The sequence below is a fragment of the Mesoplodon bidens genome (genome assembly GCF_964165515.1).
Source record: "Mesoplodon bidens genome assembly, chromosome: 1".
NCBI lineage: Eukaryota > Metazoa > Chordata > Mammalia > Artiodactyla > Ziphiidae > Mesoplodon > Mesoplodon bidens.
In genome coordinates, this window is record NC_138176.1 from 217,790,466 (window position 1) to 218,078,823 (window position 288,358).

General features: G+C 37.9%; 1 protein-coding gene and 1 pseudogene across 2 annotated transcripts; one reads left to right on the forward strand and one right to left on the reverse strand.

Moving 5' to 3' along the window:
• Window positions 1–37,783: 37,783 nt before the first annotated feature.
• LOC308620266 (eukaryotic peptide chain release factor subunit 1-like) lies at window positions 37,784–39,718 on the reverse strand (annotated as a pseudogene). Its single transcript has 3 exons — window positions 39,580–39,718; window positions 38,643–39,297; window positions 37,784–38,416 (listed from the first exon to the last, which is right to left on the reverse strand). The product of its transcript is annotated as a eukaryotic peptide chain release factor subunit 1-like (transcript).
• Window positions 39,719–117,710: 77,992 nt separating this feature from the next.
• IL15 (interleukin 15) lies at window positions 117,711–220,855 on the forward strand. The gene is made up of 7 exons (XM_081240674.1): window positions 117,711–117,939; window positions 198,958–199,056; window positions 200,416–200,513; window positions 201,839–201,923; window positions 207,211–207,255; window positions 209,909–210,046; window positions 219,957–220,855. Exons 2-7 carry the CDS (start codon window positions 199,045–199,047, stop codon window positions 220,065–220,067), a joined length of 489 nt encoding a protein of 162 aa, XP_081096800.1. The 5' UTR covers window positions 117,711–117,939; window positions 198,958–199,044; the 3' UTR covers window positions 220,068–220,855.
• The last annotated feature ends 67,503 nt before the right edge of the window (window positions 220,856–288,358 follow it).

Below are 288,358 nucleotides of genomic sequence, written 5' to 3' on the forward strand. Positions count from 1 at the left end.
GTGAAATGAAATGATTAGCTCAAATTAGCATAGTAGAGCCAGGATTTGACCCAGGTCTGTGTGATTTCAAAGGCCATACTTTATTTCATAGAGGTAGTACTCAACAATGCCTCCAACTGTGGCCCTACCTTTTTTTTAAGGTCACAGATCATGGTTATGAAAGAATTTGGCTCTTTAGAAATTCTAGACTCTGACCCTAGCCTTATAATTAGCACTACATTCTAACTAACTGGAACAACCAGTTGCTTGCTATATCAACTAACTTTTGCTATATAGTAAGCCACCCCAAAACTAGTGGCTTAAAAAAATGATTTAGTTCATGATTCTGTGTGTTGGCAATCTGTTTGGGCTTGTTGGGCAGTCCATGTGATCAGAGCCAAGTTTAACTCTTCTTGGCTGGACTCTATCCCATGTCTGGGAGCTCAGCTTCAATTGTAAGGATGACCTTCCTCCGTGGGCTTGTGATCCCTTCATAGGCTTGCCTGAACTTGTTCACACAGTGGCAGAGGGCTTTGAAGAGCACCGAGGGCAGAGAAGCCTGGATGTGTCAGCACTTTTTAAGTCTCTTTTGTGTCACTTTCACTAATGTCCCATTGGTCAAAGCTAGTCACACAGCCAACCAGAATTTAAAGAATAGAGAAATAGGGCTTCCCTGGTGGCGCAGTGGTTGAGAGTCCGCCTGCCGATGCAGGGGACACGGGGTCGTGCCCCGGTCCGGGAGGATCCCACATGCCGCGGAGAGGCTGGGCCCGTGAGCCATGGCCACTGAGCCTGCGCGTCTGGAGCCTGTGCTCCGCAACGGGAGAGGCCACAACAGTGAGAGGCCTGCGTACTGCAAAAAAAAAAAAAAAAAAAAAAGACTAGAGAAATAGACTCCGTTATCTAGAAGCATCTGCAGCATCCTTTTGTAAGGGCATCACACTGCAAGGGTGTTACATTACAAAATCATGAGTGCAGGGATGGGAAGAACTTGTGATCATTTTTAAAAAACGTATCATAGTTGCCTAATTCTGTCCACTTATTTTACAAATTTTTGGTACTTCCCATGAAGGAAAATCAGACAAAAATTAGGGACATGTCATAGAAAACATTCATCATTACTGAATATAGACTCACAAATATGAAACCCTGTGTCTGGTTGGTCAAGTAGTGAAAACTGCTCATCATACTTAAGCAAATGAAAAAAGCTGGACTGCCATAATCATTACTCTTGTTTCTTTACAAACTGACATTTTAATTGTAAGGGGGATTCTAAAAATTGCTTACAAGTTACGTATGAATTTTCACAAATGACTCTTATAAAGGCATCCAGAAAACAAAATAACCTTTGTTCCATCCTGCTTTAGAACCCAAGGAAGTCTACTTATTTGAGCTTTGGATTTTCCCCACGAAGACTGAAAAGCAGGTGATTATGTAATTTAGAAAAGCTTCAAGAAGCCAACTTTGTGTGTGTGTGTGTGTGTGTGGTACACGGGCCTCTCACTGTTGTGGCCTCTCCCGTTGTGGAGCACAGGCTCCGGATGCACAGGCTCAGTGGCCATGGCTCACGGGCCCAGCCGCTCCACGGCATGTGGGATCTTCCTGGACCAGGGCACGAACCCGTGTCCCCTGCATCAGCAGGCGGACTCTCAACCACTGCGCCACCAGGGAAGCCCGAGAAGCCAACTTTTTAAAGGAAATAATGAGGAAATGTCCCTTTAGGAAGAAGTTACCATAAAATGCCATGGGGTAAACAAATTACAACAACAAGAATAATGTCCTCTATCACATGAAGAAAAAGGGACTTCTATCAAGATTTTGTACCTCTGACATTTGTTGGTTGGTGACATGGCAGAAGTGTTTTCAGTACAATGGTCCCTTTCTTTCATCGTGTTCTTGATTACTATTGGGTCTGTTTCTCTTCCTCTTGAAAGCACTAAACTATTTCATCTTGACTAGAGAACAGAGGATCCTTTCATATAATAGCCAGAAAAGTTGAAGCAGAAGCTCTCTCATCTCTCTGCTTTGTTATTCTTGGGCAGAAATCATTGCCTGGCAGATAATGAACTCCCTTGCAATTAATCCTTGTCAATAGGAAATACTTTATGATATGAAATAAAAATAAAATTCCATACTGGATGTATAGAAGTTTTGAGGTATGAATGTGTTTCTATGTATATGTCTATGGGAAACCATGAAAAGAGATTACAGATGGTGAACCAAAATTTTTCTTGACCCCCAAATCAGAAATATGCCCCCACAAAGTTCTAAACACATATATTATAACCGTTTCAAACTTGACTTTTCCAACTGTTTTAATAACTGAGTACGTACATGTTTTCCTCCTATGGCAAAAAACAGGCAAAGAAGTTTAGATTAAGCTTTGGGAATTGTTCTTTTAGAAAACCTTGGCTTTGAAGTGTAAAACTCTTAACTCAAGTAAATTTAGTAGTTTATTGACCTTGGGATGATGATGAATAAAATCTTTGACAGTCTCTTGTGGCTTTTGCGAATCACATATTATTGGCTGCAGGTCCATTTTCTAAACAGTTTGCCAAAACCAAGTTTCCAGAAGCTAATTTACCAAATTATATTCTCTAAGTGGTAAATTTGCAGTGTGGCCAATTTTTGAATTTAGCGGAATCCATGTTGCTGAGCGCATGCATAACCTCCATTCCTGCTGCCATGGCTGCTTTGTTCACCTGCCTCTTGGACAATAGCAGAGGGGCTGGGGAAGGAAACTAACTGTTGTCTGCTGAAAGTGGTCTTCCAGGCCACCTGATTACTGAAATCTTCCCCTGTTGATGTCATCCTTTGGTGAGCATCATATGAGACACAGCTATCTTCACATTCTGTGCTCGTTCATAGAGATCTATCCACATCCCTCTACCCAGACCTCCTTGATACAAGTTTTCCAATTGTGTTTTCTTCCAACCAAACCATTAGCCAGATAGCCCATGGTTTGCTTGCTTCTAGGAAAAATGAATGACCAGGTTCAGTACTCAAAATTCTGCCCACTGGGGGTGGTTTTCTGTTCACCACAGTCCTGCAGAGCTGTCCCAGAATGGGGCTGTAGAGCAGCTACAGCTATCCTCTTTCAGGTGATTGCCTGTATATGGTGCAGGATCATCTATGTATAAACCAAGCCTGTTTTTTTCCTTCAGTCAGGTGGTCATAGGGAACTTCATTTGAGCTATAGATGTGGGTTAAGATAAAGAAGGCAAATAGTAGGAATAGGCGCTATGCAACTTATGCCTTCTGGACCTGCTCTAGCCCAATTTCATCTGTACCACTTCCACTTCATGATGGAGTGCATGCTCAACTTTGTGTCTTGGTCGGTTAGACAACACCCAGTTCACGATTGGCAGTTCAGATCATGTGGTAACTTGGCAGCCCATGGTCATGTGATCAGTCTCCATTAAAGTCCAATCACAAGCTCCAAATTTGTCTCTCAAAAGGAGAATAGTTATATGCAAAAAAATGACATGGCTTTGCTTTAATCACTAAAGCTCTGTGCTGTATTTACTTAAAAGAGTCTGCCAAAGGCTCCATATAACATCTTTATCTGGCAGTAACAGTTGAAGCATCATCAAATGTGAAATGTTTTACTAATGTGTGTAGAGTGGTCACTACCTCCTGCTAAGTGGGTCCAATCAGCACAATTTCATCAATGTAATGGACCAGCATGATTCCACTGGAGTGGAAAAGCAATCAAGGTTCCTGCAGACTAAATTATGACAGTGCTAAGAGATCATTTAGTCCTGAGATAGAAGAGTGAAAATACATTGCTGGCTATGCCAGCTGAAAACAAACTACTTTGGATGGTCTTCACTAACAGGTATACAAAAAATATATAACATTTGCCAGATCCATAGCTGCATAGCAGGTACCAGGGAATGTGCTGATTTGCTCCAGCAAGGAAACCACGTTAGTATCAGCAGCTGCAATTGCTTGATAATGTTTATGATAATCCACTGTCATTGCCTAAGATCCATCTGTCTTCTGCACAGGCCAACTAAGTGAATATGAAATCTTTGCTTAGTGAGCTTACATTAATCAATCCAACCTCATCCATCTTTATATTCCTTCTGCCCTGATCACTCTTAAGACATATTATCAAAAATATTCCTCAAGCTTCTATCAATATAAATTGGAAAAATCATGCAATTTTTTGGTATGTGTTGCATCTCTACATGACTCATACTTGGAATCTCATTCTTTGGGACTTCCTGACATATGAGTCTAGAAGCCAAGAGAAGTAGTGGAAGTAGGTTATGAGGAGGATAAGCACTCCCGTGCAAGACATCTACTGCAGAGGAGATCATTATAGTTTCCTCAGTCAAGGAGAGACTCTCTTAGGCAGGAATGTAAAGGCTACTTCTAATGGCAAAGAAGGCTCCTCAAAACTCAGGGTTTCATGGTTCAAGGTATGCAACTTCACTGCAATCTGCCCATAAGTTTCCATTGCAGTTTTCAGTGTCCCATTCCTTCCCCGTGAATGCCCTAATTTTAACAAAAGAGACCCTATGACATCAGCAATTCTGTTTGTGTTGTAAGTTAGTCATGTACAGATTACACATTGGGTTTCATTTTCAGAAAACTTGGCCCTAGATGAAGATTTTTACAGGGGTTAAGCTCTAGGATATAGGAACTTCTTTTAAGGCTAGGATATAGGAGTTTCTTTTAGGACAAACATACAAATTTTAAGTTCTCTTATGTGAACTAGGAATTTAAAGCCCTGAGCTCCTCATTTTCTCTCCTTAAGTTCTTTAGCTCATTCAGAGGCAACCAACCAACCCCCGTTAAACTCCTTATTTTTACTAAAATGTATGGCAGCAAATAACTGGTCATTCAGAGTCTTGCCTTCTATAGGTTCATAACTACAGGTATCAGCAGGTGATAATTTGAGTAAATGTTTTGCTGTTGCATACCATAGACTACCAGTGTCCTCTTCAACATTGGAAATAGGGTCATTAATATTTTTAAGTAGAATCAGTTTAGGAAACCAATTCCAGAAAGCCCAGGAAAACCGAGCAAATTCATATAACTCACTCCTAAGATTCTGCTCCTCTGGTACCACTCTTGGCACCCAATTCTGTATCAGTTAGGGTTACATCAAAGAAGCATGTTATATATAAATTTGACTTTACAAAATTGTGGGAGCTAGTTAAGTCGTAGACATAAGATTTTTCTTTTGTCGGGTGCTGGAATTTGAAATCTTCAGGGCAGGCCATAGAAAGAGGCAGTAAGGAGAGATGTCTGTAGAGCATAGAAGAGCCAGGAGAAGCCAGAACCCACAGCAGGAGCTGGAAATTAAGTGGATGACCTGGAACCCATCTCAGTTCTTGTTGTCTCCAGCCATATGATGTGGGTGTCCTGCAGGAGCAGCTGGCATTTTTCATCATGAAGCTTAACACACAGCTGACCCAGGAGTCAGAGAAGCTGAAGGAATAGTCAGGTGAAAATACACACAGTTGGCAGGCCTGGCTGTTTTCCCGTGCCAGTGAGGTGAGCCCATAGACAAGCAAAGTGCTTGAGGACAAGCACCCATCCTAACCTTCCAAGCAAAGAAACAAAAGGACTGCTGTTTTAGTTTCACCTTCCTAAGGTTACAAAAATATTTTCTCTGTGTTTCACCCTTGCTACAAACACAGAGTATGTACTTCTGGGAAACAGAGTTCAGCCTGGCCAAGATGACACATTACAAAGTCACCATGTAGACTAAAGAAGAGAACCCATATGATGATCTCAGTAAATGCCAAATAAGTATTTGACAAAATTCAACATTGATTCACTTAAAAAACCCTCATTGGGAATTCCCTGGCAGTCCAGTGGTTAGGAGCCAGTGCTTTCACTACCATGGTCCCAGGTTCAATCCCTTTGTTGGGGAACTAAAATCCCACAAGACGTGCACGTGGTGTGGCAAAAAAACAAAAAACAAAAAACAAAAAACAAAAAAACCTCATTAAACAAGGAACAGGAAGAAATGACCTCTAGCTGATAAAGGGCATCGTTCACAATTTTCTCTCCCTAAGGAGAAGAGCAAGTCAAGGTTATGTGCTATCACCATTCCTATTCAACATCATACTGGAGGGGTATGGATCAGCACAGGTCTCAGGAAAACCATGAAAGAGGAATAACTTGACTCAACTTCTTTCTACTTGCATATGAAAGTCCCTTCCCTTTCTTTGGGGCCGTTGTCTTGTCCTCTTTTCTTTATCTAATATGTGATAAAAGATCGAAGAACTATTACTTGCTAGCTAATATACCTTAGCTGTTGTACCTTAAGTCCTCCCAGAGAATGAGACAAAGGGGTCTTTCAAAGGTCTTTACCTTAAATGTATAGATATGGACAGATACAGTCTCGTCTCAGGATTTCTAACAGTGACTTTCAAACATTTTAACGTCCATAAAAATAATATGGGGTGCTAATTCAAAACGTTTGGTATATGTTCTAAATTATTCTATACTCTCAAAAGTAAACAATTGCATTTCTTAATAAAATTCTCACAGTCTGATCTCTCACTACTTCTGGTTGCCCAACCCCTCTAAACAATCTGGATCATTGAGATGAAGCTGAATTACAAAAGAGTTTTCTGAGGCATAAGGTCTCACCACTGGTGCCATCCTGTGGCATTTTATTTAGATTAGCAATTTTATAGCCTAGGATTCATGTCTGTTGGCACAGAGGAGTTGGCAAAGCCAAAAACAGATCATCCAGCATTTGAGAGAGAGTAAAAATTCATTCAAGCTCAGTAGATTTTTTCTGTTCTAAGTGATGATTTAGAAAGAAAAAGTGGGTAAGAACGAGTAAAGTGAGTGGAATGAACATAGGACTCAAGATTACTGTGATTCATCCCTTATTATTTTCATTAAAGAAGAAGCTGTATTTTGAGTATCACTCAAAGCCCTCAAAGTCCTCTGAATTCTAAATCTCATAGCTAAAAACCTCCACCCACCCACAGTTGGCAACAGACATACATCAATACAGATTTCTTCAGAGATCACATTGTCTTGGGTGTGTCTCATGCTTGGAAGATGGGCTCAACATTCTAACTGAATGACAGATGGAGCTTCATGGCAGTCATTAATCATCCAAACAGTGAGAGGTTCCTAAGGAAGGTTACTGCTCGTTGTGAGATAGAAAAGAAATGGCAGAATAGACCAATGAAGGTGCTATGTCTCCATAAAGGACAGATCAAATACTGGGGTCACAAGTAGTTCAGAGTAAGAGGTTGTGAAAAAAATAATTCAATTTATGTTCCTCAATGGTTAGATCCTTTTTAGAGGGGGATGTGTAAAAAATTCATAAACAGAAACCCCAATTAAATAGAGTCTGGGAGACCAGAAGGGGAGCTCTCATGCCCTATGACAATAGCAGAGCCCAACAGGAAGAAGAAAGGCTCCTATTCTTTCCTGGCAAGGACTCAGCCAATGAAAAGCCATGGACACTTTGCTTACTATAGCCCTCCTAACTTCATTTTCCTCTCTATAAAAGAGTGCTCCTACACTTGCTGTGCAGTAACTTTCATGTGGCTCTCCATGCAGACTCTCTCATGCAGACTCCGAATTGCAATTTTCTGCTGATCCTGAATGAACTCATCTTTGCTAGAAGAATATCTGGCCATCTATTTGTTTCAGGTCAACAGATGTTATCATCTGTCACTTCTGATTGAGGATACATGAAGAAGTGGTCAGTGAGGGTAGAGGTTTTGGAACCAATTAGTCCTATTGTTTATGTAGCTGAGCCCAGGGTCATTAAGCTCAGAGCTGGTGTCCTTAGATGGGCTTGGGACTTCCAATCCATCAGTGTGCTGCTCTTCTGTCATAAGGGGTGGCCTTGAGAATCCAGTCCCCTGTCATCCTAGACTAGTGTTTCTGCAAAGGCACCAAAAGAAATTCTTTCATTTTTGGAACGCTCTCAAAGGCCACAGATGGCTATCATCAAGACTCACACACCACCTGAACCCTCTGAATGAATTGTCTATACATTTTTATACAGAAGTGAGGAAGAGGGTTTGTTCACTGTGTGTACCAGCTCAGAGTTCATGTTAAATCTTATATTTGTGGCAATTAAATTTCCTAATGTAGTTCTGTGTTTAGAAAGCTTGTCTGGCGTTTCAGGTATGCTGAGAAAGGGGGTAGGGAATATGTCAGTGTTAATATTCCAAGAAACATGTTACTTATGGGGAATTTGGGGAAAAAGAACGCATTGATACTGATAATTCACTAATAGTTTAATCATTATTGTTACCTTGTCCTATCGAGAAAAGTCTGCACCCCAAGCTTTTGTACCTTACCTTATTTGCGATTTCTTCTAGGCTTCTGAGCACCAGTAGAGCAAAGCCAAATAAAAAGAAATCATGTGAGTTAATGCAGCTACAAATTCCTGGTCTCTGATCACAGCTTGGTTTTCAAAGTTGTCAGCCAATCTTTCCATGTGTTTCTATTCCCATTCACCATGTTATCTTTGTCAACTCCTTCTCATTCAGACTAAGGCCTCTGACTACCCTCTATCCTCAGCTATTCTCATCTCATCTCCCAGTAACAGAAAATTTACAGGTAATCAAATCATTACTGTTTTGACCTTCTCTCCTCTCCCACCTCCAACCTACATCTCGATGGGAAAATATTCCTATACCTCTATTCTGGTACTCACATGTACCTCCTGCCTCTAACCTTCTCAGAGGTCTCACTCCACCAGTTATCTCTTCTCTCAGCATTCTCTATGTCACTAATGCTCTTTAGCCTGTAAACACACTCAGTCTCTCCTATTTAAAAATAAATTCCCAACTTTTCAGAAGACATGCAGATGGCCAACAGGCATATGAAAATGTGCTCAACATTACTAATCATTAGGGAAATACAAATGAAAACCACAATGAGATATCACCTCACATCTGTCAGAATGGTTGTCATCAAAAAGACAAGAGATAACAAATGCTGTGACGATGTGGAGAAAAGGGAATCCTAGTGCACTATTGGCATGTTTGTAAATTGGTGCAGCCACTATGGAAAGCAGTATAGTAGAGGTTCCTCAAAAAACTAAAAATAGAACTACCATATGATCCAACAATTCCACTCCTGGGTATATGTCAGAAGAAAATGAAAACACTAAATAGAAAAGATACATGCACCCCAATGTTCACAGCATCATTATTTACAATAGTCAAGATATGGAAGCAACCTAAGTGTCCATCAACAGATGAATGGATAAAGAAGAGGTGATATATATATATATATATATATATATATATATATATATATATATATACATACATACACACAATGGAATACTACTCAGCCATTAAAAAGAATGAACTAATGAACTAATGCCATTTGCAACAACATGGTGGATGGACCTGGAGGGTATTATGCTTAGTGAAATAAGTCAAACAGAGAAAGACAAATACTCTATGTTATCACTTATATGTGGGATCTAAAAAAGGAAACAAATGAATCAATATAACAAAACAGAAACAGACTCAGAGATAAAGTGGTTAAAGTAGATAAAAAACTAGTGGTTACCAGTGGGGAGAGGGAAGAGGAAAGGAACAAGATAGGGGTGAGAGTTAAGAGATACAAACTACTATGTATAAAATGAATAAGCTGCAAGCATTTATTGTACGGCACAGAGAATATAGTCAATATTTTATAACTTTAAATAGAATATATTCTATAAAAACATTGAATAACTGTGTTGTAAACCTGAAACCAATATAATATTGTAAATCAACTATACTTTAAAAAAATTCCATTGTATGGATTCACCACAGCTTGTTTATCCACTCATCTTTTGAGGGACATCTTGGTTGCTTCCAGTTTTGGGCAATTATTAATAAAACTGCTATAAACTTCTAAAAAAAAAAAAACTCCTGACTTTTCATCATACTCTAACTACAACTATATCTATTTCTTTACTTTCACAATCCAATTTTTAAAAGAGTGTTCTTAACTCTGGATTTCTATTTCATGATCTTTCTTTCATTCCTTTATTTGTTGTTATAAGGCTCCTTTTCTCAATATGCCATTAAATCTGCTCTTGGGAATGACTGCAAAGTTGCTAAACTTAAACGGACACATTCTCAGAGCTTCCAGGCTCTCTCTGAGTGTGTCATTCTCCCAGAATCTCCTTGTGTTCACCAACCTGGAAGCTCTCTGAACCCTCTCCTTTTGGCTTTTTATGGAGTCTTCATATGTAGATATAATTGATTAAATCATTGTTCATTGGTGATTGATCCAACCTCCAGCCCCTTTCCTTCCTCTTTCCAACTCTCTAATCATGTGATTGATTCTCCTAGCAACCAGCCCCCATCCTTAGAAGCATTCACCTCATTAACATAACAAGAGACACCTTTATCACTCAACACTTAAGAAATTCCAAGGGTTTAGGTGCCAGAAAGGAGAGGAAGACCAAATTTGTTATTTTTTATTAGAAATCACCGTATCACAGTAACTCAAAATGCTACAACTAATATGAATTAGCTGATTGCATATGGATCTCTTTCTTATGCCTCCAAGTATCCAAATACCTAAATGCCTCTTAGACATTTCCATTTGGTGCTGCACAGGCAACACAACTCAATCCATATAAAATTGAACTTATGTTTTCCATCAAACCCACTCTAGAATGTATTTATTGTGTTAATAGGACAACCATCAGCCAGATACTCAGGACAGAAACCTAGAATCATCCTTGAATCATTTCTCAACCTTTTTTCTCATCTTACCTCCAATCATATGCAACCAGACCTCTAAGTCCTATTAGATACACAACTTAAATAACTCTAGTAATGATCTCCTCATCTCCATTTTCCCTGCTCTTGTCTTCCTTTAGGCTTTACTCACTTCTCACTTGAAACACTGCAAATTCTTTTTATTAGTCTCTCGCCTATCAGGCTTACCCTTTCTGTCTATTACCACTTGAGTGATCTTCCTTATAATGTAAACCTGATTAGATCATCTACCTACTTATAGTTTTCCATTGCCTTCCATAACCTTCAGGATAAAATCCAAGTCTATTTCCTACCTTTATCTGGCCTTTGCTAATCTGTGCTGCCCAGTTTCTTATTACTTCCTAATTCATACTATGTTCTAGCTTTGCTAAACTATGTCCAGGTAGTCCTCCCAAAGATTTTCTTAAACCTCAGTGCCTTTTGTACACACTTCTCCATCATCTCAGAATGCCCTGTGTGAGCTTCTTTACCTGGCCAAATCCTTTTCACCATATAAATGCTCAACTTAACTATCTCTATTGAGAATTCTTCCTTAACCCACCCACTTTGGATAAAAGGTATTTTCACATGCTTCCATGTACCCTCATGCCTACACATAGCAGAGCACTCACTGTACCTTGTTGTATGTCTGTATCTACTTCACTAAACTGTTATCTTCTTTACTGTATTATGAATATCAGAAAGAGCCTGGTGTACAGTATTTAAAGACAGATTCATTGCATGAATGAATGATAAATAAATAAAATAAAACATGAATCTAGAGGGTATTATGCTAAGTGATATAAGTCAGACAGAGAAAGACAAGTAGGCATGATCTCACTTATGTGTTGAATCTAAAAAAACAAAACAAAACAAAACAAAAACAGACTCGTAGATACAGAGAACAAACAGGTGATAACCAGAAGGAAGGTGAGTGGGTGAAACAGGCGAAGGGGATTAAGAGGTACAAACCTCTAGTTATATAATAAATAAGTTACAAGGATGTAATATTTAGCATAAGGAACATTGTCAATAATATTGTAATAACTTTGTATAGGGACAGATGGTTATTAGATTTTTCACAGTTATCATTTCATAAGATATGCAAATGTCAAATCACTGTGTAGCACATCTGAAACTAACATAATATTGTACGTTAACTAAATTTCAATAAAAAATAAATTAGAAAAACGTATAATGAAATATAGAAGACTGAGCTGACATTTAATAATGGATTTGCAATTTTTAATACTTTCATAAAAACAGCCGGGTTATGGAATGTTTTTGCTGTAGAGTGAAGTAGAATTCTCAACTGAGGATTAAAACTAAGGGTCATTATTCCTTAGGGAGACTGGGATTTGTTTTAAACAGGGCTTCTTTTAATGAAGGCAGATTTAAAAAATCTGATAGATTCTTATGCCTCCGAGTGGCTTATATATGTGTCGTGGGGCCCAAGGCAAGTCATCCTGAGAGGCTGAGTTTTGGAAAATCCTCAAAGTATAAAAACCACAAAAGGAACATTTCATAATGAAATCTCTATTTCTCTTCCATCTTCCTGGGTCTGGATAAAATAAAGTTTTATGACTCAGATTTTTTTTTAAGTTTGAATTATTGAATTTAGCCAATTTTAAAACAACTAAAATATTTTATTAGTTATAAAAGTTTGCTCTGAATACTTGAAGATTTATTAAGTCACTCAGATTTTAAGACACTTGGACACTCACTTTGGTGGATGCTTGATTATGTTGAAAACTTACCCTGGCAGAATGGGTTTTACTGTTTCAAAGTAAACTGTTATCCTTTACAATGAACTCATGCTGTTTTCTGTTTATGTGTCAATAGTGAACCCAGGATAGTACCAATAAGTTCTAACTATGAGGTTAAAAACTATTAATATATGTAGTAATAATACAGGAAGAATCTTGATGCAACAGAGAGACTAATACTATTTACTTCTGCTTATTGTGTTTACTTTTTTCTTATTTTTCTAGTTTGGGTATAAACCAGGATTGTTTTTTGAGACCTGCTGTTATTTCTCATGTGAGCATTTAATACTATAAATGTTTCTCAAAGCACTGTTTTAGCTGTATCCCACAAATTTTGATGTATTTTATTTTCATTTTTATTCACTTAAGAATTTTTCTAATTCCTTTGAAGCTTTTGCTTTTATCCATTAGTCATTTAGAAGTGTGTTTTAAAATTCCAAACATATGGGACATTTTATAAACATCTATTTTTGATATTTAGTTTAATTCTTTTGTTCAGAAAACATATTTTGTATCAGTTCAATTCTTCTGAATTTAAGGTTTTACTTTTTGTTTTTTGTGGCTTTTTGCTTTTTTTTATAGTGTCAGTGTGTAGTTAATGCTGTTGAATATCCAATTGCAATAGAAACCAATGTGAATTATGTTGTCATTGGACAGAATGTTCTGTAAATATCAAATAGGTCAAGTTGATTGATGGTGTTTTTCAGGTTTTCTATATCCTTGCTGACCTTTTGTCTACTTGTTTTAACAATTATATAGAAAGGAGCATTGATGTCTCCAACTATACTATACTTGATCTTAGCTAAAAGGCTGAAAAGCAATTCCAACTATAATTGTGGATTTTTCCTTTTTCTTTTACCATTTTGATTAGCTTTTACTTCATGCATTTGGAAGCTCCATTGTTTGGTGCACACATGTATAGAACTGTATGTCTTCAAGATGAATTGACAATTTTATCATTATAATACCTCTCTTTATTCCTTTCTTCCTGGTAAATGTCTTTGCTCTGAAGTGAATGTTGTCTGATATTAATACAATGAGTTAGTGTTTGTATGGTATCTATTTTCTTTTTGTATTTTAGCTTCTCTATATAATTAAAATTATTGTGCTTTTTGTAGCCAACATATAATTGGGTCTCATATTTTTATCTAATGTGACAATCTCTGTCTTTTAACTTGTACGTTTCTACCTCTTACATGTTGTGTAAGTATTGCTAAAATCAAATTTAGGCTTAACATTTTATTATTTGTGTTCTGTGTTCCTGCATTGTCTTATGTTTCTCTGTTCCCCCTCTCTTGCATTCTTTTGGATTATTTTAATATTTGATGTATTCTATCTTTATTAATCTCTTGGATTTCTGGCTAAACATCCATTTTTTGGAGTTGCTTTATATTAATCATATCTAACATTTCACAGTCTACTAAGAATTAACATTTTACCAACTCTAGTAAAATGTAGAACTTTTAAAATCATTTAGGTTCTTTTCCCCTTCCTACTTATGTAGTATTCATATATATTACAGTATTTGAACATTAAAAACCCAACCAGTGTTATAAATCTTGTGTTTAACATACATATTTAAAATATTTATGAGGATAAAAACAGCCTATTATATTTACTCAGATATTTTCCATTTCTGTTGCTTTTCTTTCATTCCTGAAGTTCTGCATTTCCCTGTGGTATCATTTTCCTTCATCCTGAAGAACATTCTTTGGCGTTTGTTTTAGAGCAGGCCGTCTGGCCATTAGTCCTTTCAATTTCTTTCATCTTCAATCTTTTTTTCTTTCCCTTCTTCTTTTGGTTATTTAGCCCATCCAGTAAAATTTTATTTCATATATTGTGTTTTCTGGTTCTCAGATTTCTATCTGCTATTTTTGTTTGTATTTCTCTGAAGAAAGCTTCTATTTTTCCATTCATTTCAGTAGTATTTAACATTGCCACAATGAACTTGGTTGTAATAGCTGTTTTAGCGCTTATCTGATAATTCCAACATATTGTGTTATCTTTGTGTTGACATTTGTTAATTTTCTTTTTCTTTGAGAGTTGGTCATATTTTCATGGTTCTTTGAATGGTAGGTGATTTTGGATTGTACCCTGGGCATTTTGAATATTATATTATGAGACTTTGGTTGGCTAATATCCTCTGGAGACTGTCAATCTTTTGCATTAGGAGGCGAACATAACATTTAGGTTCTGACCTCAAGTTCTATCTCTTCTTTTGTGGATGAGGGTCTCAATGTGCATTCAGTTTTCAAAGTTTTTGTTATAGTGTTTGAGTCTGTCCATGCATGAGCTACTTGGAGCTTAGTCTGAGACTTGGGAAGTGTTTCATAGAGTAGTTTAGTTCTCAAAGTTCTTGTTACACTGTTCTCAGTCTGTTCTGCACATGCATCTCTCAGGGGTTAGTCTAGGACTTGGATGGTAGCTCAGTTCTCCAAGTCTTTGCCATGCTCATTTGGATTTGTTCTGCACATATGCATATTGACAGTGAGCCCTGGGTTGAGTTGACTATGCACCAGAATTCTCTCTAATCCAGGATTTCTCCCCAGATTCTCCAGTCTACAGGTTCCTTTTTCTTGGTTCTTCTGGCCAAATACACAGGATTTTTCTCTTTGCAACTCCATGACTGGGGTTGGCCTCAGAGAAGTACCAGGAAATAAAACAGATTTGAAGAAGAAAAGAAAAAGGAAAAGTAGTCATTATCTCCATTTCCCTACACACTGGCTCCACAGGAGTTCCCTTTCCCAATCTTCTGACCAGCGAAAGCAGAGTTCTTCAGGAGTTCTTTGTTGTCTGTGCCCATTGTGCAGTTTTAGGGCTTGAGCCATTCACTGTAAAAGAGGAAGTAAAAGAGGAAACTGATCAGAACACTTATCACTGTACTTTTCTTTCTTCAAATTTTACTTCCATCTCCAAGCCACCTGCTATTCTTTGCTTCTTAGAGTCCTTCATATTTGCTTTTCATATTCTTTCTAAAATTTTTCTAAATGTATTCTTTGGGAGAGAGAGACTGTAGTAGACTCATTCCACCATTGCTAACATAGAAATTTAAAGCTTTTGAGCTTCTTTCATGGTGTTTAGTGTAAGAGTATGCTTGCCTCGTTACATTGTTTTGTAGTATTACATTGTATAAATACACTACTATTTGTTTATCCATTCATGTCTTCATAGGTATTAGGGTTGTATCCTGTTTGGGGCTGTTAAGAATAAAGTTTGTCTTAATCCTGATCACAGGGGAAAACATTCAGTTTTTCACCTATATTTATGATGTTAGCTCTAAGTTTTTCGTAGATGTCCTTTATCAGCTTGAGGAAGTTCCCCTTCTATTTCTAGATTATTGGGAATTTATATTATGAATGAGTATTAGCTTTACCAAGCATTCTCTGCATCCATTGAGATGACCATGTGTTTCTTTTCCTTTAATTCTATGAAGATGGTATATGACATCAATGGATTTTCAGATGCCAACCCTACATACACAGAATAAAATCCACTTAGTCATAGTGTAAATTCTGAGTTTGTTTTGCTAATATTTTGTGAAGTGTTTATATCTCTGATTATATGTAATAGTGCTCTGTAGTTTTGTGTGTGTGTGTGTGTGTGTGTGTGTGTGTGTTTGTAATGTCTTTGCCCAACTTTGGTATCAAGTAACATTGGATTCATAGAACAAATTGAGAAGTGGTTCCTTGTCCTCTATTTTGTGAAAGGGTCTGTAGAGGATTGGTCTTATTTCTTCTTCCAAGATTTGACAGAATTTATAAACCAATCCATTCAGGCCTGGGCTTCCTTTTGTGGGGACTTTTTAAATTACAGATCCAGTTTCTTTATTTCTTATAGATCTATTCAGAGTTTCTAGCTTTTCTTTAGTCAGCTTTGATAATTTGTTTCCTTTCAATGTACCTCCCAATTTCATCCAGTTTGTCTAATTTATTGACATGACATTTTAAATAATATTCCCTTATCATCTTTTTTAATTTGAGAAGGGTTGGTGATGATGTCTTTTCTCATTCTTGATTTTGTAAATCTTTTTCTTCTGTTTTTATTATCAACCTTGTTTCAATACAAAAAGACCTTTCTTTTAATCCCTTAAGTAAAAACACTACATCCAACTTATCTACATTTTTAAAAAGTATGTCAAGGGACTTCCCTGGTGGCGCAGTGGTTAAGAATCCACCTGCCAATGCAGGGGACACGGGTTTGAGACCCGGTCCGGGAAGATCCCACATGCCATGAAGCAACTAAGCCCGTGCGCCACAACTACTGAGCCTGTGCTCTAGAGCCTGCGAGCCACAACTACTGAAGCCTGCATGCCACAACTACTGAAGCCCATGCACCTAGAGCCGGTGCTCCACAGCAAGAGAAGCCACAGCAATGAGAAGCCCGCACACTTCAATGAAGAGTAGCCGCCTCTCACCACAACTAGAGAAAGCCCGCGTGCAGCAACAAAGACCAATGCAGCCAAAAATAAATAAATAAATAAAAAGTATGTCAATTTTAAAGTGAGAATATCTAACCGTCCATCGTTTAGTTCATGTAGTTCAGTTACTGATGAAAGAATAAGACAGACATAAACACTGTATTCTTACAGACTGCATATAGACATAATATGGACATAAACAGCGTTATATACTAGAAAAAGCTGAGGATTTATAGTCTAAGAGACCTGTATCCGGGCTTCCCCAGTGGCGCAGTGGTTGAGAATCTGCCTGCCAATGCAGGGGACACGGGTTCGAGCCCTGGTCTGGGAAGATCCCACGTGCCACGGAGCAACTAGGCCCGTGAGCCACAACTACTGAGCCTGCGTGTCTGGAGCTTGTGCTCCGCAACAGTGAGAGGCCCATGCACCGCGATGAAGAGTGGCCCCCACTCGCCACAACTAGAGAAAGCCCACGCACAGAAACGAAGACCCAACACAGCCAAAAATAAATAAATAAATATAAATAAAATTAAAAAAAAAAATAAAAAGAGACCTGTATCCTAGCCCTGGATATATAGTGAGATTCATGAACTTAGAATAGTCACTCTGTCTTTGCTTCTTTATCTCTCTCTCTAATGAAGTCAAAATAAGCTGCCACTCAGAATCGAGGTAAGGCTAAAAATGAAATGAAAATTTAATAACCATCATTATAATTGTTTGACTTTTCAGACTTTGCTCAATCTCTGAATCAAGTGTCTGCAGAGCATTCACATTATGTAAGCAAAATATAAATCTCATTGTACAATGTCTTTATTACTGATAGTAGCAACAGTTAAATGGTAAAACAATGCAATATAGAAAGACCAGTGTAATTTCAAACTTCAAAATTGGCTCTGGTTGTAAATAATTTTAAGTACAGTTTCTTATTAAACTGGGAGAAATTTTATTACTGTTTTTCACTGTAGGGCAACTTCTCCTGTCTTTATGCTAGTCTTCTCTTCCTTCTTCCTTCCTTTTTGCCTTTTCTTTTTTAACCTTACACTCTTTGGTCTGTCTTCTCTTTCTCTCTTTCATTCTTTTCCTCTTCTTTCCTTCCCTCTCTTTCTTATCTGGCTTGCTTTTGTGTCTATTGTTCAAAAACATCTACTTGATGCCAATTTTGTGTTGAATCATTTGTTAGTCACTGGAGAAACAAAGAGAAACAGTACATTTGTCCTTAGTAAACTATATCTTCCCTGCTACCTATACCCACCTGAAGACTGTACTGATGGGTTCTCACACATTTTACCTATTGGTTAACCTGTAAATGTAGAAAACAGTTATCCATACTCATGACTTTTGAGTCATGTTGCTTCTCCACATCTTGGGATAGGCTTAGTCTCAACCAATGGTTTTAAAACTGCAGAATAGAAATTGTCAGTGCATTAAAAAAAAACAACAGCATTTAAAAAAATGAAATAGAATAGCATATGACAGAAAATATTTCATAACATATAGTAAGAGTATTGCTTTATGAAGCTGTTATTTTAGTTATATTTCTTTTTATCTCAATCTACATATATAGCTACATTCACAAGTAAATATGTGTATTGTTCATGATGCAAAATATATTTCTCACAGTTCAAATGTTTGAAAAATAGTGGCTTAAACTGCTAAGATTCAGGGCCATTCCAGGGCTTCCAAAAAGGAAAATAGATAAAGAAAAGCGGTGATAGAGAAGAGAAGTAATAGAAAAAGAGTCACTTTAGCATTCATCTGTTTAGACTAAAATTCTTTAGCCAGGTTGATTCTTGGTGCAATCATGAGTATATTGTTCTTTTTTCCAAGGATGTGATCCCATTGGATTTGAATATATACTATATTGTACCACATGTAGAATATCCCTTTGATGAAGAAGACTCCCAGAGGGGCCCCTGGAATAAATTTATCAACTGAGAGATTATAGATTCCACCCCCTCCATCTTTAATATACAATGTAACAAATCTTATGATTTGTTAAATCTTATGATTCTAAAATAGGGAAAGATTTCTGGAATTGCAATTCTGGCAAGTTCTGAGAAACTTAAAAATCAATATCACTTCTAACTGTGTGAAGAACAATAACCATCGAGCCAGATAGCAGATGTACTGAGCTCAATGGGAAGCTTAAAGCCTCACTGATGCTTCTTGTTATAAAAACTTCACTAAAGAGAAATGTGTTCTTTAAATAGTAACATACAAAGAAATGGAAATAAAAACAAAAATAAACAAATGGGACCTAATGAAAGTTAAACACTTCTTCACAGCAAAGGAAACCATAAACAAGACAAAAAGACAACCCTCAGAATGGGAGAAAATAATTGCAAACGAATCAATGGACAAAGGATTAATCTCCAAAATATACAAACAGTTCATGCGGGTCAATATCAAAAAACAAAAGACCCAATCAAAAAATGGGCAGAAGACCTAGCTAGACATTTCTCCAAAGAAGACATACAGATGACCAAGAGGCACATAAAAAGATGCTTAACATCACTTATTATTAAAGAAATGCAAATCAAAACTACCACGAGGTATCACCTCACACTGGTCAGAATGGCCATCATCAAAAAATCTACAAATGATAAATGCTGAGAGGGTGTGGAGAAAAGGGAACCCCCTTGCACTCTTGGTGGGAATGTAAATTGATACAGCCACTATGGAGAACAGTCTGGAGGTTCCTTAAAAAACTAAAAATAGAATTACCATATGACCCAGCAATCCCACTACTGAGCATATACCCAGAGAAAACCATAATTCAAAAAGACACATGCACCCCAGTGTTCATTACAGCAGTATTTACAATAGCCAGGTCATGGAAGCAACCTAAATGCCCATCGACAGATGAATGGATAAAGAAGATATGGTACATGTATACAATGGAATATTACTCAGTCATAAAAAAGGATGAAATTGGGTCATTTGTAGGGACGTGGATGGACCTAGAGACTGTCATACAGAGTGAAGTAAGTCAGAAAGAGAAAAACAAATATCGTATATTAACACATATGTGGAATCTAGAAAAATGATACAGATGAAGCTGTTTGCAAGGCAGACATAGAGACACAGATGTAGAGAACAAACATATGGACACCAAGCGGGGAAAGGGGGGTGTAGGATGAACTGGGAGATTGGGATTGACATACATATACTAACTAATAGGTATAAAATAGATAACTAATGAGAACCTGCTATATAGCACAGGGAACTCCAATTTGCTGTGCAGCAGAAACTAACACAACATTGTAAAACAACAGTAGCCAATTAAAAAAAAAAGAAAACCCAGACTTCAGCTGACTACACCTACTAACTAGGATACCTTGAACCAGTTACTTAAATACTCAAAATGTTTGTCTCCCTCTATACAAAGTGAGAGAGTTAAATTATATGATCTCCAAGTTTGCTTGCATGCATGAAAATTTAAGCTTTCAATTATAATCAATTCTATGAGTTCTCTCAGTAATTATGCCCCAAATTTTGATGAAATACATGTTTGTAGGTACTGAATAGAGGCCAACTCTTGTGAATTGAGGGGTTCTGTGAATGCAATTCCTTTTGTAATAAACATCATTGTCTCATCAAAAATAAAGAGTCCTATTTTGAAACATCACATTTTAAGGACTCCAACACTTTTATGTTGTTCTGTTGTGATGAATTTCTAATAGAACACTATATTTTCTGCAGTACTTACAAAGACTTTCACCATATCCCAACAATATGTACTAAAGCTAAATGTGATTTATACACTGTTAGCAAAGGAAAACATGTCTCCCATAAGTTTATGAACAACATATTTATTTATTCTCTTGTGCTGTATGTACAAACATAATAAAAAATGTGATCAATAAATCTTGGGAATATCCTACTCGAAAGTCAATTAACAGTAAACCTTCTGCTGAGACCTCTGCTGTACATTGATAATGATGGTAAAAATGCCATCACCTTTTTCTTTAAGAAAAAAAAAGTGATAGTTACATTACAGAAATAGTTACCTCTAAGAAATTCACACCATTAGGACATGCTTTAGTTTTCTATACTGCATAAAAATTTATCACAAACTTAACAGTTAAACAATCACATTGATTATTTCACAATTCTTGTGCATCAGGAGTTTGAACACAACTTAACTGGGTCCTCTCTAAGGCTGCAATCAAGGTGTTAGCCAAGACTTGGTTCTCATCTGGAAGGTCAACTTGCAATGGATTAGTTTCCAAACTCATTCAGGGTGCTGGTAGGATTTGTTTCCTTGTGGCTGTAAAATGAAGGTGCTTGACTTCTTGCTGCCTGTCAGATGGAGGTTGCTTTCAACTCCTGGAGGTCAGCTGCAGCTTCTTTTTGCCAAGTGACCTTTTCCCCACTGCCTCTCAGAATATGGCATCTTGCTTCTCTAAAGCCAGCATGGGAGAAAGAGAACGAGTCAGCTAGAAAGATGGCATTAAAAAAAAGTTATTAAAGTATAGCTGATTTACAATGTGTTTAATTTCTGCTGTATAGCAAAGTGACTCAGTTATACATATATATGTTCTTTTTCATATTCTTTTCCTTGATGGTTTATCACAGGATATTAAATATAGTTTCCTGTGCTGTACAGTAGGACCCTGTGGTTTAGAAAGATGGAATTTTATGTGATGTAACATAATCATAGAACATAACATAATCATTGGAGAGATACTCCTTAAATGTTTGCCATCTTCTGTTGGTTTGAATCAAGACATTTCCTGCCTGCATGTGAGAGACAAGGATTACACAGAGCCCTAAATACAAGGAGGCAGGGATCTTGAAGGCCACTTTAAAGTCTTTCTGCCACAGGGCAGGATCACTTTTGTCCTATTCACACCAGTATCCAGCAACCTTGCAATGTACCCAGCATCAACGTGGTAGTCAGTGATAAATGAAGGAAGACACTTATTACACGCATGGCAATTTATGTTAGTTATCACTCTACCTGTTTAATTTGACAATCTATTAGAACTGGAGTTTCTATTTTCAAAATCTTCTAAGATAAGTCTGATACATCCCTTTTGCCCCAAACAATGGCTTTATGTTTCTTTTTGGGTTCTATGCTTTTAATCAGGCTAGTCAGCCCCTAGATGAATGAGACATTGAGTGTATGTTCTGTTCAACTGAGTGTATAGTTTAGCTGTAAGAGGTAGATTGCATCAATTGTGCTATTTCCTATAAAATTTCCAGATAAAATAATTATGACTCTGGGTAATTACAATCATTAAAATATATCATTTTCAATTTAGAGCAACATTTAAAGAAACAGATGCAGTGTGACACTTATCTATTAATTCATGTAAGATCTATTAAACATTTATATTCCAGGCATTGTGGTAGCTTTGGGGAAGGGTTGGGAGATATACAAACGCTGCCTGTTTGGAGGGGGTGCTTCTTCATTCTTCCCCACTGGAATGAGTCAGTGTGGACAACCTCAGGGTTTTTTTTTCCATGAAAAACATGCTGTAACAGTTATAGCACGGAGGAACAGAGCAGAAGTGTGATCCCTATGGGAAGCTCCTAACCAGGAGGAAAAAAGCACAAAGGGAAGGAGCTACATATTCCCATTTCCAGCTTCCAAATCAGTAATCAGAAAAATCATTACATCTCCCTTGGAAATAGTGAGTAATGAGAAAGAGGAAGGCCAATGATGTTATTTAATGGAGGTTTTCTCCACATGGAAGAAAACATCAGAAGCGGAAAAGGATGAAGAGTCATTCCCTCCAAACAGGCAGGAACATCGTATTTGTCACGCTATTTTAAAAATTGGTTTTACCCTTTACATAATTATTTTCCATTGAATAAGCTTTAATTGATGAATCTCAATTGGAATCTTTAGTGGTGTGCTCAGATCTGAGGTTTGTCTGTTAGTTTCTCAATTTCTAACCAGTATTGTTGATATCAAAAACCCCTCTCTTCTATTGCATATATACCTTTACCCTAATTTTCACAAAACCAGCTATTTCTTTTTAAGACTTAAAGAAAATCTCTTGTGTATTTCTTCAAGTTCCCCTACTCTGCTCTTGCTTTCTTTCTCCAACTGACAAAAGACAAAAGAAATTGTGTATTTAAATAATGTTTTTGTTCATAAAGATTTACAGATGTTCAGAAGGAAACAGGTTCTCTAATGTATATCTCATGTATATGTTTTTTACTAACTTTACATGACCTAATACTTTGCTTAGGTAAAGTGCTTTAGAATCATTCTTTGATTAATTAAGGCTAGGCATTAACTTTCTGCGTAAGGGGAGGTCTCCAGGTTTAGAGCCTCAGAGAAAGGCATATAATGTTAGATACGCTTGAAGGAGAATTATGTGTTCCATCTGCCTTGGTGGCATATCAGTGACAAAGTGCATCAGTCACCGTGTTCTGGCACTTTGATGGTAGGCTTTGAGAACCCTACTTAACGGGTTCTGTGGGTTCTAGTTTGCTCATATGTTTTGAGCTGATAATTCTTTACTGTATTGTAAGCTCTTCAATAAACTATTTTACTCAGTGTTTTTCCTTGTTTTTAGCATGAGGGGTGTGTGTGTGTGTGTGTGTGTGTGTGTGCAAATAGTTTAGACTGCCACGACTGAACAATGGAAATCTAAAGTCTTCTTTTAAGCATGTTAAATTAGGTTTAGGAAAAGATGAAACTTTTCATGCAACAATGAGGGTTGACAATCACATACTCCTAAACTATCATTCTGTATTATAAACTGGTGATGCACTTCTGGCTATGTTCCCTTAAAATGACTTTTTTGGGGGACATTTTTAACTATAACCATAGTGAAAAGGAAGAGAGTCTGAAAAATCCAAGATAAGGTTAGAAGTAAAATAAGATCAACCATTTAAAAAATATTCTAGTATGTCATTGAATTCATAAGTAAGAGTGTAAATAGCTCTTTAGAAACAGAAGCCACTGTCAACTTTCTCTAACACTGAATATATAGGTTTGAATAACTGTTTTTTGCTTGTTTGTTTTGTTTTGTTTTTGGCTGCACTGTGCATCTTGTGGGATCTCAGTTCCCTGATTAGGGATTGAACCCAGGAACCCGGGCCCTGTCAGTGAAGGGCCGGAATCCTAACCACTAGGCCACCAGGGAACTCTGAATCTATAGGTTTGAAATCCAAGTGGTTAGTGAGCTCTGCCACTCTTATGGAAGTGTGTGTTCCATGACCTCAGAGTAGAAAAAGAGTCCACATTAAATGACTGCTGCATGGAAATCTGTATCATTCAGTCCTTTTTCTGTGAGTTGGATAATTTAATTTGAAACATAATAATTTCATTTATGTATATTTATGTATATATATACATATATATATGAAATATATGTATAGTACTATTGCTTATAACTATCAGAAAGAAGCTGCTTTTGGTAACATGCAGAACACGTCTGACTCTCATAGTTTTGCTCTTAATTCATTTGTACTTAGTGAAGAATTTGGTAAAGAGCTACAAAAAAAGCTAATATAATAATTGAAGTAAAAAATTACAACTCAGGGAAAAATGTTAAAGAAACTAGGGGTTATTTGGAGGAAGAGGTGAGTGAGGGGAAGAAAACATTCATCTGAGAAGAGACAGATGAATGTTCTTCTTCTAATGCAGTAGTTCTTCAACTTGGCCCCATATTGTAATCACCAGGGAAACAAAAAATATATCGATGGTTTGGTCCCATCCCCAAAGCTTCTGGTGTAACTGGTGTAGGATATGACTTGGGCATCAAAATTATGAAAAAGCTCTCCATATGATTCTAAGGTGCAGGGAATTATTCACTATAAAATTACTTTAGGAAGCAAATTCCTGTAGTGCAATGACTCAAGTTGTAAAGCTTAAGTACAACTGTTCTGATACTCAGATCTACCATGAAGAAGACAATACTGGAAGATGGGATTTCTACATTTCTCCTATGAACAGAACAAAAGAAATAGTGTCTCAACTGCAGCAAGAGAAATTTTGATTGGAAAAAATAAGAAAATACTTCCTTAGAGTATTCTGGAGATTCTGGAATGGCTATCAGAGGCATATTGTAGTATCTTATTACTTGATCACATTAACTGGAGGCAGCTCTGCCTCAGACTCTAAACTCAGACAGAGATGAACTTGAATTCCTACTCCTAGACTTACTACGTGTGCAACCCTTGGGAAAACTAAACTCTCCATGCCTTCGTTTCATCATTCATTCAATAGTAAAACAATACCAGGCAGGTACTGCACAAGGTACTTGGGGACACAGGAGTGAACCAAAGTGTGTCAAATGGGATGACACATCTGCCTTATCAAGTTATTTATACAGATGACATAAGAAAAAAATGTAAGTGATTACCAGAGTTCCTGGTTATGAGTATTATTATTAACATTGTGTATTGTCTCAAAGGAATGAGTAGCAATAGGTTGGAGTTAAAATCAGTAGGAATTTTTATTAATAGTTTGGAACAATGGTTGTAAGTTTTGCTACCTTCTGTATTTCAAATAGAGCTTAAAAAACAAAGTAAAGTTACCCCATCCCTAAAACAAGCAAACAATGACAACAAACTCGAAAGTCTATGCTCTGTCCTGAGACACTGAGCAATCAAACTGGCTCAGAGTCACATTGGAAGCCATCTACATTATGTTAACCTTGGGGTGTAATGAATCACTGCATTCCTCAATTTCCTTTCATTTCAAAGGAAAGAAAGTGTTACTGATAAAAAGAAATAAAAACCATTTGTGTGAACTGTACAGCCCCAAAGCCTTAGCACATAAATGTGGAATAGAATAATTAATTTAGGAACAGATTGTCTACCTCATTAAAATGTAGAGAATCCTTCTTAAAAAGGATGGTCTTGGAATAGAGTAAAAACTGAAAGCAGAAAAAGGCTGCAACATCTGTGTTGCCCCTTGAGATGTGAGCAACATACATATAATTGAATGGAATTTGAGAATACAAATCTGTTACAGAAAGGCAACAGGTATCTATAGAGATCTTCAGTAGCTGCAATCACTGCAAACCCAAATGTAAACGACATACATGTATGGAAATCTATCACATAGTTGGACATTTAAACTTGCACGTAAAATCTGTGCTAGAGCTACTAATCCTCAGTCTGAACACTTTTAAGCCCATGTTTTACACTGCAGAGATGAGATCTGAGTTGCTCAGGATAATAGAGATGGTCTGCATTAGGAAGTCATATTTTCTCTTTGAAAATCTATTTTAAAGCTGCTTATGTTATAGCAGTACTATTTATAATTGCCATGTCATGGAACCAACCTAAGTGTCCATGAACAGATGAATGGATGGAGACGATGTGTTATATATATATAATGGAATACTATTCAGCCATAAAAAGGAATGAAATTTTGCCATTTGCAGCAACTTGGATGGACTTGGAAGGCATTACGCTAACTGAAATAAGTCAGACACAGAAAGACAAATCCTGTATGATATCACTTATATGTGGAACCTAAAAAAATGTAACAAACTAGAGAGTATAACAAAAAAGCAGCAGACTGACAGATATAGAGAACAAAGTAGTGGTTACTGGTAGGGAGAAGGGGGAGGGACAAAATAAGGGTAAGAGATTAAGAGGTACAAACTACTGGGTGTAAGATAGGCCACAAGGATGCATTGTACAACAGGGGGAATAGAGCCAATATTTTGGAATAACTGTAAATGGATCATAACCTTTAAAAATTGTATTAAAAAAGTTTAATGGATGGAATGCAAAAAAAAAAGCTGCTTATGTTACTCATCGGGGTTAGAAATTAATTTTTTCAAAGACTGTTTACATCAGTGACAAATTTTGCTGAATTCAGTTTACTGGAATGGAAATTGTAAAAGAAAGATAATAATAATATAGGAGGGAAGACTGACATGTCACCTGAATGAAATTATATTTGGACCAAGTTTCCCTAATATACTCTGTAGAAAAATGCTTAAAAATGAGAAACAAATTACTGACCATATTTGCTAACATGGAATTACACAAATGTTGTTGAGCCCAAGTTTAGATAGTCTGACAGCTGTGCCCCCCTGGCTGCCCAGGCTCACTGGCAATGCACTTTATTGCTCTGCACTCCCCGAGGCCAATGTCTTCTGAGTGTTCTTCCTTCATGAACTGTCATCCTGACTCCCTACTTGGACAAGTCAACTTCTGTTTCCTTCCTATTCTTCACACTTGACCTCCTGAAGCCTTACTCAGTTATTCTTTTTCTGTTTGTATAAACAAATGAGACTAGGACAAAAAGAAACAAAGGATATTGCTGTTTTTTTAAATGAAAATATGTCCAATTTTTTTCTCCCATTTTATCAACAGCCTTAAAAGATAATGGGATAAACCTTTCAGGGCATAATATTGTACACTATAATTATATGTTTACTCAATCAATCAGTAAGTATTTATTGAAAATCTTTGAATAAGATGTTATAGTACATGCTGAATTTAAACTCACGGAATTTTCTTATTTGGATTTTAACATTCTTCCATTAGGAAGTAGGATTTCAGTGGGAAATGCAGAACACACACACACACTCACAGTCTCTCTGTGTTCTGTTTTCTTTCTTTTTTTTAAATTTAATTTTATGTTTTTAATACAGCAGGTTCTTACTAGCTATCTATTTTATACATATTAGTGTATATATGTCAATCCCAATCTCCCAATTCATCCCACCACCCCACCCCACCCTGCTTTCCCCCTTGGTGTCCACACTTTTGTTCTCTACATCTGTGTCTCCATGTCTGCCTTGCAAACCGGTTCATCTGTGCCATTTTTCTATATTCCTTATATATGTGTGTATATACGACATTTATTTTTCTCTTTCTGACTTACTTCACTCTACATTACAGTCTCTAGGTTCATCCACGTCTCTACAAATGACCCAATTTCATTCCTTTTTTATGGCTGAATAATATTCCATTGTAAATATGTACCACATCTTCTTTATCCTTTCATCTGTCGATGGGCATTTAGGTTGCTTCCATGACCTGGCTATTGTAAATAGGGATGCAATGAACATTGGAGTGCATATGACTTTTTGAATTATGGTTTTCTCTGGGTATATGCCCAGGAGTGGGATTGCTGCATCATATGGTAACTCTATTTTTAGTTTTTTAAGGAACCTCTGTACTGTTGTCCATAGTGGCTGTATCAATTTACATTCCCACTAACAGTGCAAAAGTGTTCCATTTTCTCCACACCCTCTCCAGCATTAATTGTTTGTAGATTTTTTGATGATGGCCATTCTGACCAGTGTGATGTGATACCTCATTGTAGTTTTGATTTACATTTCTCTAATAATTAGTGATATCAAGAATATTTTCATGGGCTTTTTGGCCATCTGTATGTCTTCTTTTGGAGAAATGTCTATTTAGGTCTACTGCCCATGTTTTGACTGGGTTGTTTGTTTCTTTATTATTGAGCTGCATGAGTCACTTATGTATTTTGGAGATTAATCCTTTCTCCATTGATTCATTTGCAGTATTTTCTCCCATTTCTGAAGGTTGTCTATTTGTCTTGTTTATGGTTTCCTTTGCTGTGCAAAAACTTTTGTTTCATTAGGTCCCATTTGTTTATTTTTGTTTTTATTTCTATTACTCTAGAAGGTGGGTCAAAAATGATCTTGATGTGATTTATGTCAGAGTGTTCTTCCTATGTTTTCCTCTAAGAGTTTTACAGTGTTCATTCTTACATTTAGGTCTTTAATCCATTTTGAGTTTATTTTTGTGTATGGTGTTAGGGAGTGTTCTAATTTCATTCTTTTACATGTAGTTGTCCAGTATTCCCAGCACCACTTATTGAAGAGGCTGTCTTTTCTCCATTGTATATCCTTGCCTCCTTTGTCATAGGTTAGTCGACCATAGGTGCCTGGGTTTGTCTCTGGCCTTTCTATCCTGTTCCATTGGTCTATATTTCTGTTTTTGTGCCTGTACCATATTGTCTTGATTACTGTAGCTTTGTAGTATAGTCTGAAGTCAGGGAGTCTGATTCCTCCAGCTCCGTTTTTTTCCCTCAAGATTGCTTTGGCTATTCAGGGTCTTTTGTGTCTCCATACAAATTTTAAGATTTTTTGTTCTAGTTCTGTACAAAATGCCATTGGTAATTTGATAGGGATTGCACTGAATCTGTAGACTGCTTTGGGTAGTATACTCATTTTCACAATGTTGATTCTTCCAAGCCAAGAACATGGTATATCTCTCCATCTGTTTGTGTCATCTTTGATTTCTTTCATCAGTGTCTTATAGTTTTTGAGTACAGGTCTTTTACTTCCTTAGGTAGGTTTATTCCTAGGTATTTTATTCTTTTGTTGAAATAGTAAATGGGAGTGTTCCCTTAATTTCTCTCTCAGATTTTTTGTCGTGAGTGTATAGGAATGCACGAGATTTCTGTGCATTACTTTTGTATCCTGCAACTTTACCAGATTCAATGATTAGCTCTAGTAGCTTTCTAGTGGCATCTTTAGGATTATCTATGTATAGTTTCATGTAATCTGCTAACAGATTTACTTCTTCTTTTGCAATTTGTATTCCTTTTATTTCTTTTTCTTCTCTGATTGCTGTGGCTAGGACTTCCAAAACTGTGTTGAATAATAGTGGTGAGTATGGACATCCTTGTCTTGTTACTGATCTTATAGGAAATGCTTTCAGTTTTTCACCATTGAGAATGATGTTTGCTCTGGGTTTGTCATATATGGCGTTTATTATGTTTGGGTAGTTTCCCTCTATGCCCACTTTCTGGAGAGTTTTTATCATAAATGGGTGTTGAATTTTGTCAAAAGCTTTTTCTGCATCTGTTGAGATTATCCTATTGTTTTTATTTTCAATTTGTTAATATGGTATATCACATTGATTGATTTGCATATATTAAAGAATCCTTGCATCCCTGGCATAAATCTCACTTGGTCATGGTGTCTGATCCTTTTCATGTGTTGTTGGATTCTGTTTGCTTGTATTTTGTTGAGGATATTTGCATCTATATTCATCAGTGATATTGGTTGGTAATTTTCTTTTTTTGTAGTATCTTTGTCTGACTTTGGTATCAGGGTGATGTTGGCCTCATAGAATAGTTTGGGAGTGTTCCTTCCACTGCAACTTTTTGCAAGAGTTTGAGAAGGATGGGTGTTAGCTCTTCTCTAAATGTTTCATAGAATTCACCTGTGAAACCGTCTGATCCTGGACTTTTGTTTGTTGGAAGATTTTAAATCACAGTTTCAATTTCATTACTTGTGATTGGTCTGTTTATATTTTCTATTTCTTCCTGGTTCAGTCCTGGAAGGTTATACCTTTCTAAGAATTTGTCCATTTCTTCCAGGTTGTCCGTTTTATTGGCATAGAGTTGCTTGTAGTAGCGTCTTATGATGCTTTGTATTTCTGCGGTGTCCATTGTAACTTCTTTTTCATTTCTAATTCTGTTGATTTGAGTCCTCTCCCTCTTTTTCTTGATGAGTCTGGTTAAAGGTTTATCAATTTTGTTTATCTTCTCAATGAACCAGCTTTTAGTTTTATTGATCTTTGCTATTGTTTTCCTTGTTTCTATTTCTTTTATTTCTGCTCTGATCTTTATGATTTCTTTCCTTTTCCTAACTTTGGGGGGTTTTTTGTTTTGTTTTGTTTTCTTCTTTCTCTAGTTCCTTTAGGTGTAAAGTTAGATTGTTTATTTGAGATTTTTCTTTTTTCTTGAAGTAGGATTGTATGGCTGTATACTTCCCTCTTAGAACTGCTTCTGCTGCATTCCATAGGTTTTGGGTCGTAATGTTTTCATTGTCATTTGTCTCTAGGTATTTTTTGATTTCCTCTTTGATTTCTTCAGTGATCTCTTGGTTACTTAGTAATGTATGGTTTAGCCTTCATGTGTTTGTGTTTTTATCCCCTGTAATTAATTTCTAATCTCATAGTGCTGTGGTCAGGAAAGATGCTTGATATGAGTTCAATTTTCTTAAATTTACCAAGAGTTGATTTGTGACCCAAGATGTGATCTATCCTGGAGAATGTTCTGTGTGCACTTGAGAAGAAAGTGTAATCTGCTATTTTCGAATGGAATGTCCTATAAATATCAATTAAATCTATCTGGTCTATTGTGTCATTTAAAGCTTGTGTTTCCTTATTAATTTTCTGTCTGGATGATCTGTCCACTGGTGTAAGTGAGGTGTTAAAGTTTTTATAGCTGTTAACTTTTGCCTTATGTATTTAAGTGCTCCTATTTTGGGTGAATATATATTTATAATTGTTACATCTTCTTCTTGGATCGATCCCTTGATCATTATGTAGTGTCCTTCCTTGTCTCTTGTAACATTCTTTATTTTAAAGTCTATTTTATCTGATATGAGTATTACTACTCCAGCTTTCTTTTGATATCCATTGGCATGGAACATCTTTTTCTATCCCCTAACTTTCAATCTGTATGTGTCCATAGGTCTAAAGTGGGTCTCTTGTAGACAGCATATATATGGGTATTGCTTTTATATCCATTCTGTGAGCCCTGTGTCTTTTGGTTGGAGCATTTAATCCATTCACATTTAAGGTAATTATTGATGTGTATGTTCCTATTACCATTTTCTTAATTATTTTGAGTTTGTTTTTGTAGGTCCTTTTGTTCTCTTGTATTTCCCACTTAGAAAAGTTCCTTTAGCATTTGTTGTAGAGCTGGTTTGGTGGTGCTCAATTCTCTTAGCTTTTGCTTGTCTGTAAAACTTTTGATTTCTCTGTCAAATCTGAATGAAATCCTTGCCAGGTAGAGTAATCTTTGTTGTAGCTTCTTCCCTTTCATCACTTTAAACATATTGTTCCAATCCATTCTGGCTTGTAGAGTTTCTCCTGAGAAATCAGCTTTTAACCTTATGGGAGTTCCCTTGTATGTTATTTGTCATTTTTCCTTTGTTGCTTTTAATAATTTTTCTTTGTCTTTAATTTTTGCCTATTTGATTACTATGTGTCTCGGTGTGTTTCTCCTTGGGTTTATCCTGCTTGGATCTCTCTGTGCTTCCTGGACTTGGGTGGCTATTTCCTTTTGCATGTTAGGGAAGTTTTCAACTATAATCTCTTGAAATATTTTCTCGGGTCCTTTCTCTCTCTCTCCTCCTTCTGGCACCCCTATAATGTGAATGTTTGTGCACTTAATATTGTCCCAGAGGTCTCTTACGCTGTCTTCATTTCTTTTCATTCTTTTCTCTTTATTCTGATCCATGGCAGTGAATTGCACCATTCTGTCTTCCAGGGCACTTAATCGTTCTTCTGCCTCAGTTATTCTCCTATTGATTCCTTCTGGTGTCTTTTTCATTTCAGTTATTGTATTGTTCATCATTGTTTGTTTGTTCTTTAATTCTTCTAGATGGTTTTTCTTTAATTCTTTTTGGTATTTGTTAAACATTTCTTGCATCTTCTTTATATTTGCCTCCATTCTTTTTCCAAAGTCCTGGATCATCTTCAATATCATTATTCTGAATTCTTTTTCTGGAAGACTGCCTATCTCTACTTCATTTCATTGTTTTTCTGGAGTTTTATCTTGTTCCTTCATGTGGTACATAGTCCTCTGCCTTTTCATTTTGTCTATCTTTCTGCAAATGTGGTTTTTGTTCCACAGACTGCAAGGATTGTCGTTCTTCTTCTTGCTTCTGCTGTCTGCCTTCTTGTGGATTAGGCTATCTAAGAGGCTTATGCAAGCTTCCTGATGGGAGGGACTGGTGGTGAGTAGAGCTGGGTGTTGCTCTAGTGGGCAGAGCTCAGTAAAACTTTAATCTATTTGTCTTCTGATGGGTGGGGCTGAGTTCCCTCCCTGTTGGTTGTTTGGCCTGAGGCAACCCAGCACTGGAGGCTACAGGCTGTTTGATGGGGCTAATTCTGGAAGGGATCATGCCAAGGAGTACTTCCCAGAACTTCTGCTGCCAGTATCCTTGTCCCTGTGGTGAGCCACAGCCATCCCCCGCCTCAGCAGCAGACCCTCCAACACTAGCATGTAGGTCTGGTTCAGTCTCCCCTGAGGTCACTGCTCCTTCCCCTGGGTCCTGATGCGCACACTACTTTGTGTGTGCCCTCCAAGAGTGGAGTCTCTGTTTCCCTCAGTCCTTTTGAAGCCCTGCAGTCAAATCCCACTAGGCTTCAAAGTCTGATTCTCTAGGAATTTCTTCTCCAATTGCCAGACCCCCAGGCAGGGAAGCCTGATGTGGGGCTCAGAACCTTCACTCCACTGGGTCAACTTCTGTGGTATAATTGTTCTCTAGTTTGTGAGTCACCCACCCAGCCATTATAGGATTTGATTTTACTGTGATTGTGCTCCTCCTACTGTCTCATTATGGCTTCTCCTTTGTCTTTGGATGTGGGGTATCTTTTTTGGTGAGTTCCAGTGTCTTCTTGTCGATGACTGTTCAGCAGTTAGTTGTGATTATGGTGCTCTCGCAAGAGGGAGAGAGCACACGTCCTTCTACTCTGCCATCTTGAACCAATATCCCTGTTTTCTTTAAATAAAATATAAATAAATGAAAACATGTTGACCCTAAAGGGATATAAATAAAAATCTGTGCCTCTTCGTGGCCTATTGATACTAAAAGTGGAAAAAAATGAGAAAAAATGAATTGTTTTGGGCTTGAATCTTCTCCCTTTATTTCCCATATCAAATCCAGCCAACAGTCCTTGACAGGAGCACAGCAGTGAGAGGGAGTAGGAAAATGGAAATGTTAGGAATTAATCCAATTAAAAGTGATAGGAGATATGTACCACTTCACATTACATGGCTGATTGCCTTCTTACCCCATTTGACCACCAGTGAAAGCTTTGAGAACTATATCCAGATGCAGTTGCACCTACTTACCAAATCAACAGTGAACACAGCTAACGTTCACTACTGATTTGGTAATTAAGATAGACTTGCAGGGCTTCCCTGGTGGCGCAGTGCTTGAGAGTCTGCCTGCCGATGCAAGGGACACGGGTTCGTGCCCTGGTCCGGGAAGATCCCACATGCTGTGGGGCAGCTGGGCCCGTGAGCCATGGCTGCTGAGCCTGCGCGTCTGGAGCCTGTGCTCCGCAACAGGAGAGACCACAACAGTGAGAGGCCCGTGTATTGCAAAAAAAAAAAAAAAAAAAAAAAAAGATAGACTTGCAGAGATTCCATTTTAAGACACTTGAATAGCATAGCTGATTTAAGGAAGATAGTACTTTTAGCAAGGATTGGGGAAAAAATTCAAGAGGAGCACAGTAATGCTCTAACATATATCAAGTTATATTGTGCCTATCACTGCTGTCATCCTAGTTGTGACTGCTAATAATATCTATAAACAGGTAAATCCAGATTGCATTGTCTTAAATCTTCAGAACATGAATGGGTCTCCTGCAGAGCCCTCAAATTTAGCAAAGCATCAGTTTCCTTCTTTTATTCACTGTTTGGTCCACATTCAGAGCCTTTAGACTTGTTGAAGAAGAGCCTTCTCATATATTTTCTTTTAATTAAAAAAAATTATTTTACAGTAGGTCCTTGTTGGTTATCTATTTTAAATATAGCAATTCTCATTTTATATTGACTATATTCAATGTTGTGTAGTCACAGAAATTAGGCCTCAAGAGACTTGGATTCTGGTGTTTCACTCTTGGAATGAGACATAAGATTCATTTAGGCAAACACCCTCATTTTACAGCAGATGAAAGGAAGACATGAGAGGAGAGTGACTTACCCAAGGGCAGCCAACTGGGTAAACTCAGAGGAAACTCTCCTAGCCTGCCTCCAGTGCTCCTCACTCTACTAGGCAGCTTCTCTTCCCTCAACTTCTTGGTGACTCTACCTGTCACAGAATCAAAGATGCAGCTTCCCCACCTGTGAAATAGAAATGGCAGGTATTTTGCCGCACTGTTGTAAATAGAAAATAGTTTGGAATGTCCATTGAGTATTATACTACCTCAAGTATTCCATACATTCATTTCTCATCCTGAAAAAGGGATCATCCATGTTCACTGTGGCCGAAGCAGAGAGCCTGTACCAGAGCAGGCCTTTCAGAAATTCTCACATTTTCAAGTTGTGAACAATTTTTTGCTAATGAATCTGATTGATCAGAATAGAATCGAGTTTATTTTGCATTACATGGTAATGAATTATCATATTTTTCACCTAATTAAAAAAATGTTTTTGAGTGTAGTCTGAGTATGGCTGAAATATGTAAGTACATTAACAGGGTTTTGGCAGCTTCTCTGATGTAATCAGCTTGATCTTTGGCAGCATTAGGGGCATGGCAGGTTGGAGCAATGTTCTGTAGACACAAGTCCTGGGTGTTTGTTTTGGCTACTGTAGTGTGACTTTGCCTACATTTTTAAACTGCCTTCATACTCCATTTCTTTTCATATGAAGTGCAGACAGAGATGGATGATTTCTAAATTCTTTTCTAATTCTAAGATACAAACAAATCTCAGCCATTGTAATCATAAAGAGAACAAATGTTTGTGGAGTAGTATGGCATTTTCTGTAAAAATAGATTGTCTAATATGTTTTTTGAATTAAAGTTACTAAAAATCGAAGCAAAAGAGCAGAAAGCCTTAAATTAGTGGCAGAGGGCCTTCTCTGACAATAAAATGTACTTGCTGGAAATTTACAGTAGCTGTAAAATGAAAACAACTATTAAATCAAAATTGACTTAGTACATTCAGAGACACAAGAATAAAACCTATTAACAGCTCAACAGAATTTAATTGAATACTATGAGTAATAAAAGAGAGGTCCAGTGGTGAATGCAGAGAACACTTATGGATGATTCTGAGTTGCAATATTTGACTTTCTGTGAGAATGAAGAGCTGAGTTCCAACCGTGTAGGTGCTGAGTTGATTAAAGAAGCTAAATTTACATTGGCGTGGAGGTGTAAATGTATCATTGTGGTTTTCTCTCCCAGAATGTCTGAGACAGCCTGACACTGTCTGGAGAAGATTAGAATAAGCTCCCATCCAACACCTGGCTCCCAGGGGCCCCTCCCTACCCAGACCACTAACTGGGTATCTCCACCTGTGTCTGGCTCTGCGATGTCCAGCACATGGAGGCAGGGAGGGAGACCAGAAAGCCCATTTGGTGTTGGGTAGACTTGAGATTTTGAATTCCGACTCAGGCTACTTGAGTGACCCACTTAACTTGTCCAAGCCTGTTTCTCCACCTTCAAAATGAGGTTAATAAATAGCAACTGTTACATTGTTCTGACTTATATTTTTGGCTTAGTCTTTGCTAGGATTTACATTCCAAGCTGAGTTTTTACTAGCTTTTATACCAGGTTACATGCTTCTGGATTTTGTTTGTGGAATAGATATCCCTGCCTTGTGCCTAAATGATGTCCCTATTCTTTGACTATAGCTCTGTACCCAGTTCCATTTCTTATTTCTCAACACTTATGTGTGTAAACATACACACAATATGGCCGGGCAAAACAGAACAAGCCTTCAAATGAATGACAGATATTTCCAAATAAAACATGAGTAGTATAAAATCAATGATTTCTTTCTTAACTAATAAAATCCAAGTGTTCAGATCAATTGATTCTTAAATCTAACCAGGTTGTTTGCTTAGTATAAGTCTTAATATTGCAACCACCTCCCTCTCCAAACTTTTGAAAAGAAATCACACCTCTTAATATTTTGTCTATTGCTCAGATAAGCAAATACCTGATCACTTTCATAAGTCACTAAAGGTTTATCTTAGCTGCTTCCTCATTCCTCTGTGCTGTTTCCTTTGGCCCTTCTTGGGGAACTGCAGGGAAATAGCCCTAGAATGGGACATTACTCATGTTTATGAAGCTTTTCCTTCTTATGGGATCACAGAAGAGTGATATATTATGATTAGTTTTTTTTAATTGGAGTATAGTTGATTTACAATGTTGTGTTGCTTTCTGCTGTATGACAAAGTGAATCAGTTATACATATACCTATATCCACTCTTTTTTAGATTATTTTCTCATGTAGGTCATCACAGAATATTGAGTAGAGTTCCCTGCGCTCTACAGTTAGTATCCTTAAATAAGACGGACTAAACCCACTGAATATTTTCTAAAAGATAGATTGTTTGCATTGAGGTAAAATGAGCAGATCTACTAATTCCTTGGCTGATGGCCCTCTTGTTTAGGAAACCCACATGCTTGCTCTAAAAAGAAGCAAAGGAGAAATTTTCACTTTTATACACCAAATAAAACAAAATGAAATGACAATTGGATTTCACTGTAGACCCACATTCTTTGCTTGAGAGAGAGTCTCAAAAAGCAGAAGAGCACGTTATTACATTTGCTGATACCAGCTCATCCTGCAGAATCTGAACTAGAAGGTGAGAGCAATCCCTTTCTCACTAAGGGAGCAAAGTCAGCTCAGGGGCCCTGCAAGAGTCAGACACCCAAATGTTCCCATCTTAGGAAGAGGATTGGGGTTCAGAGTGAGGACCATGGAAGCTGGTGAGACTCTTTAACTGGTTTGGATGTCTTGATGTCAAGAAATATCAGTTGCCATAAGAAAAAGTACACATATGGTCCTGCCCAGAGATAGAGGAGGGCTCAAATGTTGAAGACTTTGAAAAAATGCACATTCAGCATTGTTATAGTAAAATCCTGGGACATACCTTTTCATGTTAGATAGTAAACATTTTGTTTTTAAATTTGTGCTCACCACTGCCTCTAAAATAGTCTCCTCTTATATAGTAGGAGCTCACATATCTATTAAAGATATTTCTTTAAAATTCTCCTACCCAGAAGATATTCAAGTGTTTTGAAAAGAAATATGGGGTGGCAAGAAAATGAATATTTCTGGCAACTCCCTTTTGCCCTTTTCCTTACCTCCTTCATTCTGACATGTATACCTGTTGAAAATCTTGCTTGCCACGACAGATAATCATTTTGAATGATCTCTTAAAACCTGTAGTTAAAAAATACTATCCCCAAACACCTATTAACATCTCTCTAAAATTTCACTCTCCATTGAACTAAAGGAGCAATATATTTTTACCCAAATAATTTGTTATGGATTCATGGTAGTAACCATGTGGTTTCCATTCTCAGCTGGACAATCAACATTTCTTTAATAATTCTTTCTCTTTTGCTAATCAGATCAATTCCACCAAATCCTTTCACAAACTGGAATCCTTCTTGTGATTTATCTGTGACAATTTCCAATGTAGCTCCAAATTTTTTATAGTTGTTAGCAAAGCATTCCAGCAGGGGCATGCTCTCAATCAGTTCATGTTCTTGTCCTGTCTCTTTGTCTGTAAAATGAGATTTATCCTTCTCTTGTTCTGGAGTTAGAGAATTTTCTCCTCTTCTGTGCCTTGGCAATGAAGAATATATCTCATTATATCCAGATTTTCATAGACTATTAGAATCTCTACAGCTCCCATTTCTAAAGCCTTTAGTGTATCTTCAACTCCAAAACAGTACTTGCCCATGTCCTGACTGATTTCATCAAAGTCTTGCCCTATTAACTTCTTCTCTTGCATGAACTTCACATTGGAGAGGACTTCGGTAGATAACTCGATATCTTGGTTGAATCCATTTTCACCACCATAAGATATATCAGCTAATTTTAAAACTTTTGATTGCAACCTCTGATCAAACATGTCAGATTGACTCAGTTCAGTTTTTTTGTTTTTTGTTTTTTGTTTTTTGTGGGATGTGGGCTTCTCACTGTTGTGGCCTCCCCCGTTGCGGAGCACAGGCTCCGGACGCACAGGCTCCGGATGCACAGGCTCAGCAGCCATGGCTCACGGGCCCAGCCGCTCCGCAGCATATGGGATCCTCCTAGACCGGGACACGAACCCGTGTCCCCTGCATCAGCAGGCAGACTCTCAACCACTGCGCCACCAGGGAAGCCCAACTTAGTTCAGTTTTAAAGTCAGCTGATCCAGCTAAAACGAGACCAGCCACATTCACTTTGTCCTCAGAAATAAACAGCTGCACAGCAGTCTCAGCTACTTTCCCAACATAGCTATGTCACTTTTCCATTCTTAAATGGGCAAAACGCAAGGCTGACTGACCTCCTCTACCATGTTTCTTTGGGAGATCCACAGTGAGTTTGTGCAGGACTTCTCTTGTATTTCCTTGGAGTGTGCCAAAAAGTGCACCACTACCATCTATTACAATGAAGCCAAACTTGCTATCATCTGAAAGTAGTGCTATAAGAGCCTCTGTATGGAATTTGTTACACAGATACAAAGACGTATTAATTTTTTTGAAAGCTTCAAAGTCAATGTTGACTTTCTTTTCCTTTCCCTCTTCTGTTACAATTGTACCAAACAACCAGGCCATTTGGCGGTACTTTGTTACAAAGTTTGAGTCTTCGTTGTACAGAGGTAATGACTCCCAGGACTGAAAGGTAGTTTACTCGTGACAATGTTAGATGCAGTTCAAACTCATCAGCTAACATTTTTGCCACTCGTGAAATCTGGTCTTTGGGAGGAATGATAAATGATATCATGCTTGTGCCATTGCCGAGGGCCGCCTCAAGTTTTTATTTATTTATTTATTTATTTATGTATTTATGTATTTATGTATGTATGTATGTATGGCTGTGTTGGGTCTTTGTTTCTGTGCACAGGCTTTCTCCAGTTGCGGCAAGCGGGGGCCACTCTTCATCGTGGCCTCTCTTGTTACGGAGCACAGGCTCCAGACGCGCAGGCTCAGTAGTTGTGGCTCACGGGCCTAGTTGCTCCGCGACATGTGGGATCTTCCCAGACCATGGCTCGAACCCGTGTCCCCTGCATTGGCAGGCAGATTCTCAACCACTGCGCCACCGGGGAAGGCCCCGCCTCCAAGTTTTAATGAGCTTTTTGATATTCCAGAGCTCCACGTCCTTGTCGGCAGCACTGGGGGCGTCCGTCATCTTCTCGCCTCCTCCTCTCTAAGGACCCAGTCCTGGGCGGCAGCGGCTGCTCCTCCCCAGCGGCGGCTCTCGACAATTTCTAATTTCAGTAATTTTTTTTACCTTGCCTTTTGTGACATCATTCACTCATCTTTCCTCCTACTATGGAAAACTCTTGGAAAAGCATGAACTTTGCCATCAGTTAGACCAAAATTCAAATAGTGGAACTTCCACTTACATAGTGTATGATCTTTTAAGTTAATGATTTAACTTTTTTTCCCCCACTGTACTCTTTTATGATTTGAACCACAATTCAAGTCTGAGAATATATAACTGATAGTGATGCTTATTAGCACTACACTAGAATTCTTGGCAGCATCCCCATAGGTAAACTCAGAATCCCCATAGGTAAATCACATCATCCTCTCCTCATCCTCCCACATCATCTTCTCCTCATCCTTCCACTCATCCTCTCCTGCTTTCCCAACACTACCTATGGCCCTGGGAGCACCAACTACTCTGCGAAGCACAGTTTGAAAATTTAAGTAAAAAAAAAGGTTTATTCATATTCAACAGTCTAGGAAAATTTTGGCATTTCAAGTTTAATTTGCTTTCATTTTCCATAAAGATTCAAAAGGCAGGCAGCCTGTATTTATAAGATAAATAATTATTTTAAACATTTCAAAAAGAAAATAATCCATTTGACCCTATATTTAACTATCAGAGTTGAGTAAAACAATCAATTTTTTGTCATTGTTTTAAAATCAGGAATCTAACCTGTATTCATTTCCCTTATTACACACCCATCTCCTATTTCTGTTTTCTATTCTTTTGTTACTTTTATCTGAGATTATAGACCCTGATTATGAATTTTCAACAACTTCAAATTTAAATACAGGAATATTTTTGAGTTTTCACTTTAAATTTGAGAATTTTCTGAAGACACTTTAAAAAGTTCTTTGCATATTTGTAACTAGTTTCATTGCTCAATACTAACCAATTTGCAAGTACTTCCCCATTTTAGAGACTTTGATCATGATTAAACTCCTAATTGAGTGGAGTACATACATGAGGTTTGGTTTTGTTTCATTCATGAGAGGGACATGAGTGTTATATTTTTTGGAGCTTTTACACATATAAAAATGTTTTCTGTTACTATGACTCATGAATGACATCATGGCGTGGTTTGGGATTCCCAATCTTTTAATCTCAGATGTCTATAGACATCATTCTATTCTCTACTGGAATTTAATGTTCAAAAGAGCTTCCTACTCTTTATACTTATAATTTAAAATATTTTATTTAGTTCTTCCTGGAACATAAGAGATGCTGGTCTTTCCTGCAGAGAAAAGTATTCTTCTATTATATCTTTGATTATAGTGTCTCATTTACTTGCTTTGTTTCCTCTTATAGAATATCTTTTTATCAACATAGTAAATCTCTTCTCTCTCTTCTTTGTATATATCACACTTATCATTTTTATTATTTCTCCCCCTTCTCTGGGAGAAATTTTGAAGTTTTTTATTACTTACATCACTGATTTGATTTGTTTGGCATCAATCCTGTTCTAATGACTTCTGTGAGAATTTTAACCCTGTTATTCCATTTTAAAATTTCTTCAAAGTGTTGTTTTGTTTGTATGTTTGTTTTTATCTCATCCTGTTCTTATCTTACTCTTTGCAGTATTTTCATTCTAATATGAAGTGAGCTCTATTTTGGCCCAAGGTTTACAGACACATTGCTGTTATAGATGGCCCACCGCAATCCTTGCTGTCACTTGTGTATTTGTCAAAACCATCCTCTCAACTGTGTGCAACCCTGGCTCAATTTCTGATACCTCAGAAACATTCATCTGGCTCTGAAATGGAATATTCGGTTCTTACTTTTCAGTGTCTTTACTCTAAGGGGGATAACATATACCCTAAGGCAGCCCTCCATGGTTTAATCAGGTGAGTCCATGAAAAGGTGTATTTTGCCAGCAAGCACCACTTCCAGGGCCCTCCCTCCTTCAATGTATACAGCTTTACCTGGAAGGTCATCTCCCTAGGATACACATGTCACTCTCCATTTGTCCCTCCCCCGGCCTTGTTATACAAGAGGCACTGCATTGGATGAGAGCAATATCAGCTGTCTCAAAAGACAGTCAGTAGAGGAAAGTTGCTCAGTTTTCTGATTAATGTAATATATGTTTCTTTAAAAACAAGTAGTAAAAATGAGTCAAAACTTCTTTCTCCCCTTTTCATTTCCAGCTGTGTCATTCTAATTCAGAGAATAGAATGCATTCAGGCCACTTATAAAGCTTCTTCACCTAACTGTTCCAAGATTTTAAAGTTGATGGAAATATCCTTCAATGTCTGTCATATGCATTTGATTCCTGACCTTATTTTTAAAGCTATTGTTAATGCTTGCCTTTTCATATAATTCTGCCTGTAACTTATTTGCGAGTTAGGAGATGGCCTGTCATGATCTCAGCCCAGAAGTCAGTGTCTTCTAAATGCAGGTGTAATTAACAGGCTAATGAATGTCACAGCCATTTTATTACTTACATGGAAACAATTAACAAAACCAAGTTGAAGCAGTGTTACTGGTTGGAAAGAACAGCAGTGTCAGAAAATTTAGAGTTATATTTTTACCCCCTTTTATTAATTGTGTGACCTTAAATAAGTCACTTAACCTTCTTGAATCTGTTTATTTTTTCATAAAGGAGCAATATAAATAACACTTGTTCTAAGGACCCACAGGGGTGTTGTGAGGACCAAATGGGTTAGCACTTGTAAAAGCCCTTTGTAGTCATTACCACTCTAGACCCAATTATTGTTCTCACTCCCATGACCTTGGCCTCATCAGTGGCACATTGAAGCAGCTGAGCTAACTGAGCTAACAAGTCATAGGAGTGTTTCATTAATATTCATTTCTGACCCTTAGCCATTACTGAATATAAAAAGTAAATGGTAATTGTGAGTGTTCTAGCCTCTGCCATTAAAGAAAAAGGAAAAACAGATATCTTTTATTGCCAAGTGTTAAATTTACATGAATTTTACCTACCACTTCCTAGAGTTCCATAAATAGAGGATTTCTTTCATATTTTCTTCCTTATCATCCATAAGAACATGTGAATTTTCAGACTCTGACTGTACTTATTACCTCTTAACCGCATAAAGGATAAACCAAATGAGACCAGAGTCACAGATAAACTTTCACTGTTATTAAATTAGATTAGAACAAAAGTGTAGACAATTAACGTTGGAAAGTGTTGTGTAGAAAAGGAAGCAATGAAAGACTGGTCTTTAATTGTCTTTAAGGCTAATTGAAGGTAGGGGATTCTAAATCGAGTTCTAATTTACAGGCTAATAAATGCCACAGACATTTTGTTATTAGCATGAAAATTAGCAAACATATAAGAAGAGACTAGTTTGGAATATGGCAATTCTAAGCACTTGGAAATAGAGCACACATCACTTACATATTTTATTTTTAATCAGTATATAATGCATTCCCCTAAGAGGAGAGCATAATAAAAACTTCTAGGCTTTTAGCCCTAGTTGCAAGCGCTCATGAATGAAATGGCCAAACTTCATGGCATAGCAAACATTTTTAAAAAGCAAGGACCTGTGTTGGAATATGACAAAACCTTCTCTTTCAGTCTGTAGACCTGTCTTCATTCTCTATGTAATATGACTTTTCCCTTCATTTTGCAAATAGGAAAACTAAGCTAAAGAGAAATTGAAGAATACCAATGTCCTTATCATTTGACACTTTGCATTAGTTTTTCATGTCTTTTCTTCTTAATAAACTAATTATGCCTACAGTTCAAGACTATGTCTTACCCATCATAGACCAACACAGCCTTGGATATAGTTACTCAGTGTGCACTGCCCCATAGCTACACCCCTCTGATGCATGTTTCTAACACGTTCAAGGAAGGAAATGTGATCGCAGCAGGTCTGTGACCGCAGCAGGTCTGTGATCTTTCCTCTAACCTCTGGGATTCCTGGAAACATTAACTTAGGAAATCACAAGAGGATAATATTGCAAATTCTGGAGGTTCCCCAAGACCACCCTCATGTGCAAGGATTTGTTAGGACTTACAGAACTCAGAAAGGCTGTTATACTCAAGGCTACAGTTTATTATAGCAAAATCAGCAAAGGAAGGAGCACAGAGGGCAGGTTCCAGGACTGCCTGTTCCAAGCATGAACTTCCAGGGGTCCTCCCCCAGTGGAGTCTGTGGACAATGCCTGCTTCTCCCAGCAACGATGTGTGACAGTACGTACAGAGTGCTGCCAGCCAGGGAAGTTCCCCTAGCCTTGGGTTTGTTTGTTTGTGTTCAGTTTCATTGAGATATAATTGACAAATAAAACTGTAAGATATTTAAAGCCTAAATTGTGATTATTAAAATAATTTTTCCCATCTAGTTAATTAACACATCCAACACCTTACATATTTATCTTGTGGGTTTTTTTTCTTTTTTTAGTGAGAACATCTTAAGTTCTGCTTTCTTAGAAAATTTCAATTATACAGTACAGTGTTAGAGGGAGAGGTTGGTAAAAGGACACAAACTTATAGCTATAAGATGAATAAGGTCTGAGGATCTAATGTATAACATGGTGACTATAGTTGATAACACTGTACTGTATAATTGATATTTGCTAAGGGGTTCAGAAATTTTTATAGGAGATTAACCACATAGACTTTCTGTCCATGGCTGACCTCAATCTCCAGTCCCTTCATAGGTCAAACTGATACCACATGGCCCAAGGCCCCCACCATAAATCAAATTGGCATAGACCACCAGCAGTGGCCTAATACCTCCAGTTAAACAGGCTGGGCATTCCAAGGTTCCAAGGGCTTAGAGGTTACCTCCTAGGAGCTGGGAACAAAATGCAAGGTTAATCATATATATATATTGTTGTTGTTGTTGTTGTTTACTCTATCCTTACTATACTGAGACTACCTGCACTATATCCAAGAAAAATCAGAATTGGTTGAAATTGTTATGCTGAGATTGTGCATCAAGTAATTATAGCTGCTACTAACAGGATCAATTGCACTGGAGCCAGATATAAAAGCTCAAGACATCCCAGAGCTGAAGGCTTCTCCAGGCTGAAGTGGTCCATGCCTAATCAGTCTATTGTCTTCTGACCACAGCCCCACCCCTGCAAATGAGGAGAGTTTGAGAGATATTTGGAAACCATATCTAGTTGGAGCAATGAGACCTCCCCTATGCTATGGCCAGTCAGACTGTAGGTTTTCTATCCCATATCCTTTCTTCTAGCTAAGTGAACTTGGTACTATGGAAAACCTATTGTGTCTCATGAATTTTATTATCAATTCAAACCCAAGACACCTGCTGGTGGTTGAGCAGAGTGGGTTTTGGATTATACAACTAGCATTATTTGATGCCAACAGTATAACTGACCTCTTTAATTTTTCAAACTAATTGTTTTAGTCCCCACCAAACTTTATTAGCAGTAAATACATAATCTCTCTTTTGAGATTTTTCTCACCACTATTCCTGTGTCTGCCTTGGTGAATTGTTCAAGATATCTGGAGGCAAACCCAGTCAGTGTCACTGTGGTCCATACTAATCCAAGATAAATTTGGGAAGAAGAGTTAAATCTAGAACTTCTCCTTTTGAGATTCTTGGGAATTTTATACAAGCCGGTCTATAATGAAGAGAGAAGAAAGAGATTGCTGAGGTACAAGGTGTTGGGAAGAAAATAAAATCTAGTGGGATAATGGAGCCTGTGTGAGTAGAGGAGACACATGCAGTGTGTGTGTGTCCCCCATTGTTCCTTGCTGCCCTATTCACGAATAATGTCTGTGATGCCCAGTGAGCACAGAGTTCTGTTGGAACCACTATGCTTGGGAGTTCAGTGAGATTTAGTGAGTACAAGGTAAGCATATTCCATCTATGTCTGGGTAAGTTGGGCTCTGACAGTCTCAAGAAGCCATGCTTTCTCTTAGAGCTTGAAAGAAGGCAATAGCATTCTGTGAAGTATGTACAAACAGCCAATAAACCCTGTCATTTCCTTTCTTACTAATGTTACTTCCGTGTATTAGCCAACCACTTATGCTGAAAATGATGACATAGAAAAGAAAGGAATGATAGGGCAATTCATATTTCTTTGCTCTTTAGTTCTATCTTACTCATCAATAAGCTGAAGGTAGACAGTGTTGATAGAATGGGTGTGTGTCAAGAATTAAAATAAAAACAGTTGAATTACTTTTGTGCAGCATTTCTATTATTATGTTAATAATGAAGTATATGTGCAATAATGGTCTACAAAATACAAATTGTGTAATTTCAGTGATGCTGCATACTAGTTATATACTTTTATATTTCTGTTTAAAACTAGCATTACGCAATATAAAGAGGCTAATTATTTAAACTTAATTTTTATTTACTTAAAAAGACAGTAAAATGCAAATACAAAATACATTATGAAGGATTCTGGGAAGATGGCAGAGTAGGAATCACCAGAAATCTGTCCTCCCATCTAGATAACAATTGCACTGCCAGAATCTGTCTGATCTAAATATTTTGGAACTCTGGAGTCCATTGAAGGTTTGTAACTTTCAGGGGAAACCTTGGACAGTAAATTGTGATTAATTTCAGTCAATTTCAACTCTTACAACAATTTCAACACTTATCTACCCATGCCCCACACCTCAGCCACAGCTTGCAGGTGCCAGGGTGGGCAAAAAGGACCTTGTTCTCCAAATATTGAGGATCTGATCATTTATTGCTGCTTCTGATCCCAGAGGTGCAGTCAAAGAAGCAGGAGGTCATTGTTGGTTACATCTCCCCCAATTGTTGCAAGCCCATCCCCCTCTGGCTGAAGTCAATTCCAGGAAATTTCATGGGTCTCCTTTTCCTTTTCCTATTTTTTCTTTTTTGAGAGCCATATGTTGAGACTAGAACATTCCAAAACAGCTGCACGAATGGGGAAAATTAGTAAGTGGGTGTGTATGCCCAAGGAAAGGCTCAGAAAATATCTAAGAAGGCTTAGGTTTATAACTCAGGCTGATCTTCTGTATGTATGTAGCCTGTAACAGCAAAAAATAAATAAAGAAAAATAATAACAAGAATACAGCACACACTGAGGAAGGGGAAGAATCTGATTTCCAGAGTTACCACATTATTAGATTCAAATGTCTTGTTCTCAACAACAACAAAAAAAATTACAAAGCATACAAAGAACAATAAAGTGTGATCCATTTAAAGGAAAAGCTACATCAACAACAACTTTATTTGAAAAAGACCTGATGACAGATCTACTAGACAAAGACTTTAAGACAAATGTCTTAAAGATGCTCAGAGAACTAAAGGAAGATGTCAAGAAAATAATGGATGAAAAAATGTAAATGTCAATAAAGGGAAAGAAAATTTAAAAGAAATTAAAAAGAATTCCTGGATCTGAAAAGTATACTAACTGAAATGAAAAAATTATTAGAAGGATACAAAGGCAAATTTGAGCAGGTGGAAGAAGGAATCAGTGACCTTGAAGGCAGGACAATGGAAATTATTGAGTCTGATGAGGAGAAAGAGAAAAAAATTAAAGAAAGATAAACAGAGCCTAAAGGACCTGTGGGACACCATCAAGAAGACCAACATATGTATCATGAGAGTTCCAGAAGTAGGAGAGAGAGAGAGAGCAATAGAAAAACCTAAAATTCACATGGAATCTCAAGGGACCCTGAATAGCCAAAGTGATCTGAAAAAGAAAAATAAGCTGAAAAACTCACAGTTCCTGATTTCAAAACTTACTATGAAGCTACAGTAATCATAACAGTGTGGTACTGGCATAAAAACAGATATATAGCCCAACAGAATAGAACAGAAATTCCAGAAAGAAACACTCACATATATTGTAAAATAATTTTTGACAAGGATGCCAAGACCATTCAATGGGGAAAGGACAGTCTTTTCAACAAAGAGTGCTGGGAAAATTAGATATCCACATGTAAAAGAATGAAGTTGGACCCTTACTGAACATCATATGCACCAAAAATTAACTCTAAATGGATCAAAGCTCTAAATGTAAAGTATAAAACTCTTAGAAGAAAACATCATGACAGTGGATTTAACAATAATTTCTTGGATATGATACCAAAGACACAGGCAAGAAAATAAAAAGGAGACCAATTGGACTTCATGAAAATATTTTAAAAATTGTGCATGAAAAGACAATATAAACAGAATAAAAAGGCAAACCAGAGAATGGCAGAAAATGTGAAAATCATATATCCGATAAGAGATTAATATCCAGAATATATAGAGAACTCCTAAAACTCAACAACAGAAAAAAGAAACAACCTGATTCAAAAATGAACAAAGGACTTGAATAGACATTTCTTCAAAGAAGATATGTAAATGGCCAATAAGCACATGATAAGATGCTCAATATCACTAATCATTAGGGAAATGCAAAGCAAAGCCCCAATGAGATATCATCTCTCACCCCTGTTAGGATAGCTACTGTCAAAAGAAAAACCAAAACCAAACAGAAAATAACAGGTGTTGGCAAAGATGTGAAGAAATTGGAACCCTTGTGTGGATTGCCATATGACCCAGCAATTCCACTTCTGGATATATACCCAAAACAATTGAAAGCAGGGTCTTGAAAAGATGTGAATATGTACAGAATTGTACATTGTACATATGGCAGAATTATTCACAATAACTAAAACCTGGAAGTAACCCAAGTGTCCATCAACAGATGAATGAATAAGAAAAATGTGGTATATACCTACAATAAAATATTATTCAGCCTTAAAAGGGAAGGACATTCTGACATATGCTATAAAATGGATGGACTTTGAGGATATTTTGTTAAGTGAAATAAGCCAGTCATAAAAAAGACAAACACTATGTGACTCTATTAATATGATATTTAGAGTAGTCAAAATTATAGAGACAGAAAGTAAAATGGTGGTTGCCATGGCCTCAAGAAAGGCAATATGGGGAGTTATTGCTTAATGGGTGCAGTTTCAGTTTTATAAGATGAAAAGAGTTATAGAGATGGATAATGGTGATGGTTGCACAACATGATGAATGTATTTGATACCATTGAACTGTATATTTAAAATTGTTTAGATGGTACATTTTTTGTTATATATGTTTTACCACAATTTTTAAAAATTGGCAAAAAACTGACTATAACAAGTTGAGTGAGACCTTAGAAGAAAAGAAAAAAAACTTTTCTACTTTAGTATCTACAAAGACACCTTATTCTACTTTTTATCAAGTGGCCCTGCATTTTTATTTTGCACTGGATCTTGCAAATTATGTTAACCAGCCCTACAATGAAAGTTTTAGTCAGGTATTAAAAAATATTGTATGACTGGACCAACTTAAATATAATTGAATTAGCTGACAGAATCCTTCAAGAAGTGCAAGAAAATAGAAACAAGTTTACAAAGATACAATACACTTGGGCTTGCCAGAGTCTTACAACTGAATCAGACAAGTATGGTGGAGCCTGGATGGTCTTTCTGGCCACCTACTTATCTTAAACACTATTCATTACACTGATGACAATTATTTTGGGTTAAATCACATCACATATTTTAGGCTAATTAAAAAAAACCCTGGTACAGATTTTGAGAACAATATTTTTAAAGCAACAACCTCTGGAGTGGGGATTTCTGATTAGGGCACTTTGAAAGCTAACCAACCAGCCCTAGAGTATAGGTTAAAATTCACTTGCATACACATACGTTCAACCAGTTACATTGTTCTGACAGTATAACACCCAGGCCAATCCCTCTTGGAGCTCTAGTACCCTTCCCTTGCAGCCAAACAAGAACTGATTCTCCCCCATTAGCTTTATATATATTTCAATCTATCCCTTCTTTACAATAAAAAATACTCCCCATCCCTATCTTCACCTCCTTCTGCTGCATGTACACACGCACACACACACACACACACACACACACACACACAAGTGCCTTGACTCCAAGGTATCACTCTTATTACCACCAAAACTTTTAACCTCTTGGTGCCTTCATTTCCTTACCTATAAAATGAGGACACTAATAGGACACCAATATTTACTCTTAGAGAATTTTATATTCATCTTCCCCCTTTCAATTTAAATATTACTCCCCCTGGGAAGCCCTCCCTGACTTAGTTGTCCTTCCTCTTTCCCTTATAATATTGTATCTCCCATTTCATATCATTCATTCTGCTCCATTATTCCTTTTCTTGTTTATGTACCTAGCACGCTGTAAACTTTAAGCCCAGAAAATTGACATATATTAATAACAACTGTCACTCTAGTGCCTGACAAAATGGTGGCCTAATAAATATTAATTTAATACACTTTGTATTCATTTAGAAATATCCACATGGTGTGCAGCTGGCTGCCCCTGGTCTTTTTTTTTTTTAAAGATGCAGCACTTTCTTAAAGCAATTCACCTCTCTGAATGTGGAACTGCTTTTAAGGTTTAAAGATGCCTTCTGGCTAACTTTGAAAAGGATGTTTACAGTATTATATCTATATATCATCTTCCCATCCATATTCCACCTGCCTCTACCCCCTCCCAAAGAAATACATCAATTTGTTTTCTCTGGACATCTATGATTGATAGCTACAGCTAGAGACTCTCTGAAGGCTTGGTGGTAGCAGCCAGAATGTCATTCAACCAGGACTGATGAAAGCAAGACTGAATATCACTGTTTATTGAGTTTAATTGTCCCTGGAAAACCTTCAGATGTTCCCTATGGAAAGATACAATTGCAGGAGTTTCCTCCAGAAACACTTTATTATTTTTTTTTATTTTTTATTTTTTATTTATTTTATTTTATTTTTTTTTTGCGTTATGCGGGCCTCTCACTGTTGTGGCCTCTCCCGTTGCGGAGCACAGGCTCCGGACGCGCAGGCTCAGTGGCCATGGCTCACGGGCCCAGCCGCTCCACGGCATGTGGGATCCTCCCAGACCAGGGCACGAACCCGCATCCCCTGCATCGGCAGGCGGACTCTCAACCACTGCGCCACCAGGGAGGCCCTTTATTATTTTTTAAATAAGAATTCACTCATCAAAATTGCCACAGGCAGACATACACACACCCTACTCAGTGATACAGTCTTTTAAGATACTTTTTGCCCATATGCATTCATCTTACAGAAGAGGAAACTGAGGCTTATCAGGAGGAATTAACCCAAGGTCTAAAAGTCAGTGAAGGGAAGGACCAGCTTTCAGATGTCAAACCCTGGGTCTTTCCACCCTCAGCAAGATGCTTCCAGAGTAAAATACGTTACTCTCAGTCACTTCATATAGATTTCAAAAAACATATGAAACAACTGAGACTGAAGAATGGCAATCACCTCAGGATTCTGAGTTTCCTTGGGGCTTTCCTATGATTAGATATGTTCTTGCCCTTTGAGCAGTCAAATTATCTGTAAAAGGGCAGGGGAGTTGAAATACAAACTCCATGCAACGCCATTCTGAGACACAGACTTGATGATTAACTCTCATAGAAATAACTGAAATATAACATTGAAATTTATTGTTTCAGAGTGCTAAAAAGAATTTGTATTTTGGAGTATTGAATATGCTTTGTTGTCAAAGGCCAGGGTTGATTTTTGTTGGTATCCTCCATGCCTAAAACAGTTCCTGGCAGATAAAGGAGGGCCTGCTAGCCTGCTCTAACCTTTGTAAGCTCACTCTGGCAAATCCATCTCTTAAAGAGGGTTAGTGCAGAGAGCTGTTGAGAGTGTGGACCCTGAAACGAAGCTGTCCACCTTGAAATTCTAGGCCTGACACTTCTCATACATGTGACCTTGGGCCAGTTACTTACTTTCCTGCATGTCTATAAAATAGTTTTAATATCAATGTCTGTCTGCATTATTGGGTTAGATCATTGTCAGGAAGAAAAAACTTATATGTGCTTAGAATTAAGTGTCTGGCACTTAATAAGCTCTGTATGTGTTTGCAGTTATTATAAACATGTGTCCTAACATCATAACTATGGATTGTCGACCATGATTTAACAGATGTTATATGTAAAGGATTAAACGAGTTCATAGATACTATGTATACATTTACATAAAGGTATAAGTTTGAAGTTTATTGTTATAAAGAATTTTATGAAATCATTTTGTGATTATAAGTCCTTTTAAAAATTGCTTCCCTCCTGCCCCTACCAAAGAAAACTGGTCAGTAGAAATTTATAGTTAAGTTCTTGTAACCTATTTTAATGTTTAATTGATCAAGCTGAAATAAGTATTGGCAAACCAATACTCTGAAAAGGAGATGGGTTTCATGACTCATATAGGCTGTGCATATACATTATACAATGACTACAGTAGTTAGGGAGAGATCGCCTGACCCAGATATCTCTCTAAACAATCCTAGGAGAGGATCTTTACTCAAGAAACATTGATTACAACTGATAGAGCTCTGATTATGTAATATATGGTAACTTAAGCATAAATTATAAATAGCTATTAGGTACCAATATACAAATAAAAAATGAATGAATTGGTATAGAAAAAGCTGGTGCAGTGTGGGTATTTCTTGCCTTGTCTAAGTTTTTCTACTTTTCTTATGTTGGTGCCCCACTGACCATATCCTATAGTGGTACATTCTGGACCACTACTTCCTCATATCGGGGTTATTTCCATTTGTGGAAAAATCTTAGGTAATATGTATGTAATTTCTCAAAAAGTTCTTTATGTATGCATTTATTGCTAACCAAGTGTGTGGATGCAGTTTATGCAGTAAGCTGGGTCCCTGGGTCTGCTCCAGGCTGCCGCGCTTCTCACCAACCTGAGCACAGTGGGCTTGGTGTGTGCTGGGCTGGTCAGGAAGGCAATGGCCCGGTCCTTTGCTGGAAAGAGGGGCTTCCCAACTGAGATTTAAGCTGAAACAAACTGCAAGCCCCCTTTAGATAGAAGTGTGGGTGCCAGGATGCACTGAATGTGACAACCTTGCACACATGCTCCAGCCTGCAACACTCTAAGAGGATTAAGTGTTCCACTATTCTACAGGCAATAACAATGTGCTTCTCCAGAGTTAACTTGCCATTTGAAAGAGGAGCATTTCCTTCCTGAAAGGGAGATATCAAAGGATGCACTGTATTCTCAAAGTTTTGAGTTTTTCCCCCCTTTGGGGAAATTGAAATGTAGCTTATAACCTATGATAAATTTAAAAATTCTGAACTATTCAATAACATGCTGAGATTGTCACCATTTCTATCAACAAGCATGAAAAACACATCAAAGGAAAATTAAGAAAAAGTACATTTTTTTCACAGTGGAAAAAAAAGTGTGTAGGTGAAATAATGTGAAATAATGTGACCCTTTGATATTGAGTTAAAATGAATAGGAAACATGTTTTCAGAGTTAATTCATCTAATCACAATTTCTCCGTTAGAAGAATTTTTAAATATTTTATTCTTCATGTGAAAGATGTGTTCCTTCAGATCTTTAATCAAGCTCAATAAATCATTCCATCAACATACTATAACATATGCTATACTATAACATATCAAGATATAATGTACCATAGATCATTCTACTGACGGAGCTCCATAAACCAAGGAGTTGATGAATATAAATCACATTGTCTTCTATTTTGCCTTGAAAGTAAACATGAATACTCAGAAAAGAATACAAAAGAAAAACCACAATTTGTGGATAAAATGTAAAATGTCATTAAAGACTTTAATCAACATTAAGTACTTCATGTGAAATTAGAGCCCATCAAAGTTATTTTTATCCCCCTTTAAAGGTTTACAGAATTAATTGGTGATTACACATTTCAATTCTGCAGAAATATTCTTAACTGTCTTGATTCTATAGTGAAGATGGTTAAAGGTAGACAATGTAGTATAAATTCATTCCAGGCAATCCTACACAGTGCTGAAAATTTATCCTTTTTCCGAAATCCTGCTTTGATCACACCATTCCTTTGCTCAAAAATCTTAATGATTTTCCATTTGCCTAAAAAACGTAGTCTCGGGGCATAGTTGTTATGTTACCTTATGCTCCAGACAGACTTCATCATTCCCTTAACACCCTCTTCTGTGCCTTTGTCCACACTGTTCTCTCTGCCAACAATTTCTCTCTCATCTTTACATGTTCACATTCTAATTTTTTCCCACCAAGTCTTTGCATGTTCAAACCTTAGATAACTTTTAGGGCTCAATCAAATGTCAAATTTGTTATGAATCTTTCCATACAAAATTCTGCTTCCAAACCCCTGCCTATGATAAATACTTTCTGGCCTAAATTGTAATTATTTTCATATCTGCCTTAAGTTCTTTACAAAACCATAAGCTCCATGAAAGCAGGATCCAGATGACATTAATTTCAGAATGCCTTAGAATGCATTCGATGGAGTGGCTGCTGACTGATATTATGTTATGTATCTTTGGGATTAAAAGCAATTGATTCTCATTTGTCTGATTCTCTCCTTTTATGCTTAATTGCAATAGTGCTTTTAAGAGATAAGGGATGGTGCAAAGAAGGAAACACTCACAAGCAGTGAGTTCCCTCTGGTTTCTTTTTTAGAAAAAAAAAAAAAAAAGGCCCAGCTTTCTGCCTATGACCCAACAAGTACTTGACTTCTTGATTACTTACATACATTTCAGATTTTGAATTAGTCACTTAAACCCCAGAAATAAATGAATTAAAGCAAGGCAAAATGTCAAATGAGTCTCAGAAATAATAAGAAAGTATTCCTTTAAGTGGAAGGGAAATATAAAATAGAAATGAAGCATATCCATTTATATCTCCAATATGTGAACATATACTTAAAACATAGGCTTGTAAAATTGAACAAATTCTCACAATTCCCATTAAAAACCCCTTTCTCCCTTAATGATGAAAAAATATAGGCACATTTTAAAATATTGAAAATATATAAAATTAAAGAGGACCTGATATTTAGATCAGTTAGTAAAATTCATACCAAAATAAAACTGGAAACAGTAATTATATAGCTCCACATTTTAGAGGGAGGTCACATTTTAGAGTTCAGAATAAAGGTAAATCCCAGACTCTCTAAGCAGACATTTTTTTTTTAAATTTCCAAAACGATTTGTCAACCTGCTTCCTACATCAGCTTCAATGAATTATGACAGAAAAATTACACTTAGATTGAAAGCAAAGTGAAATTAACTGGATAGACCATATCTTGTTTTCAAGCACTCACCTCCAGCAGCAGATATTGGAAAAAAAAAAAAAAAAGACTTACAGTACCTTGACACTGATAAAAGCAGAATTTGTTCTGGTGAGTCTTCCTTCCCTTTCAATCTTTTGGGAGAACATTTTCAATTATTTTAAACCAGCAGAATAATAAAATCTGCAAAGTTTTACTATCTACCTCTCCCCAGAGTACTATTAAATTAATGTGTGAAAGCCTAGAAAATTTAAGGCATCTGTCTTAGAATTGAATGACTATGAAATTTGGATCCTCTCTGGCACGTTAAGTGCGCAAGGATATCTGTCTGATTCTCATTTTAATAGTAATTGTCACTTGACCTAAATTCCTGATCCCATGCCCTATGTAATATACAATATCTTGGGGAAGACTTTCTAGTAAATTTCATTCATGAAGGTGGTAGTAGCATGTTTTAAATTTTCAAAGTTTAGGGGTTCATATTTATTCATTTTTTTGTACTTGGGACTGTATGACATGATTAATATCCATTCAACCAAACATTGCCTTTGTCTGTGTTTTGCCATCTTATCATACATTGCTTGTGTTCTTCTGTTATTAATATTTCCATTAATCTATCCACTCTCTACATAATCTCTGCCTCTGATCCTACTTTAACTTAGTTCAAATGAAATTCTTCCCTCAGGGGTCACAGATAATGTCCTAGATCCCAAACTCTCCTCTTAGCTATTCTCTTTGGCCTCTCTGAAGCACTTGGAACAAATAGCCACTTTCTATTTCTTGAAACTCTCTCTTCTTTTATGAATCTGATTACTCCTATGTATCTTTTATGGTTCTTCTCCTGATCAGTCTTTCTCATTTCACTTTACTAGAACTTCTGATCTTTAAGTGTTGGCATTTCACTGGATTTCACTCTTGGCCTTTTTCCTTCTATGCCTTATTTCTTTGAGTGATGTTAAAGAAAAAACTGAGTTGAACAGTAGTTAAAGCAGTATAGCCAGAGTTTATTAAGTAACTATTGTAATCTGGGAAAAGAAACTTCAGTGTAGAACCGGGCTCAATTCTGAATACTGCATGGACAAATGGGGATTTATAGCCAAGGAGCAGAGTAGGGGTCAGTGACTGGAAAATTACTAAGAGGAAGCATTGGGAATAAGGGGGGATTTTTGGGTAAACAGACTTAACAGGATTTTTACTGAAGGCCAGCCAGGGTGATCAGATACCAAAATGGGGGATAAAGAAATTGACCAGATATCAAGGATGATCAAAGGTATCAAGGGTGGGGGATTCTCTCTAAACTGACTTAGAATTTCTGCCAAAACTGGGCAATGCAGTCCCAACAAGGGTGGCTACTGAAGCCCCAGGTTGAAGTCTAGAGGGCTTAGAGGAGCATGACTAATGTTTAATCAGAGAGTCTTTATCAGTGATCGCCTTCTCAGTGATGAAGGCAAGTACATCTCAGTGCTGCACCAAAATACAGATTTCTATTTCTAAAGTAGTCTGAATGTGTCTACTTAGATAGTCTGTAGATCTCTCAAGACAAATATGCCCCAAAGTAAATGAATATCCTCTTCTCTTACAAACCTGCATTTCCTCACTAGATATTACCAGTTTTATTCATGACCTCCATCCACTCTATTTTTATAAATTTTTAAAATCGAAGTACATTTGATGTACAATATTATATGTTACAGGTGTACAATATAGTGATTCACAATTTTTAAAGGTTATACTCCATTTATAGTTATTATAAAATATTGGCCATATTTTCTGTGTTGTACAATATAATCTTGTAGCTTATTTTACACATAATAGTTTGTACCACTTAATCCTCTACCCCTATATTGCTCCTCTCCACTGGTAACCACTCGTTTGTTCTCTGTATCTATGAGTTGGCTTCTTTTTTGTTATGTTCACCAGTTTGTTGTATTTTTTAGATTCACATATGAGTGATATCATACAGTATTTGTCTTTTTCTCTCTGACTTATTTCACTTAGCATATTACCCTCCAAGTCTATCCATGTTGCTGCAAATGGCAAAATTTCATTCTTTATATGGCTGAGTAGTATTCCATTGTGTGTGTATATATATATATATATATATATATACCACATCTTCTTTATCCATTCGTCCATTGATGGACTCTTAGGTTGCTTCCATATCTTGGCAATTGTAAATAATGCTGCTATGAATATTGGGGTACATGTATCTTTTCAATTTAGTGTTTTTGTTTTTATCAAATATATACCCAGGAGGGAAATTGCTGGGCCATATGGTAGTTCTATTTTTAGTTTTTGAGGAACCTCCATGCTGTTTTCCACAGCAGCTGCACCAATTTACATTCCCACCAACAGTGTATGAGGGTTCCCTTTTCCTCCTCAACATTCGTTATTTGTGTTACTTTTGATGATAGCTATTCTGACAGGAGTGAGGTGATATCTCATTGTGGTTTTGATTTGCATTTCCCTAATGTTTAGCAATGTTGAGCATATTTTCATGTGCCTGTTGGCACATCTGCATTTCCTTTTTGGAAAAATGTCTATTCAGTTCTTCTGTCCATTTGTTTAATCAGGTTATTTGTTTTGTTTTGCTTTTTTTTTTATGTTGAGTTGTATGAGCTGTTTATATGTGTTGGATATTGTTAAAATGACCATATTTCCCAAGGCAATCTACAGATTCAATGCAATCCCTATCAAAATAGAAATGGCATTTTTTCACAGAACTAGAACAAAGAATTTTAAAATTTGTATGGAAACACAAAAAACCCTGAATAACCAAAACAATCTTGAGAAAGACTATAGCTGGAGAAACACTCCGTGACTTCAGATGATACTACAAAGCTACAGTCATCAAAACAGTACAGTACTGGCACAAAAACAGACACAGATCAATGGAATAGAATAGAGAGCCCAGAAATAAACCCACACACTTATGGTCAATTAATTAATGCAAAGGAGGAAAGACTATAGAATGGAGAAAAGACAGTCTCTTCAATAAGTGGTGCTGGGAAAACTGTATAGCTACATGTAAAAGAATGAAATGAGAACATTCTCTAACACCATATACAAAAATAAGCTCAAATTGGATTAAAGACCTAAATGTAAGACTGGAAACCATAAAACTCCTAGAGGAAAACATAAGCAGAACATTCTTTGACATACATTGTAGCAATATTATTTTGGATCTGTCTCCTAAAGCAAAGGGAAAAAAAGCAAAAATAAACAAATGGGACCTAATTAAACTTCAAAGCTTTTGCACAACAAAGTAAACTATTGATAAAGCAAAAAGACAACCTACTGAGTGGGAGAAAATATTTGCAAATAATATGACCAATAAGGGCCTCCACCCACTCTTCAACCAGGAGACCTCAGATTGAGTTTTACTTCTACTCTTTCTCCCTTCTCCCACCCAGTCTAATCTGTCACAAAGTCTCAAGGATTTACCTTTACAATGTTCCTCAGATGTTTCCTTTTTTGCTGCTTCCACTCTTCCAGTCCTAGATCAGATCATCATTTTTTATCTAGCACCCAAATTACTTTCATATTTCCCTACATGCAATTCCTCTGCATTCCATCTTTCAAACTGTTGCCAAAATCCTCATTCAAAAGTACATGGTTAATGATAATTATTCCCTCTATAAGTTCTTTGATCACCTTCCTCAGTCTGTAAAGTATTGTAGAACTAGGAAAAATACACAGGGACAGTGGTGAGCTGGAGCCGATGATGTGCATTGCTTCCCAACTCAGAATTCTGTGACTCTCCTGTAGATATACATCAACCATGATAACAGTAACAATCATAAAATCAGCAAATGCTGCAAACCAGGTATTTTTTTAAAAATCTCTTTGTCAACAACATCAACCAGCCACCAAGGCAGAGGGAACTTGTGTTGACTAAGTGCATATCCTGATGGGACAGTGTTACTTGCTATAACTAAAACATCTTCAAATATTTTGCTCTTATAGAAACTGAAATAATTTTGCAAATCCATGTATACATGTATTTGTAAGCTGACATCTGTGTTAGATTGTATTGTTGCTCAAAAATAGTCACTTCTCTTCCTAGGGGCCATTGTATTTCACCACAACATTGAGATCAGCCTCAAAATTATGGAGATGGTAAAAAGATCAGTGGTTGCCAGGGGTTAGGAGTTACTGTGGATAAATGGGCAGAGCACAGAGGATTTTTAGGACAGTGAAGTTTTTCTCTACGGTACTATAATGGTGGATAAATGTCATTGTACATTTATCTAAAACCCATAGAACGTACAACACCGAGAGTGAACCCTAATGCGCACTGTGGACTTTGGGTGATAATGATGTGTCGAGGTAGTTTACAGATTGCAATGAATGTACCTCTGGTGGAGGATGTTGATAGTGAGGAAGGCTGTGCACACGTGGGGACAGGAAGTATTTTTGAACTCTATACTTTCTGCTCAATTTTGCTGTGAACCCAAAGCTCTGAAAAAAATGAAGTTTATTAAAAATAATATTTTTTAAACCAAAAAAAAATAAAATACTTGGACACTCCTTTTACCTATCTTCATCTGTTATCCTGGTCGTACCTGTAACCTGACTATACTCTGAGGGCTTACCCTGAAGGCCTTTCAGGAGGAAGCTGGGTTTTTCTCATGCCTTGTGAACATGGGTTAGGAGGCAAGTTATTCACCTTCTTTATTCTCTATTGCTGTTTCTGGAGCTTTACTCTCTTCTCCCTTGCAAAACCCCTGCTCTCTTATTGATCAAACTTCCAGATGTGTCTCCCCATTCTTCAACTTCTGTCATCTCTGGAGCTCTTTACTTGCTGAAGTTAATATTTTCTAACTCCCATCTTTCCTGTAGCCCAGCTCCTGCTGTCACTACCAGTGACTGCACCAGCCATATTCAATCCAGCACCTTGTTTTTTTTTTTTTTTTTTTTTGCGGTAGGCGGGCCTCTCACTGTTGTGGCCTCTCCCCTTGCAGAGCACAGGCTCCGGATGCGCAGGCTCAGCAGCCATGGCTCACGGGCCTAGCCGCTCTGCGGCATGTGGGATCCTCCCAGACCGGGGCACGAACCCGTGTCCCCTGCATCGGCAGGCAGACTCTCAACCACTGCGCCACCAGGGAAGCCCCAGCACCTTGTTTATCTTTTTCCCCACTTCTGATACATCTGAGAAACTGTTCTGCCTCCTTTTGAAGACTTGTTCCTCCATAGGTGCTCAACATCCTGGCAGCATTCTCTATCACCAGCTCAAGGACTTTTCGCCCACTAGTTACCACCTCTGTATTCTGGGCCTTCAATGTATTCAGTGCATTTGTTAACATCAACATAAAAATACCTTCCTTAATCCTGCATTTCTCTCCAGGTTTCATTCTATTTCTGTTTTCCCCCTCACAACCAAACTTTTTGACTATTTTTTTAAATGAACTGTATTTTGGTCATTCCATTCTGTAAAAGCTTTTTATGACAAATCTTGCTACTTTGCATAAAATCCAATCTCCTAACAATGGCGTAAAACACTAGACCTGATCTGTCTACCACCCACCTCCCTTTATGCTCCTTTCCCCTTACTCTCTGCATTCAGGCCACACTGGCCTTCATTTCTCAAACATGCCAGGCTTAGTCCCACCTCAGATACTTAGCTCATGCTCTTACCTTCTGATTGTACCTGTCTTCTCTGATTCTCCCCATGGCTGAATTCTTCTATCCTCCAGGGCTTAAGTAAATGTCACTCCCTTAGAGCTTGCCTAACCCTAACCCAGTCACATTTATCTCCTACCAATTCTTCATCATTGCATCCCGCTCAGTGTTTATTATGATTTGCATTTACAGATTAACTTGTTTAATATTTTTTTTCATTTCTCCCTTTAGAGAGTGAATCCTGTAGCCTATGTATATAGCTGTGAGCAACAAAAAAACTTATTAACGGTGGCCTTTGTTTGGGTGTTAAATGTTCCAGTTTCTCCACAAACTGACTTTTTTATTCAGACATCTTAATGGATAAGCTCATTGTAGTTTTGATTTACATTTCTCTAATGATTAGTGATGTTGAACATCCTTTCATGTGTTTGTTGGCAATCTGAATATCTTCTTTGGAGAAATGTCTATTTGGGTCTTCCACCCATTTTTGGATTGGGTTGTTTGCTTTTTTGATGTTGAGCTCTATATGCTGCTTGTATATTTTGGAGATTAACCCTTTGTCAGTTGCTTCATTTGCAAATATTTTTCTCCCATTCTGAGGATGTCTTTCCATCTTATTTATGGTTTCCTTGGCTGTGCAAAAACTTTGAAGTTTCATTAGGTTCCATTTGTTTATTTTTGTTTTTATTTCCATCTCTCTAGGAGGTGGGTCAAAAAGGATCTTGCTGTGATTTATGTCATAGAGTGTTCTGCCTATTTTTTCCTCTAGAGTTTTGTAGTGTCTGGCCTTACATTTAGGTCTTTAATCCATTTTGAGTTTATTTTTGTGTATGGTGTTATGGAGTGTTCTAATTTCATTCTTTTACATTTAGCTGTCCAGTTTTCCCAGCACCACTTATGGAAGAGGCTGTCTTTTCTCCACTGTATATTCTTGCCTCCTTTATCAAAGATAAGGTGACCATATGTGCATGGGTTTATCTCTAGGCTTTCTATCCTGTTCTGTTGATCTATATTTCTGTTTTTGTGCCAGTACCATACTGTCTTGATTACTGTAGCTTTGTAGGATAGTCTGAAGTCAGGTAGCCTGATTCCTCCTGGTCCATTTTTCTTTCTCAAGATTACTTTGGCTATTTGGGGTCTTTTGTGTTTCCAAACAAATTGTAAAATTTTTTGTTCTAGTTCTGTGAAAAATGCCATTGGTAGTTTGATAGGGATTGCAATGAATCTGTAGATTGCTTTGGGTAGTATAGTCATTTTTACAATGTTGATTATTCCAGTCCAAGAACATGGTATATCTCTCCATCTGTTTGTGTTGTCTTTGATTTCTTTCATCAGTGTCTTATAGTTTTTTCTTTTTTTTTTTTTTGCGGTACGTGGGCCTCTCACTGTTGTGGCCTCTCCCGTTGTGGAGCACAGGCTCCAGACATGCAGGCCCAGTGGCCATGGCTCACGGGCCTAGCCGCTCTGCGGCATGTGGGATCTTCCCGGACCGGGGCACGAACCCATGTCCCCTGCATTGGCAGGCGGACTCTCAACCACTGCACCACCCAAGGAAGCCCAGTGTCTTATAGTATTCTGCATACAGGTCTTTTGTCTCCCTAGGTAGGTTTATTCCTAGGTATTTTATTTTTTTTGTTGCAATGGTAAGCGGGAGTGTTTCCATAATTTCTCTTTCAGATTTTTCATCATTAGTGTTTAGGAATGCAAGAGATTTCTGTGCATTAATTTTGTATCCTGCAACTTTGCCAAATTCATTGATTAGCTCTAGTAGTTTTCTGGTAGCATTTTTAGGATTCTCTATGTATAGTATCATGTCATCTACAAACAGTGACAGTTTTACTTCTTCTTTTCCAATTTGTATTCCTTTTATTTCTTTTTCTTCTCTGATTGCCGTGGCTAGGACTTCCAAAACTATGTTGAATAATAGTGGTGATAGTCTGCACCGCTGTCTTGTTCCTGATCTTAGAGGAAATGATTTCAGTTTTTCACCATTGAGAATGATGCTGGCTGTGGATTTGTCATATATGGCCTTTATTATGTTGAGGTATGTTACCTCTATGCCCACTTTCTGGAGAGTTTTTTTCATAAATGGGTGTTGAATTTTGTCGAAAGCTTTTCCTGCATCTATTGAGATTATCGTATGGTTTTTCTCCTTCACTTTGTTAATATGGTGTATCACATTGATTGATTTGCATATATTCAAGAATCCTTGCATTCCTGGAATAAACCCCACTTGATCCTGGTGTATGATCCTTTTAATGTGCTGTTGGATTATGTTTGCTAGTATTTTGTAGAGGATTTTTGCATCTATGTTCATCAGTGATATTGGCCTATAGTTTTCTTTTTGTGTGACTTCTTTGTTTGGTTTTGGTATCAGGGTGATGGTGACCTCGTAGAATTAGTTTGGGAGTGTTTCTCCCTCTGCTATATTTTGGAAGAGTTTGAGAAGGATAGGTGTTAGCTCTTCTCTAAATGTTTGATAGAATTCACCTGGAAGCCATCTGGTCCTGGGCTCTTGTTTGTTTGATAATTTTTAATCACAGTTTCAATTTCAGTGCTTGTGATTGGTCTGTTCATATTTTCTATATCTTCATGGTTCAGTCTTGGAAGGTTGTACTTTTCTAAGAATTTGTCCATTTCTTCCAGGTTGTCCATTTTATTGGCATATAGTTGCTTGTAGTAGTCTCTCATGATCCTATGTATTTCTTCAGTGTCAGTTGTTAGTCCTCCTCTTTCATTTCTAATTCTGTTGGTTTGTCTTCTCCCTTTTTTTCTTGATGAGTCTTGCTAATGGTTTATCAATTTTGTTTATCTTCTCAAAGAACCAGCTTTCATTTTTATTGATCTTTGTTATTGTTTTCTTCATTTCTTTTTCATTTATTTCTGATCTGATCTTTATGATTTCTTTCCTTCTACTAACTTTGGGTTTTGCTTGTTCTTCTTTCTCTAGTTCCTTTAGGTGTAAGGTTAGATTGTTTATTTGAGATCTGTCTTGTTTCTTGAGGTAGGATTCCCTACCTCAAGAAATTTCCCTCTTAGAACGGCCTTTGCTGCATCCCATAGGTTTTGGGTCATCGTGTTTTCATTGTCATTTGTTTCTAGGTATTTTTCGATTTCCTCTTTGATTTTGTCAGTGATCTCTTGGTTATTTAGTAGCATATTGTTTAGCCTCCATGTGTTGGGTTTTTTTTTTTACAGTTTTTTTTTCTTGTAATTGGTATCTAGTCTCATAGCATTGTGGTTGGAAAAGATACTTGATATGATTGCTCTTGATTCCTTCTAGGTCCTTGTTAAACGTCTCTGGTAGTCCAATGTCCTGGAATCGGCTCTCCAACCTCAGAGGCTCAGGCCCAACACCCAGCAGGAGTACCAAGACCCTGCCAGCTGCACAGCACAGGAGAAAAGGAAGAAAGGAAAAAACAAACAAATAAAAAATGAACTAAAAGAATCTCAAAACAAATGGTAAAAACAAAACTAAACAAACAAAACCACACATAAAAACATACACACACACTCCTAAAAAGAAAAAAAATCAAAAAGAAGAGACAGAACCCCAAGACAAATGGTAAAATCAAAACTAAACAGGCAAAATCACACAAAGAAACATACACATGCACACTTACAAGAAGAGAAAAAAAAAAGGAAAAGAGCAACCAAACCAATGAACAAACCCACCAATGAAAACAAGCACTACAAGCTAAACTAAGATAAACATAACACCAAAAACAAATCAAACGCAGAAAGCAAACCCCATGTCTACTGTTGCTCCCAAAGTCCACCACCTCAATTTTGGGGACATTTGTTGTCTATTCAGGTATTCCACAGATGCAGGGTTCATCAAGCCTATTGCAGAGATTTAATCCACAGCTCCTGAGGCTGCATGAAGAAATTTCCCTTTCTCTTCTTTGTTCACACAGGTCTTTGGGTTCAGCTTTGGTTTTGGCCCCGACACTGTGTATAGGCCGCCCTCCAGTGTCTGTTCCCCACCCAGGCTGGAGGGGGTTAAAGCAGCGGCTGATTGGGGTTCTTTTGCTCACTCAGGTCGGGGAGAGGCAGAGGTATGGCAGTCATAACTGGAATGTGGGGCGTGCCTGCAGTGGCAGAGGCTGGCATGACAGTGCAACAGCCTGAGGCATGCCACGTGTTCTCCCAGGGAATTTGGCTCTGGATCATGGCACTCTGTAGTGGCGTGCTGCACAGGCTCCCGGGGGTGTGTGGGTAGTGACCTGTGCTTATGCACAGGATTCTTGGTGGCAGCGGCAGCAGCAGTAGTGGTCTGTGACTGTCTCTGGGGTCTGAGATGATTGCTGCAGCTCATGCCCATCTCTGGAGCTTGCTTAGGCAGTGCTTTGCTGTCTGCGGGCACACAAAGCAGGGAGCCCCTCTCCTCGCGCACCCCGAAACAATGGTCTCTTGCCTCTTCGGCAGGTCCAGACTTTTCCTGAACACACTCCCGGCTAGCTGTGGCGCACTAGTCCCCTGCAGGCTGTGTTCACACGGCCAACCCCAGTCCTCTCCCTGGAATCTGACCTCTGTAGCCCGAGCCTCAGCTCCCAGCCCCAGCCTGCCCTGGCGGGTGAGCAGACAAGCCTCTCGGGCTGGTGAGTGCTGCTCGGCACCGATCCTCTGTGTGGGAATCTCTCCGCTTTGCCCTCCGCACCCCTGTTGTTGCGCTCTCCTCCATGGCTCCGAAGCTTCCCCCCTCCGCCACCCGCAGTCTCCGCCCATGAAGGGGCTTCCTAGTGTGTGGAAACCTTTCCTCCTTCACAGCTCCCTCCTACTGGTTCAGGTCCCGTCCCTATTCTTTTGTCTTTGTTTTTTTCTTTTTTCTTTTGCCCTACCCAGGTACGTGGGGAGTTTCTTGCCTTTTGGGAAGTCTGAGGTCTTCTGCCAATAGGTGTTCTGTAGGAGTTGTTCCACATGTAGATTTTTTTTGATGTGGGGAGGAAGGTGATCTCCACATCTTACTCCTCCGCCATCTTGAAGGTCTCCCCTAGATTAACGTTTTCCAGGGTTTGGGGTTATGGAAGAATGGGGAGTGTTTGCTAATGAGTATGGGGCTTCCTTTTGGGCTGATGAAAATACTTGAAATTAGATGGTGATGGTAGTACAGCATTGTGAATATACTAAAAATGACTGAATTGTACATTGTAAAGGATGAATAATACTGCAGTGAAAACAGGTAATTGGAAGTTCTGTGAGTATGTGCAAAACTTTGGTAGTAACTATTAGGCTGCACTGTAGAATGATGAGGCGCAGAGGATGGGCAGTTTTAGTCTGGCTTCTGACAAATACTGTGGTTCTTTATTTGAGGGTTAACCTAGTTCCCTAGAAATGGATTTATAATCTGCCAGAATTCTCAGGACTTAGTAGGGAAAGGAGACTGGGGTCTTCAGTATTTAACAGTTAGACTTGTATTTCACCGTCCAGCTGTACTCAGAGTCCCTGAGTCCTAAGGCTTTCTGATTCATCCTCTCAAGAGATAAATCTAGTTTCTGAGGCATTGTGAAGAGACAGTTGCCAGGAAGCTGAAAGTTGAGGAGTGGATCTGGATGTTTACAAGTTTTATGTTATAAATATGTTTCCTCCCACTTACTCTCCTACATGTTATGGTTACGGGATGGGAATAAGCTTGCTTCTGCACTTTCCCACAAGCTGATGAAGATTCTAGCATTCTCTGGTCTGCTGAGTCAGTTACCACAATTCTCCGTTTACTCATTTGTGCTGCTATTATCTCTCCACCCTTTTGCTTTGGATTTGTTAATTGATCCCCTCCACCCTTTTTATTGTCTGAGGTAGGCAGAATCATCATTCTCCAAAGAATTCTACAGCCTAATCCTCAGAATCTCTGCATATGTTCAATAATATGACCAAAGGAATTAAGGTTGCAAATCAGCTGGGTATCCTGGTTTATTAGGGTGGGCCAAATGTAATCACAAGGGTCCTTAAAAGTGGGAGAGTGGGCAGAAGTGAAGAGTCAGAGGGAACTATGCAGGAATGGTTGGAGAGATGCAATCATCCTGGCTTGGAAGGTACAGGGAGGGGGCCATGAGTCAAGGAATGTGGGTGTCCTCTAGATCCCCTAGTAGCTGGAAGGGTAAAAAAATATATTATCCCCTAGAGCCTTCAGAAAGAAATAAATTAGTGTTTTTTAATCCACTAAATTCGTGGTAATTTATTCCGAGAGCAATGGAAAACTAATACCTTGTCATTACAGTTAGTATAGACCTTCCATGTTTAATCAGAAATATCTCCCTTTATATTTCACATGCTGAAATTTATTTACCATACCCTAAAATCTTCTCTTTGGTATGCAATTTCTTTCAGCCTATCTTTTCGATCATTTTGACTTTTTTTTTAAAATTTATTTATTTATTTATTTATTTTAGGCTGTGTTGGTTCTTCATTTCTGTGCAAGGGCTTTCTCTAGTTGTGGCAAGCGGGGGCCACTCTTCATCGCGCTGTGCGGGCCTCTCACTGTTGTGGCCTCTCGTTGCGGAGCACAGGCTCCAGATGCGCAGGCTCAGTAGTTGTGGCTCACGGGCCCAGCTGCTCTGCGGGCATGTGGGATCTTCCCAGACCAGGGCTCGAACCCGTGTCCCCTGCATTGGCAGGCAGATTCTCAACCACTGTGCCACCAGGGAAGCCCCATTTTGACATTTTAGCCAGTTGACATGGAATTGTACGATTCACCTCCTGTGTACTGATACAGACTAACCTCCGGTTTCAGTTCTAATTGGTTTTTGTGCCATAGCAGTCATTAAATATTTTCATTATTACACCTGGCTATAAACCACAATAACCTACCTTTTTTCTACTGTGGAATTTAACTTAGAATACTCTTTAGTCAAGAAATGTTTTACTTTTCTATTCAGTCAACACTCTATCTCCCCTGTCCCTCCTATACATTGCATAAAGCATATGCTGGGTTTTATAGCCATTTGGGTGTGCAGTGTGAATTCCTGGGATGCCTTTTTTCAAAGGTTAGGGAACCTGACTAATGCTTTTCTCACTGACTATAAGCTTCCTTGAAGATCATAACAGAAACTTTGTAAGATTGGCATCTCTAAACTTGGAACCTTAGTACTCTTTCAGCAATTTCACAGCAGGATTCTCCTTTTAAAAATGATTTTAATTAGCCACTATCCAAATCTACACTGAAATTTTGATAGCTTAGAATCAGTATGGTTTCTTTAGCATGCTATATCCCTAGTATTATGAATTTGTTTCATAAATAGGCAATCTGAAACAATAGAAATAGAACAATAACAATAGAAATCAGAAACAAATTCCTAGATCCTAGGACTTTCTGAATTCTAAAGCTGAACCAACACTGGGTTATCTTCTCAGGGAAAAACCCTACTGACCAGGAAAAACAAATATTTCAAAAACCAGATCATTTATCTGTAGTGTTCACACCTAATCCAAGCTCGAGTTGTATCCTGAAACTTGATTCCACCTTGAACCTTAGCTGAGGTACAGCTAAACTTGAGCTTTTAATAAATCATCTTTTAATTAGTCATGACACCATACTCATATTTTCTCTTCTGCCTTAAAAATCATAGTTTACAAATCCTTGAATTTTATTTAATTCTGCAATATTCTCTCTTTTCTCTAAATGCCACATAATTTTATCACAGTACAAGTTATTTTACAACTTAAGAAACACAACTATTTTGATGCTAGAGCAGCTTTGGGGAAATACACCATTCTTTGCATAAAAATCTATTAACCCAAATCCTGCTAATCCATCACATTGAATGAAATCCTACTAATAAAGTCACATTTAAAATGTTCTTACATGTAGAGAAGAGATGAAATCTCAAAATTATAGCTGGATATTTAAATTTTATGGGAAAATTCAAGAAGGCCCAGATATTCCTGACAAGCATATTAAAATTTCTGAGTATTTTCAAGAGCTGATTTGTGAAGAAAGTCTGAGGTGAGCGGGTTGGCTTTAAATAGTGTCTGTTTCCTTTAACTCCTTAACTCCTTGAAACTAGAACTGATTAGGCAGGTTGGAGCAGCAAGTCTCATTCAACCCTGGCTATGCGCTATGACACATGCACTGATGATGACCCTGTACCCATAATCCAGAACTTCATCTGGAGCTTTTAAAAATACATGTTTCTAAATATATTGAGTGCAGATCTCATGGAGAGGAGTTCAGACATCTGTCCTCAAAAGCTTCTAGTGATTCTGATGCATAGGAGAAAATCACTCCCTTTACAATGGAGGCACCAAAGCTGCAGGAGAAGGATAAGGAATCCTTAGCAAGTTTGTTGAGAGCCTGTTGTGAGTTAGGTATTTAACTATCTATACTGGGCATGTTTTATTTCTCAAATAGAAGTTGGTTATGATAGAACATGCATTAAGACCTGTCTTTTAATTCTTTTTTTTTAAAAAATATTTATGTATTTGGCTGAACCGTGTGTTAGGATTGAACCCTGACCCCCTGCATTGGGAGCATGGAGTCTTAACCACTGAACCACCAGGGAAGTCCCAAGACCTTTGTTTTACTTCTTCTTTTATTTTTTAAAATTGTTTATTTTTATTTATTTATTTATTAAATTTTAGTGGGTTGAGTTCCCTTTTTTTAATATATGATTTATTTATTTATTTATTTATTTATTTATTTATTTTTGGCTGCGTTGCTGCACATGGGCTTTCTCTAGTTGTGGCGAGCGGGGCCTACACTTCATTGTGGTGCATGGGCTTCTCATTGTGGTGACTTCTCTTGTTGTGGGGCACGGGCTCTAGGAGCGTGGGCTGCAGTAGTTGTGGCTCATGGGCTCTAGAGCGCAGGCTCAGTAGTTGTGGCGCACGGGCTTAGTTGCTCTGCGGCTTGTGGGATCTTCCTGGACCAGGGCTCGAACCCGTGTCACCTGCATTGGCAGGCAGATTCTTAACCACTGGGCCACCAAGGAAGTCTGTGTTTTAACTCTTTACAAAAATCACCTGCATGTCAAATTCAAGTAGCTTGCTTTGTCCAGCCTTTTTATTTTTATTTTACTTAATTTTTTGAAAAAGTGAGACTATAAATTTTTTCTTCCAGTTTTATTGAGATATAATTGACACACAGCACTGTATAACTTTAAAGTGAACGGCATAATGATTTGACTCACATACATCATGAACTGATGACCACAATAAGTTTAGCTCATCCATCATCTCATACAGATATAAAAGAAAAGGAAAAACAAAAATATTTTTTCTTTGTGATCAGCACTCTTAAGGTTTACTCTTAACAACCTCCATTTAAAACGTACAGCAGTGTTAATTATACTTATCATGTTGCACATCACATCCCTAGTACTTACTTATCTTATAGCTGGAAGTTTGTACCTTTTGACCACCTTCATCCAATTCCCCCTCCTCCCAACCCCTACATGTCCAGCCTTTTTAAATTTTGTTTTTGAAATCAGTTTGGATCTTGGATTATTTTGGCTATATTTATTTTCCTAATGATGTTTCTCAATTTTATTCAGAAATGAGTTGCCTGAGTGGATAGAGTTTAATAAAACTCTGATAAACTAAAAAGTGAGTGCTTATGAGTATATTGTTGAAGTTGAGAACTTTTTTTTTTTTTTTTTTTTACTTTACCAAATGGATGTTGTATATCTAATAATTAAGTGCTTGGACTTTAAGACAATCTCTTGGGCCTACATCCTGGGAATAGCTGTGTGAAACCAGGGAAGTGAGTTAACTTTTCTGAACCTCAGTTTCTCCTTCTATAAAAGGGAAATGTCTTACCTTGAGTTTTCCCAGCAACTGACTTTGAGACAGGAATTTCAGTGCAAGAACTTTATTTGAAAAGTAGAGGGGAAAAAAGAGTAAGAATGAGTAAAAGTGAGACAGGGAAGAGAAGGTGGCCAACAAAATGTGTGTTTGGGGGCAGTTAACATGTGAGCCTTGGAGCTGAAGCTCACTGGGGAAATTTTGGGAATCAGTGCAGTTACCTTATAAGGTCGGGGGCTATGGTCGTGGGGGGCAAGATATCAACTCTTGTCACTCTTTGGCAGAAGGCTGCTCCACGGAGAGTTAATTCCCTGCCTGCCTGCTAGCCTGTCACACAAGCTAGTACTGTGGGTTTCAGCAACCGGAGAAAGCCCTTGAGTACTGGTTAAAGAAATACAGTTGCTGGGGATTGGAAGTTGGACAGTGTGCACTGAAACAGTAAGTAGAAGGGAGTATGGATGGGACAGCAACAGACCTTATTTCACAGGGTTATTGGGAAAACAGAATGAAGCAATGCATATCAAACCCTTAAAACATACTGAATACTCAACGTGTCTGTCCTTCAACCTCAGACTGCTTATGAAGCTTTATATATTAATTTTCTTAAGTCTCTAGTGGCTGCTTTCTTATAATCATCACCCTTAACTTAAAATTTTTTTTTGGCCGTGCCATGCAGCATGCAGGATCTTAGTTCCCCGAACAGGGATTGAACCTGTACCCCCTGTGTTGGGAGTGTGGAGTCTCAACCACTGGACCACCAGGGAAGTCCCAACTTAAATATTTTTGTAACAACGCAATAAATGATTATTTAAACTACAATCTTTAAGAGTCAAACAATACAACTATTCCCGTAATTATAACCTCTCCCTATTGGCATATTAAAGTGATAATATAGTCATGAAAATTACTACATTCTTCCTCTTTTTGTACTTTCCAAGACCTGGCTGTTTAAGAAAATAAAATTTTTTTTTAAAAATGTGTTCTTGCTACTGTCATATGACAAAGTCAATATAACAGTGAAAGAATAAGCTGTGTTCTATTCTGTCTCATATATCAACAAAATTGCCCCGAGTTTAGACATGCTGTTATGTGAGATAGTTGATGATATATGGATCTACAGAATACAGCTGGGTTCCCAGGTTACAGTTCAGTTTATGACAAATCATAGTTAGATTTGTAAGGAGAGGTAAAATGGTATGAAAGATATTGATAGGAAATACATAACAGTAAGACTTTTTTAAACTGTCCATCTTGAGCTATCAAGAGTTTCAAAAGACATTGCTTGATCTGTTATTGCTTGACAAAGCTCTAAAAGCAAAGAATAACAGTCTTTCAGATCATTGACAAGACATATAACTACCTAAAAGCCAAGCTACTAGATAATATGGATTTTATGGCATGGCTATCTCCATTATTGTCAGGAATCTTGCTTTGCATGTCCAAAATATGGAAGAAGTTTATCTGGTCTGTCTACAAGCTAGATGATGGTTCCAACAGAGCTTTAAGTTAGAAAAGCTTCTACTATTATCATCTGTTCCTTGGATCTAGGTAGTGACAATGACTTTGAAAGCTTTCAGATCTCTGCTTCATCTTGCCCCAGGAGCAATGCTTGCTAAAGCTCATTGGTAAGGATGGAACTAAATTTCTCTAGTCTAGTGAGAAGCTCCACTCTTTCTATTTCAATCTTCCTTGCCTCCTTACTAAACATTTTCAGAAGAAAATTGATGATGGTATTAGATATCTCTTTGGCATCAGTGGATGTTGGTCCACATTTCCATGAACAATGAAGAACAGAATATATGGAATTAGGTCCTTTGGTTCCTGTGGTTCTTTCTAGGAAGTCAAATAAATGCACCAATGTGGAAATAGGCAGGTGTCTGTCCTCAACCATAGCCAAATCCATTTTATATTCTGGAAACAATCTCAACACGAAGGCAGATAGCTATTGGTATAAAGTTTGGTCTAAAATGCTTGGAAGATCTTTGTAAAGCTAATGGATATTACATTTAGTCACATTAATACTGAATGGGATTAAGGTGTTTAAAAAACACAGGAAAGGGGCTTCCCTGGTGGCGCAGCGGTTGAGAGTCTGCCTGCTAATGCAGGGGACATGGGTTCGAGCCCTGGTCTGGGAAGATCCCACATGCCACAGAGCAGCTAGGCCCGTGAGCCACAACTACTGAGCCTGCGCGTCTGGAGCCTGTGCTCTGCAACAAGAGAGGCCACGACAGTGAGAGGCCTGCACACCACGATGAAGAGTGGACCCCGCTTGCCACAACTGCAGAAAGCCCTCGCACAGAAACGAAGACCCAACACAGCCAAAAATAAAATAAATAAATAAATAAAAATTAAAAAGGGAGGCTCAACATTTAAAAAAAAAAAAACACAGGAAAGTGTAGAGAATTATCTTCTGTGTTCCTGAGATGAGCATAGGGAAAGAAAAAGTGTTTTATTATCAACAAAGGTAACATGTACGAATTTGATGATTCAATGAGGAAAATACCTCTTGATTATCATTAGGCAGATGTTCTAAGATGTTGCTTTGCCATTTAAAAGAGACAAAATGTAAAAAACAAATATGCAATTTGGTTTTTTTGAAAATAACTACCAAGATCAGGTTTGAATATCCAAAGACAAATGTCCTGAGTATTTAACTTATCCTCTGGCTAATGCATTATGTATACGTGTCCTCATCCATCTCTAATCTAGAGTCTCAACTCCATTCCCCTCATCTCATTTACCTGTACGATAAGTACCTAGAATGCTTCTCTGATGTATGATGTGTTAGGAGTTGTATGTATAAAGAGCATCAACAAACACAGTTGTACTCTTTAATCTGTAGATTTTTAAGCAAGAAAGTACTATAATCAAATTTGTTTCAGAGCTATAACTTGCATGACCACATAGACTAATGATGCTGGCTAGCACTGAGAGAGTGTGAGAAGGGGCTCCTGAAGTCCAGGGGTGAGATTATCAGCTCAAATTCAGATAATATAGGTGGAAATAGATTAGCGTGGACAGATTTGAATAGTATTTTTGTACTATAATCAGTAGAACTTGGTGAGTGCTTTTACATGTTTAATGAGGAAGAGAAGTCATTTTTGCTTTCATTTTTCTAGAATAAACAAGAAATTATACATAACAGAGATGATCAAATTTTCTCTGTAGAAATTTCAGAGGAAAAAATAATGGACAGCATGTCCATATCTTAGTGCTTCTTGAGTCATGTTGGGGATCAAAAAACGTATTATTTACGAGATCAATATATAAGTTGTAGAGAAACATATAAATATATAATTATCCTTGTGAATTGTTTTGCCAATTATGATTAACATAACTTTGTGCTTTATGGCTTACGAAGTGCTTTAGTGTATATTATTTCATCTGACATCCCCTTGGTACCCATATAAATATGCCAACTTCTTTTCCATATTGTGTGTTTGTTCAAGCTGTTCTTTTTTCTGGGAATGCCTCAATGTACTCTTTTCCTGCTAACTCTACTTATCCTTAAATTCTTGGCTTGACTGTCTTCTCCTCCAATCTCAATTGTGTCCTGTATACCCTACCATATATTTTCTATACAATGTATAGAAAAATATTTTTCTTTCAAAACTTACCACTACTTGTAATTATGTATTAATATGTGTGATTCTGTTGTTAATAGCCGTCTTCTCAACTCCATAAAATTCATGAGGGAAATGTTTTGTCCTTTGCTGTATCACCAGTTCCACAATGCCTGGCTCATAGTGAAAGGTAAATAAATACTTTTTTTTAAATGTGAAAAAATAATAATTTTACAATTCCTCTTTGCATATGGAAGACATACTTCACTTCTTTCACCATGTTTGACTTTAGTTCCTCTCAGGGTTTTGTCAGTTTCATTATTATTAATATCATACTATATTGTAATTTTTCTAGGTCCACTACAGCATGAATCCCTTGAGAAAATGTGTTCATGTTCAGTTCATCTTTGCATTCCATCCCTTAGTTCAGGGAATAAAATGGAGTCGGTACATAGTTAGCTGACTGAATGGCTCATTGAGACCCATAAGGAAATTATGTGCCCAGACTTAAAGTGAAGGAGACTTAGGTGCTTATATTAAAGTGTTGCCCTGATGGGAAGGCATCTAATTTAACACACACATCTAGGAACATGCTGGAACACTCTCTGGGGATGGAGACTGTTGGATGCCACCATTGGGATTTCCCTTTCCCCTGCTTCAGGGTACCAGTATCTCCCAGAAGGGACCTTTCACATGTATCTGATGTCCTGATCTTCATGGTTGCAGCCCAGGGGAACCTCTTGACAGCCTGACTCTGGAGGCCAGAGGTGATTGCTTTCCTGGTCCCATGGGACTGTAATAATCAGTGTCTCACCCAGAAAGGAGGTCAAACCCTTGTCTGGCACCCTGATGTTTGTAGCAACAGCCAGGGGACTACATCACCTGGCTCTGGAAGCCAATGGGGCTTACACTTAGGGATCCCACAGGACTGAAACCAATGGAGAAAAAGTTCTTAAACAGCTATGACCCCCAAGGCACAGGAAGAGTTTAGAGACCCAGGAGCTCAGTCTTTCTGTGAGGGAGACCTTTTAGCTAATTATCATGGCTACAACCTGAGGGACAGTCTTCTAATTAAACAAGAATCTAAAGGCTGATGGTTATTCTTTCCAGAGGCCTTGAAGGGTGGGCGATGTCTGCAGTCTTCCAACCAAGAATATTCTACCCAGCAATGTTATCATGCAGAATTTAAGTAGAGATAGTTTTCCAGATAAGCAAAAGCTAAAGTAGTTCATCACCAGTAAACTGGCTGTACATGAAAAGTTAAAGGGATTATTTTAAGCTTAAAAAAAGTGCTAATTAGTAAAAAGAAAACATATATTTCACTGGAAAGGTAAATATATAGAAAATGCAGTGGATTAATCACTTATAATGCTAGTATGAAGGTTAAAAGGCAAAAATATAAAAATAACTCTGATTATAATAACTGGCTAAGGGATACACAAGAAAAAAGATGTAGAATGTAACATCAAAAACATAAAACATGCCAGGGAGAGTAAAAATGTTCTAAAAGGGAAGTTCATAGCAATAAATGCCTACCTCAAAAGACAAGAAAAGTCTCAAACAACTTAAACTTATACCTCAAGGAGCTAGAAAAAGAACTAATAAAGCCCAATGTTAGTAGAAGGAAAGAAATAAAAAAGGTTAGAGCAGAAATAAATGAAATACAGACTAAAAAGACAATAAATAAGATAAATGAAGCTAAAAGCTGGTTCTTTGAAAAGATAAACAAAATTGACAAAAAAAAAAGCCTTTTAGCTAGACTAACCAAGAAAAAAGAGGACTCAAATAAATAAAATCAGAAATGAAAGAGGAGATATTACAACTGACACCACAGAAATACAAAAGACCATAATAGACTACTATGAACAATCATATGCCAACAAGTTGGACAACCTAGAAGAAATGAATAAAATCCTAGAAACATACAACCTATTAAGACTTAATCTTTAGGGAGTAGATAATCTGAATAGACCAACTTTTGTTTGTTGGGAGGATTTTGATTACTGATTCAATCTGCTTATTAGTAATCGGTTTCCCTCTGGGGACATTTGTCAATACTGGGAACATTCTTGGTCATCACTGTTTGGGAAAGGGCTAGAAGATAGATAGAAGCCAGAGATGCTGCTAAACATCCTACAATTATCAAGCCCAAAATGTCAGTAGTGCCAAGATTTTAAGGTAATTCAAGCTAATTCAATTTCACAAATATACGTTGAGCTACTATCATGTGCGAGACATGGGGAATACAGCAATAAATAAAAGTGATATGGTTGCTGTCCATAAGGAATAATGATATTTGTAATACTTGAATCTTATATAATGAGTCCTTTATAAATTAGTAAAAATCATAAGGTCATACTAATTAAAGAGAGGAGAAAGGTGAGCCTTAAAAATATGCTTTCTCTTTGATCTTTTAATTCTACTCATGAAAAATTTTAAGGGAATAAGAAATTTGCACAAAGATTTATCTACAATATGTTTTTTGTTTTGTTTTGTTTTTTGCTGTACGCGGGCCTCTCACTGCTGCGGCCCCTCCCATTGCGGAGCACAGGCTCCGGACGCACAGGCCCAGCAGCCATGGCTCAGGGGCCCAGCCGCTCCGCGGCACGTGGGATCCTCCCGGATCGGGGCACGAACCCGCATCCCCTGCATCGGCAGGCGGACCCCCCACCACTGCGCCACCAGGGAAGCCCCAATATGTTTTAATGAATTATTATTTATAATAGTGGAAATTTGGAAACAAATGTGCAAAAGGAAGGTAAAATAAAGTATGAACATTCAGTTGAAGCTTTAAAAATTCACATTTTTGAAAAGTACTGATATGAAAAATATTCATTGTATAAAGTTAAATGAAAAGCAGATGACAAATCTCTAAGTATTGCATGAACCTAATTTTTAAAAACAAACATGGGGAAAAGACTAGCAGGAATTATGCCAAAATGAGTTATGAATGGCTCTCTCTATGCTGTTGTATTATGAGCAGCTTTAATTTTTTTCTTTACAGTCTAGGTACTTTCCACATCATATGAACACATATTATTTTTCTAATTAGAAAAAGAAACATGCCTTATTAATTACTACATGCAATGCCCTATATTAGTATAAAAGCAAAGGAGATACAATTTTCCCCCCTTGAGGTACTTAAATATAAAATTTAGATAAATGAGTGATACATGTGTGGGAAGTTTATAAATAATAATAATAAATACAAAGGTTAAAAAAAAGTTCAAAACAAACTTATTTTGAATATCTACTAGTCTGGCCCTGTGCTAGGTGCATTCACCAACATTATCACATTTCTTGGTACCAACAGTCCTGTGAGGCTGATATTATCACCATTTTAGTGATGGTGAAATTAAAGCTCATTGAGATTAAGTATCTTGCCCCAGGTCACCCACAGGTATGAAATGGTAGTTCGAAGATTCAACCCCAGGCTTGAGTCATTTTTGTAAAAATGATAGTTTCTTCCTTGTGTGCTTTTCCATTAGGGAGATACAGGAACAGATGACCATTATCATTAACCTAAGCATTTCAATGGAATCCATGAAAACTCATTCATTTTTCTTGAGAGACTTAGTGGATGGTCCTTAACCAGAGAGGCTGAAAAGTATTTTTTAATATCTTCAAGGACTAGTGAATGTCTTATATGCTCAGTGTGTTATAAGTACAGAATTTTTATGTTTCTGATACTTGATTGCTTTAAGAGACATAACATGAATCTACATAACCATCAATTGCTTCCACAAAACGGGAGTTCTTAAACACCAAAGGTGAGGCGATGATGTGTGATTAATAGCTGCAGCTGGATTACTTTTCTGGCCGTTCTCCTTATCTACAAGTGATATAACTTGGCAGAAAGTCAGAAAATGGATGTTTTAATCAATCCTGCTTTCATCTGTGACAGATCTCTGTCTGAAAAGGAGTGGGCAGTCCCATGTCCTTCCTCTCCTTTGTCTATATTACAGGGTGTTGGGCTCCATTTTCTCTGACACGATAGAAGAATTTATTCAAAATAATAGTCCTCATTTAGATAGGGGAGTTAGACCTAGCACTATGCCCAGACAGCACAATCAGACCTAATTCTCCCCCTCTATTAAACAAATAAAACATCACCCTTTTGTCTGCTACTGAAAAATGCCAGTAGCTCAAGATTTTTCAGTTTGTTCAAGCCCCCATTACAAGAAGCCTAGAATTTCTTCTGTTGTTTAACTCAGAACTTTAACCAAGCAGAAGTTCCTGGGAGTAGCGAAGAGGGGGGAAAATGTAAGATGCTCTTTATTTAAAAGACACTGAATATTTTACTACACTTTAGCTTTTGTACATTAAAATTCAATTTTATGATCATTATTCTTACTGTTTTAAGTACTATCTTCTTTTTATTTCTCCCTTAATGTAATGGTAAATAACTTGGGAAATGGAGTTTCTTTGCTATCAGAAAAATTGGAATTTCATATGGAATTTTTCGAGTCTATCTAGCATCCTGATATGAAACATTAAATTTATTTTCACATTAATAATACTGACATTATTTGATTGTGTACCTTAAAATCTGAAAAATATGTATGATTTCCCTCACTTTCTAGATGAAGACACTGAGGTTCAAAGAGTTTAAATACGTTATTCCAGGCCATATAGTGGTAATTATTTGACTTCAAATTCCAACCTAGTCTTTCTAAATACAGATTCCATACACTATTCTCTTTCCTATACACCATACTCACTTTTATGTCAAATATAATTGTTGAAGCACATGAAAATATGTTCATCACTAGTCATTGTGGAAATACAAATTAAAACCACAATGAGATACTACTTCACACCCACTGGAATGGTATTGTAAAAACAAACACGAACAAACAAACACAAAATCAAGAATAACAAGTTTTGGCAAAGATGTGAAAAAGTTTGAACTCTTCTGCATTGCTGGTGGAAATGTAAAATGATGCAACCATTGTGGAAAACAGTATGGCAGTTACTGAAAAAGTTAAACACAGAATTACCATGTGATCCAGTGATTCCACTTCTGGATATGCATTCCAAATAATTGAAATCAGGGACTCAAACAGATACTTGTACAGCAATGTCCATAGTAGCACTATTCACAATAGCCAAAAGGGAGAAACAACCCCACATTCATCAACAGATAAATGCATGAACAAAATGTGCTATATACATACAATGGAATATTATTCAGCTTTAAAAATTAATGAAATTATTTTACATGCTACAACATGGATGAACATTGGAGACATTATACAAACTGTAATAAAGCAGACACAAAATTATAAATGTCATATGATTCCACTTATATAAAGTACTTAGAATAGAATATGCATAGAGATAGAATGTAGAATAGGTGCTGGGGGGTGAGGAAAATAGGGAATACTTGTTTAAGGAGCATAGAGTTTCTCTTTGGGATAATGAAAACATTCTGGAAATGGATAGGGGTGAGGGTTGCACAATATTGTCAATGTACTCAATGCAACTGAATTGTATACTTTAAAATGGTTAAAATGTTAGGTATATTTTACCACAATAAAAAACGTAATTGTTGAAAATGATAAAATTGGGGTTTATGAAGCCATCTCTCTGATGGATATTAGAAGTTGAGCTCAGTATTTGCATGAAAATAAGTTTGTATTCAAAACATTAGATCAAGTTGTGGGAAACACTGAGAGCTCTATGGAGTAAGGAGAAAATGTCTGCACAGAAAAAGACAAGATAAACACAGCAGAGCAACTTAACATCTCTAGTCACATGCATCCCCCAATGTCAATTTGAGGTTCACATGATAACTCTGTGATGTGGCCCTTGCATTTTGTTCCTGGGCTCTGACCCTTAAGTAATCATATTATTATCATGAATTGTCAACCTCACTCCTCTGAAATGGTAAATACGCTTTCCTTGATGATTAGGTAGTTTATCAATCACAGGAAGTTTTAAATTAAATGAGATAAGGAAGTATATTAACCCAAGATCATTTAGATCTTGAGTTCAAGGTCTGGAATAAACTTTTTAACCAAGGGGGCAGCATTATAGATTTGATGTCTAAAGAATTTACCATGTTTGATAGAACCTGGTGAGTGAGAGGATTTGAGTATAAATTAAAATGTGCAATAGATTTTGAAATCATGCTTTTAAGCTAAAACTATACCTGAGAATTTGATTAAGTTTGTAAAAATCCAAAAGCTGGAGTTGCACTTTATTTTCAATTCTACTTTATTACATTTACAAGACTGTTTAAAATGTATAGGCAGCTTTTCTTTGTTGCACTTTTGGTTTTGAGTTGTCCGGAAGTTTTTTTTTTTTTTAACAAATTTAATCAACTATACATATATATATGTTCCCATATCCCCTCCCTTTTGCGTCTCCCTCCAAGCCCTCCCTATCCCACCCCTCCAGACGGTCACAAAGCACCGAGCTGATCTCCCTGTGCTCTGCGGCTGCTTCCCACTATCTATCTACCTTACGTTTGGTAGTGTATATATGTCCATGCCGCTCTTTCGTTTTGTCACAGCTTACCCTTCCCCCTCCCCATATCCTCAAGTCCATTCTCTAGTAGATCTGTGTCTTTATTCCTGTCTTACCCCTATGTTCTTCATGACATTTTTTTCCTTAAATTCCATATATATGTGTCAGCATACAGTATTTGTCCTTCTCTTTCTGACTTACTTCACTCTGTATGACAGACTCTAGGTCCATCCACCTCATTACAAATAGCTCAATTTCGTTTCTTTTTATGGCTGAGTAATATTCCATTGTATATATGTGCCACATCTTCTTTATCCATTCATCCGATGATGGACACTTAGGTTGTTTCCATCTCTGGGCTATTGTAAATAGGGCTGCTATGAACATTTTGGTACATGACTCTTTTTGAATTATGGTTTTCTCAGGGTATATGCCCAGTAGTGGGATTGCTGGGTCATATGGTAGTTCTATTTGTAGTTTTTTAAGGAACCTCCATACCGTTCTCCATAGTGGCTGTACCAATTCACATTCCCACCAGCAGTGCAAGAGTGTTCCCTTTTCTCCACACCCTCTCCAGCATTTATTGTTTCTAGATTTTTTGATGATGGCCATTCTGACCAGTGTGAGATGATATCTCATTGTAGTTTTGATTTGCATTTCTCTAATGAGTAAAGATGTTGAGCATCTTTTCATGTGTTTGTTGGCAGTCTGTATATCTTCTGTGGAGAAATGTCTATATAGGTCTTCTGCCCATTTTTGGATTGGGTTGTTTGTTTTTTTGTTACTGAGCTGCATGAGCTGCTTATAAATTTTGGAGATTAATCTTTTGTCAGTTGCTTCATTTGCAAATATTTTCTCCCATTCTGAGGGTTGTCTTTTGGTCTTGTTTGTGGTTTCCTTTGCTGTGCAAAATCTTTTAAGTTTCATTAGGTCCCATGTGTTTATTTTTGTCTTTATTTCCATTACTCTAGGAGGTGGGTCAAAAAGGATCTTGCTGTGATTTATGTCATAGAGTGTTCTGCCTATGTTTTCCTCTAAGAGTTTGATAGTGTCTGGCCTTACATTTAGGTCTTTAATCCATTTTGAGCTTATTTTTGTGTATGGTGTTAGGGAGTGATCTAATCTAATACTTTTACATTTCCCTGTCCAGTTTTCCCAGCACCACTTATTGAAGAGACTGTCCTTTCTCCACTGTACATTCCTGCCTCCTTTATCAAAGATAAGATGACCATATATGCGTGGGTTTATCTCTGGGCTTTCTATCCTGTTCCATTGATCTATCTTTCTGTTTTTGTGCCAGTACCACACTGTCTTGATTACTGTAGCTTTGTACTATAGTCTGAAGTCAGGGAGCCTGATTCCTCCAGCTCCATTTTTCGTTCTCAAGATTGCTTTGGCTATTCGGGGTCTTTCGTGTTTCCATACATATTGTGAAATTTTTTGTTCTAGTTCTGTGAAAAATGCCAGTGGTAGTTTGTTAGGGATTGCATTGAATCTGTAGATTGCTTTGGGTAGTAGAGTCATTTTCACAATGTTGATTCTTCCAATCCAAGAACATGGTACATCTCTCCATCTATTTGTATCATCTTTAATTTCTTTCATCAGTGTCTTATAATTTTATGCATACAGGTCTTTTGCCTCCTTAGGTAGGTTTATTCCTAGATATTTTATTCTTTTTGTTGCAATGGTAAATGGGAGTGTTTCCTTGATTTCACTTTCTGATTTTTCATCATTAGTGTATAGGAATGCCATAGATTTCTGTGCATTAATTTTGTATCCTGCAACTTTACCAAATTCATTGATTAGCTCTGGTAGTTTTCTGGTAGCATCTTTCGGATTCTCTATGTATAGTATCATGTCATCTGCAAACAGTGACAGCTTTACTTCTTCTTTTCCAGTTTGGATTCCTTTTATTTCCTTTTCTTCTCTGATTGCTGTGGCTAAAACTTCCAAAACTATGTTGAATAAGAGTGGTGAGAGTGGGCAACCTTGTCTTGTTCCTGATCTTAGTGGAAATGGTTTCAGTTTTTCACCATTGAGGACGATGCTGGCTGTGGGTTTGTCATATATGGCCTTTATTATGTTGAGGAAAGTTCCCTTTATGCCTACTTTCTGCAGGGTTTTTATCATAAATGGGTGTTGAATTTTGTCGAAAGCTTTCTCTGCATCTAATGAGATTATCATATGATTTTTCTCCTTCAATTTGTTAATATGGTGTATCATGTTGATTGATTTGTGTATATTGAAGAATCCTTGCATTCCTGGAATAAACCCCACTTGATCATGGTGTATGATCCTTTTAATGTGCTGTTGGATTCTGTTTGCTAGTATTTTGTTGAGGATTTTTGCATCTATGTTCATCAGTGATATTGGCCTGTAGTTTTCTTTCTTTGTGACATCCTTGTCTGGTTTTGGTATCAAAGTGATGGTGGCCTCGTAGAATGAGTTTGGGAGTGTTCCTCCCTCTGCTATATTTTGGAAGAGTTTGAGAAGGATAGGTTTTAGCTCTTCTCTAAATGCTTGATAGAATTTGCCTGTGAAGCCATCTGGTCCTGGGCTTTTGTTTGTTGGAAATTTTTTATCACAGTTTCAATTTCAGTGCTTGTGATTGGTCTGTTCATATTTTCTATTTCTTCCTGATTCAGTCTTGCCAGGTTGTGCATTTCTAAGAATTTGTCCATTTTTTCCAGGTTGTCCATTTTATTGGCATAGAGTCGCTTGTAATAATCTCTTATGATCTTTTGTACTTCTGCAGTGTCAGTTGTTACTTCTCCTTTTTCATTTCTAATTCTATTGATTTGAGTCTTCTCCCTTTTTTTCTCGATGAGTCTGGCTAATGGTTTATCAATTTTGTTTATCTTCTCAAAGAACCAGCTTTTAGTTTTACTGATCTTTGCTATTGTTTCCTTCATTTCTTTTTCATTTATTTCTGATCTGATTTTTATGATTTCTTTCCTTCTGCTAACTTTGGGATGTTTTTGTTCTTCTTTCTCTAATTGCTTTAGGTGCAAGGCTAGGTTGTTTATTCGAGATGTTTCCTGTTTCTGAAGGTAGGATTGTATCGCTATAAACTTCCCTCTTAGAACTGCTTTTGCTGCATCCCATAGGTTTTGGGTCGTCGTGTCTCCATTGTCATTTGTTTCTAAGTATTTTTAAATTTCCTCTTTGATTTCTACAGTGATCACTTCGTTATTGAGTAGTGTATTGTTTAGCCTCCATGTGTTGGTATTTTTTACAGCTCTTTTCCTGTAATTGATGTCTAGTCTCATAGCATTGTGGTCGGAAAAGATACTTGATACAATTTCAATTTTCTTAAATTTACCAAGGCTTGATTTATGACCCAAGATATGATCTATCCTGGAGAATGTTCCATGAGCACTTGAGAAAAATGTGTATTCTGTTGTTTTTGGATGGAATGTCCTATAAATATCAATTAAGTCCATCTTGTTTAATGTATCATTTAAAGCTTGTGTTTCCTTATTTATTTTCATTTTGGATGATCTGTCCATTGGTGAAAGTGGGGTGTTAAAGTCCCCTACTATGATTGTGTTACTGTCGATTTCTCCTTTTATGGCTGTTAGTACTTGCCTTATGTATTGCGGTGCTCCTATGTTGGGTGCATAAATGTTTACAATTGTTATATCTTCTTCTTGGATCGATCCCTTTATCATTATGTAGTGTCCTTCTGTGTCTCTTATAATAGTCTTTATTTTAAAGTCTATTTTGTCTGATATGAGAATTGGTACTCCAGCCTTCTTCTGATTTCCATTTGCATGGAATATCTTTTTCCATCCCCTTACTTTCAGTCTGTATGTGTCTCTAGGTCTGAAGTGGGTCTCTTGTAGACAGCATATATATGGGTCTTGTTTTTGTATCCATTCAGCCAATCTGTGTCTTTTGGTGGGAGCACTTAGTCCATTTACATTTAAGGTAATTATCGATATGTATGTTCCTATTCCTATTTTCTTAATTGTTTTGGGTTCGTTATTGTAGGTCTTTTCCTTCGTTGTGTTTCTTGCCTAGAGAAGTTCCTTTAGCATTTTTTGTAAAGCTGGTTTGGTGGTGCTGAACTCTCTCAGCTTTTGCTTGTCTGTAAACGTTTTAATTTCTCCATCAAATCTGAATGTGTTCCTTGCTGGGTAGAGTAATCTTGGTTGCAGGTTTTTCTCCTTCATCACTTTAATTATGTCCTGCCACTCCCTTCTGGCTTGTAGAGTTTCTGCTGATAGGTCAGCTGTTATCCTGATGGGGATTCCCTTGTGTGTTATTTGTTGTTTTTCCCTTGCTGCTTTTAATATTATTTGTTTGTGTTTAATTTTTGACAGTTTGATTAATATGTGTCTTGGCGTATTTCTTCTTGGATTTATTCTGTATGGGACTCTCTGTGCCTCCTGGACTTGATTAACTATTTCCTTTCCCATATTAGGGAATTATTCAACTATAATCTTTTCAAATATTTTCTCAGTCCCTTTCTTTTTCTCTTCTTCTTCTGGAACCCTATAATTCGTATGTTGGTGCATTTAATGTTGTCCCAGAGGTCTCTGAGACGGTCCTCTGTTCTTTTCATTCTTTTTTCTTTATTTTGCTCTGCATCAGTTATTTCCACTATTTTATCTTCCAGGTCACTTATCCGTTCTTCTGCCTCAATTATTCTGCTATTGATCCCATCTAGAGTATTTTTCATTTCATTTATTGTGTTTTTAATCGATGCTTGATTCATCTTTAGTTCTTCTAGGTCCTTGTTAACTGTTTCTTGCATTTTGTCTATTCTATTTCCAAGATTTTGGATCTTGGAAATAGAATATTGGATCTTCTTTATTATCATTATTCTGAATTCTTTTTCAGGTAGACTGCCTGTTACCTCTTCATTTGTTAGGTCTGGTGGGTTTTTATCTTGCTCCTTCTCCTGCTGTGTGTTTTTCTGTCTTCTCATTTTGCTTATGTTACTGTGTTTGGGGTCTCCTTTTTGCAGGCTGAAGGTTCGTAGTTCCCGTTGTGTTTGGTGTCTGTCCCCAGTGGCTAAGGTTGGTTTAGTGGGTTGTGTAGGCTTCCTGGTGGAGGGGAGTAGTGCCTGTGTTCTGGTGGATGAGGCTGGATCTTGTCTTTCTGGTTGGAAGGTCCACGTCTGGTGGTGTGTTTTGGGGTTTCTGTGGACTTTTTATGATTTTAGGCAGCCTCTCTGCTAATGGGTGGTGTTGTGCTCCTGTCTTGCTAGTTGTTTGGCATAGGGTGTCCAGCACTGTAGCTTGCTGGTCGTTGAGTGAAGCTGGGTGCTGGTGTTGAGATGGAGATCTCTGGAAGATTTTCGCCGTTTGATATTATGTGGAGCTGGGAGGTCTCTTGTGGACCAGTGTCCTGAATTTGGCTCTCCCACCTCAGAGGCACAGCACTGACTCCTGGCTCCTCAATTTGGGATGATGTGTTGTATATTCATGTATTCCACAGATGCAGGGTACATCAAGTTGATTGTGGAGCTTTAATCTGCTGCTTCTGAGGCTGCTGGGAGAGATTTCCCTTTCTCTTCTTTGTTCCCACAGCTCCCGGGTCTGAGCTTTTATGTCAGGAAGTTTTTTAAGTTCTTTAAAAATAAAATATATTAAATTTCTAAACACAAGCTAAAATTTTCTAGAAAATGTAATTTACTATATTTGCAAATGGGATTATTTAAAGTAATTTTGTCTATTTAACTTGGATTAATTGAATATTCATCACAGAAAAAGAGAAAATACTTGCTCTTTGCTTATTAGTTTTATAAATAGTAGAATAAGATTTGTTAGTTAAATTAAAAGCCTAAAAGAAGCTAGTTTCCTCTTTAATTACAATTTTAATAAAAGTTATATTCATTAGAAAGCTAAGTAATTGGACATAGTTTTTGCTATGCACAAAGGCCCCTTCCATATATTTAAGAACTGAGACCAGTAAATCAACTATACTTCAATAAAGTAAATTAAAAAAAAAAACTCACAATGATGATCTTGACATGAAAATGACACTAAATCAATGGTTCTCAGCTCCAGTGGGTATACTTTGGGTTTGGGGTCAAGTAAATTGTCAATAATAAAATTACTCAGTGTACAATTCACTTACATTAAAAATTGAGCAGAGTCTTGATTATCCCTATAAGAACACTGGCCTTCTTCCTTGTTTTACTGCATGCTTTCTTTAGTGGGAGTATTTGTGAATTGCAATGCATTGGGGTATGTAACTATCATCCACAAAGATTCCCTGCCCAGAAGTCACTCCAAGGACTGTGGAATGACTAGGAGAGTGATAAGATTAAGAAACAGTAAAGTAAGACAAAGGGTTCACCAGAATGTCCCATTCTCTTTGGTTCCTAGCACAGAGAACTATTTCTTACTAGACATACTAGCAAATTTATACAACAGGTGAAATCCAGGCAAAATGTTTTGTCCCTGGCAAAATGGGAGATATGGTCACAGTATTACTTGACTTCTTTAGTAAAATACCAGGCATTCACAGCCAGGCTTCGTGGAAAGAAGGAGTTTTTGCTAAATTCCTCTGGTTCTTATTTAAAATATCAAGAGCTAAGTCCAGTGTACTTCTCTTGGAGCTTCCTCCATAGTATGGGGTAGGGGTGGTATCTTAGTCCTCTCTGACTTTGAGCTGAGGACGGAAGACTACACAAAAGCCATGACATTCAAAAATTTAAACCCTGATTCACAGCAAGAAACATATTTTCTTTAGATATACAGTACACACACACACACACACACGCACACAAACACACACAAGAAAAGTATCACCAAATAATACCCATGCACCTTTCCAGTTTGCAATACATTTTGATATTTTTCATTGTTTTTCATTTAAAAACTAACAATTACCTATCAAATTAATGTCATGTCCTGGAGACTATGGGGTAGCCATCAGCAATTTGAAAAATGCTGATGGAGAGGTCACAGAAGAGAAAGCACATATCTTCTGTCCTCAAGGAAACTGGGAAGAAAGGAGATAGGATTAAAGGAGGAAATTTTCTCATTCCCCCTGTCAAGCCTAGGGGTTGAGAATTATTTTAGAAATAGCCAGGAAAGTAAAGGAGCTTCCCAAGTTTCTGCTGTTCCTCCTATTGGTACTCTGATTGTGTGCCGTGCATGAATCCATGGCATCCTAATTGAAATATGTGCAGCAGTGCACTTAGGTAGTGGGAGGCTTCCAGGTTGGCTGCCCAGAAGCTCCCCCTTGACTTTCATGTATCATGTATTGAGGACTGGTCGAGGACCATGTGGAGAGATTTGGTAGGTATCTTATGAGGTTGGTTGACAAGTTAGCCAGAAATATTCAATACAGTAATGAAAGGAAAGACCTTGGACCTAAGGCAAGGCAGAAGACACTTGACCAGGAACTCATGGAATTAAAAGGCTGGCCTCAGTGGGTTATAGCATTGTGAGAGCTGAATGGGCCCCAGTTAGAAAGCAAAGATGGTCAGTTCCCAAGGCGAGGTGCCAGTGTCAGAGAGCAGGCCACGAAATCACCAGTCACAATCTTCAACACAGGAGATCAGCAGAGAATAGGAAAGACATTACTGAGGAGTCCCAAAAGACCAAGGGTAGTACAAGTTTGCTGCACTTGTGTGTAAGCTAGTGCTTACCTGACTCACCCATTTGTCAACCCCCGAGAACATGGTCAACTCCCAGATGCAATCATAGGGCAAGGGGTTGGGATAACCAGTGAGTCATAGCTCAAGACTTGACTATTTATATGTTGGCACAGGATAAAATCTATAAGGAGACACTAAAATTTGTGTCTGTACCCACACAGCAACTCTCCACCCAGTTTCATGGGGTCTTATAAAAAACAGCAGATCAATTATAAAGAAAAAAAAACTCCATTTCCTCTTCACATCTGAGAACAGTGTGAGGGAATTCCCAATAATACCATAAAAGTCATTGTGAATTCTTTTCTTTGTTATATATGCTCATTGATAAGTAAAACAATTCTTAAGATCATTTCATATGCAAATGTCAGAAATCTTTATTTTTATTTTTTAAAATTTTTATTGGAGTATAGTTGATTTACAATGTTGTGTTAGTTTCTTGTGTACTGCCAAGTGAATCAGTTTTACATATACGTATATCCATTCTTTTTTAGATTCTTTTCCCATATAGGCCATTACAGAGTATTGAGTAGAGTTCCCTGTGCTATACAGTAGGCCCTTATTAGTTATCTATTTTATATTTAGCAGTGTGTATATGTCTATCACCATGTTATAAACATCATTAAGCCCTTTTTTTTTCAAATAAGGCATTTTATATGTTCTTCATAACTGGCTAATAAAGGAATTCTAGTACCTACAGATAAGAGACACAACACTGTATTTCTGTTGCCAATGTATACTGGGTATAGCATTTTTTCATTAAACTTTCATGATAATATTAATTGATGAAATTTTAGAACACAGAGTCTGTGTCCCACATGTGAAGTTAAATGGTACATTGAAACAATTTTTAGAGAACTCCAGTAAAGTGTTCACTTCTACAAATCATATCAACAAAGCATATTTTCTCCACATTATCTTTGCTTTTTGTGTGTAACAATCACATGAATGTTTCCTAAGGGGAAAAATACAAAACTATTCTTTTTATAAATGAGTATGTCTATGTATTGCTCAAAAGTCAATTTCTTTAAGTGAAGAGTTTGAGAGTGTTTTTGCCATACAGCTTGTCTTTTTGAAGAATTATAGTTACCAGTTTAAAGTAGTATTGAACTAGTAAAGCATATTATAAATAATAGTACTTTCATCTTCCTGAAAAAACACCTGTAAATATCTGGTTGAGTGTAACCGTAAATACAACACTATAAACTTTTCTTATCTAGTAGCTTTTTCTGAAATGAGACAATGTATTTGAAATAAAGAGAGGGATTTTTTCTGGGCAGGGGGTGCTCCTAGAAAAAATTAAGTATTATTGTAAATTTTTAATTTTACTTTTTTTATTGGAAAAAATGTTTGAGTTTTAATAGTTATTTTAATTTCAGTAAACTTGCCATGTGCTCATAATGAAGTGAGAAACAAAAATTAGATGGGAAAGGCACAGCTTTAAAACATATTACTTACAGGAATTTCAGCAAAAGAAAAACGAGTGGTTAAAGAATATCTATACCAGTTTTCAGAACTCAGACACTACACTGAGGGGACCAACTCACCACCAAGAACATGGAAATGATAAAAAAAAAATATGATCCTCTCCTGGTAATTAATTTGTAGGATAAATCAAAGGTCCAGACATTATCTAAACACACAGAACTCTCAAGACAGGAGGACTTGACTGTTTCCTAATGGGATGTATAAATGCCTCAAAATGGTGTCTGTAGCCTTAAAAGCCTGGGGATGGGGACTGGAAGAACATTGTTAGTGCCCATTGAAGCACAATCCACAAAAAAAAAAAAGCCTTAGTTAACAGCCTTTAAGTTCCTTGGCCCCAATGTTAACTCAGCCCCAGTCACTTGATTTGTAAGCTAATCCCCTTTCTTGATTCTATGCTCACAAAACTACCTTCTGATTCAGATTTGTTTCTCCATTTTAGGGCTACCTCTAGAGAAAGAATGCACTGGTCCTATAAGTACAGCTATTTCAGTCCATGTAAAAATTATATTTCACTATATAATTAAATAAATAGCTCTTCTGGAAGTGTGTCAGTCTTGAGTATTCCATTAATAGGAGCCTGACTCTGACAGATAGATCCAAATCTCTACGTAGTCTCACCAAAGCCCTGTGAGGCCCACTGGGATCTTTCCAGCCTGATTTCTTTCTCAGTGGCTGCAAGAAACTTTATTATTTTTAATAGTCGTGGCTTTTCAGTATAATACGTGGTGAGTCTTAGTTTCTCACCTCTAAAATGTGGATAATAATCCTTTAAAGCCTATATCATCTTGCTAGTACTTTGCTCAGCAAACACTATTGGACTCTACTCGGGTTCCCTGCCCTCAATTCCTTGTCTAGAAGAACCTGCTTCCCACAATAATGAATACTCTATATAATTCTAGGTAGTTCTTTCGTAGCTTCCTTTGACATTATACAAATGGAAATGAAGTGATCTGGATGTAAAGACGTATTAACCTTAGAAGTCATGGAGGGCAGAATTCTAAATGCCCCCCAGGATCCCTGCCCTGTGTGTACACACACACAGAATCCCTTGGACTACAAATACGATGAATTTGACTCCTGCGATAAAGCTACATTAGATGGCACAGTTGACTTGGAAAAAGAGATTGTCTTTTCTAAACACGGGAGCCCTTTAAGTCTAGATCTAGAGGTCAGAGACTGGGAGAGTCAAAGATTTGAAATAGCAGAGACATTTTCCCACTGGTCTTGAAGAAGTAACTTCCAAGTTTTGGAGAGGGTGACATGGCAGGAAATGGCAGGCTGCCTCTAGGAGCTGAGAACGGCCCCCTTGGTCAACAGCCAGCAAGAACTACAATAGATTCTGCCAATAGCCTGAATGAACTCAAAGTGGCTTTTTCCCCAGAGAACTTCAGACAAGAACTCAGTCCAGCCAACATCTTGCTTTCAGCCAGGGGGACCCAGATACTGGTATAAACACCTAACCCATTGAAACTATGGGTTGTTTTAAGCTGCTGACTTTGTAGTACATTGTTATACAGGAATCAAAACTAATACAGAAGTCTGGCCATATAATTACTAGACTGAAAACAACTAGAGTTTTCAAATAAGAAAACTCCAAAAATACTTCAAGATTAGGACAAATTATGGCAGAAAAGTATAATTTTATTTCACTAACAAACGTGGTTGAAAAGCTCCTAAATAAAATACTTAGCTGATTAATCTTGCCCGTATTTGTTTTTCAAATAGCAATCAAGTAGAGTTATTTTTTTAAGGCATAAAAAATTACCCCCAAAATTACTAGTTAAAAAAAACCACCTTGTATTTCTCTCTGGACTTTGAGGGTTCGGAATTTGGGGAGGAGTGCTTGCAGCAGCTCTTGCTCAGGGCCTCCTTTGATTGCAGTTTGACATGGGCTGGGACTGCAGTCTTCTACTTTGCCTCATAGTTAAAAGGGTGTGAACTTCACCTTGGCTGTGAAGAACTGAAGGAATTTAAAATAACTTTCTGTGGTCTGACCAGTCTTTAAACACTCTTGTGTTGCTTGGGTCTCAAAAAATCCTATTTAACAGTCAAAGTTAAGAAATGACTTTACTATTTCAGCTGCTACTGCCTCTCCCTTAGAAAAAATGACCCCTATTGCTTCAGTAGGCTGGGATCCACAAAGCATTGCAATCTACAATTTAACCGGATATGAAAATTTCACACCTACTTTTTATTACTTCTATTGCATGAGATATATGCCAAGAATTGTTACAATCTTAGCTATGAAAATGAGTAAGATAATATTTCCGCCCTAGAGGATTTCCTAGCCTCAGGACAGAGACAGATGTGTAAAGAGCTAACCACAATCTTATATAATTAGTCCTATAATAATGGTATGAGCAAGGCATTATGGGATTATGGAGAAGGCTCAACTGAAAATACTCAGACATAGCTGTGCTTTAGGCAACATGATGATACTCCTGCTAAAATAGGACTATTTCATTGGCAAAAGCTAGTGTAATTGAGAGAAAGTATTGTGGTACATGTATACTGTAACCATGGGACAGAAACGGTCAGCATCCTTTACATGAAAGGAAAACTCTTTCTTGCCAATTCAAGATGTTTGACCAAGGGTCACAGGAGGAAAACAAACCATTTCTGGCCTTTCTTGTTTGCTTGCTTGTTTGTTCCTTTTCTTGGTTATGGTTTGGTTTTCATTAATGAAAGATTGCTTTCTAAAACTCCATTTTCCTAAGATAAAAGACCCATGAAATTTTGTCTTCAAAATTCATTTCTGGCCTTATGAAGCTTATATTCTAGTAGGAGAGAGTGTGGCACAAAAATAGTGCAATAGCAGGTAAAATAATAGAAATGCCATCCAAATGTTAGAGAAAATGAGGTGGATGTGCTTGGAGTTTGGTCTTCCCGCTTACTGGTTTGGGGTGTGCCAGTAAGCTCAACAACATAACATAACTTCAGGTTGAGGTTTTTAGTATTTTTATAACTTCATTGTTAGTGTAGAATTTTACAGTGGGGAGTGACTCTGTCAGAGGATTTATCTGTCCAGCCTCAAGATTCTGACACAATGTTTCACAATGTTTACTGTCTAAACCAGGGACTGCAAATTCATGGCCTGTTTCTAAATTTAGCTCTCAGTAAATCTTGGTGTTATTATTTTTAGCCACCTCAGTATTTCAGAATAATTTCTTGGAATTAGTTCTAGCTGGGCATGCCTTCTTAAACATATATGTATGTATGTATGTGTGTGTGTGTGTGTCTGTGTGTGTGTGTGTCTGTGTGTGTTTATGAGGTTTGGCCATTTTACAATGGTGAGCCTCCAAGGGCACCTGAATCTGAAATTCCTTCTGAATCTATGCTCTAAGTATGCACCATATCCTACATGAAATGCAGTACTTGAAGTTCCCAGACCCTATTAAGTTCTCTTTAGCTTCTGGGTCTTTGAACTTATAGCTCCCATTTCTTGGGACGAATATTCTCATCTTTTCTTTTTCTCAACTGAGAATTATTTATATCCAGACTCAGCTAAGGAACCACCCACCTAGAACGTGTGGCCAGTCTGGTTTTGCCTTATCTTGTAAGCACTGCATGCTAAGTTTATCTCTAAGAAAAACACTTTAACTCTATATTGTAATCATCCATTTACTTCCAAACGATTTGAGGACAGGAATTATCTGTTCATCTTGGACTCTCTAAATGCTGTGCAATGTCTCTGGCACATAGAAAGATTGCAATAGATGTTTACTGACAAAGTGTTATTTTGTTAAATGGTGTAGAGATGTTAAAAATGGCATGAGAATTCAATGTTTATTTGTACTTTCTTAGGAAACTACTCGAGCATAAGCACATTCTTTGGATATGATTTAACATCATATGCTTTTTTGTCTTTATTTCTATTTTAAGATCTTCTAGGGAAAATAATTATAAATCTTAAATTATATAATAATAGTCAAAATGATATTGAAAAAAGGGGAATATACAAAGAAATTTTACTATCTTAAAAAAATTTTTTGAAAGTATGGCTTACATAAATTTGGTTCTAGGCCAAAGGGAAGTAAAATATATAAGAAAGCAGAACAAAAAAAAAAAAGAAAAAAGAAAGCAGAACAAGAAAATCAGTAAAATTTATAGTGAAACCTAAATAATAGTTGACAACATAACTACAAAGCTTCAGGAAATTGTTAAGCAGTGATGCCTAAAAAGAAAAATAGAGGCATAGATTTTCCAGTGGTTTCAACAAGCCTTGGGACTTGGCAATGATAAAGAGGGAGGGGAGAAGTAAACTGTTCTAAAAATCTTGAGAGTTTTATGGTTGGCCATTGATACTGATTAATTCTGTATGTTGATCAAAATGTAATGATCAAAATGCATGAGTTAAAATTTAAGTGTAACTTTTCTTTTACTTAGGATGTAGAAAGTTGTATGAGCACATCATTCCACAATGAGAATGAGAAGAAGCTGGATAACCAACAAAAATCATAGCTTTATTGTTTAAGCCCATCTGAGAGCTAAGATCACAAAGCAATCTAATGAACAAAATGTGAAAGAAAACAACCCTTCCTAGGAAAGAAGAGACATATGTATGGCTAATTCCATCTTGGGCAGGGGAGAGAGAGGAAAAAGGAGCTCCCATAGACATAGGTAAGAAGAAAACAACTTTTAATGAGTATTTAAAGTCCAAATGTGGGCTGGGTGGCAGTTTCAATGACTAGAAACCCCAGTCACAAAGGGAATCTGTACTCACCTGTCAGCTCTTTTCCATGGGCCTTCACTGAATGTTTGTAAGATTAAAGGCAGAGCAAGAGGGCTGAGGTAGGTCCTATAGGTTTCGTGGGCATTAGACTTAGCAGGAAGCAGAGGTTTTCTATAGCCAGGGGAAGAGCAAGCAAGCTGGGAGAGACACCCCTTACCCCTTCAGAGGACCAGGCATGCAGAGCCCGCTGAAGTCTGGGGCAAGGCAAGGGCACAGAAAGAAACCCTATAGTTACATTAGGCTTTATGCTAAATTCAAGGTAGTGGTTTCCATGGTCTAGGCAGGTCTGGAAAGCTTATAGAGACCTCTCCCTGGATGCACTTTTATGGGATCTTCTAAAGGCCGAGAGCAGGGCACAAAAGAACTGAGATAAACCCTCCAGGCACTCAGACCCCCAATCTCTGCTAATAGGAGGGCTCTGATCCAGCCCTTAAATAATTTGAAGCCTGTGGTGAATAGAGTTTAATGAAAACAACAACGAATCTTAGGCTCAGTCCAAATCTACCTTAGCAGCCTGACAGAGAAGAGGTGCCCTTTTCTAGGAATAAATATTGTTTACTCAGTCTCCTGTCTTTTTTTTTTCAGTGCATTCTTAGCCCATGCTGCTTTATTGCCAAAATATATATGTACACAGGTGCAGATACTCAGTCTCTACTCTTAATTTACTCACAATGTCCATCATTGGATTAACAGAAAATTGAGACATTCAAAGAAGCAAGAATGACCAATTACCAGGAAGAAATAATCACTAGAACTAGGACCAGAGATGACCCAAATATCGGAGTTTTCAGACAGGGACATAAATGAAAAATACTTTAAGAAATTTAGTGGAGAAGGATGGCTAACCTTTGTGAATTGATGGTGTATTGGCTTCCAATTGTTGCTGTAACAAATTACCATAAATTTAATGGCTTAAGAAAACATAAATTTATTATCCTCAAGTTCTGGAGGTCAGAACACTGTACCAGACATAGCAACATATTCAGTATCAGAGACTTGGCAGGCACAAAGCAAAGGACTCTTAGTTTTTGTTCTTGTTCTTAAATTTTATTGGAGTACAGTTGATTTACAATGTTGTGCTAATTTCTGCTGTACAGCAAAGTGATTCAGTTATACATATATATATATTCTTTTTCATATTCTTTTCTATTATGGTTTATCACAAGATACTGAATATAGTCCCCTGTGCTATACAATAGGTCCTTGTTGTTTATCCATCCTATACGTAATAGTTTGCATTGCTAGCTTGGCTGAAACCATGGGCGGGAGAGCATGGTAGAGTTCAGTACTATAGGCTGAACTTATTCTGGTGTTTGGAGCCCTGTTGACAGTAACCTTATTAAATGTTGTACAAGACAAATAAATATATTTAGTTCTAACGTCTGTTAGTCAGATTAATCAGAGTAACAAAACAGGGTGTCATACTCAGGGAAATTTACCAGAAGTCAGTATGGCATAAAAAGCAAGAGCCCATATGGTTGGGGATAATTCCTTATAGGTTGGGTGTTTAAGTATGCTATGTGACCAGAGACACTGGCAGTCTTATTTCCAAACTATCTTTTTAAAGGATTTGTTTATTTGTTCTGTTTTGTTTTTTAAAATTTATTTTATTGAAGTATAGTTGATTTACAATGTTGTTAATTTCTACAATACAGCAAAGTGATTCAGTTATACATATATATATATATATACATATATATATACTCTTTTTTCATATTCTTTTCCATTTAGTTTTAGTTTTTTGAGGAACCTCCATACTGTTCTCCATAGTGGCTGCACCAATTTACATTCCTACCCTTTTCTCCACACCCTCTCCAGCATTTATTATTTGTAGACTTTTTAGTGATGGTCATTCTGACTGGTGTGAGGTAGTACCTCATTGTCGCTTTGATTTGCATTTCTCTAATAATTAGTGATCTTGAGCATCTTTTCATGTACCTGTTAGCCATCTGTATGTCTTCTTGGAGAAATGTCTATTTAGGTCTTTTGCCCATTTTTCGATTGGGTTGTTTGTTTGTTTTTGTTATTGAATTGTATGAGCTGTTTGTAATATATTTCGGAAATTAAGCCCTTGTTGGTCCCATCATTTGCAAATATTTTCTCCCAGTCCATAGGTTGTCTTTTTGTTTTGTTTATGGTTTCCATTTCTGTGCAAAACTTATAAGTTTGATTAGGTCCCACTTTTAAATTTTCACTTTTATTTCTATTGCCTTGGGACACAGCCCTAAGAAAACATGGGTACAATTTATGTCAGAGAATGTTTTGCCTATGTTCTAAGATTTTTATGGTGTCATGTCTTATATTTAAGTCTTGAAGCCGTTTTGTGTTTATTTTTGTGTATGGTGTGAGGTTGTGTTCTAACTTCACTGATTTACATGCAGCTGTCCAGCTTTCCCAACATTACTTGCTGAAGAGTCTGTCTTTTCACCATTTTATATTCTTGCCTCCTTTGTCAAGATAAATTGACTGTAGGTTTTGGTGTTTTGTTTTGTTTTAAATAGACTTTATTTTTTGAATAGTTTTAGGGTTATGGAAAAATTGCACAGCAAGTATAGAAAGTTCCATATACTGCCTACCACCCTCTACCACTGTCTCACCACACACAATTTCCTCTTTTATTAACATTTTACATTAGTGTAGTGTGTTGCTACAATCAATGAACTAATATTGATTCATTACTATTAACTAATTAAGGGACTTCCCTGGTGGTCCTGCAATAAAGAATCCGCCTTCCAATGCAGCAGACACAGATTCGATTCCTGTCTGGGGAACTAAGATCCCACATGCTGCTGGGCAACTAAGCCCGAGCGCCACAGCTGCTGAGCTTGTGAGCCTCAGAGAACCCCTGTGCTGCAAACTACAGAGGCCATGCGCTCTGCAGCCCAAGTGCCACAGAGAGGGAAAACCCACATGTGGCAACAAGAGAGAAGCCCACACACCTCAACAAAGACCTGATGCAGCCAAAAGAATAAAGAAAATAGATAAAATAAATATTTTTAAAAAAACAGTTAAAGTCCTTAGCTTACATTAGGGTTCACTCTTTATATTGTAAAATTTTATGGGTTTAGACAAATGCCTAATGTCACATATCCACCATTCCAGTAACATAGAGAATGATTTCACTGCCTTAAAAATGCCCTGTGCTCCACCTGTTTATCCCTCTCCATTTCCCACTGAACCTCTGGCAACCACTCTTCCTTTTGCTTTCTCTATAGTTTTGCCTTTTCCAGAATATCATACATTTGGAATCATATAGCACATAAGCTTTCCAGATTGATTTCTTTAACAATACACATTTGATATTTCACCATATCTAATCAAGTCTTGGTAGCACATTTCTTTTCATCATGGAATGATATTCCATTGTATGAATGTACTATAATTTGTTTAATCGTTCACCTCTTGAAAGACATCTTGGTTGCTTTCCAAGTGTTGGCAGTTATGAATACAATTGCTATAAACATTCATGTGTAGGTTTTTGTGTGGACATAAGTTTTCAATTCATTTGAATAAATACCTAGGAGTGCAATTGCTGGATCATATGGTAAAAGGATGTTTAGTTTTGTTAAGAAACAGTCAAAAAGCTGTCTTCCAAAATGGCTGGACCATTAAGCATCCCCACCAACAATGGGTGAGCACCTGTGCTGCTCCACGACTTTATCAGCATTTGGTGTTGTCAGCTTTTGGTATTGTCACAAACAACTGCATGCATAGCACCCACTTGGGCGCCACCATATCATCTCATGAGACTCGGAGGCAAGGGGAACTGATGCAAATATACTGATACTCAAGCTGCTTACTGCCCTGAGGAACAAAGTCTTTTGTCTTTGACTCAGTAGTCTCTAGTGTTATGCCAGAATCCATGAAACTGTGCCAAGCAAGCATTTTAGCTTGCAAAAAGGTAAAATCCCAGACTCTTTTTAGTTCTTGGTATGTACATCCAGCAAGAAAGACTTACACAAAAATGTTTATTGTAGTTTAATTCATTATTAGCACACATTTGGAAATGAGCAAAATATCCAACAACAGGTGAATGGATAAACAAGTTCTGGTATTTTGTACAATAGAATACTACTTAGCAAAATAAAAGAATGAATTGCTGATACGCACAATAACTTGGATAAAAATTTCCCACATATGCTGATTAAAATAAGGCAGACGTGAAACAGCACATGCTGTATACTTCCATTTACATGAAATTCTGGAGTTAGCATAGCTAGTTTATGGTTATAGAAATGAGAACAGTGCTTGTGTCTGAGTGGCAGAAATTGATTGGTATAATATAAGAGGGAAATTTCTTAGGTGAGGGAGATCTTGATAGGAATACATATTCAACAGTCAAGATTTGTGTCATCCATACATTTCCTTGTCTGAAATTGCCTTTTCTAATATAATTTTTTTAGAAAGGGACAAACTGACATTCAAAAAAAAGTGTATTTTCAAAGCTGATCAAGCTGTATATGCAAGGTCTTTGTACCTAACATATATAAATTATACCTTAGTAAATAAGAAAAAATTAAATATAACCAGTAGATGAATAAAAATGTGATTTGGAAATTTGCAGACCAAACTAATTCAAGCCAACAATATAACATAAAGGAAGAAATGAAGAAGAAAATAGAGCATGTGTAAATAAAAAGCATAAAATAGATAAGTCAAAATATATCAATAATAACAACTAATTCCTTTCAAAAGACAAAAGTTTCTAGATTAAGTGACATAAAATAAATCTGAAAAACAAGTGTTAAAATTCTAGTCATTAGGGCTTTGCTAAGAGGTACCCATAAAGCAATATGAAATCAAAAGTTTTATGGCTAAAGAATGGATAAACATAACTAAGTAAAATTAATTCCTTATGGTACTATCAGGAAACAAATATTCCCAGTCAGACAAAAGACATTTAATGTGACAGTCTTATATATTGTTATAAAGGTACAACCTACCAGAATGTTATAGCTCATGAATCATTTAAACCTAACATCGTAGCTTTAAAGTAAAAGAAAAACTTCGACATTTAAGAAGTACCTCACAAAGGTATAATCCTAGTTGCATCATCCTTAAACAAAGTTCTCTCAAAAATTCGCTGTTAATGGGGGCGAAATGTATCAATATGTGTGATCTGGCTAATTCTGTTAATACTATTGGACATTAGAGATAGCCTCATCCACCAGAGGGCAGATAGCAGAAGCGAGAAGAACTACAATCCTGCAGCCTGTGGAACAGAAACCACATTCACAGAAAGATAGACAAGATGAAAATGCAGAGGGCTATGTACCAGATGAAGGAACAAGGTAAAACCCCAGAAAAACAATGAAATGAAGTGGAGATAGGCAACCTTTCAGAAAAAGAATTCAGAATAATGATAGTGAAGATGATCCAGGTCCTCGGAAAAAGAATGGAGGCAAAGATCGAGAAGATACAAGAAATGTTTAAAAAAGACCTAGAAGAATTAAAGAACAAACAAACAGAGATGAACAATACAATAACTGAAATAAAAACTACACTAGAAGGAATCAGTAGCAGAATAACTGAGGCAGAAGAACGGATAAGTTATAACCACTTTGGAAGGCAATTTGGCCATATCTATCAAGATTTAAAGCATTTATATATTTTGTCCCAAAGGACTTTGCTTCTAGGAATATATTCAACAAAATCACTTACGTATGTGCACAGGAATATTTGAATGAAAACGCTGTATAAGACATCACTGTAATATAAAAAAACTGGAAACAGTATAAAAAGAATCACAGTTAGGAGATTGGCTAAATTATGGTAAATCCATACCATGGAAAATGCTGAATTCATTGAAAAGATGTGTGTGTGCATGTATATATATATATAAACTTGTAACTATGTGAGGTGATGAATAACAATTTATTGTGGTGATCATTTCATGATATATATGTATATCAAATAATTATGTTGTGCATCTTAAATTAATACTATGTTTATGTCAATTATATCTCAATAAAACTTGGGAAAATAAATAAGTTATATATGTATTGATATATATACATAAAATGCTTCAGAATTTATAAATGAGCAGAAATAAGCAAGTGACAGTAGAATTATATATATTATAATATGATCCCACCACTCTGTGTGTATTTAAATGCCTAGAATAATGGAAAGATATACCCTGCAATGTGGACAAGGGTAACTTCTGAGGAAGAAAATGGGATTTGGTTGTTAAAAGGTGAGGAAGTTTATTAAATGAGACTTATACATGTTATTCAATACTTATCTATAGTTTGAGTATATTTATAGCCAAATATTCATTTATTAAATATTCAACAAAATATCATTCTAATTTAATCTGTAAACTACCAGTCATCTAATTGTTAAGGACATCTTGACCCATGAGTTAAGTAAAGAAAAATAATATTTTATTTCTTAATTCACTTAAAATGTGTGTTTTTTTAAGAACAAGATTCAATATGATTACCATCCATGCTTAGTAAAAACTCTGTCATTATGGAACACTTAACAATAGCTTAATATAATGCTCCCCTGGTGTGCACTCAAGAAAAAGTTGTTGAATGAATTAATAGGCTCTTAGTATTTAGAGACTACATGCACAACAACAACAGCAACAATATACACTGTTAGTAACTAGCATATAAAAGGAAATTTACAATATTTTTTTCTTTTTAAAAAAAACATTTATTTATTTATTTTTATTTTTGGCTGCATTGAGTCTTAGCTGCAGCAGACGGGATCTGCGTTTGCATGTAGGATCCTCCACTGGGGTGCGCGGGCTCCTTATTGCAGTGTGCAGGCTCCAGAGCACATGGGCTCTGTAGTTGTGGCACGTGGGCTCTCTAGTTATGGCCCGTGTGCTCAGTAGTTGCGGTGTGCAGGCTTAGTTGTCCTGTGGCATGTGGGATCTTAGTTCCCCGACCAGGGATCGAACCTGTTGTCTCCTGCAACTGGAAGGCGAATTTTTAACCACCAGACCACCAGGGAAATCCCTACAATATTTTTTGTATGTATGTCCCATCCCCATGGATTTCCCAAAACTTGTGTGTTACAGACTTTGGAACCAAATAGGAGATCAAAACAGATAAGAGATATTTCTTGATGTGAACAGAAAAGTAAAATGGCCTAGTCCTGAGTTGAACAAATACAGGCAGGGTAAATTTAAGAAGCCGTGAAGTCTTTGATATGTGCCATGCTTGATAATTTTTAATCAAAATCACAGTTTGGGAGTACTTCAGTCAATACATCATTTTCTTTTTTACATGTTTTAGTATATTTCTCTCTTTGTTATAGGTCTATCTCATCTATAGGTCTCTGAATATGTTCAGAGAGTCTACCTCAGGCATTGAATGGTATATTGGACTAGATCAGATGTTCCCAAATTTTTTTTCAGTTATGGTGTTCTTAGTGTCCCAGTAATTTTTCCATATCACCCCTGGACCAAAAAAATAACTCACAGATCCTTTTTTAAGTCACTAGGTCCAAAAAATTTAATAAATATTTATACCCTCACAACTTAATATCCATTTTCTAAAATTAATAAAAATCATTAGAAAAAAATGCCAAAATTTTTATTCTTAAATAAACACAATTAGTTATTCCTGGGATGTGTTGAGCACTGCACTTCTCAAACCTTGAAACCAGACTGGACACTGCCACCCTCTTCTCCTGTTTCACATAGGTTATACTGCAGTACTTCTTATCATCTCAATCCAGGAAACTCAACAGTTTCTAAAGGTATCTGTCGCTCAAAGGAATTTAACATTATCTAAAGTTGAAACCGAAATGACTTGAGCTAGTAATTCAAACTGCATCTGACAGTACTTGGAAGATAATGTGTTTACAATGAAAATGTTGAAGGTTCTCCCTACTAACCTTTTGATTTTGTGAGTTTGCTGCAATAGACCGGGGCACACTGGCCCCCAACATGGGAACTACAGGACCTCATGGTTTGCAGGGCTTTTCCAATGGTAAAATGCTATAATTCTATGTTGGGAGAAGATTCTTATGTAAGAAGATGATATTCTGTCTATAAAGCAAGCAGATTTAAAGACACCATAATGAAAAATATTGAAATGCAGCACATAGAAGAGTAAGCGATTTGAAGCCAGGCACCTATGGATTTGTATCCTGCATCCACTACTTACTATCTGGGGACCAGCCAGTCATTTGAATTCTCTAAGCCTCAGTTTCTTCAAGTGTAAAATTAAGATAACATTCTATATACCTCATTGCAGCACTCTGATGATTAAATGAGATAATGCATGTAAAGCTCTCAACCAAATGCCTCATGTCTTGTATGTACTCAATAAATGTCAGTAAGTGTTAAAATGAGAATTTTTACCACTATTTGAGTCTGAAGAAATTTTTTTAAGATGATGAGTTTTTCATAAACAAATCAAGTAGCCTATAATGTCAAGTATATCGCTAAATGTAATTAGGAGGTTAAAAGATAAAGCTCTATGAACTAGCTTAAAAAATAGTAGTCATTCTTCTGAGTACATTCTATCTTGTTTAAGAGCTTACCAACTTCTAAAAATTAAGTATGCATAAATCTCTACTTATTTCATGAAAGTATAACCCCAAAACTATATTTATTCTGTTTTTCAGGTTGTCCAGAGAATTGAAAGATGGCGAGGTCCTAAGAAATTATAAACAGCATTAGTGACTTGTTTTTGATAATTTTAAAAATCCATATTACCAAATTAATTGCATGGTTTAATAATAAAAATATATTTAATAATAAAAATTCATATTTAATACAGCTTTTCATTCAATGTAAAGGATAAAAGATAGAATCTCCTGAATCTTTCTTTTTTCCCCAGTTAAGCTTATTGCCAGTTTCTGAAGCTTTCCACCCTGTGCCTGTCAAACAATTTTTTTCTCAATATGAGCAAAATAGATATTGAAAACTAAGGCAGAGTATTTTTATTCTTGCTTGTAGAAACTAATATGACTGGGGCTGAGGGAAGAAGGCAGACAGAACTAAAAGGAAGGACCTGGCCAAAAGGTAAGAGGTAGAAAGGACAGTATCATCAGATAGAGACTCAACACTGAGCAGTCAATCAGTGCAGACCCTCCCTGTAATCTATTGTCTGTGTTCCACTCACTTTGCAGCAATCTTAGACTTTTTTACACCAACCTGGGTGTAGAAATGTCTTAGGTGGAGATGAAGGCATGAAAAGGAAAACTCTTGACCAAAACTACTCTTGACCGAGGTGGAGCTAAACAGAGCCAGTCAGGCATTTCTTTCAGCCTGAACAATTGAACACACTGCCAATGTTAAGATCTTCCTATAAGGTCATTGGTTTCAAGCAACACTACAAGTTCAAGGAAATTCTGAAAAATTCTTGAAAGCTAAAGCATTTTTTATTCTTCCTTTCTGAAAGCAGAGAAGAACCTGGAGAGGCAGGGAATGAGGGAGGGAGAGAATGAGAGAGAGAAAGGGAGGGAGAGAGAGAGAGAAAGAATCAAACTACACCAATATTGCAGATACACATTCAGGGGTAAAAGAGAAAACTTGTTATACTGGCTTTTCTCATTTTTATCAGTTTGCAAATAATTTGTGGTAGTTGTGCTCTGGTTGAAGAGCTGAGAGTTTAAGAGTTTAAATAGTAACTTAAAAAATCTTTCAGTCAAATCATAACTGCTAGATAAGTTTCAGATCTGACTGAAAGAGTAGAGTTATTAATTATGTTTGATTATCTTCGTTGCTGTGAGATATATATTTGCTACAGGCCTCAAGCACATGCTATTCATTGAACAGAACTGTTCCTGTGAACTCTGACTTCATAGGATCTAAAGGGAGACAACAAAGTGCTGGACCAGAGCCAGTCAGCAACCCAATATCAGCTTCTGTTCATCCTGGTGGGGCAGGGACTGTGCAATTGTAGTGAAGGGATCACCTCAAATAGAGGAGACAGAAGACACTTGTAGGACTGAATGAAAGCAATCTTCACACTTAAACACAGGAAAGTGGAAAACAATAGCAATAGACCGGAATAAACTAATATTCTTGGCATGAGATCATTGGAATGAGAGCCCAGAAAAAGAAAACAACTGCACACCCAAAGGAAAAGCAACAGTATCCCAAGAGGAATCTAGTTCTTTCTAAAATCTTGAAGAATTGACATATTTTCTGTGCATTTTCCTCTACCTCTGCTTTCTGAATGGTCCTCTAAAGGGAGATTTTTTCCCTCCTTCTCTCCCCACTTCTACTATGGGACAACACAGAAGCAAAAATAATGACATAACTCTGCATCTATCAAAGATGAGCAGGCATACCCTAAAAAAAGCAAAATTGAACACTTAGAAATCAAAAATACAGTCAGTGAAATTAAAGCTAAGTTTACAGAATAACACTTTAAGAAGAGAATTAATGAAGCCAGAAGATATAAGTTAAGAAATCATATAACTGGTACACACAGGGACAAAGTGATGGAAAAGTACAAAAGACAGATTAAGAGACATGGAAGATAGAATGAACTAGTCCAACATATATCTAATCAAAGTTCTGGAAAAATACTAGATTAAACAAAAGCAGTATTTAAATGGATAATGGCTAAGAATTTCATGAGTACTAATGAACTCATTCTGAGGAACACCGACAAACCCCAAATAGAATAAATTATCACATGTAGGTACAAAATTAGAAAAACTGCAGATCACCAAATAAAATAACAGATCTTTAGAAAAGCAGAGAGAAGAGATGGATTATGAACAAAGGAATGGTAACTAGATTAATATTTGACTTCTCAACAGGAGCCAGAAGGCACTAGAATAACATCTTCAAAATGCTGAAAGCTTCTTTCAACCTAGCATCATATGCAGCAAAGATATCTTTCAAAGAAAGCCAAATTAGACATTTTCATGTAGTAAGCACTTTACCACAACAGATTCTCCCTGAAATAACATCTGAAGGGTAGACTTCAAGAATGGAAAAGATGATAGAGAAAAGGTCTGAAATGTATTTAAAAATGGGGCACAAAGTGAGGTAATTGGAGAGGGTTTCCAGGAAGCTTCAACAATCCCAGTAACATCCTGTTTCATTATATTGTTACTTACTCTATATTATAAATATATATGTTACACATATCCTTTCATGTAACAACTGTTTCATAGTGTTAAAAATTGATGAAAAACCCTATATGGTCCCTCTAGGAAAAAGAAATATAGTAGCATAAGAGAAAGAGGAATATATTATCCTGAAAATCCACGGAAATCAAATCTCTGGAAACATGATTTATGAGAGGAAGCAAAAGAAACTTTTAGACAACTGTTTGGCTTCCACAAAAAGATTCAAGTAGTTGTCTAGTTGTCGTCCCTAAGAAATATGGGTATCAGGCGTATGTAAGGAACAGGCTGAGGAGGAGATAACTGCATGCTGTGTGAAAATAAGAAGCTGGGAATAAAAGGGAGGTGCATGGAAAGATGACTAATCCAATAGAAATAACAGAACAGGCCCCCCAATCTGCAGAAAATTGCATCTGTGTGCAGAAGGAAAATCTCAAAGTTCTCTTAGAATAAGGGATAAAATAAGGGGAAGGAGGTGACGAAAGGCCAATAAACATGAAAAACAGAACAAGGATACAACTGAAAAAGTGCAGATAGTGCTGAGGAGGAAAGCAGATAGTAGGAAAGCAGGCTTGTTGGGTTCCTCTTCTCCTAGGCCTTGGGCTAACAGGAACATGTCAGATCCCTTCCTGGATGCTAACATCTTAGTTTATCCTTATCTCCCCAAACACAGAAGAGGAGATTGGGCTGCATGCTAAAAATCACATGCTTGGAATTTGAACCCGGGTTTTTCTCATTCAAATGTTTGAATCGTTTATTTTTTCCAGTATTATCAAGAAACTTAAAATTCAGGTTAATTTACTTTGAGAAGAGACATTTTAAAATTCCTAACAAATAAAATATCAGTGAGACTAAAACATAGAGAACAGACCTGTGGTTGCCAAGGGGGAGGGGAGATGGGGAAGGGATGGAGTATGGAGTTTGGGATTAGCAGATGCAAACTATAATAAATAAAATGGAAAAACAGCAAGGTCCTTCTGCATAGCACAGGGAAATATATTCAATATCCTGTGATAAACCATAATGGAAAAGAATATAAAAAATAATGTATATATAACTGAATCACTTTGCTGTACAGCAGAAATTAACACAACATTGTAAATCAATTATACTTCAGTAAAAAAATAATAAAAAAATCAGTGGGCTAAAATAGTATTAAAACTTTATATTCCAAATAATACAGCATAGAAAAATTAAATATATATGAATACAAATATATCCTACAGATCAAAGGAGAAAATGAGTAAGGACACCAATATAATCTGAGTGTGAATGCATATCTCTAAAATCAAATCAACAGCTACTGAATTCATCAGAATTTCAAAATAAAATCCACATGCATAGTTCAATCTTAGAATATATATAACATGTTATTTAAATATGTCAAAGGAGAAAATGCATTGTAACATATCATTTATATAAACCACAGAAATTCAATTACAAGGTAATCTCAGTTGTACCCTAAAGGCATTTAACAACCTTAAAAAGTCTAATAAAATGATTTATTAAATGAGAATGTACTTACTTCTTTTATATAATAAAGAATATTTTTCTAACCAACCAACAGCCTAATTACATTTAAGGTTAAAATGCTAAAATCGTTCCAATAAAATCAAGAAGCAAAGTGCCCAGATCTATTTTAAATTATTCTGTAATTGTAGCCAATTCAATAAGTATTAAGTGTTAAGAAATACATTTTTGGAAAGCGTACAGATTTATGATTATATACAGATGGTAGGATTACTAACTGCACAAAAAGAAAAAAACACTTCTCCCTTCTAATTCAACTAACTGGAATGTTTTGTATTTCTTAATATTTGCATGGTGCAGGGAAATGGGCCATCATGGGCCATGTGTGCTCATGAGGAGGGACATTTCTGAAAAGAAAATTAGTAATTTAAACTGAGACTTGTGATTGTTAACTACTAGAATTTTATCCTAAAAATAGCTAGATATGTGCAAAATATGTATGTTTAAAGATGATTACAATGATGTTAATTGTCTAGTATTGCAAAATTGTAATATTTCTAATTGTCCAATTAAAGAAGAATGTTTAATTAAAATGGTCAACTATACATTCATTAAATTTGGATTCTGAAAGATGACAAATGGCATAGAATGTTAACATGTTAGGTGCAAAATGTATATATTACTTTTATATTCTGAAAAATATAATTTGGAAATAAAATTTTAAAAGACCCTCTATATACATTGTGATCACTACAGAAGAAAAGACTGTTGCTAAACTTAACATTTATTCGCTTTTTCTTTTTTTGACCACCCCACGCAGCTTGCAGGATCCCCAACCAGGGATTGAACCCATGCCCCCTGCAGTGGAAGGTCCAGTCTTAATCACTGGACCACCAGGGAAGTCCCATTTATTAGCATTCAATGCTAAGATTACAGGTGATTTTTATGTCCTTCTTTAAGTATTATGTATGTATGTATTGTGTATTTCTGTATTCAGTTCAAACGGGAGATAGGATTGGGGTGGAGAGAGGAGAGAGAGAGAGAGAAACAGAGAAATGGGGAGGGGAGGGGAAGGGAGGAGAGGAGAGAGAGAAGAATGAATCACTTCCCAGACCAGAACTATACTTGATTACAATCATACCATCAGAAAGGAATAAAGGGTGAACGAGGGAAGGTTGCTGGGTGACAGAAGCAGAGAGAAGGGAGGACCTGTTGGTGCCGTCGGTTCATGCACTCTCCAGGGAAAAGTGTCCGGATAAGATAGCATGGTTATTTGATTGAGCTATTGAGAAGCAGGGCACGTGATATTATATGATCCTAAGATCCAAAAGCTATTAAACATCAAATTACATAACAAAAGCCTGGGCCGTATTAAATTTCCTGAATTTAGTATGGTGGGCCTCCTGACAACTAAATAGCTGGCCTCTCTTAGGGACAGCCTGACCTCACTGTGGACGCCAATGAAAACTTTATCATGTAAATTATCTGAAGCTAATTCTCACAGCACTTGCAAAGTACGATATGCTTGTCATCATTTTGTAAATGTGGAAACTGCAGATAAAAATGGACTTGCCCAGGATCATAGAGAAATGAAATGGTGAATCTGGTATTTGAGCCCAGGTCTCTCTCTCTCTCTCTCTCTCTCTCTCCCCCGCCCCTCTTTCTCTCTCTCTCTCCAAAAGCCCATGTTCCCTGGTGCATACTTGCTGCCACGCACATGGTAGCCACTCATCTGTAATCCTAAAACTAGCACCACAAGGTAAGGATTATTAAAAAGACAAACAAACAACACCCTGTGTTCTCTTCAGACTGTCCTAGCTCTAAGACATTTATTTGATTTTTGGGAGGTTAGCCATCGCAAAGCTGACACCGCCATCTAAGTGTTCTCAAATTGTTTTGAGAAGAAGCACATGCAATCCACAAACAAGGGTGCTCAAATGCAAAGGAATTACTTAATGTGACTTGAAGTTTATATGGAAAATTCCTTGAATGGGAACACTCTTGAGACAGGCTTTGAGAGAGGGTTTGGCTTAATATGTCAAATATTAACCAGAAAAGGAGCTAGAGAAGCACACCTGAAGGGACAGGAGTAGGAAACAGCAAAACGATGTGTTCTTCAGGGTAAATATAACTATACAAGATTATAAAGGGAAATGAAACTCAGTAGATCAGTTAATGGGAGGCTTTTTAAAATAACGGCCTAAGGAATTAGTATGCGACTTCATAGGCAATTACCTTAAGGTTCAGCTCTGATTGCTGTCCCATATGTAAAATTGGTGTTTGATATTTTCTTTTCCTTTGCAAGTCAAAATAGCACTTTATCATGTTTCTCTCTATATTCGTTCAAAACATTACCCAATAAAAATCAGTGTTTTATTGCTCATTTTGAGACTTTTTCATTGAAACTTTAGGTGCAGATGTGAGGTTTTTTCCTCCACATATTAAAGACTATTGAATTCAGACCACACAAAAAATCAGATGGCTGTGACAAAGCTGAAAACTCCATAGGTTCCCAGAAAAAAATGTTCATTTCAGTTACTTTGAAGTAATATCACAAGATCATTTTAATTGGCTAGTTTTCCTTTCCCCCTATGGTTGTTTTGGATTCAGTCTCCAAGTAAGTATATGTAAATCTGTATGTGTTTTATTGAAACATAGGTGGAATTAAGGAAATGACACTTTATGTATTTCTTCAGCTATATGTCCTTTGGCACATTACTTAATCTCTTTGAACCCCAGTTTCACCGTATGTAAATTGGAGTTTAGTTTTAGGATTAAAAAAGATGCATATTAAGCTGCAAGGGTATACTTACCATAGGGTAGGTCGTGAGCAACATAGCAATTGTTAACCATTTATGGGCCAATTCTCAACTGGCTTGCAATATGTTAGAGAAGGTGAGGCTTTGCTAATAGAGATGGGTTCAAATATTGGATTCACCACTTAATTCTGTGTGATCCTAGATAAATTTATCTCAGATTTTCAGTTTCTAAATGATTAAAGTGCCCACTTTGGCCAGACGGATTAAAACTAGGCTCACGTTAGAGTGCTTAACAATTTAATATTTTCCACATTATATCATGCTGATGTCACAGTATCTAATCTCAGTGAATGTACATCTGTGAGATAAATTTGTATGACTAATGGTACTTGCTTAAATAGATCAGACTTCAAGCCTTTAATTCCAGGTTTCCTTTTCTCTCACTTTTTGAGTGCACAAGAATTAGCACAAATCTGGCATGAAAATTCCCACTAAAGAATCATAGGGTAAAAAAGCTAGTCAATTAAAATGACATTGTGATATTACCTCAATGTAATTGTGATAGAAAATTTGAACAGATAGGGTTACCTGCAAGCCACTATTTGCAGTTTTATTAACCTACAAAAATTAACCACAACACATTGTAAACTTCTCAATGGTGGCAATTATGTCATCTATTTTCCCTTTGGAACGGAGGAACTATTCCTTATACTATATCTGTATAATCTGTGGCATGTAGTAGATTCTGAGTGTAGAGTTAGCGATAAATAAATGATAGTGAAAGAATGATTTGATAACATTAGTTTTAGGTCTGTCAAACCTGATTTTGAATCCTCAGATCTTAGATTTCCCGAACTAAGCTTAGTTATAAATGCAAACAAATGTAGATTTTAAAGGGAAGATTTGTATCTGCGGGGTGAAACAAGCAAATGAAGCAGCAAGACTTCTAACACAATTTACATACCATAATTATTTATTCATGTACAGATGAAAGTACCTTCAAATACCACGCATAACTCTTTCCAAGACTTCTATTTTCACTGTGTTTGAGCATAAAAGTCGATTTTACAAACACAAGATTTTCCTTTGCCTGCACTAGAACTTCATTTCTTATTCATGTTTCAAAAAGAACAAAAACGCCAAACCTTCCTTTCTGAAAGCCATTTTTCAAGGAAATGCCCATTCAGTGTTTTTGTGAGTTTCTGCACTCAGTATTAAACTATGACATGCTTTCTTGAAATATAGCACATTTTCTGTGTACTACATTGGACAAGAATCCAAATAGGTATATTATGCCTACTGAAATTTTACTTTGCTATTTCAACTACATGAGAGGGTTTACTTCTGTGATTTGTTTAATTAATACAGTGTTTATCAACAATTATTTCTTACACTGGACCAGTCCCGGTTTTTAATGAGTCTTTCTTGGGGATATTTTGGAATGTAATCATTACTGTCTCTTTTGATTTAACATCTACAGGTGAGGAATTTTAGCGATAGCCTTATCACTTCTTAAGGCATGAGGGGATGAAAAATAATTTTCCCTCTACCCTTCTTGGCTGAAACCCACGTGTTATGAAAGACAGATAAAGAACAGGAGGGCGGGGAGGAAGCAGAAGTTTATTATTTTTTTTAAGGACAGGTTTTAATTTTTTTCCATACCCCCTGCAGTGGAAGTGTGGAGTCTTAACCACTGGTCTGCCGGGGAAGTTCTTTTTATTTTTATTTATTGATTTATTTTATTTTATGTATATTTTACCACAGTATTTTTTTTCGTTTTCCAGAACACTTTTTTAAAAATTTAATTTAATTTATTTTGTATACAGGAAGTTCTTATTAGTCATCTGCTTTATACCCATCAGTGTATATATGTCAATCCCAATCTCCCAATTCATCCCACCACCACCCCCACCTGCCGTTGCTTTCCCCCCTTGGTGTCCATATGTTTGTTCTCTACATCTGTGTCTCAATTTCTGCCCTGCAAACCTGTTCATCTGTACCATTTTTTTGGTTCCACATATATGCGTTAATATACAATATTTGTTTTTCTCTTTCTGACTTACTTCATTCTGTATAACAGTCTCTAGATTCATCCACATCTCTACAAATGACCCAATTTTGTTCCTTTTTATGGCTGAGTAATATTCCATTGTGTATATGTACCACTTCTTCTTTATCCATTTGTCTGTCGATGGGCATTTACGTTGCTTCCATGACCTGGCTATTGTAAATAGTGCTGCAGTGAACATTGGGGTGCATGTGTCTTTTTGAATTATGGTTTTCTCTGGGTATGAGCCCAGTAGTGGGATTACTGGGTCATATGGTAATTCTATTTTTAGTTTTTTAAGGAACCTCCATACATATAATTTCCTTTAGTTTTTGAGGAAACTCCACTATGGAGTTTTTTAAGTTCTCCATAGTGGCTGTATCAATTTACATTCCCACCAACAGTGCAAGAGGGTTCTCTTTTCTCCACACCCTCTCCAGCATTTTTGTTTGTAGATTTTCTGATGATACCCATTCTAACTGGTGTGAGGTGATGCCTCATTGTAGTTTTGATTTGCATTTCTCTCATAATTAGTGATGTTGAGCAGATTTTCATGTGCTTCTTGGCCATCTGTATGTCTTATTTGGAGAAATGTCTATTTAGGACTTCTGCCCATTTTTGGATTGGTTTGTTTGTTTTTTTAATATCGACCTGCATGAGCTGTTTATATATTTTGGAGATAATCCTTTGTCCGTTGATTCATTTGCAAATATCTTCTCCCATTCTGAGGGTTGTCTTTTTGTCTTGTTTGTAGTTTCCTTTGCTTTGCAAAAGCTTTTAAGTTTCATTAGGTCCCATTTGTTTATTTTTGTTTTTATTTCCATTACTCTAGGAGGTGGATCAAAAAAGATCTTGCTGTGATTTATGTCAGAGTTTTCTTCCTATGTTTTCCTCTAAGAGTTTTATAGTGTCCGGTCTTACATTTAGGTCTCTTATCCATTTTGAGTTTATTTTTGTGTGTGGTGTTAGGGAGTGTTCTAATTTAATTCTTTTACATGTAGCTGTCCAGTTTTTGCATATTGAAGAGCCTGTCTTTTCTCCATTGTATATCCTTGCCTCCTTTGTCTTAGATTAGTTGACCATAGTGTGTGTGGGTTTAGCTCTGGGATTTCTATCTTGTTCCATTGATCTATATTTCTGTTTTTGTGCCAGTACCATATTGTCTTGATTACTGTAGCTTTGTAGTATAGCCTGAAGTCAGGGAGTCTGACTCATCCAGCTCCATTTTTTCCCCTCAAGACTGCTTTGGCTATTCAGGTCTTTTGTGTCCCCATACAAATTTTAAGATTTTTTGTTCTAGTTCTTTAAAAAATGCCACTGGTAATATCATAGGAATTGCATTGAATCTGTAGATTGCTTTGGGTAGTAGAGTCATTTTCACAATGTTGAGTCTTCCAGTCCAAGAACATGGTATATCTCTCCATCGGTTTATATCGTCTTTGATGTCTTTCATCAGGGTCTCATAGTTTTCTGCATTCAGGTCTTTTGTCTCCTTAGGTAGGTTTATTCCTAGATATTTTATTCTTTTGCCTGGAATGGTAAATGGGAGTGTTTCCTTAATTTCTCTTTCAGATTTTTCATCATTAGTGTATAGGAATACAAGAGATTTCTGTGCATTAATTTTGTATCCTGCAACTTTGCCAAATTCATTGATTAGCTCTAGTAGTTTTCTGGTGGCATCTTTAGGATTCTCTATGTATAGTATCATGTCATCTGCAAACGGTGCCAGTTTTACTTCTTTTCCAGTTTGTATTCCTTTTATTTATTTTTCCTCTCCGATTGCTGTGGCTAGAATTTCCAAAACTATGTTGAATAATAGTGATGACAGTGGATATCCTTGTATTGTTCCTGATCTTAGAGGAAATGCTTTCAGTTTTTCACCATTGAGAATGATGCTTGCTGTGGGTTTGTCATATATGGCCATTATTATATTGAGGTAGGTTCCCTCTATGCCCACTTTCTGGAGAGTTTTTATCATAAATGGATGTTGGATTTTGTCAAATGCTTCTTCTGCATCTATTGAGATTATCATATGGTTTTTATTTTTCAATTTTTTAATATGGTGTATCACATTGATTAATTTGCATATATTGAAGAATCCTTGCATCCCTGGGATAAACCCCACTTGATCATGGTGTACGATCCTTTTAATGTGTGGTTGGATTCTGCTTGCTAGTGTTTTGTTGAGGATTTTTGCATCTATATTCATCAGTGATATTGGTCTGTAATTTTCTTTTTTTGTAGTACCTTTGTCTGGTTTTGGTATCAGGGTGATGGTGGCCTCATAGAATGAGTTTGGGAGTGTTCCTTCCTCTGCAATTTTTTGGAAGAGTTTGAGAAGGATGGGTGTTAGCTCTTGTCTAAATATTTGATAGAATTCACCTGTGAAGCCATCTGGTCCTGCACTTTTGTTTGTTGGAAGATTTTTAATCACAGTTTTAATTTCATTACTTGTGATTGGTCTGTTCATATGTTCTATTTCTTCCTGGTTCAGTCTTGGCAGTTTATACCTTTCTAAGAATTTGTCCATTTCTTCCAGGTTGTCCATTTTATTGGCATAGAGTTACTTGTAGTAGTCTCTTAGGATGTTTTGTATTTCTGCAGTGTCTGTTGTAACCTCTCCTTTTTCATTTCTAATTTTATTGATTTGAGTCCTCTCCCTCTTTTTCTTGATGAGTCTGGCTAATGGTTTATCAATATTGTTTATCTGCTCAAAGAACCAGCTTTTAGTTTTATTGATCTTTGCTATTGTTTTCCTTGTTTCTATTTCATTTATTTCTGCTCTGATCTTTATGATTCCTTTTCTTCTGCTAACTTTGGGTTTTGTTTGTTCCTCTTGCTCTATTTCCTTTAGATGTAAAGTTAGATGATTTGAGATTTTTCTTATTTCTTGAGCTAGGCTTGTATAGCTATAAACTTCCCTCTTAGAACTGCTTTTGCTACAACCCATAGGTATTGTATTGTTGTGTTTTCATTATCATTTGTCTCTAGGTATTTTTTGATTTCCTCTTTGATTTCTTCAGTGATCTCTTTGTTATTTAGTAATGTATTGTTTAGCCTCCATATGTTTGTGTTTTTTACATTTCTTCCCTGTAGTTGATTTCTAATCTCATAGCATTGTGGTCAGAAAGTATGCTTGATATGATTTCAATTTTCTTAAATTTACTGAGGCTTGATTTGTGACCCAAGGTGTGACCTATCCTGGACCTCTGAGAAAGCGGTAACTTAAGAAGCTCTTGAAAACTCAAGTAATCTGTAAGAGGAAGAGTATTCCTCTATTGTTAGGACCACCAAAAAGACAGAGGGGAGGAGCAACACTGAGGTAAGGCTTTAACCAAAATGGCAAATTCAGGTGTCCCAGACTATGTTTTTCAAAGACCAGAAGATCAGCTTGTTCTTGGCCTGTGATTTGTTCCTTAGGAGAACTATAAATAAGGTCACAGTCATGGACTTTGAACACTAAGTCAGATGAGCTAACTTTCAACTACTTCCACATAGTTTCCAAAGAAAACATTTATTTTAAAGACAACTAGCCAATTGGCTAACATTGTCTTTGGAATGAAAAATAAGATATTAAAATTTTATTCAACTATGATTTTATTGTTAATTTTTTTAATTCAAAGAAAAATTATTTATTATGGTCACTTCTGTGAGATTTAGTTAATTTTTACTTCTTTCCACATGGTAATTTTATTAGTTACCTTTAGGCAGTTTCAAATTATTTCATCAATCTTGGTCTTTGTTTTTAATTTACACAGTGGAATTTACTTGTTCATTGGTGTGAGCAATTTTCAGTATCTTGTCAAACAGCCTGTGGCAACTGAAAATACAAGTGGCATACATTAGATTTCTCTGTTTGAGGCAGTGCAACAAAAACATTATGCTGAATACCCAACTTCAATAAATTGCAGGCATTTATATAACTAATTCAAAAATACTTTTTTGGGGGGTAATTGAGAAAACAAATTTGACCTACATACTTGGGAGGCAAGTAGTTAGTTGAGCAAAGTCTCTCTTATGGCCATCAACAGTTTCAATTTCACTTTCTTGTCATTTACATTATTTTATCTCCCCAATCTGACTAAATGCTTTATATATCATTCAGCCCATCTTGTTCCAGAACTTACATATATTAGAAGCTTAATCAATATCTGTAGACCAATTTTATTCTTCTTATGTCTTCAGATTGTACTTTAAAGCTCAGCTCTATGAAGAAAATTCCCATCAGTTTCATAGCGTTGTGAAAACTTCTCCAATAGCTCAGAAAATTCATGGTGGCCACGTGTTAAAAGTGTGCTGTCAGACACTGATGTCTCTCAGCCCCAGGGACAGCTGGAGCCCCCAGGCTAGTGAGCCCCAGCTAAGAACAGCTTTTTCTAGTGCTCTTAGGCAGCCCAAGTGCAGCAGGATCTGGGAGGTAATGATGTGACCTCTGGCGGCAGTGATATTTGCCTCTGCTAGTTGCTGCTAAGTGAGGCCAATGACGGGTGGGCCTTACTATCTGGACAACTACTTCAGCCACCAGCTGCAGAACACGCAGCATCTGTAAGGGGGCTGAAGGAGGTATGGGAGCTCATCTTGAGGGAGCCCAGAAGGACTGGACCCGTTCAAGCAGACATGCAGACACAGATCCACTTCTCCATCATTAATTTCGATATTCACATATACACATAGTTTACCTTTGGGGCTGCTACATCTGTTGCAATAGAATCCAATCCAGCTGCAAGCCCAATCTCACTCAGGATGCATCCTCATTCTGCAAATCAGAGCTTCAGTGTATTGCTATGAAAAAGTCTGATTGGATTTGAAATCATTGACATTATCACAAGAAAATTGAACATTACATTGTCTTGCACAGAAAGGAATGATTGCTTCATTTCTTTAAACATAATTTCCAACTATGGTAAAGACTTGAATGGCTGTAAAAAATTTTTACATTTACATCTCACTTATTTTATTGATCGTGACTATCTAGAGCTCAACTTTTTCATAAAAATGCAAAATGATTTTATGTGGAACTTTATGTACATTTAATATTTAAATCTCTTCAAATATTTTTAAATTTTATTTTAACATGTACGTAATACAAAGAAAAGTTAGTTAAATGTTTTACCAAGCTACAGGGAGCCTTATCATTATTTCCGTGACATGACCCTGAAAAATTTGGGCAAGCAGCCTTCCGTTAGGGATTTTCAGTGATTCACACGTGTGCAAGATTCTCCAAAGTGCTTCCAAAAACTGAAACCATTTCTGCAGGCTCTGAGGCACAAGGATCACTTAGCCTCAAAGAACTCAGTTCCTTCTTTTAACTGTAAAATCCTACAATAACAACATTTCACGTGGTCCCATCGTAATGTTTTACACCGTACGACGCGCTAGGCTGGGAAAGTGGTCCACAGATAGGCACATTCGTTCATGTTCATTCACCCTCCGTGCCAACTACCTTGGACAAAGTAGTCGCCCAGGTGTTTTCCTCCCATGTTTTCTCTAGCAGGACTTCAGGGCCTTCCTTCTTCTAGGCTGTGGGGAGGGTCAAGGTCTGGAGTAGCCACCCATTCCGTTCGGTCCAACGCATTTTCCCCTTTCCCCTGGCTAACCTGGTCACGCGCTGCTCCCAGGTCTCAGTCTCAGCCCGGGCAGCCTGGCGTGCCATGCCCGGCGCCCGTGGATGCGGCAGGTGGACTCCGGGACACCTCTTCGCGCCTTCCCTGCAGGTGCCGCAGGAGGGATAGGCCAAGTCCCGGGCCAGCGTCCCTGCGAGGCGGGGCCGGCGCTCCTAGACTTCCTCCTTCTGACCCTGCAGGTTCTGAGACCCCGGGCTCGGCAGCGGCGGCCACCTCCCTGGGGGCGGGGAGCCAGGCCACCTGGGGCAGTCGGCCAAGGGCTGCTGCCACCCGCCCCTCCCTCAGCCTCCGCTGGGGGTGTTTATCTTCGCCTCTCCTCCTTTCTCTTTCACTTTTCTTTTTGTTGGGAGTTGGGACTCCCTGGGTTCCAAGGCGTCCAGGGGAACCCCAGCTGATTCGTTCTCGGCCGCAGAGGCGCGACGCCCGGGAAGGGAGCCGGACGACCGCGCCCGCCCCGCCGCGCTGCCCGCCGCCCCCGACTCTGTAGCCCGGACTCGATGGAGGTACAGAGCTTGGCTTCCCCGCTTTGGGAGGGGAGGTGCTGGTGGCTGAAAGGGCGAGGGAACCCTCCCCGAAAGCCTTCGCCTCGGACTCCTCCCAGCTCTGGCCGGACGCACCCGTCTCCCCGCGACGGGCTACCGGCCGGGCCGCCTCGCCCCGCCCTCTTCTGGGGAACGCTTGACCGCGACTTCGGTTTTCGGTGGCGCCCCGCGCGGAGGTATTTCCCCTTCCGACCCTTTATTGCCTTCGCGGGCTCTCCTCCGCATCCTCCGCTTCCAGCCGAGCACAGATTGCTCGTCCACTAGCGGGTCCCCGCTCGGCTCCGCCGTCCGCTCCACCGACTCCGCGCCGGCCGGCGGAGGGCGAGGGAAGCGCGCCTGGCCAGCCCAGCCCAGCTGCGGGGTTCGGAGAAAGCGAGGTCCGGCGGCACAGAGCGCTGAGTTCTGCACCTCATCGAGCTCAGAAAGTGCAAGAAAGGTACCGCAGCTCCCGCTTCTTCCCTGCCCCCTCCCAAACTCCCCGCCGGCTGGTGCCACCTTGAGTGTGAGCCCCGCACGTCTGACGCTATCTTTGTCAGTCAAATTATCCTCCTCTGCTTTGATCAGGACACTTAACCTTCCTTGGGAGAGGAATCTACAGGAATGGTTACCGTTTGACAATCAGGCCTCCGTTTATATTATTTCCAGAAAATCAGTGCTAGAAACTTGGAAGAAATGCAGGAGACTTGTACTGCCGTGAAATCCTTATTCAAAGTGGCTTTAAATGAAAATCCAGTTAATTTTGTCAGGTGTTACTGAGACTCTTGCAAGCGTATACAATGTATTTCAATTTAGCTTATAATATATTGAATTTAACTTGAATTTCTATACATTAAATTTTTTTTATCTTCGAAGTCTATGTAAGGCAAGATTAATTCTTCAGTGATGCTTATAACAGATTCTTAAATAGGGTGAGTCAGAAGTTTAGAAACTGGAAGTGAAATGGTTGTCTCTAGCTATCTCCATTGTTTTTAAAAGCTATGGTCTAATGTTATGACACTGGTAATGGTATCTCCTTGTAACTGATAGGCATTCTTATCTTGTCAGTGGGCTTCAAGAGGCTTCTTTGCCTTGATTGAATAGAGGCTTCTTTGACTTGATTGAATAAACAGATCAGATCTAGGTGGTTACAGCATCCTGCTGTGCAGAGGTGAACTGTTCCATGGAAAGCATCAGGGTACAATATACATTAAACTCCTGTCATTTTTATTAAAAAGCAGTGTGGGGCTTCCCTGGTGGTGCAGTGTTTGAGAGTCCGCCTGCCGATGCAGGGGATACGGGTTCGTGCCCCGGTCCGGGAAGATCCCACGTGCCGCGGAGCGGCTGGGCCCGTGAGCCATGGCCGCTGAGCCTGCGCGTCCGGAGCCTGTGCTCCGCAACGGGAGAGGCCACAACAGTGAGAGGCCCGCGTACCGCAAAAAAAAAAAAAAAAAAAGCAGTGTGGTGGGCATGATAGACAGAGGGAGGAGATACAAGGGAAGAACACAAGGATATAGAAAGGAAAGGACTGAAGACAAAGCAATAGCCATTTTAGATTTAAAAAGTGATGAAAAATTGAAAGTTTTACTTAATAAAGTTAAGAAGTTTAGAAAGTTCTGAAGGTTCGTTCTGGTTGTGTTTTAATGGCACATCCCTGTATTTCTTCCTCTGTTTTCTCCTGTCAAAGTTTTGGTCATACTCAGAATAGCCTTTCCAGCAGAATCATCTGCTCTATGACAGAGTGACGGAAGGGTTAGGTTGGCCGCTGGACTTCTGGTAGGCAGAGTGTTCCCATACTTTTGGGTTCACTGTTCTCTGCTAATTTGGAGTGGGAACTCCAGAACCTGATTTGAAGCTACAATTTCTGGAATTAGGATTTTCCTACAGGTAACCAGTGGGTTTAAGAAAAACAATTTGATGCTTTCCATTTAAATCCATAAAATTAATATGTAAATGTCAACAGCTGTATCACAGGACATAATGTTTGTCAATGCAATACATGTTTATAAACTTCTTTGAAGGATGGGAGAAAGCAGTGGTCTAAAGTTTATTGAAATAGAGTTTGATAATTGAAGAATCTTAAATCCTAGAAGGTTCTCCATCTCAGGTTTGCTGGCTCTGGGTGGATTTCAGGAAAGTGGTGAATGAAGCTCTGAAATGTTGTGTAAAGGGGATTTTTCTGAGGAAAATAGCCATAACTCTAATGAGCTTTTTTTTTTAAATTATTATTATTTTTTTATTAGTTTCTGCTTTATAACAAAGTGCATCAGTCATACATATACATCTGTTCCCACATCCCTTCCCTCATGCATCTCCCTCCCTCCCACCCTCCCCATCCCACCCCTCCAGGCGGTCACAAAGCACCGAGCTGATTTCCCTGTGCTCTGCGGCTGCTTCCCACTATCTATCTACCCTACGTTTGGTACTGTATATATGTCCATGCCTCTCTTTCGCTTCGTCACAGCTTACCCTTCCCCCTCCCCATATCCTCAAGTCCATTCTTAAGTAGGTCTGTGTCTTTATTCCTGTTTTACCCCTAGGTTCTTCCTGACATTTTTTTTCTCTTAAATTCCATATATATGTGTTAGCATACAGTATTTGTCTTTCTCTTTCTGACTTACTTCACTCTGTATGACAGACTCTAGGTCTATCCACCTCATTACAAATAGCTCAGTTTCGTTTCTTTTTATGGCTGAGTAATATTCCATTGTATATATGTGCCACATCTTCTTTATCCATTCATCCGATGATGGACACTTAGGTTGTTTCCAGCTTCGGGCTATTGTGAATAGAGCTGCAATGAACATTTTGGTACATGCCTCTTTTTGAATTATGGTTTTCTCAGGGTATATGCCTAGTAGTGGGATTGCTGGGTCATATGGTAGTTCTATTTTTAGTCTTTTAAGGAACCTCCATACTGTTCTCCATAGTGGCTGTACCAATTCACATTCCCACCAGCAGTGCAAGAGTGTTCCCTTTTCTCCACACCCTCTCCAGCATTTATTGTTTCTAGATTTCTTGATGATGGCCATTCTGACTGGTGTGAGATGATATCTCATTGTAGTTTTGATTTACATTTCTCTAATGATTAATGATGTTGAGCATTTTTTCATGTGTTTGTTGGCAGTCTGTATATCTTCTTTGGAGAAATGTCTATTTAAGTCTTCTGCCCATTTTTGGATTGGGTTGTTTGTTTTTTTGTTATTGAGCTGCATGAGCTGTTTATAAATTTTGGAGATTAATCCTTTGTCAGTTGCTTCATCTGCAAATATTTTCTCCCATTCTGAGGGTTGTCTTTTGGTCTTGTTTATGGTTTCCTTTGCTGTGCAAAAGCTTTGAAGTTTCATTAGGTCCCATTTGTTTATCTTTGTTTTTATTTCCATTTCTCTAGGAGGTGGGTCCAAAAGGATCTTGCTGTGATTTATGTCATAGAGTGTTCTGCCTATGTTTTCCTCTAAGAGTAATGAGCTTTTTAAATGAGTCTCAAACCCTAAACAGTTTTTAAAACATTTTAAAACTTAGAAAACTGCTTTCTTCCTATCTCACTTAGAGTTTACTGTTAAGCTGTTTTCATTATGTAACTATTCTTTTGAAGGTTAGTGAATGATAATACAGAGAGTACTGTTTTAGGTCCACAGCTTGAACTATGGGAAATAATGTGAATCATAGCTAACACTTGTTGAATTCTTATGTACTGGATGTTGCTCCAAGTATGTGTTTATTTTTTTTAAATTATCATAATAAAGTTATGTGGTGTAGGGACTGTATTTTATAACTGAAGAAATTGGAGCATAGAGTAGTAATTAAATAACTTTCCCAAAGTCACAGAGTGAGAAAGTGGTAGAGCTGGGGTTTGAACCCAGACAGATTTAAGAGCACCGGTATTTATGAAGGGTGATATTATTTCCATAGAAATATTTCCCACAGTTTGACAGTGACAATCAACCACTATTTCATTTTAATGCAGAGTGATATAATGATGGAACATTCATTTTAAATTAATGCTTATACGGTACTTGCATAATTGACCTTATTAATTATATACTTAAAGATTATCTTTATGAGCAAATGATATTCACATGAGTGTCTATATGTGTTTGGTTCCTTGGAGAAAAAATTTTTTATGGTTCCTGAATGAAAACATTTGTTCAGTTTACATAGTTTTTGCTGATAGAGCTTGACAGATAGGCAAATGTGGATTGATCGATATGTCTGTATCTATCTATCTATCTATCTACCTATATATCCATCCATCCAAGTAAAAGGCTGGGATTCAGGGAGTGATCAGAAGGCTCCCATATCACAGTGGAAGTGATGTAGTCAACTATTTGGGAAGTCCCCTTTTCAGAAGATTTTATGGTCTGAGGGTTGGCAAGAAGCCAACTTCTGTCTTTAACTCAGTATTAGCTCTTTGATTTATTTACCCAGTGATTACAGATTACTGCATGAGACTGTTGAGGCTGAGCATTGCTTATGTGCTGGCTGCTATCCTATTTTACGGACTGGATGGAAAAATTCCATAGGAAAGTTGAGAGAACATTTGTGGGTTTTGCTCATAGTGTTTACTCCTAACTATTTAATGGTAATGTTACTAACTAACTATAATCAATTTCATATATATTTATGATTATTTATTAACTTGCTATATGTCAGGGAATGTTACACTTTTTTTCAAAAAAGTTATTCAGTGCTGGAATCAGAAATAGGAAATAAGAGGCTCTTTGATCTCAATTCATCTCAACGATAGTATTTGTACACAATTTATATCTGGAGGCAGAGTATGTATACACATATATTTTCCAGTGTTTTATCCCACTGCAAATCTAGTGGTGCCTGGCAGGTCATTTTTAGAAGCAGAGGACTATATATAGACCACATGAGAAGGAGTAAAAAAAATCAGTGCCTATAGTAGGTGATCATATTCTAAGTTGTTTCTTTTCCAGATGCTGAAGGAGAGTGACAGAAAGTATTTTGTCAAGTAAAGGAATTGAAACCGAAAATGATCCCAGAAGAGGAAAATATTAGGGCTGTAAGGTTGGGAGTGGGGAGACTCTAAGGTCTTGACACACGAGCCCAGTGACATAGTCAGTGATTGCCGTATCACTGAAGTCTCCTTACTGGGCCTCCTGCTTATATGCCTTTGGATAAAAATTTGGACAGGAACTATGTTGACCCTTGAACAACAGGAGTTTGAACTGCGAGGTCCACTTATACAAGGGTTTTTTTTGACAGTAAATGCTATGGTGCTACAGGATCCGTGGTTGGTTGAATCTGTGATGCAGAACCACGGATATGGAAGAACTGTGGTACCCAGGGCCTGCTGAAAATTACAGCGGATTTTCCACTGAGAGCAGTGTTGGCGCCCCTGACCCTGCTGTTGTTCAAGGGTTAGCTGTACCCTTGTCAAACTGTTAACCCTGACTGCCAACATTTTCAAATAATATTTTTTAATTGAACGTCTTAGTTAGATATTTTACAAGATATTTTCCCAACTTTTTTGCTTTCCTTACTCCTCAGCACCAAAAATAAGCATATACAGTGAGATTTCATTTTCTAAAATAAATAACTATATTGTTAAAATTATTCGTTATTATTTTAAATAGTATTAGTACACAATTAACCAAAATATCCCATTCACTTTTTTTTTCTTTTTCTTTTTGGCTGCGTTGGGTCTTCGTTGCTGCGCGCAGGCTTTCTGTAGTTGGGGCAAGCAGACGCTACTTTTCATCATGGTGCACGGGCTTCTCATTGCGGTGGCTTCTCTTGTTTCAGAGCAGGGGCTCTAGGTGCGTGGGCTTCAGTAGGTGTGGCACATGGGCTTAGTAGTTGTGGCTCGCGGGCTCTAGAGCGCAGGCTCAGTAGTTGTGGCGCACGGGCTTAGTTGCTCCATGGCATGTGGGATCTTCCTGGACCAGGGATCGAACCCGTGTCTCCTGCATTGGCAAGCGGATTCTTAACCATTGTGCCACCACGCATTCACTTTTGATAAGTACTTTATTAGCATAAAACTAAACTACATTGGAAATGATATCAGCGTAGAGGTGGGTAGTGTGGATATCACTGCTTTGACTATAGAAGGTATCTCTAATATCAGTTTTTCCACTTGGCCCTGTATTTGGCACCTTGGACAGGCAAAGCTCATGGTAGGATTCTGGATGGGGGAGAGGTCCACCTTTCTTTCGTAAAATGGGAGAAGCATCATTATGAAAGAGGAAACGGGGGGGAAACGAGAACTTGCTAGAAATCTGCTTTGCCTCAGGCACATTTCAGGCATATCACTTACACAAAGGGGTACCCAAGGAAGTAGTGGGTCTGGAAATTCATTTCTTTAGAGCTCCCTGTGGTCATACAGACCTTGGAAAGTCATGGGGGTTCCCCAGGAGTGCCCGTCCCTCACTTCGAAGAGCTCTGATCTAGTTCAGCCTCATCCCCATCCCCTGCCCGTGGTTTCTGGACTGCCATGGCTCACTGTGCTTAAAAGAAAGTATGTGTGTTCACACCTGGGGTGGGGGTGGGGCAGTAAAGAAGGGAGTGTGGTTGCGATAGAGGCTTACCACTGAAAGGAGTGAGGAGTAGGTTCCAGTCGGGCTTGGACTGCCTTTGCCTCCTCATCTCCAGTCATACCTGCTCTGCGCTCTAGACACACTTGCTGTGTTCCTTGTCAGCCTTCGAATGTCCTACTCACAGAGCCCACCGTCTCTAACTTTTGCTGCCCAGGCGGAATTATTCTCTCCCTGATACGAATTTATTTGGTGCTGTCTACATTCTCTTATAATAGCTTTTCTCTCTGTAAATTCATCTTATTATGCACCTGTCTCTACACTTACGTTTTGAATAAAGACAGGACAGTGTGTCCCGTGTCCCCAGCCAGGGGTTGGACACATAGTTGACTTGTATTGACCTCAGTGATCACTGAACAATTTGACAGCTAAGCAGAGGCATGCAAAAACAGGTAGGAAACACAGATAACATAGCAAAACACATTGCTGGAACGTTATAATAAAAACACTATTTTCGGAAAAGATGTCTGGGATAGGATTTATTGAAGAAAAGAACAAATTGGAGCTGAGGAAACCAGCCAGAAATCTATTGCACTCATTCAGGAATGTAGTCTCATTCCTATTATCTGCTCAAGGACATAGTTCTAGTAATTTTTTAAAAAATTCATCATCAATTTTCTTCTCTGTCTAACAAGTCTTTCCCATTACCATGCAGGCATGCTATAATTTCTCCCATTAGAAACAAGAAACAAAAAGTCTCTGTTGACCTCATGTTTCTCTCCAGCTACCACCTGGTTTTATAGGACATTTTATAGGACAACTTTCAAAGTCAACTCTATTCTGTCTCCAGGGTCTCTCTTCTCATCCTCTCTTGACCCAGCCAGGCTGTCATCCCCACTATTGCATGAAAAATGCACTTGTCAAAGGCACCAAGAACCCATGTTAAATCCAGTGATTAGTGCTGGGTTCTCTTCCTAGGTGCCCTGTCAGCAGAACTAGAAAGTTCTTCCTTTGGCTTCCAGGCCATCCCCTCTCCTTATTGTCCTTTTTCCTCACCAGCACCTACTGCAGTCTCTTTTGCCAGTTCCTTACTTTCTTAACCTCTAAATGTAGGCATCTGTGGGCTCATTTCATGACCTTTGCTCTGTCTGTGCTCAATCCCTTAGTGATCTCAGTCTCATGGCTTTCAACACCTTCCCAAGTGGTGATTCATAAATGCATGTCTGGAGTCATGACCTTTCTCTGAACTCCAGACTCATACATAGCAGCCTCTTCACCATCTCTGATTGGATATCTAGTACTCACTGGATTCCTGACTTCACCCCCCAAACTGCTTCTCCCACTGTCTTCTTCATCTCACTCGATGGCAAATCCATTCTTGTAGCTGCATAGATAACCAATCAGTTAGCCGTGGAGCTGTGCTTACTTCTTGTTTTCTCACACCCCACATTTAATCTGCTAAATCATTCAGCTGTGCCTCCAAGATAGATCCCACATCTGACCTGCTTACCATCTTCACTGCTGCCACATGGGCCCAGGCCACTGTTAATCATGTCTCATGGTACAGTGGCAAGAGGTGGTCTCTCTGTTGCTCTCCTTGTCCCTCCCCCAACCCCCACCCCAAGAAGGTTTCAGTTACCTGTTTTTACTTATCTACATTAAACAGACAAACAAAACCACAAAACAAACAAACAAAAACCACTCCAGAATGCAGTGGCTTAAAAAACAAAAATTTGTTATTTGTCATGATTCTGCAGTCTGGGCTACATGCAGCTGGTCGGTTCCTCTAAGGCTGCTGGGGATGAAACACCCAAGAGGTTTCTTCATTTGTGCATCTGGCACCTCAGCTGGGCTGGCTGTGAAGTTAAAGGCTCCTCCTTTGATTCTTTCTTTTCCATAAGAAATAGCTCTTGCTATAGCAGTTGAGCAGGGTGCTTCCTGCTCATGGTGAGTTAGGGATCTAGAGACTTTTTTGTGTGTGCTTTTTTGTTTAGCTGGTGGTGCTTTTTTTTGGTGGGGGGGAGGGTACCATTTTCTTATAAACCTTGGGGGCTTCCTGTAAACTTTATTGGGGTTCACTCCACTGGAAAAGACATACCCAGAAAACTCTTGAGACAGGCTCTGGTTTACTTTGGCTGTGAGTCAGAATGCTGTAGGAAAAGCCTTCAAGGTCTTTAGAAACACCTTTGTCTCACTGATAGGGTCTATGAGGTGCCACTTTAAATCCTTTCTAGATCTTAATGAGGCATCTTCCAGCCACATACTTGATCTGATCTTTAACCTGAGAGTACATTGTACTAATAGACCCTGGATTTGATCTTTAGCCTAAGACTACTTCTTTCTTTGAGAATCTTGTGTTGTCTCGAGAGACAAGAATGACAGTAAGTTTAATTTTCCAACCTAGCAAGTCCTGGGTTGAATGATTTCTTCTAAATTCAGCTTGAATGTTTCAGTTTCTCTTTCTCTTCCTGCAATTAATCCTAGGCCGCGCCAATTATCACATTCAGAAATTTTCTTAGCCAGGTCCACAAGTTTATTAGATACGTTTTCTTTCTTCCATATTATTGCAGGCAACTATGCAACATGAGTTGCCCTCTCTCCAGCCTCTAATAATAATTTCATCACTGCCTTTCTAGCCTCACTTACAGTGAGTGTCCTTGCTATGTACTCCCCAGGTGTCTACCTATCACCTGATCTCATATCACTTTCAGTGTCAATTACTAATTGCTGTGTAAATAACTACCCCCAAATTTAGTAGTGTAAAATAAAAGTTATTTTATTTGTTTAAAGTTCCAAGATTAGAAGTTTGGACAGGACCCAGTGGCAATGACTTGTCTCTATGCCAGAACGTCTGTGGTCAGCTGGTATGACTCCAAAGGACTGTCTGAGATTGTTTAAGAAATTGGGTCATATATGGGGCCTCAGTCCTGGCTGTTGGCTGGGTTCCTTCATGCTTCTCCACTTGGCTTTTCCGCATGGGTAGATTGGGCTTACTCACATGGTGGTCTCAGGGTTGTCAGACTCCTTACATAGTATCCAGCTTCTATAAAAGGGAAGCAGGAACTGCAGACGCTCTGAAGGCCTGGGCCTGGAATTCCCAGACTGTCACATTTGTCTCATTTTATTGTGAAAAGCAAGTTAGGAGGCCATCTCAGATTCCAGAGGAGAGGACATAGACTCAACCTCTTGCTGGGCAGTATGTTATGCTTGTTCATGGCAAGAAGGCATTGATTGGTGGCCACCATCTTGAAGATTATCTGTCACCCATTGTGATCCTGCTAAAGCATTGATCCAGTTCCACCACTCCTCTAGTCAAAACCCTCTATTGCCGTCTCACTTTACTTCAATAAAAGCCAGATTCCATTACCGTGGTCAGTAAGGCCCTCAGTGGTTCGTACCTCTGCTGCCCCATCTGCTCCTCCTCCCTTAGCTCAGGGCCTCAGTCACACCGACAACCTTTCTATTCATCACCCAGACTGCTCTGATCTTGTCTCTGTGTCTTTGAACTTGCTGTTCCCCCTGCTTAGAATGTTTTCTCTCACATGTGGCCCAGTCCCTTACCTCATGGGGGGCCTGGCTCTAATACCCCCTTTGCAGGGAGGCTTTTCCTGACTGGTGGACTTTGTGTTGCATTCCCACCAGCATTCTCAGCTCAAACTCTCCTCCAGATGCCCACAACTACCTGCCATACTGCCAGGTTTACAGTACCCTATCCAAAACTCTTAGGGTCGGATATGTTTGGAATTCAGTTTTTGGACAGGTCATTTTTATAGACTGAGTTGTGTCTCTCCCTCTCCCCACCAAATCCGTATATTGAAGCTCAACCCCCAGTGTGACTGTATTTGGAGACAGGACTCTCAGGAGGTAACTCAGGTGTACGAGGTCATAAGAGTGGAGCCCTAATCCAGTAGGACTGCTGTCTTTATTAGAAGAGGAAGAGACTTCAGGAGTTGACATGTACAGAGGAAAGGCCATGTGCAGACATAGTGAGAAGGTGGCTGTCTGCAGGCCAGGAAGAAAATCCTTACCAACCCTTCCAGCACTTTGCTCTTGTACTTCCAGCCTCCCGGATGTGAGAAAATAAGTTTCTGGTGTGTGTCACCCACTCTCTGGTATTCTGCTACGGCAGCCCTAGCAGAGCAGACTAAGATAGTGACATAATGCCTTTGCTATATACTGTGTGACAACTATGGTATATAGTAAGCTTATCCAGGTACCTCCTCAAAAGTGAAATAAATACAGATTATAAGTAGTCTTATGCCAGTTCATGTTTTGTTAACCAGTAAATTAAGCAAAACGCTCAGTTCTTAGAGCCCTTTTGATTTAAGATTTTCAGATAAGGAACAATGGACTTATATATGTTTTATTTAATGATTTGTTTGTTAATTCTCACCTGTCCCCATTTGCACATGAGCTACAGGAGAACATGTAGTTTTATTTCATTCATTGCTATATCCCCATCATCTGTCAGTGCCTGGCAAATGATAGTCTCTCAATCAATGTTTGCTGAATGAATGCTAAAGGGTAGAATATGTTAAAAGTAATGGGGAATAAAAGAAGAGCTATTTCAAAGAAGATCTAATTTATTTATACATTTTATTTATTCACTGAATTGATTTAAAATAATTTTGAGTGCCTAGTATGGGCCAGGCACTCTTCTAAGCCCTTGACTGGCCTTCATTCAGTGAGAGGTTCAGAGTACAGGGAGGATCCTGAGGACTGAGTGGGAGTGAGGAAAAGTAAATGTTGCAGGAACCGATATGGGTCCTAGCTAAAACATGGGAGTGAGACAGGGAAATGGATGAGCTTCATTGTGGAAAGCTCAAGATCGAGATATCAGTGGAACATAAAGCCGAAGATGTCCTGCAAGTCATTAGAAGTACTGCACTGAAGATTGCTTGAGCTATTAGTACAAGAGATTTTAGTTTATGGGTTAATAGTCAAGAATTATTGACTGAAGCCATTGACTGTCAGAATGTTTCCCCAGGAGGCAAATGTATGTAAAGAAAGTTTGGGGTCATATACGAAGACCAGAGTGTCTGTTACTGAGCTGCATACTCTGGAAGAGGAAATGTTCAGGCAATGTCTTCAGGAAAGCATTGGTCAGTTTCCAGGTCTTCAAAAGAGAACGTTAGGCTTTTCACACTTTCTAGCCCTTGCGTGCCTGTCCTAACCACTCTGTCTGCTCCTCTCATGATGGATTTTATATTCGCCATATGCCTATTCTTACACCCACATCTTTTCTTTTCTTTTTTTAATTGAGGTATAATTGACATATAATGTCATGTGAGTTTCAGGTGTACAACATAATGATTCAACATTTGTGTATATGACAGAATGATCACCACCGTAAGTTTAGTTAACGTGTATCACCATAGATATAATTTTTTTCTTATGCTGAGAACTTTTAAGATTTATTCTCTTAGCCACTTTCAGGTATGCACTGTAGTATTGTTACCCAGAGTCATCATGCTGTACATTACATCCCCATGACTTATTTGTATTATAACTACAAGTTTGTACCTTTTGACCCCCTGCATGCATTTTGCCCCCCACCTCTGGCAACCAACCACCCATGTGTTCTCTCTGAGTCCCTTGCTCCGTGAAGTTCTCTCGGCAAAACCTCAACTTTACCTCCTCTCTAGCCACCTGGAAATATTGATCATACCTCTCCTCTGTTCTGCCCCCACTGATGGATACTTCTCTAAGTATCTGCAGTATTTTCTATATTGACTCGTGCTCACATTGCCCCTCTCCTCAAGTAAAGGATACAGGTGATACAAAGGATGACAAGAATCGTGATGGAGTTGGAGGGGCTGAAGTTTGGGAAACACTGTGTCCTTGTGTGCCAAGCACTTGCTTGGTACACAGTAGAGCTTTAATAATGTTATTTTTGTTGTCAGTAATCTATCACATATTGCTGAGGGGTCAAGTAATATCAGGTTCTGAGAAAAGGAGTTTGACTGGAAATAGGTCACTAGTGATCACATAGCTGTTGGAATGTCCCAGCATATGCTTTTTTGTCAGTATCAGGAAGGGAAATAGAACTTCCTGAGAGTCTGATTTGGGCCAGGCTACAGATAGAATCCTTACACTCATTTTTAGATGATACAGATGAGCTTCTTAGATTAATATGAGGTTTTTAGAACTGAGAAAAGAAATAGGTTGTTTAATAGGTTTATTTTGCCAGTTTTATTATTTGAAAGGATAATTTTATAAATTGCAAAGTAAATGTTTCAATTAAAGAAAGGAAGTAGAAGCAAGCCACACCCTATTTTCTAAATTCCTTCAAGTAGAAATCCTTTCGTCTTCCTACTTCAACAGTATTTGCTAAGTATTTTGAAAAAAAAAATTCGAAAGTACAAAAAAGATGAGAGGAATTTTGTAAAAATTGTAGTATTGTTAATATTTAATTTACTTGGTGCCTTTTTTTCCTGAGAATCCAAGAGGACAAATATGCAGTCATAACAACATCGTCACTTTAAAATTTGCAGTAATTCCGAATGTCAAATTTAAAAAAAATCTATATTTCATATCTTTCGACTCTATGCCTAGAAAGCAAGATCCTCCTTCTCATTGCTTTGTGCAGGACTTCTCAAACTTCAGATATGTGGTTTTATGATGGCTTATTAGATTTGATGAGAGACTTCCGGGTAAGATGGCGGAAGAGTAAGACGCGGAGATCACCTTCCTCCCCACGGATACACCAGAAATACAGCTACACGTGGAACAACTCCTACAGAACACCTACTGAATGCTGGCAGAAGACCCCAGACCTCCCAAAAGGCAAGAAACTCCCCACATACCTGGGTAGGGCAAAGCGGAGAGATTCCTGCACAGAGGATCGGCGCCGAGCGGCACTCACCAGCCTGAGAGGCTTGTCTGCTCGCCCACCAGGGCGGGCGGCGCTGGAAGCTGAGGCTCGGGCTTCGGTCAGAGCGCAGGGAGAGGACTGGGGCTGGCGGCGAGAACTCAGCCTGAAGGGGGCTAATGTGCCACAGCTAGCCGGCAGGGAGTCCGGGAAAACTCTGGAGCTGCCGAAGAGGCAAGAGACTTTTTCTTCCCTCTTGGTTTCCTGGTGCGCGAGGAGAGGGGATTAAGAGCGCTGCTTAAAGGGGCTCCACAGACGGGCGCGAGTCACGACTGAAAGCGCGGAGCCCAGTGACGGGCGTGGGACGCTGGGGCTGCTGCTGCTGCCGCCAAGAAGCCTGTGTGCGAGCGCAGGTCACTGCCCACACCGCCCTTCCGGGAGCCTGTGCAGCCTGCCACTGCCGGGGTCCCGGGATCCAGGGGCGGCTTCCCTGGGAGAACGCATGGCGCGCCTCGGGCTGGTGCAACGTCACGCCGAACTCTGCCGCTGCAGGCTCGCCCCGCACTCCGTGCCCCTCCCTCCCGCCCGGCCTGAGGGAGCCAGAGTCCCTGAAGAGGCTGTTCCTTTAACCCTGTCCTGTCTGAGCGAAGAACAGACGCCCTCCGGCGACCTACACGCAGAGGCGGGGCCAAATCCAAAGCTGAGACCCAGGAGCTGTGAGAACAAAGAAGAGAAAGGGAAATCTCTCCCAGCAGCCTCAGAAGCAGCGGATTAAAGCTCCACAATCAACTTGATGTACCCTGCATCTGTGGAATACATGAATAGACAACAAATCAATCCAAATTGAGGAGCCAGGAGTCAGTGCTGTGCCTCTGAGGTGGGAGAGCCAACTTCAGGACACTGGTCTACAAGTGATCTCCCAGCTCCACATAATATCAAATGGCGAAAATCTTCCAGAGATCTCCATCTCAACAGCAGCACCCAGCTTCACTCAACGACCAGCAAGCTACAGTGCTGGACACCCTATGCCAAACAACTAGCAACACAGGAACACAACGCCACCCATTAGCAGAGAGGCGGCCTAAAATCATAAAAAGTCCGCAGACACCCCAAAACACACCACCAGTCGTGGACCTGCCCACCAGAAAGACAAGATCCAGCCTCATCCACCAGAACACAGGCACTAGTCCCCTCCACCAGGAAGCCTACACAACCCACTAAACCAACCTTAGCCACTGGGGACAGACACCAAAAGCAACAGGAACTACGAACCTGCAGCCTGCAAAAAGGAGACCCCAAACACAGTAACATAAGCAAAATGAGAAGACAGAAAAACACACAGCAGGAGAAGGAGCAAAATAAAAACCCACCACATCTAACAAATGAAGAGGTAATAGGCAGTCTACCTGAAAAAGAATTCAGAATAATGATGGTAAAGATGATCCAAGATTCTATTTCCCAGATCCAAAATCTTGGAAATAGAATAGACAAAATGCAAGAAACAGTTAACAAGGACCTAGAAGAACTAAAGATGAATCAAGCATCGATTAAAAACACAATAAAGGAAATAAAAAATACTCTAGATGGGATCAATAGCAGAATAACTGAGGCAGAAGAACGGATAAGTGAGGTGGAAGATAAAATAGTGGAAATAACTGCTGCAGAGCAAAATAAAGAAAAAAGACTGAAAAGAACAGAGGAGAGTCTCAGAGACCTCTGGGACAACATTAAACGCACCAACATTCGAATTATAGGGGTTCCAGAAGAAGAAGAGAAAAAGAAAGGGACTGAGAAAATATTTGAAGAGATTATAGTTGAAAACTTCCCTAATATGGGAAAGGAAATAGTTAATCAAGTCCAGGAGGCACAGAGAGTCCCATACAGAATAAATCCAAGGAGAAATACGCCAAGACACATATTAATCAAACTGTCAAAAATTAAACACAAAGAAATCATATTAAAAGCAGCAAGGCAAAAACAACAAATAACACACAAGGGAATCCCCATCAGGATAACAGCTGATCTCTCAGCAGAAACTCTACAAGCCAGAAGGGAGTGGCAGGACATAATTAAAGTGATGAAAGAGAAAAACCTGCAACCAAGATTACTCTACCCAGCAAGGATCTCATTCAGATTTGATGGAGAAATTAAAACGTTTACAGACAAGCAAAAGCTGAGAGAGTTCAGCACCACCAAACCAGCTTTACAACAAATGCTAAAGGAACTTCTCTAGGCAAGAAACACAACAGAAGGAAAAGACCTACAATAACGAACCCAAAACAATTAAGAAAATGGGAATAGGAACATACATATCGATAATTACCTTAAATGTAAATGGACTAAATGCTCCCACCAAAAGACACAGATTGGCTGAATGGATACAAAAACAAGACCCATATATATGCTGTCTACAAGAGACCCACTTCAGACCTAGAGACACATACAGACTGAAAGTAAGGGGATGGAAAAAGATATTCCATGCAAATGGAAACCAAAAGAAAGCTGGAGTAGCAATTCTCATATCAGACAAAATAGACTTTAAAATAAAGACTACTAGAAGAGACAAAGAAGGACACTACATAATGATGAAGGGATCGATCCAAGAAGAAGATATAACAATTGTAAATATTTATGCACCAAACATAGGAGCACCTCAATACATAAGGCAAATACTAACAGCCATAAAAGGAGAAATCGACAGTAACACAATCATAGTAGGGGACTTTAACACCCCACTTTCACCAATGGACAGATCATCCAAAATGAAAATAAATAAGGAAACACAAGCTTTAAATGATACATTAAACAAGATGGACTTAATTGATATTTATAGGACATTCCATCCAAAAACAACAGAATACACATTTTTCTCAAGTGCTCATGGAACATTCTCCAGGATAGATCATATCTTGGGTCACAAATCAAGCCTTGGTAAATTTAAGAAAATTGAAATTGTATCAAGTATCTTTTCTGACCACAATGCTATGAGACTAGATATCAATTACAGGAAAAGATCTGTGAAAAATACAAACACATGGAGGCTAAACAATGCACTACTTAATAACGAAGTGATCACTGAAGAAATCAAAGAGGAAATTAAAAAATACCTAGAAACAAATGACAATGGAGACACGACGACCCAAAACCTATGGGATGCAGCAAAAGCAGTTCTAAGAGGGAAGTTTATAGCAATACAATCCCACCTTAAGAAACAGGAAACATCTCGAATAAACAACCTAACCTTGCACCTAAAGCAATTAGAGAAAGAAGAACAAAAACATCCCAAAGTTAGCAGAAGGAAAGAAATCATAAAAATCAGATCAGAAATAAATGAAAAAGAAATGAAGGAAACGATAGCAAAGATCAATAAAACTAAAAGCTGGTTCTTTGAGAAGATAAACAAAATTGATAAACCATTAGCCAGACTCATCAAGAAAAGAAGGGAGAAGACTCAAATCAATAGAATTAGAAATGAAAAAGGAGAAGTAACAACTGACACTGCAGAAATACAAAAGATCATGAGAGATTACTATAAGCAACTCTATGCCCATAAAATGGACAACCTGGAAGAGATGGACAAATTCTTAGAAATGCACAACCTGCCAAGACTGAATCAGGAAGAAATAGAAAATATGAATAGACCAATCACAAGCACTGAAATTGAAACTGTGATTAAAAATCTTCCATCAAACAAAAGCCCAGGACCAGATGGCTTCACAGGCGAATTCTATCAAACATTTAGAGAAGAGCTAACACCCATCCTTCTCAAACTCTTCCAAACAATATCAGAGGAAGGAACACTCCCAAACTCATTCTACGAGGCCACCATCACCTTGATACCAAAATCAGGCAAGGATGTCACAAAGAAAGAAAGCTACAGGCCAATATCACTGATGAACATAGATGCAAAAATCCTCAACAAAATACTAGCAAACAGAATCCAACAGCACATTAAAAGGATCATACACCATGATCAAGTGGGGTTTATTCCAGGAATGCAAGGATTCTTCAATATACGCAAATCAATCAATGTGATACACCATATTAACAAGTTGAAGGAGAAAAACCATATGATCATCTCAATAGATGCAGAGAAAGCTTTCGACAAAATTCAACACCCATTTATGATAAAAACCCTGCAGAAAGTAGGCATAGAGGGAACTTTCCTCAACATAATAAAGGCCATATATGACAAACCCACAGCCAACATTGCCCTGAATGGTGAACAACTGAAAGCATTTCCACTAAGATCAGGAACAAGACAAGGCTACCCACTCTCACCACTCTTATTCAACATAGTTTTGGAAGTTTTACCCACAGCAATCAGAGAAGAAAAGGAAATAAAAGGAATCCAAATTGGAAAAGAAGAAGTAAAGCTGTCACTGTTTGCAGATGACATGATACTATACATAGAGAATCCTAAAGATGCTACCAAAAAACTACTAGAGCTAATCAATGAATTTGGTAAAGTAGCAGGATACAAAATTAATGTACAGAAATCTCTGGCATTCCTGTACACTAATGATGAAAAATCTGAAAATGAAATCAAGAAAACACTCCCATTTACCATTGCAACAAAAAGAATAAAATATCTAGGAATAAACCTTCCTAAGGAGACAAAAGACCTGTATGCAGAAAATTATAAGACACTGATGAAAGAAATTAAAGATGATACAAATAGATGGAGAGATATACCATGCTCCTGGATTGGAAGAATCAATATTGTGAAAATGACTCTACTACCCAAAGCAATCTACAGATTCAATGCAATCCCTATCAAACTACCACTGGCATTTTTCACAGAACTAGAACAAAAAATTTCAAAATTTGTTTGGAAAACAAAAGACCCCGAATAGCCAAAGCAGTCTTGAGAACGAAAAACGGAGCTGGAGGAATCAGGCTCCCTGACTTCAGACTATACTACAAAGGTACAGTAATCAAGACAGTGTGGTACTGGCATAAAAACAGAAAGATAGATCAGTGGATCAGGATAGAAAGCCCAGAGATAAACCCACGCACATATGGCCAACTTATCTTTGATAAAGGAGGCAGGAATGTACAGTGGAGAAAGGACAGCCTCTTCAATAAGTGGTGCTCGGAAAACTGGACAGGGACATGTAAAAGTTTGAGATTAGATCATTCCCTAACACCATACACAAAAGTAAGCTCAAAATGGATTAAAGACTTAAATGTAAGGACAGAAACTATCAAACTCTTAGAGGAAAACATAGGTAGAACACTCTATGACATAAATCACAGCAAGATCCTTTTGGACCCACCTCCTAGAGAAATGGAAATAAAAACAAAGATAAACAAATGGGACCTAATGAAACTTCAAAGCTTTTGCACAGCAAAGGAAACCATAAACAAGACTAAAAGACAACCCTCAGAATGGGAGAAAATATTTGCAAATGAAGCAACTGACAAAGGATTAATCTCCAAAATTTATAAACAGCTCATGCAGCTCAATAGCAAAAAAACAAACAACCCAATCCAAAAATGGGCAGAAGACTTAAATAGGCATTTCTCCAAAGAAGATATACAGACTGCCAACAAACACATGAAAGAATGCTCAACATCATTAATCATTAGAGAAATGCAAATCAAAACTACAATGAGATATCATCTCACACCAGTCAGAATGGCCATCATCAAGAAATCTAGAAACAATAAATGCTGGAGAGGGTGTGGAGAAAAGGGAACACTCTTGCACTGCTGGTGGGAATGTGAATTGGTACAGCCACTATGGAGAACAGTATGGAGGTTCCTTAAAAAACTACAAATAGAACTACCATATGACCCAGCTATCCCACTACTAGGCATATACCCTGAGAAAACCATAATTCCAAAAGAGACATGTACCAAAATGTTCATTGCATCTCTATTCACAATAGCCCGAAGCTGGAAACAACCTAAGTGTCCATCATCGGATGAATGGATAAAGAAGATGTGGCACATATATACAATGGAATATTACTCAGCCATAAAAAGAAACAAAACTGAGCTATTTGTAATGAGGTGGATAGACCTAGAGTCTGTCGTACAGAGTGAAGTAAGTCAGAAAGAGAAAGACAAATACCGTATGCTAACACATATATACGGAATTAAAAAAAAAATGTCATGAAGAACCTAGGGGTAAAACTGGAATAAAGACACAGACCTACTTGAGAATGGACTTGTGGATATGGGGAGGGGGAAGGGTAAGCTGTGACAAAGCGAAAGAGAGGCATGGACATATATACACTACCAAACGTAAGGTAGATAGATAGTGGGAAGCAGCCGCAGAGCACAGGGAGATCAGCTCGGTGCTTTGTGACCGCCTGGAGGGGTGGGATGGGGAGGGTGGGAGGGAGCGAGATGCATGAGGGAAGGGATGTGGGAACAGATGTATATATATGACTGATTCACTTTGTTATAAAGCAGAAAAAAAAATGTAAGTAAAGTTGCTAAAAGGTGAAAAAAAATAGGTCCTTATCTTTTAGAGATACACATTGACGTATTCACAGATGAAATGATTTACATCAAAGTAATACAAGAGAGGGAAAATGAGTAGAGATATAGATAAACAATAAATAAAATAATAAATAAACACACACACACAAAAAAGAAATAAACAGTTGAGTTTTGCTGCTTGATTATTTTGTGTTTAAGCTCAGCATTGTTTTAAAAGTTGGTAAATTGGGTATCTTTCATTCAGTAGAGCAAACACAGAGTGGAAACCAAAGAGTTTTACTCAAAACTTGCAGATCATCTTCTGCTCTGTACCCGTTTTCATCATTGTCATGACTAGAGATGAGCAGGGAGTCTGTTATTCTGTCACAGAAAGATCACGAAAAAGTAAGCTAACACATCTCACCAATGTTACTTACATATATAAACTTGTACATTTGACTCTGTGTGCTTGTTTAAAAGTTTTTCATTGAAGTACAGTTGATTTACAACGTTGTGCTAGTTTCTGGTGTACAGCAAAGTGATTCAGCTGTGTGTGTGTATATATATATATATATTTATATTCTTTTTCATTATCGGTTATTATAAGATACTGAACATAGTTTCCTATACTATACCTTTAGTAGGACCTTGTTGTTTATTTTATATATAGTAGTTTGTACCTGTTAATCCCAAACTTCTAATTTATCCCTCCCCCACCCCCTTTCCTCTTTGGTAACTATAAATTTGTTTTGTATGAAAAAAAAATAGATTTGATATTGAGGTATTTCTCTTCTGCGCTTTGACCTCTAAGGCACATTCCTCAGCTTCTGCAGTTCATAAAGCATTGGCTTCTAGGGATGGTTTTGAATCAGGTAGGCTAACGACAGACCGGAAGCTCTCCGAGACGATGGCAGATATTTATGATTTATTGAGCACTTTCTCTGTACATGGCTCTCTGCCAAGTGCTGTGGGGGATAAAAACATGCACCCAACATGATTCCTTTTAGGGACTTATTATCTAGTGGAGCAATGAATATATGTGCATGAAGAGCTGAGGTACCCAGTATACAACTGTCCATGCTCTAAAGAGACTGACCATGCTTTCTTTCATCGCTAAACATACGGACGTGCACGTCCCTCATTGGGACTGTTTCATCCAATGTCTTTTCCTCGCTCTTCCTCCTGACTCACTTACCTGATCCAGAGGTGTCATTTTGATATTGTTTTCTCCGGGACTATTTCCCCTAAGCCTCCAAGATTGGGTTAGGTATCTCCCATTCTTAATTTCATTTAGTAAATATTTCAATACAGTTGGCCCACGGTATCCACGGGCTCTGCATCCTCGGGATCGACGGACTGCAGATTGAAAATAGTCGGGGGAAAAAAATTCTAGAAGGTTCTATAAAGCAAAACTTGAATTTGCTACTCACTGGCACCTATTTAGATAACATTTACATTGTGTTAGGTATTGTAAGTAAACTATAGATGGTTCAAAGTATATCGGAGGATGAGTGTAGGTCATATGCAAATACTATATCATTTCATATAAGGGACTTGAGCACCTGCAGATGCTGGTATCCGTTAGGGTCCTTGAACCTGGTGGATACAGAAAAAGGACTGTGGTTAGCATTTATTGTCAGCCACGTGCCAAGCACTTTCACTTGTGTAACCCTCCTAGGCTCTGTGAGACGTTTTCCTCACCACTTTTCAGGTGACGAAACTGAAGCGGCAAGAGTTTACGTGCCTTGGCCAGGCTCCACAGTGAGGTGGAATTAGAATTTGAACCCAGGTCTCTCTGCAGAGGCTGCACTCTTCACCTAGCAGGTGCTGCCTCACTGGAAAAACTAATAAGAGGCATAAAGATTAAAAGGGAGGAGATAAAAATTACCATTGTTTATAAATGAAAGCTGTGAATATTAACAAACTACTAAGACTAGTAAGCGAGTTCATCAAGATGGCCAGGCAGGCAGAAGAGTAACAAAAAATGAATAGCATTTTTCAACACTAAATAAAATGTTAGCTAACATAACACAGCAGTAAAGTACTCAGCACAGCAGGAAGACACTCTTACCACAGTCAAACAGAGTTGACTTAAAGCTTGTTTGGATGGCCCAATATTAGAAAATCTATCAATATGATCTTAAGGCATGCAGAAAAAGTTATTATCAAGCTCTTAAATAAGAGCTTGATAAGATTAGATGGGATCATTCAAATAAATACATGAATAAATGAATGAATGAATGATTCCTACTAAAAAATCTCTGGTAAACATCGTACTTAACATAGAACTTTTTCTTTTTTTAAAATTTTTATTGGAGTATAGTTGATTTATAGTGTTTTGTTAGTTTCCGCTGTAGAGCAAAGTGAATCGGATATACATATACATATATCCAATTTTTTTTAGATTCTTTTCCCATATAGGTCATTACAGAGTATTGAGAAGATTTCCCAGTTCTCTACAGTAGGTCATTATTAGTTATCTGTTATATAAATATTAGTGTGTATATGTCGAACACATGTGCTTTTAATTCCAAACTTTCTCATCTCCTCTGGAACCATGCTCCATTAAGTATCACTTCATTTGCCTCTATCTAGAGTTCCTACATTTTCAATCACTCATTTAATGTCACCATCACTTGCAAACATGATTCACTTCTGACTGAGAAACCCAATCCCTCTATTTCTTTTTTTTTTTTTAGCATCTTTATTGGGGTATAATTACTTTACAATGTTGTGTTAGTTTTTGCTGTATAACAAAGTGAATCAGCTACAAGTATACATATATCCCCATACACCCTCCCTCTTGTGTCTCCCTCCCACCTTCCCTATCCCACCCCTCTAGGTGGTCACAAAGCATGGAGCTGATCTCCCTGTGTTATTCAGCTGCTTCCCACTATCTGTTTTACATTTGGTAATGTATATATGTCAATGCCACTCTCTCACTTCGTCCCAGCTTACCCCTACCCCTCCCCCTGTCCTCAAGTCCATTCTCTATGTCTGCGTATGCCTCTTTATTCCTGTCTGCCCCTAGGTTCTTCAGAACCCTTTTTTTTTTAGATTCTATATATGTGTTTTAGCATACAGTATTTCTTTTTCTCTTTGTGACTTACTTCACTTTGTATGACAGACTCTAAGTCCATCCACCTCACTACAAATAACTCAATTTCATTTCTTTTTTTGGCTGAGTAATATTCCATTGTATATATGTGTTACAGCTTCTTTATCCATTCATCTGTTGATGGAAACTTAGGTTCCTTCCATGTTCTGGCTATTGTAAATAGTGCTGCAATGAACACTGTGGTACATGACTCTTTTTGAATTCTGTTTTTCTCAGGGTATATGCCCAGTAGTGGGATTGCTGGGTCATATGGTAGTTCTATTTTTAGTTTTTTAAGGAACCTCCACTGTTCTCCATAGTGGCTGTATCAATGTACATTGCCACCAACAGTGCAAGAGGGCTCCCTTTTCTCCACACCATCTCCAGCATTTATTGTTTGTAGATTTTTTGATGATGGCCATCCTGACTGGGGTGAAGTGATACCTCATTGTAGTTCTGATTTGCATTTCTCTAATAATTAGTGATGTTAAGCATCGTTTCATGTGTTTGATGGCAATCAGTATATCTTCTTTGGAGGAATGTCTATTTAGGTCTTCTGCCCATTTTTGGATTGGGTTGTTTGGTTTTTTGATATTTAGCTGCATGAGCTGCTTGTATATTTTGGAGATTAATCTTCAGTCAGTTGCTTCATTTGCAAATATTTTCTCCCATTCTGAGAGTTGTCTTTTCATCTTGTTTATGGTTTCCTTTGCTGTGCAAAAGCTTTTAAGTTTCATTAGGTCCCATTTGTTTATTTTTGTTTTTATTTCCATTTCTCTAAGAGGTGGGTCCAAAAGGACCTTGCTGTGATTTATATCATACAGTGTTCTGCTTATGTTTTCCTCTGAGAGTTTTATAGTGTCTGGCCTCATATTTAGGTCTTTAATCCATGTTGAGTTTATTTTTGTGGATGGTGTTAGGGAGTGTTCTAATTTCATTCTTTTACATGTAGCTGTCCAGTTTTCCCAGCACCACTTATTGAAGAGGCTGTCTTTTCTCCATTGTATATTCTTGCCTCCTTTATCAAAGATAAGGTGACCATATGTGCGTGGGTTTATCTCTGGGCTTTCTATACTGTTCCATTGATCTATATTTCTGTTTTTGTGCCAGTACCATACTGTCTTGATTACTGTAGCTTTGTAGTATAGTCTGAGCTCAGGGAGCCTGATTCCTCCAGCTCCTTTTTCTTTCTCAAGATTGCTTTGCCTATTAGGGGTCCTTTGTTTTTCCATACAAATTATGCAATTTTTTGTTCTAGTTCTGTGAAAAATGCCAGTGGTGGTTTGATAGAGATTGCATTGAATCTGTAGATTGCTTTGAGTGGTAGAGTCATTTTCACAATGTTGATTCTTCCAATCCAAGAACATGGTATATCTCTCCATCTGTTTGTATCATCTTTAATTTCTTTCATCAGGGTCTTATAGCTTTCTGCATACAGGTCTTTTGTCTCCTTAGGTAGGTTTATTCCTAGGTATTTTACTCTTTTAGTTGCAGTGGTAAATGGGAGTGTTTCCTTAATTTCTCTTTCAGATTTTTTATCATTAGTGTATAGGAATGCAAGAGATTTCTGTGCATTAATTTTGTATCCTGCTACTTTACCAGATTCATTGATTAGCTCTCATAGTTTTCTGGTAGCGTCTTTAGGACTCTCTATGTATAGTATTATGTCATCTGCAAACAGTGAAAGCTTTACTTCTCTTTTCTGATTTGGATTCCTTTTATTTTTTTTTTCTTCTTGATTGCTGTGGCTAAAACTTCCAAAACTATGTTGAATAATAGTGGTGAGAATGGTCAGCCTTATCTTGTTCCTGATCTTAGTGGAAGTGGTTTTTTAACCATTGAGAACAATGTTGGCTGTGGGGTTGCCGTATATGGCCTTTATTATGTTGAGGTGGGTTCCCTCTGTGCCCACTTTCTGGAGAGTTTTTATCATAAATGGGTGTTGAATTTTGTCGAAAGCTTTTCCTGCATCTATTGAGATTATCATATGGTTTTTCTCCTTCAGTTTGTTAATATGGTGTATCACATTGATTGATTTGCATATATTCAAGAATTCTTGCGTTCCTGGGATAAACCCCACTTGATCATGGTGTATGATCCTTTTAATGTGCTGTTGGATTCTGTTTGCTACTATTTTGATGAGGATTTTTGCATCTATGTTCATCAGTGATATTGGCCTTTAATTTTCTTCTTTTGTGACATCTTTGTTTGTTTTTGGTATCAGAGTGATGGTGACCTCGTAGAATGAGTTTGGGAGCGTTCCTCCCTCTGCTATATTTTGGAAGAGTTTGAGAAGGATAGGTGTTTGCTCTTCTCTAAATGTTTGATAGAATTCACCTGTGAAGCCATCTGGTCCTGGGCTTTTGTTTGTTGGAAGATTTTTAGTCACAGTTTCAATTTCAGTCCTTGTGATTGGTCTGTTTATATTTTCTTTTTCTTCCTGGTTCTGTCTCTGAAGGTTGTGCTTTTCTAAGAATTTGTCCATTTCTTCCAGATGGTCCATTTTATTGGCATATATTTGCTTTTCATAATCCCTCATGATCCTTTGTATATCTGCAGTGTCAGTTGTTACTTCTCCTTTTTCATTTCTAATTCTGTCGATTTTAGTCTTTTCCCTTTTTTTCTTCGATGATTCTGGCTAATGGTTTATCAGTTTTGTTTATTTTCTCAAAGAACCAGCTTTTAGTTTTATTGGTCTTTGCTATTGTTTCCTTCATTTCTGATCTGAACTTTATGATTTCTTTCCTTCTGCTAACTTTTGGGTTTTTTTGTTCTTCTTTCTCTAATTGCTTTAGGTGTAAGGTTACGTTGTTTATTTGAGATGTTTCTTGTTTCTTGTGGTAGGATTGTACTGCTATAAACTTCCCTCTTAGAACTGCTTCTGCTTCATCCCATAGGTTTTGGGTCATCTTGTTTTGATTGTCATTTGTTTCTAGGTATTTTTTGATTTCCTCAGTGATTTCTTCAGTGATTTCTTGGTTATTTAGTAGTGTATTGTTTAGCCTCCATATGTTTTTTCTTTTTTTTTTTTTTTTTTTTTCAGTACGTGGGCCTCTCACTGTTGTGGCCTCTCCTGTTGCAGAGCACAGGCCCAGGACATGCAGGCTCAGCGGCCATGGCTCGTGGGCCTAGCCGCTCCACGGCATGTGGGATCTTCCTGGACTGGGGCATGAACCCATGTCCCCTGCATCGGGAGGCATACTCTCAATGACTGCACCACCAGGGAAGCCCCATATGTTTGTATTTTTTACAGTCTTTTTCCTGTAATTGATACCTAGTCTCATAGCATTGTGTTAGGAAAAGAAACTTGCTACGATTTCAGTTTTTCTTTTTAAAGGAAGATTTTTTTGCTTTTTTCCCCTATTTATTTATTTATTTATTTATTTATTTATTTATTTATTTATTTATTTTTGTGTGTGTTGGGTCTTCGTTTCTGTGTGAGGGCTGTCTCTAGTTGCAGCGAGCAGGGGCCACTGTTCATTGCGGTGCGTGGGCCTCTCACTCTCGCAGCCTCTCTTGCTGCGGAACACAGGCTCCAGATGCACAGGCTCAGTAGTTGTGTCTCACGGGCCTAGTTGCTCCACGGCCTGTGGGATCTTCTCAGACCGGGGCTCGAACCTGTGTCCTCTGCTTTGGCAGGCAGATTCTCAACCACTGTGCCACCAGGGAAGCCCCCAATTTCAATTTTCTTAAATTTACCAAGGCTTGATTTGTGACCCAAGTTATGATCTCTCCTGGAGAATGTTCCATGAGCACTTGAGAAGAAAGTGTATCCTGTTGTTTTTGGATGGATTGTCCTATAAATATCAATTAAGTCCATCTTGTTTAATGTGTCATTTAAAGCTCTTGTTTCCTTATTGATTTTCATTTTCGATGATCTGTCCATTGGTGAAAGTGGGGTGTTAAAGTCCCCTACTATTATTGCGTTACTGTCGATTTCCCCTTTTATGGCTGTTAGCATTTGCCTTATGTACTGAGGTTCTCCTATATTGGGTGCATAAATATTTACAATTGTTATATCTTCTTCTTGGACTGATTCCTTGATCACTATGTAGTGTCCTTCTTTGTCTCTTGTAATAGTCTTTATTTTAAAGTCTATTTTGTCTGATATGAGAATTGCTACTCCAGCTTTCTTTTGATTTCCATTTGCATGGAATATCTTTCTCCATTCCCTCACATTTAGTCTGTATGTGTCCCTAGGTCTGAAGTGGGTTTCTTGTAGACAGCATATATATGGTCTTGTTTTTACATCCATTCAGCCAGTCTGTGTCTTTTGGTTGGAGCATTTAATCCATTTACATTTTTGGTAATTATCTATATGTATGTTCCTATTACCATTCTCTTAATTGTTTTGGGTTTGTTTTTGTAGGTCCTTTCCTTCTCTTGTTTTTTCCACCTAGGGAAGTTTCTTTAGCATTTGTTGCAAAGCTTGTTTGGTGGTGTTGAATTCTCTTAACATTTTCTTGTCTGTAAAGGTTTTAATTTCTCTGTCAAGTATGAATGAGATCCTTGCTGGGTAGAGTAATCTTGGTTGTAGGTTTTTCTCTTTCATTACTTTAAATATGTCCTGCCACTCCCTTCTGGCTTGGAGAGTTTCTGCTGAAAGATCAGCTGTTAACCTTATGTGGATTCTGTTGTATGTTATTTGTTTCTTTTCCCTTGCTGCTTTTAATATTTTTTCTTTGTATTTAATTTTTGACAGTTTGATTAATATGTGTGTTGACGTGCTTCCCCTTGGATTTATCCTATATGGGTCTCTCTGCATTTCCTGGACTTGATTGACTATTTCATTTCACACATTAGGGAAGTTTTCAAGTATAATCTCTTCAAATATTTTCTCAGTCCATTTCTTTTTCTCTTCCTCTTCTGTTACCCCTATAATTTGAATATTGATGCGTTCAATGCTGTCACAGAGGTCTCTGAGACTCTTCTCAATTATTTTCATTCTTTTCTCTTTATTCTGCTCTGCAGCAGTTACTTCTAGCATTTTATCTTCCAGGTCACTTATCTGTTCTTCTGCCTCAGTTATTCTGCTATGGGTCCCTTCTAGAGGATTTTTAATTTCATTTATTGTGTTCATCACTGTTTGTTTTCAGTTTAGTTCTTCTAGGTCATGGTTAAATGTTTCTTTTATTTTCTCCATTCTATTTCCAAGGTTTTGGATCATCTTTACTATCATTAGTCTGAATTCTTTTTCAGGTAGACTACCTATTTCCTCTTCATTTGTTTGGTCTGGTGGGTTTTCACCTTGCTCCTTCATCTGTTGTGTATTTCTCTGTCTTCTCATTTTGCTTATCTTACTGTGTTTGGGATCTCCTTTCCGCAGCCTGCTGGTTTTTAGTTCCTGTTGTTTTTGGTGCCTGCACCCTGTGGGTAAGGTTGATTTAGTGGGTTGTGTAGGCTTCCTGGTGGAGGGGATTGGTGCCTGTGTTCTGGTGGATGTGGCTGGTTCTTGTCTTTCTGGTGTACAGGACCACGTCTGGTGGTGTGTTTTGGGGTGTCTCTGAAGTTATTATGATTTTAGGCAGTCTCTCTGCTAATGGGTGGGGTTGTGTTCCTGTCTTGCTAGTTGTTTGGCATAGGGTGTCCAGCACTGGAGCTTGATGGTCGTTGATTGGAGCTGGGTCTTTGCATTGACAGAGATCTCTGAGAGATCTCTCACTGATTGATATTACGTGGGGCCGGGTGTTCTCTCTTGTTCCAATTTCCTGAACTTGGCTCTCCCACCTCAGAGGCTCAGACCTGACATCGAGCCGGAGCACCAATACCCTGTCAGCCACACGGCTCTGAGGAAAAGGGAGAAATTTATTAATAATTTAAATAAAGTTATTAAAATAAAAAATTTTAAAGTAATAAAGGAAGGGAACAACCAAACCAATAAACAAATACACCAATGATAACAAGCGCTAAAAACTATACTAAGATAAACATAAAATTCAGAAACTTGTCAGTCGCATACAGCAAACCCCAAGTCTACAATTGCTCCCAAAGTCCACCGCCTTAGTTTTGGGATGATTCGTTGTCTCTTCAGGTATTCCACAGATGCAGGGTACATCAGGTTGATTGTGGAGATTTAATCCACTGCTCTTGAGGCTGCATGGAGAGATTTCCCTTTCTCTTGTTTGTTCACACAGCTCCTGGGGTTCAGCTTTGGATTTGGCCCTGCCTCTGCATGTAGGTCGCCCTCTGTTGTCTGTTCTTCACCCAGACATGTGGGGGTTAAAGGAGCGGCTGACTAGGGGGCTCTGGCTTATTCAGACCAGGGGGAGGGAGGGGTACAGAATGTGGGGTGAGCCTGCAGTGGCAGAGGCTGGCGTGACATTGCACCAACCTGAGGCATGTTGTGTGTTCTCCTGGGGCAGTTGTCCCTGGATCACGGGACCCTGGAAATGGCGGGCTGTACAGGCTCCCGGAAGCGGAGGTGTGGAGAGTGACTTGTGCTTGCACACAGGCTTCTTGGTGGCTGCAGTAGCAGCCTTAGCGTTTCAAGCCCATCTCTGGTGTCCGCGCTGATAGCCATGGCCTGCGCCCTTCTCTGGAGCTCGTTTAGTCTGTGCTCTGAATTCCCTCTCCTTGTGCACCCCAAAACAATGGTCTCTTAACTGTTAGGCAGGTGCAGACTTCTTCCCAGTCTCCCTCCCAGCTAGCTGTGTTGCACTAGCCCCCTTCAGGCTCTGTTCACGCAGCCAACCCCAGTCCTCTCCCTGGGATTTGAACTACGAAGCCAGAGCCTCAGCTCCCAGCCCCCACCTGCCCCAGAGGGTGAGCAGACAAGCCTCTTAGGCTGGTGAGAGCTGGTCAGCACCGATCCTCCGTGCGGGAATCTCTCTGCATTGCCCTCTGCACCCCTGTTGCTGCGCTCTCCTCCACGGCTCCGAAGCTTCCCCACTCCGCCGAAGTCTCCGGCCGCGAAGGGGCTCCTAGTGTGTGGAAACCTTTCCTCCTTCACAGCTCCCTCCCACTGGTGCAGGTCCTGTCCCTATCCTTTTGTCTCTGTTTATTCTTTTTTCTTTTGCCCTATCCAGGTACGTGGGGAGTTTCTTGCCTTTTGGGAAGTCTGTGGTCTTCTGCCAGCATTCAGTAGATGTTCTGTAGGAATTCTTCCACATGTAGATGTATTTCTGATGTATTTGTGGGGAGGAAGGTGATCTCCGCATCTTACTCCTCCACCATCTTGAAGACCTTCCCCTTAACATAGAACTTTAAACAGCATTTTCTTTCATCTTGAGAAATGATGAGGACATTGGTTTCTATGCAACTATTTAAGAGAGTACTGAAGACAGAGATAAGAGTAACAGCTCATTTTCACTGAGTTCTTACTACGTGCTAAGCAGTATTCTAAGTTCTTTATTTGTTTTGCTTATTTAAACAGTAGTAGACTCTAAGTTATTTACTTATCTTTGCTTCCTATATCTTTCTGCTTCCTCCAAAAATTATTTCAAGCAGGATCAATGAAGGGTGAATTCTTCAGAGATATCATATGCCTGTGGCTATATTAATTTTTTCTGCACATTTAAATAATGGTTTCCCTGGATATTTAATTCTAGGTACAAGGTTATTTTTCTTCAACATTGTAGGGTCTCTGCTCCATTGTCTTCTTGCATCTGTTGTTTCTTTCAAGAACCTGATGTCTGTCTGATCTTTGTCCACTTTCACGCTAATGAATATTTCTGAAGTTTCTGCTTGGCTTGACTGTTCTTGAATGCCACTAAAATATTCCTGACTGAGTTTGGTTTTGTTTTTGATTTATGTTCTTTGCCACTCTACTGTCTTCTTTATTTTGAGGTCTTATATTTGCAATTTTAGAAAAAAATTGATGATTATTTTCTCATTTATGCCCCCCTCCCTTTTTTTTGCCAGACCACAAGTGGACAGAAGTTGAAATTTCTGCTTTCATCCTCTATGTCATTTGAGTCTTCCTTCATTTTCCCCTTCTAGTCGTTCGTCCCTGAAACCTTTGAGGACAGTGCCTGATCTAACCATGTAGCTCATTCTTTCACTGTCCAGCAGTATTCATTCTGGCATTCAAGCTATTTACTTAATTCCTTACTTTATCACATATTTTTAAAATATTTACTATACCCAGTTATTTCTTCATCATTTCTTCCTCCTGATTCATGTTTCCAAAATACTTCTTACTGTTCTACAGGGAATTTATTATTTTTTAAAATTCTGGTTTAAATTCTTATATGTTCCAGTAGGCTTTCCCCATCTGGCTTACATTTTTCCAGTCTTTGTCACTCTTTTATGGAGTTCCCACTATATATTCTTCCCTATAAGTTGATCTTTCTTCAATTGAGATCATTGTTAGCCTAGTATTATCAGCCAAAAGACAAAGCCCTTGGCTGTAGCTGTGGTTCTCCAAATGTGTTGGTTGGGGCACCCTTCAGGTTGAAGACCCTTTACTGTTGCCTTCTGGATTTAACAGCTCCACAACTCTCCACTCTTCCGATACCTTGTTACCAAAGGATCCTTCCCAGTCTCTTGCTGTTGGTGTCCCACTGTCTGGTAGTAGTGATGGAAAGAGCAATTACTTGGACTCAGGGTATGGGCTTATGCAATTATGTTGACAGTTTTCTGAGTGCCCCACAATCCAGGCCCAGCCAGTAAGTGTCAGTCAAGTGAAGCAGGCATCTCCTAATCCTATCTTTCAGGGAAGATGAGGGAGGGAACAGGATACAGCAACTAGAACCTCCCTCCTCATCTCATCCTCCACTTCTGGTCCCCAACTCTGTCTAGCTTTGGGCTGCCAAACTGAGATCCAATTTCCTTCTCTCTCTCTCAGGGGATTTTCACAGATGTGGCATTAGTTCCTGAGCATGCCTTGGCATTCTAAAAACCATCTGATTTCTCCAGAACCGATGAGGCAGATTTCCAAAGAAGGAGCCAGCTGCCCTTGCTGATTTTTAATCTAACTAGGAACTGCCTAAGATTAATCATTCTTCTTTCTCCCAACTGATTTATTCAAGAAACAGTAAATGTGTAAATATATAATAATATTTGCCATTATTATCATGAAGCCATATTGGACCAAGATCCCAGAGGTCCCAGTATAAAAGCCAGAGTGTGATGTCATGGCCACAGTGTAAAGGAGATTGTAAAATTTCCATCTTCCCCATTCCTCAGAGGTAGAAAGCTGTTAATTAGGTGACAATGAGTTAGAATGAAGCAGAGTTTATTCAGAGAAGTTATTGGTGGCATGTTTACCTGAGTTGTTCTGACTCAGAAAGTAGTTATTTGGAAATAAGTGGAGCGAAGTAAGTGGCATTGCAGCAACATTTTGCCAGTGGTGCTGCTGGTGCAGGATTGTTAGATCTAAGATGTGAAATTAAAACGATTCAAAATCTACCAGTACTTCCCTTTAGTTATCATCATTACATATGGGGTTGAAAGCCCCAAGCGTATTGTAACCCTAGATTTTAGGGATGAGTAGACCTGTTTTGTAATTGAAGCTAATATGTCGAAGCAGCACAGTGCAGAGCACATGTCTCGTGCTCCCTACTAGCTGAATGAACTGCTGGTGAAGGATTAAACTGGGCATCCAAGACACATGGTAGAACCCAGTTTTACCTATTTGTGTAACACTGGACAAGACATTCAGTTTTTCTTCACTTTTTTTTTCTCTTCTGGAAAATTAAGATGTTTAGACCAGAGGAATTCCTTCAGGTTCAAATCAGATGGTATTGAGGATTAATATAACATGGAGGAATTTGACAATATGCTGGTAACTGACCTGTGACCTTTATTAAGGTGTACTTAGGTACTGGAAGGGACTTTAGACACCATCCAATTACACCTCCCTATTTTAAAGATAAAGAAACGAAGGTTAAGAAACGTGAACTTCCTTGCTCTGGTCACATAGCTGTCTACAGACAGAACCAAGACCAGGGCTGTAGTCTGTAGGCTTCCAGTCCATTCCATGGTTTTGATAAGGTTAGAGAGGCTCCAGATTTCATCAAGGATCCTTCAATCTCAATATTACATGAACATCATAACGTTCTAATGATGAATAGAAGGAAAAGATGGTAGTGTGCATGGAGTCTAGTAAAAGAAAAGATGGTGACCACTGCCATTGTTTACACGAGTCCAAAGAGACAGATTCTATTTCTATAAAAATTAATGTTGTGGTCCCAGCACATGGTAGTGACACATTTAATGCTAATTGTTTAGAAGGCTATGTCCTATAGCCTAATGGAGATAATTTTCTTTCTTTTTTTTGGCCACGCCATACGTGGCTTCCGGGATCTTAGTTCCTGGACCAGGGATCGTACCCATGGCCCTGCAGTGGAAGTGCAGAGTCCTAACCACTGGACCACCAGGGATTTCCCTGGTGATAATTTTTTATGTTGTAGATATATTCTGCAAGACTTTACAGTTTCCTTTGTTCTCATTCCATGTTTGTCAAAGTATCTTCTTGTGAGTAATTTGGTCATTTAAGTTAATAGTGCAGCCTCTGTTATTTAGGGATGGCTCTGGTGCAAGAAGCACCTACCCACATTTACCTCTTCATAACCCCCTCTGAAAACAAACAAAAAAGCCCTCAATAGAAATCTAACACTTTACAAAAATGCAGTCATCTTGGGCATCCTGAACAATTACACCCAGCAAAAAGGGTCAGAATCTTAAAAGACTATAAAAAATATGTAATCCCATAGAAATAATTGAATATTTCAATCCCGTAGAGGCACACTGAATATTTGATGATGTCTATACAGCCCGTTTTCTTGGCACAAAAGCTGAGGAGCATGGAAGAAGTAGAAAGCAGAGAAAAACGGAAAGCAAAGATTAGAAAGAATAAAGGAATGGCAATCTATTCATAGTGGTAGTTTTAATAACTAGTATTTAAATAAGAATAGTTAAGGAGACCAATGAAAGAAAAGGTAAAGAACTAAAACTGATTAAGTCTCCCCATCTGGGGGTAGCCATTCTGTTAGCTGTGTCCCAGGTAAGGACACAGCCCTGGTGGAGAAGAAAGAACCAGCAGTGCTGAAAAGGTAGACAAGTTCTACCATACAGTCCAGGGAAAAGAAGGCCAGCAGCCACATGGACCACACTAGAACTCAGGAGTGTAAGCACTCTGTCAATTTTTTTTATAAAGGAGACACAATTACATGCTTTTAAATTTATTTTATTTTATTTTATTTTATTTTATTTTATTTTATTTTATGTTTTTGACCACACTGTGTGTGGCATGTGAGATCTTAGTTCCCCCACCAGGGATCAAACCTGGGCCTCCTGCAGTAGAAGCCCGGAGTCTTAACCACTGGACCTCCAGGGAAGTCCCTCTGCCAATTTTTAAATAAACTTTATTAATAGAGACAGCCAGCTTCCTAGGAGTTTTGTAAGCACTACTGCTTTGCTCTGTAGACTTGAGAAGTTTAGTCTGCTTGTCAGGAAGGAGCCCACCAGCAATGCCGTAGAAACAAGACATTTGGGATTACTATAGCAAATCTATGGCCACGGTGTTGATTCAGGGATTCAAAGTTCAGGGTGAATCATTTGATCCATTTCATAAAGAGCCAAATATTTGGAATGAGAAATACCAGAGGCCTAATCAGCAAGAAAAATAAAACAATAGGAGAATGGTAACCAGCTGTAGTGAACTGGAAACAGGGTACTGAGGAATTATTGGTCTAAAGTACATCTGTATTTAATAAATAAAAGAGCAACTTTGCCTCAGCTTTTAAAAAATTTTTTTTTATTTTTGCTTAATTGTAAGTGTTGTTTCTGAGGATTGTGGTAATCATACTTCTTTACTTCTGTTAGGGATTGGTGAGAAGCGAGAGATGTTTGAATCCAGTTATTTGCCAGCGAGAGATGTGCTATATAATTAAGCTGTTGTTTTCACTGATAGGTTATTATCAGTAGGTAATAAGAAATTGTGCATCATTATAAATTGTCATATGGCGCATTTCATGCTACAACAGATGAGGTATGTGTTCCGTGGCAGCACCAAGCAATCATGTAGAGATTGGTGCTGTTATGGCGGTTATAAATCACAACATACACATTAATAGTTAAACAAGTATCTATAGAGGCAGAACTGGAAAACTGTTTAGTAATGATTGGCTTATTTTTATGATGAAGAATAATTTTTTATAGAGCTTTTTATATAAATACCTGAAGAAGGCAAAAGCAGAACATCATTTTTAGACACATACTTAGGAACTTTTTGGTTTGGGGCTCATTTATCTTTAACTGAAAATATTTGAAGGGTCAGAAAGTCACCAAAATAGCTTTCCATGTATAATTTTAGAGTTTAAAATTATATATATTTCATATTTCAGTTATATGAAGATACTGCATAGTAGGACTAAAAAGGCCCACGCTGGCCACTACTAAATTCAAGTCTATCTGGTTTTCTCTTTCGGAAGCCACAAGCTAACAAGGGAATGTCTTGGCTTCTGGGATACAAGGAAAATATTGCTGTGTTCTTGAAAGGCTAAAGCTACAAGTCTTCTCTCCCATCTTTCTCTTTCCTTTCTTTTGGTATTATTCCTTTGTTATTCTTCTCCACTTCTCTTTCTTTCCTCATCATGATTTTTCTGTTCTTCAAAACTGAGCTCAAGTATACTCACTATAAAAACCTCATCTGGACTGACCCAGCTGTCTTTTCCCCTTCAATTCTTTTGTCTTAGATTTTGCCCTACTCATGGAAAAGTTTATCAGACTTCTCTGTGAGAATTTAAAAATCCTATCAAGGGGTTTATGTGTACCCAACTAGACCACTGCAATCTAATGTATGAAAATGTTTGTTCCCAGAATTTGACCCAATAAAGAGCTTGCCCCAGAATGTAAATTCACCACATCATTAGCACATGTTTAGTTCATCCGACTAGTTCATCCGACATTTCTTTTTTCCTAGTAAGACTTTTCTGAAGAAGGAATTAGTGCAAGCTTTTTTTTTTTTTGCTTTAAATTTATTTATTTATTTATTTATTTTTGTTTGGCCACATTACACAGCTTGCGGGATTGAACCTGGGGCCCCGGCAGTGAGAACGGAGTGCTAACACTTGGACCACTAGGGAATTCCCAGTGCAAGCTTTCTTCATTGTAAACTGGCACTTGAATAACACTGAACTAGACTGTGAGGAAGTTACAGGCCACTTTGTCTCTTTCTAGTCCTATGGGAGGGGTGGAAAACCTGATTGTGAGGAACGAGATGACTGGTTCTTGGTGAGGTGTTACATTCACAGTAGTGATGTTGGCTGAGAAGTAACATTTTATGTGTTCACTGTGTCCTATGTAGTCTGCATGAAGGAGCTCATATGAACCTCACAATGACCCAGTGAGGTAGGTATTCTTATTTTCCCTATTCTACAGATGAGGAAACTGAGGCTCTGAGAGATTAACTTTCCCTAAAACTTACCATTAGTAAGTGTCTAAGTTGGAATTCCACCCAGATATGTCTGAAACCAATTTCTGTACTATACCTAGGTCAGTGCTATCCAGAAGTTTCTGCAGTGATGAAAATGTTCTCTGTCTGCCGTGTCCAGTATGGTAGCCACTAACCACGTGTGACTTTTGGGCACTTGAAATGTGGCCGTCTCAACTGAGGATGTCAATTTCTAGTTTTATTTTATTTTAATTGACTTACGTTTATTTTAATACAGCCACATATGGCTAGTGGCTATTGTATTGGACAGCACAGCTTCAGATACTTTTTAACTGTTTCTGGCTATAGGCTAATAAGGGGAAAACCAAACCAGGAAAATACATTAAGAGAAAGTGCAGTTCTTTCTCCATTTCTAGAGCTTCCCTGGATCCCACATTTTTTAAAAAAATGTTGTTTTTAGGAGGAAAGGAAGGAAGGAAGGAAGGAGGCAAGGAAGGAAGGAAGGAGGGAAGGAGGGAGGGAGGGAGCGAGGGAGGAAGGAAGGAAGGGAGGAAGGGAGGAAGGAAGGGAGGAAGGGCTGTTTTAAATCTATTGCTGTTTAGAAGCAATAGGATTCAATTAAAAAGCAAACAAATGATTGGCTCCTCTCGTTCAGGCACTCTGCTAGGCTTCAGGCCTTATGAATAAATGAATAAGATATGGTTCCCATCTTGAAGGAGTTCACAGTCTCAGTAACTTTGTAGAGGATGTTATACATTTTTTCCAGAGTTTCTTCATATATGATTAGACAAAATATTTAAATGTCTGCTATTTATTACTTTACAGCGTTTTGCTTTTAATTTTTAATATGTTAATTTTTTGAAAAGGTTATCCATTTCTATCGTTTAAAATTCAAAGGTCAAAGTGCTTTTAATTTCCTCCTGTAGAAACAACTACCGCTATCATTTTCTAACGTGTGTCTTTACAAATATTTTGTGCACACACAAGAAAATGTACACATATATTTAATCCTTCCCCTTTTTAAAAACACTTACATACTACTGCCTAACCTTGCTGTTTGGACTTGAAAAATATACCTTGGATATTTTTTCATTCTAGTACTTAAAGAATTTCTCATTTTCTTTCTATGGATGCATAATATTTCATTAAATAGACATATCATAACTTAAACATTCCTCTATTGTTATTTCTGTTTCCTCTATTGTTTTTTATTGTTTATTGTTCCTCCATTGTTATTTCCATTCTTTTGCCATTACAGGAAATACTGACATGAGTAACTTTAACAATTATATTCTCATGTGAGCTAAAGTGAACTGCATTCATGTTTCCCAGAACATATTCCACAGAATACAAGTCTCAGAAGATGTTCAATATAAAAAGTGGCTTCTGAGGCTAAATAACTTCCGGTGACTCTGTATTCATTGGAGGTTCACAGTGCACATTGTCAAATTAAAGGGGGTCCCGCCATAATCTATGTCAGATTAATCCAAGTGTTTCTCAACCATACATTTTCTCAAGAAAGAGCATATACTCTTTTTGTAGGTTGGGTTCCCTGGGAAGCAGACTCTGAGATAGAAATGTACATGCAGGAGACTCAATGGGGCATGTTCTCAGGAACAACACTTGATGGAAGTGAGGGGGAATGGAAGTAAGTGGGTAGAGGGAGAAGTTGAACTGGGATGCAGTTGCAGCAGAAGCCTCAGCCAGTCAGTCCCACGGGGAGTGCTGTGAAGCAGTGATGACCCTTCAGGGGTATTCCAACTCCAGGGAAGGAGGCCAGGCCCCCAGGGACAGGTTGTGACCTTGTGCTGGGCAGCTGTCTTCCACTGAGGGCATTTCTGCAGAGAGGCTCAGCTCTGAGCTCTCAGCTGGGGTAATGAGTGCCTCAGTGTTCACTACAACTCTGAATAGCATCTTTGCATCTTTTATGAAAATGTGTATCAATTCTTAGATATGCTTGCTGGTCAGAGAAAGGCATTTGGTCTCTTTGGGACCTTTTTTTTTTTTTTTTTTTCTGTATGAAATATGGATGCCTGGCTGGATGTTCTTTGGAGTATCTAACATTCTTTGCTTCTAATTCCATTTAATATGTACTAATTAAAGTCCAAGATAGATAAAAGACAATTTTCCCAAACATGTGGTTGGCCACATAGAGGCCAACAATCTGATTAAGTCAGCCTTAATCTGTTATCATGGCTGTGCAGTGATGGGGAACGAGCATGGTTATAGCACTTCCAAGAATTCTGTCACTTAACTTGAGGCAGATTATTAGGGCAAAATGGCAGCAGAGCTGAATTGAAGTTTTTTGTTTTTTAAATATTTTGGTTACCCTTGTTAGGTGTTTCCTGAAGAAGCTAGACAGCTATCTTCCTAGAAATATTAACCCTTATTGCTAATAATTGAAAGATTAAACTACATAGGGTATGGAAGGCAAGAGTCCATCTAGCTTTAAACCACAGACTTAGGTGCTGGTATTCATCCTCCCTTTTGAAGCTCAGGGTAAACAGGTGTAGCCAAAAAGCCATAGCAGTTCTCAGGGTCTTTCTATTTGAGAATCAGATGGGTCTAAGTGCCCATCCTGTGCCTTTCAGGGTATTTGCTAATTTCATACTCATGCCTCCTGCAGAATTCATCAGTTGTGGTGGCTATTGAAAAAGCTTATTTCTTGGTTGAAGAGGAAAACTGTCCAAGGAAGAGGTCTCTCTTAGCTGTGCCTGATAGGGTTGATGAAGGTTTGTAGAGAGGATGGAAAAATATCCAAGAAAAATCTCAAAGAAAAAGTTCTTATGAGATAATAGAAGTGGGAAGTAAAACCAGGACTAAGGAGTTGGCTCTTATATGAATGTGATGCAGAGAAGAAAGCAAAAAAAGAAAAAAAGAAAAAAAAAAGCTAAGATTGATGGCTGTGTCTAAGATCAACTTTTAAACAGAATAAACATTTTTCTCAAAAACCTTAATCTTTTTTTCTTTCAACAAAATTTTCATAAGGATTCTTATTATTCTTCTCATTACTATATAATAGTAATGAATGAGGTGAGAGATTGTTAAAAAGAGAGTTTGAAAGGGAATAAACTAGAAGAGTCATTGCTAGAGAGTGGAGAAATGATGGAATAGGAATTTGCCTTAAATTGATCCAAAATGAGTTACTCTTTTCTGAACAATCATTGCCTCTTCCCTTTTCCTCTGTAACAGGTGGTATCAAAGACCTATTTGTGCTAACTCTTCAATGTTTCTGGAGTCACTTCCCTCATAATCCATTTGTAATTATCCGTTTGCAAAATTGTCAGATCCTATAGCATTTTGGTCACTTCAAATTATTGAATTGTCTAGTCCATTTAAAATTCCAGTCTCATCTCTGTATATTCCCTCAGCTCAAGTTGGGCCTGTGGGACCAGTTGGGGGAAGAGGGTGTGATCTATGTCTTCATGCTTTCTAACCTCCTTCTGATTTTAACTGCAGGAAGTTGGGGACTGAGAGGGTGGCATAGGGCAGACAGGCCAAATGACTCCTGACTGAACTAGGCTATCCTCTGTTGGTTAGTGCTTCTCTTCCTGGATAACAAGAATGAATCATTAAAAGCTTCTGTGTAGGAGGTTCCAAAGTTGGGCTCTCCTGTGGGCCATGTGTGTGAGTTCTTCCACACACCTGTAGTGGCCTCCATACCAGCCCTCTGTAGGTGATTAGGCTTAACCTCTTCCTACCCTCTCATCAGTTTCCCTTGGTGGTACAGCCCACCAGGTCTGATTTTGAGTCCCCTTGCAAGGAGGCCAGTCTTGATCTATGGGAAACTCACACAGTTTTGCTGGATCAAACCCTGGAAACAAAATTTGATACTTTTCTTCATTATTTTTTTCTTTAGTCATGTAGGTTTAAGAACAAATCAACCATCTCATGAGCTGATATGATGTCTAGTCAGGGGATGTGATGCCAGTCTGTATTATTCAGCTCAGACTGCCATAATAAAATAGCACACCTGGACTTCTGGAGGCTGGAAGGTACAAGATCAAGCTGCCAGATGATTGAGTTCTCTGGTGAGGACTCCCTTCCTAGCTTGCAGATGGCTCCCTTCTCACTGTGTCCTCATGTGGTGGAGAGAGAGAGGAAGGAAGCAAGCTCTCTGATGTCACTTATCATAATGGCACTAATCCCATCATGAGGGCTCCACCCTTATAACCTCATTTAAACCTAATTACCTCCCAAAGCCCCATCTCCAAATACCATCACAATGGGGCTTAGGGCTTCAACATAAGAATTTGGGGGAGACATAATTCAGTTTATAGCACAGTCTCTTGTGTATAATCCCATAGCACTTTCCGTCATGTTCCTCGCTGATGATTTCAATCATTTCCTTTCCTTTCCCATGCTGGTATTTTAGTCTTCTGTATATGGACTGGGAATGGGGTCTTGGGGTGGAGTTGATGGTTTGGAGGTAGTAGAAATAGTAAGGGTTTGCCTACCTCTGAGTTCTCCCTGGAGCAGGTGGCTGGACCTAGCTACAAAATTCTTTTTAGAATGTGGGAAACTTAATGCTTCTTTATCCCCAACATTTGGTTCTGGTCACCAGTTCCAGGGCAAGAGTAAAAAAATCTTTATTTTAAATGATGTATAATACTTTCTTTTCCCAAATGAAGCAGCTATAGTCAACATGGATGTGAGTTAAATTCTGAGGAAGACTGAAGATTTTAGGAAAAATTAATTTTAAAAAGTTTCTATTGACTTCTGAAGCTTTCTCCATATGAGTCTTCCTGTCTTTTCTAGCATCATCAGATGCAGAAGTAATAATAAATTCAAGGAAGTGAAGATTATTCAGTACATAATTTTTAATCTTTGTATCCTACCTTTGATTCCTACAGAATCCATTCCTACATATGGTCATGTGGTTCTTTAAAACAATGTCCCATCACGTGCTATGTTGGTGATGTCACAGGAAGCAAAGAAGTCAGTGTTAGAAGATAGCAAACGTACAGGAGGTCATGTAAGTAAAGGTTTTAAGAATTACATCATACAGTATAGACCCGTTTATGTAATAATGTATAATTAATAATAATGAAGATCTGGCAAACCGGGGATGTTATATATATATATATATATGGAATTTTAAAAAATGAGCACCTTAGTTAAAAACAAAAATGCCATTTGTTATAGAATGTTGAAAACATTTTCTGAGGACAGAGAACACTGCACATAACAGAGGTGGGCAATTTTTTTCTGAAAAAAACCAGACAGACTTTGCCAGCCAAATGATCTCTGTTGCAACTACTAAACTCTGCCCTTATTGCTGTAGACATGGATGGGCATGGATTTGTCCCAACAAAACTTTATTTACAAAAACAAATGGCCGGTGAAGTTTGGCCTGTGGGTCGTAGTTTGCCAACACTTGGCATATTAGATGAAGACATTCTGCATCTCACTTTTTTCTATTATTAAGTTAATTTTAAAGGAACTGGGGTGCTTAAAATTAAATAATAAATGTAATGCAACTATCAAATTTCTGAATGATTTTACAAGTGTAAGGAAATTAGAGAATAATGTAGATTAGAGTTCTTGAATGACTATTTGAAACTTTTGAAAAATGTTTGAGAATGATGTAAAATCAAGTACAGTCTCAAGAACTAAACAAAATAAAGCTGCAGAAATGGAAATCCAAGGAACTGACTTCTTGATAAAGCGAACACATGCACTTAAATTTTATTTTCAGTTATAATATTTAACTCCTTTAGAAAAATTTCTGAATCATTTGTATAGATCAGGATAAGCAGTAGAGTAAATACAGGGGTTTATGAAAAGTGAAACTCTTTATAAGAATCCTAAGAGGAAAAAAGTAATTCCTCTCTTGTGCAATCATTTCTGGCATCAGAAAATAATGAAGTAAATATAAACTGGAAGAAAAAGTGCGAAGAAAATGTCCTCTGCTTATAATTGCCTACAAAGTAAAACATATCCTCTAACTTCATGTACTTCTTTGAAATTGCTCTGTTTCCTAGATTTTTTATAGGGAATCCCCTAAACTCGAGAAACAACTTACTGACAGTCTTAGGGTTAAACACATTTTATGTATTTGCTACCACTGATGGCTCAAAGAAGAAGCAGGAGGGCATTTTTGATATTGAGGAGTTTTTGTAATAGCAACATAGCAAATAGCAACATAGCTCTAAATCGTCTTGTCACTGTCTGTGAAAATAAATAAACATATTATTTTTAAAAATTCCATTATGATCAATTCTGGGGCAAAAGTCAGGGGAATTTTCTTTAAGTGAAATCATACTTGAAATGTGCAAGAAACTAAACAGGAATCTCCCCTCAGTTGTTTTGAAATCATAAAAAAGTGCTTTCTCTTTTTCAGAATTCTCCTTGATTCCTAGTTTTTGAGTAGGTTGTTTCTTGAGTTTAGGGATTCTTAATAAAAATTCAGAGCAGCTTCCTTTGCGGTACTTAAAAACAGAAGCTTCCTTTTGGGTACTTAAGTAATCATATTATGTTGTGGTTATTTGTGGAGGCCTGTGATAGCTGTTCTTATCTGGTGTGAGGAAGGGTCTCAAGATTTTATTTTTATTTTTTTGTTTTATTTCTTATTATCTTTCTGATTATCAAAGTAACATGTGCTCACTATAGTATTAGTGAAAACTACAGAAAAGTATAAAGTGGGAAAAACATCACCAGTAATGCAATAACTAAGAGGCAGCTTATTACATGATTCTTTCCAGGGCTATTTTTTCTACATGGTTGATATAAAAATTATTGAAAATTTGCCTTGTACTTTTGTCTATTTAACAATAAACTGTGACATTTCCCTGTGATATTACATAAGTTAATATTATTTTTAATGTTTATATAATACTCCAATTTAAAATATATCACAACCTATTATAATCTCATTAATTTGTGGTTATTAAAATAATACTTCAGTAAATATATTTTTGAATAAATCCCTGACCAGATTTCTGAAAATTTTATTAGGAAAATTTTCTAGGAGAATTAAAATGTTTAAAGTTGTAAATATTTTAATGGTGCTCAGAACATACTCCAGAAAATATGTACAAATTTATATCTTTGTCATCCCTTTGTGAGTCTTGGTGACATTGCATCCTCATCAGTGCTGACATTAACAGCTTTTTTTTTTTAACATCTTTACTGGAGTATAATTGCTTTACAATGGTGTGTTAGTTTCTGCTGTATAACAAAGTGAATCAACTCTATATAAACATATATTCCCATATCTCCTCCCTCTTGAGTCTCCCTCCCACTCTCCCTATCCCACCCCTCTAGGTGGACACAAAGCACAGAGCTGATCTCCCTGTGCTATGCGGCTGCTTCCCACTAGCTATCTATTTTACATTTGGTAGTGTATATATGTCCATGCCACTCTCTCACTTCATCCCAGCTTACACTTCCCCCTCCCTGTGTCCTCAAGTCCATTCTCTACATCTGTGTCTTTATTCCTGTCCTGCCCCTAGGTTCTTCAGAACCATATTTTTTTCTTTTTTTAGATTCCATATATATGTGTTAGCATACTGTATTTGTTTTTCTCTTTCTGACTTACTGCACTCTGTATGACAGTCTCTAGGTCCAACCATCTCACTACAAATAACTCAATTTCATTTCTTTTTATGGCTGAGTAATATTCCATTGTATATATGTGTCACATCTTCTTTATCCATTCATCTGACGATGGACAAAACAATCCTTCCTGGTTCCATAATGAGCAGTGGATTGGACCAAATGTAATTCTCTTGGAAATCATGTAGAATGGGATTGTGGAAAGACCCACAAACTAAGTCTAAAGCAAAACTCAGAGATAGTGAAAAGCTCTAAAATCCAAACCATGTGGAGTATAGGCAAAAGCAACTGAGGCTAGAGAATTTGCACAGGAAGTTCCACAGGAGGGACAGAGAGGAATGGAAGTATGGAGGGGGACCAGTGATGACAGCTGTCAACAATCACCAACAAGAAGGAAAGAGCCCAGTTCTGAGTGGGGACTAAGGTTGAACAGGGATTCATTGCTGGGAGAAATGGAGAAAAATTCTTTGTGCCCATGGGTGGAAGATCTCAGAAAGCACATCTTTCTAAAAGGAGGGAAATACGTTGGTAGGAAGGGGTTGTGTCCCTCAGTGGTAGCTTCCAGTGACAAAGCTGGAAGAGGTCAGAACTGGTGCGAGCAGCTTCTTGTAATCTCTAATGGATTCCACAGGGTACATCCTGACAAGTGGGGTGGGTGCACTTGCTCACATCCTGAGTTTCCTGCCCGGGGTTTCCTCCTGACATGGAAATGTGGACAAGTTAATGGGCTGTCTGGCTAATCTTTGACCAATGGGATGCAGGAATTAGTAACACATTCTCGCCCCTTCCTCTGTCTGGGGGTGACTCTTCTGTAGCTCTGTGCACATAGGAATGGCAAGCCCCATGACACGTTCTTCTATGGGTTTCACCCCTTTCCTGCTGCTTTCCCATTTTCACCTTCTCTTGTTTTCCCAGAATTGCACTATTTAATAGGATCCTTTTTCTGTGCCTAATGATGATTTCATATCTTTATTGTTTGCCTGAATTCCATTGGAATTTCTTCTCTGATTCCCGAGTTATTCAAAAAGTGTATCGATTATTTTTCAGACAATTGAGAATTTCACACAATTGAGAATTGAGAAAATAAATTGAGTTAATTTTTTGGTATTGATTTTACAGCCAGAATTCTGTCAGATAATAAACACTGAATAATTTTAGTCCTTTAACTGTAATGACTTGCTTTTTGTTCCTTCCATTTACTTTCAGCCTGTCTTTGTCCTTATGTTACAAGTGTGCCTTCAAAAACCACAGGTTTTACATTTTTGTTTTTAATTTAATCTGGCAATCTTAGTCTTTTACATAGAGCATTTAAACCATTTTCATTTAATATAATTACTCATATAGCTGTGTTTATATCTCCCAGTCTACTCTTTGTTTCCAGTTGACCCATCTCTTTACGTAGTTTTGTTCTTCCTTTCTTGCCTTAATTCAGATTAATCGACTTTTTACTATCCCTGTTTCCTCTACTAATTCATTAATTAATATTATTTTACTCTTTGTATTTGTTACCTTAAATATTACATGTATCTTTAAAATTGTAACTCAAGATACAACTCAAGATTAGGTGTTACCTAGATATTACAATATGCATCATTTGCAAGTTACATCCTATCCAATGATTCTTTTTTCAAGAAGAGATTATTTCAGTGTGATTTAAACCCTTCCAGAGGAATACAAACTCAAATTATTTTAATGAAGGGAGACAATCACTGGCACCTAAACTTGGTCAAAATTTCACAAGAAGAAAACTATTCCCAGTTTTATTTAAGAATATCAATGAAAAACTCTTCAGAAAATTATTAGCAGCAGCTCATTAAAGAGGTTATATATCATGATGAAGTAGGGTTCATTCCAAGGATGAAAGATTATGAATTCTTTTAAAATAATTCATCATAATAGTTGATCTAAGGGGAAAAAATGCCGTGTTAATTTCTACTCATTTGACAAAATTCAACAGCCATTCTGGACGTTTCAAAAAAGAGAGACAGCTCAATAATGAAAGAGCTAAACATTTTATAAGCATGGCAGACTGACAGACCGTGTGTTCACACATACACACGCGTAAACTCAGCCCAGTGATAGCATTGTAAATAATGACCAAACTCTAGAGACACTTCTGCTACTTCTGCTCAAAGTACAAACAAGATAAATGTGTCCACCTCTCTCACCCCTGCTGGTGATGCTGTACCAGTGTTGTTAGTTAACAAAGCCAGATGAGAGAAAGAAATTTGAGGTATGAAACTTAGAAAGGTGGAAGTAAAACTGTTATTTGTAAATGACTTAATACTTAGAAAATCCAAAAGAATCTAGCTGAAAATTTTCTATTACTCAATTCCACCATCTAAAGGAGAAAGAGAGAGATAAAAAGATAAATCTGACTCATTAAAAAAAAATCCTTTTGCTGGAAAAAACCAAACCAAAACAAAACAAAAACTCTGGGGAAATGCTAAAGGAGAATAATAAGCTGGGAAAAAATATCTGCCTCTCAAATCACCAGGAGTTTTCTCTCTAAATATATTTTAGGAATTGTGGGAGTGTGGAGAAATACAAAGCAACAGAACAGTGGGCAAAGATGAATGAACAGTTTGCATAAGAAAATACAAATAGTATTTTGATTCATAAAAAATATTTAACCTCATGTAAAATGCTAGTTGTTATTTAATTTTATTTAAGGAATGTGGGAATATAAGTATATATTTCTAAATTTGCTTGCATTTCATAAGGAAACTTTTAAGCATTCGCAAGAACTAAAAGTGGTTGCCTAAATCAAGAGAGGAGGTGGAGGGAAAAATAGGTTAACAGGGACAAGAATCAGGGTACAATTTCTAAATGAATACCTTTTCCTATTTTGTTTTTCAACCGTGTAAATACATTACCTTTACAAAAAATATAATAAACTATTTTTTTTTTTTTTTTTTTTTTTGCGGTACGCGGGCCTCTCACTGTTGTGGCCTCTCCCGTTGCGGAGCACAGGCTCTGGACGCGCAGGCTCAGCGGCCATGGCTCACGGGCCCAGCCGCTCCACGGCATGTGGGATTCTCCCGGACCGGGGCACGAACCCGTGTCCCCTGCATCGGCAGGCGGACTCTCAACCACTGCGCCACCAGGGGAGCCCAATAAACTATTTTTGATTATGTTTCAGCTGTACAACGTTATAATTTGACATCTGTATACATAGAGATCACCCCCAAAAGTCAATAAAATGTAATTTTTCCCCAAATTTGAAAAGTGAGAAATTCATTTCATTTTAATTTGCTTTCTTGATTACTGTAGGTATTGGATTCCTTAAAGTGTTCATCTGTTGTTTGCATTTTCACTGAAATTATTTGTTTGTTATTTATATTTAGATATATTTTTGTTTTTCTTAACTAAATTTTATAATCCTTTCATATATAAGGAACAAGTACATTTTAACATATTTATTTCACTTTTTTCACTCTGTTCACCCTATCATTTTATTATACTTTAACCTATAGAACATATTAATTTTTATTTTGTCAAATTTGTCAATTTATTTTGTTGATTTTTTTTAAATTGCTTTAAAGCCTATCCAGAAATCAGATTCTTACTTATATTTTTTTTTCAGATGTCTTTCTTTTTTCACCATATGAATTTGTCATATGTTGAGATGAGAATATAATTTTTCTCCTAAATCGCTAACCAATGCCTTCATAGAAATTTTGTTAAATAATAACTCTTTCCTCACCTGCTGCTTTAAGATTCAGTGTTACGATATTTCATTGAGTCAGCTATCAGTATTTCAGTAAGAAACTTATTTTCATTTTGTGATAAATTTTAACATCCACTAGGTCTAGTTCTTCTTTATTACTTTTCTATTTCAAAATTATTCTCGCTATTTTCACCAGTGGATTTTCCCAGATGAACTTAAAGATCGTAATGTCAATTTCACCTCCGCTTTCATTTCTTATGAAATAATTTGGAAAAAATGATATCTCTGTAATACACAGTGTTTCTATCCAGAAATAAAGTATACTTCTCAAATTATTTGTCTTTTTTTGCTTTTTAATTTCATTTTATTGATTTTCATATAGCTCTAGTATATTCCTTAACATATTTATTCCTAAGTGATTTAGATAATTTCCTTTATATATTGCTAAGATATAGAATGATGAATATGAAAATTATTGGTTATTTAACTTTTATTTATCGTTTATTTTGTTCCAAACCATCTCAAAGAACTTACCGTTTCAGTTCTTATGGTGTCTTATGTACTATGCTTAGTTTTTTTTTGTTTTTTTTTTCTTTTTTTTTTTTTTTGCGGTACACGGGCCTCTCACTGTTGTGGCCTCTCCCGTTGCGGAGCACAGGCTCCAGACACGCAGGCTCAGCGGCCATGGCTCATGGGCCCAGCCGCTCCGTGGCATGTGGGATCTTCCCGGACCGGGGCATGAACCCGTGTCCCCTGCATCGGCAGGCAGACTCTCAACCACTGCGCCACCAGGGAAGCCCCAACTGAGGTTCTTTTCACGTGAAGTGAGATCTCTTTCCAGTTCTAGTCTCTGCTGTGCTGTATTTTCCAGAAATTCCTTGAAGTGGAATGTGAATGATACCTTCTCTTAGTTTCTAGCACTAATAATTTACATCTATTTTATACGCTTAGTTTTGTTAAGCAGTTGTACAGTTTATAAGTAATCGTCTTATCATTTTGAATGGTTATAACTAGAGTTTCTTATTTTTCTGCTTTATGTTATTAATCAGAAATTCCAGAAAGTTCCAAAGAAAAGCCACCAGGGTATCTTATTCTTTCTCCTGAATACAACAGGGACACTTACAGTGATTTATTAGTAGGTCTGAAGTTGGTATTAGTTTAAAGAAGATTTGATTATGTTAAGAAATAATTATTCTATTCCTTTTATTAAGATTTTTTTTTTTTTTAGAGAATGGATGCTGAATTTTGTGAAATGCATTGTGAAGCACTGTTGGTGCAGTGTTTAAGAGAGTGGGCTGGGGGCTTCCCTGGTGGCGCAGTGGTTGAGAGTCCGCCTGCTGATGCAGGGGACACGCGTTCGTGCCTTGGTCCGGAAAAAAAAAAAAAAAAAGAGAGATTGGGCTGGCTGGAATTTGAAGCCCAGCTCTACCACTTAGGAACATTGTATTTAACTCAGGCTAGCTACTGATGTTCTCAGTTTCGTCATTTGTAAAATGGAGACAGCAGATGTTGGAGCACCGCTGGTTTAATTCACACCCTATTTTTTTTTCAGTGTGCCACTCTCAGTATGTCATGCACCTTCAAAAAAAAATGTATTTGCTTCGTCCAGTCAGCATGATTAAGGAACAAGTTTGTCTTCTGCTTTTCAAAGCTCTGTTTATTCAGGAAGGAAAGGTGGAGTTGAGTTAACTACTAATTTAAAAAAAATTTTTTTTAGTTCTCATAGTAGGTGATAATGTGGAGCGTGTTTATTTTTGTCTTGGTGTCCTAATGTGCATAATATTCAAAAAGTTGTCAAAATACTTTGATTGGTTAGTCATATGCACATATATACTGAGGGCTAGTCATGATGCATATAAGCATGAACTTCATTACCATCACCTACCATTAGTAAGCTTACTTATTTAATCCTCTATCTTATCTTAATTTTAATTTTCTGACACAGTAGTTTATTTTAATTTTCTGTGGAAACCTAACCTTACATTGTTCACATTTTTATGGGACAATTGAGCTTTCTCTGTCACTGTTATGTAAAGCTCATGCTACAGGACTATAATTTGTGCATTAAAAAAGTATACAGAAAGGATATATACCTTTTAATACATATTAAAACACTTTGTGGTTTTATTAACATTTGTTAAATGATTGATTTTGTAATAGAGATAATGCTTAGTGCTAAATATGCCAGAAAAGTATATGCACATCCTTGTTAAGAGGTATTTTCTTTAGAGTGGAGGACATTTTGAAAAACAGATACTGCAGGTCCTCTGAGCCTCAGTCTACCTATCCAGCCCATGCTTTTAAGCTATCTCTGCTGTACTTGGATCATCTGCCTTTATGCCACCTCACCACTACCTCTCCCCTGCAGGTCTGGCTCTCCTTAGCCATCCTCTATGTTCTCGTGTGGATTTTGGCAGAAACTTCCGGGCTCCTTCCAGTGAGGAGGCTTGGGTGTATTAAGTCAATCCTTCTCTCTGCCTAATTAATCCTCGCCTTTATTTTTCTCTCACATTTGGCTGCCTGTGGAGTGGGGCTACCCTTCCTGTTGGTATCCATCAGGAATTCCAAAGTTGGGGCACAGGACTAAGCCTTGCCACCAAATGCACTCTCAACCCATTCCACTACGGGCACCGACCCCTCAAGGGAGAATTTGTTGCACACCTGTCTTCTTCTACCTGTTTCTCTTAGCTTTCCCACCCTCCTGGCTGAAACATTTACTTACATCACATCTTTCTGATCCTGAGGGCAACCTGTTGCCTACCCTTCATAGACAGGTAGTGTTTTCACTCTCTACTGTAGAAGAAACTGTAGACCAACTTTCATTTTCAAGGAGCCTCAGGAAAGCCAGGCAGTAGGAGTTTTCCAAACAGGAGGTCACACTGGTTTAATTCTGAAAAGAGTAAAGTACAGTGCTAAAAACATGGAAATAAGCCAGGCTGCCTGGTTTCCTGCCCTGGTGTTGCCACTCAGTAGCTGTATAACTTTGGCCCAAGAATCTCTGTTCCTCAGATTTCTCATATTTAGAATGATGATAATAACAGTCCCTTCCTTATAAAGTTGTTGTAACAAAAAATTGGTTAATACTATGTAAATAGCTCAGAACAGTAACTAAGTAGTCAGTACTTGATATTTGTTAGTAATTATTCTTTTACTATGATTATTAGTAATAGTAAAAAAATCCTTTTATATATTTGAAGATGTAGAATGTTAGTAGAATACAATAAAGTGATGGGTCTAACTGCAGGGAGATAAGTAACTTCTAATTGGCAACCATTTAAATGGAAAATAAAGTTGGAAATGCATGTGCCTGATTAAGTAGGACTTTGAAAATGCCATATAATTTAGACATACAATAGTAAGCAATAGGAAAACTTGATAAAATTTAAGGGATTTATGATGAGAATAAAGTTGTTGTTTTAAATTAACCCATGAGGAGCACAGACAGAATCAAAGAGTGAAATAGAGATTGTAGTTATGGGAATTCAGCCTTAAGGTGATGCAAACCTAGATTAAATTGTGGCAAATGGCAGTGGTGACACAGAAAATCATAGAAATAGTTGTCAGGGCTCAGACAGAGACTCTGGCCATGGTTATTTCTGACCCAAAGGTCATGGTTTAATTCAGTTGAATTTAAGAGAAATGGAGAGTTAGAAGAGGGTGTTGTCTGGGCAGAAAAACTTTGATTTTAGATTAATTAAGTTTGAGATAGTGATAGGCTATTCAGGTGGAAATATCCATTGATCAGGGATGGGCAAACTTTTTCGTGTAAAAGGTCAGATAGTAAATATTTTAGTCTTTGTGGGCTAGATATGGTCTCTGTTACATATTCTTTAAAAAATTTCTTCTTTTACGAATTTTAATTTTTTTAAGTAAAAATGCAGAACAAAAGCTGCAACCTGATTTGCCCCATCAAGCCATAGTTTGCAAACCCCTGCTAGAATTTATTGTCAAAGAACAGAACCATGGCAGAGATGTCTGGGCTAGAGATCTAGAATTCTTAATCTTTAACATATATATGTTTTGAAAAGTCATTGCTGAATATGGATATATATGTAGTATTCTAATTAAAATCAAATTGTATGGTGAAAATAAAATGACATAAATATTTAAATTAAAAGTTTTTCTCCCAGAAACAGATTTTATAAAATCATGTCCTACTTCTCGTGAGCCCTGTAAAGTTACTTTCTAAGGACTTCTAGTGACTAAATACAAAAGTAATTTCAATAAAATTAATATAGATATGTTTTTTTAAATATTGGTTAGAATTTAGCATAATAGTTTCTGAAAATTCCTAATTTCATAATTCTAAGGAAATTAATGCAAATAAAGTTTCACTGGGTGTCACAGAAACAAAAAGTGCTACTTTTTTTTTTATGAGAGCATCATGATAAATGATAGAACAAAACAGCACATAATTGTAGCCAACTGCACTTGGCATCAAGGAATAGGGATTATTTATGTTTTAACTATGGGATTAGAGGGTGTTATATTCTTTTAAAACTGACCTAAATAAATGCATTATAGAAAGAATTTAGTAAAACAACTTGAGTTCTTTAATTCTATCTAAATTAACCAAAATCAATGGCATAATTTAAAGAAGCCTCTTAAACTAGCTAAAATTAATGAGTCCATTTATTTCCCTCAATTCAAGTAGATCACTGGAGAGTAATTATATTTTCTTGACTGAATTTTTTTGATCTTAAGTTTAGCCGAGGCATTTTGCTTCTTACAACAGATTTCTAGAGAGATTTAATCTTTCCCCATTAGAACTAAGACATTATTTTATTTGTTTTCTTAAGATGATACCTTATTTCAGATAAACTTTTGATATCTATGAAGAGTATTACTTTCTTATAGATGCAGAGTTCAGATTACAGAAAGTAGTTTTAAATTCAATATTGTGTTTAGTTTTAGGTACTAAATTTTGAGAAAAACATTGATGAATTAGGTTTTACTTAAAAGAAGACAACCAGGAATATAAACTATCTATGTACTAACAAGTGAAAAATAGCCAAAACAACTAGCATCGAAAAGAAAGACTTTGGAGGGGCTGGACATGGGGGTGGGCTACATGTATATCAGTTTTCTTAAATATTTAAAATAATAGAGGAAACAACAGGTTTATTCGTCCATCCATTTATCCATCCATCCATCCACCCATCCATCCATCCATCCAACCTTTTCAAAATTGACTTTCTGTTTGTCGTCTTGCATGTGCTTAAGATACAAAGATGAGTAAGACATCACCCCCCAAAGTAGCTCACAGACTAATGAGGATACTCACAGTTTTGTGGGCAGTTATTAGCTAGGTAAACTAATCAGCCTTGGTTTTCTTCTCTATAAGTCTGGATAATAGTAATAACTAGCTCGTAAAATTATGGTTAGGGAAAAAATGAGGTTGTGAAAAGTACTGCAAAGTGCTATAGAAAGTTAGATGATTTCATATTATAGACTGAGGGATATATTGGCAAGAGATTACTAACTCATATTTTCTAAATCTTGTGATTTAGAAATTTATATATGGTGAATCAGTTATGTATTGCTGGGTAACAAACCATCCAAACTGTATTGACTTAAAGCCACAGTGCTTTATTCTCATGATTCTGTTTGTTGACTGGTCAGTTTCTCTGCTGGTCTTGTCTGGGCTTATTCAAGATTCCTTACTCACATATCTGGGACCTTGGGGCTGGCTGTGGTCTGAGTTTTTCTCTCTGTGTAGTTTTTTCATTTAGCAGTCTAGCTGGATTTTCTTTCAAGACAGCAGACGCATTCAAAAGATGGAGAAAACAGGGAGGCAAGGCCTCTTACAACCTAGCCTTGGAAGTTGCATTTTATTTTTGTCACATCCTCTCAGTCACAGCAAGTTATAGGGACAGGGCCAGCCCAGGTTAATGGGAGGGAAAATAGACTTCACCTTTCTATGGAAGGAGTGGTGATGTCATACTGTACAAGGGCACAGGGATGGAGGGATTGTTGTGGCCATCTTTGCAACGTGGTGAGTTTTCATTTCACATTTAGCAGAATATAAGTCTTTATACAATGGCTGGCAATTGCATTTTCTTTTTTGTATTTCAGTGATCATTAGTAGCAAATAATAATATGAAGTAAGATAAAGGAAATATTGCAGCATCTTCTAACTGATGCATTATGAGTAAAGGTTCTGTCTGTATCTATGAGGAAAAAATCTACTAATTTGAGAGTTTTGAAGTCTCATTAGTTGATCTTCAGTGGTTCAGCAATGGAAGTAAATCTTGCCTATTACTAGCTATCACTTTTATTCCTTCATGACAAAAAGATAAATATATTTTAATTCAATTTTTCTTTTATTTCAGTGCATAGCTGAGGCTTAGAGAGCACAGAGTGGTGATGGGGAACAATTTTGTTTTATTTTTTTGTTCTAATCTAGTAGTTTCAATGTCATTTCTAACTGGTTAGTCTCCTTACTTTTTAAATGACATAAAATATCATTTTATTGCATTCATCTATCTTTGTTGTTTTGTGGTCTCAGTGACTTTATAATTTATATGCCTCATCTTGAGGGTATGTATAACAAAAGAGAAACAAATTTCTCCATTTTGCTAAAAACAAAGATTTCAAACATTTGGAAGTGGCAATAATTTTTCTGAAAAGTATTAACAGGATACAGATTGAACAAAAGACTCAGTATAGGGCCTCCCTGGTGGCGCAGTGGTTGAGAGTCCGCCTGCCGATGCAGGGGATACGGGTTCGTGCCCCGGTCTGGGAGGATCCCATATGCCGCGGAGCGGCTGGGCCCGTGAGCCATGGCCGCTGGGCCTGCGCGTCCGGAGCCTGTGCTCCGCAACGGGAGAGGCCACAGCAGTGAGAGGCCCACATACCGCAAAAAGAAAAAAAAAAAAAAAAAAAAAAGACTCAGTATATAAAAGCAGGAGTGCTCCTAACCATTTCTGGTTTGGTGCTGCCCAGTTTAAAAAAAAAAACACATAAAAGCAGTGATAACAAAGTAAAAATATTCCAGTTTATAGGCAATTATATATGTCGATTATAGTCTCTCGTTCTAGGGAAAGTCTTTCATTTTCTTGAAAATGCAATACAATTTCTTATCTTCGGGCCTTTAAATATTCTACTGCTTTTGGAGAGAATGTTTTATATATGTCTGTTAGGTCAGATGGCTGACCTAACATGTAGTTTAAGTCAAGTGTTTCCTTATTGATTTTCTGTCTGGATGATCTATCCGTTGATATAATTGGGGTGTTAAAGTTCTCTACTATTACTGTATTTCTTTCCTTTTCTCCCCTTAGGTATATTAATATTTGCTTTATATATTTAGGTGCTCCTATGTTGGGTGCATAAATATTTACAAATGTTGTATCCTCTTGTTGGATTGACCCATTTATCATTATGTAATGACCTTTCCTTTCCTTAACTCAAGTCCATTTAGCTCATGTATATAAAATACTTTGCTGTCATCCTGACAGCAGTCTCATATATTCACTCTCTTTTCAATTTTATTATATGGTTTATCCTCTTTCAAAGTACTCTAGTTTCTTATCCCATTCCTAATATTTCAACATAATTAATTTTCTGCCCTTTTCTCTCAATCCACATTTCCACTTTCATAGGTATGCATTATTTTGACCAAACAATGTAAGCAAATTGAACATTCACAAAGTACTTAATCTTTCCTGTTTGGATCCTAAAATTTAGAGAGTTTTGCTGAAGTTGATATTAGATTTGCACAGGTTTAGGTAATTCTTCAGCTGTTCTTTATTGTAATAGAGAACTACAACCTAGAGCACTTCTGAATTTTATTTATCAGCATTCTAATCCTGTTTAAGGATATCTAGTTTGGTTTTTAAATTATTATTATTTTTTATGCTCAGCTGACATGGAGCATGTATAAGATGAAAATACAAATTAACCAAAATGATTTTCAAATATATTTTGTGAATCATCTGATTATTTTATTATGCGATCTCATATGAAACTTCATTTTAATTTCATAGACCTGTTAAGTCTGTTCAAGGTGTAGGGGACCTAGGCAGAAGTAATATCCAAACAATTTTGCAGAGGATTTCAGAAAGGCTGACTTACAAAATGTGTCAGATATCTTTGAAGTTTCATAAAATAAAGTATTTAAAAGTACAGTGATTGCATCTTAAATTCTTACTGCATGCCAAATACTGTGCTAGGCACGTTGCACGCATCATCTCTGTACTCCTCATTACAACTTCTTATGACTTATATTATCATCTTTGTTTTTTACAAGCTTTGGAAGTTAAATAAATTGCCCTATGTATTAGTTTTCTATGCTGTGTAACAAATCGTTACAAACTTAGTGGCTTAAAATAATGCCCATTAATTATATCACAGTTATGTAGATCAGAAGTCCAGACAAGCTTTACTGGGTATTTTACTCAGGGTCTCACAAGGTAGAATCAAGATGTTTGCCAGGCTGGGCTTTTATGTGGAGGCTCTGAAAAAAATCCATTGCCAAGCATAATTCAGCATAATTCATTGTGAGCATAATTCAGTTCCTGTGGTTGTACGAGTGAGGTCCTTGTTTCCTTGATAGTTGTCAGCAGGGGCTACACACCACTCCTAGAAGCTACCAGTATTCCTTCTTACATAGCTCCCTTAATTGTGGGAGGCCAACAAAGGCATGTGTAGTCCTTCTCATGACTTGAGTCCCTTTGGCTTCCCTTTGTGCCACCAGCCAGAAAAAGTTCTCTGATTTTAAGGGCTCACATGACTAGATTAGTTATCCTCCCCGCCTCCCCCAACCCCCAGTATAATCTCCCTGTTAAGGTCAACTGTGCTGTATAACATCATATATCCACAGTGGTGATATCTCATCATCTGTGCATTTAAGGTGGGATTTTGTGGGGGTGAGGCATATAATTTTGCTTGCCATGCCTTATTGCTCAAAATAGTAATTGACTGAGTTGGAGCTCAAACCTGGGTTTGGTTGAACTACAGAACTTGGTCCCTATACCACATTCATCAGAGGGCCTGATTTTATACATGGACATTATGGAAATGAGCCTTATTGCTACATAGCCAGACTGTGTTGGTACTACATACTGCTGTGAAAAGTACTGCATTAGAGGATGCCAGTACAAGCTTTACATGTACGCTGGTCCTGTAAAATAGGAGATCCAGATGGTCAAGAATCACATAAATTATGTTTTGTTATGCTCTACATATTTCTGTGATTTGCACTTAACATCGGTTTTATTTCAAGCTTTGGTTTCTGCTTGTACCTTGTCTCCCCTCTGCTTATCTTATGAACATACTTTAAAGACTTGGTTATCTAAGTGTCAAGCTCATTTCAGTTTCTTTGTGAAATTTGAGTGAAATTGTCATTTTTCTCCTGTATTCATACCTTTTTCAGAGGTAGTTGAGTTGAGTGGCTATAATTCCTATAGCAATGTGCTAAGGGAACTGCAAAAAACATAAAGTCAATTAAGAAAAATCCCATTCTCGAGCATACCAAGCTACCATTAACTAGAAACCACATGGAATTTTATGAAGTAGAATATTTGATCTGGTACACACACACACACGCCAGATAGTGTTATTTTGGTGATTTTAAATAACATAAGCGAATATATGGTATATATACCCCTAGGGATGTTGAGTGTAACTTTTTCTGAGAGAACTATTGAGTCCTTTGTTGACAACTTTTGAATATTCTTTTTTCCCCCATTAAGACAATGAGAGAATCTGTTTTTCCCACCCATGATTTATAGGTCAGACAGAGCCTCACAGACTATAACCAGCTCAGCTGTATTACGAGCAATGTAGTTTATGAGTGAAACAGAGTCCAACCCTGGTTTACTCAATAATTAAGTAATTAGGAACAAGTCACTAGATATCTCTGAACCTCATTGTCCCCAACTATTAAATGAGCAGTTCCAAAAATTTTTTTTCTTTTAAACACATTTGTGACATACTTTGGCCAGTTTCCAAGTTGCTAGAGATTTTTAATTTATTTTGGTTTTACTACCTAGAAATTTGTTTGTTAGATCTCAAAAAACATATGAAAAAAAATTACAGATGAATGTGTGTGACTAGTATAATAAAATTGATTGGAATGTGCATGGGGCTTGCCATACTTAATCGAGTTACAGGATTGTTTTTCTTTCTTCACACAATGAAACTCTTTCTTGGCTTCCAATTTTGCACACTCTGCTCTTCTCAAGTGTTTCGTTTTCTCTTTCTTTTTTCTTTTCTTTTTTTGCTTTTTCTCTCATTTCACCAGAACTCTCTTTTATTTTGATTGTTATTTGGTCATGATCTAGACATGATTGTTTTTACTTTGATGAGATGTTCATATTTCTGCTATCTAAGAGAAATTACCAAAATATTAAAACACAGGAATCATGATAGCAGACCACGGCCAGAGTGGTTCTTACACATTGTCTTAGCAAAGTTGTTTTTGCTTCTCTTTGTGAAATATGTTGTATGAAACACCAGTATTGTCATTCTGATGGGTTCTCCCCCAAATTGATGGTCCAGTTGTGACAAGTCAAAGCATCCGTAGGATGTTTTAAACTTTTTTTAAAAATTAAATGAATGGTTAAACTAGAAATGGGCTCTGAGCTATAACTTCTCTCCCTAGAAGGGAGGATATTATGAGCTATATGCACCTAGGGAATGATTTTTCTGTTAATAAAGTTTGGAAAATTGCAATCCAAACAGAACAAAACTATTCATGCTGCCATTCAGTATGTAGGGAACAAAGAGTTTTCACTAGGCAAGAACCTTTACTACTATATGTTTGCAGTGATGCCTTAGTGCAAGGGGAAGCAGCTGTTTATCTCTTTTTCTTTTGGTTTTATTTTCTTTTTACACTGCCATTCTGTCAGTGCATGGCTTCATAAAGCTGTAGGATTCTGATAGGAAAACTACCAAGTCCATGTGCTTTGCAAGTCAATGTGTTGATTTTCTGGCTGGATAACAATATTTTATTGTAGCTGGAGGGAGCGTGTGACTACATGTGTTAGAGGCAGGAAACCTAATGCCACCAATACCATGTCTAGAAGTGAGCTATCTCCTGTGTTTTATGTGCTTCCCTCTACTGAATGAATATTGTGTCACTGCTTTTATTTTTTGTTGTTGTTCTTTGACTATCGGAGACTTGTCAGATGGTTCTGTTTCTGTCGAACACTTGATGGAAAGTTTTGCTGTAAAGCTTCCTGCATGGAGATGGCTTTATATCTTGGCTATAAAGGAAAGTCCCATAAAAGTTGATCATAAATGGTCTTTATGAGTTGCTGCCCTGTGTGCTATTAAAAAGCTCAAAACCTGAGAGTTAGTTTTAACTCAGAGCTGTGTTTGCCCAGTGTATTTGGATGCATCCTTCATCTTACCACTTTCTTCCTACAGAACATACATCCCACCAGCCTTTCTTTGGGGCTCAATAGTCTCATTCAGCTCATCCTTGCTGTACATTGGAACCAAGCTTTTGGGGTGTTTGCCTTGGCAATTTGCATTGTCAAGGACCAAACATCATTTATGTTCAGTAATTCACCTCTTTTATTACTCTAGGCATAGCTCCTAAGAAGTGTTTCACGCCAGGGAATCCCCATGAGTATTCATTAAACATTTGGGGGAGATTTTTAAAAATTGAAATGAGCATAATTTAATGCCAGTTTATTAAAACTTCTCATTCTCCACTTACATTTAGTGGTTATGTCACCTGGCTTTGTATCCTTACTGGCTGACATCTCTGATACTCAGCCTAGCCAGTGCACACCCATATTCTCCCTGTAATTCTGTGACTATAAGCGTTCCTGTTTTGCCTTAATTAAGCAGAGCCTGAGAGAGTGCCTGGTTCCATCATTGTACATTTTCCTTCTTTCCCCGGAACACCTTTTGATGCTTACTCTGAACGCTTACGTGAGATGCACTGTGAAACATGATACCTTTCCTTCCTTTATTTTCTTATGAGTTGGCATGTCTAAGTAACCCAAGTAAAAAGAAGAAGATTATTTTTTAAAAGGGTAATAAAAGTCATAGTAATCTTTTGCTTTGCCTGGAAACAGATTGCCCGGCATCCAAAGGGAATCTAAACAATACAGATATTTCTTGACTTTTCCTTTAAAAATATAAAGGGTAGGTGGCAGTCCGGACAGTCTATTTCCTTGTGCCTTAATGACACACGATAGCCCAGATGTTGTGATTTTCTAAGTGGGAAAAGAATTTTCTTTCATCTTCTTTTCTGCTAATGGTGTTTATTTGATGTAAATATTCACTTCTAGCACGATAATGGGTGCCCAAAGGAATCAAAGTGAAATAACAAGATTCTTAACATATTTTTCATTCCCATATAATTTAAGTTTTATGTACTTCTGTTGGAAACTGAGAAAACATTTTTTTTTCCAAAGGCCATTACTCTGCATGGCCTTTTACCCTATTATGAGGCTTTCCTTCTTTTCAGATAATAACCCACAGACTCTTCAGGTGCTTAAGTTAAGTCATTAATTGCTTGATATGAGATTGTTAGTTCAGAGAGCTTATTCTCTCCATTGGTTTTATATAACTCCCCAATATTAAGTGATCCATTTTGTTGTTTCTGAAGCCAAGAATCATTATTTTCTTTTGGCATCATACAGATTGTGTATTTCAATTGAATTCACAAATTTATAGCTCATGTTGAAGTAATTTCTGCTGAAGAGTGATTTTTCTAGACAGTTGTTCAAATTTTTTAATTAAGAGTCAACATTAGATATGTTTGATACATTTGAATGGGTATACTCTAAAGATTATTGATGTAAGACTCTGTTCTTTAAATGTACTTTTCTTCCTTCAGAAATAGTTTATGCCATACTATGAGTTTTTTCTGAACACTTGTTAATGTTAACAACAAAGACAAGTTCAACAAAGACAAGTTCAATAATATAGATATTATCTTGCTATATGAGTGACTAACACAGTAATATCTAGCTTTGTTCTCCTTATGAATACCTTCTTCTTAAATGCAGATCCATAAGAAAATGTGAACAACTAGAAAAACTTTACTTAATAATGACTCTAAATTTTCTCTGTCAAGTCTAACCTTGGAAAATATTGACAATTGAATGCCACAAAAATTTTAATTTTATCTAGTTACAAATTTTTCCCCATCAAACTTTTTAAAAATTTTAATCCTTAATTAATGATGCTTAATAATTCTATTAATTTATTAGATGTGTTTGTTTCTTTTTCTTTTTATTTATTTATTTTTGGCTGTGTTGGGTCTTCGTTTCTGTGCGAGGGCGTTCTCTAGTTGCGGCAAGTGGGGGCCACTCTTCATCATGGTGCGCAGGCCTCTCACTATCGTGGCCTCTCTTGTTGCAGAGCACAGGCTCCAGACGCGCAGGCTCAGTAGTTGTGGCTCACGGGCCTAGTTGCTCCACGGCATGTGGGATCTTCCCAGACCAGGGCTCGAACCTGTGTCCCCTGCATTGGCAAGCAGATTCTCAACCACTGCGCCACCAGGGAAGCCCCATCAAACTTTTGATCAAAACTATTTAAGGTATAAGATACTAACTAGAATTTTCTTTCAGAAAGTCAGTGCTGGGACTTCCCGGGTGGTCCAGTGGTTAAGACTCCCCACTTCCATTGCAGGAGGCACAGGTTCTATCCCTGGTCGGGGAACTAAGATCCCCACATGCCACGTGATGCAGTCCTCCCCGCCAAAAATAGTCAGCACTATTTATCTCTGCATGTCTACAGCACACTTCCACAATGTATAGTCAAACTAAAAAACATATAAGCTCTATAAGAGCAGAGATTTTATCACATTCTGTGCAACGGCAAAGATGAGTGTGTGCGTGTGTGTGTGGTCACACACACACACATACACACACACAAACACACCCGCAATGGACAGCCAACATTGGGAAGTTCCCTGGACAGTTAGGGAATGGTGAGAGACACTGTGATGTAATAGAAGCAGTGTGGGAACCTGGCACAAATTGTTTGATAACTTCTGGCTCACTTTTATCTTATCTATATATTAGGACAATATTCCCAAGTTGACTTTCACATTCAGTCATTGGAATAATAGCTGTTTGCAGGTGGAGAAGGTGATGCTGAAGGGGAAGAATAGGCTTTAGGCTGGAGGGGGGTGGTACAAATTTTCTGGAAAAAAATCATTGCTTACTTTTCACTTTTATCAATAGTTAGAATTCTAAAGGGGATATAACCCAAACATACTGTGAACAGATTTGTAGATAGATTGAGTAAAGACCAGCTTTAGTCGCCAGTCAAAATAGAGAAATACCATGAATATTATATAAAGCAAATAATATATATAATAATATATATAATATATATAAATATATATAATATATATAAAAATATATATATAATAATATATATATATATTTAAGGAAGCAACAGTAACAAAATGGCCACAAGCCAGTTGGAAGCTCTTATTGGGCATATGTTCTGGGGAGGCTGGGAAATTTTATGCTGGGATCTCAACTAATTATGACCCAATCCTCTGCTTATCCATCTAACAATTAACATGTGGGTGCAGCATGCAATCAACTACAAATTCTCACTCTTGAAGAATCAACAGTCTCTCCTTTCCTGTAAAAAAGAATGACTGTTACAAAAGACAACCCTCAGAATGGGAGAAAATATTTGCATATGAAACAACTGACAAAGGATTAAGCTCCAAAATTTACAAGCAGCTCATGCAGCTCAATATCAAAATAAACAAACAACCCAATCCAAAAATGGGCAGAAGATCTAAATAGACATTTCTCCAAAGAAGATATACAGATTGCCAACAAACACATGAAAGGATGCTTAACATCACTAATCATTAGAGAAATGCAAATCAAAACTATAATGAGGTATCACCTCACACCGGTCAGGATGGCCATCATCAAAAAATCTACAAACGATAAATGCTGGAGAGGGTGTGGAGAAAAGGGAACCCTCATATACTGTTGGTGGGAATGTAAATTGATACAGCCACTATGGAGAACAGTATGGAGGTTCCTTTAAAAACTCAAAATAGAACTACCATACGACCTAGCAATCCCACTACTGGGCATATAACCTGAGAAAACCATAACTCAAAAAGAGTCATGTACCACAATGTTCATTGCAGCACTATTTACAATAGTCAGAACATGGAAGCAACCTAAGTGTCCATCGACAGATGAATGGATAAAGAAGATGTGGCACATATATACAATGGAATATTACTCAGCCGTAAAAAATGATATTGAGTTATTTGTAGTGAGGTGGATGGACCTAGAGTCTGTCATACAGAGTGAAGTAAGAAAGAGAAAAACAAATACTGTATGCTAACACATATATATGAAATCTAAAAAAAAATTAAACACTGGTCATGAAGAACCTAGGGGCAAGACAGGAATAAAGATGCAGACCTACTAGAGAATGGACCTGGGGACATGGGGAGGGGGAAGGGTAAGCTGGGACAAAGTGAGAGAGTGGTAGTTTATATATGGACATATACACACTACCAAATGTAAAATAGATAGCTAGTGGGAAGCAGTCGCATAGCACAGGGAGATCAGCTCGGTGCTTTGTGACCAGCTAGATAGGTGGGATAGGGAGGGTGGGAGGGAGGGAGACACAAGAGGGAAGAGATATGAGGATATGTGTATATGTATAACTGATTCACTTTTTTATCAAGCAGAAACTAACACATGATTGTAAAGCAATTATACTCCAATAAAAATGTTAAAAAAAAAAAGAATGTCTGTTGATGACTATAAACAAAACTCATTTATTAAAGTCGAAGGGCTGTCTCTCAGGTTAGGGTAACATTTTATCTAATAGGTAAACAACTGGCTGAGTGTCATAGTAGCTGATGTTAAAAAATGATACGTGAGGGCTTCCCTGGTGGCTCAGTGGTTGAGAGTCCGCCTGCCGATGCAGGGGACACGGGTTCGTGCCCTGGTCCGGGAAGATCCCACATGCCGCGCGGAGCGGCTGGGCCTGTGAGCCATGGCCACTGAGCCTGCGCGTCCGGAGCCTGTGCTCCGCAATGGGAGAGGCCACAACAGTGAGAGGCCCTCATACCGCAAAACAAACAAACAAACAAAATGATATGTGATTTGTTTCTCTTCAGTTATGGATTTAATTACTAATTCCTGTCAAGGACAATTGTTAGGTAACATCACTCTCTAAGAATCTAAAGTTGTATTCCACCTCCCAGAAAAAATATCTGATTCTTTACCTTGAATTTGAAGGTTAAATGCAGTGCAGCTCCAACCCGCCTATTTAAATGTATTTTCTGTGACTTCCTTCAATACTTTCCAGTTGGTGGCTCCTCTTAAGTTTTCTCATCCTTGGATGGTATAATTTATGCTGGGTCTATATTAGCTGGAATAGCCTCCTTCTTCCTATTTCAGTTATATTCACTCTTCAGAACTAATCTCAATTGCCATGCCATCCAAAAGCCTTCTCCATTTGCAGCAGCCTTTATCCATTCTTATTTATTATTCATTTATTCATGTATTCACAATCACTCCACAAATATTTATTGAGTACTCTCTATGTTACAGGTGCTCTCCTCTCCTAAACGTGCATTTTTATTGCATGTATAGTCATATCCAAGCAGTTATACTGAGTTTGTTGTTTAATGTTTATTTTACCTCCACCATAAAACTGAACCCACAATGGCAATAATTAGGTCTTTTTTTAAAAAAAGTAAGGCATGAAATAGTGTAAGACATGACCAGGCATAAAATTATGAGGATGGTTCTGTGTCTCCTGTTGGCTACTACCTAGTTCTTGGGTAATTCAAATCAGTGAACATGTATTAAACTTCTACTGTGTTTATTGCAATGTTAGGCACTATAGGAGATAAACAAATGTATTTTCTGTATGTGTTATGGATATGCAGTAAAAAAATCATTTTATGAAGCCAACAATCTAGGAGAAAGGGATCCTGAGACCTCTAGAGGATTTAATGTTTTAGCTTCAGATGATTTCATCTAAATTTTTGGATATGTGTTTATGTGCATTTTCCTGAGGAGATGGTGCATAGCTTTTAGATGTTAAAAGTGTCACTGATCATTAAAAAAAAAGGTTAAAGAGCTCATGTTTTCAGTTTGTATAAAACAAGCTCCCAAATAAAGAACAAGAGCCACCGAAGAACAACAATATTCTAAGCTGGGTTTTTGTCTGCATACACTCAGATTTCCTCTTTCATATGGTAATGATTTTTAATATTTTCTATAGAGAGAATAGAAGGAAAAGTTATTCATTTCTCTAGCAAAGTAGATTGAAATTTCTTTTTTATTATTGATGGTTTAGGAAATATTCATTTACCTTCAGAACACATTACCGGAAGTACCACTTTTCTAACTTCCTCCAGGGCTTCATGCTCAGGCAGTCCCTCTTGTTTGGAGGCAAGCCTCAGAGAAGTCCAGCTTTGGGGTTTCACTTGGCCTGATCTCAGATGGGCCAGTGCCTCTGCAGTTGGTCCAGCCTGACCACCTCCTCACTGTTCCTCTTGCCTCTCCATTCCCACCCCTGTGGGCAGATCCAACTGTGAGAGGAGGGAAACGCTCATCAGCACATATCTAAATAAAGTATCTATGTAAAGTAGCTGAGAGCCTGAGACATAGTGGCCTTGAAGCATCAAGGCATCAGGCTTGGTATTCATGTCCTTAGAGTAACAGATAAGGTCCAGATTCTCCAGGAGGTCTGCTGGGGTTAGATTGTCATTGGAGTCCAGATAGATTGAGGGGAGTGCTGGCAGCCTGCCTGCTGATAGGACCTGCTGCAAACCCAGGATGACAACTAGAAGGTAGAACGTGACTACCAGGCTGGGGCCACCCTCCATGCCCCCACTACAGGGCTGCGGCTGTTGCTTCCTCACTAAAGGCAATTTAGGATAGAAGCATTAGAGCATAAGCACCACTAATTTCATGGTAAATCTGACTCATTCTCAGTGCTCAGTATGTTAGCACTTAACCATTATTATTTAGTCTTTCATTGTCAAATAATTTTTCAGTAAATCCTTAGGAATTTTGCAGTGAATGCCTTTGTGTGTGTGTGTGTGTGTGTGTGGTACTCGGGCCTCTCACTGTTGTGGCCTCTCCCGTTGCAGAGCACAGGCTCCAGACGCGCAGGCTCAGCGGCCATGTCTCATGGGCCCAGCCGCTCCGCGGCATGTGGGATCTTCCCAGACTGGGGCACGAACCCGTGTCCCCTGCATCGGCAGGCAGACTCTCAACCACTGTGCCACCAGGGAAGCCCTGAATGCCTTTTTTGATCTTACATAATTTTTAAAATTTTCCAGAGTAGTTCTCCTTCTCCACTTTATGCCAAACAGGGTAGGACTCCAGATGCCTTAAGCTTTTACTAAAACAGATTTTGAAATGGGTTGTTCCAAGGAATACTTACATGTAATACTTCATGACCATATTAAGATCAAATCACATTGAGATACAAATGCTGTATTTCCTTTATTCATAAATATCATTTGCAGTAGATGCCATGCTATGGCCATATTCTCCTTCAGGAATGACAAATTTGCTACCCCGATGGCTTGGAGTGCTACTTGCTAGGGTCTTCATCTGACAGTCCTCTCTGGGAGAACCTCTCCTTGTCCAAGGTCACACCCACTCCCAGGGCAGTGTGCATCCAGAGTTCTTTGCAGGGAGCGGAGTGTTACCAAGGCCCTCTTTTCTCCAACTTGGACAACAGCAAGGGCCATCCCAGCTTCAGAGCTCCACAGAGCCCAGAGAGTGACTGCATAATGAATGGCCTTACTTCTCCTTCCTTCCCCCAAAGGGAGCAATCTTGAAGGCACTTCCCAATATACACCCTGCACATAAATCTGTCTCAGGGTCTCCTTCCCAGAGAACTTACCTTGAAACAGCATCATTTTCTTTAAGAAGCACAATCTTTTTACTAATAGCTTTTCTGGAGATGAGGATAGAGATCATTTATAAGATGCGACCCTATTTCAGAAATGTGCAAATTGAAAAAATGTGTTTTGTACATTCAAGGAGATTGTGCTGAGTCCACGAGGGGGCTGTAATTGCTTGCTGTATGATCATGTTAGCTGTGACCAATAACCCCAAGCAATTAGAAGCCTTTCACCGAAGCCATTATCTGAAGAAAGGTTGAAGATTGTTGTTCTTCCCTTTTCTCACTGCAGTTTTCTCTTTACATGCTCTCCTAGCTTGATGTTGTCTGGACTTACGGTTTTAAGCCCATGTGTTATATCTTCAGCCCTGCCATGTCTTGAGCTTCTAATTTGCATATTCATCTGTCAGACCATTTTCTTTGATATCCCACCAGCCTCCCAAACTTAACCTGTCAAACGCTGGGTGAGTCATCTTCCCCACAGATCAGCCCTGTCTTGTGTCCAGGCTCAGTTAGTGGCCCCACTACCCTATTATTCAAAACCCAAAACCTGTGAGTCATTCTAGACTCTTCCCCCTCTTCACCCCGCCCCACTCTACATACCCAGACAGCCAACAAGACCTGCCAATTTTGCTGGAAAATATTTCTCCAATAAGTAATACTATTACTACTTCTCAATTCCTATTACTACTTCTTCAGTGTAGAGCCTTCTGTGAACTATGTAGTATAATAATGTTTGATTTGTTTTGCTACCTTCAGTCTTGCTTCCTTTATATATATTCTCTGCAGGGTGGTCAAGATGATGTAAATCAAATGCAACCTTGATTGTGCATTGCACTCATGAGCACAGTGAACAGCAAATTCTCCTGTCAAGCAGGGCTCTCCATGACAACCCATTTATCATTGACCATACTACTTTCACTCCCTTTCTCCAACTTGATGGGCTGATAAAATTGAAGTGCCTGGAGTCTACCTGAATGCTTCATAGTGTTTCATGCCTCCATACCTTCGCCCATTATTTTCCCTCTGCCTGGAAATCCCCTTTCTCCTTTCTTAGATTGTCTAACTTTAATTATCCTCTAAGGTAATCAATTTTTGTCATCTCCTCTAGGATGCTTTCTCTACCTACAAATCTGTGGTACCCAGACTGGTTTAGCATTTACAGTATTATAATGAAAGTATGTGTGTGTTTCTATAATTTCTTCTAGGACAGGGACTGCTTATTCACCTTTGTAACTCTAGTGCCAGGCACACAGAGGATGCTCAATACATGTCTGGTGAACAGAGCTGGATAATGAAGACAATAGGTCTCTGGTTCCCTTTGCATTTACTTACTTATTGCTCATTTGGTATATTATCAACATTCCCATAATTATTTCTAGGATCTTTATCTTGAAATTCAGCTCTCTTCTCAACATCTTGATAAAATTGGATATCTAATAATCGTAAAATTTAATCTTTTCAAAACTGAACTCCTGACTTTTTCCTCAGATCATCTCCTCTCCCAGTCTCCCTCATTTTAATAAACAGTAACCCGGATCTCCCCATTTCGAGCCAAAACCTTCAACGTCATCCTTGACACTTCTCTTTCTTTCATACCTAGCATCCAATTCATCAGAAAATCCTGTATCTTCAAAACATACACTTTTCTCCATCTCCATTACCATTATCCTGGATTATTGTAGCAGCTTCCCACTCATCTCCCTATACCCACACTTGCCCATGCAGTCTTTCTCAATATGGTAGCCAGAGCGTGGCTTTAAAAATTGAAGCCATGGGACTTCCCTGGCGGTCCAGTGGTTAAGACTCCGAGCTTCCATTGCAGGGGGCACGGGTTCAATCCCTGGTTGGGGAAGTAAGATCCCACACACACACAAAAATATATCAAAGTCAGTTTACACACTATCTGTGCTCAACATGCTCCAGATGGGTTTTCCAGTGAAAGCCTAAGTCCTTACCTGATGGCATACCTCCTGCCACTGTCCCCTATTCTCCTCTCACCTCGCCTCCCGAATTTCTGGCTGAATTAGAGCCTCCTTGCTGTTCCCAGCATGCCTCTCCCACAAGGTCTTTGTATTCCTTGTTGCCTCTGCCTGGAAAACTGTTTCCTCAGACACCATTTTCTTATTCTCTTCCTTTAGATCTCTGCTTCCATTTATTTGTTTATTTATTTTAATGTGTTTATTGGAGTATAATTGCTTTACAATGGTGTGTTAGTTTCTGCTTTATAACAAAATGAATCAGTTATACATATACATATGTCCCCATATCTCTGCTTCCATTTAATGTCACCTTATTGGTGAGCTCTTTCTTGCCCATCCTTTGTAAAAAAGAGGTTAACTTCACAAGTACTGTATTTATTGTTCTCCACGGCAATTGAGTTCACTAACAGTCATGCTTTATAATTGCTCATTTACTTGTTTCCTAACTTCCTGTTTTGTTTTGTTTTGTTTTGTTTTCAGTGCTGTGTCCTTAGAAGAATGACTGACATATAATAAGGGCTCAAAAAATATTTGATGAATTAGTGAATGAAAGAAGCAGGACTAAACTCCAGTCATGTTCCTTCTTATCATGTATAACGTTGGGCAAATTGCTTAACTTCTCTGAGTTTTACTCTCTCTTCATTTGTGAAATAAAGCTGATAATAATGACAACTGCCATATTTTTCTGAAGGATTGTTGATGGGATGCCCATGTAATATTAAAAGATGATGTTGTGAGTCCTTACCATGCCTCGTGCACAATATAAAATTTAATCTTTACCATAATCTTCACAGTAATCATAGGAGGTATGTTCTATGATCATCTTCATTTTGCTGATTTGGGGGGGAAAAAAAAGAACTAATGTATATGCATGTTTTGGAATCACCTAGAGAGTAAATGAGTGTCAGGATTAGGACCCATACAGTGTGACCACATCAGTGTTGACTGGCAGCCCTAAGTGTGCGTCTCCTCATTCTGTGCCTGTACTTAGTGAAAATGACCCCAGATAGGAATCTTGCACGTTTGTAGTAGACACTCTTTATCAGTTGGAGAATGTTTCGATTTTTTTTGTTTTAAGAATTTATGCTGAATTTTGTCAAATATTTTCCATCTACAAAGGCAACTGTATGACTTTTCTCTTTTAAGCTGTTAATGTAGTCAATACACTAATAAACTTCCTGATGTTGACCATCTTTTCAAGAATAAACCTGCTTATTTAATTTTATTCTGTTAACACTCTGCTTGGTGAATTTTGTTAATATTTTATTTTGGTTATTAGCATCTATGTTCATATAAGAGATTGCTATATAATTTTCTTTCCTGGGATATCATTACATAGTTTTGATATCAGATTTTGGTGCCCATGAATTAGAATAATCCTATATTACCTTAAGGATTTGTAAATTCCTTGAATGTTTGGCAAAAACCTTCATAATGAAATCAGAATCTTTTTATTACATATATTTTGACTAATCTTTAAGTTTTCCTTATCTTTGTGAGTCCATTTTTATATTTCTTAGAAAGTCAATGTTCAAATTGATTTGCATGAACATATAATTTATAAAAATTATACTAATAATGGCCTCTTTTGCTTTTTAATATATATGTGTATAATTTGACACTTTCTTTCCTTTTTAGTTTTGACCAGATTTCTTATTCAAAGATCCATCTCTTGGTTTTACTAACTACCATTTTCTACTTTATTAACTTCTGTTTTTATCTTTAGTTAACACTTAACTCTCTTTTTAAAATTATTTTTATGGATTCTTGAGATTAATGCATAATAAAATATTTCAAACTAATTATTTTCTGTGAAAGTCTGTACAATTCTCTATGTTATGCTTTTGCCATAATAATTTTTTTAATGAAGTTGCGCGAGTCCAGGGATACCCGAGGGATGGATAGCGTCGGCGAAGGAAATAATTCTATTACACTTCTTAAAGTATCAGCATTGCATGTTTCTCTTTCTCATGTCTTTATTCTTCATTCTTCCTCTACTGTTTATAATCACAGGTTTATATACTGTAGTTGATTACATTACCAGGTACGTGGCCAAACAATCTTAGCACAATCAAACCTCAAAATATTCTATAAAGATTTATTAAAACAAATATCCCCTAGTTTCTAGATGTCCTATTAAAATATTTCCCCAAGTTCCCATTAATCACAGGTTGTTTCTTAGTAACCAAGTCAAGCAGTTATATGATTATTTCAATTGTAAAAGTTAAAGCTACTTGTTCCTATTTTTCTTCTTGCACGAGCAACCTTTTACAATGGTTCCATGAAAATATTTACAATGTACCTGAATGCTCTTTCTCGTTGTTTTCTTCAACTGAGACAGTGTTTTCTCCCTATCCTGGCAACGAATTCTGCTCTAGTCATTTGTTTTTCTATAATTAATCTTCCTTTATAATAGAACCATTAATTTCCTATGTCGTCATCAGGAACTCCGGCCCATGGCCATAACTCCATACTAGAGGGTGTTTTTCATAAAAACATCCCCTTAGTTCCAGGCTCTTAATTCTTTACCTATTTCCCCGGGGCTTTAGCGGGTACTTCCCATTCTGTAGTAGTTTCAGGAGGGGGAGTCCTAGAGGAATTTTTCTTTCACGTGGAGCAACATCCCCCCAAAATTGCCCCTGTATGTAAAACATAACAACGGAGCTGTAGTCCACCTTCCTGGCACGGCGCTGCCTTGCAGTTTCGCCTTCCATTGCTCATGACTTTGTCATGGTGCAATGGCTCCAGGATGGCTTCCGACATGAAGTGTTATTTTCAAATTGATTTTCTCTTTTATAAACCAGCATTATTTAAAAGGATAATTTACAAGTGGATAGATTTTTTTAATTTTTCTATTTTTTATTATTGATTTTTAATTCAATATATTGATATTTTAATTCAATATTATCAATTCAATCATCCAGTATTTTTTAATTAAGATTTATTTATTATTCATTTATTTCATTTATTTTTGGCTGCGTCGGGTCTTAGTTGTGGCACGCGGGATCTTTGTTGAGGCATGTGGGATCTTTCATTGCAGCACGCGGGCTTCTCTCATTGTGGCGTGCAGGTTTTCTCTTCTCTAGTTGTGGCACACAGGCTCCAGGGTGCGTGGGCTCTGTAGTTGTGGCACACGGGTTCCAGAGCCCATGGACTCTGTAGTTTGCGGTACACAGGCTCTAGTTGAGGCGCACAAGCTCAGTAGTTGTGGCACACGGGCTTAGTTGCCCCGTGGCATGTGGGATCTTAGTTCCCCAACCAGGGATAGAACCCACGTCCCCTGCATTGTAAGGTGGATTCTCTACCACTGGACCACCACGGAAGTCCCAATCATCCAAGATTATTGATATTATTGATTTGTGATTACAAAATGTGGCAGGTGTGATTTCAGATTTTTGTAATTTTTTTGAGATGATACTTTAGATTTAGCACGTAACATTTTAGGTCTATGTCATAAACAACTTTTGATGAATGTTCTGTGTGTTTATTTTCTATGTGCTATTTCTGTAAGGTAGAATATTTTCATCTAACTATAGTTAACCTAATATACATATATACTACATAAAACATTGCTCATTGTGTTTTAAAATTTACCACAGGCAGTGGTGTGCTGGAGACAGTTGTAATTGGCTTGTGAGAGCCAGTGGTTAAATATGCAGGAATTTTGTGAACCAGTTGTTAAAACACTGTGGCTTGAAATCAGTAGGGTGGGGTGTTACACAACAGAAATTGGCAAATGCTACAAGGCAGTGTTGTTGTTGTTAATGTTGTTCTTGTTGTTTTCTGAGAGCCAGCTAACTTGCATACCCAGACCATAGCCCTACTCATTTTTGTTTATGTTTAAATTTCTGAACAGTGTTTAATAACTACTTGTTTTTCTATTGGATTTTCCTCTATATAATTTGAAGCTATATTATTAGAAGCATAAAGGTTCATGGTTGCTATATCCTTTTGTAGGTTGTAACTTTTATTCATGTGCATTATTGCTTAGAATTCTCATTGAATTTCTCTCTTGAATTCTAATTTTCTGGTATTATTATTATTACTATACTCATATTTGCTTAGCATATGTTTTTATGTACTTTTTTGTTTTCAAGCTTTTGGTAACATTTTATTTTTGTTCCATTTCTTATAAATAGCATATTTAAAATTTTATCTGTCTGTCTTTCTGTCTCTATTTTTTAAACCCAATGTAAGTGTCTTTTAGTAAGCAAATGTAGTTTTTATCACATCTTTTCATGTGTGGGTGACTGTACTTGTATGTTTAGATTTACTTCTGCTCCATTACTTTTTATATATGAACTTTTTACTGTGATTTCTTTGTTTAATTTTCTCCTTTTATGCCTACCACTGCCTTCTGTTAGATTGCTTAAGTTTTCTTTGCCTTATTTTATTTTATTTTTTGGCTTAAAATTATGATATATCTAGGGTTTTATTTTCCTGTATTGAACTTTTCTCTTGATTTGTGCAATTAATCATCATGAGTGTGTTGCATGTTCACCAAATAAAATAATAATCTTAGCATGAGTTTACTTCCTTTCCTTCTTTTCTCACAATATTTACCACATGGAGCTTATCTGTGATTTTCCTTCCACATTGCCATTTGGAAAAGTACATATTAGGTCAGGAGTTGCCTGGTGTTGAGGTTGGGAATGGAGTGACTGTAAAGGTGCATGAGATAAATTTTTGTGATTATAAATGATTTGTTTTCTATCATTGTTGTAGGGATAATTTCATGGGTGTATACAGTTGTCAAAACCTGCATATCATATACCTAAAATGGATGTACTTTATTACCTTGAAGTTATACCTCAATAAAATTGATTTTAACAGCATAGTGGAGAATGTCAGAAATAACCAGAAATCATTAGCAAGATGTCGAGAAGGGCCATTAAAGGCTGCATCTCAAAAAATTATAATGGCACTTTTTTTTCAGCAATACTTTTTAGCTTGGAATTGGAAATTGGCCAACTAAAAGTAGCAGAAAGATAAAATATGGAGGAAACGTAGGTGCTATTTAGGATGGTATTATAGTAGCCAACTGGGACACCTGCTGGACAGGGAGGCAAGTGCAGGTAAGAGGCTGATAGTGTGAGAATGAGGGCAATGTAGTTGTAAAGAAATGAAAAAATCCAACAAACATGTAATATGTGCTTGTTTTGTACCTAGTATGCTTTTATATTTTGGAGGTACAGTAATGAACAAGATAAACAAGGTTTCTAACCACAAGAATCTCACAGTTTTGCAAAATAAATGAATGAATCAGATTTAAAAGATGGACTTTTAAGAAATGTTGCCATTTGTTATTTATACCCAAGTATAAATATTATATGTTTTATTCTCCATAATTTCTTATATACACATCTTTCCTTTTCTTGGATAACTTTTTTATTTTCTTGGAATGCATTTTCACATCATTATTTCACAGACATTCTATGGATCTTAAATTTTCTAAGGTCTGGTATGAAAGGTATTTTTTAAATACTAAGAAACATCTTACTTAATCATTTATTTTTGTTGTTTCGATAAACTTTTGAGATTTATAGGCCCTAATAACATGTTGTGTGGTCTTATGAGAGAATTAAATACCAACATCAAATCATATTTTTATATGAAGTAGTTTTAAAAAATCTCAGTAGTAACCGATGGTAACATAGTTCATATTGGATTTTTTTAGCCTTAATATTGAACACAGATTGTGTTTAATGAAATTTCTCGTTTGGAAATTTCATAATATGGGTGTCAATTGAAAACAGTTTGAAAACAACTAGTGAAAAAATGCCAGTTCACTTAATGACAGGACAATTTAAGACATTAAAGATATCACTTTCTCAACTATACTCAAATTGGGACTGATTACTAAATGTTAGAGAATTAACACTGAACACTAAGAGATCAGTACAAAGTGTGATATTATTCCCAAGGTCTGAGGGCCTCATTAAAACAAAACAAAACAAAACAAAACAAAACAAAACAAACGTGTGTTGGGGTAATTCTGTCAAGAGAGGGGAATATATCACAGTCTGTTAGAAGGAGCCAAATGTAGGATTTTAGCCTGGAGAGACTTTACCTCCTCAGTCTCTAAAACACTGCTCTCCGTCTGATTTAGAGCACAATTCTTATCGTTAAAAATGTCCGAGCATATCACCCCATTATATGTCTATGCATGTACTTCTACACTAATGTCTTCTGCACACTGTAAAACCTACCAAACAAATGAAAAATCGATATAGATATAACTCGATGTTATGATGTTCTTTCCCACAGTCCAGTGGGGTGTCTGGCATGTTCCCCAGGGTGTACCCCTCACATGGAAGCCACAGTCCAGACAAGGAGGCACTGAGTGTGGCCAATCGTTTAATCAATTATCTACTTAATAAAATCAGAGCAAAAACTCAGGACACTAAATCTCTATTAAGCTTCCTGGTTGGTAACCATATATCGATGTGCCAGGAGGGTAGTGCACCTTAATTCTACAAGGCTCCGTGATTGGAACCTTAGGTGTCAGAGGCTGGCTTATAGGTCAAATCCACCAACGGTCTATTTTGATAAGTAAAGTTCTGTTGGAATATAGCCATACCCATCCATTCATGCCTTGCCTATGGCTGTTTTCACATTATAATCACAGTTAAGTAATTGTAACAGAGACTACAAGATTTACAAAGCCTGACATTTACTATCTGGCCCCTTACAGAGAATGTTTACCAATTCCTGCTTTATACAATGGTGACAGTTTTGTCCATGTTACCTACCACTACTTTCACACTGTTATCAAATGACTCTTTTCTCTAAATATACACAACCCTTGTTTGTATATGTTCTTGTTCAGGCTCTTTCCTGCAACTAGAATGTTGTTTCTTTCCTTTTACTCATATCTAAAATCTATCCATTCTTCAAGGTATGATTCCAATAACACTTCCTTTATGAAGCCCTATAATTAAAAAAAGAAACCTCTATTACCTAGACATATCTCCCTTACACTCCCTTACATATACTCTAAAATCCCTTGCCTTTCTCTTGGTTGTACTTGCTTGGCATACACAACTGTAATTAAATCCAGTTCTCTACCTATCCCAGGCCTAGCTATTCTTTGTATGTAGTAACGTGGCTGTAGAAAACACACACAAGCATACTGAGTAATCTTACTTTCTGACCATTCATGACCAATAGGCTAGGCTTTTATAAAATACTTAACAGTCAGTCCATATGTCCTACCAACCTCCCAGAATCCTTCTCACTGGAATCCATCTGGTTGAGAAATGCACACTACCAGGAAGGACCCTGAGTCAGAATGATTGGCCAGAGACAACCTGGAAACTAATCCCATCATCATAAAACCCGAGACTGTGAACCATGTGGCAGAGAAGTTCTCTTAGATTCCCTTACCCTGCTGCTCCCTGCCCGGGCGCCCCTTCCCAATAAAGTTTCTTGCTTTGTCAGCATGTGTGTCTCCTCGCACAATTCATTTCCGAGTGTTAGACTAGAGCCCACCTGTGGGCCCTGGAAGGGGTCCCCCTTCCTGCAACAAATTCACTGTCCTCCATGCCTTGATAGCTATTTCATATATTCTCCTGTCCTCAACCCATAACACCTCCCCAGTCTCACTCTCTGCTGATGACTTTTTGTCCTAATTGAGAAAATCAAAGCAATGTTGAGAACTTTCACCATCACATCTACCTCCTGCTCAGTCCATACATCTCAGCCTTCCTTACACTCAGCCTTCCTTGCCGAGATAATAGATGATGATTTTTCACCCCCCTTGTGTACGAAATACTCTTTTGGTGTTCTGAGCACTCAATTTCAATGTGAGGAGGGTGGATTTGCCCTACTACCAACAAGCAGTTCTCAGATACCAGCAGGGTGTCCAAGAATTCAACTCAGTTCAGACACTTTTTCCCCAGATAAAGAGTCAGATTCCACAGGTTGAGGGCTCAGTCCTCCAGACTGCCCTCCCACCCCACCAGCCTCCCACCACCTGCCTTCAGTTGCCTATTGAAAGTCCAGGTTGTTATCTATGCTTCTGACCAACTGGCTATAAATCAGAGCTTCCCAAGACCCTCAGTTTACTGGTTTATTATTAAAGGATATAACTCAGGAATAGGCAGATGGCATAGGGCAAGGTATGGGGGGAAGGGCACCATGAGCTCCATGCCTTCTCCAAGTGTGCCTCTCTCCCAACACCTCCACGTGGTCCCCAAACCCAGAAGCTCTCTGAACCCTGAACTTTTGGGTTTTTATGGAGGTTTCATTACATAGGCATGATTGATTAAATAATTGATCATTGGTGATTGAACTCAATCTCCAGTTCCTCTCTCCACTCCCAAGGTGGGGGACAGATATAGGACTGAAAGTTCCAACGTTCTAATCACACAGTTGGTTTTCCCAACCACCAGCCCATATCCTTGGGTGGAGTCCAAAAGTTACCTTATTATCGTAATAAAAGACTTCATCACTCTCAAAGACTCTTGATCACTCGTGTCACTAGGAAATTCCTAGGGTTTTAGGAGCGATGGGCCAGAAATGAGGACGAAGACCAAATATATATTTTATTATAAATCACGATATCACAGATACCATCCTCATCCTCAGCTTGCCTATTCAAGAACATCACTCTGGCAATTGTTCTTCTCTCTTACATCTTCAGTTTTTCCCTCAGCATACAAATGTGCTGTTATTTCCCTCACTTTCTACCATCTATTATCACCTTTTGGAGTGGTATTCTTCGAAACAGTCGGCACTAGCAATTTACAATCCTTTCCTCTCACTTTCTCTTCTACCCATTTCAGGTAGACTTCTGCCTCCATTACCGCCCTCTAAGTGCTCTTTTCAGAGTCACCCATGACCTCCACGTTGCTAAGCCCACTGGTCATCATTCAGTCTGTGTCTTCCCTGACCCATCAGCGCATCTGACATGATCATCATTTCCTTTTCCTGGGTATACTTTTCTCACTTGATTTCTAGAACATCACACTCTCTTCATTTCTCCTTTTCTCACTTGTCTGTCATTTGGGTTTTTCTTTATGACTCTCTCTTTTTTTTTTTTTTTCTCTCTGACTAATTACCCTGACTCAGTCTTTGGTCCTTTTCTCTGCCTTTTCTCTAACTGTCTCTTGGTCATCCCAACCAGTGTCATGAATTCCTTACCTATTTCAGGCCCAACCACTTGCCTGAATTCAAGATTTATGTCTCCTACTGCCTATTTGACATTTCCATGTGTGTATCTAGTGGACCTCTCAAGCTCAACATATCCAACACTAAAACTCCTGATTGGCCCCCTCCCTTCAAAATATCTGCTCCACTCATAGCCTGCCCTGTTTCTGTTGATGGCAGCTCCATTTCTCAGGTGCTCAGGGTAAAAGACTCGAGTAATTCTTTCTCGTTTCACTCACAACCAGTCTGTCAGGAAATCCTTTTGCTTCTGTCATAAAAGTGTTTCCAGATTCTAACCATATGACCCTCTCCACTGCCACCCGCCTTGTTCAACATCACGATCTCTCACTTAAATTCTTAGAGCCGTATGATTCCCTGCTTCCATACTTGCCCACCCCTACATCCTATCCTTACACAGGAGCCAAGAAGGATTCTTACAAAGGTCACTCAGATGACATCAATTATCTGCTCAAAATGCTGCAGTGGTTTCTCACTTCAGATTCTTACAGTGCCTGCAAGGGTGTGACCTTATCCCCATTTCCCCCTACCTTTCTGACCGCACCTCAGACTGCTCTCTGCCTCGTTCTCTCCACTGGTGTCTTTTCTGATCCTCAGACTCATAGGTGTGCAGCTGCCTTTGGGGCTTTGCTCCAGCTGTATCCTCTGCTTCGAATGTTCTTCATTCAGATGTCCTTGAAGCTCATGCCCTCTCTGCTTTTAAGTCTTTGATCTAATTTCATCTTCACTGAACCCTGCCCTGACTACCCTTCTTAAAGTTGCAAGCTCATCCTTTTTACTTTATTCTGTTTGCTTTTTCCTATATCATTTAACCACTTTCTAATGAAATATATAATCAATTCATTTATGTATACTATATATGGTCTGTCTTTCTCCCGGAAACCAAGGTTCTTTGTCTTCTACATTCACTGATGTACTCCAAGGTCATACAGAAATGCTTAGCACATAGTGAGTACTCAACAAATATATTGGATCAAGGACAGCCATGCTATCTTACATTCTTTATATTCCACATAAGCAATCAACCTTGGCTTGCCCTCAATTTTAGTTTTTTTGAGTGATTAGATACATATGTTTACCAAATAAACCAATACTTATATCTCTTCTTTCCTTGCTACGTCTATTTAAGTTTCTTTTAAATGTGTGACTAGGCAAGTAAATAATTAAACAGAATAAACAAAACAGTGGTGTGCTAGATTGTATTTCCTCACTGGGAAAAACTCTACTATTGGTATAGAACATAACGTTTACACTTATTTTCACATGTCATTCCAGAATTAAAGCTGCCACCCCACTGTGTGGATTGTCCTCTCTTCATGGTGTCTTACTCTTGGGCAGTGACATCAGGCTAAGATAAGAGTACTGCCATAAGATCAGTGGGTACCCTGCAATGAGACCCAGTCACAGGAGTCAAAAAAGTCCTGCTTAAACTCTGAGAGCTCCTTGAGGGTAGGGTTGGGATTTGGTCTTTATTTTTCCTGGATCTAGGTACCAGGTGAATGAAGGACAAAACCAAAGATGCTGATGGTGAGGGCCTTTCATGACTATATGCAAATTGTATGGCAGGGTTAAACACTGCTTCCATAATTCTTCAAAAATATGACATAAAAGGAAGTGGACAATTTATTTCATTCCTACACTTCTCAGAAAGTAATTAACCTGGTTTCAGCCACTTGTCTCTAACAGGTATTTTGTGGGAGTCAAATGAGATGATGTATGTGAAAGGACTCAAGTTCTGTTTCACGTCAGAACAGTTTGAAACACCTGTTTTTTTTTAATTGAAGTATAGTTAATTTACAACATCATGTTAATTTCTGCTGCACAGCAAAGTAACTCAGTTATACACACACACACACACACACACACACACACACACACACACACACATATATATATATACACATTCTTTTTTATATTCCTTTCCATTATGGTTTATCTCAGGATATTGAATATAGTTCCCTGTGCTCTACAGTAAGACCTTGTTGTTTATCCATTCTATGTATAATATTTTGCATCTACTAACCCCAAGTTCCACTCCATCCCTCCCCTAGCTGCCTGTCCCCTTGGCAACCACAAGTGAAAGACCTGTTTGTAAACTATCAGAGAGCAGTGGCTTTTTATGATTCACATGGGATGGGTCAGATGTTTCCTAGAGTAAGGGGCCTCCACTTCTCAACCATAAAGTTTGTAATATTCTTGCATCTCTCCTCCGCCTGTGCAACCTGGATTTTAAGGTAGAATTCTGATAGCGACACATATGACATTTACCTGAAGCAAGTCACTTAATGTCTCAGAACCTCAATTTCTTCACTGTAAAATAAGAGTAGTATCTCTCACATAAAGATATTGCCAGGATGGAATGTGGTAATGTATGTGAGATAATTTTGTAAACCTAAAAGCACTCGGTAAACAATACTTATTCTAATTAATATTGCCATCATTAATGATATTATATTAAATGTTAACATTGAGTCCTGGTCAAAGAGAAAGTTATAGAGTATTTTACCTTTTCAGGTCTTCTTCATGTACATGGACTATACACACACATTCCTAGTAAAGTTTTTGATCCACAGAACTACATACAGTAAGTGTAGAAGGTTGAAAGCTTCCAAAGCTGTTATGAAAAATCAGTCTTTGCTGTCAGCCCAGAAAACTACGTCCGTTTTTTTGCCAAATAACGATCAAAGCTGTAAAAATTTCCTTTCAGTTAACACTGGTTTCCATTATTGTTATTTGTTAGAAGTCTTTGAGGCCATTTCCTACTAATTCCACCATGCTTGGCATGGAGCATTCTGGCTAAAGCTCTTAGTTGTCCTTGACTGATTGTAGTTGGACAAGGCAGTGAAAGTCTCATTGGTAAGATTTTAACATCCTGCCCGTGTGGAGACTCACTGATGTAAAAGCCCAAGATTGAAATCCTCATTGTTTACACAAGCAGCTTCATGAGGCCTATTAACAATTATATCACCCTTTGTACTGCTTGGTCCCAAGTCAGAAATTTTGTTTTTTGAACAATGTGGAGTGGGGGGATCCTGCAACTAAAAAGGAGGTAGGGAATTTAAGAGACTTTGGGTGAAATTACAAAGATAATTTTAAAGTTTAGCAAAAAATTTGGAGTACTGAGATAACATAGACAAAGAGAATGATTATAAGATGAGAATAACAAAGAGAGGTTGCTTTAATTAAAATGATTAATGGATGGTTTAGATTGTACGTAACAGGAGGATTAGACTTAATATTTGGTTGTGGAAAAAAGGGCAATTTTATTGGATATATTTTTACAGTATCTTTAATACCTAGCTAAATCCTAGTTTTTCTTTTAAAGAGTTATACATCATATATTATAATCATTTTTATATTTTAAAAACATCTGAAAAATAAAATAATTTTAGTCTACAGAACTTATTTTCAGTGAAAGCTTATGTCAGGAGATGTGGTGGATTTGGGTTTCTGAAGGGGAGGTCAACAAATACATACTATTTTAGAAGGATGGCAAAAATAATTGTTTATATTTTATATATTTTGGTTTAAAATTTTTCTTTAATAAAATGGAATTGAATATGGGAATGTGTAATCTTCACATTCTTCACCACTTTGAATTAAAGAAAACAAATTTTGTTACTTATGAAATTCTCAAGTGATGTTTCAATTAACAGTGATTTAAAGACTTGAAGACATCTATTCCATGTCTGTAGAAGTAGCTACTTCTGTTATAAATTACATTAACAGTCAGTAGCTTATATACATAAGATATTTGGCTGCTTCTGCTTTTCATTAATATGGTTTTGGAATTTAACCAATTCAGGAACATAATATAGTGGAAAGGCCTTGGGCTCTGTAATCAGACAGACCTGGTCTCAAATCCTGGCAGTCTTGTACTTGCTGTGGGACCTGGGCAGCTCACTCAAATGCTGCTAACCCTACACCATAGGATTGTTCTGAGGATTAAATGTGATACACATATCAAGTGACGAATAGAGTGCCCGTGGAAAAGTAGGTGCTCAGTAAATATTAATTCTCTTCCCTTCCTTTCCCCCCATTTGTCCACTTGTGTTTTTAATGGATCATCTTTACTCTGGGTTGTGTTGTAGGAAGTATTCTGGATGGATGGCTGCTGGAAACCCAATGCCTTAGCCAGCTCTTCTTCAATACTTAAGGATTTACTCTGGCATTGAGTAATGAGAATTTTGGTAAGAAAAATTAGATGAAGATAGTATATGGACTTTTCTTAAAAGGTCACTTGTATCTCAGATACTTCATAGTAAGTTATATGGCTCTTCTCTAAAGATTTTGGGAAGTCACAGAGGTACGTTCACATACGGATTGTTGTTGTCTTGAAAATAAGTAAAACAGGTTTTTAAAGTCTGTTAACACCCTGATGTGCCCTTCATGTTGTTGTAAATGTATTATTTCACTTATCTCACCCTGTTTTGTTCTTTAAGTGTCTGTGTACTCAATAAGTTGTATAGTCTTTAACAGGTCTGGGTGTTATTCATCCCTTCAGTGTAGATTACATGAAGCACAGATTCTTAGAGGTTAAGTGGTTAAGTCAACACTGCTGTCTGAAACTATAAAGGTTTTGACAATGTTAAAGAGGCAGGCAGAGGTATTGAAACTCTGAGAAGTTCTAAGATAAGTGATTTTCCTAAATCACCCAGAAAAATGATTATATATTGACTCTCAGGGTGACATAGAGTATCTTTGGTTGGTTCCATTTCTATCCAATTTTTCTCCAAATGATATTAATTTTTAATTTCATCATCACATGAAATTAATATATAACTAGTACACCTATATTAGTAATTCATGTTACTAATTTGTGTTGTATGAAATATGTTGGACATATTAGGAAAGAAGGATGAAAAGGATGTTAAGGATAATAAAAACAAATTAAGTGGTAATATTAGCATATATGTAAATTAGTAAATATGTATATTTTCTTTAAATTATTGTCATTGAAATGCATCTGGAAAAATATGTATTGAAGAATTTTGCACATAGGAGACAGAGCTGAAGGTAGGGAGGAAAGCAAAAAAAGTAAACTCTAATTTCATTAATTCTGATAAGGAATTCTGAAATCTTGATATATTTACATTTTGGAACCTAAAAATATGATAATTTAAAAATTATTTTAAATCTCTTTTTTTCAATTTTATTAATTTTATATACAGCAGGTTATTATTAGTTATCCATTTTATACATATTAGTGTATATATGTCAATCCCAATCTCCCAGTTCATCGCACCACCACCACCACCACCCCTGCCACTTTCCCCCCTTGGTGTCCATACATTTGTTCTCTACATTTGTGTCTCTATTTCTGCCCTGCAAACCGGTTCATCTGTACCATTTTTCTAGATTCCACATATATGCGTTAATATACGATATTTGTTTTTCTCTTTCTGACTTACTTCACCCTTATGACAGTCTCTAGATACATCCATGTCTCTACAAATGACCCAATTTTGTTCTTTTTTAACTAAAAAAATTTTAACTAAAAAAGTTTAACTAAAAAGTTTAACCACTTTGTCTATGATTATATTTTTCAGAAACCGTATTTGAGAGGTACTTCCATCCAGTGCTACTTGTGTTTACTTCTGAACAGTCATTTTTTAACTGAGGCTGGCATTCATGTCTTCATTGTGGGGTAATTTTATCTTTCAGCATAAAATCATCATGTTAATAACCATGATCATTGTTCTTCAATATCTTCTCTATTAAATTGGTTTATGTTCAGTTTGCTTAAATCCTTAGGTACTCAGTATTTGGGGTATGATAGAGGACAGATTATGGGAGATTCAGAGGAGGTTTGATAAACATCCTACAGAGCATTTCTATATTCTTGTAATATTCCAAATGAGTATTATATCCTGCAAATATATTGGACTTCTTGGTATCTAACTAAAATTGGAAGTACACTCTTTATTAATATCCTGTGTGATTTTCACACCAGTAAAAAAAATTAGATATTGAGGGCTCACCCACATTACTTTTTTATCTGTCCCTGGCACTGACTTCTCCTATCCTTTGAGCCTTATGCTAGTTCAGTTTAAAACATTTCTTTCTTTATTGAGGCCTTTTGTTTTTCTTCCTAATAAACTTTCATATTTTTCCATGCCTATTAACTTTTTCTTCTCTGTTAGATGCAACCAATACACTGCACTCACCCAACCTATAGTTATGTAATTTCTCAGTTCAGTTTTACTCTATAATGCCTTCATGCTGTGGGGAACCATAGATTTGTGCAGGTAAATCCTCCTCTCAAAAGAAAAAAATAGTATTGGCTCTCATGCTTCTGTACAGGATCCATCAAGGAGAGACTATTTTTCCTGAAGCTCTAAGAATTATTCTACAGTTACTTGGTCAGTGTATGTGTCTTTTGTCCTGATATTAAGTTACTGTTTTACAAACAATAAGTAAGCTATATGATCTAGTTTTATGACTAGATTAGGCTCAAGTCCATAACGTTTATGGAGAAAGCTGCTACAAGGAGCATGCAAGGGGCATGTTTAACCTATTGTAAAGAATATTTACTGTCAAGATCATTACATGAAAAAGATAATTGCTTATTTTAAGAATTTTACCCATTTATTAGACATAAAAGTCTGATGGGACCTCTACTTAAAGAAAAGTAATAATTCATTCAAAAACATTACTGAGCACTGCCACACATCATGCACTGTTTTTATTTCATTGTGATAAATTGCACCAGGTTATTTATAAGTCACGCCTTCAAATTAGGCTTTTCTTTAATGCAGGTTGGTCATCAGGCTAGCCTAAAGCATCAGAGTTGTACTATATGTTCAGTTTTTATATTCATCTACAAGGCTGTCAAATACACAAAGGCAAGGATAGCACTCATCTTTTCACTTGTTGGATTAAAAAAAGTCTTGATTGCTCTTTTGCCTAGAGTATTCATCAAGACAATATTATGTTCATTCAAAATGCTTTGCTCTTTGGTTTTGCTTTCAGTTGTATCAGTGCAGGTCTTCCTAAAACAGAAGCAAACTGGCAGCATGTAATAAGTGATTTGAAAAGAATTGAAGATCTTATTCAAGTGAGTACTCATTTTTCCATAAAATATCTGGTGTAATTGCTATGGAGTATGTTATTCCTTGTGTTTTGCTGTCAATCTTAGTGAAATCTCACTTGAAACAAAAATGTTTCTGTAGAATTGGTGAGCCTCGTAGCACCTCAAATGAACTCTTTTATTTAGAATTTTCAGACCCTAATTATCTTTAAAACTCAATATATGAGTGGCCCAGCATGAAGAGCTCTCCATCACCACCCGCCAGAGAGATCCCTTTTCCTACCCAAGAAACCAGGCGGCTTTGTGGCCCTTGTGCGGGGAATGGCCTGACTCAGGGAAGGGCTGTCTGTTCCATGGGCTAGAGAATGCTTCTCCCACTTGGAGACACCAGCTGACCTGGCAGAACCTGTAGAGGGGAGAAATATGGGCTGTACTATTGTGTGGGTGATACAACAGGGACCAGTGAGAGTCCCGGGTCAGCAGGTGTACCAAACCTTTCAAATTAGCACCACAAAGATTCTGAAAACTGAACCGTCATTGGAATCACAGCATGCAAACATAAGTCAGAACCGCTATGCTAAGCCTACACAGGGTGGCTGCATGTTAAAACAGAAGATTTAAATAGGACCAGGGTCTCCTGACATAATAGCCCAAATACCAGAATACAATTGAAAAATCACTTTTAATACCAAGAAGCAGGAAAAATCACAACTTGAAAGAGAAGAGACTCAGAAACAGACTCTGAAACTGAGATGGATTAGATGTTGGAATTATTTGACAAGGATTTTAAAGCAGGTATCATGAAGATGTGCCAGCAAGCAATTACGAATATCCTTGAAACAACTGAAAAAAAAAAAAAAAGAAAGTCTTAGCAAAGAAATACAATATGTAAAATGCACCAAATGGAAATTACAGAACTAAGAAATACAACAAGTGGAATATGAAACAAACTGGAGAGGCTCATTAGCAGAATGAATATGACAGAGGAAAGACAGTCAACTTGAGGCTAGAATAATAGAAACAAAATAGACTGAAAAAAAAGCAAATAAAGCTTCATGGATCTTTGGGACTGTAAAAGATCCAGCATTCCTAGCATTATCATCCTAGAAGGAGAGGAGAAAAAGAATACAAATAAAAGACAGAGATTGGCCAAATTGATAACAAAAGACAAACCAACTTTATGCTGTCTATGAGGAATTCACTTCAAATATACATGTATGTACAAATATATACATATTATATATGTGTATATATAATATATACATATATAATATATATATAATATTATATGTATATATAATATATATACAAATATAAACATATAATATGTATACATAATATATACACAAATACATACATATATAATATGTATATATGTAATATATATACAAATATATACATATATAATATGTATATATATAAAATATATATATATATATATATAATGACATAGTTAGATTGAAATTAAAAGAAGAGAAACCCATGCTGTAGTGGGTTGAATAATGTCCCTCCAAAATTCATGTCCACCTAGGACCTCAGAATGTATCCTTATTTGGAAATGGGATCTTTGCAAATATAATTAGTTAAGGTGAGGTTATAGTGGAGTGGGGTGGTCCCAAATCTAATGACTTTTGTCCTTATAAGAGGAGAACAGGATACATAGACACAGGGAAGAAGGCCGTATGAAAACCGAGGCAGCTACAAGCCAAAGGAGATTGGAATGATACAGATACTAGCCAAGGAAGGCCAAGGATCGCCTGGAGCTGCAAAGGGTTTGAGAGCCATAAGGAAGGACAGTTCTCTAGAGCCTTCAGAGGGAACAGGCCCAATTGACTCCTTGGCTTTGAACTGTAAGTGAATGAATTGTTGTTTGAAGACACTTACTTTGGGGCTTCCCTGGTGGCACAGTGGTTGAGAGTCCGCCTGCCGATGCAGGGGACACGGGTTCGTGCCCCGGTCTGGGAAGATCCCACATGCCACGGAGCAGCTGGGCCCGTGAGCCATGGCCACTGAGCCTGCATGTCCGGAGCCTGTGCTCCACAACGGGAGAGGCCACAACAGTGAGAGGCCCACGTACCGAAAAAAAAAAAAAAAGAAGACACTTTGTGATACCTTGCTACAGCAGCTCTAGGAAACTGAGGCACATGCACATAATAATTCACACAATAATTTTAAAAATCAGAAGTGGCTATATTCATATCAGATAATGTAGACTTCACAGCAAATAAAATTACTAGAGTCACGAGAGATATTACATCATGGTAAAAGATGAGTCCACCAGGAAAACATAATGATCTTAAATGTGTACCTACCAAACAGCAGAGCCTCAAAATGTAAGAAGCAAAAACTGATAATAGAACCAAAAGGTGAAGCAGACGAATCCATAAATATATTAATAGTTGACTTTAGTACCTCCTCAGTGACAAATAGAACTACTAGACAGAAAATCAGAAAGGATATAGAAGAACTGGATGACACAGTCAACCAACAATATCTCATTTCCATAGAAAAACACTTCATCCAACCACAGTGAATAAATGTTTTTTTCAGGCAACACTCACCAAGACTGAACATATCCTGAGCCATAAAACAAACTTTAGCACATTTATCAGAACTGAAATCATGCAGAATATGTTATCCAACCACAGTGGAATCAAGTAGAAGTCAATTACATAAATACAACAGGAAAATCTCCAAACACTTGGAAATTAAATGAGACACTTATAAACATTCCATGGGTCAAAGAGCAGGTCTCAAAGGATATTTAAAAATACAGAACTGAATGGAGACAAATATGCAACATAGGAAGTTTTGTGGGATTTAGCTAAAGCTTTACTTAGTGGGAAATTGATAAAACTAAATGATTACCTTAGAAAAGAGGAAAGATCTCAGTTCACCAATCTAAGTTACTGTCTCAAGAAACTGGGAAAAGAGCAAAATAAGCCCAACACATGCAGAAGGAAGGAAGTAATAAAAAGGAAGGAAGGCAGGAATGAAATTGAAATCAGGAAAACAATAGACAAAAATCAACAAAACATAAAGCTCTTTACTTTGGGAAAAAAATCAATAAAGTCGATAAACCTTTAGAAAACCTGACAAAGATAAAAGAGATGACACATACCATTAGTATCAGGACTGAAATTGGGGTCTTACTACAGAACCTACAACCATTAAAAGGATACTAAAGAAAAACTATGAACAACTTTATTCTCCTAAATTTGATAATTTGGAGGAAATGGACAAGTTCCTCAAAAATCACAAACTACCAAAATGTAACAAATGCAAGACCTATTCAGTATTCGAAAATCTATCAATGTAATCCACTATATGGGTACACTAAAGTAGGAAATCATATGATCATATCAATTGATGCAGAAAAGACATTTAAAAACTGTAGCACCTCTTCAATGATAAACATGATAAACATTTCTCAGCAAACAAGGAATAAAGGAGAAGCTCCTTCAGTTTGTTATAGAGCATGTACAGAAAACCTAGAGCCGACGTTAGACTTAATGGGGACTGACTGCTTTTCCCCTAAAATTGGGAACAATGCAAGGATGTCTTTTCTTACCACTCTTATTCAACAAAGTATTGAAACTTTAGCTCAATTGGCGAGGCAAGAAAAAAAGAAATAAAAGGCTAAGGCAAGAAAAATAAATAATAAGTATGCGTATTAGGAAGGAAGAAATTATAAATCACCCTAAGTCTTTTTTGGAGAGAAAGTACCAATAAATGGCTGTATTTTATTTAGGGAATGCAAATTAAAGCCTCAATGACATGTCACCTATATGAATATTTAAAATAAAAAATATTGATAATACCAAATGCTGGCAAGGATGTGGAGAAACTGGATCATTTATATATTGCTGGTGAGAATGTAAAATTGTACAGCCACTCTAAAATAGTTTGGCTGTTTCTTATAAAACAAAACACGCATTTGCCATATGATCCAACAGTTACACTCAAACATTTATATCAGAGATATGAAAACATGCATTCACACAAAAACATGCATATGAATGTTAATAGAACTTTATTTATAATACCTAAAAACTGGAAAGAACCCAAATGTCCTTCAACAGGTCAACAGTTAAGCTTCGGTACATTATATCAAACAATGATAGTGAGCAATAATAAGGAACAAATTACTGATACAACAAGTTGTGTGGACCTCCAGAGTATTATGCTGTGTGAAAAAAAGCCAGTGGGGTATACAAACTGTAGTTCGTCCATACAATGGAATATTACTCAGTGATAAAAATAAATAAGCTGTTTAGCCATGAAAAGGTATGGAGGAACCTTAAAAGCATATTTCTAAGTGAAAGAAGCCAATCAAAACAGGCTACATACTATTTGATATGATACTATATGATTCCAACTATATGACACTCTGGAAAAGGTTGGATACAATACAACAGGGGATAAGGGAAAGGGAGGGATAAAAAGATGGAGCACAAGTGATTTTTAGGGCAGCGGAACTATTTTGTATGATACTGTAATGATCAATGCACGTCATTATACATTTGTCAAGAACTATAGGTGTACAACACCAAGAGTGAACCCTAATGGAATCTATGGACTTTAGTTGAAAATGTATCAATATTGACTCATCAATTGTAATAGATGTACCACGCTAATGCGAGATGTTAATAATAGGGGAAACTTGGGAGGGGGCCAAGGGGCCATATGGGAACTTTCTGTACTTTCTGCTCATGTTCTGTAAACCTACGACTGCTTAAAAAATAAAGTCTATTAAGTTTTAATAAGCCTATTTCAAAAGGTTACATGCTGTATGACTCCATTTATATAACATTCTTGAAACGATGTCATAGGAATGGAGAGCAGAGAAGTGGTTGCTGGGGATTAGATGGATGGTAGAAAGTGGGAGGAGCATATCTGGAGGAAGTTGATTGTGGCTGTACAGCAGTAGCAGGAGGATTCTGTATCTTAACTGTGGTAGTGGTTACATGAATTGACACCTCTGATAAAATAGCATGGAACTACACACACACGCACACACACACACTAGTGCACATAAAACTGGTGAAATCTGAACAAAGTGGGTGGATTGCATCCATGTCAATTTGCTGGTTGTGCTATTGTCCTGTATTATGCAGGACCTCAACACTGTAGGAAACGGTGAAGGCACACACAGGATTTGCCTGTATTTTCTCTTACAATTTCATATGAATCTAAGATTATCTCAAAATAAAGAATTTCATTGAAAAAAGTTTTAGTGTTTTCAGTAGGTTGTTCTCATTATATCTAAAGCGGGGATCGTTTTTCATATTACCGAATTTTGTTTCCATTTCAGTCTATACATATGGATGCCACTTTATATACTGAAAGCAATGCTCATGTGAGTATAGTTCGTTTTCAATATTGCTATATTTTCCAATTTTCAAAGGTCTAAGAAGTATATTTTCATAAAGTTACTGGACGGTGTATAGTTTTAAAATCTAACTTGTGGCATGTTCTTACGACATATGGTCAATGAATTTTATATGTAATTGTTGAGTTTATAGGACTTGGGGAGAAAGAGCTACATAGATGCTGTTTTCATTGTAGCATCATTGCCGAATCAAAACATAAACTTTTCCCATCAATGTCAAACAAAATATAGTATATATTTCTGTGATGCAATTAAATCATGATGCAGTTAAATTCAAGAATTAAGTTAACTCAGGCAATTTAAAAGTATCCAATATGTCAGTTGTTTCCACTGCTGTAGCATATTATCACTTTTAATCATATTTTTTACAAATTGTTTAAATACATTCATGCTCTACATTTTGCCCGAATCTCTACAGTTGTCAAAAAGGGATTCTGACTGGTTACTCTCTATGTCAGAAAAAAAATAAACACAACCCACAAAGTCTATCAGAATTCAAAACTGATCTTGAACTTGTTTCATTAATATGCTGCTGACGTTGCCTTAGTCATATAGGATTTCAGCTGAGTTGCTAGTCTTTTCCCTCTGAATTGGTTACAAAAAACCAAGAAACAAATCCCTGACATCTTCACTTCGTGAAAAACAAACTGTGTTGTGTGCATTCAGAACAGTGAGTCCTCTCTCTATTACTCCTTAAGTAGAATTTCTCTGCAATAGAAGGTTTTCCTCTATCAAGACTTTCTGACCGGCAGCATCCGAAGGCAGGATGGTAAGGTTCATTATGGCGGACTTCTACTTGTCTGCCGCGGCGGCATGAGTGAATCCGCGGCACATCCCCGCCATCTCGCCTCACCCGGCGCCGCGGTTCTGCTCTAGGAGCATGGGGCACTCAGCAGAATCCGCAGTCGGGTCTATTTTCTGAAAATGTCCGAGGCCTGAGGTTGCCTTTGGGCCTGCCGGTCGGCTGGCGAGAGGCCTTGCCACGGGAGCTGGGTTGGGGAGCCCGGGCCCGACAATCTTCAAGCCATGGATTATTCCTAGATCTCGGCCTCAGCACTCGAGATCCGAGTCATGAGCACTTTCGCCAGGAGGACCTTGGGTGGCAGCGTATGGCACTGTTGTGAAAGTGGGAGGTGCAGCAATCCAGGCCGCAGGCGGCAGGGGAGGCTTTGTGTATGGGTTGTTGAATTCTCATTCTGAAACGTCTGGGACGGTTGGTACAACTCCTTGGGCCTCTAGAGTTTTCAGAAACCAGAGATGATGAATTTACTGACGGGCGGACAGAGACTGTGTGCTGATTGTCATGTTCTGATTTGGTTCTAAAAAAAAAAAAAAAAAAAGACTTTCTAAGCATTGGAAAGAAGCCACAGCCAGAAACTAGAGAGAACAGATATCCATCATTCACTTGGATAGTGCTGCTGTGCTAGAAATTGTTTCCCTCTTTTGGCTTCAGCGTGTTTTCCACTTTACTTTGCATTTTCTTCAAAGTAGAAAGCAGTCAGTTAACCACCAGCACTCCGAATCCTGAGATTGCTTTTTTTGTAAGAAGATAACCTCGCAACCCGTGGGTTGTAGAAAGTAGTTGCAATTGGAATTTAAACCCTGACTCAGCCACTTGCAAGCTTTGTTACCTTGGAAGATACTAAATATTTCTGAACCTCAGTTTTATTATTTATTTTATTTTATTTATTATTTAGTTTCTTATCGACATGGTGACAGCATTTATTACCCTTTCAATCCGGAGAAGCTGCTGTGGGGGAATAAGGAATATGGCCAGTCCCAGGGGCGTGGCTCTCATCCTTCCTTCCTTCTTCCTTCCTTCCTTCCTTCCTTCCTTCCTTCCTTCCTTCCTTCCTTCCTTCCTTCCTTCCTTCCTTCCTTCCTTCCTTCTGTAAGTACCTGTTAAGTGTCTGCAGAGTCCCAGGCACTATACATGGCATTTAGAACAGGAAATCAGACACGTCGTGGTCAAATTCCCACATGCTCATTAAATGCTTCTTTTATTTGAAGTTTAAGTTTTTGTTAAAGTAATCCTCTTGGGAAATGTATTTTTGTGGGACCTGAAAGGTACCTTTCTGATATGGCCAGCCTGTGAATAGACCATACACCTGCTTTGATTTTTCTAAGAAATTTCTTGGAATCACGTCTGCCTCTGGAACTTTGGAACTTGCAGGAATAGTATGATTAGCAGCCACCACTGTTTAAAATGTTAACAATATGATCTGATTCTAAGAAATTCTTCCATATGCACCATCTCTTTTAATGTTCTGAGAGTCTCAGGTCAGTATTATCCGCCCTTTACACAAAGGAAATGTGCTTAGTGAGGAAAAAGTGGCCTATTATTTCCATGTTTTCTAGTTTCATCTTCTTTCTTCTATACAGTATCACCATCCTTCCTGTTTTGTTCTCAGTTTGTTTTGGTTTTGATTTCAAAGCCAAAAGAGAAGAAAAAAATCAAGCTGCTTCCTCTGTAAAACTTTTTAGGGGTATTGTGTTTCTTTATAAAATAGCTGGATTGACTTTTAAAAAAATCAAAATTACATCTGTGTGAAACTAATAATGGGAAAATAATTGTCTTTTTTTTTTTCTTTTTCAAAATGGTTCTTTGTATCCCTTTTAGCCCAGTTGCAAAGTAACAGCGATGAAATGCTTTCTCCTGGAGTTACATGTTATTTTGCATGAGTCCAGAAATTCCGACATTAATGATACAGTAGAAAACCTTATCATCCTAGCAAACAGCAGTTTATCTTCCATTGAGGTGAGTTATCCAATAGTTATGCAGAGCTACATTGGATGCTCTTGGCTTGATTGGGAGAAATCATTAGCTGGATGGGATGTAATGGGCAAGGAGACCCTCTGAAGGGGCACTTGGGAAAGTGAGTTAATTCCAGTGGAGTGGTATCCAGAAGCAGCACCATCACTAGTGTGCACACACTCCTAAACTGTTTATTGATTTATTCGTTCAACAAACATTGACTGCATGCTCTAGGCCGTGTACCTTAGTGCTGGAATGACAAGGGTGAACCAGACAGTCAGGTCACTGACCTCAAGGTGTTGATCATTAGGTGCAGTGGATAGACATCAATCTAATTACATAATTGATGAGCATCCATAGTAGTAATCCACATTTACTTGGCTTATTACTCTGTGCCAGATACTGTTCTTCAAGGGTTAGATGGTAATTTGTTGAATTCTCGCAATCAATCTGTGAGATAGTTATCACTATTTCTGTTTAAGGTTGAAGGAATTGGGGCTCTGGGGGCTTGAATCTCTTCCTCCAATTCACACAGCTAGTAAAATGGGGAGCCAGGAGTCCCTGAGCAGTTTCACTCCAGAGTCTGCCTTCTTATCTACTCAAAGAATAAATGCTGCAAAAGGATAATAATAAAAATATTAATAATTGGAGTATAATTTGGGCCATCCCAGGCAACAGGAGCAATATAGGCCTCCAGGAGAGCAAATACCAGGGACCCCCTGGGGCATTAGCTATGCAAAGGCCCTACAAAGGATTATGGCTTTCAGGGCAAAACACTAGTGGCCAAAGCAAAGTGATTAGAAAAAGTTTTATAAACCAAAAATGTATAATCATAATTTTTTCATTTCACAAATACTTTTTGGGCCCCATTGTAGGCCCTCAAGATAACAGAAGTGAAAAAACGCACATAGTTCCTGCTCTTACGGAAAGAAGAAGCATACAGAAATCAATCAATAAGCAAATGAATAATAAGTCAGGTGTTTATTAAGTGGAAGGGCAAAAAAAAAGAGGCAGGTAAGGCGACTGGGAATCTACTCTAGAGAAGGTTTATCTACTCAGCTGACATTTGGCAAAGGCGTGAGAGGGAAAGAGCTTTAAGGATGCCGGGGAAAGTATGTTCATGCAGAGGCAACTGAAAGAGCAGACGCCCCGAGCTAGTGTGGCTGGACACCTTGGATTTTCCCTAAAAGTGCCAGGTGCTTCAGTGTCACTGTGTCAGTGATGTTACCTCTTTATAACCGCAGCCACTCCCCCACCTCAGCACGCCCCACCCCCTTATCTGTATGTCCCTCTATCTTAAATACTACATATCTTACTTGATGGATATTGTCTGTTTTTTCCTACTAGAATGGCAGCTTCAGAGGGGGAGGGTTTTTTGTTTGTTTGTTTGTTTTCATGCTGTATCCCAACTCCCAGAACAATGCTTGGCATCTACTAGATTCTCGATCTATTTCTGAAATGAATATATTAATGTTTAAAATACTCTTGTGATATGTTATCTCTCTGTTATTGGTTGAAAAACTGACCCATGCAACACATAACTCACAGCAGTGTCAATGGGGAACACTTTAATGTGCATTTTTATAGTCACCCTCATCATGACATAGTGTGGCCGGACTGCACAGTCAGAAGACCTAAACGCAGAGCATTTCACTGATTATGTCAAATGAAATGAGTCATTTAATATCTCTACCTTCCTATCTGGCATAACTATTTTCAGGATCAAATAGGACAGCATTATATGGAATATGATAGCACCTAGCATAGAGTATGTGCTTGATAAACACTGGTGAATCTGAATTTTAAATGCTTCATGGATGGAAAATCTAATTTTGAATTTTGCTGGTACAGCTTTCATGGTTGAGATGATCCCTGAAAAGTTTAACTTTAATTGCTACATTTGCAATATTCTAGTTATTCATGAAACTTTATTTTTTTATTTCTTATTTTTTTCAACATCTTTATTGGAGTATAATTGCTTTACAATGGTGTGTTAGTTTCTGCTTTATAACAAAGTGAATCAGCTCTACATAAACATATATCTCCACATCTCCTCCCTCTTGCGTCTCCCTCCCATTCTCCCTATCCCACCCCTCTAGGTGGTCACAAAGTACCGAGCTGATCTCCCTGTGCTATGCAGCTGCTTCCCACTAGCTATCTATTTTACATTTGGCCACTCTCTCACTTCATCCCAGCTTACCCTTCCCCCTCCCCGTGTCCTCAAGTCCATTCTCTACATCTGTGTCTTCATTCCTGCCCTGCCCCTAGGTTCTTCAGAACCTTTTTTTTTTTTTTTTAGATTCCATGTACATGTGTTAGCATATGGTATTTGTTTTTCTCTTTCTGACTTACTTCACTCTGTATGACAGACTCTAGGTCCATCTACCTCACTGCAAATAACTCAGTGTCATTTCTTTTTATGGCTGAGTAATATTGCATTGTATATGTGTGCCACATCTTCTTCATCCATTCATCTGTCGATGGACACTTAGGTTGCTTCCATGTCCTTTCTATTGTAAATAGTGCTGCAATGAACATTGAGGTACATGACTCTTTTTGAATTATGGTTTTCTCAGGGTATATGCCCAGTAGTGGGACTGCTGGGTCATATGGTACTTCTGTTTTTAAAGGAACTTCCATACTGTTCTACATAGAGGCTGTATCAATTTACATCCCCACCAACTGTGCAAGAGGGTTCTGTTTCTCCACACCCTCTCCAGCATTTATTGTTTGTAGATTTTTTGATGATGGGCATAATGACTGGTGTGAGGTGACACCTCATTGCAGTTTTGATTTGCATTTCTCTAAAGATTAGTGATATTGAGCATCCTTTCATGTGTTTGTTGGCAATCTGTACATTTTCTTTGGAGAAATGTCTATTTAGGTCTTCTGCCCATTTTTGGATTGGATTGATTGTCTTTTTGATATTGAACAGCATCAGCTGCTTGTAAATTTTGGAGATTAATCCTTTGTCAGTTGCTTCATTTGCGAATATTTTTCCCATTCTGAAGGTTGTCTTTTCATCTTGTTTATGTTTTCCTTTGCTGTGCAAAAGCTTTTAAGTTTCATTAGGTCCCATTTGTTTATTTTTGTTTTTATTCGCATTTCTCTAGGAGATAGGTCAAAAAGGATCTTGCTGTGATTTATGTCATAGAGTGTTATGCCTATGCTTTCCTCTAGCTCTCCAGTTTTCCCAGCACCACTTATTGAAGATAATGTCTTTTCTCCATTGTATATTCTTGCCTCCTTTATCAAAAATAGGGTGACCATATGTGTGGGTTTATCTCTGGGCTTTCTATCCTGTTCCATTGATCTATATTTCTGTTTTTGTGCAAGTACCATACTGTCTTGATTACTGTAGCTTTGTAGTATAGTCTGAAGTCTGGGAGCCTGATTCTTCCAGCTCTGTTTTTCTTTCTCTAGATTGCTTTGGCTATTCGGGATCTTTTGTGTTTCCAAACAAATTGGGAAATTTTTTGTTCTAGCTCTGTGAAAAATGCCATTGGTAGTTTGATAGGGATTGCATTGAATCTGTAGATTGCTTTGGGTAGTAGAGTCATTTTCTCAATGTTGATTCTTCCAATCCAAGGACACGGTATATCTCTCCATCTATTTGTATCATGTTTAATTTCTTTCATCAGTGTCTTATAATTTTCTGCATACAGGTCTTTTGTCTCCTTAGGTAGGTTTATTCCTAGGTATTTTATTCTTTTTGTTTCAATGGTAAATGGGCATGTTTCCTTAATTTCTCTTTCAGATTTTTCACCATTACTGTATAGGAATGCAAGAGATTTCTGTGCATTAATTTTGTATCCTGCTACTTTACCAGATTCATTGATTACCTCTCGTAGTTTTCTGGTAGCGTCTTTAGGACTCTCTATGTATAGTATTATATCATCTGCAAACAGTGAAATCTTTAATTCTCTTTTCTGATTTGGATTCCTTTTATTTTTTTTTCTTCTTGATTGCTGTGGCTAAAACTTCCAAAACTATGTTGAATAATAGTGATGAGAGTGGACAGCCTTGTCTTGTTCCTGATCTTAGAGGAAATGGTTTCAGTTTTTCACCATTAAGAACAATGTTGGCTGTAGGTTTGTCATAAATGGCCTTTATTATGTTGAGGTAACTTCGCTCTATGCCTGCTTTCTGGAGAGTTTTTATCATAAATGGGTGCTGAATTTTGTCAAAAGCTTTTTCTGCATCTATTGGGATGATCATATTGTTTTTCTCCTTCAATTTGTTATTATGGTTTATCACATTGATTGATTTGCATATATTGAAGAATGCTTGCATTCCAGGGATAAACCCCAGTTGATCATGGTGTATGATCCTTTTAATGTGCTATTGGATTCTGTTTGCGAGTATCTGGTTGAGGATTTTTGCATGTATGTTTATCAGTGACATTAGCCTGTAGTTTTCTCTCTTTGTGACATCTTTGTCTGGTTTTGGTATCAGGGTGATGGTGACCTCATAGAATGAGTTTGGGAGTGTTCCTCCCTCTGCTATATTTTGGAGGAGTTTGAGATGGATAGGTGTTAGCTCTTCTCTAAATGTTTGACAGAATTTGCCCATGAAGCCATCTGGTCCTGAGCTTTTGTTTTTTGGAAGATTTTTAATCACAGTTTCAATTTCAGTGCTTGGGATTGATCTGTTTATGTTTTCTATTTCTTACTGATTCAGTCTCAGAAGGTTGTGCTGTTCTAAGAATTTGTCCATTTCTTGCACATTGTCCATTTTGTTGGTACATAGTTGCTAGTAGTAATCTCTTATGACCCTTCATATTTCTGCAGTGTCAGCTGTTACTCCTCCTTTTTCATTTCTAATTCTATTTGTTTGAGTCTTATCCCTTTCTTTCTAGATGAGTCTGGCTAATGATTTATCAACTTTGTTTATCTCCTCAAAGAACCAACTTTTAGGTTTATTGATCTTTGCTATTATTTCCTTCATTTCTTTTTCATTTATTTCTGATCTGATCTTTATGATTTCTTTCCTTCTGCTAACTTTGGGTTTTTTTGTTCTTCTTTCTAATTGCTTTAAGTGTAAGGTTAGGTTGTTTATTTGAGATTTTTCTTGTTCTTTGAGGTAGGATTGTATTGCTATAAACTTCCCTCTTAGAGCTGCTTTTGCTGCATCCCATAAGTTTGGGTCATTGTGTTTTCATTGTCATTTGTTTCTAGGTATTTTCTGATTTCCTCTTTGAGTTCTACAGTGATCTTTTGGTTACTTAATAGTGTATTGTTTAGCCTCCATTTTTTTGTATTTTTTACAGTTTTTTTTCCTGTAGTTGACATCAAGTCTCACAGCATTGTAGTTGGAAAAGATACTTGATATGTTTTCCATTTTCTTAAATTTACCAAGGCTTGATTTATGACCCAAGATATGACATATCCTGGAGAATGTTCCATGAGCACTTGAGAAGAAAGTGTATTCTGTTGTTTTTGTATGAAATGTCCTATAAATATCAATTAAGTCCATCTTGTTTAATGTATCATTTAATGCTTGTGTTTCCTTATTTATTTTCATTTTGGATGGTCTGTCCATTGGTGAAAGTGGGGTGTTAAAGTCTCCTACTATGAATGTGTTACTGTCAATTTCCCCTTTTATGGCTGTTAGCATTTCCCTTATGTATTGAGGTGCTCCTGTGTTGGGTGCATAAATATTTACAATTGTTATATCTTCTTCTTGGATTGATCCTTTGATCATTATGTAGTGTCCTTCTTTGTTTCTTGTAATAATCTTTATTTTAAAGTCTATTTCATCTGATATGAGAATTGCTACTCCCTCTTTCTTTTGATTTCCATTTGCATGGAATATCTTTTTCCATCCCCTCACGTTCAGTCTGTATGTGTCCCTAGGTCTGAAGTGGGTCTCTTGTACACAGCATGTATATGGGTCTTGCTTTTGTATTCATTCAGCCAATCTGTGTCTTTTGGTTGGAGCATTTAATCCATTTACATTTAAGGTAGTTATCAATATCTGTATTCCTATTACCATTTTCTTAATTGTTTTGAGTTTGTTATCGTAGGTCTTTTCCTTCTCTTGTGTTTCCTGCCTAGAGAAGTTCTTTTAGCATTTGTTGTAAAGCTGGTTTCGTGGTGCTGAATTCTCTTAGCTTTTGCTTCTCTCTAAAGGTTTTAATTTCTCCATCGAATCTGAATGAGATCCTTGCTGCATAGATTAATCTTGGTTGTAAATTTTTCCCTTTCATCATTTTAAATATGTCCTGCCATTCTCTCCTAGCTTGCAGAGTTTCTGCTGAAACATCAGCTGTTAGCCTTATGGGGATTCCCTTGTATGTTATTTGCTGTTTTTCCCTTGCTGCTTTTAATATTTTTTCTTTCTATTTAATTTTTGAAAGTTTTCTTAATATGTGTCTTGGCATGTTTCTCCTTGGATTTATCCTGTATGGGATTCTCTGTGCTTCTTGGACTTGATTAACTCTTTCCTTTCCCATATTAGGGAAGTTTTCAACTATAATCTCTTCAAATATTTTCTCAGTCCCTGTCTTTTTCTCTTCTTCTTCTGGGACCCCTATAATTCGAATGTTGGCGCATTTAATACTGTCCCAGAGGTCTCTGACACTGTCCTCAATTCTTTTTATTCTTTTTTCTTTAGTCGGCTCTGTGGTAGTTATTTTCACTATTTTATCTTCCAGGTCACTTATCTGTTCTTCTGCCTCAGCTATTCTGCTATTGATTCCTTCTAGAGAATTTTTAATTTCATTTATTGTGTTGTTCATCATTGTTTGCTTTTTAGTTCTTCTAGGTCCTTGTTAAACATTTCTTGTATTTTCTCCATTCTGTTTCCAAGATTTTGGATCATCTTTACTCTCATTCATTACTCTAAATTCTTTTTCAGGTAGACTGCTTCTTTCCTCTTCATTTGTTTGGTCTGGTGGGTTTTTATCTTGCTCCTTCATTTGCTGTGTGTTTCTCTGTCTTCTCATTTTGCTTAACTTACTGTGTTTGGGGTCTTCTTTTCACAGGCTCCAGGTTTGTAGTTCCAGTTGTTTTTGGTGTCTGCTCCCAGTGCATAAGGTTGATTCAGTGGGTTTTGTAGGCTTCCTGGTGGAGTGGACTGGTGCCTGTGTTCTGGTGGATGAGTCTGAATCTTGTCTTTCTGGTGGGCAGGACAGCACCTGGTGGTATGTTTTGGGGTGTCTGTGACCTTATTATTATTTTAGGCAGCCTCTCTGCTAATGGGTGGGGTTGTGTTCCTGTCTTGCTACTTGTTTGGCATAGGGTGTCCATAACTCTAGTTTGCTGCTCATTGAGTGGAGCTGGGTCTTATTGTTGAGTTGGAGATCTCTTGGAGAGTTTTCGCTGTTAGATACTACATGGAGCTAGGAGGTCTTTGGTGGACCAGTGCCCTGAACTCAGCCCTCCCACCTCAGAGGCACAGGCCTGACTCCTGGCTGGAGCATGAAGACCCTGTCAGCCACACGGCTCAGAAGAAGAGGGAGAAAAAAAGAGAGAAAGAAAGAAAGAAAAAGTAAAATAAACTAAAAAGTTATTAAAATAAAAAAAATTTTATAAAACATTTGAAAACTAATTTAAAAAAGAAAGAAAGAAATAAGAGAGGTTCCAAACCAAAAAACAAATCCACCAGTGAAAACAAGCACTAAAAACTATTCTAAAAAGACCCCAAAACCAAAAGAAAATGGAGAGACAGAACCCTAGGACAAATGGTAAAAGCAAAAATATACAGACAAAATCACACAAAGACACATACACACTCACAAAAAGAGAAAAACAAAAAAAAAATGTATATATATTAAAAAAAAGGAAGAGAGCAACCAAATCAATAAACAAATCTACCAGTGATAATAAACTCTAAATACTAAACTAAGATAAACGTAAAACTAGAAACAAATTAGATGCAGAAAGCAAACCACAGGTCTACAGTTGCCCAACGTCCACCACCTCAATTTTGGGATGATTCGTTGTCTATTCAGGTATTCCAGAGATGCAGCATACATCAAGGTGATTGTGGAGGTTTAATCCGCTGCTCCTGAGGCTGCTGGGAGAGATTTCCCTTTCTCTTCTTTGTTTGCACAGCTCCTGGGGTTCAGCTTTGGATTTGGCCCTGCCCCTTCCTACAGTCACCTGAGGGTGTCAGTTCTTTGCTCAGACAGGGTGGGGTTAAAGGAGCAGCTGATTAGTGGGCTCTGGCTCACTCAGGCCGAGGGGAGGGAGGGGTACGGAATGCGGGGCGAGCCTGCGGTGGCAGAGGCCTACGTGACATTGTAACAGCCTGAGGTGGGCCATGTGTTCTCCCGGGGAAGTTGTCCCTGGATGACGGGACCCTGGCAGTGGCGGGCTGCACAGGCTCCCGGGAAGGGAGGTGTGGATAGTGACCTGTGCTTGTACACAGGCTTCTTGGTGGCTGCAGGATAAGCCTTAACATCTCATGCCTGTCTCTGGTGTCCACACTGATAGCCGTGGCTCGCACCCATCTCTGGAGCTCGTTTAGACAGTGCTCTGAATCCCCTCTCCTCACGCACCCCAAAACAATGGTCTCTTGCCTCTTTGGCAGTTCCAGACATTTTCCCAGACTCCCTCCCAGCTAGCTGTGGTGCACTAGCCCCCTTCAGGCTGTGTTCACGCAGCCAACCCCAATCCTCGCCCTGGGGTCTGACCTCCGATGCTGGAGCCTCAGCTCCCAGCCCCCACCTGCCCTGGCAGGTGAGCAGACAAGCCTCTCGGGCTGGTGAGTGCTGGTCAGCACCGATACTCTGTGCGGGAATCTCTCTGCTTTGCCCTCTGCACCCCTGTTGCTGTGCTGTCCTCCTTGGCTCCAATGCTTACCCCCTGCATCCCCCCATTTCCGCCAGTAAGGGACTTCTTAGTGTTTGGAAACTTTTTCTCCTTCAGAGCTCCTTCCCAGAGGTGCAGGTCCCATCCCTATTCTTTTGTCTCTGTTTTTTCTTTTGCCCTACCCACGTATGTGGGGAGTTTCTTGCCTTTTGGGAAGTCTGAGGTCTTCTGCCAGAGTTCAGTTGGTGTTCTGTAGGATCTGTTCCACATGTAGATGTATTTCTGATGTATTTGTGGGGAGGAAGGTGATCTCCATGTGTTACTCCTCAGCCATCTTGAAGGTCTCTCTGAAACTGTTTAAATTACTATAATTTGTGGTATTCATCGAAATAGTTGAATTCAACCAATAATAATTAGGTGAATATTATGTGCCAGGCCCTATGCTAAATGCTAGGGGAGCAAAAATACATAGCCTTGCCTTCCTGGAAAAACCTAGAGAATAGTGGTATGAGAAGCATAAAGCTCCATAATATCAATATAATACATGATGTGATATAAGAGAGAGTCTAAACAAGAGGCTCTGAGAATGTAGAGAAGGGACATTTAGTGCAGCCCCAGGAGCTCCCAGGTTCAGAAAAGCCTTCCTAATGGAAACAGTGCCTGAATGATCTTAAGTGTGAGTGGTAGTAGCTAAAATAGAAGTGTGGAACAGGCAGAGAGAAAAGCAAAGACAGCGAGGCACCTAATAGCCTGATGTATGTATGGGAGCTAAAGGTGTGAGCCCAGTGTTCCTAGGGCGTATCTTTGAGCTGTGGAAAACATGAAAGAAATAGGTAAGGAACCGCTCAAGGAGGGCCTGCATGCCATGCAGGGAAGCATGGACTTCATGCTGGGGTAGATGACCAGAAACTTTTGAAGGACTCTAAGCAGAAGTTCATGGTTCAATAGTTTTTTTTTTTCAATTTTTTTTCATTGTCCTTAATTCACTCTAGGAAAAATCAGCCCTTATCAAATCTCCCATAGTTCTTCCTAATATGGTAATTAATCTACCAACGAATTTATGTCTCAAGACTTCACCATATGGTTCAAATGATATGATATTTGCAGGAAAGGCATATTTTAGACTTTCCAATCTAATCCTTTCTTTTTATTTGCAGTATAAAACTGAATCGGGATGCAAAGAATGTGAGGAGCTGGAGGAAAAAAATATTAAAGAATTTTTGAAGAGTTTTGTACATATTGTGCAAATGTTCATCAACCCTTCTTGATTGCAACTAATCCTTTTCAGCATTTCTATTATTAACAAACAACTCCCCACTGCTTAGAGGCAACAACGAAACACTCAGCATTTCAAATATGCTGCCAAAATAAATTCTTCTGGCAAGAGGATGATCAGGATCTTTGATCAGATGAACTCACAGAAATGAAGGCCGAACAATGGCATTGAGTACCATGGTGTCTATGAACGAAGGACTTATTTTATTCATTTATTTTTAATTTATTATTGAGATTGTACATATTTGTAGCATAATGTAAATTTTGAATAAAATTGTGTACATATTTTATCTTTTGAAATTGCACTGATATTTTATGTCATAAGAAAATAGAGGGTGTTTGGTTCAAGGGTGATAGTCACATTATTTAACAACCACTGGGGCTGGGCACCACTGCTGTAGGTAAAGAGGATGCCCCAACCAATGTGGAAATTGACTACCAGCCTTCCTTTGCTTCTCCTCTAGGTGTAGCACTTGGAGGGAGAATTGACTACCAACGAGAAAGGAGGAACTAGATGTGAAACCAGTAATTTCGTTATTGATATATAACGTGCTTGTTATGAGAGAGAGAATTTGCAAGTACCCAGCATGGAATGCACATCAGTCCATCTCAGGTGGGGATGGCAATAATAAACCTTCACTGATGGGTGGAACTGTGTATCAAAAACTAATGATTGCACTGGTGTTTATATTTCATGCTTCCCCAAGTACAGGTATTTTATTTTTCCACATTGTATTTGCCATGTTTGTATAATAAAAAACTGCTCATGAGTTAAAGTCAACATGATCTGGCATAAAATAATTGTTTCTATTATTTTTTAGTATACTGTCTAAAATTTTCAAAATCTTTTCAAATGGAACTGACTGAAATGAAATATTCTCATTTCATCACAAATTTCTTTCCCCCAGTTCACTTCTGGCAGTCTTTACTGAGAGACTAAATGGCAGGAATTGATCTCCTAAGAACTGGATTTCTTTCCATTTCACAGTACAAACCATTTCTCTATTGAAACATTCTTTTGGAGTCCAGTGCCCCATCCAGGCTCATGTATCTCATTCTTTTAGTCAATGTATGCTTGAAATTTTCTTTCAAGATAGTTTTAGAGAAATCTGTATTCCATTTCACTTCCAGAATCCTGTGTTAGCTTTCAGTTCATTCCCTGATCTCAGTCCAGACAAATAGTATTTGGCAGCCATTGGGATTGTACCAGTTTATTAAATTTCATTTGAAATGGATTTTTTTGACAATGCAGTTGTTTTGTTTATTGTATCAGAAGGTACTAAGCAGAAATTTTAAAAGTTAAAATACAGATTTTTTGGATAATTATTCAATTAGAGGTCAAATTATTGTAATATGTAATTCTTTTGTTTGATACAATTTTCCTATGTTCATTAAACCCAAATACATTACAGGAATTCTGTTTTTAGTTTAATCTTTCTAGATGCAAATAATAATGTCTAAAACATGACAATATATTTCTCTGAGATAAAAATAGTCTAGATGGAATGATGGTATTTGTAAAACACAGTCATGATCATGCTTCTACTCTTTTATTTTGGTTCTTGTGGTACAACATTTTGGTTCTTGTGGTACAACATTTTGGTCTGTGACTTGGATAAAGATAGAAGGTGTTCTTATCAAATTTATGGAATATGTAAATTATGTAACAGAATGAAAATTTACAATTCCCTCAGACTAGAAGGAAGTGCCAGTGTAACAAGATGAAAATTAACAAGGATATACAAAGAGTTCTGTACTTGGCCACAATAATGAACTGCAAGAGAAAGAATAAGGAAGATGCAGCTGGATTCAGCAAAAAAAAGATTTTAGGGATTTTATGCACTAGTAAATCAGTGTAAGTTGACAGTTTGATATGACTATTAAAAAGGCAATTGCAATTGTTGGCTACTTTCATATAAATATATTACTTAGGTCAGTATTTTTGAAGTTGACCAATGGCATCAAAATCACCTGGAAGCTTTTATGTTTGTTTGTTTTTTGTCTTTTACAGTATTGAGAAATAATTGGCATACATCACTATATACATTTAAGATGTAGAGCATGAGGTTTGATTTACATATATTGTGAAATGATTAACAAAATAGGCTTGGCTAATGTCATCTTCTTTTGTTGTGCAGATGCTTTTTAGTTTGGTGTAGTCCCACTTATTTATTTTTGATTTTTGTTGCTTGTGCATTAGATGTCATATCCAAAAAATCATTATCAAGGCCCATGTAAAGGATTTTTATTCCTATGTTTCCTTCTAGAAGTTTCATGATTTCAGATCTTACATTTAAGTCTTTAATTCATTTTATTTAATTTTTATGTGTGGTGTTAAGATATGGGTCCAATTTCATTCTTTTACATGTGAATATCCAGCTATCCCAGCACAATTTATTGAAAAGAATTTCTTTTCTCCATTAAGTATTCTCAGCTCCCTTGTCAAATATTAGTTGGCTATATATGCTTGGTCTTATTTCTGGGCTCTCAATTCTGTTTCTTTTGTCTATTGTCTGTTTTTATGCCAGTACTATACTGTTTTGATAAATATAGCTTTATAGTTTAGCTTGCCTCCTTATTTGTCCTTCTTTCTCTGTATTTCTTTGGCTGTTTGGCATATTTTGTGGTTCCATATAAATTTCAGGAGTGCTTTTTCTACCTCTGTAAAAAAAGGCCATTGAAATCTTGATAGGGATTTTATTGAATCTGTAGATGGCTTTTGGTAGTATTGACATTTTAACAATATTTATTCTTCCAATCCATGAATATGGGATACTTTTCCATTATTTGTTTTTTCTTCAATTTCTTTCATCAATATCTAATAGTTTATAGAGTACTTTAACTTCTTTAGTTGAATTTATTCCTAAGTATTTTACTGTTTTTGCTGCTATTGCAAATGAGATTGATTTCCTTATTACTTTTTCAGAAATTTAGTGTATAGAAATGCTACTGACTTATTAAGTCTATTCTTTATTGATATATTAAAAATTCAATGTATGCTGTTCAGCTTAATAAACTGGATTAGTTATATTTCCCAAACAGTTTAAAAAGAATTCTCTACATACAGAAAAAGAAAAATTTTCAATTCAGATACAAACTACTATCCTAAAATTAAAATTAAGTAGAATTTAGATGTGGACATGAAGAGAAATGGTACCAAAAATATGTGAAAAAAACATTTTTATGATATTAAACTAATGTTTTCTCTTCAAAAATTTCCATTGAAAATAAGGAAGGGTGAGCTTGTGTCTTTTATAGAAACTTACATGATTTATTAAATTATATTAAGCTCCTGAAAGAAATGACACATATGAGATGACTTTTTATTTGAATTTTTCGGTTTTTTTTTTAACATCTTTATTGGAGTATAACTGGTTTACAATGGTGTGTTAGTTTCTGCTTTATAACAAAGTGAATCAGTTATACATGTACATATATCCCCATATCTCTTCCCTCTTGCATCTCCCTCCCTTCCATCCTCCCTATCCCACCCCTCTAGGTGGTCACAAAGCACTGAGCTGATCTCCCTGTGCTATGTGGTTGCTTCCCACTAGCTACCTATTTTACGTTTGGTAGTGTATATATGTCCATGCCACTCTCTCACTTTGTGCCAGCTTACACTTTCCCCTCTCCGTATCCTCAATCCCATTCTCTAGTAGGTCTGCATCTTTATTCCTGTCTTGCCCCTAAGTTCTACATAATCATTTGTTGTTTAGATTCCATATATATGTGTTAGCATACGGTATTTGTTTTTCTCTTTCTGACTTACTTCACTCTGTATGACAGTCTCTAGGTCCACCCACCTCACTACAAATAACTCAATTTAGTTTCTTTTTATGGCTGAGGAATATTCCATTGTATATATGTGCCACATCTTTTTTATCCATTCATCTGTTGATGGACACTTAGGTTGCTTCCATGTCCTGGCTATTGTAAATAGAGCTGCAGTGAGCACTGTGATACATGACTCTCCTTGAATTTTGTTTTTCTCAGAGTAAATGCCCAGTAGTGGGATTGCTGCCTCGTATGGTAGTTCTATTTTGAGTTTTTTAAGGAACCTCCATACTCTTCTCCATAGTGGCTGTATCAACTTACATTGCCACCAACAGTGCAGGAGGGTTCCCTTTTCTCCACACCTTCTCCAGCATTTATTGTTTGTAGATTTTTTGATGATGGTTGTAGTTTTTTTCCCCTTCATCACTTTAAATATGTCCTGCCACTCCCTTCTGGCTTGCAGAGTTTCTGCTGAAAGATCAACTGTTAACCTTATAGGGATTCCCTTGTGTATTATTTGTTGTTTTTCCCTGGCTGCTTCTAATATGTTTTCTTTGTATTTAATTTTTGATAGTTTGATTAATATGTGTCTTGGCGTGTTTCTCCTTGGATTTTTCCTGTATGGGACTCTCTGTGCTTCCTGGACTTGATTAACTATTTCCTTTCCCATATTAGGGAAGTTTTCAACTATAATCTCTTCAAATATTTTCTCAGTCACTTTCTTTTTCTCTTCTTCTTTTGGGACCCCTATAAATCGAATGTTGGTGCAGTTAATGTTGTCCCAGTGGTCTCTGAGACTGTCCTCAGTTCTTTCCATTCTTTTTCTTTATTCTGCTCTGCAGTAGTTATTTCCACTATTTTATCTTCCAGGTCATTTATCCGTTCTTCTGCCTCAGTTATTCTGCTATGGATCCCTTCTAGAGAATTTTTACTTTCATTTATTGTGTTGTTCATCATTGTTTGTTTGCTCTTTAGTTCTTCTAGGTCCTTGTTAAACATTTCTTGTATTTTCTCCATTCTGTTTCCAAGATTTTGGATCATCTTTACTCTCATTACTCTGAATTCTTTTTCAGGTAGACTGCCTATTTCCTCTTCATTTGTTTAGTCTGGTGGGTTTTTACCTTGCTCCTTCATCTGCTGTGTGCTTCTCTTCTTCTCATTTTGCTTAACTTACTGTGTTTGGGGTCTCTTTTTCGCAGGCTTCAGGTTCGTAGTTCCCATTGTTTTTGGTGTCTGTCCCTAGTGGCTAAGGTTGGTTCAGTGGGTTGTGTAGGCTTCCTGGTGGAGGAGACTAGTGCCTGTGTTCTGGTGGATGAGGCTGGATCTTGTCTTTCTGGTGGGTAGGTCCACATCTGGTGGTGTGTTTTAGGGTGTCTGTGGTCTTATTATGATTCTAGGCAGCCTCTCTGCTAATGGGTGGGGCTGTGTTCCTGTCTTGCTAGTTGTTTGGTATAGGGTGTCCACCACTGTAGCTTGCTGGTCGTTGAGTGGAGCCGGATCTTGGCGTTCAGATGGAGATCTCTGGGAGATTTTCACTGCGTGATATTACGTGGAGCTGGGAGGTCTCTTGTGGACCAATGTCCTGAACTTGGCTCTTCCACCTCAGAGGCACAGCCCTGATGCCTGGCTGGAGCACCAAGAGCCTGTCATACACATGGCTCAGAATAAAAGGGGAAGAGGGCTTCCCTGGTGGTGCAGTGGCTGAGAGTCCACCTGCTGATGCAGGGCATACAGGTTCGTGCCCCGGTCCGGGAAGATCCCACATGCCGCGGAGCGGATGGGCCCGTGAGCTATGGCTGCTGAGCCTGCGCGTCTGGAGCCTGTGCTCCGCAATGGGAGAGGCCACAACAGTGAGAGGCCCGCGTACCGAAAAAAATAAATAAATAAAAATAAAAATAAAAGGGGAAGAAAGAAAGAAAGAAGATAATGTTAAATTAGATTAAATTAAATGTTATTAAAATAAAAAATAATTATTAAAAAATTTTTGAAATTTAATTAAAAAAAATGAAAAGAAGAACAAAAGAAAGTAGAGAGCAACCAAACCAAAAAACTAATCCACCAATGATAACAAGCACTAAAAACTATACTTAAAAATAAAAAAGAAAAAAACGGGCAGACAGAACCCTTGGACAAATGTTAAAGCAAAGCTATAGAGACAAAATCACATGCGGAAGCATACACAACACAGACACAAAAAGAGAAAAAGGGAAAAATACAGATATACCGTTGCTCCCAAAGTCCTCCTCCTCAATTTAGTGTGACTCATTGTGTCTTCAAGTATTCCACAGATGAAGGGTACATCAAGTTGATTGTGGAGATTTAATCCACTGCTCCTGAGGCTGCATGGAGAGACTTCCCTTTCTCTTTTTTGTTCGCACAGTTCCTGGGGTTCAGCTTTGGATTTGGCCCCGCCTCTGTGTGTAAGTCACCTGAGGGCGTCTATTCTTCTCTCAGACAGGACGGGGATAAAGAAGCAGCTGATTCGGGGGCTCTGGCTCACTCAAGCTGGGGGGGAGGTATGGATACGGAATGTGGGGGAGCCTGCGTTGGCAGAGGCCAGCATGACATTGCAACAGCCTGAGGTGTGCCATGTGTTCTCCCAGGGAAGTTGTCCCTGGATGACGGGACTGTGGCAGTGGCGGGCTGCACAGTCTCCCGGGAGGGGAGGTGTGGATAGTGACCTGTGCTTGCACACAGGCTTCTTGATGGCTGCAGCAGCAGCCTTAGCATCTCATGCCCGTATCTGGTGTCCACTCTGATACCACGGCTTGCGCCTGTCTCTGAAGCTACTTTAAGCTGCGCTCTTAATCCCCTCTCCTCGCGCACCAGGAAACAAAGAGGCAAGAAAAAGTCTGGTGCCTCTTCGGCAGCTCCAGACTTTTTCCGGGACTCCTTCCCGGCCAGCTGTGGCGCACTAGCCCCCTTCAGGCTGTGTTCATGCAGCCAACCCGGTCCTCTCCATGGGATCTGACCTCTGAAGCCGGAGCCTCAGCTCCCAGCCTGCATCTGACCCGGCCGGTGAGCAGACAAGCCTCTCAGGCTGGTGAGTGCTGGTTGGCACCGATCCTTTGTGTGAGAATCTCTCCGCTTTGCCCTGTGCACTCCTGTTGCTGCGCTCTCCTCCGTGGCTCCGAGGCTTCCCCCCTCCGCCACCCACAGTCTACCCTCGCGAAAGGGCTTCCTAGTGTGTGGAAACCTTTCCTTCTTCACGGCTCCCTCCAGGAGTTGCAGGTCCCGTCCCTATTCTTTTTTCTCTTTTTTTTCTTTTTTCTTTTGCCCTACCCAGGTACGTGGGGAGTTTCTTGCCTTTTGGGAGGTCTGAGGTCTTCTGCCAGCATTCAGTAGGTGTGCTGTAGCAGTTGTTCCACATGTATATGTATTTCTGATGTATTTGTGGGGAGGAAGGTGACCTCCACGTCTTACTCCTCTGCCATCTTGAAGCTCCCTCTGAATTTTTTCTTATGCTAAGGTTCATCAAGCTGTTTCATACTTATTGTTATAGTTAATGATATATCAAAATTCTATTTCTGGTACCAATTTATGCTGTGTTGGCAACTGGAGAATGAAACAGCAATGTAGACAACAGGCAAAATTGATTTTTATCCATCTTCTTTGAATTCCAGTAAATGTTTGCCAAATGTGTTTTTCTGTTTCAACCAAACTAAATATTATAGTCTTATTTCTCTCAACTATTAATTATTTTACTTCTGAGAGTCAAGAATTTCTTAAAGCACAGCAGTGCTTTTCATTTGTTAATTTTGTACCCTGCAACTTTGCTGAATTCATTGATTTAGTTATACTTATACATGTATCTATTCTTTTGAAATTCTTTTCCCCTTTAGGTTGTTACATAATATTGAACCCACAGTTTAGTTTCTGTATTTTTCAACTTAGGATTTCGGTCTGTATTTTTTTTTTATTGGAGTATAATTGCTTTACAATGTTGTGTTTGTTTCTGCTGTACAATGAAGTGAATCAGCTATATGTATACATATATCCCCTTCCCCTTGGACCTCCCTCCCATCCCCCCACCCATCACGACTATTTCCTTGTGTAAATGAGAAATGTTTTGTTCCTGCACTGTTTTCCTACTTTCATTTATTTGCCTGTCTCTAAACTTCCTTAAGAGGATTATTCTGAATTCTTTGTCTGACAGTTCATAGATCTTCATTTCTTTAGACTTTATTGAAGCTTCAGTAGTTTCCTTTGGAGGTGTCATATTTACCTGATTTTTCATTGTCTTTGATTCCTTAATTTAGCATCTGTGCATTTGAGTAATCTTTCTCCTTTTCCAGATTGTAGAGGTTGCTTTGGCAGAGACAGTGCTTCACCAGTCATCTCAGTTTGGGTTTCTGGGTGTGTCTGCTGGTCACGTCCTTAAGCAGGTGGGACCTGTTATTATGGTCTTTTTGGGGGCAAGGCAACTGAGCTTTGAGGATGGGGCTTGATGGGAGGTGCCACTGGCTGAGAACAGTTGGATAGGACTACTCACTGGTTTCCTACCCAGGTGAGGCTGTAGGATGGACTCTGCAGTTGCCTGAATTCTCTGGTCAGCCTTACTAGAAGGTCAGGAATGGGTACTATTTTCAAAAATTGATGGGGCTCTGAATTAGCTTCACTGCCCTAGTAGGGCAGCAGGATGGGACCCAGGGCATGTATAGCTCATTGTTTAGGGACCCAAATCAGGCCAAAATGTGCACTGAATTACCTAGTCAGGTGAGGCCACTGGCTTTGCTCTGCAGATAGGGGAAGCCAGCGGCTGTGCTGTCTGTTCCAGTGCCACTGTACATAGGCTACTGAATGGTCTCTGCACCTTCCTATGTGCTCTGGTTAGGTTCCCTGGTAGGACAGGCTGAAGGGCCATGAATTAGATTCCTTGCCAGTTCGCAGTGGGAGAAGCAGCTCTAAAGCTAGTAAAGCTCTTCATTTGTTGTCTTAACTCAAGCCAACTAACACCCCAAGTTTCCTGACAGAGCAGGGCCATTGGCTTTGTTCTGTGAAGCCAGCTCTGCCCACCTGCCTCTTGGCTCAAGTGCCAGTGGGTTGCACAACTTCCAGGAGTTGTCTCCAGCTCTTCTGGTCAGGTGGGATCAGAAGACACTCCCCACAGTGGGTGGAGTTATATCTCAGCTCCCTTGCCTGGGTGGGAGGGGGAGGCTATTCTCAATAAAATGAAAACTTTTTAAGCTTTTATTTTATTTTTTTCCCTAGCTTTTCTACTGATGGAGAATAGAAAAAGATGTCACAAAGAAAGAAAACTACAGGCCAATATCACTGATGATCATAGATGCAAAAATCCTCAACAAAATACTACCAAACAGGATCCAACAGCACATTAAAAGGAACACACACCATGATCAAGTGGGCTTTATCCCAGGAATGCAAGGATTTTTCAATATATGCAAATCAATCAATGTGATAAACCATATTAACAAATTGAAGGAGAAAAACCATATGATCATCTCAATAGATGCAGAAAAAGCTTTTGACAAAATTCAACACCTATTTATGATAAAAACCCTCCGGAAAGTAGGCATAGAGGGAACTCACCTCAACATAATAAAGGCCATATATGACAAACCCACAGCCAACATTGTTCTCAATGGTGAAAAACTGAAACCATTTCCTCTAAGATCAAGAACAAAACAAGGTTTTCTACTCTCACCACTATTATTCAACATAGTTTTGGAAGTTTTAGCCACAGCAATCAGAGAACAAAAGGAAATAAAAGGAATCCAAATTGGAAAAGAAGTAAAGCTGTCACTGTTTGCAGATGGCATGATACTATACATAGAGAATCCTAAAGGTGTTACTAAAAAACTACTAGAGCTAGTCAATGAATTTGGTGAAGTAGCAGGATACCAAATTAATGCACAGAAATCTCTTGCATCCCTATATGCTAATGTAAAATGCACCATTTTTAACTGGAAGTTTCCAATCCAGTCCTTAGACAACAGTTAGCCTCCCAGCAGTGCTTGTTGGGATGGAGGAAGGAAAGCCATAATGGCTGTCACATTATCAAGAACCATAATTATCATATTATATAACTAATACTGTCACATTGTCAATAACCATAAGTATCACATTACATAACCAATATTATCACATTACCAAGAACCATTTATAGTGACTGGTAATCTATTCTGGTTATATAAGCACAGAGTGGGTTTAAAATTTAGTATTTTCCAATGCTCAAAATTAGAATTCCTCCCACATTAGTTACTTAATATGGATAACTTCAGTTGATCTTATGAAACTCAAGGCATAGATGTGCAACTTCTTAAAGCATTCTTAGCTAACTTAAGAAAAAAAGTAATCACACAAAACAATCTAAATTTTATTTTTTATGCTTGTATTCTTAACAAATTAGCCTTTCATTTGTGTTTCAAAATTTTCCCATCTTGAACTGTTCTTAATTAACCAGCTCAGTGTTATTTGCCTAGACTGGTATGCTGTGTTTATATCTCACCTGCCCTAAATGCTGAAGGTATTTGTCTTATGTTACATATAATAAAGAAAGCACTAATTCATAGACCTAGGACCGCAAATAGTAAAAGCAAGCCTAATAAAAATCAGGTTTACAGCCCAATGTCATACTGATGAATTATATTCTTACCTTTTCTTAATTTCAGATAAAGAAGATGTATGAGAGACTATTATTTGTACACTCTCCCTGACAATAAGCAGAAAGGACTAGAAGGCAGAGGACATGGAAATACAAAGAGAGCCAATACATACACATGATTTGTGAGCCCAGAGATTTTAAAACCCAATCACAAGCCTAGTTTTATAGACTCTCATTCTTTGTCTTAGAACAGAGAATCAATGAGATTATTTTATTTTGCTGCTGTTGCTGTTGTTGTGAGAGGGGCCTTATATGTTTTGATGTGTTACTGTCTCTATCCATCAAAGTCAATGTTCCCTAGATTCAAACTGACCTATGATATACAAATCAAGGAATGTGATTGATCCCTCTCCTCCTCCCACCCACACAAATACTGAGAATGCATTTTTTCCTCTTTCATTTGTATTATATCAGGCTTAGTGTAAGCTCTCTGCATTCATATGTGAGTCCTGGTTAACATATGCATTCATGTAGAAATATTTTGCCCAGAAGAAATCCCATTTCCATGGAGATTTGGTTCAATGCTTCTGAATGTGTCTGATGACTAAAGTTCATCTCCACTGAATAATTTATTATGAAAGGTAAACTTTAGCTTTATTGAAAAGTCCCCTAATTGTATAATCTACCTGAGGCAACATAGAAGAAAAGTTAATGAATCACAAATAAGGAGTCCTGATTTTGTCCTATATTTTATTTCTTTAATCCTGGATTTCAAAGTAAGTTAACTATTAGAAAAATTAAAGAGGAAATTGTTACACAAGCAGAATTGAAAATTATACCTTTAGGTTTTACAAACTGTGTCAACATTCCCAGAATGTTATCATCAGAGAATCCAGGGTCACCCTCTAGCTGGCTTGTTTTCATCATCATCATCATTAGGGAATTCCCTCCATCAAACATATTGTAACCTCATTTGTTGAAAACATACTGTGTGTGAACATTATGCTAGGTTCTGCAGTTATGGCTGTGAATAGATAGCCATAATCTCAGCCCTCATGGAGTTTACATTCCAGCAGGAAAGTCATGTTATCAAATTAATCACTTGAGTGCTTATTCAGGTATTTTCAGTTCTATGAAGGGTACCAGGCAAGCACATGAAGAGAAGAACTGATGCATTTAAGGTGTCAGAGAGCTTCTTTGAGACAGTGATATCTGAGCTCTGCTATGAATTATAGAGTCAATCAGATAGATAGCCTGACAAACCTTCAGTCAGGAAGGATGATGGCCAGTTCAAAGAGCAGAAGGAAAGCCAGAGTGTCTAAAGTGGGAGAAAGCCCTGAAAGAAGTTGGTAAGGTAAGCACCAACTGGTCTCATAGGCTCTGATAAAGATTTTTCTTTATACTCCAAAAAAAAAAGGGACTCTTATTCTCACATGTGTAAAAAAATATAGGTGGCATTGCTTCTGCCGTTGAGACGAGTTGTAGTCAACATCTCCTTACCACTAAATGCCAGCATAATAAAATTATTTCTAATAATATCATCTTACATGGGCCTAATGATTGCAGTCATTTAATGAATTCCTTACAACACCTAATAGAAATAAACTTTAGCAAGTAATTATTTGTTCACTGCCAAAAACAAGAAACCTGTTTGCAGTACCTATGACTTGAGAGGCCAACATCATGAGGATTAACATATATGTCCAGAATTGGGATCTGAGGACAGTCAGAACTGACCTGTAGTCCAAATTTGAACAGTGGGAAAGACTTTCTAAATCACTCTTTAATGAGAACTATTTGATAAAAGGGAGGTCATTCATTCTCATTAAGAAAAATGGGGTAGAGAAAAACACCAGGATGTAATGATAGTGCGACAGGGCACAGTTAAAACGGGAAGTGGAAAGAGGCAAGATAAGCATGACCAGGTGGAGAGAGAGAAAGCTTCAAAAGCACAATTTCACTAACGTAATAAGGGACTTATGGGATCAGGCTATACAATGGCTTAGAAGAGATAAAAGCTGACTTTTTTTTAAGGAGATGATAAGAAAGAAACAACATTTCTGAATCTTAGTGACAACTAAGAGCTAAAGGTGAGACAAGAACATCAGTACAGTGACAAGTACCATCTTTTCAAGGGTTTTAAAGATCATGGTCATCAGCCAGGTTCAGTTTCCTGAGTTGATTTAATAAAGTCAAAGCCCCCTACAATGTGTCAATGGATTCTGCTCTCTTAAGGGCACATGGAGGCTGATGCAAGTAATAATGATCCTCTTACACTTTCATGGTTCTTAAACGTTCACAAAGCACTTTTATCTATATTATTTTTTTTGATAAGCATTTCCATCCCTCATGGGTATAGATGAAGAGAGGCAGAACCTATTTGCTTATGTTTCTGATATGTAAGAAACCAAAAAGAAACAAAGAAATCAGCTGAAAAGGTTGTCCACATTCAGCTGTGTATTTTTCTATGCCGTATTGTCTTTAGATTTCCTTTCAAAGAATCATGAGCATGATACTTGGGGTGGAAAATTATTTGTTGTTAAGGAAATCAAAACAGAGTTTAAGCAGGTATTTTTATTCCATATTTTGAATATTTTTTCTTCACACAATTCTATTCTGGTGTTTTGTTTGCTTTGCCCAGATGGCAAATGTGCCATTAAGATTATTCAGCCTAAATTAATTATCTTTTTATAGTAAAAGAAAATCCCCTCCTTTTGACAAGTAAGATGTTTGTGCTGTATTTATGAATAAATAGAGGCAGCTGTTATAAGCAGCATTATTAATAGCATTGCTTTAAACATCTCATCGGAAAAGAAATCCACTCTTCATTATAATGTAAGCTCTTGGTGTCCCAGAGTTTATTAAAGAGTGAAAAACACAGACCTGTTATCCACACCACAGCATAATAAGAAAAATATCACACTTTCTATAAAAGAGGCACTCAACTCAAACTGCAGACATAAGGCAGTACTCTTTTAAGTGGTTATTGTCTTTGCTGGTCACTTGGGCCTGATTTTTCAGTGCTTCACAGGTTAAGAGTGTGGGGATCACCAAAGCGGCTTACCTTGGAAACAGAAAGTTAACAGCAGCCACAGACTTCATTTAAATGGTCACAATGATGCTATTTCCTGCTTTTCAGTTGAATGGCTTGATGGGTGATATGGTCATTGTAGAAAGGATTTTTCCCTTCTACGATGACCATTTACAATTTTTCCCTTCTACTCAGTAAGACTGAGTAGTTTTGCAAAGCATAAGAACCCTCACAGGTCTTCTGAGTTCTATGCCAGAAAAGGTAAGACAAAGTATAACCCTTTATCACCACAATGAGATCATAATTCTCCAAGGCATCTGATTGGGCTTTAGACTTTCCCTATTTGAAGGAACTTGCTTTCCCAGGAGGCCATACTTTTTTCTCAGCAGAGACAACTTTCCCCTAAGGATTCATTTCATTTCTTAGTCAACAAACATATGTTGTCATTTCTTAGTCAACAAACATATGTTTGTTGTTCTTCAACAACAAATATAAACTGTGCTCAAGGGAATGAATATTTGCAAACAGTGTACCGAGGACCATGTATAGAAGCCCCAGGTGTAGGCCTCAAGTGGGTGCATTGTCTTTAGAGAACTGAAAAACAATAATAGAACTGAAAGTCTGTCTGCCTTTATGATCACGATGTGCAAGTGATTCTAAACAATGCCAGTGGTAGAATACCCTTCCCTGAAAAAAATTTTTTTGGAAGTCTATGTCTTAAACAATTGCTTAGGTTATAATTTTTAATACTATGTATGTAATCTTCAAATTAGCTCATATTTACTACTTATCCTTTAATAAGCATTGTATTTTTTAATTAGTTTCTGCTTTATAACAAAGTGAATCAGTCATACATATACATCTGTTCCCACATCCCTTCCCTCTTGCATCTCCCTCCCTCCCACCCTCCCTATCCCACCACTCCAGGCAGTCACAAAGCACCGAGCTGATCTCCCTGTGCTATGCGGCTGCTTCCCACTATCTATCTACCTTACGTTTGATACTGTATATATGTCCGTGCCTCTCTTTCGCTTTGTCACAGCTTACCCTTCCCCCTCCCCATATCCTCAAGTCCATTCTCTAGTAGGTCTGTGTCTTTATTCCTGTTTTACCCCTAGGTTCTTCATGACATTTTTTTTTCTTAAATTCCATATATATGTGTTAGCATACGGTATTTGTCTTTCTCTTTCTGACTTACTTCACTCTGTATGACAGACTCTAGGTCTATCCACCTCATTACAAATAGCTCAGTTTCGTTTCTTTTTATGGCTGAGTAATATGCCATTGTATATATGTGCCACATCTTCTTTATCCATTCATCCAATGATGGACACTTAGGTTGTTTCCATCTCCAGGCTATTGTGAATAGAGCTGCAATGAACATTTTGGTACATGTCTCTTTTTGAATTATGGTTTTCTCAGGGTATATAAGCATTGTATTTTACATGGAAGTTAGTTTGAAGACCTCAGTTACATGTTTGGCTGCCAACCCTAGTGGATTCAGTTGACCCTGACTTCTAAAGAGTTCAGCCTTTTTCACACAGTTGGTGTTTTCACTGCTCTGGCCTTGCATGCATATTCTTTAAATAGATTGAAATAAATAATGATAACACAGTGACTGGAAAGATTAAGAAACCATATCTTAACTCAATTTTGATTTGTGTCTAACATTTAAAACTAAAAAAGAGAGCAAACCATGAGATGTAATAGTTTAGCAAATTCAGATTTTAGTTCATTCATGAAACTTTACTGAATATGACTAATAACTTTGAAATGTTCTTTTTTTGAGTTGCTAATTATTTGATCTAAAAGTAAAGAAAAAGGGCTTCCCTGGTGGCACAGTGGTTGAGAGTCTGCCTACCGATGCAGGGGACACGGGTTTGTGCACCGGTCCGGGAAGATCCCACATGACACGGAGCGGCTGGGCCCGTGAGCCATGGCCGCTGAGCCTGCGTGTCCGGAGCCTGTGCTCTGCAACGGTAGAGGCCACAATAGTGAGAGGCCCGCGTACCGCAAAAAAAGAAAAAAAAAAAGAAAAAGTGAAGAAAATAAAATGCTCCATCTGTGCTTTGATTTATTTGCTGTCTAAATTGTCTCTTTTGCAGATGTTTCTGTTTTATTAAAATTTAATTATTAGTTACTAGTCAGTTACTTATGTGAAAATAAAGAAAACATCATTTAAAATGGAGTCAGGGAGCTCTGAAGAAGGGGCTCTCATGCATTACCTTTCAGACCCCAAACAGGGGGAAGCTTACTTTATGTGCCTCAGCAGGAGAAAGGAAGAATCTCTCCTTGCCCAGCAATAGCCCCGCCAATGAGAAACTGCCACACTCAGCCAGTGAGAAACGGTAATCACCCTGAACTCTTTGAAACAGCCTCTCCCAACTTCCTCCTTCTCCCTTAGAAAAGCAACCCCCTTTCCTCTGTTCCTCAAACTTACCTATGGTTCACCATACTTTGCTTGTCCCGAATTGCAATTCCTCTGCTATTCCCAAATAAACCCATTTTTCTGGAAAAATACTTGGCTTTTTTGTTTTGTTTTGTTTTTTGTTTTTTAAGGTCAACATTTACATTTACAATTTTATAAAATTGTTACTAAAGAATCAAATTCTAAACTGTTGTGTAGATTTAAATTAATTAAATAGTTGTAGTTTTTTTCTCCAGACTCTTAGAGGTACTTAAAATTATTTATCGTATTTTTGTGAAAATAGCAACTGGTTCATAATTATTCTGAATTTTGTAAAGAAATTTATGTGAGCAATCCATACCAACATGAAGTTACCTTGACAGTGAATCCTCTTCTAGGGGCACTGGTGGTGAGTAAGAGAGAGAAAACTATTAGCAAAATTCAAAACCAACAAGAATTTTTTTTAACAGTGAAGAGAAAGGCACCAGTAAAAGCAAAGTAAGACTAGACAAAGGCACTAATAAAGACTTGGGCAAGACCAAAACTGTATTAAAGAACAGAGGAGGGATGATACTTTTTTTTTTTTTTTTTTTTTTTTTTTTTTTTGCAGTACACGGGCCTCTCACTGTTGTGGCCTCTCCCGCTGCAGAGCACAGGCTCCAGACACGCAGGCTCAGTGGCCATGGCTCACGGACCCAGTTGCTCCGTGGCATGTGGGATCTTCCCAGACCGGGGCACAAACCAGCGTCCCCTGAATCGGCAGGTGGACTCCCAACCACTGCGCCACCAGGGAAGCCCGATAAACAATTTTTATATCATTACTTGTCCAGAATTGGTTCTGCATGACTTGAGAGTTACTCTGGTTAGGAAAGAAGTGGATCTCTTCAGAATAAAAACAAACTTTTCTTTGAAGTCCAAGGAAAAGGCAAAAAGGACAAAGGATTGAGTCAACACTTGATGACTTTATGGCTTTAGAAATATTTACAAAATCGTGAAAAAGTATTGAGAACTTGGACAGCTTATTCAAACTAAAAAAATGATTTGTTTTGTTTTTGCTGCTGACTTACAGTTAATAAGACAAAAGCTGAAATATCCAGCTTTATAACCAGTTAGAGGATTACAAAGTTATTGAAATTTAGTTTTTGAAAACATAATTGAAATTATCTCCAAAAGTCTAAGAACGAGGTATCTGAACACCATTGTAGAAAAGCATGTTTATCAATATGGAAAATCTTGACTTTGGGACTGAAACTCCAAATAACTATGGATAAGGTTCATTGAGAAGAAATAAGTAATGAGAGAAATAAGCGGAGACAAAATATCTAGGAAAATCCATTGTGTCCATGTTAAATGAGTTAAAGAAAATGTTCTGCCAATTTCTAGGAATGTGTATATGGCTCAATTTATGTAATTACATTGTTGCTAATTGAAAGAGTAGACTTTTTTTCTTCTGCCATGGTTTTTCATTTTCAAACTCATTATTCTGCTTTGATTTCTTTATTACCTTAAATGCCTCTCAAAGTCATTTTTAACTTGAAGTCTACAGATAACCGGTTTGTCCCTGAGTGAGTTTCCAGTGATCTCTAACCCTCAGAAAATAAATCTAGATGTGTATCAGTGTGCAATACTGTTTTTCAGGAGAGGGTCCATAGTTTTCATCAGAATTAGTAGAGTGTTCCATGAATCAAAAGGTTTTAAGACTGCCTCTCCAGGAATCCCTTTTTCTCCCTATCAAGTCAAAGGGTCAGGCAGTGTTGTATCTTGTAAAACTTGCATTTGTACTTCAATGTACATCTCAGGATCTTGTTAAAATGCAAATTCTGACTCATTAGCTCCCAGGTGATGTGATGCTGTTGGTTCATGGATCATACTTTGAGAAACAAGGGTTTGACATCAGAGAGCTTTTGCCTCTGAGCTGTTCCAGAGACCACGGCCATTACTGAATGGACACCACCCAGAGAGACATGGAACCAGGTGTGGCCTCAGTCATCTGAGTCCTGGTAAGCTGCCTAACCATGCTGAGTCTATTTTCTTGTCTCTCAAAAGGCAATAATGATATTATTAGACTACCAGGATGGTTGTGAGTTAAATTAGATGCTGACTGCAGTTCTTGGTACAGAGTAGATACGAAATAACTTTATTCTCTTCCCCCTCCCCCCCCAACACTTTGTAGTTTCCTTTTACTCTAGTGAGGTGATTATTTAAGAGATATCATCAACAAATCTGAGGATAGCCGCAGGGTGAAAATAGGTACAGTATTACAGAATTTCCTTGAAAGAGTTCTATTTCAATACCCCAAGTCTCAAGCAGAATTAGAATTCTGGTTTTTTCTACCTATCAAATTTCACCAGTAAACTGCCAAAACAAATTGTCTGTTTGTTGTTGTTTTGGCTTAGCAACAGGTTGCCCTGGGGAATACTGCCTTTAAGCCAGTTTGACCACTGCCTTCTCCCCTTATTTCAACTTCAACACTATTTGCATCAGTTATATTGGTTAATTGTCACTTATTACAGCGAATACTGTAATATTCTCAAATTCTTATCATTTCTCTTACTCATTTTCAAGCTATTCTATCTGCTAGATTTCACCTATCTCACTGCTACTGAATGTAATCACTTACATTATTTATACTAATTATTGATTTAATGTACGACCTCGGTTACTCATCTTATTTTCTGTCCTCAGGTTGTCAAGAATCAAATATATCTAAGTTGCATTGTATCACAACTCCCAAGAGTCAGGTGAAGCTGGGGCTTAAATGCTTTGGAATAGGTCAAGGTTATGCTTTTTTGTAGTTAATTCACTGCCCTTGCTAATGAATGATTTCATGCTGTCATCATTAAGCTACAAAGGCAGGACAATTTGGTAACTACTTTTTTATTAGCAATGTAACAAGGTTGTGATTAACATGAAACATATTAATTTGACTTACTATCAAATTCCTACTATTGATAAAGTCTCTGAGATGGTAGTGAACAAAAGTGGTAGAAAACAAAGAATCTAATCTATAAATTTTCAATTCTTTAAGTTGCCACATGAAAAGAAACCACAGTATAAAAAATGGAGAGAAAGACTGTTGTGTTATTCTTGAAGACTATTAGGCTCAAGGTTACCAGCCAAACATAATTCTTGTTAAATTCTTCCATTACCACCTAATCCTGTTTATGTCAAGAACACCTTTAATAGAATGTCACTTCAAATCACTGAAATACAAAGACAAGCACTGTGATTTAAATTAGCTACAAAATGAATACCCTTTCCACAGGGACCCCGGAGCTAGCAAGTTCAAGTGACAAAGCATGTTGCCTCTGAGATCTCCCTAGAAGCCACAGCCATTAACTTGATGGATACCATCCCCCCCAAAACTCCCTTCTTTTTTTCTGGGACATAGGCCGGAGTGTTCTCCTCCTTTCTGAAGGAGGTTTTGGGTACTTATCCAGGAAAAAAAATTGTGGTTTCTAGCTATTTCTAGCTATTGTTTAATTTTAGTCTCTGTCTTAAAAGGGAGGATTTGACTTATATATGCAATTCCTGATTGTTAGTTCTGCGGTGCAGGTATTTTGATGTTCCCAAGGGACTTTGGCTATCTTCAGTGAGTAGTGTAATTCCATGAGAGGAACTTTCCAAATACTTGACTGCCCAGAGGTAATTGAAGAGATCTGTACTAGCTTCTTTAATACTGCACTGGTCGTAATATATATATGTATGGTCTTGTATGTGGTTGGCCATTGACAGTTAGAGACAAAAAAATGCAACAGAATAAAATTCATCGATAGGTCCTCAAAGAAACAATGTGAAGAATAAATCTCTAAAAATGAAACCCCTTATGGGAATATCATATGATTTTTCAGTAAGTCAATTATCACATTGATAAAGCAAGGATATAAATTGTTGACTATGCCCTTTGATGACAAGAACAAACCCAATGATTGCTCTTAGCAATAAACTGGGCCACAGTGGAATAGTCTGATTCTAGAAATAATTGACATTTATGGAAACCATTGTTAGGATGGCTAATAGAATTTATTTCATGGCCAACAAATTCCCATGGCAAATTTAGCATCTGATAGGTAACTGACCATCAGATGTACTTTGCAAACGCAAAACCACAACAGCATTTTCCCTTGGTCTCCATCATGTGTAATACAGAACTTTGAGTGTCATAACTTAGTGTTCCACCTTCCAGAACTACCCGAACATCAAAGAGGATGAGATGGGAAAAGAGGATGCAGAGTCACATTTCCACCTATCTCTAAAACAATAGAGTACTGAATGGAAGTGCACTGTAAGACATATTCTTTTCTTTTAATTTGCTCAAATTTCTTATTTTGAAAAGTTTCAAATATACAGAGTCATTACAAGAATATTACAATGAATATTCACACCCATCACCTAGATTCTCTAATTTTTTCACATTGTCATATTTGCTACATTCTCTTTTTTGTTTTTGATTTCTCCTTTTTATTCTTTCTGAGTCTTAGTTGCTGATATATAACTCTTTACCCCGAAATACTTCAGCGTGTATCTCTTTTTTTCCCCCATTTTTTAAAACATCTTTATTGGAGTATAATTGCTTTACATTGTTGTGTTAGTTTCTGCTGTATAACAAAGTGAATCAGCTATACGTATACATATATCCCCATACCACCCCCTCTTGCATCTCCCTCCCACCCACCATATCCCACCCCTCTAGGTGGTCACAAAGCACCAAGATGATCTCCCTGTGCTATGCAACTGCTTCCCACTAGCTATCTATTTTACGTTTGGTAGTGTATATATGTCCATGCCACTCTCTCACTTCTTCCCAGCTTACCCTTCCCCCTCCCCATGTCCACAAGTCCATTCTCTAGTAGGTCTGTGCTTTATTCCTGCCCTGCCCCTAGGTTCTTCAGAATTTTTTTTTTTTTAGATTCCATATATATGTGTTAATATATGGTATTTGTTTTTTTCCTTCTGACTTACTTAACTCTGTATGACAGATTCTATGTCCGTCCACCTCATTGCAAATAACTCAGTTTCATTTATTTTTATGGTTGTGTGATATTCCATTGTATATATGTGCCAAATCTTTTTTATCCATTCATCTGTTGAGGGACACCTTAGGTTGCTTCCATGTCCTGGCTATTGTGAACAGTGCTGCAGTGAACATTGTGGTACATGACTCTTTTGGAATTATGGTTTTCTCTGGGTATATGCCCTGTAGTGGGATTGCTGGGTCATATGGTAGTTTTATTTGTAGTGTTTTAAGCAACCTCCATACTGTTCTCCATAGTGCCTGTATCAATCTACATTCCCACCAACAGTGCAAGAGGGTTCCCTTTGCTCCACACCCTCTCTAGCATTTATTGTTTGTAGATATTTTGATGATGGCCATTCTGAACAGTGTGAGGCAATACCTAATTGTAGTTTTGATTTGCATTTCTCTAATGATTAGTGATGTTGAGCATCCTTTCATGTGTTTGTTGGCAATCTGTATATCTTCTTTGGAGAAATGTCTATTTATGTCTTCTGCCCATTTTTGGATTGGGTTATTTGTTTTATGACATTGAGCAGCATGAACTGCTTGTAAATTTTGGAGATTAATCCTTTGTCAGTTACTTCATTTGCAAATATTATTTCCCATTCTAATGGTTGTCTTTTCATCGTGTTTATGGTTTCCTTTGCTGTGCAAAAGCTTTTGAGTTTCATTAAGTCCCATTTGTTTATTTTTGTTTTTATTTCCGTTTCTCTAGGAGGTGGGTCAAAAAGTATCTTGCTGTGATTTATGTCATAGAGTGTTCTGCCTATGTTTTCCTCTAAGGGTTTTATAGTGTCTGGCCTTATATTTAGGTCTTTAATCTATTTTGAGTTTATTTTTGTGTATGGTGTTAGGGAGTGTTCTAATTTCATTCTTTTAACATAGCTGTCCAGTTTTCCCAGCACAACTTATTAAAGAGGCTGTCTTTTCTCCACTGTATATTCTTGCCTCTTTATCAAATAAAAGGTGATCACATGTGCATGGGTTTATCTCTGGGCTATCTATCTTGTTCCATTGATCTATATTTCTGTTTTTGTGCCAGTACCATACTGTCTTGATTACTGTAGCTTTGTAATATAGTCTGAAGTCTGGGAGCCTGATTCCTCCAGCTCAGTTTTTCTTTCTCTAGGTTGCTTCGGCTACTCGGGGTCTTTTGTGTTTCCATACAAATTGTGCAATTTTTTTTTCTATTTCTGTGAAAAATGCCAGTGGTAGTTTGATAGGGATTGCATTGAATCTGTAGATTGCTTTGGGTAGTGTAGTCATTTTCAAAATGTTTATTCTTCCAATCCAAGAACATGGTATATCTCTCCATCTGTTTGCATCATCTTTAATTTCTTTCATCAGTGTCTTATATTTTTCTGCATACAGGTCTTTTGTCTCCTTAGGTAGGTTTATTCCTAAGTATTTTATTCTTTTTGTTGCAGTGGTAAATGGGACTGTTTCCTTAACTTCTCTTTCAGATATTTCATTATTAGTGTACAGGAGTGCAAGAGATTTCTGTGCATTAATTTTGTATCCTGCTACTTTACCAAATTCATTAATTAGCTCTAGTAGTTTTCTGATAGCGTCTTTAGCACTCTCTATGTATAGTATCATGTCATCTCTAAACAATGACAGTTTTTTTTCTTCTTTTCCAATTTGGATTCCTTTTGTTTCTTTTTTGTCTCTGATTGCTGTGGCTAAAACTTCCAAAACTATGTTGAATAATAGTGGTGAGAGTGGGCAAACTTGTTTTGTTCCTGATCTTAGTGGAATTGGTTTCAGTTTTTCACCACTGAGAATGATGTTGGCTGTGGGTTTGTCATATATGGCCTTTATTATGTTGAGGTAAGTTCCCTCTGTGAATACTTTCTGGAGAGTTTTTATCATAAATGGGTGTTGAATTTTGTCAAAAGCTTTTTCTGCATCTATTGAGATTATCATATGGTTTTTATCCTTCACTTTGTTAACATGGTGTATGTAAGATACATTCTTGGGAGTGTTATAGGAACTCAAGAGTCTTGAAAGGAGGCTGATGGAGGTTAAAGCATCTCCTGAAGGAAGTAACATCAAAAATTTAAAGGATGAGTAGACGTTAACAAAAAAAGGTGGTTGAAAAAGGACATTCCAATACCTTTACCCTGACCTCAGGATTTTTTTTTGTTGTTACTTTGCCCTCCTTGCTTTCTCTCTGGTACTTTCTTCCTGCCCCTATTACTGTTTCAATCTTCCTCACTCCTACAGAAGAGTGGACAAAGGCAAGCACCCTGTTCAGTGCATACATCTGTCATTCCAGACTCATACTGGAGTAAAGTTTTTCTGATCTTTTGACTTTAAAAGTGCTGTACAGGGCTTCCCTGGTGGTGCAGTGGTTGAGAGTCTGCCTGCCGATGCAGGGGACGCGGGTTCGTGCCCCGGTCCGGGAGGATCCCGCGTGCCACGGGGCGGCTGGGCCCGTGAGCCATGGCTGCTGGGCCTGCGTGTCCGGAGCCTGTGCTCTGCGGCGGGAGAGGCCACGGCGGTGAAAGGCCCATGTACCGCAATAAATAAATAAATAAAGCATAATATCAGCAGTCTCATATTAGCATTTAAGTTTGGATCAGGCTTTATGTCATTATCAAAGTAGACCACAGCTTGATAGCACTCACAATAGATGGTTATTTAAGCAGGAAAAATAAATAGTTGTGTAACCTCATTTAAATAAATAAATAAACAAACAAATAAAACGTATTCCCCCTGCCCCAAAGATTTTAGGGATTTAAATAATTCATGTTCACAGATATGAACCCAATTTTAAAATGAACTAAGCATACTTAATGAGAGAAGATCATTCACTAGCCAAGTGTAAAGCAGCTGTACAGTGGGGAAGTGTCTGAGCATTACAAGAACCCTGACTAATGGATTCATTATCACACAGAGCATGATTTTATAGTGTTTCAAACATGTTAAATTTTTCAAGCCAGGGGACAATTTCTATTTTGCTGTGATGCCTTCAACAATGGATAATTCTAAAATATTTAGGTAACATATATTTACCAAGACTCACAGAGGACATAGCCCTACCCAGAGCTGCTTTGCAAATATCAATATAGTGCTGAGATAAATTTGCTAACAAACATATCAATCTCATTTATCTAATTCAGAGCTGTCCTTGTAAGTCCTTGGATCTAGGTCCTCATTTAAATGATACACTTTTTGATTAAAACCTTAAGGACTAATTGTTAAAATCACATGAAAAATACTTATTACAGATTTTGAAAATTGGCTTAATCATATTCTTTATTCAAATATAGTTCCAAATTATACTTGATTATTATCTTTAAAAATTCTATCCTTAAAAGATGGTAATTTTGTAATAACCTATAAGTGAAAAGAATTTGAAAAAGAATATATATATATCACTTTACTGTACACCTGAAACTAACACAACATTGTAAATCAACTATACTTCAATAAAAAAATTTATCCTCAAAATATGGTAATTTTATACCACTGAGAACATGTAGGAGCTCCATTTGTAGGTCCTGGTGTTATTTCTAAGAACTGAATCTTTAGCTGAAACATATTAAAGAAGTAGTTTCAAGGTAATTGGCACTAAAATGGGTGATAAGAATATAATATGAAAAATACACAACTTCCACCTATTCCTGCTCCAGCTCTCAAGAGACTGAGAACCAGCCCATGATAATGCCATCTTATAAGTCCATGCCAGAGTTACAGAAAATTTGCTATGCCTTCCTGGAAGGAGTAAAGAACTTTGGTAGGAAAACAAGGAAGTGGAAAGTGTCTCCAATAGAAAGAACAGCATGATGATGGCATAAATCACAGAGCCGAGATGGATATGCTATATTTAGAGATTTGCAGATTCTCCTATATGTCTGAAGCACAGAGGCCCAGAACAGTAGTTAGGGTATCAGATGATGAGAAGTAGTTCTTATAGGACAAGTTCAGAGTTTCAGTTTTATCCTACATGAGAACAGAAGTCAAAGATTCTTAAGCAGGGAACTAATATGTCCATATTTGTGTTTTAGAAAGGTTCATCTGCTGCCAGTGACCAAGAAGGCCTTAATATTCCCTTTTGCTTGACTAAACTCTAGACACATTTCTTCTGGTCTTTAGGGCCCTGACTTCCCTTTTTTAGAGCATATTTTTAGAAAACTTGTAATTGCAAATTCTTTCTCTGTTTCTTTGAAATGTCTGTAAATCTTCTTAAAAGCCTCTTTCCAGTTTTACAACCCAAGGAATGCCTTTCTCAAGGACCTGGGAGCCACCTGTTTGGAATGTAATCATCAAGGAAGATAGTTCCTCTATCTCCCAGCCTCTGAGGGAGGGTAGGAACCTAACTTCCATGGGCTACTTGTTCCAAAACTACCTCTTGTAATGAAGATAGGAGAAACTTAACTTTTCCATTGGGTAAGGCTAATTAGCAAGTTCTGGACGGTAGGCAGGATGTCCTACAATTCCTCCCACCCTAGCTCTTCAAAACTCACCAGGCTTTTGTTTCAGTGGAGTTGAGTTCAGTCTCTTGCCCCTATTGCAATAGTCTTGAATAAAGCCTTCCTTGCTTATTAAATTTTCTCCAGTGTAATTTTTCACTTTGACACCAGTTTGGATAGTGGTTTTATAGGTAATGGGTAAGGGGAAGAGGGCACTGATGCAGGTGATTAGTTATGAAGCCATTACCATAAATGGGCAGAGCTATTGAGACTTCATTAAGAAATTACACAAAGAAGAGAATGAAGTAAGAAATATTATATTTAGAGGGTAGAGTCTATAGGACTTGGTGACCATGGATTTTTAAAGATATGAATGGAGAATGAGCTCTCAAGTTTTTGACAAGAATGAAACCTTTTGGTCTAGTGAACCATGCTAAAACTCACTAATGAAGCACATTTTAAAAAATTCATGTATGGAAATGGAGATGGGTAATTGAATTTGTCTCACTGCAACTCCCTGGGTTGCCATCAGGAGACCTGTACAAACTACATATATCAAAGTCCCCCTGCAGATCTTGAAGGCATAGGCCATAAGGATAAGAATATGGCAGTAGGCAATGTTGGCAGACCTCATTTTGAGAAATGGAAGTCCTTTCACAGAGTTCTTCCTTTCTGTGCCAACCAGGAGTTCTTGTAAATATGTTGCTGGTTGCTGAGGAGTACTGGGGATAAGCATCTTGCATCTGACCTCTATACTGGTCAAGGCAATACCATCGCAGCTACCATTTGGTTAGATTTAATGTTGGAAGCAAGAGTCCATTTGAGAGATATTGGCAAAAAATAGCATTGAACAGATTCAGATATTCTGCGTATTTTCAACCAGAGCATAAAACTCTGTGTCTCCCGGGCCATTCTCTATATTTCATCAACAGACGGTGTCACAGTCGATTGCTGTGCTCTTGCACCAGCATATAAAATCTAAAGCAGCTATCCAAGGGTGCATTAAGCATAAAACGCCTGAGTCATTCTGTTTTAATGGAAACATATGGGAAGCTTTGCTTCCTAATAAAGAAAACAATGTGGGTGGAGGCAGTCACCATGGGATTAATCTGAATCACAAAGCTTCCAGAGTCAGCAAACAGCTTGAAATGTGCAACAGTTTAGGTTGTTAACTTTCAAGTAAAATGGAATTTTGGAGGGAGAGTATTCATTTCCCCCAAATTTCCAAAAAACTCAATTCCTCATTGGAACCCAGATGATCTCCTCAGCTTAATATTAAGCTTCTTTAGACAATATTTTATTAATCTTGCTCAGTGCACACTTTGTTTCTCTGAAGACTAAGCCCAGTTTACTCCCAAATTTTAGCCAACCTCCCACCAAAGAAAGGTCCAGAATGAAGGTGCTTGATTTCATCTTCCCATGTGAAACGTTTTAAGAGTCAGTCTGAGGGGAATGAGGCCATTTGGCTCCATCACTGAACTAAACTGTATTTGGAACGGGGGACAGAAATGCAAGAACAAAGAGCAAGTGCTTTGAAACTGGGATGATTCTTAAATTCTGTAGGTTCTTTGCTTGCCTTAGAGACAATGGAACCTGTGGCATCATGTTCATGGAACTCTATTTGAGCAGTTGCATGATGAGCTACACTCTTTCTACTTGGAGAAGTGTGGAGAATGGAAAGAATACTTTCGCCTTCAGAGATGTAAACTTATGGAAGTTTATCTTCTGTGAATTTATGCAAGCTCAATTTTAAAACCATAGTTTAGAGAATGGAGCTGATTTGTACATGTTGACCTCTCTCCCTCCCTCTTTTTCTTCCCTCCCTTTCTCCTTTTGTCTGTCCTTCCTTCTATCCTTCCTTCTGTATTGATTAAAGACCACTAAGATGTCCTACTGCTGCTTGATGCTGTTGGCAAATCATTGAGATCTTCAAACAGTTCCAGCCTAATGGTCCAAAATTCCATTCGTCACTAAAACCAAAATAAAACTTTAGGGCTTCTAGTCCAAATCGCCTATCTTTGAAGGTCTAGACATAAATCTCATTGATGGTATTATTTACTATGTTCTAATCCTAAGTATTGAGAAGCAGTTTATTTTCACATCAGTAGTCATATAATCAGTGCCCTCGAATGAAATAGAAAAATTTTATTCTTTCCTTCAATCTTCATAATTCAAAATAACGAACTCCAAACAATTGGACCTCAGGAACACATTTAGTCAGAAAGAAAGTGCAATTCTAAGTTGGAGTATGGAAAATGTAGGCTGAAATTGAAAAGATTATTTAACTATCATAAATATTATTTAACTATTACAAATATTATTTAACTATCACAAATCCTTAGGAACTGACTTATAGCAGATAGTTTTTTTTTTTTTTTTTTTTTTCCTGCGGTATGCGGGCCTCTCACTGTTGTGGCCTCTCCCGTTTAGGAGCACAGGCTCCAGACGCGCAGGCTCAGCGGCCATGGCTCACGGGCCCAGCCGCTCCGCGGCATGTGGGATCTTCGCGGACTGGGGCACGAACCCATGTCCCCTGCATCGGCAGGCAGACTCTCAACCACTGCGCCACCAGGGAAGCCCCATAGCAGATAGTTTTATTTTTCCTGAAGGCATATACTCCTTATTCTACGCACTCATCAACTACCTGCATTTTCTAGGCCATCCATGCCCATCCTTGATGGCAATACCAACATTGCTCAGTTCCCTTTATGAGAATTCAATGGATGGCAGCACAAGTTCAAGCTATAAACAATGGAAAGAAGAGAACAGAAGATACAGAAGATAATGCAGATAATGGGCTTTCATGGCATGGCTCTGATGCATATTTTGACCCAACAAATAGTTTTCTTTCATGCATTTGAGGTTTACATTCCAATTACCAAAAGGCTGGTCTTTCTCCATTTCAGGTGGGTAAATGCCAAGGTCCCCTCTTTTTTTTTTTTTTTTTTGCGGTACGCGGGCCTCTCACTGTTGTGGCCTCTCCCGTTGGGGAGCACAGGCTCCAGACGCGCAGGCTCAGCGGCTATGGCTCACGGGCCCAGCCTCTCCGTGGCATGTGGGATCTTCCCGGACTGGGGCATGAACCCGTGTCCCCTGCATCGGCAGGCAGACTCTCAACCACTGCGCCACCAGGGAAGCCCCAAGGCCCGCCTCTTGAAATAGGATATATAAACCATCAGTTTCTTGTGAATGACTTTAAGGGAGTGAAATGAATGTTTTACAGCCTTCTTGGGCAGGTTAACCATCAAATGAATAAATTGATTGACTGAACAGTTTTTGGACTTTGACAAAGTCCTCGGTCCGTCTGCTTGATGGTCAGACATGTGTGCTCTGGAATGAAGAGTATAATTATTTATATCTAAATTAATGTTATGATAAGGTACTTTCATTGTTTACAGTATAAATTAATCACAAACAAATCCTTAATGATGACATGTGCATCTCTGTTAGCATAAGAAGCTTAAAAATTGCCAAGGCATCTTCTCTCAGAGATTTTTGTTTTTCAAGGTACAGAAAATTCCAATAGATTATGAATCTCAAAGAAAGAAATAGTATTCATAATTCTTGATTTTCATTCACATTTGGTCCCATGTGTGTAAGTCATATTTTTCTGGAAAGGAGATTGAAATAAAGAGGGACAATATGCTAATCAGTAGCTCCAAGATAGTTTTTGTGTGTTTGAATTCCTACAAAGCTGTAAATGTTTCATTTGCATAAAAAATATGCTATGTTAAAAAATTTTTTAACTTCTAAATGTAGATGGCCCAATCATTGTTGAAAGCTTCAAAGAACTTGTATAATACTCTAACATTATCAATGTAAATTATGCAGATATTACTATGTGTAGGAAAGGCAGTGTTTTCTATTTAAAAAGGTATGTCTCATTCAAATGTGTATTTTAAGGTCATGCTCTAATATTGCTGAGATCTTTTAAATTCCTAAGTTCTTAAGAAATTAGTCTAGGTCAAAAGGGAGACTATGAAAGTTTCAAAGTACTAGAAATGTTCTCAAGGGAAGAACTAATGTGTAAAGCTAAGCGTGATATGATAAATCAGGGCAATAACTCTAAGTAGAAGATAGAAAAGAGACCTCAGGAACAATGCAAAAGACAGCTAGTCTGTAGGAAGGATAAAATAGGAAATTATGATAATGTAAGTGGAAAAGTTATCTAGTTTGTTCACACTGTAGATATGTAGACATGTTACATGGTAAGGATCTTTTCCTGCTTCTTACTGTGGATAAGAAAAACAAGGGAAAGTATTAATGAAGACATGTATAGAATGAGGCATGTTCCTTTTCTATATTATATAAAAGCGTTAAAACAGATATAATGGAAAGTCCCCAATTTTTCCTTTGTCTCTTTTCTTTCTTTATCCCTTCCTTCCTTGTTTTTTGCTACCTCCATAAACTATGCCTCATATTTTGCTCAACCAGAGAACTAAAAGGCTTGCAAAAATGGCTCTGGGAGAGTCCACTATGACAGGTTTCAGGATGGAATTCCACGAACAGTCCTGAGCAGAAGCATAAAACTCAGAAAGCTTCCAACTGCAAGTTTCACAGCAGTTAAAAGACAAAACTGCCACCAGAGCCAAACCACAGGGACAGGTGTCCCAAGCTTGTCCTCACCTTCTAAAACTCCAACCTGCTTCTACTTGGGGAGTTACCTGTCTTCAGGTGTTCCTTGATCCTTATCATCTGAATAAAGCCTTTAATCTTGGTCTGAGTCACATTTTTTTTTCCTAAAGAATAGTCTATTTATGTCGCTGATAAATGGAAGTCAATGAAAAAATATAAAAACACTACTTAAAAGGAATTCAATATCAGGACTGCTGTGAAGAATCAAAGAAATGTGTAAGATACCTATGCCTTAAGAAGGTTTTAGCTACAAACTAAAAGATTTAAGGAGTGTGGTTTTCCTCAAGCCTGGGGATATAAATTGAATACATCAGCTCCCTAATTATGAATAAGCACACCCTAACAATCATGTTTGGCCTAATGCAAATAGTATTAAGCAAAAGGTTGTACTTATATAAAGGAAACCATCAGTGAGTGGAAATAACAGTATTCTCCTTTACTCAGGTAAACATCCCTGAGGGGGAGCTAACCCAGCTAAAACAGTTCCTTTCAACATCTGCCAGATAACTCTATTTAGAGGCAACAAACCTACCAAGAGATAGAGAGTGTTATCAAACTATATAAATATTTTTCTTCACTGTTGCTTGGTTAGACCATCATTTAGATCTCTTCATTACAAAATCCTTTAAAGTTTTTTAAAAATACATATGATTCTTTAGATTCAAGGCACCATAATATTGGCATATTTATACCCTTGTGACCCTCATTCCAGGGCTTCATGAAGCTCACGAGTTTCTAAAGAGCTTGGAAGCCTCTAGGGTAAATATTGTGTTAGAAATAAATTCTTACTTCTCATAAAAACATGTGTCTGTATACTTTAGGCATGTAGGTCTATTTCTAACCAGTTTAACTCATATTCTCTAGAGAAATCAAAAGGAAGATTCCATGATACACTGAGATATACATACTTAGGAATTCATTTGGAAAGTAATTATGAGAATAAGGTTTGTCTATGCGTTCTGTTGTAAGTCAGCATTGATTAAGCAATTCCACATGGCTACTTATAATTAAGGGTTCCAGTTTGGCTGTATCCTAAGAGGCCCTGGAGAGTAAGTAGGAAATGAAAGAACATTTAAATGAAATATATTTTATTAAGGTATGGATTTTTTTTTCCATTTGTAGGTTTACACTTCATTTGTTTTAGAAAATTAAAGTTTTAACCTAATTTAGGTGAGATAGTGAACTATAATGAACTAATAAAGATAGATTTCTGATTCACCTCTAATTTTGGAAAAGTATTGGTGGCGTTGATTCTATATCAAACTACACCAGGACATCATGAATGAAGAAATGCTTCTCTCCTTATTTTACTGTGGTAATTTTGGTCTTGGCTGACATTATGGCAGCCTCCAAAGTTGTAAGAGGGAGGGAACACATATTGAGGGACTGTTTTGTGCCACGTACAATTTAAGGGATGTTTTTCTATAATCCTTAAACAGCATTAAGAAGTAGGCATTATAATCTTGAAAACATGATGCTCAGAAAGGCTAAATAACTCATCCCAGGGAAGAAAACTTACAGATATAAAAATCAACACTGTAAACTAAGCCTTTTTTATTTAGGCACTAGTTTGACAATGACAAGATTAAGTCTCTTGAAATGTGTATTCTGGATTTCCTTTTGTTTTAGCTCTCATTTATTTGATGCATATATGTATAATTGTAATTATAGTAATATGTGCAGTTATAATTATACCATATAGTTATAGGAGTATACATATTAAACTTATAACTTCCCCTAAATGATAGAAAATTATTTCTCATGTCAAATCCACAACAGGTAGTCCTATTGTCAGGTAGGTCTTCTAGTGATGATCCCATCAGGCTTCTTCCTTCCATCTTACTGCTCTACCATCCTTAACACTTGCCTTCCGAGATTTCCCTGTTAGCTCCTTCAAGATGGCAGGCGGGGAAGGAGCAAGAGAAGAGTTTTCTCTTTATAAAGTTGGTCCACTTTTTTTTTTTTTTTTTTTTGCAGCACGTGGGCCTCTCACTGTTGCGGTTTCTCCCGTTGCAGAGCACAGGCTCCAGACGCGCAGGCTCAGTGGCCATGGCTCACGGGCCCAGCCACTCCGTGGCACGTGGGATCTTCCCGGACCGGGGCACGAACCCGTGTCCCCTGCATCAGCAGGTGGACTCTCAACCACTGTGCCACCAGGGAAACCCTGGTCCAATATTTATTAGCCATTTAAGTGTGCAATTCAGTGGCATTGATTATATTCACAATGTTGTGAAATCCTCACCATTTCCAAATTTAAAAATAAATATTTTTAAAGGGTTGTAAAAAAACCAAAAAGAATATGCAACAGACTATACGTTGCTCTCTAAGGCTAAAATATCTACTACCCGGGGCTTTACATAAAAAGTTTGTTAATATTTGCTCTAGACTCAAGGAGCTGTCAAAAACAAATGCCCTTGGGACCAAAAGATCTCAAATATCTGATCCACCTCTCACTTCTGTGTACCCTGGGTAGTGTTTGTTTGTTTGCTTTAGAAAAGGCTATTTTTTTAAGAGCGGTTATATATTCCCAGCAGAAATGAGAGAGTGGTACAGAGATTTCCCCTATACCCCCTCTCTCCACAAGTGCATAACCTCCTGCCTTATTAACATCTCCCAGCAGAGTAGTACATTTGTTAGGATTGTTGAACCTACATCAACACTTCGTAATCACCCCGAATCCATAATTTACCCTAGGGTTCACTCTTGGTATTGCACATTCTATGGGTTTGGACAAACGTATAATGACATGTATCCATCATTATGTTATAGTATCACACAGAGTATTTAAAATTCACTACATACCAAAACCGGTAGGTGCAGCCAAAAGAGCACTCAGAGAAAGAATCATACACCTAAATGCATTCACTAGGAAATAAAACCTTGAGAATAGTACACTTTGTTTTAGTTTCAGAACACAAGAAAAGGAGCAGAAAAATCACCATCCTTTTCTGAGTACAATGGTACAATTGATAATGATAAAAGCAGAGGACTTTCAATTAAGGTAGTGGAAAACAAAGTTATTCAGACAAACCTCATACTGCTTACAGCTAAAAAAGCTGCATAAATTACTTTATGAATCTTCTTGAAAAGTATAAAATAATTGACACCTAGTAAGAAATTATCAGAAAAAAAGTGGAAGGGAAAACAAAGTAGGGATTCCAGAAATAAAGGCAGAACCCAGAAGTTTTTTGCTTTACGAATGTTTGCCATTTCTAAAAATTTAAACTTTGTGTTTAGGTCCATGAAGTTTCAAGGAGGCAAAATAGACTTCAAAGCCCAGGGTCTGCATAAGATGGGGAGTGTAATGTATATTTTAGGGTAGACTTTCCCCATAATAAATTGTTACACAGTAAAAAACAAGACAGACCTCTTAAGTAAGCCAGCGTTTATAGTCTGGGGAGAATGGGAAACTCAAGCCTTGAACTTGGTGTAAAACTGTCCTGCCTAGTAACACCTTCAGGGAACTTTGTAAAACATTTGTAAATTATCTTCACATAAAGCCTCCTTTTCCTAGAACTCAAATCATTTCTCCAAATAATTTTTAAGTATAATGAGAGATACAAAGTTAGAGATATCTCAGCATTTCATAGCACAAGATTTTATGAGCAAGAACCAACTGACAAAAATAGAACAGAAAGTATTTGTAGCATACAGAATAGAAAATAAATTAAGGTTTGGAATATCAGAATTTACAAATCAATAAGGAAAAGATTGCTTTTTAAAGAAAGAAAAATACAAATAAGCCATTCACAAAAAAATACCAAATTGCCAATATAAGCACATAAAAAATATTTAACATATTTAATTACAAAAATGCAAATTGAAACACAATATTCTTTTCTTCATTAGCTTGGGGAGAGTTTTAAAATATTGATAATAGATTGGTGAACTGTTGGGAAAATTAGCATTCTCAGACACTATTGGTGATGCCGAGTATTGCTATTTTAAAAGTGCATTTGCCAATACCTATTAGAATTTAAAATGTATGTATGGCACAAGAATTTCACTTCTGAAATTTTTTTCTCTATATATTCACACCAAAGTATGCCAAGGTGATTATATATTATTTGAGCTATTGTATATAAAAGACAAAACTAGAACCACCCAGATGTTCATCATAAGAGAGGTCAGCTATATCATTTTACACCTGTTCAATAGTATTCTAAAGAAGCCATAAGAAAGAAGGAGGTAGACCTGGATGTCTTAATATTCAAGGAAATCAAAGCTTCTTTAATATGAAAAAACAAGCAAGGAGCCAAACAGAGATTAATTATTGTATGAAACAAAAATTTGTATACATTTTTGACCTGTAGTATATCTATTTTGTAGATGAGTACATGAAAAATGTTAACTGTGGTCACCTTTGGGGAGAAGAACTAGGAGTCTGAGTGAGAAGGAAGACTTTTACTTATTGTTTTATGGTTCTGTTTGGTTTTCTTTCATATATGTGTATGTATATATACATATATATACATATATGTTTTATTTTAAATAATTAAAACATTTAAACAATTGTTTTAAAATTTAATTCTTAAATTAATAGTTTAATAACATAATTTAAAAATAAAATTTAAAATACATTTATTTATGTAAAACAATTTATTTAAAACAATTAAAACCCTAATAAGATCATGATTAAGTGAGAATTTTTCTTTCACACCATCTTCCTGACCTTTCCCCACCTCCCCTCACTCTTTGAAGTGCTCCTCCCTTTCTCCCTGACTGCTTTCCCTGCAGCAGCTCCCAGAAAGGAGGTCAGGCTCCCTGCTACGCAGCTCTGTGGAGATAAACCCAAGCAAGTGTCTCTCCATCCTTCAGGCTCTTTGTGCTCTTTGGGGACAGAAATACAAGAGCTCGGAGTCTGTAATAGTGCTTGAAATTCCTTTTTTCAATGCAAACCTGTGATCAGGTTTACAGTGAAATATTTACAGAAATCTCAGGTGAGCAAATGCTTAATGTTTTTCTTCAGGAAACAAGAGTAGAGTTTTTTAATTGTCCAGTCAATGGAAAGTAAACGGTCTGCTTATTCAAAATTTTTATATTCTCCCCAATGACTAGGCTTTCAATCTGCTCTCTGTTAATTTTTATTGGTACCTAATTTGAATTTTATCTCAGTTTTTTTAAGGTTGTATTTTCACTTCTTTTAATCAAGAAAACTATACAAATGTTCCTAGGATGAGTTAGAAATTAACTTTGTGATTTTTGAAAAATTATTTAGGTATTGTCTCCTTTTAGATTTTCTTTGTTTTTAATGTGAGGATTTTTCCCTCTAAAATCTACTTTTGCAAAACCAGGGTTTATCTCTTTTCTGTCTGAGTGAAATCATATGGTGACTATAATTTAATTCCGGTAAGCAAGAAAAAGATTACCATACACTCAAATCAGCAATCTGGTCCTGTCCTACAGCCCTCCCCCTAAATAACTCCCTTTTCAGCCTTATGCCTGTGGGTGTGGTATTCTGATTTCCACTGTTACCACTTACAGCATTGGGCTCCAGTGGTGCAAAAACAGTTTCCCAAATGATTTCCAAACTCAATCCATCCTTCAGTAATTACATTTGTAGATAATGGAAAAGAAATCATTAACTGAGAGGGCTTTTAAATCATAATTAATTGCACATGCAAATGCACTGCTAAATTTGGATGCTCAATTAGATAGCTAATTGCATTGAAAATGAAAGTGTGCCCTTAAGTTGAGGACCGTAGGCCCTGGCCCACCTGTGTGCATCCTCGCTCTTAAACAGGTCTCCTTCCTTGATACAATTGTCTGTATGGAAAGGGGGAAAAAAAAGTACCACCTGCAGAAAGTGGAAGATGTAACCAATCATAGCTGTCACATAATTTACATCTGTAATACAGTCTATTTTAAGCCAGATCCTCTGAGATGAAGCACCATGGGCATTCTAGGAGTTTTAGGGCTCTCTAAAAACATTTTACACATAAAGGAAATGTTGTGTTTATCCAATAGTTCCTTCTTTGAAAACACAGGAGACATTTTCTCATGAGCCTTTAACTCCTATAACATTTAGTATCTTGAAGCTCTGAGATAAGAAACTAGTGGTTAAATTGGAACATTTAAATTATTACTACTTTAATAGACATGCTGTCTTATACTTGTATAGCAATGACAATATGATATGTTACATATATTTGCTCATCCTATCATAACTGCATGAGATAAGTAGGAAATGTACAACTATCCACATGTCATGCACAGGAAAATATGATTCAGAGAAGTGAAGTGATTTTTTCCCCAGAAAGTCAATAACAGGAAAGAAACTGCTGTATCTCAAGACAGTCTGGTGGTTTTTCATGAAAATAGTAGTGAGTGCTAAAAATACACTTGGTGAAGTAAACGAGCCTAAAATCTCTAGCACTCTAAGATAAGTTTGAAACTTTTGAGATGACTTTGTAAATTAAATCATAGGCAACCTTAGGAGTAAAAGTAGTGTGCTAGGCAGAATAATGCCCCCCCGCAAGATACGCATGTGAAACCCCTGAACCTGTGAATATGTCGGGTTATATTGAAAAGGGGAATTAAGGTTGCTAGTCAGCTGATCTTTAAACAGGACCTGAAATATAATAGGTCCTGGATTATATAATGGGCCCCATGTAATCATATAAGTCCTTAAAAATGGAAGACGGAGATGAAAGAGGAGAGTCAGAGACAGATATGACTATGGCAGAAAGGCACAGGCAGATGAAATACTGGCGGCTTTGAAGATGGAGAAGGAAACTGTGAACCAGGGAATGTAGGTGACCTCTAGGAGAGAGAAGAGGCAAGGGCATCCATTCTCCCCTCAAGCCACCAGAAAGCAACACAGCCCTGCTGACACCTTGATGTTAGCCCAGTGACATCTGTGCCAGACTCTGATCTCCGGAATTGTAAGATACAAATTTGTGTTGTTTTAAGCCAGTTACCTTGTGGTAATTCATTATGGCAGCAAATAAAAAATGAATACAAATTGTGTCTAAAATGTACACAGCTGAACTGCAAATGCTTGTAGAATAAATGAAAGATGTCTCCTAAGTGTTGTGACTCTACCAGGGTGACATAACTACACATGGCATTTGCCTCTCCACCCATCTCACTCCATTAGTTCTCAGAAAACATTCCTGACCTTTTTCTGAGCATTTACTCTCATTTATTGAAATCGCTGGTTAGAGGAGATTCACAAGCTCTTGGTTTGCAAAGACAATTGTTTCTATTTTTCATTTATCCAAATAAGCCTTGTCAGACTCTGTCAGTGGAGGTCCGCAGCATGTTGAAATAAACTATTTTGATGGCTGACTCTCTAACCCTCTTTTAAACATCAAATGTAGTATTTTGAAGTGATTTCTCACTTATTCTTGAGAGACACTAAACATAATGTAACATAAAATTTGCTTGAGGATATGATAAGTGGGGTGAAAGAGGTGTGATTTGGTTTTAGTTAGATTGAATTGCACCTTGAAATTAATGGCTGTGTTCCAGCAATCATTGTTGGAGTAAGACTTGGACAAAAATAGAATTTCATTGATTCTAAGACAGGTTTTCATATTTCAACATATTAGAAACCAACATTCACCATAGAATCAATGGTATCTTACCATTATTCCCAGCCAGGTGGGTGTGCACAACTTGGTCATAACTGTTCTTTTTTGTCATCACTTCCATTAACTTACTGATATGTACATTGTATCCTACTGCAGGTGAAGTATAATTGGTATTGAATGGAAAGTTGGTATGTAAGCAGAAAGAGACAGAAACAGTACAGCAGGACATAAATTTTCCCTTAGTGACACAAATATTCATTGCTGGTGGAATAACTAAATTATAGATTTTTTTTTGCAGAGCAACAACCAAGGATTTAAAAAATAAAATACTGACAAATAGTGAAGCTGTATTATATTTTCCTAATGAGATATGTGCAAAAGGATTTTCTATTAGATTCTAAGCAATGTAACTGAAGTTGGAAGAAATTGACAAGTCCCTCAGAAGAGATGAAAGAAATTTCGAGGCAATGAGAGTCTAGTGTGACTAATTCATGAATTGTGCAGGACATTCATTAAAGCATTTTTTCATTATTTTATCAGCAGCATTATTTTTCCCTAGTAGTACAATCACTGATATTTCAAATCAGGTAAAAAATAACAAGTACAGAAATGAAGGAACAAGATGGGTAATTTATTTTATATTTTGCTCTTGCAGCACAATACAGAGGCAATTTAGAAAAATAGAATATGGAAAAGAAATATGTCACTTTTCTGAACCTTTATTTTGATCTATAAAACGAGATAGTAACATTCACTGAGAACTGTGATGCAAGGATTAAATTAGTTTTTCACCTACTTCTCTTTCCCTATAGCCAAAGGGAATGTTTATAGGTCAATTGTGGGAGAACTTCCAAGGATTTAGAGTCAAAAGACAGGAATTCAATTTCTGGCTCTGCCTCTCACAGTGTGATCTTACACTTGTAAGCTAAATTCTCACTTCCTGTGGTAGTCAGCCTCCAAGATGACCCTCAGTGAGCACTTGTGTAATCCCCTCCCTCACTGAACCAGGTTTCGTCTGTGTGACCAATGGTGTATGGCAGTAATGATGTTAGGTCACTTTCAAGATTAGGTTATAAAGACAGTGGCTTCTGCCTTAGGCAGTGAGTGCTTTGGGAGAAATCTTCTTCCTTGTTTTGAGTATACTCAGACAATCCTGTGGAGAAGCCTACATGGCAAGAAACTTTAGACTTCCAGACAATAGCCACCAGGGATCGGAGGGCTCCTGCCAATAGCCATTAGAGTGAGTCTTCTCCAAAGTAGATCCTGGAATTCCAGTCAAAGCTTTACAGCACAGTGCAGCCTCAGGTGATTGAAACCTTGTGGAAGATCCTGAGTCAGAATCATCCAGCTAAGCCTCTGTGGGATTCCTGACTCTCAGAAATAGTGAGATAATACTTGTTTGTTGTTTCAATACAATAAGTTTTGAGGTAATTTTTTATACAGTAATGAATAACTAGTACAGTCTTTTATCTAAAAAAAATGAGGATAATACCCACTTCTTAGAGTTTTGGGTAGATCAAAAGAGAGCATGCTGTAAACTATAAATTATCAATACAATGCTAATTACTGTGATTATTTCACATGTCCATTTACCACACTTTGGGTAACCTGGATGCTCTTAAGTTTCCCCCTAATTCTAAATAAGCCACTAAGAAGTATTGTGTTGGGGGTCCTGGTCTACCCTCAGGTTCAGTGATTTGCTAGAAGGACTCAGAGAGCTCAGATGTTGTTATACTCATAGTTATAGTTTATTATAGTGAAAGCATACAGATTAAAAAGAGCAAAGGTAGGTGTATAAGGCAGTCTAGCAGAGCCAGCATGACTAAGCACAAGCAACAGAGCTCAAGGGTCACAGCCAAAGGAATAAATCCAATATGGGGTCAGGTTTGTTCTTCTCTGTTACAATTTCCAGATGCCTCTTTCTTGGTCTGCTGACAAGCCCGTGTGCTTGATGTCTGTGAGATTCTCATTGCATATGAGTAAATGAGGATTTTGATTTACACCAAACTATAGAGGGACCTGACCTTATATCTTGAGACAATCAACTTTGTATTTGAAGGTTTATTTCCTCTGTCTCCATTTATTTCCTCTGACGTCTCCTGCCCTTAGGCTGGTATCTGTGAAGGATTTTATATTAGGGTGAGGAAACTGGCTTACAGCCAGAGGCCCTACATTGCCCCCGCATAAAACTTATTTATAAAGGAGAATCACTGTCCACCTTCTGGATTCCTGTTCCACAAGCATAGCCTTTATATCACACCTTTCTGCCTCTAGCCACAAAAATCCCTTTTATGAACTACACAAAGAGCACAAGGTTATCCCCATAAGCCACGTTTATATATGGATGTAGAAGGAGGTGAGGTAGAGACGGATTGGTGCAGCTCCTGTCCAGCCTGCACGAAACCTCCCAAGCAGCCACATCACTCATAGGTCTGGAGATGGACGGGCTGCCTGCCTGTAGGAGAAGTTCAATGTCCATGGTGCTGCGTGCCCGTCAGAGGTCCACCGTCTCCTTGTCTGGGCAGAGGGGGAATCCCTTCCAGTGTTTTTTGTTCAAGAAAATTTAAAACAACTTCAGTGGTTTTGATAGATGAGCAATCACAATACAAGGGTCTTCAGATGGCTTAAAGTGAAACATATAATCTGTTGCAAAGATGTGGCCACTTTGAATTTCTAGAGTGCCCTTGAGTATCCAATTTTAAGAGCTCAGCTCATCTTCCCTAGCTGCATGCTTCATCTGAAGTTGTTCACTTAGCTACTGGGTCACTGTTTCAGACACAGGTATGCTTTCCTCTCCCTGATAATATACCCTCTCTGATACTCCCAAAGTTCTCAGGAGAACAATTCTTAAAATTCCAAGTGATTCAATGCTTGATCTGAATTACAGCACGGAAGCAAGATACTGGGATGAATTGACTTTACTCCTCACCTCATCTTAGCAGAATACAATGCCCAGAAATACATGGCAAAACTCAATCAGCAAAGCTGTAAAGGAAAGCTCTGATAATTGAGAAGGAAGAAAACAGTTGACAGAAAGATGGCTAAGAGGCTTGGTTGGAGTCAGCACATGTCCTGGTTATAAACAGATCCTTCTGTCTATAACTATGGCCTTGGAATGATTATTAAAAGCACCTTTTTTAGTCTAAAAAGTATCCTGGTTTGGATGATAAATTATATGGTGACCCTTAGCTTAACTGGCAGGTGGCCCCTCATGGTCACCCTCAGAGAACTGGAAAGCAGGTGGAGGGCTCCAAGGAGAAGCAGAGCTGTGTGATCCAGAAGTCCCCTGAATGCCCCGGGAGGGGGTATAGGCAAGCACATTCAAAACTGCAGAAAGAATAAGAATTCTGACAAAGACACTATTAAATGGAGTAATTAGGAGGTCACTGGTGACTTCCAGGGAGCAGCTTTTGAGCAAAGCAGTGGCAGAGATTGCAATTTCAATGGAAAGAGAAGTGAGTCAGAGGTTCTACACTGGCCACTTACTCTTTAGCAAAATGTGATAGTTACATGAAGGAAAGGAATAAAAAATGGGGCAATTATATGAATGAACTGATCCTAAAAAAAGAGCAAGGGAAATGCAAAAGGCTCTTAAACACATGAAAAAATGCTTAACATAAAAAGGTAATTGAGAAATTGGGACGGGGGAAGATGGCGGAAGAGTAAGACGCGGAGATCACCTTCCTCCACACAGATACACCAGAAATTCATCTATACGTGGAACAACTCCTACAGAACACCTACTGAACGCTGGCAGAAGACCTCAGACCCCCCAAAAGGCAAGAAACTCCTCCACGTACTTGGGTAGGGCAAAAGAAAAAAGAATAAACAGAGACAAAAGCATAGGGACGGGACCTGCACCAGTGGGAGGGAGCCGTGAAGGAGGAAAGGTTTCCACACACTAGAAGCCCCTTCGCGGGCGGAGGCTGCGGGTGGCGGAGGGGAAGCTTTGGAGCCACGGAGGAGAGCACAGCAACAGGGGTGTGGAGGGCAAAGCGGAGAGATTCCCGCACAGAGGATCTGTGCCGACCGGCACTCACCAGCCCGAGAGGCTTGTCTGCTCGGCCGCCAGGGCGGGCAGGGCTGGGAGCTGAGGCTCGGGCTTCGGTCGGAGCGCAGGGAGAGGACTGGGCTTGGCGGCGTGAACACAGCCTGAAGGGGTTAGTGCGCCACGGCTAGCCGGGAGGGAGTCCAGGAAAAAGGCTGGAGCTGCCGAAGAGAAAAGGGACTTTTTCTTCCCTCTTTGTTTCCTGGTGCGCGAGGAGAGGGGATTAAGAGCGCTGCTTAAAGAGCTCCTGAGACGGGCGCGAGCCGCGGCTAAAGGCGCAGACCCAGGAGTCGGGTGTGGGACGCTGGGGCTGCTGCCGCCGCCGCCAAAAGGCCTGTGTGCGAGCGCAGGTCACTGTCCATGCCCCACTTCCGGGGAGCCTGTGCAGCCCGCCACTGCCTGGGTCCCGGGATCCAGAGACGGCGTCCCCGGGAGAGCGCACGGCACGCCTCGGGCTGGTGCAACGTCATACCGGCCTCTGCCGCCGCAGGCTCGCCCCGCCCTCCGTGCCCCTCCCTCCCCCCGGCCTGAGTGAGCCAGAGTCGCCGAAGCAGCTGCTCCTTTAACCCCGTCCTGTCTGAGCGAAGAACAGATGCCTTCCGGTGACCTACACGCAGAGGCGGGGCCAAATCCAAAGCTGAGACCCGGGAGCTTTGAGAACAAAGAAGAGAAAGGGAAATCTCTCCCAGCAGTCTCAGAGCAGCGGATTAAAGCTCCACAATCAACTTGATGTACCCGGAACTTCCGGGGAAGATGGCGGAAGAGTAAGACGCGGAGATCACCTTCCTCCACACAGATACACCAGAAATTCATCTACACATGGAACAACTCCTACAGAACACCTACTGAACACTGGCAGAAGACCTCAGACGCCCCAAAAGGCAAGAAACTCCCCACGTACCTGGGTAGGGCAAAAGAAAAAAGAATAAACAGAGACAAAAGGATAGGGATGGGACCTGCACCAGTGGGAGGGAGCCATGAAGGAGGAAAGGTTTCCACACACTAGGAGCCCCTTCGCGGGCGGAGACTGCGGGTGGCGGAGGGTGAAACCTTCTGAGTGGCGGAGGAGGGCACAGCAGCAGGGGTGTGGAGGGCAAAGCGGAGAGATTCCCGCACAGAGGATCGGTGCCGACCGGCACCCACCAGCCCGAGAGGCTTGTCTGCTCGGCCGCCAGGGCGGGCGGGGCTGGGAGCTGAGGCTCGGGCTTCGGTCAGAGCGCAGGGAGAGAACTGGGGTTGGTGGCGTGAACACAGCCTGAAGGGGTTAGTGCGCCACGGCTAGGCGGGAGGGAGTCCGGGAAAAAGTCTGGAGCTGCCGAAGAGGCAAGAGACTTTTTCTTCCCTCTTTGTTTCCTGGTGTGCAAGGAGGGGGGATTAAGAGCACTGCTTAAAGGAGCTCCAGAGTCGGGCGTGAGTCGCGGTTGAAAGTGCGGACCCCAGAGATGGGCGTGGGACGCTGGGGCTGCTGCTGCCGCCGCCAAGAGGCCTGTGTGCGAGTGCAGGTCGCTGTCCACGTCCCCCTTCGGGGAGCCTGTGCAGCCCGCCACTGCCGGGGTCCCGGGATCCAGGGATGGCTTCCCCGGGAGAGTGCACGGCTCGCCTCGGGCTGGTGCAACGTCACGCTGGCTTCTGCCGCCGCAGGCTCGCCCCACACTCCGTGCCTCTCCCCCCCACCGGCCTGAGTGAGCCAGAGTCCCTGAAGCGGCTGCTCCTTTAACCCTGTCCTGTCTGAGCAAAGAACAGACGCCCTCAGGCGACCTACATGCAGAAGCGGGGCCAAATCCAAAGCTGAGACCCAGGAGCTGTGAGAACAAAGAAGAGAAAGGGAAATCTCTCCCAGCAGCCTCAGAAGCAGCGGATTAAAGCTCCACAATCAACTTGATGTACCCTGCATCTGTGGAATACATTAATAAACAACGAATGATCCCCAATTGAGGAGCCGTGTGGATGAAAGGTTCTTGGTGCTGCAGCCAGGAGTCAGTGCAGTGCCTCTGAGGTGGGAGAGCCAACTTCAGGACACTGGTCCACAAGAGACCTCCCAGCTCCACATAATAACAAACGGCGAAAATGTTCCAGAGATCTTCATCTCAACACCAGCACCCAGCTTCACTCAACGACCAGCAAGCTACAGGGCTGGACACCCTATGCCAAACAACTAGCAAGACAGGAATACAACGCCACCCATTAGCAGAGAGGCTGCCTAAAATCATAAAAAGTTCACAGACACCCCAAAAGACACCAGCAGATGTGGACCTGCCCACCAGAAAGACAAGATCCAGGCTCATCCACCAGAACACAGGCACTAGTCCCCTCCACCAGGAAGCCTACACAACCTACTGAAACAACCTTAGCCACTGGGGTCAGACACCAAAAACAACGGGAACTACGAACCTGCAGCCTGCAAAAAGGAGACCCCAAACACAGTAAGATAAGCAAAATGAGAAGACAGAAAATCACAGCAGGAGAAGGAGCAAGATAAAAACCAACCATACCTAACAAATGAAGAGGAAATAGTCTACCTGAAAAAGAATTCAGAATAATGATAGTAAAGATGATCCAAAATCTTGGAAATAGAATAGACAAAATGCAAGAAACAGTTAACAAGGACCTAGAAGAACTAAAGATGAATCAAGCAACGATTAGAAACACAATACATGAAATGAAAAATACTCTAGATGGGATCAATAGCAGAATAACTGAGGCAGAAGAACGGATAAGTGACGTGGAAGATAAAATAGTGGAAATAACTACTGCAGAGCAGAAGAAAGAAAAAAGAATGAAAAGAACAGAGGACAGTCTCAGAGACCTCTGGGACAACATTAAACGCACCAACATTCGAATTATAGGGGTTCCAGAAGAAGAAGAGAAAAAGAAAGGGACTGAGAAAATATTTGAAGAGATTATAGTTGAAAACTTCCCTAATATGGGAAAGGAAATAGTTAATCAAGTCCAGGAAGCACAGAGAGTCCCATACAGGATAAATCCAAGGAAAAATATGCCAAGACACATATTAATCAAACTGTCAAAGATTAAATATGAAGAAAACATATTAAAAGCAGCAAGGGAAAAACAACAAGTAACACACATGGGAATACCCATCAGGTTAACAGCAGATCTTTCAGCAGAAATTCTGAAAGCCAGAAGGGACTGGCAGGACATATTTAAAGTGATGAAGGAGAAAAGCCTGCAACCAAGATTACTCTACCCAGCAAAGATCTGATTCAGATTTGATGGAGAAATTAAAACGTTTACAGACAAGCAAAAGCTGAGAGAGTTCAGCACCACCAAACCAGCTTTACAACAAATGCTAAAGGAACTTCTCTAGGCAAGAAACACAACAGAAGGAAAAGACCTACAATAACGAACCGAAAACAATTAAGAAAATGGGAATAGGAACATACATATCGATAATTACCTTAAATGTAAATGGACTAAATGCTCCCACCAAAAGACACAGATTGGCTGAATGGATACAAAAACAAGACCCATATATATGCTGTCTACAAGAGACCCACTTCAGACCTAGAGACACATACAGACTGAAAGTAAGGGGATGGAAAAAGATATTCCATGCAAATGGAAATCAAAAGAAAGCTGGAGTAGCAATTCTCATATCAGACAAAATAAACTTTAAAATAAAGACTATTATAAGAGACAGAGAAGGACACTACATAATGATCAAGGGATCGATCCAAGAAGAAGATATAACAATTGTAAATATTTATGCACCCAACATAGGAGCACCTCAATACATAAGGCAAATACTAACAGCCATAAAAGGGGAAATCGACAGTAACACACTCATAGTAGGGGACTTTAACCCCCCACTTTCACCAATGGACAGATCATCCAAAATGAAAATAAATAAGGAAACACAAGCTTTAAATGATACATTAAACAAGATGGACTTAATTAATATTTATAGGACATTGCATCCAAAAACAACAGAATACACATTTTTCTCAAGTGCTCATGGAACATTCTCCAGGATAGATCACATCTTGGGTCACAAATCAAGCCTTGGTAAATTTAAGAAAATTGAAATTGTATCGAGTATCTTTTCCGACCACAATGCTAGGAGACTAGACATCAATTACAGGAAAAGATCTGTAAAAAATACAAACACATGGAGGCTAAACAATACACTACTCAATAACGAAGTGATCACTGAAGAAATCAAAGAGGAAATAAAAAAAATACCTAGAAACAAATGACAAAGGAGACACGATGACCCAAAACATATGGGACGCAGCAAAAGCAGTTCTAAGGGGGAAGTTTATAGCAATACAATCCCACCTTAAGAAACAGGAAACATCTCGAGTAAACAACCTGACCCTGCACCTAAAGCAATTAGAGAAAGAAGAACAAAAAACCCCCAAAGTTAGCAGAAGGAAAGAAATCATAAAGATTAGATCAGAAATAAATGAAAAAGAAATGAAGGAAACGATAGCAAAGATTAATAAAACTAAAAGCTGGTTCTTTGAGAAGATAAACAAAATTGATAAACCATTATCCAGACTCATCAAGAAAAAAAGGGAGAAGACTCAAATCAATAGAATTAGAAATGAAAAAGGAGAAGTAACAACTGACACTGCAGAAATACAAAAGATCATGAGAGATTACTACAAGCAACTCTATGCCAATAAAATGGACAACCTGGAAGAAATGGACAAATTCTGAGAAATGCACAACCTGCCAAGACTGAATCAGGAAGAAATAGAAAATATGAAAAGACCAATCACAAGCAATGAAATTGAAACTGTGATAAAAAATCTTCCAACAAACAAAAGCCCAGGACCAGATGGCTTCACAGGCGAATTCTATCAAACATTTAGAGAAGAGCTAACACCTATCCTTCTGAAACTCTTCCAAAATATAGCAGAGGGAGGAAAACTCCCAAACTCATTCTACGAGGCCACCATCACCTTGACACCAAAACCAGACAAGGATGTCACAAAGAAAGAAAACTACAGGCCAATATCACTGATGAACATAGATGCAAAAATCCTCAACAAAATACTAGCAAACAGAATCCAACAGCACATTAAAAGGATCATACACCATGATCAAGTGGGGTTTATTCCAGGAATGCAAGGATTCTTCAATATATGCAAATCAATCAACGTGATACACCATATTAACAAATTGAAGGAGAAAAACCATATGATCTCTCAATAAATGCAGAGAAAGCTTTTGACAAAATTCAACACCCATTTATGATAAAAACCCTGCAGAAATTAGGCATAGAGGGAATTTTTCTCAACATAATAAGGGCCATATATGACAAACCCACAGCCAGCATCGTCCTCAATGGTGAAAAACTGAAACCATTTCCACTAAGATCAGGAACAAGACAAGGTTGCCCACTCTCACCACTCTTATTCAACCTAGTTTTGGAAGTTTTAGCCACAGCACTCAGAGAAGAAAAGGAAATAAAAGGAATCCAAATTGGAAAAGAAGAAGTAAAGCTGTCACTGTTTGCAGATGACATGATACTATACATAGAGAATCCTAAAGATGGTACCAGAAAACTACTAGAGTTAATGAATGAATTTGGTAAAGTAGCAGGATACAAAATTAATGCACAGAAATTTCTGGCATTCCTATATACTAATGATGAAAAATCTGAAAGTGAAATCAAGAAAACACTCCCATTTTCCACTGCAAGAAAAAGAATAAAATATCTAGGAATAAACCTACCTAAAGAGACAAAAGACCTGTATGCAGAAAATTATAAGACACTGATGAAAGAAATTAAAGATGATAGAAATAGATGGAGAGTTATACCATGTTCTTGGTTTGGAAGAATCAATATTGTGAAAATGACTCTACTACCCAAAGCAATCTACAGATTCAATGCAATCCCTATCAAACTCCCACTGGCATTTTTCACAGAACTAGAACAGAAAATTTCACAATTTGTATGGAAACACAAAAGACCCCGAATAGCCAAAGCAATCTTGAGTACGAAAAATGGAGCTGGCGGAATCAGGCTCCCTGACTTCGGACTATATTACAAAGCTACAGTAATCAAGACAGTATGGTACTGGCACAAAAACAGAAAGATAGATCAATGGAACAGGATAGAAAGCCCAGAGATAAACCCACGCTCATATGGTCACCTTATCTTTGATAAAGAAGGCAGGAATGTACAGTGGAGAAGGAGAGCCTCTTCAGTAAGTGGTGCTGGGAAAACTGGACAGGGACATATAAAAGTATGCGATTAGATCACTCCGTAACACCATACACAAAAATAAGCTCAAAATGGATTAAAGACCTAAATGTAAGGCCAGAAACTATCAAAATCTTAGAGGAAAACATAGGCACTCTATGACATAAATCACAGCAACATCCTTTTGGACCCACCTCCTAGAGAAATGGAAATAAAAACAAAAATAAACAAATGGGACCTAATGAAACTTCAAAGCTTTTGCACAACAAAGGAAACCATAAACAAGACCAAAAGACAACCCTCAGAATGGGAGAAAATATTTGCAAATGAAGCAACTGACAAAGGATTAATCTCCAAAATTTACAAGCAGTTCATGCATCTCAATATCAAAAAAAGAAACAACCCAATCCAAAAATGGGCAGAAGACTTAAGTAGACTATTCTCCAAAGAAGATATACAGACTGCCAACAAACACATGAAAGAATGCTCAACATCATTAATCATTAGAGAAATGCAAATCAAAACTACAATGAGATATCATCTCACACCAGTCAGAATGGCCATCATTAAAAATCTAGAAACAGTAAATGCTGGAGAGGGTGTGGAGAAAAGGGAACACTCTTGCACTGCTGGTGGGAATGTGAATTGGTACAGCCACTATGGAGAACAGTATGGAGTTTCCTTAAAAAACTAAAAATAGAACTACCATATGACCCAGCAATCCCACTACTGGGCATATACCCTGAGAAAACCATAATTCAAAAAGAGACATGTACCAAAATGTTCATTGCAGCTCTATTCACAGTAGCCCGGAGATGGAAACAACCTAAGTGTCCATCATTGGATGAATGGATACAGAAGATGTGTCACATGTATACAATGGAATATTACTCAGCCATAAAAAGAAATGAAATTGAGCTATTTGTAATGAGGTGGATGGACCTAGAGTCTGTCATACAGAGTGAAGTAAGTCAGAAAGAGAAAGACAAATACTGTATGCTAACACATATATATGGAATTTAAGAGAAAAAAAATGTCATGAAGAACCTAGGGGTAAAACAGGAATAAAGACACAGACCTACTTGAGAATGGACTTGAGGATATGGGGAGGGGGAAGGGTAAGCTGTGACAAAGCGAGAGAGAGGCATGGACATATATACACTACCAAACTTAAGGTAGATAGGTAGTGGGAAGCAGCCGCATAGCACAGGGAGATCAGCTCGGTGCTTTGTGATTGCCTGGAGGGGTGGGATAGGGAGGGTGGGAGGGAGGGAGACGCAAGAGGGAAGGGATTTGGGAACAGATGTATATGTATAAGTGATTCACTTTGTTATAAAGCAGAAACTAATAAAAAAAATAAAATAAAGGTAATTGAATTTACAATTATGCTGCAATATCATTTTTTAACCGTCACATTGGCAATGGTGAGAGGAAAGAGGCATATCACTGGGGGTAGAGGATAAATTATTATAGTCTTTATGGAGGGTGGCTTGACAATATGTAGGAATATATAAAATGAATGTTCCATTTGACCTAGAAATTTCTACTTTCAGAAATGATCCTACCGATATTCTTGCATAAGTACAGAATGACTTTATATGAGGATACTTATTATAGATTTATTTATAACATCAAAATATTGGAAATAACCTAATGACTTTCAATAGGGAAAAGGATAAATATAACAGAAAAATGCTGAGTGCTTACAATCTGACACCATTTTAAGTGTTTTATTTGTATTTTATTTCCTCTCAGTAAAGCTGTGAGCTCAGATGACTACTATCCTCCTTTTATAGATGAAGAAACTGAGGCACAGAGAGGTAAGTAACTTGCCCAGGGTAATACAGCTAGTAAATGGTAGATCTGGGATTTGAACTCAGAGCTTAGTCTCAGAACCACTATTATAGATGTACCTTGGTCTATAAAAGAATGAGGTCTTTTCCCTGAGTCCTGCCAGAGTGATCTGGGATCAGACCCTGCTTGGGTCAGAGGCCAAGGCTGTCCTTGAGATTTCTGGATAAGGAAAACCAGGAGACACAAGGTCATTTGAGATATAGGTCAGTGTCCACAGAGAAAGGCATCTAAATAGTTATTTCTTCTGTTTCACACTATCCATAATCACATTTGCTGTTAACAATAGAGGGGAAGGTGGCTGTGGGTGTAAGAGGCTGAAAGAATAAAGAATAATTGCAGTATTTTTCTCATGAATCCTTATTTATGAAAGGATATGGTTCATGTCTCTGAGGACAGTTTGAAGAAATTTTTGCCTATTCTCTCATATCAAACCTGGTGCAAAGTGTGGCTATTTTAGTAGAATAAAAATGTTTCATTCAAAAATAAAAATAAGAAAAGAATGAGGTCCTTTAATGTTGGTTTTTAACAAAATGAGATAGACCTATATAAACTAAGCTCCAAAGCAAGGTTTTAAATAAAAAGAGGATGGTGCAAAACACTGTTTAATATGTTATCATTAGTCCGGAAAAATATATTTATGCTTGTCTATACATAGACTCCTTCTGGAAGAGTGTACAAGAAACAGGGGGTTGTCTCTGAGAAGACAGTTGGTGGCTGAAAGACAGAGGACAGAGGCAGGAGAAGACTTAGATTTTACTGTATACTCTTTTGTATCTTTTGGATTTTATGCCATGTGTTTCTATTACTTCTTCTAATTAATATTTAGAAGTGAAAAGTAAATAAAGGTGATACAAAAACAATAAAATAAAATATAGGTAATAATGACAAAATGTAGGGGATAATTGATAAAACCTGGGCTGGAAGGTGGTAAAAAGGCTTAAATTGTTTTGTTTAGGAAAAGGACAAGGGCTTAAAGAAAGGGAATACATTGGGGCAACATCAGGCTTTATAGAAATGCCACTACATTTTAAAAACTGGGTAAAAAACACCTAACATGAGCTCTCCCCTCTTAACAAATGTTTAAGTATACTGTATAATGTTGTTAACTACATGCACATTTCGGTACAGTAGATTTCTAGAACTTGTTCATCTTGCACGACTGAAACTCTACCCCCATTTATATTAGTCAGTTCAGGCTTCTGAAACAAAAATACATTCGCCTGGATGGCTTGAACAGCAGACATTTATTTTCTCATAGTTGTAGAGGCTGGGAGTCCAAGAACAGGGAGCAAAGCATTGTGGGTTTCTGGTGAGGACTTCATTCCTGGCTTATAGGTGGCTGCCATCTTGCTCTGTGCTCATATGACTTCTTTTTCTCGGGGGAAGGGCAGAGAGAGACAGAGACAGAGACAGAGCAAACTCTCTGGTGTCTCTTCTTAGAGGGCACTAATCCCATCGGATTAGGGCTCTACTCTAATGTCCTCATTTAACCTTAATCACCTGCTTAAAAGTCCTACTTCTAATACAGTCACATGGGGATTAGGGCTTCACCACATGAATTTGGGGCGGGGGATGAAATTCAGTCCATAACACCACTGAACAGTAACTCTCCATTTCTCCCTCCCCTCAGCACCTGGCAACCACCATTCTACTTTCTTCTTCTATGAGTTTGACTATCATAGATAGTACCTCATATAAGTGGAATCATGCAGTATCTGTCTGTGACTGGCTTATTTCACTTAGTAAAATGTTCTCGAGTTTCACCATGTTGTATTACATGACAAGATTTCTTTCTTTCTTCTTGAGGCCAAATAATACTCCAGTGTTTGTCTATGCAATGTTTTGTTTGTCCATTCATCTCTCTATGGACATGTAGGTTGTTTCCATATCTTGGCTATTGTGAATAATGCTGCAGTGAAAATGGATGTGTTTCCTCTGGACTTGTGCATGTAAATTTCCAATTTGAGGGGTTTGCTGATTTCTTTTTCAGGAGCTCATAATCTCTTGATCCCTCTGGTGTCTGTCTACAGTATTACAGTTACAGTAGTACAATATTCTATATTTGTCTATACATTTACCTTTAATGCAGATTTTCTGGAGCTGCTGCAAGCTGTCCAGCTTTTTGTTCTCAGTGGTCCCTAGGCTTCTACAGTATGCCAGGTCCCATCAATTCTTTGAACTGGGAGAGACAGAAATTAGTCCCTTGGGCAGCCCCCCCAAAAAGTCAGAACACATGTTCTAACTCTTTCTCTCCAAGGAGCTGGGAGTTGTTTTTTTTTTTTTTTTTTTTTCCCCTAATCTTCCACAGTGAACCAGGGGCAGGAGCTATAGTGAGTGAGTGGGTGTTAGTCGATACCTTTGTTCTTAGCTTCCCAGCCTGACACCCTTTCCTTTCAGCTCTTAGATTCAGGCAAGACAGAAACCAGCTCCTTGGGCGGCCCCCTGAAAAGTCTGCATGTTGGATGTATGTTTTAGTCTTGTTTCCTTCCCCATGGAGAAACCAGGAGCTGAGAGTTTTTTTCCCAAAAATGCTGCGCTGAGCTTGTGGGAGGGACTATGGTAAATGGGGGACATGAATTTTCCTGCTGGAATTGATGTGGCTTGTTTCACACTCACCTGGGATGCAGGTGCCTCTTAACTGTTTTCTGGATTTCTCACAAAGGGAATTGGTCTGTGTGTTGTTATTGGATCGGTGTATCTGTGGAAGGATCTGGGGCTTCCTACTCTGCCATCTGGCTAATGTCATCCTCAAATATCTCCATATTTTGATTAATGGGTAAAAGTTGTGCTGAAATGAATCTACATCCTAACGTGTGACACAGAACTTTGAACAGCTCAGTCCAGGAGACCTGCTGCAAAAAAATAGTTTGGAAAAGTCCAAGTGTGACATCAGATGGTCACCAATGAAAGATCTTGTTTTCTGGAAAATTTTACAACTTTGCCTTATTATCTTATGAAGAGGAAAATAACTGAGCCTGGGAATAAACCCTTCTATTCCAACAATAATACGGTTCTGAAGGGTGATCCAGTAACTGGGCCATTAGCAGTGGATGCATTTATAAAGACTGGAAATGCTGTGGTACTGTGGTGGTGACTGTTTGTAATACATGTTTTCTTTTAAATGTTGTTTGGATCTCATAATTCCTTTTTAAATTTGCTGCCAGAAATTCTCAGAAGAAGAATGAAATAAATACAAAATGTTGAGAAGGAATGACTGTCCTAGTCCTGGCTTTTGCACAAGGAGAGTCCTTAATAGTGATAAGGATACTTTAAGGTTGAAGAGAAAAGTTGTAAGTCAAAGGAAGCAAAACAAACAACTGGAAATAGCAAGTGGGAAGAAGGGCCATATCCCTTAATTTTTTTGATGCATCAGAACTGAGGGTGGGGAGAATGTTCATTTCAAAAATTATTAGAAGTTAGGGAGAAATGAGTTTCCCAAATCTTTTTCAAATAAATGTGTTCCAGTAGCATAGGGGCTCCAGAGAGCAGAGGGCAAGTGGTCCTGAAGTGTACTTAAAAGAGCAAGGGATAAATTGATGTGAAAAGAAGGAAGTGGTGATAGGGATGAGATCACCAAACGTAAAAGCAAATTGGAAAAACTAGCTACTTGGGGCTGATAACTGTGGACCATGAGTTGGTAGAGGATAAAGGCTGGGTGAAGCTAAATAGATAGAATTGCTAAGTAGTTGAAGATTTTTTAAAGCTGTATGTTTGAACTTAACTGATCCCAAGGTACCCATCTGAAATATTGCTGCTCAAAGATTTACAACTCAGGTGCTCACTTCTTAGTACTTATGACTTCTTGGGCTTTCATAATGGTGATGGTGATGGGGCAAGCTGACAGAAACTTGATTTTTTTCTTTCTTTTTTTTTTTCCAAAAGTAGAAATAATATTGAGAACTCTTCTGACCTGGTCTACCTGTTTCAGGATTAAACCTGGACCTCACCCTCAGCCTTCTCAATTAAGGCTGCCTCCCAGCCACCTTGATATTGAAGCTCCCTCCACGATAGCCACCTCCAAAGCTGTAAAGCCAGTTCAGAGAAGAGAGCTTTCTCTTTTCACCATCCCAGGCTTCCAGGCCTCAAAGAATGATGATGAGGTGCTTGGTAAAATTTTTACTCATAAAAAGAATATAACTACATTATAGAACTTCTGAAAAACAGAGGAAACAATACCTCTGATTCAGCTATAATCTACCAGCTTAAGAGAATCAGTGATGTAGTTTTGGTGTATTTTTTCTGGACATTCATAATCTTAAATATTTTGATCATACAATGAATTTAGTCTGTGCTTGGCTTTTTAATGTAGTAACTTATGGCTATCATTTTCCACGATTGCATAAAATTACCTTTATTTACAGTCTTTAACAGTTCTCTAGCAATTGACGCACTTTTGCGGGTTTTTTACTTCTGTTAATATTACCACTGAACGTCTTTGTACGAAACACTTTTCTATATGTTAGGTTATTTCTCTAGGGCAGTATCTCATATGTGGATTATTGTGCTTAAAAAAGTATAAAACAGTGTCATTTAAAAATCTTATTAGTGGGACCTCCCTGGTGGTGCAGTGGTTAAGAATCCACCTGCTAATGCAGGGGACATAGGTTCGAGCCCTGGTCCGGGAAGATCCCACATGCCGCAGAGCAACTAAGCCCATGCGCCACAACTACTGAGCCTGTGTGCCACAACTACTGAAGCCCACATGCCTAGAGCCTGTGCTCTGCAACAAGAGAAGCCACTGCAGTGAGAAGCCTGTGCACCACAAAAAAGAGTAGCCCCTGCTCAACATAACTAGAGAAAGACCACGCGCAGCAACGAAGAACCAATACAGCCATAAATAAATAAATTTATTAAAAAAAATCTTATTGGTGACTTTGTAAGCACTTTAGGCAGTTTTTTTTTTTTTTTTAAATCACTCTCGGGGCTTCCCTAGTGGCGCAGTGGTTGAGAATCTGCCTGCCAATGCAGGGGATGTGGGTTCGAGCCCTGGTCTGGGAAGATTCCACGTGCCGCGGAGCAACTAGCCCTGTGAGCCACAATTACTGAGCCTGCATGTCTGGAGCCTGTGCTCTGCAACGAGAGGCCACGATAGTGAGAGGCCCGCGCACCGTGATGAGGCGTGGCCCCTGCTTGCCTCAACTAGAGAAAGCCCTCGCACAGAAATGAAGACCCAACACAGCCAAAAATAAGTAAGTAAGTAAGTAAGTAAGTAAATAAATAAATAAAATTGAAAAATCCCGTTGTGGAGCACAGGCTCCGGACGCGCAGGCTCAGTGGCCATGGCTCACAGGCGGCGTGTGGGATCTTCCCGGACCGGGGCACGAACCCGGGTCCCCTGCATCAGCAGGCGGACTCTCAACCACTGCGCCACCAGGGAAGCCCTGAGGTTGGCATTTTAATGCCATTTATGGATAGGGAATCTTAAGCTTAGAGAGGGGAACCAACTTACTCAAGATCATACATTGGCAGATGGATGAAACTGGGTATGAACCCAAAACGGAGAACCAGGAATGAGGAGTTAAAACCTTGTACAAGTTGCAACCCAGTAAAGAAGGTGAGCGTCGAGTTTGCTGTTGAGATCTGCAGTTTCAATTCTCTGTGAAGTAAAAAGCAGCCCTTTGACTGTAGGGCCATTCTGTTTTGTACGGGGAACCTAATAGATTCTATATGACTCTAACAGCAAAAGAATCATATCAAAGCATTCATTTTACCATTCATTCCTTTAGACTAAGGAAAGATTGTGCATGATATTGATAGCTGAAATAGACACTTTATGCTTTTAGGTAGCTTTCATTATTGGTTTAATGGATGACCATATATTTCCATATATTTCAAACCAAAAGCTTTAAGGACTGCATCTCAGACTTACTTAATTTGCTGATATCCTTTTTAATCATACATATCCTAGAGATGTATTTCCCTGTAGAATTAAACTTCTGCTGATAAATTGAACTAAATAATAAGTATAGATTTTCACAATTGAATTCAACTAGCTTAAAAATTAAATTGTCTCATGGTCAAATTAAGTAAAAATGTTCAAAAATTGTGTGGCCTAAAAAATGATGTATCTACCCTTAAATGGAGGCCTCATCAAATGAATATGGATAGATAAATCAAAATTCCAGAAGTGCGTTATAGATAGAGAACAAAACTACCCATTTTTTTTTCTATAGAAACTGTTATCTGTGTTTTAATTACAAAGCAAAGTCAACTCTTACCCAGGAATCTGTCTGATCCTTTTAATTTCTAACCAGTATTCTTTACATTAGTGATGAGTCCAAAAATATGATCTGAAACCAAGCTTATAGAGGTTCATTATTTTCTGATTTCTTAGATGGATTCACCAGAAGCAGATTCAAATTCAATCCTATGAAAAGCATTTCAGAAGTATCTGCAGTGAACTGAAATAATATGGGAGGAATCAAAAAAAAATCATTCACTAGAAAAAGAAAGAAGAGGCTTTTAAAATCCTAACAGGAAAATATCCTGCTGTTACCTAAGAAATGGATCATTAAGCTGTCTCACTAGAAGGTGAAGTTATTCCTTCATCTTTCTATAACACGTGTGCCTAAGTTAGACATTTTTTCTTTAGCAGATCTGAAGTAATCTGTTGAAATTTAGAAGAGACTAAGATTTCTCTCTTGATACTGTTTGCTAGCTTTTTTCTCAGGGTGCCTCTCCTTCAGTATCCTTGCTTGAGAGTTTTATAAGACTGTAAACACCGAGGAACAAAGTGTAAAGAGAAGGAATCCATAATACTCATGAATATTTAGATTAAAATATATATCCTATATCAAATACAGTGAAAAGTCTTTGCTATTTAAAGTGGGTATATAGCCAGTGTCCCTTTATAAAATCAGTGTATTCTGAAAAAGAACTTTGCCAATACCTTGAACTCATAGTTAACAGAATTGACTGAACACAATGGGTTTGACTTTGTCATTTCAGAGCTACGCTTGTATATACAGAAATAGAGCTGGTGGTGTAATCAGAACAGATCACATAGGTTTGTATTGTTGGAGTGAGAGGCAAGACCTGCAGGTTCTTGAAGGAAGGGTGGGAATCAAGCTGACTATAGGCCAAGCACAAGAAGACATATCACAGCAGGAAAAATAATCCTAGTGGGAAATTCTCTTCCATCTCTGGCCAGTAATGGAGATAAATATAAGGTCAGTAATGGAGAAGTGTGAGCATGGAAAATAAAGAAGAAATGACAGCTTCTGTGCTATCCACTGAGTTAATATTAACTTGTCTATTTGGAGTTGATTAGACTTGTTGACCCAATGTTGATTTTTAGTGATTACATGATTATAAGAACTAGGTTTATATAATATATATTCAGGTATAAATCATGCTAAAAAATAAAAGATACTTTATCAGATTCAAAACCGAGGCCCCCTAAGCCAACAAGAGATACAGAAATCATTTCTGTCACAATAAATACAGGTAAAATTCCAAGCTTAATGTCAGGAACTAACTGAGAGTGAAAGATAGATCCTGTTTCCTTTTTCTGCACTCAGTCTAATCATTGAAGAAGCTTCACCAATCACAAACAATCAGGTTGGGTAAAATGTACACAGATCCATGGTCCTTAAGCCCAAAGTCATCCCACACTATTGGACTATTAGTGGTGTGCACTGATGAAGCATTATTGCTTGAGCACATAGTTTTGTTTGTTTCCATGAAAGTTTTGTATAGAGGAGCCTCTGTGTTAAACTATACATCAATTGATATCAATATTACTTAAATTTTATTGAAATGGAGAAGGGAGGAAGGGAATAAATTTTACACTTAGCTACTCGGCCAAGTGTAGGGTTAATTTTTATCCCAAGTGTGTCAATTCTTGTTTTCTGAGGATAAGATGCTGTAGACAGAATTAGAAGTGCAGGATATCAATTGGGACAATTCCTGTGAAGGCTGAAGGGGAGAGAGAGGAAAGAGAGAGACAGAAGTAGGCAGAGAGAGCCCTCAGATGACACTCTGGTATGATGCTTGTCAAAGGAGGAAGAAAAGGAAGGATTGGGTAAGAAGAGTCTCAGACTGCAGTGCATCTCCAAGAAAGTCTAGGCTAGGCCAATGAGGAGCCTCAGGGCAATGTTTGTTGCTTAGAAGAGTCCCATATCAAGTAGAAAGTATCTGGCTCTAGTACCCCAGCCATGCTCAATCATTAGCTGGGAGAAGCCAGGTATCTCAGGACCTAAGTGAGAACATTTCAGTGAATCCCAAAGGTGTGGCCACTGGATCACTCTTGAAGGGAAATCATATACCTCCAGGATCACCACACCCCTTCCATCTGCCCTGAACTATGAATCCATCCCCTTCCATCTATTTCCCTGAACTTGGTTAAGTCCAGAACACAGATGAAAAATTTATAGTAAAGCTTTCCCTGTGTGCCATGAGAGACATCACTAATCAATCAGTGTAATCTTTCCTGATGATCTCAGACACAGATATGATTCTTCTTAACACAGCTCCCCGGGAAGCCACTATAATAGATTTGACATGTGAGATAAAACCTAACTACTACTTCCAGTTAGGTCTCTGATCTTTCTCTATAGATAGAAGCAAGGATATAAGGATAGGAGCAGCATGAAATGGTACAAAAGTGAAGTTTGGGTTTCACATGTGGATGCTCTGCTGGACATCTGCACATTTTCAGTAACTCTCTTTTTTGAAATATTTATTGAAGTATAGTTGATTTACAATATTGCATTAGTTTCAAGTGCACAGCAAAGTGATTCAATTATATATATATACATACATACATATATATAAATATAAATATATATATATATATATATATATATATATATTCTTTTTCAGATTCTTTTCCATTATAGGTTATTGGAAGATAGCCTATAATGATAGGGATATCATGATAGGGATAGTTCCCTGTGCTACACAGTAGGTCCTTGTTAGTTATTTATTTTATGTATAGCGGTATGTATATGTTAATCCCAAACTCCTAGTTTGTCCACCCCCCTTCCCCTTTAGTAACCATAAAATAAGCCTGTTTTCTATGTCTGCAAGTCTATTTACTTTTTCAGTAACTCTCTATTTGACTTCTCTCAAAAAATATACACACTACACTGAAAAATATATACATGTATATATATATATGCACATATATACATGCAATATACATATATTTTTTTCGATCAAGGAAGCTAAATTAATGATTATTTCATACTTTTAGTATACCCACACACTTTTGCTAGACAAAGTCTTCAACTTCTAAACTACATTTTTTCTCACATATATAAGTGGTTTCTGTATTTTTGATGTGGGACAAAGCTGCCTACTTTTCCAAACTGCCAACCCCAAAGCTTTGCTGACACTGCACTTCTTGGAGTATCTGTGTGCGTGGTTCCAAGCACAATTGGAAACAAGTCAGCGATGACTGCCTCAAGGTTTGCAGCCTTCTATAGAGGACTTGGTATAATCTTGACATTATGGATATTATTCTTTAATGCAAAAATGGTATAATACCATTACAGTGAAGATCAAATTGGATTTTGCCCATCCACTTCTAACATCTCTTTGAAATTTTTCATTTCCTCAAGCTCCCACTGGTTGGGGGAAAAAAAAATTCCCTGGAGCCGGAGCTCTCTAAAGAGTTATGCTTATGTATTAAGTTCTTGCCACTGGGCAAATCTCCTGACCCAGAAAGATTTACTCTAAAACTTTTATAAATAATCCCCATCCCTTTTATTATACTTCTCTCTGCATTCTAATTACATTTTTAAGAAAGGCGAGCACAAATTTGATTGCCAGTATTCTTATGAGATGAAGCTGGTTTAATCTGAGCTGAGAAAAGCTCCCATTGCCCTGCTCAGTATTGTTTCCCTAAAATCTTTATCAGTGTGTCAAGTCGAATTTATAAGTCCTGATTTGACTGGATTTTTGAAAGGAAGAGGGGTTGACAATACTGAATTACTCATTTATGACTCAGTGTGGGGTTATTCTGAAACACTCTGAGGTTCAAGCAGAGCCAGGGATGTGGGCTGAACACCAATTTCAGTTGGTTTATTTGAGACGTGAATTTGCCTCCTGGTCATGGCAATGAGAGGCACTTAATTGAGCTATTTGTAATGAGGTGGATAGACCTAGAGTCTGTCATACAGAGTGAAGTAAGTCAGAAAGAGCAAGACAAATACCGTATGCTAACACGTATATATGGAATTTAAGGGGAAAAAATGTCATGAAGAACCTAGGGGTAAGACAGGAATAAAGACACAGACCTACTTGAGAATGGACTTGAGGATATGGGGAGGGGGAAGGGTAAGCTGTGACAAAGTGAGAGAGTGGCATGGGCATACATACACTACCAAACGTAAAATAGATCGCTAGTGGGAAGCAGCCGCATAGCACAGGGAGATCAGATCGGTGCTTTGTGACCACCTAGAGGCGTGGGATAGGGAGGGTGGGAGGGAGGGAGATGCAAGAGGGAAGGGATATGGGAACAGATGTCTATGTATAACTGATTCACTTTGTTATACAGCAGAAACTAACACACCATTGTGAAGCAATTATACTCCAATAAAGTTGTAAAAAAAATTTGCATGTGAATGTATATGTTGAATCCTTAACAAATTAAGGCCTAAGTAATTAGGCAGAAAAGAGGGAGTGGAAAAGGATTTATATCCTTGATAGGAGAGAGTGGAAAGGCTGGGCCGAAGCACGACTCCTTGGCACAAAGATACTGACAAAACAGAATCAGGGCAATATTTGCTTTAGTCATTGCATGCAAACCGATTAGGTTCCTGTGTCTCACCAGCAAGTTTGCTGTAGAGGTGCCAGATTTGTGTCAAATCTTCTTGTGTGGCATATCTAGGAGTGCAGGGGAGAGTGGGGAGGCGGGAGCTGTCTGTTGAGAGGAGTTAATGCCTGAAGTCTTCAATAATCCTGCTCTGTGGTCTGCCCCCTTCCCTGTGTATCCACTTGGCATTTGTGAATTACATAGAAGGTGGAGAGGCTCCTACAATGGGAAAAGGACAAAGATCTAGATTTTGTTTTAAACTAGGCTTGAAACATACAGACACACGTTCAATGTTTGGTTAAGTGACTTTCTTATTCGATAACAACCAGATTACAGAAGAGGCCTTGGAGGACTCTGAGAAAGAGATCTCCATAGTGGAGAAGGAAATTTTACACGCAGAGCCAGACCCTATGACAAACCCTAAACTGTTGGAAGATTGGTTTCAGATATGTGTCCAGATTCTGTATAAACAGGGGTGTGCAGTCTGTACAGACACAAAAGGACCCACCCTCAGGAGAACCCCGCACTTGGTTTAGGGGTCTGCCGTCACTGTTTAAAAATGCTTAACACTTTTGAACAAGATGCTCTGTGTTTTCATTTTGCACTGAGCCTCACAAATTATGTAGTAGTTCTGAGGGCAGTCCTTCCCCTAGGTCCCTCCCCAGTTCCCATCTATTTGAAATAGGCCTTCACTTAATGGGTTTCTCCCATGCAAATACTGTAGGATTAGAGGTTGACCCTTACCGGCTTATTTCTTTCTAAAACCCAGTCAGAAAAAGGCTAATTGCCCAGGGGTCAGGGGAAGAAGTGATTGAATTACTATTGGATTACCTTCTTGATCTTTCATAAGAAAAATGACATAATTAAAACTAATAACAATTTTCTTGCTAGGTTGCATTGATCAGTACAGAATGAACCACTTTTCATTTTAAATTAAGGAACATGATTCAATTCTCTCAAGAACGCTTGCTGACATAAGAACTTTTTCTGTCTTACACTGAGCCTAAACTTGTCAGTATCTTTGACTTTCATTTCTAAGAGGAGAAAAATGTAATAATCTGCCAATACAGAGTAAGAAAGTAGGTTCGAGAATCGTGGATTGAGCCTAAGTTTGGACAAAGTATGAAACAAAATCAAATCTTTAGATACCCAGTAGGAGGCATGGCTGGTAAAAGAATGTCTAGAGAGCTGGCACTTCACAAACATTTTCAACCTGAAGATTTAGCTTCTATAGATATAGTCTGATCCAGACTTAGTTCATGTCTGGTCAAAGTCTGTACATAATGCTTTAGTTTGCACTGTCACCCAGCTGTCTGTCTTGGTTTTTCAATATTCTTTGTTTAGCTGTTCTAAAACTAGGGCTGTCTAAATCGCTTAGTTTCGTACACGCGTTTCAATGCCATGAATTAATCTGAAGTAACCCGAATCCATATTTCTCCTCACCTCCAGCTTTACTTTTGGCATTGACAGGAACAGTTATAAAATGAATAATTATATAAATCTTGAATCAAATTGAAAATACTTTTTTATTATGTCTTTGTAAAAATTAAGCCAGGTGAAAATGTTTTTCTTAGATTTTTCAGTGGAATGATGTTACACATCAAGGGTACCTAGTGCAGTCACCAGTTATGAAATATTTCTTTTGAAGGAGAGACATTATTGAGAACATGAAAGTAAGGCTATGGGAAGCACCCACAATGGTGTCAGGATCAGAAGAAAAATTGCAGCAGCTGTGAAATGAGAAGCACCTGCATAGTCATGTGGATAACGATCCTTTGCACGAATTCCATCTTTAAAATCATAAAATAATGTAAACATAAAATTCCTCTAACATTGTTTAATGAACAAACACTCCTTTAATATTTTAGACTTTAGATGAATAGATGACCATGCAAATTTTGGATATTGTGTTAGAGATTTGTAAAATATTATGTTTATTTTTTTTATTGCTTGAGATGAAAGACAAAGAAAGCAAGGGATGTTGAATGTAAATCAGAATCTTATTTAAAAGAGCAAGGTTAAAGTCTCTATAAAGTATTTGAGAAACTGTCTACAAATGTGTGTTTCCATTTTCCCCAAATTATCTTCTGCTTTTTTCAAAGCCTATAAGGTAAGAATGGAGATTATAAGAACAGTTTGCAGAAATTCACTCTTAAATCCTTTCTCTTGCCTTCTTAGGCTCCCTAGGGAGAAGTTCTTGTGTTGGAGAGAGTATTTCCAAGAATTTAATTGTGTTCCTTAGCATAAAATCAGACCCTTCTGAAACACTTCAGGACAATTAGCAAATTGTCATCCATTTTCTTCTTCTGCACTGGCCTCCAGGGAAAAATGGAGAACTGTCACAGTGGTAATTGCAGGCATTCTTTTGCCTTTACCTTTTCCCACTGATTCCTAATCCAAGCTTCATGCAAATACAGTTTTAGGGTTTATAGAAAAAGAGCAAAATTTAACTTCAAAGAGCCAAACTTATTTTCTGGTTCCATGGTTTCCTCCCTCTTGGTATTTTACACAGGAACTGATTTCCATTTCATATCCCTGAGAATGAGTATTATCATATCATCATGAAGAGCCAAATTAGCTCATATTATCTCTAAGCCGAGAGTCTGTGGTTGGCCAATTGGAATTTATCCTTGTTGATCTAAGAGCTTGAGCTGCCCCGGAACAGTGAAGCCAGGCAACAAACCAAGAGTCACCTAGTGTCTCTCCTGAGGACTGAAAAGATGACCATCATTCAGGTCCTAATAAACAGAAGGGTGATTTCATGCCAAATGACATTAGCACGGTGGTCTGAATCTTTTATAGTTAATTATTACTTCCAAGCACAAATACACTTGAGAAAGGTCAGTGTCCCTCACTTTTCAGCTGTCTTCATTAGGTATAGCTCTAGTTGTAAAGGCCTTGTGAAGTGGCAGTAGCTTACTGGGGGCTTAAGCCTCTCCCTGGGGAAGTAGCACAGTAATTATCACCTCCAGATGTTCCTTTGAGAAGCCTGTTTGTCTTCTCCCTTCTTTCCAAACAAATTTCAGTTTCTCTGTCTAGATTCTGTTTGGGCCAGTGAGTGAGTCACAGGAGCCGGAAGTAGCGTTACTTTCAAGCCAGCAAGGTGTGCAGAAACAGTAAACACAGCAGGTCCGAGACTGCTACTATCTTTAAACAGGATGGCAAGTTAGACCAACTTGCAAGGTTGGCCCTTGGCATACTTGACACTTTGGATTTGGGGAGGATTTCCCACCATTCCCAGAACTGTGCCTGAAATGTTTATATAAATAATGTGGATTATGCTGGACACCTGCTTTGTTTTCGGGCATCTGAAATTTTGGCATGTGCTAGACAAAGGGTGCTTAAGTGACTAGCCCCCAATGAAAGCCTTGGGTACTGAGTAATGAGCTACACAACAGTAGACACAACAGTAGACTGGATTTACAAAAAAATGTTAAAAGGACTTTTCTAAGCAGAAATGAAAAGGCCACAACTAGAAATATAAAATTGGTTAACAAAGTGGCAATAAATACATACCTATCAATAATTAATTACTTTAAATATAAATGGGATAATTATGCCAGTTGAAAGGTTTATATGTTCCTATATATGCTCTTGCAAGAGACTCACTTGAGATCTCAAGACACAGATTGATAGTGAGGGAACAGGAAAAGGTATTTCATGCAAATGACAATGAAAAGAAGCTGGGGTAACAATACTTATATCAGACAAAATAGATTTAGAACAAAAATGGTTATGAGACAAAGAAGGACATTATATAATGATAAAAGGATCACTCCAACAAGATGCTATAACCCAACAAAGGGGCACCTAAATACATAAAACAAATATTAACATATATAAATGGAGAAATTGACAGTAATACATAATAGTAGGGAACTTTAACACCCCACTTACATCAATGAACAGATCACCCAGACAGAAACTCAATAAGAAAACACTGGATTTAGGACTTCCCTGGTGGCACAGTGGTTAAGAATCCACCTGCCAATGTAGGGGACACCCATTTGAGCCCTGGTCTAGGAAGATCCCACATGCCACGGAACAACTAAGCCCATGCACCACAACTACTAAGCCTGTGCTCTAGAGCCCACGAGCCACACTACTGAGCCCACATGCCACAACTACAGAAGCCCGTGCACATAGAGCCTGTGCTGCACAACAAGAGAAGCCACAATGAGAAGCCTATGCACTGCAATGAAGAGTGGCCCCTGCTTGCCACAACTAGAGAAAGCCCACATGCAGCAACGAAGACCCAATGCATCCAAAAATAAATAAATAAATTTATATTAAAAAAAAACCCACTGGACTTAAATGACTCATTAGACCAAATGGATATACATATACATATATATATATATATATATATATATATATATATATATATATGTAGAAAGAGAACATTGTATCCAAAAGCTGCAGAACACATTCTTTTCAGGTGCACATGGAACATTCTCCAGGATAGATCATGTGCTAAGCCACAAAACAAGTCTCAGTAAATTTAAGAAGATTGAAATCATAGTAAGCATCTTTTCCTATCACAACTCTATGAGACTAGAAATCAACTACAAGGAAATAAAGCAAACAACACAAACACATAGAGGCCAAACAACATGATACTAAACAACAAATGGGTCATTGAAGAATCAAAGAGGAAATCCAAAAATACCTGGGGACAATGAAAACAGAAACACAATGATCCGAAAGCTATGGGACACAGCAAAAGCAGCTCTAGGAGGGAATTTTATATTGATACAAGTCTAGATTAGGAAACAAAAAATACAGCTAATGAAACTAGAAAAAGAAAAACAAAACCTAAAGTTAGTAGAGGAAAGAAATAATAAAAATCAGAGTGGAAATAAATAAAATAGAGACTAAAATAACAATAGAAATGATCCATAAAACTAAGAGCCGGTTCTCTGAAAAAATAAAGTTGATAAACCTTTAGCCACATTCATCAAAAGAGAGAGAGAGAAAGAGAGAGAGAGAAAGAGGGAGAGGGGGGCTCAAATAAATCAAACCAGAAATGAAAGAAGTTACAACTGACACCACAGAAATACAAATTGATCATAAGAAATTATTATGATCAATTATACACCAATAAAACAGACAAACTAGAAGAAATGTATAAATTATAGAGATGTACAATTTCCCAAGACTGAATCAGGAAGAAATAGAAACTATGAACAGACTGATGACCAGTAATCAACTTGAATAAGTAATAAAAAATAAAATTCCTAGCAAACAAAACCCAGTACCAGAAGGCTTTACAGGTGAATTCTACCAAACATTTCAAGAGGAGTTAACACCTATCCTTCTCAAACTATTCCAAAACTTTTCGAACTCATTCCACAAAGCCAGAACCATCCTGACACCAAACCAGACAAATTGTACCATAAAAAAAAGAAAATTTTAAGCTAATATCACTGAGGAATTTAGATGCAAAAATCCTCAATAAAATGCTAGCAAACTGAATTCAACAATAAATTAAAAGTATTATACACCATGATCAAATGGGATTTATTCCAGAGCTACAAGTGTTGTTCAGTACCTGAAAATCAATGTGATACACCATATTAATTAATATAAAGAATTGAAAAGAATAAAAATCATATGATTATTTCAATAGATGCAGAAAAAACATTTGACAAAATTCAACATTCAGTTATGAAAAAAAACTCTCAATAAAGTGGGTATAGAGGGAACATATCTTAACATAATAAAAGCCATATATGACAAACACAGCTAACATCATACTAAATGGTGAAAAGCTGAAAGCATTTCCTCTAAGATTAGGAAGAAAACAAAAATATCTACTCTCACCACTTTTATTCAACATAGTCTTGGAAGTCCTAGCCACAACAATCAGATGGAAAACAAATAAATAAAAGGAATCCAAATTAGAAAGGATGAAGTAAAATTGGCTCTGATTGCAGATGACTTGATACTATATTTAGAAAATCTGTAGACTCCACCAAAATAGTATTAGAACTCATCCATGAATTCAGTGAAGTTACAGAACACAGAAATCTGTTTTATTTCTATAAACTAATAACGATCTATTAGAGATATAAATTAAGAAAGCAACCCCTTTTACAAGTGCATCAAAAAGAAAAAAAGTACCTAGGAACAAATCAAAGTAAGGAAGTGAAAGACTCATACTCTGAAAACTATTAAGACATTGATGAGAGAAATTGAAGATGACACAAACAAATGGAAAGACATACAGTGCTTATGGATTGAAGAATTAATATTGTTTAAAAATGAACATACTACCCAATGCAATGTACAGATTCAATGTAATCCCTATCAAAATACTAATGGTAGTTTTCACAGAACTAAAACAAATAATTCTAAAATTTATATGGAAACACAAAAGACCCCAAATAGCCAAGGCAATCTTGACAAAGAAGAGCAAAGCTGGAAGTGTGATGCTCCCTGATTTCAAAGTATACTACAAAGTTACAGTAATCAAAATAGTATGCTACTGGCAGACAGAAAGACATATAGATCAATGGAACAGAATTTCTTTAAAATAAAGTTTATTTTAAGAAGAAAATTAACTTTGGGGCAATATCTATCTGCTTAGGGACAGAGACTCCAGGCACAATCTCTCGTCCATAGAACAGCCCCACTATTTAAGAAATGGATGTTTAAACAACTATAAGAGAGAAATAAGTAGCCAATGAATCAAATGAACATTACTGCTGTGATATAAGTTCAAAGAAGAGGGATTTTGTGTGCTCATATGAGAAAAAAAGTTATGTAAGACAGCATCTGAATCGTCTGACCTTATCAAGTTCCTGATCTCCTTTGCTTTAGTTTCCTCATCTGTAAAATGGGAATAAATAATAACACTGCTCTCATGTGAGTGTTAGGAGGACTAATGGGTTAATACTGAAGAGTACTTAGAACGTTGTCTAGCAGAGACAATTCATCACCATCATTAAATTAGTTGTGAAATGCAAATATGAACGTGTGAGTTATTATATGTGGAATCTTCCCTGGTGTCTTTAAGTGAGATTGCTTCCCTAAAACCCACGAGCTTCCATTGGGCAGAAGCTTTTGACATCCAAGAGCTGTGTATAATCCTGTGAGGAACAAGCAAAAATGGGGGTGTTTGGGGTGTTGTGATATCCTATGTTCCTCTATGCAGTTGCTACTATGTTTTTTGATTTTTTTTTCTGCTTTTGCTTTGGGATATGTTATTTCCAAGAGGAAGAAGAAAACCAAATACAATACAAATAAGCTTCAGGTTGGGTTAAACTATCAAGGGACAAAAGTATCCCTCTGACAGTAATACAAGGAGATGTGAATTTTTTATCGAATTTTTTCCCTCTGCTCTCAGAAGGGGACAAAGCTTAAAAGGACATCTTTTATTCAGGGCATGATAGCTGTTCTCCAAAGTTGAGCTATTCATGTGACATCTCTTTCCAATTGTCACTTTCCTTTGTGTCAGCTCGGCATAAGCTGACAGAATCACTTAAACCATCTAATAAAAACATTCACACATTGAATTAGGTAACTTTAAGGTGTCTTCCAATTCTAAGATTCTATGATTTTAGCCAATGAAGGTAATGTTGAGAAAAAGTCTATTAAGTTTTATGTTCCTGTGATAGTAACTGGGGTCATTTTTCAGACAATTACAATTAGTGTCATAATTAGGAAAACAAATCCTTATATCCATTAATGCTGAGATCTAATATTCTGAGGAATCACTTAACATTTTCTTTTTGTTTTAATGCCTTTTCTTTTTTTTTAACATCTTTATTGGAGTATAATTGCTTTACAATGGTGTGTTACTTTCTGCTTTATAACAAACTGAATCAGCTATACATATCCCCATATCTCTTCTGTCTTGCATCTCCCTCCCTCCCACCCTCCCTTTCCCACCTCTCTAGGTGGTCACAAAGCACCAAGCTGATCTCCCTGTGCTATGCGGCTGATTCCCACTAGCTATATATTTTACATTTGGTAGTGTATATATGTCAGTGTCACTCCCTCACTTTGTCCCAGCTTGCCCTTCCCCCTCCCCATGTCCTCAAGTCCATTCTCTAGTAGTTCTGCGT

Coding starts and splice junctions, on each gene's coding strand:
- IL15 (XM_081240674.1), top strand. Junction 200,514..201,838: donor ATTCATGTCTTCATTGTGGG/GTAATTTTATCT, acceptor TTTTGCTTTCAG/TTGTATCAGTGCAGGTCTTC. Junction 210,047..219,956: donor GCAGTTTATCTTCCATTGAG/GTGAGTTATCCA, acceptor TTTTATTTGCAG/TATAAAACTGAATCGGGATG.